The 288358-nt window shown below is 48.2% G+C and overlaps 3 protein-coding genes and 1 long non-coding RNA gene across 5 annotated transcripts; 2 read left to right on the top strand and 2 right to left on the bottom strand.

Annotated features, from left to right (window-relative positions):
• The first annotated feature begins 24909 nt into the window (after nucleotides 1-24909).
• LOC119454518 (uncharacterized) lies at nucleotides 24910-25320 on the top strand. Its single transcript, XM_037716424.1, has one exon. The coding sequence runs from the start codon at nucleotides 24910-24912 to the stop codon at nucleotides 25318-25320; it is 411 nt and encodes a 136-aa protein (XP_037572352.1).
• Nucleotides 25321-95306: 69986 nt separating this feature from the next.
• LOC119453821 (uncharacterized) lies at nucleotides 95307-190732 on the top strand. Of its 2 annotated transcripts, none has more exons than XM_037715863.2 (19): nucleotides 95307-95600; nucleotides 107673-107787; nucleotides 109760-109951; nucleotides 112595-112799; nucleotides 114849-114973; nucleotides 129992-130411; nucleotides 138983-139146; nucleotides 143305-143501; nucleotides 149146-149300; nucleotides 150149-150385; nucleotides 152837-152897; nucleotides 158452-158607; nucleotides 160041-160246; nucleotides 165455-165503; nucleotides 169775-169863; nucleotides 182247-182313; nucleotides 186906-186996; nucleotides 190271-190323; nucleotides 190391-190732. In XM_037715863.2, exons 1-19 carry the CDS (start codon nucleotides 95525-95527, stop codon nucleotides 190673-190675), a joined length of 2943 nt encoding a protein of 980 aa, XP_037571791.1. In that variant the 5' UTR covers nucleotides 95307-95524; the 3' UTR covers nucleotides 190676-190732. The 2 variants fall into 2 exon arrangements, with proteins under 2 accessions (XP_037571791.1, XP_049524510.1); XM_049668553.1 differs by lacking the exon at nucleotides 95307-95600 and adding an exon at nucleotides 107450-107576.
• Nucleotides 125397-132758, bottom strand: LOC125946095 (uncharacterized). The gene is made up of 2 exons (XR_007467401.1): nucleotides 132571-132758; nucleotides 125397-126129 (listed from the first exon to the last, which is right to left on the bottom strand). It is a non-coding gene; the product is annotated as an uncharacterized LOC125946095 (long non-coding RNA).
• Nucleotides 190733-198089: 7357 nt separating the features above from the next.
• Nucleotides 198090-282965, bottom strand: LOC119453820 (integrator complex subunit 7-like). The gene is made up of 20 exons (XM_037715861.2): nucleotides 282823-282965; nucleotides 282319-282595; nucleotides 278638-278821; nucleotides 270979-271182; nucleotides 268308-268430; nucleotides 257920-258034; nucleotides 254364-254471; nucleotides 249888-249994; nucleotides 239336-239432; nucleotides 234807-234952; nucleotides 231788-231964; nucleotides 228970-229110; nucleotides 226147-226341; nucleotides 220577-220680; nucleotides 220085-220153; nucleotides 213423-213573; nucleotides 209807-209905; nucleotides 205589-205786; nucleotides 199696-199869; nucleotides 198090-198880 (listed from the first exon to the last, which is right to left on the bottom strand). Exons 1-20 carry the CDS (start codon nucleotides 282917-282919, stop codon nucleotides 198734-198736), a joined length of 2913 nt encoding a protein of 970 aa, XP_037571789.1. The 5' UTR covers nucleotides 282920-282965; the 3' UTR covers nucleotides 198090-198733.
• Nucleotides 282966-288358: the final 5393 nt, after the last annotated feature.

The raw sequence follows: 288358 nt of genomic DNA, 5'->3' as shown, positions 1-288358 counted from the left end.
CCTGAGAAATTGATTATGTGCACTATGCACTGAACAAGACCGGAGTTGATTCCTGCATCACTAGTACACCAAACAGTCGAGATTCTGTGAGGTACGAGGCCGCTTCCTGTTTGGACCGGCGTAAGTGAAGCAGAAATGAGTTGCATGCACTACTTAAAATGCGTATACACATGCCATATAGATGCTGTGCGGTGAAATATTCTGTGCAGTTCTGAATCTGTTGACGTGAAGGCAAATGACGGCTGCACGTTCGCACACAGCGGAAGACACAGCGGCCCATGCAGTTGCCGCAGGAAATGCAACCCTCTCGTATGAGGGAGCAGGGCGACGAAAGCTTCGAAAGAAAAAAAAATGCATTACACGTTTTTGCGCGTATTTAAGTTTTCTAGCGCAAAGACGCAGCGAACAAGCTATTGCTATGAGAGTAGGTATAGCCTGGTCACACGTGCATTTTCACGTGTATAGCCGGCCTTGACTTGTGAAACGCACTTCGCCCCGACGAGGACGACGCCATCTACGCTTAACGAAGATTAATAATTAATGATGTCTGCTCCGATCGGGCGGGTCGTCTCAATGATGCGTTTTCGAAGACTGATCCATTCAGTGGCGCGATGAGAGACCGTTGCTCCTAACGCCCACTGTACCTGTCGTACTTACTGTATTTTACTGAGCTTAATTTACTTTTTACGTAATTTCTTCACAAGCACACGCGAGGGGGGGGGGGGGGGGGGGGGGGGTCCCATGTCTTTGATAGACATGTATAGCGTCTGCTTAAACTACCGATATTTATTATCGATCACGTCACGTAGAGGAAAGCAGACGCCTGCCCCCCCGCGACCTTGTGCTCAGCAGCCCAACATCATAGCCACTGAGCAACACGGCGGGTAAAATATATGTACATAACCGTGATCCGCAGCGTTCATTTAATTCAGAATAAACATTGGACTGGTTTTTATTATCAACGAAACGTAAGACCATTTGTGCTGCAGGAGTGCAGATGTCAATGAAGCCAAGATTTACTAGCATCTCTTCATTTACGACACAATCAACAACCATCCAAATTACTCTGGCTATAGAGGCAGTTCTTTACAAAATATTTTAAGAACGGAACAATGTGCTGGAACCATTATAAACAGTCGCGAAAAACTTTGTACTCGGCAAATTTCTTCTAATTTTATCTATTTTACAAGAACGACAGAAATAAGGAAAGTGTCAACCAAGTGTCGACGCTAAGCAGGGCAAATCGACGCACATGATTGCTCAAATTACTTGATTAACAAATGCTAATTGTACGTCTGTATTCAGTCCCTTTGTCATGTTTATTATTCGCTTAATGCGTATTTTATTTGTACTGCATTCCACGCGCAACTACGATGGGCCCCATCGTGTCTCCGTGGCCGTCCTGCAACCTAGGACACGCTCGTTGTATTCTTGCGAAGCCTCGGTGGCCACGCATCCGCGTTGGGCGCCTCTATTTCGTTATGGACCACAACTGTTACTCGACGTCCTGCGGATTCTGTCGGGCACGATATGAATCACACATTCAGACGAGACGGCAAGTAGTTTTATTTTAAACCTCCTTGTGAGATGGGGCTCGCGAGCTTCGGCCCTCTTCTTATCGTAGCTGGCGCCTACATGTTGGCCTAACGCGTGTCCGAATTCTCATTTGGCCGTAGAAAGCACGCATACTCGGCGCGCCTGCGTGTCCTCTCTTCAGCATCGACAGCGGTCTTTCGACGAGGCGGCAGGTTGCCGTTAGGAATCCCCACATTCTGAGATACTGCTACACGCTAGAGCTTCCTCGAGGGCGGCCAATGAGTAACAAAGATCCCTGAAGCCGGCGCGTCGTTTTAGCCAGGAGAGCTTCCTTCTCGCGTTTGCCCCACCAAAAAAGTCCCCAGTGAGAAATGTGGGGACTTTCTCGTGGGGTATTTCACCTCTGTGGGGACTATAAGTTGGGGATTATTGCCTCCCTTACTCCTGAAAATGTGGCTTTGCCTAGGTACTAAGGAGCACGACGAGCTTTGTTTCTTCCATCGGTTTTAACGCGATAGCCTTAAAGGCTCTGTGTCGCAAAAAATGCGGGATCAGCCCAGGAAATCATCCCGAAACACCCCGACCACGCGGCCCTCTGAGTGCCGCAGATACGTTAGGGAACTAATTTATTTCTTAAAGCAAAATGCTTAAGGGAAATCGTAAAGTACGACATAACCAGAACTTGCAGCTGTGATAGCACGGGATTGTAATTTGAATATCCGAGAAAACATAATTCTGTTACACAAAAACTCAAACACTAGCTCCCGTTTCGTCATTTCTACCACGCCTACAGCGGCGTGCCGCGGTTTTCTCCTTGCAAAAATACCATCCAGATGGCGCTCGCCTTCTCGGCAGCCAAAAGCACCAGGGGCTTTACGGCAGCCGCAAGCGGAAGCGAAAGAAAATTACTCCATCTCCCGCTAAAGGGAACCATGTGTGGATGCGAAGCAGCGGGGAGATGGTTAGCTTGAGCAGGAGATGGTTTCGCGGCAGCGGCCCGAGCGCTCATCGCGGCGCTGCACAGGAGAGAGAATGAGGCGCGCGCGCTCCGTCATTTTCATTCCGCGGAACTACCGTGGCGCACCCAGCGGAGTATACAGCTGTCGCACCACCTGTCGTGCGCACCGCTCCGGATTCCTAGAGGAGAGAAAGGGGGGGAGCGTAGGACAGGAGAGAACGGGGGAGGGGACTAGCATGCGCTGTGGGGGTGTGGGACGCGGGACAACAGACAGAACCGTCGGCAAGAAATGCTTCGCATTTAAAAAGAAAGCTGCAGTTGCCTGGAAGCGTGTTAAGCAGCCAGGGATATTTGAATGCTACCGCGTTCAACTCTTACAGACGAAGCTTAAGGGTCCTGCAAATCTTTATTGGTATTGCTTAGAGGCAAATTTTTGCAATCAATGCTTATTCAAACAAGCCAAACGATCTGAAAAATTGTGGAGAGAATGTTGTCTTGCAGTTATGAGCGCGAGTAGAAATACTTGACCCAAATGCAGTCTGCTAAACTGTTCAACAAGATACTTGAGAGAAAACCCTTGACAAAGTAAAGCAAGGCTATCCAATTGAAATTAGCTATAGAGAAATATTGCAATTGCATAAATTTGAGGCCTGATTATTCCTTCCCGAGCCCCACAAAACTAATTTCGCCTTTTTTTCTATAATTATGTGCGACTGTCTGCGCTTTGCTTAACATAATGTCACGTAGCACCAACCACGCTGGCGATATATCGATAGATAAACTTTATTAGACAAATAATCAGAGTTTCGTGTTGCCCCGAAGGGGCATCGCTAATGGTCGGGGCCTCTAGTCCAGGGCTCCGCTGGCTCTTGTCATCTTCGTAGCTCTCTGGATCAGATTGAGCTGTTTGTCGAGGGCCGAGCTGGACAGCAGTGCCTCCCATTGCTCCCTCGTGGTGTTCGTGTCGTGGTGTTCTATGTTGTGTAGCGTGCACTCCCACGTAATGTGGTATAGGGTTGGTGTGGCCCCGCCACACGGGCATTCGTCCCTGTAGGCTGTGGGGTGTATGCGATGCAATATGTGTAGGTTCCTGTAAGTGCCTGTTTGGAGTCTACGCCAGGCAGCGGCATCCTCCGTCTTTAGTTTTCGATGAGGTGGTGGATATCGCAAGCGACTCCCTCTGAGGTAGTTTAGGTTGGCTGAATACTCGGGGTCAATTGGGTGAGGGTCATCTGCAGTCGGCGTGATGAGTGTTCGGTTATGTACAAATTCTCGAACTGCTGTGTCGGCATGCTGGTTGCCCGTGATGGCAGCGTGGCCCGGTATCCAGATGATGGTTTGGGTGATGATGTCGTCAGCGTCCTCCTTGGTATTTGGGCTAGGAATTGTGCAGCAGGTCTTGCGATTCTTCCCTGTAGGAAGTTCCGGCAGGCCTGCTGGGAATCCGTGAGGATCGTCAGAGGTTTGTTTGCGTGTTGGGCTTCGCGGATGGCTAACGCCATGGCCAGCTCTTCGGCTTCCGTGATCGTGCAGGGGCGGGTCGATGCACTGGAGGGAACGTGGCCTCGGCGGTCGCAGACCATGGCTACTGCGCCCTTATCCTTCGCCCCGAACATGGCGGCTTCCGTAAAACGGGCCGTGGTATGGAACCTGAATGTTTTCTCTATGTACTGGGCCCTCGCTCTCCTCCCGCAGGCGTGTAGGTTAGGGTCCATGTTGCGTGGGATCGGGGCAATGCGATACCTGTCCTGGACGTGACGAGGCACCGCGCAGGTTTCTTGGGTTCGTACTCTTGTGGCTTTGAAGCCCAATGTTCGTAGGACCTTCCAGCCCGTGTGAGTCCACGCAAGTCTCTGTTGTTGTGACACGTGAAGGGCTTCTGTGAGTTCGCTGCGAAGCAACAGAAGTTACGGGATGCGCACTACCAACTCCAAAACGCGTATCCGGACAGCGTAACGACTGCACTGCTGGGCCTGAACGCACTACTGAGCACCAGCAGTATCCTTGACGGCGGTACACTGCAGTGGCGACGATCTCTCTATATCAGTGCACGTCGACTATGGGCAATGTGTAGAAATAAGGCAACCGTGCGTACAGTTGAGTGAGCCCGGGAGATTATAGGGGTGAGCCAACGTGACCCCTCTGAAGCAATTACGTCGCATGCTTCCCTGAAGTGACCGAGAGTTAGGGCTCTATAGTCGGATACAACTTTAGAAGGCAGCGGCATTTGCCCCTCAAAGACGGATGCACACCAGCCTCCACCAATAGGCGCGCACTTAAGGTGACGTCATGAGCCGCACGGCCGGTGTCCCCGCTGACGGAGAACATGCCTAACATGGCCGCCCTCGCTTCGAACTGGGCCGAGTCGCGTCAGCTCTGTGCGTCTCCCTTCGTCAGAGTGAATTCGAATTGTTTGTGGTGGTCTGTCATGCCGGAAATATTATTGTGAGCTTACGATGCACAATTTGTGCTGCGTGCGTTTGTTCTGAGCCGTGAGCCGGCGAATAAAGATTGCAGCGAACATCATCGGTGACGCTGCGCTGCGCTTCGTGTGGAAACAGGATCCCGCGGCGACATACCGCTGCAAACAAACATCGTGCGTGTTTGTTCCGTGGTGTTTTGTTTTGCTCCTAAGTGAAGTTACGACGAGGAGAGTTCGCCAAAGTCTGGTACCTACTGTGAGCGGCGGGTGTGTTTGTGTACTGTGCCCCTGCGTTTCTCGTCGGACGTGGTGAAGTGATGGAGCAAAACCATTATCAGGATAAATGAGAAAAGCGTGCGCGGATGAAACCAACCTGCGAGTTCTCAACAGAAAATATTTGTGAAAGCAACCTCCAACGCAAAGATTCGTTGCTGCCAGCTTAGCGTGCAAACGGCCGATCATTGGCAGCAGTGTGATAAGATAGCCGAGCGTCTAGCAGCGTCGTTCGAGTGTTGTGTAGCACCGTCGATTGATTGCTTTCCACCAATGCTAACAATCAGTGACTAACACGCGCTGCTTGAGCGAATGTCATTGGATTGTTATCGGTCAGGCGTTTGGAAGCAGTGTTTGTTTCCTTAATGTCAGCCTCAATGCTAATATAAAATTATGACGGATACACTGGTGCCGTTACAAGGGAGCATGGCATGAATTCGCGTCGCTGTGTGGCTTAGAACTCTTCGCTCACTGCACGCGCCAGCTGTAGAAAGCCTGCTGTGACACAATCGCGCATAAGCTGTGCTGCCAGTGCTCGACTTGCTTTCCCACAACACAGCTTTGCGCTTTGTCGTGATATGTCGCTACTAAAAAATTCCTATCACAGTGAAAGCAGCAGAGCCAATATGCACATTAAAAAAAAAGTACGACAAATTAGGCGCAGCTGCTTGTGAACTGACTCCTAATAGTTCTACTCGCGTCTGCGTTAAATGTGTGTGGGCGTTTTCTTGTGTGTTTGTTTATATTTGTTATTTTGCCCTTTTTTGTATTTTAGATCTTAGTTTTGGCGCTCGCGTTTGTGTTCATGTGTGTGAATATGCGAGTTCTTTCGTGCGTGTATGTATTTATTCTTATTTCTATCCTTTTATTTTTGCATTTGTTCTTGTGAGCATGCTGCAGCCACGTCTTTCTTTACAATTCCATTAACTCGTCTTATTCAAAGAACCAAGTCCTGTGAATAGCAGGGCTGGCCTCTTCGATGTCATTAAAGCCATTCTCTCTTGTCTACCTTGCCTCCTGAGTCTGTCCCCTTGCTTTGTTTTCTCCTACTATTCAGACCTTGCTTCTTGTGCTGTTGCCGCAACGTGATTAACCAACTTGCACCAAAGAAAGTTTTATCAGCTGTGACAACAGAAACATTGACAGATACGAAATGTTAAAAGCATCACGTATCTTGCACAGTTACTTCGTCTCTTACCCCTGTAATGTGTTTATGCATCAGTGCATACGGTAGCTTGCCAGAAGTGCACATGAAAAGGTGCCATATTGTGAAACAGCACCTTGCTATGTTGCTGCATTCAGTCTTAATTAACCGATGGTTTTGCTGCCCGTCACATGTGGTGGTACACATATCTAACATTGTGCAGGGGGGTATCATTTCCTGTCATGACGCTTTCATCATTACAAATGCAGTTCTCTAGTGAATGGAGTCCAGCAAAGGAGTGCTGTGAGAGGTTTTGCAACGTTCACCATTTATTACTTCACCAATATCACTGTCCGAATATGTCCGTCACTTTGCCTACGGCTTGTAATGAACAAAGTGACTCACTAAAACACGTTCAATTTTGCTGAGCATTTTTCCGGCACATAAATATGGCAAAAATGCTAGCAATGTTAATCACGTTAATGATTGTGCTTGCATTCGCATTACTTGCTCGAGTCCAGATTATAAATTGAAAATTGGCTATGACAACACTTCAATTTCCAGTGCAGACTGCTAACAGAACCATAAAGCGTGCTCTGACTGCTGCTATTTCACTATGGGGCGCGTCAAACACGACAGTGGCGGCCTGAATGAGCATTTTGGGCCTCACTAAGCTAACGATGTTTTATATTTGTTCTCTTATTTGCATTACTTGTGTGAGCCAGATAACAAAATATACAATGCAACCACATGAATGTGCTTTGGCATGCAAGCTGCTGACAGTGGCTGTCAGTTTCGTTTTGTCTGCTGCTATTTCACCACCACTCGCTATGACATGACTGTGATTTCCAGTGCAGACTGCTAAGAGAACCATAAAGCGTGCTCTGACTGCTGCTATTTCACTATGGGGCGCGTAAAACTCGACGGTGGCTGCCCGAATGAGCATTTTGAGCCCGCCAACGATAATCAGGGTTTACAATAGTGTTTCAATTGAGATATGCCAGCATTTAAATGTGTTTCTATGCCACTTCTTAAATCGAGCACAATGTGTGCAGGACGTTGCTTATCAGAATTGACCTTTTATTATAATGAATATGCCATAAATGGAACTGCTTATTTATTTGAGAGGTCACATAATGGATGGTTGTCTGTTGCGAACCCACCGGCAAAGTTTTGGTAGCCCTAATAAGGGCTGTTCTTTCGTTAATAAGAAGCCTTTATGCTTCGTCGAGTAGCTCAATGCCAGACAGCTCGCAGTCGGAGTCGCTTTCTTCAGTGTCATCTTCACCCAGCTGGATGATGATGGGTTGAATGTGCTCACTCCCAGACGTGTCAAATCTGAACTTTGCCTCCAAGTCCATCACATGCTGAATGCTCTTCCTCCAGTGTTCCGCCGTTACCTGCTTTTTTTTCTCCCTCAAGATGACGTCAACCGTGGACAGCTTCAAGTCTCTGTTGTCCGCAGCAATGCCATTTTTGACCTTGGCCCACACAAGCTCAATGGGATTAAATTCCCAGTGGTACGGCGGGAGCCTGAGTACAATGCAACCGGCCCTTACAGCTGTGTTGTCTACGATGTAGCTCAGAAAGCGTGACTTTACAGATGCCACCAGCTCAAGCAACTGCTTCTTTATCATCCTTTCACCGTAGGTGATGTTCTTGCTTGTGAGCCACTCCTGTATCTTTTCCTTCTTCCAGGCCGTCGTCGGCAATTTCTCTTCTCGCCGGTTATGGTAAGGTGCATTGTCTAAAACAATGACGCTACCAGCTGGCAACTTCTGCAGAACGTCATTGAACCAGCCCTCAAAGCGATTGCCATTCATTTCTTCGTGGTAGTCGCCTGTCTTTTGGCCTCTGAATACATCCAAGCAGCCGTCGACGAAACCATCCTCGCTGCCGATGCGCGTCACGATCAGGCGCTGACCTTTCCCAGAAGGTTGTTTTAGACCCGTCGTCAGGCCATTTGCTCGAGCGAACAGGCGTCCGCGCTCCTTCACCACGGTGTCTGTCCACACGATCGGCCAAGTGTGTCCCGCCGTCACCTATGTCTCGTCCAGGTAGAAGATCTTTCGGCCTTCCGCCCGGTAGCGCTCCACGTCACGGAGGTAGCGATTCCGCCAATCGGTGATGTCATCCCGGTCGATAAGCAGCGAGTTGCGGCTTCTCTTTTCGTGCTTGAAGCCGATCTCGGCAAGCAGGCGACGCACAGTACACCGCCTTAGTGATGGTAGTTCCATACGCTCCGAGAACTCGGTAGTTACCTTCTCGACCGTCGGTATCTCGTTGCGGCGAAAGAAATCGTGCACACATGACCTCAGCGCGCACAACGTGACGCTGTCAAACTTCGCGCTGCGTCTTCTCTTCACCGCATTGCGTGGGCACTTTCGCGAGGGCGTCGTCAGTTTGCCACCCGAAAAATCCGAAGCTTTAACTTCCTCCCTCACTCTGTACACAGTCCTTTCGCTGACACCGAGCATGTCGGCGACAAACTTGCTCGTGTCCTCCACGCTGCGTTCAGGCTGCCTGTTACGCCAAAACGTGTAGCAGTGGAAGATCGTGTTGCGTGAATCGCTGTTCGGGATGTGGCCGCTCTTGTTCTTGCCGAGGCTCCTTGGTGGTGTGGTCATCGAGGCGACACAAGGCTCGTTCGGCAACAAAGGATCACGTTGCGATGTCACCTCGCTGGGCTCCATGGCAGAAAACTGGCACGGAATGCCGCGCGCGATCGTGCGCGAACTCACAAGATCGCAGGCTCGCAACCACGAAAAAAAAGGAAAAATATTAAATCAAAAATAAGCCTAACACATTAAAAAATAAGCTTGTGCAAACACACAAAAAAGTATATATGAATCTTATGGTCAACAGGGCGGTGCCTCTCCTGTCTTCTAAAGTTGTACCCGACTATAGGTGGCGGCACCATCGACACATTTTTTGGTAGGATGGACGGTCGGCAGTGCTCAAAGAAATGTACACGGTGGCGCTTCGCTGTTTGCGATGTGGCCATTTTCTTTTAAAGCGAAGCTTCATATGTCTAGACGAAATCGTGTATGGCTAGGCGAATTCGCCTGCAAATAAAATTATCAGCATTGGCTCGAGCATCGTGGTCGTTTTTTTCTTCTTTTAGATTAAGAAACACACTGACTGGACGCAGGTGATAATACAGTGCACAACAATGCCGTATTTCTGCGAGAAACACACGAAAAGTTCTCTACGATACGTGATCGGCGCGCAAAACGCAGTTTGTTCTGGTTCATTCATGGTACTTTTTGTTCGTGTTCTGCTTGCGTTCTGCTCATTCTGTTGGCGGAGCCGTGGCACAACTCAAATTTCTGCTATTCTCGCACTTTTTATAAAAATTACGGTATGGCTGTACAATGGTGTTAAATTAACAAGTTCCTATAACTGTACTTCAGCACTTCCACGAACATATAATTGCCTTTAACTTATTTTTCATTTCTCTGTAAAAAATTTGGAGCATGCTTAAGATTCGCCTTTAAGAGTGCAACGCGATAGCACTCAAAGACCCCTGACTGCTTCTCACGCTTCCCGGCAACTGCACATTATGTAACCGCTATGTTGACCGAGGAACACACGCGGCGAACGCTAACCACGAAGGCGAGCTTTCTGGTAGAAACTTCGCCTCCTGCATGGGCCGATCGCGGAGGTAGTGCACAGCCGCGACAAGCAATTACATAATTTTCAGGTTTCTGTTATTGCTTTTCATTTTAATATTTCAGTTATTTAATATTTTGTTATGTGTTGTGGCTGTTTTGCTAAATCTGTCCATCACGTAAGGCAATGAATGGCTCATGCCCCTTAAGGAATGGCTCATGCCCCCGTAAACGCGGCCTCCCCATTAGGACGACAGACAGAAGGGAAGTGAAATTCTACGCTGGAATGATGAGCGGCAACGCAGCCATCTGTGGCAGAAGACGACGACGAACGCGGGAGTAGTGGCACGAGCGCGTACCGAGCACGAGCTCAACCCGAGGGGCACCAACGAGCTAGCTGCGTAAGAAGACGACGATGCTCGAGCCAATGCTTATGACGATAGTTTTCTGTACACAGGCAATTTCGACAAGCCATATACGATTTCGCATCGACATATAAAGCCGCGCTTAAAAAAATAGCCAGCCCTTTCGCACCTCCAGAGGCAGTGCCGCAAGAAGTATCCAAATGTACGTCACAACAACACCAAAAGTGAGAGCTAGTCGCTGAATAGGTGAAAGTTATGGTATTGGTGTAATTAGCGCCAATACTGTCGAAATTAACCACATAGCCTGATAAACCTGTAAAGGGAGCGCCGTCATGCATATTAGAAAGGTTGAGGAAAAGCCGCCATACGGCACAAGCTTGTCAATGGGCCGAGTTCGCTTGGATTAAGCCGGGCTCACGCGCCGAAATGGTGTCTGGAAGGCGGCTCAGGCTGCGCCCACCAGCAGCGAAGATCAGTCACAGAATAGGTAAATGTTACGGGAATGGCATAATGAGCTCCACCATAGTCGAAAATTTGTCACATGGCACTATACCCCTGTAAAGGGTACACCACCGGATATCGATATGTTGAGACAAAGCTGTCCTCCTGCATATTTTTGAAAATTGGAGCGATTTCGCTTGGACGAAGTAGGGACCGTGTGATGGAGGTAATGGTATCTTTTATTTTTTTTAATGATCAATACTGCAATCCCCACTGGGGATTTTAGCAGGGTGGGAAGCATCATCATCATCATCATCAGCCTATATTTTATGTCCACTGCAGGACGAAGGCCTCTCCCTGCGATCTTCAATTACCCCTGTCTTGCGCTAGCGTATTCCAGCTTGCGCCTGCAAATTTCCTAACTTCATCATCCCATCTGGTTTTCTGCCGACCTCGACTGCGCTTCCCTTCTCTTGGTATCCATTCTGTAACCCTAATGGTCCACCGGTTATCCATCCTACGCATTACATGGCCTGCCCAGCTCCATTTCTTCCGCTTAGTGTCAACTAGAACATCGGCTATCCCCGTTTGTTCTCTGATCCACACCGCTCTCTTCCTGTCTCTTAACATTAGTCCTAAGATTTTTCGTTCCATCGCTCTTTGTGCGGTCCTTAACTTGTTCTCGAGCTTCTTTGTTAACCTCCAAGTTTCTGCTCCATATGTTAGCACCGGTAGAATGCAATGATTGTACACTTTTCTCTTCAACGACAGTGGTAAGCTCCCAGTCAGGATTTGGTAATGCCTACCGTATGCACTCCAACCCAATTTTATTCTTCTGTAAATTTCTTTCTAGTGATCAGGGCCCCCTGTGAGTAAGTGACCTAGATAAACGTACTCCTTTACAGACTCTAGAGGCTGACTGGCGATCCTGAATTCTTGTTCCCTTGCCAGGCTATTGAACATTATCTTTGTCTTCTGCATATTCATCTTCAACCCAATTCTTACACTTTCTCGATTAAGGTCCTCAATCATTTGTTGTAATTCGTCTCCATTGTTGCGGAATAGGACAATGTCATCTGCAAACCGAAGGTTGCTGAGATATTCGCTGTTGATCCTCACTCCTAAGCCTTCCCAGTCCAAGAGCTTGAATACTTCTTCTAAGCATGCAGTGAACAGCATTGGAGAGATTGTGTCTCCTTGCCTGACGCCTTTCTTGATAGGTAACTTTCTACTGTTCTTGTGGAGAACCAAGGTAGCTGTGGAATCCTTGTAGATGTTTGCTAAGATATTCGCGTATGCCTCCTGTACTCCTTGATTACGCAATGCCTCTATGATTGCTGGTATCTCTACTGGATCAAATGCCTTTTCATAATCTATGAAAGCCATGTAGAGAGGTTGATTGTACTCCGCAGATTTCTCGATTACCTGATTTATGACATGGATATGATCCATCGTAGAATATCCCTTCCTGAAACAATACACTATAACATATAGTTATATATAGTTATGTATATATAGAACACTATAGCATAGGCAACGAACACAATACAAATCAGGTCAACAGAGCTTGAAACAGCAGTAGCACAGCAAGATAACAAATTTTTACTCAATACTTGAAACAAACGCCGAAAGTGATGATTTTAAAACTTGGTCATTGGTTAGATGATTGTTCGTGGAGAGAAGGAATACTTAAAACAATTATTACGCGTACTAAATTGGGTTATTGCTCGGCTATGCCGTTGCCTAGTAAGATAACCAGATGAAAAAGCAATTATTCCCGTGAGATCTGTCTTATAATGACCATTGATGAGTTGAAAAAGGAATTTTAGTCGTGGTAGACGGTTTCTTTGCATTAATGGTGGCAGGTTTGCTTTTGTTAAGAGGTCTGTGACTGATGTGCGTCCGAACCTGGTGTAAATGAAACGAGCTGCTTTTCTTCGCACCATTTCTATCTTTAAGGTGGCTTCGCCTGTAGCCACACGAAGCGAGATTAAGCCGCAAAGTAGGTAAAATTAGCGATAAGGGCATCATTCGCACCAACATAGTCAAATATTAACTGCATTGCACAGCACATTCTCAAGGATGGGGCCACGTGGCCTCGTCGTCATAAAACGAACGGGTCAAGCCAATGTCCGCAAAAGAAAACGAGGTAGGCGGAAATGGGCATCTAATACGATACGGAAATGATAAGAAATGAGCGTATAATGAACATGAAAAAGCAGCGGAAAGTGACAGAATAGGCAGAGCATAAGGAGCCTTTATTAAATAAATTGAAACACCATGTACGTCGCCCTTGTCTTCAGCGTGATGCAAATGGTCTCCCTTCTCCTCCCCCCCCCCCCCAAAAAAAAAAAAAAAAAGATACATGGGGGCTGGGGGACAACGCTTGCATCACGAGCTGTGGCACTTTACTCCTGAATTTTTTTTTCTCTCGGTCCAAAGCACTGCGGCCACTTTCTCGTCGGTAACGCAGAAGGAGCTGCTAATAGTTTCGCCCTGACCAAGTGGAACACTGCTCTCGTTGGGATAAAAAAGAAGGTTGCGCCTCAACTAAAAAACTTCGGAAACAGTAAGTAAATACAGATTAAAAAAGAAGAACAGAGCATTTGCTGTTTTAAGCGTGCCAAGTTGGGGGCCACAAAAAGTGGTGGTCGAGGGCACAAAGAAGCTGATGCCATGCGTTTTCTTGAAAGTCACCACTGTGTTCTCGCCTTGTGCGGCTTTGCTCCCACATATTTCGTCCTGATTTGAATGAGAAGTTGTAGCAGACGGCACTGGCTCGTGCTTTGAGGTTCTTACAATAAGAACTTATCAGAAACAAAAATTGCGGCTACGGCACTTGAATAATAAGATCATCTCGAGAAACGATAAAACGTTGATCGTTGAAACTTTCCGTGCAAAGTGTAGCGTGTCATTTGCGTTGCTGTAATACTTAGGTTATTGATGCATTCGATTAACAAGTATTAAGCATCAACAAGCAAATGCGGCAATTGATAATGTTTGCCAATGTTTTGACAGGCGCGCAAATACTTTTCGCGTTAGCCCACCAGCACCCGTCATTGCCTCATGACAAGCCTATAAATTCCTCGCCGTCACATGGAGTTACCAGAGCTGACACTCCGCAGAAATTCACTTTATTTTTGCGCGCAAAGCTTAATTTCTCCGGTGGTAATCAATATCTCTGTGCAACGTAAATCCCTCTCGAATTTTCAAAGAATACGGCACCAATATGATCAGGAATCGGAATTATTGGCATCTGTCCGTCAATCAACTTTCCGTAGCATAGGCCTATGGGTATAGCATAGGCCAAATTTTGTTTCAGTATGAGGTACTTGGAGCCATGAAGCAAGCAGCTGGGGTATTCGGGCGCTGTGATTGCAGCCACTTATTCTGAAAGGTCGTGCAATGAAGAAATGTAACTTATGTTTGTTCAAGACACTCAAAGGCAGGCTTGCAAGAAGAACGAGGTGGACAACACAAACGCCGTTGTTCTTTTTGTCCTCGTTCTACTTGCGTCTCTGCTTGGACACCTGCGATTACATGCAACCAATTCCTGCCAAATCACTCAGGAATTGGAGGTAGATTAAGCGTGAAATCCTTTTAGCTGCCGTTGTCGGCGACCTTCAAGTGAACTTGAGCCAAAAGCCAGAGCCGTTGTCCGGGCACTAAAACGAGAACATCCGGGCACTCCAGACGAGAACATGACGACAAGTTTCAAAAGCATAACGAGATCATCTGGGCAACCAGTGAAAACTTAACAAAATGTGGTCTGTGGCCCACAACCCTTTGTACAAGGCCGCATTACATACGCTAGTTACTCTCCAGACAAGTTACAAACAATATTGCTTCCGAGTTGTCCCTGTTTCTTCACATATCACTCAAGCTGCAACTTCTAGTACGCTGAAGTTTATTTGTGATTTTTATTAGCGATGTTGAAAAGGCGATACAGGAGACCCAAGGCCGCACATTTGCAGCCGACCACTTCCATGCGACAAGAAGAAAAAGTGGTGGCAGACGCTGAACACATTGGACTGTTGCTAGAAGAAACGCGTTTGAAGGTGGCCGCACCACAGGCAGCAAAAGACGCCATATTGCCACACCTTGAAGCATGTGCTACATAATTATAAAGCCGAAGACGCGCGCTAGTCCACGAGCCATGCGCCGGCACCTGCTTGCGGGCGGCACCGAAGAAGCATGCGAAGATCCTCCAATCCACGCGCGTTTGATCAGCTGGCGGTCAGAGACTCGAGCTGAACGCTTCAGGTCGCCTGTTCTCCTGGAACGTGACATTTCTGGTGGAGGTGCTGGGTACAGGCGTCGTCTAATCTCCGTCGGGTCGAGGTCGCGTCGCATGGAGGTCCAAATCTCTGGGTACAGGCGTCGTCGAATCTCCGTCGGGTCGAGGTCGCGTTGCTTGGAGGTCTTCAGCACGTCGCGCATCAGCGGCATCGCCTCGAAAGGCCGCTGACGTCAGTTTTCCAGGCGAGGGCTCGGAGACCGTCCCTCGTCATCCTGCTGGTCGATGAACGCTTCAATTGCGGGCGGCCTTTGTCTGAACCCGGGTCGGCATGAGTTGGCAGCGTAACCCGCAGTCCAAGCTGGCGGTAGTGGCACTCTCGGTATACGTGACCCACAATGATAACAAAGCGGTCGTCGGTAGGGCGTGCGCCAAATGTCCGATTTACGTGTGAAAGGGTGGTTGTCGGGAAAGTAAGGTACCGCCTGTGCGGAGTGGAGCGCAACGAGACCTATCGGAGCTGATGCAGGGATGGAGCGGCTCAATGTGTCTCCATACGTCACACGCTGGAAGTCGCTCGCCACGGGTGGGGATGTTGCCGATGTAGGGAGACTGCGCCTCAACGCGTCACGCCGTCGTACGCCGAAATTCACTCGCCTGGGGTGCTCTTTCGGGGCGAGTTGAGGTACCCCGAGTGCATGCTGCACTTCGTCACGCACGATGTCGGCGATGTAGTTGACCGTTGGCTGCTGCGCCCGGTGCAGCTGTTGCAGCTCGTCGCAGACTACCGATCGTATTAGGTCGCGGAGCACTTCAATGTCAGTCGCGAAAGCTCCCAGACCGACGGTTGCCGAAGCAGCATTTACTTGCCGGTCATACTGGTTCGACCGCTGCTGCAACGCCTTTTCCATAGCAGCGGCTTCTGTGAGGAACTCGGTAACCGTCCTCGGTGGGTTACGAACAAGCCCACCGAAGAGCTGTTCTTTGACACCCCGCATCAAATGACGGAACTTCTTGTCTTCCGGCATGCTAGGGTTGGCTCGCCTGAAGAGACGTGTCATATCTTCAACGTACATCACAACACTTTCATTTTCTCAGCGCGCGATTGGAGGGCCCGTTCTGCTCGCTCTCGGCGATCGGGACTCGAGTAGATGTCTAAGAGCCACCGACGTAACTCACGCCATGTCAGGGCCTCTTCGCGGTTCTGTAACCAGATGCGAGCACCGTCCTCGAGGCTGAAATACGCATTCTTTAATTTCGCTTGGTCGTCCCACTCGTTGCAATCTGCTACTCGCTCAAAGTCGTCGAGCCAGTCTTCCACGTCTTCATAAAGGTCGCCGTGGAAGGAACGTGGCACTCGCGGGTTCTGTAGCGTTAAATGAGTTGGTACTGTCGCTGTGCCTTCCACCGTAGCCATTGTGCTCCTGGATGACAGCACAATCTCAGGGACCAGTCCCCGAATTCTCCGGCTGGCACGATGCACTGGTGCAAGCTCCGGTATTGTCTGTGGCTGCAAAAGGGGTCTGTAGCATAGGTTGAGGCTACCCCGCACCTGGGTCTGTGTGCCTACTATCGGCGCTTTATCAGTAATTTTTCAAAGATTGCTGAACCGCTTACTCATCTCACAAGAAACGATATGCCGTTCATTTGGAGCGCTCACCAAGAAGCCGCTTTCACCGAGCTCCGACACCGCTTGGCTTCACCGCCCGTTCTTGGACACTTTGACGAACAGGCCGAGGCTGAAATTGATACAGACGCCAGCAACTTTGGCCTGCGTGCGGTACTCGTACAACGGCAGGAGGGCGTTGAAAGAGTTATCGCTTTCGCAAGGCGCACTCTATCGCGCCCGGGGTCCAACTACACCGCTACGGAGAGAGTGGCTTGCAGTCATATGGGCTCTTGCAAAGTTTCGGCCTTACCTTTACGGCCGCCCATTCAAGGTCGTGACATATCACCACGCGTTGTCCTGGCTGGCAAACTTGAGGGATCCTTCTGGACGACTGGCACGGTGGAGCCTACGCCTGCAGGAATACGATGTGACCATCGCATACAAGTCCGGGCGCACACACGAAGACGCCGACACGTTGTCGCGCGCACCTGTCGAATCTCTTGATAACGACATTGAGGACGACAGCGCTTTCCTTGGGGCTGTAAGCGTGACAGATTTGTCCAAACTGCAGCGCGCAGATGAGGAATTACGGCCTATTATCGAACATCTCGAAGGCCGTAACGCCACCCTGCCCCGACAAATAGCTCGTGGGCTGTTGTCCTTTTGTTTACGGCAGGGCGTACTGTATAAGAAGAACTCTGCTGCCAGCAACAAAACCTACCTTTTGGTAGTGCCAGCAGATCTTCGTGACGAAATTCTGTTCGCCTGCCACGATGAACCTCCGTCTGGCCACCTGGCCTACACCAGAACCCTGGCTAGAGTGCACAAATCGTACTATTGGCCGAAACGCGCCACTTGCGTTAAACGGTATGTCCAAGCCTATCGTGAGTGCCAACACCGGAAGTCGCCAGCTGTGAAGCCTGCGGGATTACTGAAACCCATTGACCCACCTCGAAGACCTTTTGAGTCGGCATGGATCCCTTGGGCCCGTTTCTTCGGTCATCTTCGGGAAACAAGTGGATAATCATCGCCACAGATTATTTAATGCTCTAGGCTGAAGCAAACGCTCTGCCTCGAGGCACCGCTTCCGAGTTTGCGCAATTTTTTGTAAACAACATTCTACTGCGTCATGGTGCCCCATCGTGCGTCTTTACCAACCGAGGAACGGCATTTACGGCACGGCTCATTGAAGACGTTTTCCTATTAAGTTACACAACGCATCGAAAGACGACGGCCTATCACCCGCAGACAAATGGCCTGACCGAAAGGCTCAACAAAACTATGAATGACATGCTCTCTGTGTACGTAGACGTACAGCACAAAACGTGGAATGAAGTACTTCCGTACGTAACGTTTGCGTACAAAACCGCCACGCAAGAGACCACACGCTTCACGCCGTTCTACCTTGTTTATGGTCGTGAGGTTGTGGGAATTATGGAAACCGATAATTCCGCACGTCCAGAGGCGCGCCAGGAGACGCGAGTAGAGCAGATGCTCCTTGCACGGTTCTCCCTCTCGGGAAGGCCAGGCGGCTTCCCGGCGGCGCGATCTCACCCCCTCCCTTCGAACCGGTCACATACGTAGACCATCACGTGGCCGCGGAGTCCCGCGCCCATTGGACCGAACCCAGAACGAGGCGGGGCGGTCGCGATCGGCGCCACCGGCGCACGCCGGGGACAGAGGAGACGACTGCGAGCCGCGACGAAGAACAGAGCTCAGGTAACCATCTTGTTCCCTTCCTTTGTCGTGCCCTACCTCGTTCGACCACTCTCGACCCCGACAGACGTCGAGGTCGACTCTATAGCCTGCTTCCACGCGAATTCCCCCTGGAGCAATAAACCCTGTTTGTACTTGTTACACTATCGTGCGTTGTCGTGTTTCTGTCAGTCCTGATACCGCCGAACACCGGTAGTACAGGGCAAGCGCAAGGGAGTTGGCCGTCAAGCCTAAGCCTTAGGGACAAAGGCGGCTTGAGAGAACCCGGAGACCACAAAGTCCAGACCATGCTTGAAGCGATGCTTCCATGCGACAGCTTTGATGATCTTGACCAAGACGCCGAGCTCTTCGTGCAGCGCGCCGAGGAAGCACGCCAACTGGCTCGCACGAACATCAAGAAACAGCAGTGCATCGACACACGCCACTACAAACTCCGCCATCGACAAGTTGAGTACCAACCACGAGATCGGGTTCTGGTCTGGACTCCTGTCCGCTGCAAAGGCCTGTCCGAGAAACTTCTCAGCCGGTACTTCGGACCTTATAAAGTGCTGCGGCGAGTGAGTGACGTCAACTACCAGGTTCTTCCTGATGGCAGCCAACCAGCACGACGTCGAAAGACACTACCCGAGATTGTGCACGTTGTGCGGCTGAAACCATACCGCACTCCATAACCACCATAGTTTGTGGACCATGCCATTCCTTTTGTTTTATTTATTTTTGTCGTGGACAATCATTGCCTCAGTGACATTGCCCTGCGTTCTATGACTGCGCGCCGCAAGCGTTTGTGTGTGCATGTGTCTTCCACGCATGTACTTCCACGTTCACCCTGTAGTGTGTGAGTCAATGCTCTTCCGAGGAGGGAGAATAATGCCGCACCCTGCAACATCTGCTACATAATTAGAAAGCCGAAGACGCGCGCTAGTCCACGCGCTATGCGCAGGCACCTGCTTTGACGGGCGCCAGCGAAGAAGCAGACGAAGATCCTCCGATCCACGCGCAGGTGCTTGAGTTTTTGCGTTTGATTAGCTGGCGGTCAGAGAGTCGAACTCAACGCTTCAGGTCACCTGTCCTCCTAGAACGTGACAATATGAAGCCATTTTATGCTTACATCTATTTACTCTCGATTACGGGAGAGCCAGGAATCTTTATTTGTTTATTTAGAGTTACATCACGGTCTATGCATTGTAGTGAGGAATGATTGGGAGGAATAGACAATTAAAGTTCAGCTCGGCAATCATATAGTAATTGATACGTGTGATCTCTAGTAAGCCTGCACGCTGTCTTTGAAGCATCATTACTGCTCTACTTTGGCATTTGCTACTATTGCGAGCAGACTACCTGTCAACGGAGCCGAAGCATTAACAGATCGGCTCACACACGCCACATTACAGAACCTTCAAAGTGAATATTGCTACATCGGTTCTTCTTCGATAAATATTTTGTGAACATAACAAACTTTTGAAAGCAACTGCGAGAGTCATGATAAGTTTTCTTCTCAGCGCATAACATTTTATCTATTTTCTGCAACTGCGTAGGGAGATGAGTGCACCATTAGCATTAGCCACGTTTATCTAGTAAACATAACACTAGCTAATGCGGCATTCATCACTTGGCACCCTTTCAGTGTTTGCCAGCCTGGGCAAACACTGTGTTTCTACACTGAGACAGCTCGGGTTGGACTGTCTGTGCAGTGGTTTGGCGAAAGCCTGCGTCGACGTTAGCTACCCGATTAGGGAACAAAGACTCTGTGCACATGAACCTTAGGGAATCATCGAAAATGACGCTAAATTCTCTACGAACATGACGGAAAACACTATAGAAAGAACTTGGAGGACGCTTAAGCTTCGCTTTTAAGAGTGGAACGCGATAGCATTCAAAGATCCCTGACTGCTTCTCACGCTTCCCGACAACTGCAGCTTAAGCAACCGTAATGCTTACGGGGAAACACTGGCGGCGAGCACGAAGGCGAGCTTTCTGGTAGAAACGCGGCCTCTTGCGTGGGGCGATCCCGGAGATATTGCACAGCCGCGCCAAAAAAAAAAAAAAAACATAATTTTCAGGTTTCCGTTTTTGTTTCGTACTTTTATTATTTCAGTCTGAGCAGATTTAACATAAAAGGCATTAGCTGTAGGTGTTAGTTTCGTGACATTTGTTTGTGGATTGTCATTCTCAAAATTCCGAGGAATAGCTTTGCCAAGAATGCAAGACAAGGTATGAGTAACATTAATGATAGAACATATATGTGTACCTAAAAAAAATTGCCACCACCTCCCCGAAGGGAATCGTGAGGAAATGCGAATGCATTTTTTGCGCCGAGAGTACACGGCGTAGTAATTTTATTGGCTTAAATTAATGACGAGACGAGGATTTGTACCGTAACCATTTATTTACACATTCATCAGCACCTGTTTGTGTTGTCATCGAGACATCAACTCAGTGCGCAAGCGGCAGGGCGTCGTGGATCGGGTCAGGCGCCTGATGCTCATGAAGGGGAGTCGAGGCGAGATGAGCCGTTCTTCGACCGTGTTCAGATCGGGAAGGTGCGCCGGACGAGGAGGGTAACGGTAGCCGAAACTCACGCTCATCGAAGGGACGCGCCCGTTGACCAGAGACTCGCGGCACGAGGCACACACTAGGCACGACTTGAACGGCGCCAGACGAGGGTTGTCGTCACAGACGGCGATGATGGTGTCGCCGTGCTCGTCGTAGGGGCCTCCTCTTCCAAACTCGTTCCAAAGAACCCGAAGCGCGTTCAAACGACTCGAGTCCTTCTTGATGCTCCCTATCACGCTCAGATTGTTGTCGAACCACAACCGATCGCAAACCTTGCAGCTGTGACCAAAGCTGTGGTCCTCGAAGTCGCGCTTGAAACGGGCGTCCGGCTGCGTAAACTGCCGAGCGCGCGCCGCCGCTTGCGTGGCGCGATCGACAGCGCGGGCGGCAGCGGGATAAGCCTGTCGTCGTTGCCGCTTGGACTCGGCCTCGCGCCGCTTCACTCGAGGATCGGCGGCTCGCCGTTGACGTTTCTCCGCCGCGTCTCGAACACGAACTTCAGCGTTCTCGGCTCGCCGTTGACGTCTCACAGCGGCGTATCGAGCACACATTTCCGGATCTTCGGCTCGGCGTTGGCGTTTCGCAGCGGCTTCCCGAGCACGGAGTTCGGTATCGGCAGCTCGCTTCGCTCGCTTGCGTTCGGCATCACGCGCTCTTCGCTTCGCAGCCTTGTCTTCCGCTTCTTCTCCTCCGGTTGATGATGACGTTGAAGCTACTGCAGTGACGTCACCTCCAGCGAGAGGTGTAATGCTCGGATTGAATTGTATTACACTTCTTGCTAGGGGTACCGTTGCCGTCAGACATTCGCCTTCACCGACTTCTGCCATCGCCTTGAGAGGCGCCCAGCCAGGGACATGTTAAACATGAACGTTTGAGTGCGGTGGGGTCGCGCGGGGACCCAGGGGACCTGGGAGGTCCCAAATGCCCTGTCAGAATAAAGTTTTTTCCTCCTCCTCCCCAGCCAGCGGACGGTCGAGAGTGAGGCGCGCGCTTCACTCCATTTATATATGCGTGCGAACGAGCGGAGAGTGGGGCGCAGGGAGGAGAGAGAGCGAACGTCGAGAGAAGGAGCGGCGAAGCACTGCACCTACCCTCTCCTACACTCTCTCCACACACGCGGGAGCTCCGCCGAGTTCCCTAAAACCCCTATATATAAAAAGTAGCGCCATTCTTAGATCTTGCCGCCACCGCGCTCACCCCGGCGTTTCCTCCTTGCCGCCTCCTGTCGCCCCAGCCTCCTCCGCTCCTTCATAGGCCAATCCGTGTCACGTGGAAGCACGCGTTGCGCTTTTGTATATTTTTTCTTTCCAGCGCGCTCCGACTGCCATTTTCGGGCCTGTGCGACGAAAGTGCTGTACGCACAAACGGATCAAATGTGTCAGGGACAAGAACTTCGTTGTGATGGCATGCTGCTGCACCTTAAGTTGCCGCAACCGACAAGGCGAGGGAAAAAGGTTTTTTTTTTTTCCATCCGGCGTGCGCAAACGCTTGCTGCACACTGATATTTGCGCCGTCTCGCATCGTCGCGTTGCTACTTCCAAAACGGCATTATTAAGACCAGTTACTGACTGACGAAGCAAAATCGCGCCTCAAAAACTTCTCCGCAGGGCGCGATCGAAGTTTTCCTCGGATTTCCTCTGGTTGCGCGTTAGCTGTCGTCTGCCACGGCAGGCCCGACACTGTCGATATCGCGCCTCGATCGCGCTGGTCGCGCCGAGCGCGATAGTGGAACGGAGGAGGAGGGAAGTGGATGGCGCTACTTTTTATATATAGGGGCTTTAGAGTTCCCGCGATGCGAGCGCCCTCACACGCCAGAGCGCGCTCCTCCTCTCCACTCACTCTCCGCAACTCCGCCCGCACCACGGGCTCCGGTTGCTAGGGGCGAGGATAAGCGCCCGCGCCCGCAGCTGTTGCTATGGGAGAGGGAGTGAGAGCGGAGAGATAACACCTGCGGGTGCGCGGACACCGACAGACGCCTGACATGCCCCGACTAAGAAATGCATTCGCATTTAATATATTCGAGGGCCTGCGTGGTTGGGGATGATTTTCTCCGCCACATCGCACGCCGGTTGCCGACGCCGGGTTTTCTGCGACACGGCGCTAAGGAGGCGTTCACACTGACACATTCGGCGTCTGGAGCGGCGTGGAACCCAGTTCGGCGGCGGCGAGATCCGCAGGACCGCGCCGATCGCTCCTGGACCGAGTTTTGCGGCAGCTGCCGCCGGATGCCCTCACCGCGGGCCAATCGGAGCGCGAGTCAGAACGAAAGATGGCGGCCAAGTCCGACGCGCTCGTCATGTCGCAGTCTTCAAGGCTCATCGCGACATCGGAAATGTTAATCGAATAGGTGCGTAACCACCCCATCGTTTTCGACAAGCACCACGTGAAGCACAACGTGACCTGACAAAGTGGCGTGGCCCAGCTTCTAGCGCTCTTGCAGGAAGGACGAACCCCCCACCACTGCTGGCGTCGTTTCTTTGGCAAATGCTTCTACGCGTCGTGCATCGCCAGCAAGCTGTATGCCAGCAGGCTAAGCATCATCGTCGTTGCAAGCAGCGATGAAGAGCCCCAAAATAAAAACATGCCAGCTCTACACGAGAGGCGATAACTGCGTAGTTTCGATAGAGTGTATAGAAAGGCGGAGTGGGTCCAGCGAACGCCTTGGCAAGCGCCCATAGGCTGAGACGAGCTCACGGGCTGAGTAGCTGTCGTTTGCTCGACGCGCCGTCTTTGTTGCGTCGTTTGCATCGTTTCTGTCACGCTTTCTCCATTTTGTTGACAACATTTTGTTGACAAAATCACTGTTTTCATCACCGAGTATGAAAACTAGATGCAGCAGAGTGAAACGCCTGTCAAAGCTCCGTGCTGCTGCGGGGTAGTGTCTGCGACGCCACAAGGCGTCTGGCCGACGTTCCGGCGGCGCGGATGGCAAGCAGTATATGTGAACGACGCGAATTCCGGCGGCAGGAGAAATCCGTTCGCTGTAGATGCCGGATTCCCCAGTGTGAACGTGCCCTTAACTCTGTCGCGTTAAAACCTACTTGGTCCAACCCTCTAGGATGTGTAGGCCCAACCCGGGCTGTCTCAGCGCTTCCATCCCCTGCTGGGAAACATTGAAAGGGTGCCAAGCAGGGACAGTCGCATATATGAATACTACGTCTACCAGATATATGGGGCTAATGCTAACGGGATAATTACGCTCCTTCGCTGTTGCAGTCAGCAGATTAAAAGGCATGTGCTGAGAAGAAAAATTATATTGACTGTCCCGGTAGCTTTCAAAAGGTCGTTACACTCATCAAATATTTATTGAAAAATAGCGAGTGTTGCCGGGTTCACTTTGAAGGTTGTGAAATGCATCAAGAGCAAACCGATTTATTACAAGTTGCCTCTATTGACACTCCACACCGTCCGCTTCGGTCCCTGATGAAAGAGCCGGTCGGGCCCCGAAACGTCGCAACGCAGGGTCGTTAAGGTCGGCGCTCTCAGCTGGCGCCTTGGTACCATCTGTAAACGACGAAAATAAAGTTGGGCGGCGCGTGCCAGCGGCGCAAGCACGGCACGCGCTAGTCCGTTCTAAAAGCCTGCTGAGCTGGTCCTCTTGGTCGGGCGCTCCGCGGCGACCCCTCGGTTTCTTACATTGGTGACTTTTGACGTGATCCTCAGAGTATCAACAAGGACCGATTCAGCATCGCCTGCTACCGAGCCCTGCCCGCGGCCATGAACCAGCTGGAAGAAGAGCACCGACGCTCGACGACCCTTGGCGTTTGCAACTGTGGCTCTACCGTCCGCACAGCCCTATCGTGTGGTTCGCGCAGGTAGACGCACAGCTATACGTAAATGGCGTGTCGTCGCAGCTCTGGCGGTACCTACTCCTCAAGCGAGAAATTCCCACCGACGTCTTCTCTCGTCTTGACCTTCTGTTCATCAGACCAGAACATGTACGAGGGCCTCAAGCCCGCCTTCTTTCAACACTTTGGCGTACCAGTTCCCGATTAATTACGCAGCACGACACAGTTTACTTCAACGGCTGACGCTTCTGAAGGAATGGCTCAAACTACGTCGTCCTCTTCGCCATCGGCGCCGGGTGAACGCTGCGCCAGTGCTCGCGAATCTTCCGCCGCACCTACACCACAGGAGCCACTGTGCGGAGACAACACGACAACTGCGCCTCCTGCGTCTCGTTCGTTCCCCGACGACGAACAATCTCCCGCCACACTGCCCGCACCATCAACTACACAACTGGTGAGCCCGCTAGTCCTCAGCAACGACCACCTTGCATCCACGCCCGAGCATACCAAAGAGTCGGCATGCACTCCACCACCACCCGTGTTATACTGCGTCCCCAGTCCAAGCCGTGGAGATGACTCAGCAGCGAGCCATGCCTTGACGGCTGACGAGGTCGACGCATATCAGTGCGCCTGTTCCGCACGAAATCCTGCGACAACACTGCGATGAGACTGGTCCACCAGCTATCACGTGCACTGAACTTCCTAGCTACGCCAGTGTCTTTCTCGTGGAGCCCTTGTCGCATGTCTCCTCTCGCAGCGCACGTTCAGTGTCTCGGCTTCAACGCCCCAACGACACTGCCTTGACGTTTGGCCACAAGGATGCCTCCTCGGCTTGCGGTGCTCAGCGTCGGAGAACTCGTGCCCAGCGCGGCCGGCAGCCCCGCTGCTTCGCTGGTTTTCGTCGCTGCGTCCACCCGATTTTACACAGGTGCCAGGCCGGACGCTGCTACCGCGCACTTCGAAAGCGCCCGCCCTCAACACCGAACCTATGTTCACGGGTCCGACTGACATTCACACGTTGGCACCACGCTAACTTCGATAGAGCAAACCGGGTCCGGTCGTCGCGGGCTTGTCACCACGGTCGCAGCATCAGCGGGGGCCGGATTCTATGTTGCTGTCGGCGCCGACGCACCCCACCACCGTCTTCATCGCTTGGACAGCCCAAACTGGTACGATGTCATCGTGGCAGCCACGTTCCCCGCACCTCTCTGGGGTCGACCGTCCATGCACACCGACCGTGCAACATCTGCAGCTTAGAGCGCGAATGGCGTCGCGCCTGCGCCCTCCGCGATGTAGGGATCATCAGGTCCACGTTCCTCAACCTGCCGCCACTAAAGCCTCGTCCACTGCTGCACTCACAGGCCAAACCACCTCAGTGAATCGCGTACATTTCGCCGTTCCGACTCGGCGGGGGGCCCTGTAGCGCCCACGACGTCGCAACGCAGGGTCGTTAAGGTCGGCGCTCTCAGCTGGCGCCTTGTACCATCTGTGAACGCCGAAAATAAAGTTGGGCGGCGCGTGCCAGCGGTGCAAGCACGGCACGCGCTAGTCCGTTCTAAAAGCCTGCTGAGCTGGTCCTCTTGGTCGGGCGCTCCGCGGCGACCCCTCGGTTTCTTACAATTTAAACTAAAATTAATTGTGGCTGGAGTTTAATTCGACATTAATGCTCTGTTCCCCAACGAACTGCCAAGTGTTTACCTTCATTTTAATCGTCACTTACTTACCTCGACTCCTGGCCAGTTAAACCTTCATGCAATCCCAACCCTTGCAGAACGGGGACGCTGCATATGGGTCTCACTGGGTGAATATCTTCAACTTTCATTACGATGTGCCGAGTCATTTGCCGGCTTATTTATTTTACTTTTTTTCGGCACATACATGCCTCACCCTGCAAGCACATACTTGCTCCGGCATGAATTTGTCCCCTGACAGCCAGCTCTGCGTTCGAATAGCAAGCAACTCCCCTTTGCGTTATTATACAGAGTTGCTGATTTCTTTTTTGCCGTGTTCGTAAATCTCCATGGTCTTTTTCGTTTGCAGCCTTTGCATCCAATTGACCGTCTCTGTTTCACAAACTTTTTTGGGAGTCCTGGTTTTCCACTTACGCTTTCAATTACCCTCTACTTGATTGCCAACTTTTTCGGCCTCCTCCTCCATTACATGCCAACACTTTTGGAGTACAGATATTGATGCACTTTATTCGGCCATTTATTTTCAAGCCTGTTCCCTAGTCTTTATTCGAAAATATTGTGTGTCGGCGCTTGTCGTACTTCAAATGTAGCCCAAATTATGTCAGCTTGCACTGCCTCATTTGTGGTTTTAGCGTGGTCCCCCAAGCCAGTTAGTTCCCTGCCCTCTTGTTAATCTCAAACCCATATAAGATTTTTAATTCATAGCACATAAAGGCATTTGCGAATGCTAAAGCTGGCACCATTACACCTTTCCAGACTCTTCGAAGAACGCCAAATTTATTGCAGATCGAAAGTGCACCACATTTCATTATTGCTCCTTTCCGCTGCCCTTTCATTTTTAGGTTATCTTGCTCGACGCTTGAGCTGGACTGTCCTTCGTAAATGCATATACCAATGCGCTTATATTGCTTGACAATGGGTACGACTGTCTGTGGAAGAGATACCATGTCATCACTCGTTCCTTCACTAAAGATCATAATTCACGATTTGCCTACATTAGTTGTGGCCTTGCCACTTATATTCGCAAGTCTGTAAATATTTTGCATTGTCCGCTCTTAACACTGTATCCTCCACGTACATCAGCCCAGGGAACTTCTGTTGCAGCTTTAGCTCATTACGCATGTAAAATATGTCAAAACTGTTCTATCGTCGTCATTTCCCCTTCGTCATCTTATTGTCGTCATGCGTCGTAGTGGTACTTGATAATCATTTTAGCTGCCGATCCTATGTCCTCATGCCGTCGCCGTCATTTCAGCTTCGTCACTCCTTTCGTCATTATAACTTTTGTTTGTTTGAAACACGTCCGGCGGCGGCAAATAGTCCGAGCCTGTGGCTACGAGCCATCAAGAATGAGAATGGTACGGCGCGACTACGGCATGAAGACAACGTTAGCCACGTATTCGGCGGGACAGCAGCTAGCACCATCAGCAACAGCAGTAGCGGGAAAGACGGAGGAATCAGCAATGAAAGCTTCGCTTTAGGGGGAGATGCTACTCGGAAATTCTTTTGTAGCGTTAGCTACACTGGCCTAGCCAAGCCCGTTTCGCGCGGCACATCAAGAGCCGTGCTGCGCATACGCAAGGATCAGTGATGTCACACGACTTGCGCACGGGAGCCACCGGAGCCGGCACCTCTCGCGCACTCCGCCGCCGCCGCGCGCGACTCACCGCCGCCGGTCTGCGCATTCCAGAGGAGTGACGTCGTAGCCGTGGTAGACGCACTGGCGCCGGCGCGCGCTCGCTGTGCAGTCGCCGTCTGACACTGCGCTGGAGCCGCTGCGCTTCTGACTGGCGTTTGCCAGTGTGGTATAGCCATGGAGAAGGAGAGCGCAAATGCTGCTCAACAGCGCAGAAGAACGGAGAAGCTTGACTCATTGGATCCCGAAGTAGTTGCCTGGCAATTAGCGATTGAGCGTAGGAGACAACCAGGAAAGCTAAGAATAATCAGCTGAACCTTTGCTAACGCTACGTATATCCTGGCATAGCCGAGCTAAGCCACTGCAACTTTTTTCTTTAAATATTTCTGAGAGCTCAGTGAAACTTTCACCATTTACAGAGATTGCGCTCCTTTCTTCAAATCTGCTTTTAGTTTTCTTGTACCTCATTTGGTTAATGTTTTGCACACCATCCATTTGTATAAACAATACATTTCTGTGCAAGCTCAGGCGATAACAGTGAACCCAAGAAAACACTAAGAAATGGCTGATATTTCTCCCTATATATACTATAATTCAATAAAACAAAAAATATGCTGTGGCATCTGTGTTTTAGTCTAGAAAAAAATTCCAACGCCGACTTTCAGTTTTACCATTCTCGACGAAGAAACTTTTGAATTTATAATTACTAAAAATGGGTGTGTTGAACGCTCTGAAAGTTTTTTCTTTGATTTCAGGACATGTTAAAGCATAAGCATGCAAAATTTCATTATGATCAGACTACATAACGTACACAAATTTTAGTGCACAAACTCTAAAAATGCTACAAAATGAAGAACTGGGAAAAACACGTTTGAATATGTAAAGAACACGTCGCGGTGCTAGACTTCGGCGGGGATACAATTTTCTTTTCGTATTTTTAGCGAAACTGTGGCGCTGCCGATGTGGGCTCTTGGAGAAGAGTGTCAGGCCTGCATCTCCAAGAAAATTTAAGAGCAAGCAACGCCGCCGAGCGATATGCCGCGTGTGCGAAATTCGGGTAAATTCGCACTTTCGGGAGCCACGGTGAATGCTTTTTCCATTTTTTGCTAACTTATAGTTGATTCTCAACTTTAATTTTTGTTAATGCATAGAAGAGGAGGCGTGGAGGAATACAAAACAACAAAACACAAAATAGATTTGTTGTCGGAAAAAAATTGCGGTTGCTGACAGAAAGTGGCACGTCCAATAGCCTGCCAAACATGGTAGTGTCTCTAGCAAAATGGTCGTTGAGCAGCTATATTCAGCCCACGGAAGTAAAATTCTGTGTAAATTTGGTGCTAGTAAATTTCGCGCATGGGAATCGTTAGTCTGTCACTCACTCACTCACTTTGTTTTGTTGCCTGTTATCTTATCTGGACTGGAATGCTAAATCAGTCGCCTAACCTAACCTCTCCAGATATAAGGAAACTTTCTCGATTGTCCGAAGGCTAAATGAACGTGATTTTTCTATTTGCCACCACCGGACAAAAAAGAGAGCAACAAGTAGCGCTCTCTTATGTAAGCTCAATGTTAGAAATGGTTAATATTCTAACTTCTAAGCAGCTTAACAGGTCATTCACTAAAGATCGCTTCTAAAACCAACTGTTTCTTGTCTGGCCCTCAGTAGTGGGTTAGTTACTTTTAGGACACGAACTATTAAGATCATGCCTATTACATACAGGAGCATAGTAAAAAAATTTCGTTGCCATTTTTGCGCAAAGACCGAACTCGATGTCAGCAACAGGGGCGACTTTACCGGCGCCACCATCGAATACCGCTGGCGATGCACGGCCTTCGATAGCCGCGCATGTCACGTCCTCCGCAACCTTTCGGCGTTGAACGAGCTTCTGTCCAAAGCGTTCCTGCAGCTGCGACTGCTGCCGGGAACCAATGAGAATTTTTATTGCGATAGCAATTATATGGACACTTCAACCGGATTTCTGCCGTCGGCGTCGCCGTCGCCGTGAGGTTCCCTACAGATAAAATCTTCGCCGCGCGCCGTATGCCCGAGCGGAAGCGTGCGGGGACGCGCGCTATCACGGGGAGCGAACGCACTCAATCTCCCACGCGCAAGCAAGGAAGCGGGAAGCCAGCGCCAGAGGGAGCGGGGGGGGGGGGGGGGGGGGGGGCGCACTTCTGCTCTGCCCACAACCGCGCTCGTCGCTCGCTCGCACCGTCGCTTATCTCCACACGGCTCTGACCTTTATGCGCCGCGCATTCGCCGCTCAGTTTCCGTTGAAGCGATAGACCGCACGTACCTTCGCCCGTTGCTGTGGCGTATGCGCTTGCTGCCAGCGTTTTGACAGTCGTTGTCTGCAGTCATTCAGTGTGATCTATTCATGTTTGTTTGTGCGCGCTCACACCACGCTTGTTCAATCAGTTAGTAATAGTCCACATTTTCCAACGCGCGCTACACATGCAATGCTGCCCGGGTCGGCAGTGCAGCGCTATAGGTGTGTCCCTTCGCACGCGCTGCCCACGGGAAGCGCTTCTCATCAACACCACCGTTTCACACGCGCCTTCTCGTGGTCATCGAGTCTCTCTTCATGTCGGTCTACTTACGCCGCAGCACACCTGCTTACTTAATCAGCTCATGTTTACTACAATTCATATTGCTACCAAAGCCGCTCACCTCACTTCGTATGACATTGCTGTGTTGCTATCGCATTCATTGCTTCGCCCTTAGGGCGAAACTGTGACACTTTTTCTTAGGGCTGTCAAGGACTGCACGTTGCAAAGCATCCGCCATCGACCCATGAGCCTCGCTGGTTGGCGCCTTCAGATACATCGTTGGTATTGCCTTCGGGGTTCGGGCTTGGATCACGGCTTTTCGGCGGCGTCCGCGGTGCATCAACACAAAAGCACCTCCACCAGATGTCACGTAGCAGTGCCGCTGAAGTAAAGAGTCGTAAAAGCTGTGTATGACGAAACTGACCCCCGTATTCAGAAATGCAACTTCGCTTCAAGTCCGTGCTTGATTTGAGTTAAGTGACGCCTATTGTGAACACGCCGAAGCAAACGCAATGAACGTCCAGGGCTTGTTCACAATAGGCGTCACTTAATTCAAGTCAAGCACGGACTTGAAGCGAAGTTGCATTTCTGAATACGGGGGTGATTCTTTATTGGGTGAACCTGTGCCCACAAAAGCAAGCCACACTCTAAGCACAACGAAAGCGGCGAACACAGTCGGCGATCGTCGAAAATCTAATCAGCGGCGAAACGCGTCGGCTTTTATACGTGAGTCATCGAAAGTTCCAGATTAATCCCTAGCGCCCACGTGTCTTCCAGAAAGTTCTAGACAATTCTCGTCGCTCATACAATCAGATTACATGAGCGTCGGTGACCACAGACGACGGATAGAAGCATCGATAACGTTCGAGAAGCTTCCATTGCAGGCGCGTCCTGCGCCGAGCCATAACGTTTAACATTTGTTAACCGGTGGAAACCGGCCACCGGTGAAAGATAAACATGTCAACGTGTCAACATGGAAAATGCCGAAAACGCTTCACAACGTTTGTAGAACTACGACGTCTCATTGATACGACGGCGTAACGGCGCTACCAATTTTGAAGGTCTAATTAGTGGTCTGCATAGCGGCATGACTAAAGCATGCAGCCTTCAGAAGAAGGGCTAAGAAAGGGCTGTGTCATGTTTTGAACGACATTGGAAACGGTACGGCAAGGGTCACTCGCGCTTGTTCTCGAACGAAAACTCAAGGCAAATTGAGCCGTGCCCCCACATGGGAGGCAGAAAACAGTGACTCTTCTTCCATCAAAATCACTACTACACTAAGGCGACTTGTAGAGCGGTCAGCAGAGCTAGACTGTTCGAAGATGAGTTGCGGTTCTCGGTTGCAGTCAGTTAGCGTTTCTGTTAATTTGTGGATCGCAGTTTCACCTTCGACATCTTCCTCATTGCAAATTGCTGTAACACGCACGTATTTGATTGCACCAATCACCCGCCGGGGTGGCTTAGCGGCTATGGTGCTGCGCTGCTAAGCATGTGTCTGTGGGGTCAAGTCCAGGTGGCGGCGGCCGCATTTCGAGGGGGGCGAAATGCAAGAACGCCCGTGTCCCGTGCATTGGGGGCGCGTTAAAATATCCAGGTGCTCGAAATTTCCCGAGTCCCCCACTACGGCGTGCCTGATAATCATATCGTGGGTTCGGCACGTAAAACTCCAGAATTTAATTTTTAATTCTATTGCGATAGAAATTACATGGACACTCCACGCGCATTTATGCCGTCGGCGTCGCCGTCGCCTTGAGGTTCCGTATAAAGTCCAAGGGCGATAAAAGCATCGTCGCGCGCCGTGTGCTGTCTGTGCGAGTGAAAGCGTGCTAGGGTGAGCCGGCGATCGAGGCTCAATCTGGCAAACGCAAGGGATGGGATGGGGAGGAAGCGCGCCGTCTTCCGTTGAGCGCAAGGCTCCGAGGCGAGGAAAGGGAGGGCGGGGGGGGGGGGGGGGGGGGGGGGGCGTTCTACTTTTGGCGGGCAGGGCGGCCGCTGTATCTTGAAAGCCATCTGCGACGGGGACAGTGTCCGCCCTGCGCTGTGCTTTCGTGGCTTAGTTCGCGATGATGCGAGCAGCTGCACGAAGGTCAATTTTCTCGCTGCTGCCGCCGCGTTTCCTCACACCAGCGTTTTGACAGCGAGTTGCCGCGGTCATCGAGTGAGATATGTTCGCCTTTGCTTGTGCGCGCGTGTCTCCATGCTTGTCAATTTAATTAGTATGCCTATGTTTACAAGTTTATAGAGCCGATAAAACCACTATCCTTACTTCGTATAGCTGTCCCCTAATTTGCGAAACTAGGACTTTCTTTAATTGCACCAATCACTTTATTGGATCGGTAGCGGGCTGTAATTGCATCATCGATCTATTTGCGAGAACCGCACATTTTTACACTATTGCCTCGAGGGGCAGCGCAGGGAATACGTTTTTCTTGCTGTGCATGTAATCGCGCTTCAACACTCTGGAAGCATATGCGGTGGTTTTCTGCATGAATTATGAGCACGCCCGTCTACGCGGGCTGCACCGACTCAGGCAGGCTCCACTGCAACGCGCACAAAATGAGCTCTGATGCGAGGGACACGTGCATTTAGCTGTTCAGCGTGCTTAATCCCGACGTATCTCAACATTTATTAAATTGTCGGGTTTTACGCGCCAAAATCACGATCTGATTATAAGAAGCGCCGTAGTGGAGAATTCCGGAATAATTTAGACCACCTGGGATTCTTTGACGTGCACCTACAGCTAAGTACACGAGTGTTTTCGCATTTCGCCCCCATCGAAATGCGATGTGGGCGATTTGATTCCGCGGCCGCCTGCTCAGCAGCCCAACACCACAGCCACTAAGCAACCACGGCGGGTGACGTATTTTAACGTGAAACATGCAACAAGCAACGAAATACGTCGGGCGTCCTTCCATAAATACACTGTAGGATCCGTCTAAAGCATCTGTAAAAAAAAGTTGAAGGGAGGCGTCAGACGTACAGTCAACCACAAAAGTTTGCGGACCACGCGAGCGCGTGGCCAAGAGCCTCTTCGCGACACTTCCGCTACGTCACCAGCGATCGACAGCAGCGCTACGTTGAAGACGCATCCCTCCTTAAATCTATGGCCTGTCTATTTTCGCACTGTGCGCAAATATTTTCTACCTATCTTTTTCAACGTGACGCGCTCTTTGTTAGCCAGGGCTACTTGCTTATATTTTGAGAACAGAATATCAGTACAAGTAATCAGACAGCGTTTTCTTCGGCTGTTATCAGTTCTATTTTCGCGTAGCCACGCTGTTTTTTTTTTTTTTTTTTTCGTGAGTGCGTGAGTGAGCGGTGAGGCAGTCATGGGACACAGATGCTTAGTCAGTAGGCAGAATTTTTCCGTTCCTCCCCCATCGCTAAGTGACAGTAGCGGCCGGGATTTGATCGCCTGCGCCCAGGTTTTGCTGCGCAAAGCCCGAACCACCGCGCTGCTATAGTGGTTACATTTATAAAAATAAGAAATAATCGGGTGCGATGACTCTTTTTATAACCCTTTGCGACACGGCGTCCTCGTTTGGGGACTCGAACTTCGGAGGCGCGTCCCACGCCACGTGTTTCTTCAAATGACCTAAAACTCAGTGTGCACATTCGTGTCCGCTTCCTGATGGGACAACTAGCGGTCAGTTAACTTCATTGTCCTGCGTATTGCTGCAGATGATCACTTTGCTGGAGACACTACCATGTTAGACAATCGTTCGACGTGCCGCGTTCCAAGACCAACGTCAAGAGTATTTTTTTTTTCTCCGGTCGACACGAATACAACCGAAAAAGCAAGTGTGCATGCGTTTCGGGCCTAATAGTTGATTCTTTTTATGCAAGCATTGAAGCTGACGGATTTCAGAATAATTAGATAATGAGTTATACGCTAATTAATTTTTTTTACTGAAACTCGCACAAAACAGCACATTGCTTCGTCTTCTTTCTTGGAATGTAATAGTGAGCGTCTTGAAATGATGCCATGCGCATTTGACGCATTTGCAGACAGTGCATCATAATTCGTGTCTGAAGGGGATGAATTTATTCACAAGACATTTACAGAAGTGTCATGAAACATAGGTCTCTCAATGATCTAGTAGGAAGTGAAATGTCCGCCGTTTTCTAGCACCTTATTGATGCGTGTGGGCATCGACTCGTACAAAGATTCAGTAATCTCCGGTCGACCGCGCAGGCTTTCCCATTCTTGTGCGATCGCTTGCCACAGCGTATCGGCCGTGCGGCCGCGGTTGGCTCGTGTGGACAGCCGTTTCTTCAACATGCCCCAGACATTTTCTATGAGATTCAAGTCGGCGCCACATGGAGGCCACTCAAGCTGGCAAACAGCATGTTCTTCTAGCAATGACTGGACGATACGTGCTTTATGGATCGGGCTGCGGTCGTGTTGAAAAAAATAGCAGCCGTCGCTGAAGGGACCGTCCAGCGCATACGGAACGAGGTGTCTAGTGATGACGTCGCAGTACCGTGACGCAGTGAAGGGCCCTTCCAGACGCACAAGGGGACCAAGGCCATCTTTGCTGATTGCTCCCCACACGCTCACGGAACACCGTCCACTGGATAGAACACTCTGTGTGTAATTAGGCAGATATCTGCAAGAAATAGCATACAATTGGGTTCCAGCGGCGCGTCTAAAAATGTTGTGATTCCTCTTGCGTATGAACTTTCTAATGCTGTTATAGAGTTGCAATAGAAAACGTGCAAACATCATTAGATAGTACTGAAAGACCCACTGGCAGCTTTTAATTAGCTTCAGAGTAAGTAGTACTATGAAACAATCGTTAATGTTTTCAACATAATACCACTACAGAATAATCTCGTAATGTCCAAAAGCTCATTTTACGTGAAACATGTTGTGATGCAGAATTAGCTTCGTGAATTAACTGCCAATACACTGTAAACACACCTGCAGTTTAGTGGACGCCAAACCCGCTTCCGTTGGTCCCAGCGCGTGGAAAAAGTTGACTCGTCGCTAAAGATGACATCGCCCCATTTCTCTGTTGTCCAATCTTTCATTGCTGTAGCGAACACGAGTCGTTCTTGTAGCTGGCTGTCTGAGAGGCAGGGCTTCTGTGCTGCTACGAAAGACTGCAGGCCAAGCTCACTCAGCCTTCTTCTTACAGTCTCAGACGATACCGTGAGCGAGAGCGCTTCTCGGATATCCTCTGCACTTTGAAAAGGATCAGCCACGATGGCGGCCGTAATCAGGCGGTCCTCTTCCTCAGTCGTGGCCCTTGGACGCCCACTGCGCTCCATATCTGTGAATCTGTCATCGTCGCGGAAAGCTTGAATAATCCTATTCACGGCAGTCCGGCTCCTGTTGGTTCGGCGGCAGATTTCGCGCTGAGGTATTCCCTCTATAAATAAACGCACAATGTGCCTTCTTTCGTCAAGTGGAACACGCAGCGGCATCTTTCCAAATAGGCAATCACCACGTGGCCTGAAGCAAGTCTACTACGTTTTCAGCGACTGATGCGAAGATGCGCCTATGTGTGAAAGAAAATTTTCTATGCATCCGCTTTTTCTTTATTTTTGATGACAGTGAAACACCTCCCTACCCTTTCTCTCAAGACGCAGAAGCAGCAACACTCATTGGACAAAGATGCTGCCAACCAAAGTGCGCCAGTAAACGTCGCGTAAAAAAATCGTCGCAGCGCTTCGTGAAACTTATCTACCCACTGGCACACCAGTCGACAAAGGTTGCAGTGATTGCTCCGATACTGCTATCAAGCCAGATATGTGGCGGTCTTATCGCAGACAGCGCTCTGCGTCAACACAACGAACTAACAATGTCATGCACGGGAATAAAAAATTAACAGGCAGGCGAGTACCAAGAGGGCTCATATCCGGGAGAGCGCCCCTGTCGCCGCTAGGTGGCGTACCGCTAGGTGGCGCGGATAGGCAGTCTGGCACGCGCTCGCGTGGTCCGCAAACTTTTGTGGTTGACTGTACCTTTAACCATAGCAGAAAAAAAAGCTAAAATTTTGCGGGCTGTGTTTAGAGGGATGGCTATTGTTGTTTTCTGCGTAGAAGTGAAGAATAGTTAGCTTTTTTACATCCGTCCTTAGTCCTATTTTAACGCTAGTTAGAGTCCTAGTGTGACTTACTAACTAGACCCAGATTACTACCTCGTGAGGTCTTCTGGAAATACGTTTTTGTTACACTGATATTGGCTAGTAGAATATATCATTGCAAGTAAAAGTTCAGAGGTGTTTGTTGCGGTAAATAATTTAGAGTCCTCCTGCAGCTTTGCCGAAACATTAGATGCATTGGGAAGAACGCATATGTCCTCTGCAGCACTAGATTCTTGGCTTTGTATCCAGGCGATGAAAGAAAGAAAACATTTTCAATTACATACGCGTTACGAGTGGTGAACTAATCGCACCTTCTGACACCTAATTGTAGTTTAGGGTAATTGTCATGCAGCAGGCCGCTTTTTAATGTGATCCACCCATACTCTGTGCTGTCTTTCGTGGGGTACATTTGACTGGGAAATGAAGAACAGGACCGTAATTGATGGAGGGACTAATTGTTGTGTGCGACGTGCTGCGTGGTTACGAAGGCTCTGTCAGACCAATAAATAAGAACACTAACAAAACTCGCAGTCTCGTGACTGAAAGCGCCGTGTGGTAGGCAGGAATAATTATATTATCGAATAGAAAGCAGGCGGGCAGCCGCAGGAGACATTCGGTAGTGTTTTCGTTGGACCGCGTCAGCGACCCACGCGACGCTCGAAACTCGAGGCAGTCGTAGGAGGCCGGGGGCCGATACCTCTGCGAGCACTCAATGCGAGGTCGTCGTCGAAAGGCGGATCGAGGTCTATTCTGGACCATACCGCTGCACTGGAAACTGCGGTCGCTCGAAACGGTGAGTGGAATGACGTGTATATGACACTTTCCGAGATCTTTACTGGTCGACCGTTTGGGTGCCTTACAAAGTTATAACTAGCGTGTAAAAGGTACTTTATGGTACATTTATTGATGCCATATGTTTATTGGTGATCCAGGTAGACTGAACATAGGCAGTTACTATGCGCTCTATCTGGTTCACAAATTTCTCCACGAGAGTGTACGAACTTATATATCTAGTGCTGCAAGAGCTGGCGGAATGCAGCATGTGCATTATACAGCGACTCGAGCGTGGTGTATAAGAATAAAACGTGCACGATGTAGTGTAGCACGATATTATAGAGTCGAGCAAAAGTGTACGATCATTGCATTATGACGGTACCTATAATGAAGCAGAACCATGGCGGTTAATAAAGAAACTTGAGAAGAAGTTAAGAACCGTGCGAACAGCTATAGAACGAAAAATGATTGGTGTAACCTTAAGATAGAGGAAGACAGCAGTGTGGATTAGAGCACGAACAGGTGTAGCCGATATCTTAGTCGACATTAAACGAAACGAATGGAGTGATGCAGTCCATATGTAATGCGCAGAGCAGATAACCAGTGGTCTGTTAGAGTTACAAAATGGGCACCTAGAAGAGCGAAGGGCAGTCGAGGACGGCAGAGAACCAGATAATGCAAAATTAGCACATTTTTACGCACAAATTGTGGTCAGCTGGCGAACTTGTGAATGTCTTACCACCGTATGATTGAAGTTGTACTGCCACGAGATAATTAGCATATACAGAAAGTTTGAAAACATTGCCGTTGTACTGAATGGCATAAATGATAAACGCCAGGATCGTTTGTGTTCTGTTTGGGCATCAGCTGACATTTGTATAGAAGATAATTTACGGCTGTGTCGCTTAACTATAGCTTTGTAGTTATGTGTAGCCGATAATGCTGAATTGCGAAATGGCACATCAGTGATGCTTCCTGGCGGGCTAGTTGGAGATGCATTCTCCGTAGTGTGTTTCAGCGCATATAAAGCATAGATAAAAACTAGGGAAGAAACACAGTGCTGATTATGAACTAACAGTTTTTTTGAGGGCCAGGTTTCCAATATTTCCAAGGGCAAGTCAAATACGAAACGATGAAAGAAGGAAAAGCAGGCACTCGTGTATTACTGCTGGCACCTTGTGTGTCAGCGTCCCGTCGATTACAATATCAAAAAGGGACCTTTTTACCTATTTTTTTGTGAATATGAGCGCACGACGTCGATGCAGTGGTGCACGATTCTGGTTTTCTGCTTATGTCCTTTTTTATTTATTGATAGGTCCTTGCATATATTGGTGTTAGCCCTCCAAAAAACAGTTTGCTGATAGCCGTCTCTCCTGTTCCTTGCTTTTCCTACCCTTTGTATTTGATGAAACACTGCTACGAAGAACGCACATCAGTGGCCTTTCCTAAGGTACTGATGTTAGCTACTAACAATAGAGTGTACAGTTTTGAAACTTTATGATTAAAATGTGGGATACCTCATCTTTACAAACGAAAACTTGTTAGGCTATGCGGAATATTCTAGAGAAGTTGATATTCCATAAGAACGAGAAGCATCTCGGTCGTGTTAAATATGACTGCACGGAAGCAGCCTGTAATCAACATCAACATGCTTCCGAGTATTCGGCGCGGAAATTCCATTGGCTGTGATACAGAGGTTTGGACGTTTTCACGTATGGGGCACAACACAATGTTTTTTAAAAATTTTTTACAGTTTGTTCTAAGCAAGTCTGCTTGGAAGTAACGCTAGCGAATCAAGCAGGGCGCTTAAATGCTATAGTTTTACTGTACGCGTCTCCTTAGCACACCGCTTCCATAGTAATTATAATTCCATTATAGTGCAAGTTTTTGACGGCAAAATACGTATAGGTACCCGCCCATACGTGCGTGATTACTAACATCGCAGCTGCAACTGAGGCGTCCATGTTGCTCCCTAAAGCAAAACTATTCCTTCAAATCAATATTTTCACTAGTTGCTTGGAGTTCATGCTACGCTCAAGTGAAATTGTTTTCATCATTTAGAAAAGTTTAAAAGGCATGGACACAGTTGCAATAGTGCAACTATTTCTTGCCGTGAGTACAGCGTCGAGATAGGAAAATCGTGTTAAGCTTTTGGATCAGATCGGTGTTCTTATATTTGTGGGCTCTTGCAGATACAAGGAAGCTGCCGGCTTCGCCTCAATAACTCACTTCATTTTATCTCAGCCGAGATGTGCTCTTCATAAAGCTCGAGCGCCGTGTTTCCTTTTTAATTGATGAAAGCAAAGTTTGAAGCATGTTTATGTGTGATGCTACTTTTATTGAAGAACGCAGCTGACCCTTCCCACTGTTCACCACCGAAGGATGAAGGCTGTTCAGCTCCTACCACTCATATCAGCGGTTGTGTGTACACGTCGGTTGCTGACCACGAAGAAAGAAAGAAACCAAGGCTATTGCAATGTCACCTTACCCTGGACGGTGCCAAGTTCTGCGTTCCGCGACATTTCGGACCCCGTTTTCGCCAGAGTGATGGAGTGTCCAGTTGGCCTTCACGGCTGCTCGGAACAAATAGTGTCTTGCTCTCCGAGAACTTACGAAGTCACTTGCTCTTGCGCTTCCAACTGTAAAGTGTACGGTGATTGTTGCTGGAACATTGACATCGATGGCAAGATTACTGATACAAAGAAGTCGTTGTCATCTTGCGTGAAACTGCGTACTTTCGGCGCCTCAACGCAAGGTATTTACATGGTTATTGGCTGCCCGCCAACGTGGGCTATGAATGACGTCAGAACGAAATGCGAAGATGCAGATCTCATGAACGACACATTCTACAAAATACCGGCAACCAGCGTCAACAACATCACTTACAGGTGAGTTATGTCGCCCGCCAGCCCTCAAAGCGTAAATATTAGCTTTCGCGTGTTTTGTGTATAGTAAGATTAATCGCAGTTGGATCACAGATCCAGAAAGTTAGCAATATCTTCCACCAAACCCTTAACAGACATAATGCAGAAATTTGGAGAACAGAAGGTGAATACGCCGTAAATTGTGTTGTGTACTTTCTCCATGACTTGTTTCTCTTGCTTTTTTTTTCACTATTTATCGGCATTTTGTATTTTAAATACCTTTTTTTTCCCAGCCATAGCACCTTCACCCAATCAGGAATACAATTACTTAGGAAGCACATGCTTGGGGCATGCCTCCTCGTTAAAATAAAATAAAACCAAACATCAGCGAAATCGCTACTTTGTTGTTGAATAAATTAAAATATTCATATTTTCATATTTGCAATAGCTGCTGCTTTACACTGTTAATCTCACCAGGCTTGGCTGATCCACATCAATTTACTATTGGCATATCACCCCGCTACCTGCGAGGTACCTAAAATGTTGTGATTTCGCAAGAATTTTTCTTTCATTCCCAAAATTATTTCAGGCCTGCTGCAGTAGAGCTTTGAACGCACTCTGGCGACACCAAGTGGCTAACAACTCAGTCGGCTGGGTAGCACACCTCACAGACGAGCGCACTGAGTTGCCTTGTGACCATGAATTATATCACCCTTTCCATACTGTCTTTCTTTCTTTCTTTCTTTCTTTCTTTCTTTCTTTCTTTCTTTCTTTCTTTCTTTCTTTCTTTCTTTCTTTCTTTCTTTCCGTACCGCGTCTGCGCGCCCCTTTGCAAGACATGTCGAACCAACTAGCTCAACAATGTACTATTCTGAAGTATATAACCTGTCTGTACCGCACTGTATGATGGTACACTGCCGCACTCTAATATGGCAGCTCCTATTGCCGGTGTGTTGCCTTAGGGATTTATTGCCTTTATTCACCAACTTACAGTACGCTGCTTAGGTAAACAAAAAGTTACAGACATTTGATCAAAACATGGGCTGGAAGACAAAGCTGATACCTTGAATAACATTGTTACGGGGAGATGTCAGAAAGGGGATTATGTACAATATTGTACAGTGACAGCGAGTGGCACCACAAAACCAAAGATGGCGGGCCAGGGCACAGGTCGTCCTCTATGTCGTCTGCCATGCAACGTCTTAGTGCGTATGCCCCAGCGTTTAGAAACGAAACGAAACATCTTCTTCGTCCGCAGGATAGGTCAGTCAGTCAACGAACTTTATTGAAAGGCCCTGCGAGATTGTGGAACGGGCAAATGGTCCCGCCTAGGTGACGGTCAGGATTTCTTGAGTCCTGACGGCTTCTTCAGCCCGCTGGACAGCCCAAAATTGATCGACAAGAGCAGAGCTGAGAAACACAGTCTCCCAGCGCACGTGGAGGCGATCGCGAGAGGCTGCATCCCCATTATTGTTTGTTATGCCTCGACATTCCCATAGCATATGTTCCAGATTGGCTCTAGAACCACAGTTTTTGCATTTATCTGTCTTGCACAGTGTCTGAGTAAATGAGGTGTGAGATCGCCGGGTTCGGATAAATTCTGGTCTGTAACAGCCGCCCTTCTACAGACTGCTTTTTGCTGAGCTTTTGGTGAGGTGGTGGGAAAATGTATCTTTTGCAATTTGTAGTGTTGTGTGATGTCATTAAATGCGGTCATACGATACTCCCATTCCCACTCCTCTCCATCCTCGAACTCGGGAGATGCTAAGGTGCCGGCCCTATAATCGGACGTGACTCGGTCCGTAAGCCCTCGAGCCACGTCATGCGCCGTCTTATTATTATTGCTGTCTCCAGGCGAGGTGGACGTGTGTGCGGGTGTCCATATTAAATAAACATTCGATCCTTTCTTGACTTTCGTTACCTGCCATCACGATGCGTAGTGTGTCCGGAGAGATTCGGCCGTTGGCGAAATTTCGTACTGCCGCCTGAGAGTCTGACTATTACGACCGCTTCGGTCTGTGATACTGCTAGCGCAATACCTATCTCCTCCGCAGCCTCGATGTTTGCTGTGCTTGCCGTAACGCATGTTTTGCACTTTGTTTCGTGATCAATTACGGCGGCTGTAAAGCCGCGCCTGTGCTTATATCTAGCAGCGTCTACAAATACTGCGTCTTTACTATTCCCAAATTTCTTTTGTATGTCCATTGCTCTGCTTTCTCTTCTACCTTTATGGTAGGTGGTTCGTAACAATATTATTAACAATACATAAAATGCGCATTATGTGTGGCTACACTTATTTGTGCGCCTTTTGGGAAAGCTGCACACTAGTGTGTACCGACAAAGGCAATTCCCTTTTGAACAATCGCAATAGTCTGCTTGCTGCACAGAAAAACCGAAATGAGTGAAACCCTGCATGTCCACTTTCACGGCTTACATTTCAATATCTGTCAAGTAATTCCTTATTTTCCCAATCATTTCAGAAATGCATTCTGTGCACTCTGCAATGAAGACATCGTCAATGCCACCTTTTGGAGAGCGTTGGTTTATGAAGCCCACCGAAAGGTCTCCGTAGGCGTACCGGATACCATATTGCAGAAACCTGGCCTTCACCTGAGACCGTGCACTGGACTAATAGATGACACGTGTGCTAAAGATGCTACAGAAAGCGTGTACTGGAAATGCAAGACGTATTATGCGCCAGTAGTGCAGGGAAATTATGAAGGCAGCAAAATCTACAAAAATGTATATTGCGCCATGTGCAATGGTGAAAAATTGGACAATTTGTCTTGCGCAGAAGTGATCCACGTGAGAAATATCAGAGTAAAAGGCTATAAGAAAACTTCACGAAAAAAAGGATCTCGCACAGGTAGTATACCTAGTCTGGCGGCCATGTTCAGGCCAGTGAGGAGCTCGCTGAGCTGTTACGCTGAATACGAGGGGCAGTGCTACATCAAGATGCGTAGGGCAAACGTGCACAAGGTAGCACTAAGTACAGGGGGTGAGTTTGTTGGCAACGAGAGTTTGACAACGATCGCGCCAGCACAGCGGCGCAATGGGCCAAGTGATCTGTACCACTTTGACATGTATGTGACGGTTACCAGCATGTCATTGTCAATATGCTGCCTTGTTCTAAAGATTGTCGTGTTTTGCGCTTACGCTGAAGCACGAAGTTTTTCATCTAAGTGCACGCTTTGCCTTTGTGTGACGCTCATGTTCACCCAGGTTGCGTTTTTGATCATCAGTTGGTCTCGGCTGAGTGCCGATGAATGTGTGGCCCCTGCGGTGCTCATTCACTACGGCTTCCTGTCGACCATGACCTGGACGAGCACGCTGTCCTTCGATATTTGGAGGAATTTAACCACCGCCAAAGTTTGCTCATCACATGGACGGGATCTTCTGACTTACGCCTGCATCTCCTGGGGTCTGCCCCTGGTCGTCATTGTCGTGGCTTTGATCGTGGGTCGGACTGCTCCTGGTTCCACGGTGTCACCGGCGTACGGCGTTCGAGCTTGCTGGATCGGCACCACCGGAGGCCACATCCTGTACTTTCTTGCACCCATGTCTGCTCTGATGCTGTTTTGCGTTTTGATGTACGTGAAAACAGTTTGTTACATACGTCGCACTTCTGCGACAGCGCGATCGCGCGAGAAAGACACCGGCATACGCGCTAGTTTCCAAAATAATAACGCAGTTTTGTTCCTGCGTCTAGCGCTAATCATGGGTGCGGCATGGGCGTTGGCATTTATTGGATACTTCCTTGAAATTGTGCAAATCGACCTGGTTGTGAACGCTCTGGTGGGATTGGAAGGAGCGTACCTGTTCTTTGCATTCAGGGACTATCGATACCTGTGCGGGTCAGTGCGCAGGCAGGTTGTGAAAAGCGTCTTGAACACTCCACGAACGACATCTCTCGGGAATACGTCCTTCACCAAAAAATGCTGAGTTCGAGCGCGAGAGACGAAAGCTGGATTGCGAACAAAGTTCAGAGCTGCGTGACTGGCAATCCTTGTGATTTCCTATCAGCCATGCTGTCCAGTGAGAAAACTAATTCTGCCAGCCAATAGGAAATCATCATTATCAGCAGCCTATATTTATGTCCACTGCAGGCCGAAGGCCTCTCCCTGTGATCTCCAATTACCCCTGTCCTGCGCTAGCTGATTCCCACTTGCGCCTGCAAATTTCCTAGCTTCATCACCCCCCCCCCCCCCCCCCTAGTTTTCTGCCGTCCTCGACTGCGCTTCCCTTCTCTTGGTATCCATTCTGTAACTCTAATGGTCCACCGGTTATCCATCCTACGCATTACATATGACCTGCCCAGCTCCATTTTTTCCTCCTAATGTCAACTAGAAGATCGGCTATCCCCGTTTGCTCTCTGATCCACACCGCTCTCTTCCTGTCTTTTAACGTTAGGCCTAGCATTTTTCGTTCCATCGCATTTTGTGCGGTCCTTGACTTCTTCTCGAGGTTCTTTGTTAACCTGCAAGTTTCTGCCCCATATGTTAGCACCGGTAGAATGCAATCGGAAATAACGGCGGCGAAATTATGCCGAAGTCACTGAAGAGAGTATTATATACATTCTTTTGTAGTCATTTCCATAAGTTGCTTTTTGAATTTAAAGTATAAAGAGTGAAATATCCTATCCCGTGCTATATAATATTATAACTATGCCTACAACTATGCCAACAGATAATGAAGTCAACGAACGCATAGTGGAAATTAGTTATAGTTTTGTTTGAAGTGACAGGCTAAAGGGAAATGCAAGTGAGACAGAACACGATTTGCTGCTAATGGGAGCTGAAACCACGAACTCCACATTGCGCGTGCGTGAACGCATACTGGTGTTTGTGTAATAACAGGCCCTAATGTACTTCGAGTTCTTGTCGTGAGATGATGCTAGCAAGCACGTGCCACCATGTTCCAGAATGTGTTGGTCTCAGTGTTTCGTGTGACATGCGGCTGTAAAGAAACAAATGTAATGTGCTCAAATAAAAGAAAAAGAAAACATGTATATTGAAGGTGCATGCAGGTTGCCTGTGCGAACTAAAATAAAACTAAATAAAGAAAATTCACCAGCCCTTCTCTTGTCGAGAAAATCGGGGTACGTGAAGCTGGTCGTGTGTGCACTTGACCTACTACTTTTCCTTCCCTTTCGTACTACTTGTCCTTCCCTTTCCTTCTGCTTTTCCTTCCCATTCATGCAACTTTTGCTTCCATTGCATTGTACGATTCTCTGCTCGTCGTTTTTGTCGCTTGTGTTCGATGTCTCGAGTTTGCTCGGCGGCGTGGTTAGCAGCATTCGCCCGCTTGCGATTCTTCGAAATTAAATTGCTTCAAAAGTTCTTCTTCTTCTTTCTGGGGTTTAACGTACCAAAACCAGTTCTGATTATGAGGCACGCCATAGTGGAGGGCTCCAGATTAATTTTAACCACCTGGGATTCATTAACGTGCACTACAACGCAAGCACACGGGCGTTTTTGCATTTCTATGCCGCCGCCGCCGGGATTCGATCCCGCAATCTCGTGCTCAGCATGCTTCAAAAGTAAATCTGTCCGTCACGTAAGGCAATGAATGGCTCATAACCCCTTAAGCAATGGCTCAAAACCCCGTAAACGCGGCCTCACCATAACGACGACAGAAGAGAAGTGAAATTCTACGCTGGAATGGTGAGCGGCAACGGTGCCAGCTGTGGAAGAAGACGGCGAACGCGGGAGCAGTGGCACGAGCGCGTGCCGAGGGGCGCCAACCAGCCAGCTGTGGAAAAAGACGACAATGCTGATGATGATAGTTTTCTGCGTACACCGACCCCGACACAAGTGAGCCAATAAAACTTCGCTTAAAATGTGAATATTCGCAACGCTATTATTGCGACATGTCAGGGCGTTACTAAAGATGTCGCAATGGGCATGCAGAAAAGCCTGCGTGGCCAATCTGAGGCCCCTTTAGCACTATCATGCTTAGAATGCTCGCGTAAAAGATGACATTTCCTTTGTAATGCAGACGCGAAGGGCACCACAATGCACACGAAATCGGCGGCCTGATTGCTTCCGACGTTCGCCTAAACACAACACACTTCCTGTACTCTGTTTCCGTTGGCGATCGCACGACTGAAAAGGTCAAGAAGGCTACACCGGCCTGCTTCCTTCGATTACTATCTCCACTGGCGCTGGATAACTAGTGCAATGATATTAAAAAACGCAAAAAGAATTTGTATTTTACGTTGCTGTCGCCTAGGGCTCGCACCCCGCTTCGCTTTGCGCAAGCGCCATGTTCGTCTTGCAGAATGCAGACGTCCCACGGCATATGCGAATCAGAGACGAGCAACTGAGCGGATCTGGCGCAAGAAAAAGTTCACGTACTGTTGTTGTTTTTTTTTTTTTCCAAATCGTCCGCCCAGCCTTCCGCAAAGCGGAACGGAGCACCTGAACGCCGTGCGGAACGGCGTACGGATTGAGCATAAGTCGGCTTTCAGCACTTGGGATCAGTTTTTCGAGTCCCATGCAGCAACAGCCATATAAGTAGCAGCCATGATGATAAGGAACAGGTGTGTGCACGAAGAGTTAAGATATATATCTAAATGATATTATGATGATGATGATATTATCTGTGGTGTAACGGTGACATTTACTTATCCTGGAGGCTTGGCAAAGAATAAACATATACCCGGCGGACTATACACAATGGCCAGCGTATGCGTTAATCTGAATATAAGAATATTAGGAAAATATTTGAAACCTTTGAATAGCATGCACAAATTTCTCTTATAAGTACACCCCGTGCAGATATACTAGGAGCAGGCGTTATAACAGGTAGTGTTAAGAGTTCATATCGTCACTGTCACGAGTGAGGCTGCATCCAAGCAGCCCAGCTGACGACCATATGCGGATCTATGGTGCGCCCCATAGATACCTGTTGCACTTCATCGAACTCAACAAATATCAATGGGCTGTGGGGTACAAAAGGACCAAGAACGCCGAATTGCATTGCTGCGCTGTATGCAGTGATCAGCCGTGCTATAATCTGCGCTCGAGACCGCAGAAAATCGCCTACGCGGCGCATGCTGTCCGGCTATCTTGAGCGCAGATGAGAGCGCGGCTGATCCCGGTAGATCGCGCCGCCATGCAACTTGTTTTGTCTAGGAAGTGTCACACCAATCCAAGTCACTCAACTACTCAACAACGGTCGTGCAACGATTTAAAGTTGGCCAAGATTCTGTCTAAGGTTGGAACAGAAGCAATCAGTGTACATCGCAGTAATCACAAAGCTTTACGCCGCTCCTTAAACACACTAATACCGCTATGGACCACTTGTATCTATTGTAAAAAGGCGCACTTAACGTTCTATAGACCAAAAAAGTTTACGGACCAAGGTATCCGACAAAAAGTTGAATATCTCCGCAGCCTCAAAACGCAGCCTGGTGTTCCCATTTCCAGCCTCTACTGGTATATGCGAACAACGTTGTGATGTACGGTTTTACTGGCTACTTTTAAAGGCTGCCCGGATATTTAGCGTTTTCTGAGACCCCGTGGTCCGTAAACTTTTCTGGGTCCATAGTACCGATATGCAACCTTGCCTACACTTTACACATGCCGTGCCTCTAATTTTCCCCAGATATGAACAAGGTTCACCGAAGACCCCTGAGAAACGAACTGCGAGCCTCGTATGACGAACAAAAATGTAAGGGGGGGAGAAGGTTCAGTAATTATTTGCAACGTTATATTTTAAACAAGTACGTCAAAGTTTCGCAGCGCATTGCACTAACAATTATCCCTATTTTCACGGAATTCGAAGTTAGTACCTGGTGGAGTTGTTTTACGAGTCTGGTAAGCATTTGGAGTAACGGCGGTATCACACCTTGGAACGATTGAATAAGTAACTTTCTATAAAGGCTGCAGCAAACCCACATGGACTAAACATTTATCACTCGTCACGCACAACCAAGGAGGTTTTATTTAAAACCTCCTTGCACACAACACTATTCCTACTTCAACGAAATATAGGCACCGTGACTCACATAATTTGCCGAGGAAACCAGGAAAAACCACTAAATGCCTTGTGTATAACGCATAAAAGTTAGGAGAAAGCAGGTATTGAGTAAAAATGTCGCAGTTTCGAAGAATCGATTACGACAGCAAATTAGTAGACAACTATACGGACTAAGGAGAGTAGTTTTATTGGTCGTATAAACTAGTAAACATTCGCTTACTAACTTAATTAACAAGCACGGTGTCACGCGTACACTGGTAAACATGAAAACATATCTTGCTCGATGACCGCGGAAACTCGCTGTCAAAACGCTGGAGTGACGAGGCGCGGCACCAGCAGCGAGCGAATTGACCTTCGTGCCGCCTCTCGCTTCAGCGCGAACTGAACGTCGAAAGCGCAGCGCATACGAAGCTGCCGGCACTCCGCGTGGCGTACTTTGTCCACATCGCAGATCGCTTTGAAGATGAGGCCCGCGCGGGCGCGCACTACGTCGCAGGTCGCTTTCAAGGTACCGCTTCTGCAAGATACCGCAAGATACCACTAGGCAGCCGCCGCCGGAATGGAACCCTCCTTCCCACCTAGTGCCTCGCGCGCGACAGAACACGGCGCGCTTCCGCCCCGCCTTCCTCCCTCGCAAGCGCGAGATTGATCCGCGATCGCCGGCGCGATCGCCGGCAAGCTTTCCCTCGCACATAGGAAGAAGGCGCCGACTAACGCGGACGTGGAAAGATCGGCTCCCGCTTTCGTTACTGTTTTCGGTCGGTTTTTGGTGTCACCTATCGCTGAAATGCACGCTATTCGACACGGTTGCTTTATTCGACACGGTTGCTTCTGAAAACTTGTTTCGGTGAGTGGCCCTTGTGCGGAAATTGTGGAACTTTTTGTGTCGATCACGCCGCGGCGAAACTAGGCGCAGGTAATCTTAGGCCTAACCCGATGAAGAGGGGCATTATGCCGGAAGTAGAAATGGTGGTAGAAGAGGACATCTCCTCCGAAGAAGCCAACAGCCCAGGCTGGACGACAGCGTTGAGCAAGAACAAGAAAGCTCGGCAAGAAACACCAGTTTCAACGAGCAAGAAAGCCTATACGTGGGCTCGAAGGGCGGCTGCCGCACGGCTGCTCCGCAAGGCGTGCTGCAACGTCTCGCAGCCTCGTCGAGGCTCCCTAGACTACCGAGGGAGCACATATTATTGTCCGCCCAAGGGACGGGCTGAACGTCAAGAAAATAAGCCAACTCAGGCTGGCTCAAGCCTTGGCCATGGCGGCTGCACTAGCCTCTACAGAAACCGAGGGCGACATAGTCTGCCCTAATTTCACTGAAAACGTTCTCGTCGTCTCCACCCCGGAGAAGAAGAACGCCTCCGCTTATGCAGGGATCCAGCAAATCCGCATAAGCGAATGACTATACAGGTGGCCGCATACATCGCGGCGCCAGACAACACCTGCAAAGGGGTCATACGAGGGGTCGACGCAGACATCAGCGATACCCAACTCCAGCGCATGATCGTCAACCACCGTAACCCGAAGGCTCTGGAAATCAAACGCATCAAGAACACCACAACAGGGGTCGTCCTCTTCGACGGCATGAAAGTGCCTAACTATGTCATGTGCGGCGTCAGCCTTCTGCGCTGCATGCTCTACAAACGCCAAACCGAGGTGTGCTACATGTGTGACGGTTTGGGACATTGTGCGGACGTCTGCCCCAACCCCACCAATAAGGATTGCCGAGGCTGCGGACTAGCCTCCCCACCCGATGACCACCAGTGTTCGCCGCAGTGCGCCCTCTGCGGAGGCCCGCATCTTACGGCGGACAAAACGTGTAAGTAGCGCTTTCAAGTCCGATACATCCTACGAAGACGCCGGCGGCGCCGCAAGCGCGCAAGCGCGCAAAGAACAAGCCTCAGCAGCAACAGCTGGCCAAGGAGAACCGGCCACGTGACTCAAGCGCGACGGAAGCCCCAGGTACCCCAGGAGGGAGCACTCCGCCACGCCAACTGGTCGACAACGCAGCCTCTACAGAGGGAGCTCTCATTTCCGATGGCGCTCTACCTCGCGGGTGCGGATCCAGGCAACGCCCACCTGGGCCGATCGTGTCAAGCCGAAGCAGACGACGCCGGCTCCAAAGGTAACGCAGGTAGCATTGCCGGAGCATAAAGTAGATCCCAGCGTCGCTCAACTCATGCAAGAGAACGCTAGACTGAAAGCATAAATGCAGCAGATGAGGGCCGACTTTGAGTCGCTCCGTAATTCTTACCCCTCGCAAGCCGAGAAGCAACAGGTGTCCCCATCAGGGGAGCCACAGGCGCGGTCGTGTAAACGTAGGGCCACGCCCCCAGAGGGGGACGCTGACTCTATGGAAACCGAGCCCAATAACAAAGGTTTAGAAAGCATGCAGCGGGCAATGCAGCAGCTCACTGAAAGCGTCACTGCCCTCCTTAAAAGGATGGCGCTCTGGAAAGTGGACAGGCCCCGTTAGCTACGCTTAGACAGCCTTCGAGAGAGCCCAGTCGGGCACCTTTATCCGCAAGCGCCTCCCCCGTCAGCAATACGGTGGAATGGCCAATCCAAGGCAATCACCATGGCGGTCAATTCCCATAAACTGGTTGTGTGGCAGTGGAACTGCGCCAGTTTCCAACGGCGCAAAGCTCCGCTGCAGCAGTTCGTTTCGGCACAGGTGGTCAAACCGCACGTAATTCTTTTACAAGAAACTCTCGATGACACGCCTACCTTCTCGGGATACCGGGTCGTATCGATACGGGAGGAGGGAAAGTGGGGCTTAGCAACCTTGGTCGCACGGAAGTGCTCCTGTCAAGTACACAAATTACCACTTGGCAAAACCAGGGTGGAGATCATTATGGTCGAAATTATCCCTAACAATTGGCTTAAGAGCAGTGTCTTCCTTTTAAACATATACAGCTCGCCGTCGGATCAACGGCAGGCATTCGCCACGATCATGACAGAGGTGGTGGCCCTGACCAAGGGGGCCCCCATAGTGATAGCGGGTGACTTCAATGCACCCCACGATGCCTGGGGATACCCCCGCAACTCCACCAAGGGCGATATCCTTGTCCAGGCAGTTTCTGACTGCTCACTGGAATTGATTACGGATCCTCAATACCAGATGCGAATCGGCACATCGGAAGTCCGAGACACCACTCCGGACCTGGCGATCGTCAAGAACGCCCCCGCAGCAGGATGGCAAAATTTGCAAGAGAATCTGGGTAGCGACCACTTGTGTAGATTACCCTAACAATTAGCACAGCCCCTACCAGGGAAGTTAAAGTGATGGACTGGGATGCTTTCTGAAAAATGCGGGAGGCGTACCAGACCGACTATGATAATCTCGATAGTCTGTTCACAAGACTACAGACGGACGTACAAGCTGCGACCAGTGGTTAAGACCGACCTAAAGGTTGATCGGATGGACGGGCGCCTTCTGCACCTACTAGAAGCCAAAAACTCCATCCTGACCCGCTGGAGAACTCACAGACTCTACCGCCGACTTCGCAACAAAATTGCGGAGCTCAATCGTGCAATAGAAACTCATTCCATCGAACTGTCCAAACAACAATGGAACGAACTGTGTTCCTCGGTTGATGGGCAGATGAGAGCGGGGGGAAAATGGAACCTCCTCAAACACTTACTCGACGATTCGCAAAGCAAAAGCAATCAAAGACTAGCCATTGATCGCATAGTTCACAATCCAAAGGCGGCGGGCGTATTTGAACACGTCCTCCTGCAAGAGTTCGCCGAAAAGTATCTCCCGCTGGGCCCCTCCGGTGACGGGGATTATCCTCGTTACCGGAGGGGGGGGCGCAGTGGGGGAGCTCGCCGCCTCCTTCACAGAATCCGAAATCTGGGAGGTGCTTCAAACGCTCAACGGTCACTCTGCACCGGGCCCGGATGGAATCTCCAATAAGTTCCTCCGAAACTAGGACGGACATTCAGTAGCATTGCTCACCGAGGAAGTCAATAAAATCTGGGAAACGGGCCTCGTCTCCGATCCCTGGAAGGCAGCCTCAGTGGTGCTCATCTCGAAACCAGGCAAACCTCTTGCGCCGGAGAACATGCGGCCCATCTAGCTGACGTCCTGCGTGGGCAAGATGGCCGAACATGCCATTCACAACCGTGTATCTAAGCACATAGAAACTAATGAGTTATTCCCTCACAACATGGTCGGCTTTCGGCCGGCATTCTCCATACAGGACGTCATGCTACTTAGAAAGAGGCTAAATCCTTGATGACGACACTAGAGACACTAGGGGCATCCTGGCTCTACACTTGTCCAAGGCTTTTGATAACATCTCGCACCAGTTCGTGCTAGACGCGATCTCGGACCTGAGCCTGGGGCCATGATTCCATGCGTACGTTAGCTCCTTCCTCAGGGATCGCAAGGCCACTGTCAAAATAGGGTAGGACAAATCCAAGAAATTTCCATTGGGAGCGAGAGGAACTCCGCAAGGCGCGGTCATCTCTCCCCTACTGTTTAACATCGCCATGAATCGCCTCTCGGAAAGACTGGCCACAGTAAGAGGAATGGGTCACGCCCTCTACGTGGATGATATTACCGTGTGGTGCATGGGAAGGTCTGACGCTGCAGTTGAGAGTGCGCTCCAAGAGGCGCTCAACATCAAAGAACACTTCCTGCTAGATACGGGCCTGAGTCTGTCACCAACCAAATCCGAACTTCTATTGTATAGGCCCACCCGACGGGGGGTTAGGAGCTCCACACCCCCAGATCAAGTTCCCATAGCCCTCTATACGAGGAAAGGACAACAAATCCCCAGAGTGGATACCACCTGGGTCCTCCGACTCTTGCTGGAATCGCTCGGGGCAACTCACAGACTATAGCCCGCATCACCACCAAGACGGAGAACATGCTTAGACTTATCCTCAGGGTCTCGAAACGCCGGGGCAGTTTAAGTGAAAGCGATCTCCTCAGACTCTACCACGCGTGTCTTATGAGCCACGTTAACTATGCAGCTTCCGCGTTGCGCTGGTCTAAACGGGAAGAGGCCAAAATCGACGCCCTCATGCGCAAAAGCATCAAGCGCGTGCTGGGTTTACCACTCACTACCAGCACCGAGCGTCTCATGCAACTAGGCATGCACAACACCCTGTCAGGGGTGATCGAGGCCCAACGAGTGGCCCAAATAATACGACTCTCATCATCGCGAGCGGGGAGACGCATCCTCGAATCCGTTAGATGCGGTCACCCGGAAATCACGGAGCGCAACGCGACCCTATCACCCATGGTCCGAGATACGTTCAAGGTAGATCCCTTGCCACGTAACGTCCACCCTCAATACAATGTAGGGCACCGGGTAGCGTGGGCTCGTTCCCTATTAAAAGTGGCTGCGGGCACTCCGAATCTTGCATGTTTCGTTGACGACGCCCAGTACGGGCGCTCCGATCACTATGCCATAGTTTCGGTTGATTCCAATGGCACTCTCATTAAATCAGCATCCGTGCGGAAGGTTTCCGCAACAGTAGCCTAGCAGGTTGCTATAGCTATAGCAGTGAGGGATCCTCTACGTCCCCATACCTTTACAGACTCTAGATCTGCAGCCCGAGCGTTCGCCTCCGGCTCGATCTCAAAGGAGGTGGTGGCAATCCTCGGCACCGAGGGGGCTGCTGGTTTTCATATCATAAAATGGTTCTGGGCCCATATGGGACTCAATGTGCACTCTGAGGTTGTTAACGCCAATGAGTTGGCCCATGACTGTGCGCAAGGTCTTACACACCGCGGCGGTTCCGGTAGACTCACGGGTGGCGACTTTGGACTGTACAGGGATTCACTCCTCACCTTCCATGAAATCTTGGCACATTATCAACTTGCTCGGCGGGCCTTTCCGCTACCACATCCTAAACTCACTGGACCACAATCGTCGGCCTTTCGCATGCTCCAAACGGGCTCGTTCCCCTCCAGGGGCCGATTCAGTCACTTCGCGCCTAATGTAGAATCCCACTGTCCAGACTGTGGGGAGGCGTACTGCTCTTTATCTCATATGCTCTGGCAATGCCCTGCGTTCCGCAGCTCATCGCTTACCACTCTAACGGACTGGGAGGTAGCCCTTAAGAGCGGCGACCTCTCAGAGCAACTACGGGCTGTCCAGAGGGCCTGCGACGCGGGGGACCACGATCTTCCGACCCCGACGTGCGTGTGGCCCACGACGGCTACGGGGACTCCCTGAAAAGGGAGGTACCCTAAAGCGGTTCCTCAGGACCACCAATAAGGTTCTTTGTCTGTCTGTCTGTCCCTCGCACATACAGCCTACAGCGCACGGTGACGATGCTACCGTGTTTGGACTTCATACGGAAACTCATGGCGACGTCCACGACGCCGGCGACGGCAGAAATGCGCTGGGAGTGTCCATATAATTGATATCGCAATAATATTTTCAAATGTTTCAAGTAACCAGTTCAAACTTTCGGTATATGTCACCCAAAAGGTGACCCACATTTCTTCAAAATATGAAATCTCTACTCTTTTGCTTCTGCCAAGGAACGTGCGCTAGTGCAACTCATGTTGAAACAGCCTAAAAATAAAATTAAGAGAGAACGTCGAAAGTGACACATGCCGATCGAAAAAAATTCAAAGCAATGTTGGAAAGGTATTGTAATGGCTCTCCACGTTCGACAGTGTCGTTTTCTTGACGTATCAAGCACGAAACAAAAATGGTGGCTCTCCCGTAATCGAGAGTAGATGTAAGCATGAAATGGCTACTGACAAAGAAGACTTGTGCCGCGACGCAGGCCTGGAAGCTTTCTGAGCCGAAATGAACCTGTTTTGAACTGAACCTCGTTGCAAGTCTCGTCTCGGCCAAACAACCATGGCGTGCTGGACACTGCCGGCCTGGTCGCGTTTGCGGAAAACATATCCCACGCAGAAGGGGGGGGGGGCAGAGCTGCACGCCTATTTGCTCTCGCCGCAGGCCACTTCCGCCAGCATATGGCGCCCAGCGCAACGTTGGCTTTCGAGACTTGAGGTTTCTTTACGCGGCGCTGGTCTGGCGACGCGCGCCGGAGAGCGGCCGCTGTAGCAGCTGTAGCAGACGATTACTCGTCCGGCCGCCGACGATGCGAGCGTCCGCTCTTGCGCAAGCGGATACTGCTCCCGTTTTTGCCCCGGTGCTGCGGCGGAAGCCGCGGTGCCGGGCGCCTACGCGAAGTGGCGGTCGTTGGGGTCTTGCGGAGATCATCGTAGCAACACCCCAAATAAAAAAAAACACTGCTCCAGTCAGGTAGGCTGCTCCCTCCCTGATGGTGAGATTATATTTGGATGATCAAAACAGTGATGCGTTTATTTAGGAATAGCATCGATCCCTTAACAGCAGCCACAGTTGCGCCTACAAGTCTGGCAGGTGACAGTGGTCTGCCTTTTCCCGTCCTTCGGCTATTCCTAAATAAACGCATCACTGTTTTCACGATCCAACTATAATCTCACTATCAGGGAAGCAGTAGTCTAGACTCTTTTATTTGGGGTTTTGCTACGTGGCCCTCCGCAACACCCCAACGACCTCCGCTTCGCGTCGGCGCCCGGCACCGCGGCTTCCGCTGCGGCATTGGGGCACAAACGGGAGCAGTATCCGCTTCCGCAAGAGCGGACGCTCGCGTCGCGTAAACCAAACCTCAAGTCTCGGAAGCCATCGTTGCCCGGGGCGCCGCCATGCTGGCGGAAGTGGCCTGCGTCGAGAGCCAATAGGCGTGCAGCTCTGCGCCCCCCTTCTGCGTGGGATATGCTTTCCGTGTACCCGGCCTGGTCACACAGCGTGGTGCCATCTCTCGAAGGAGGTGGCGCGAAACCTGCGCCGCTGAACTCACGGACAGCTGGCGTTGAAAAGATCACAGGCAAAAGATTACGATCAAGTGTATGGTGCACTGTATCAGCCTTTTGAACGCCGCTATATTAGAAATGACAAATTAAACCTTAGCGTACTAGCAGTTGCAGCTTGAGTGATATGACAATGACAATGATGTTTATTTTTTTTTTATTTTTTTTGCATCAGTACAGCGGAATGGCACGAAGGAACGTGCGGAAAAAGCTGTCATTTCGACAGCTTGACAGAGCCGCAGGCGCCCGCATTGATGTTCACTTCACTGATATAAACACAATCAACCTATATCAATATATTTCAGAAGTTATACAAAAATGCACACAAATTATGCAAATAAAAAATACCACCTTATACCACCTTACATGAATACATAAAATGCAATCACATATTCTTAGACTGACAAATTCTTGTACAAAGACGCACAACAAAAAAGCATAAGGTGTACATTATTATGCAAACATATTTCTGCTTGATGCAGAGCAAGAACGAAAACAAAGCAAACATACTGTTGTTGCCAAAAAAAGAAAAAAAAGAAAAAAATGCACTAGACAAACAACATTGTAAACAAACAATAGGAAGAAATGGGAAGCAATACTTTTTTTTTTGGTAACTTGCCTGGGCAATAACTAGCGTATGTAATGCGGTTCTGTGCAAAGGGTTGGGGGCCAGAGACCTAATTTTTTTTTTTTTTTTTAGTTTTGACTGGTTGCCGGGATGATCTCGTTTTGCTTTCCCAACGATGCCCGGATGTTCTCGTTTCGTTCTCGGGCCATTCTCGTCTTGAGTTTCCGAATAACGTCTCTGAAATTTGACTCAAGGACTCTTGAAGATCGCCGACAACGGGAGCTAAAAGCATTGCGTGCTTAAAACACGACACAAAAAGGTATAAAGACCGCACAGGACAACCACTGCCAAAATTATTGGTCACCAACTCGCCCAACTGTCCCAATCCCTGAAGATCGTTTTCACCAACATATATAGGATACGTGGCAATTAAACAATGAAATTTGACCACCTATATATATATATATATATATATATATATATATATATATATATATATTGTTACACTGCTGCGCGCAGCATCGAGGAAGAGGAGTACGAGCTTGGGGGCTGAAGAAGACAACGCTTCGGTGACTGACTGATTGTCTCAATCCTGTCAGTCGTTTACATATTGTAAATACATTTTCCCGTCTTGCTTCTTCCCTCCGTCACATATTTGGTGGAGATGCGGAGTACTACTGTGCACGACGGAGCTCCGCAGCGGACGTAACCTGGCCACTAACAGGAGGACGACCACAGGAGCCGGTGCTGGGACAGCCGCCATGCCGACAGGAGCAACCGCTACCCCAGCGCCGACAGTCATCTTGTCCCAGCCCCGCGACCCAGGCACGTTTTCTGGCACCGGCAATCTTGACGTCGATGAGTGGCTCCACATGTACGAACTTGTCAGCGCCCATAACAGGTGGGATCCAACTGTTATGCTGGCAAACGTAATTTTCTACCTGCAAGGCACGGCACGGGTATGGTTTCGAAACCACGATGAAGAATTGACTAGCTGGGAGCAATGCAAGCAAAAGCTCAGCGAGTTATTCGGCAAGCCTGTCGGCCAACAGCGAGCTGCGCAAAAGGAACTTGGGCCTCGCGTCCAGACGTCGACCGAATCATATCTGACGTACATCCAGGATGTTCTCGCCCTTTGCCGCAAGGCTGACGAGCGGATGTCAGAAGACAAAGTGAACCACCTACTGAAGGGCATAGCGGACGACGCTTTTAATCTTCTGGTATATAGGATTTTTCCACCATCGACGACGTCATTAATGAATGTCGACGCTTCGAAGAAGCAAAAAGTCGTCGCATCGCACACCAGTTCACGCGTCTTCCAAATATAGCTGCTACGTCGTCGTGCGAGGATCTTCACTCTCCGCATCAGCCGCCAACATCCGAGACCCTCGTCCGTGTCGTTCGGCGAGTGATCGAAGCCGCGGCACCGGTTGGCTTCCAGACCTATACTACGGATTCTCGACCGACAATTTACCTGATGCAGTCTGTCGTACGCGAAAAGTTGGCGAACCTTGGCATTTAGTCTGTCTGTTCCGACAACCGATCGGATACCTAAGCCTTTCCTACGATCCCTTTTTCGCGACGCCAGTACCCTTCTCGGCCTTTCCGCAACCCAGCGGAATGGCGAACATCCGATGACAGGCCGATTTGCTTCAACTGCCGACGCGCTGGCCATATTTCCCGTCACTGCCGCAATACCTTGACGTCATCGCAATATCAGTCTGCGACCCCACCTTACCGCCGCTCTCCAGGTAGTCGTCCACCACCGGAAGATTCCACAGAACCTTTTATATATATATACTCAGGCGTCCGCATCTAGGCGGCAGAGTCGTTCACCCTCACCACGACGCCCTCTGTCTCGCTCACCCACTATTCGCCGTTCTCCGTCCTCCATGTACCGGTGCTCTACGGGAAACTGGCGGGTGCAGCTCCGAGGGGCAGGTGACGCTGCTAGAACGACCCGGACTGCAATACCTCTACTGACCTTACCAACGGATAGGAATTTACTTGATGTGTATGTGGATGGTGTCCCTGTTACTGCTCTGCTTGATACCGGTGCGCCCATCTCTGTGATGAGCGACCAGCTTCGTCGGCGGCTCACTAAAGTCCTGACACCTAAGGCGTCCTATTTTGTGCGCGTCGCTGATGGCAGAACACTGGCCACAATAGGAATGTGTGCCACTCGTGTGGGCGTCACTGGCCGCCAAACATTTGTAATATTTACTGTTATTCAAGAGTGTCCCCATGACGTTAATCTAGGCCTCGATTTTCTATCCGCTCCCTCCGCACTTATCGACTGCTCCGCTGGACTTGTTCAAATCGATTTGCCTTGCCCTGACCCACCCGAGGAAGTTCCCAGCAGACTGTGCTCCACCGAGCACATTCGACTCCCCCCACAAGCCATGACCTGCGTCCTCCTCTATCCCACTCCACCTTTGCCTGACGGTGACTATATTGTTTCTCCTCTCACGGACATCCTCCTTGCCCATCACGTTGCTCTTCTGTACACCGTTGTCACTATCACCAACTCAACCAGCTTTCCTTTCGTTAACTTCGGAATTGGGGACCACGCCCTACCGCAGGGCATAGCCTTGGGTGCGCTGTCCTCCTCCCAAGACTACCAGTTATCAGCCTTGACTGTTGATATTACGTCGTCTCCCATTGACTCACCTTCTTTGCCGACTGTCTTTCCGGATTTCACAAACACGATTGCTCCCGATCTTCCGCCTCACCACGCCGACCAGCTAAGCCACCTGCTTGCCTCGTTCAGCGACATTTTTGACCTGAATGGTCGCCCTTTAGAGCAGACCTCTCTCACGACACACCGTATTGACGCCGGTGACGCAAACCCTATTCACTGGCGTCCATACCGCGTCTCTTTGCTTGAACGACAAGTCATTCACACGGAGTTCGAGAAGATGCTCCCTCCAGGTATCGTCGAACCGTCATCCAGTCCTTGAGCGTCCCCTGTCGTTCTAGTTAAAAATAAGGACGACACCGGGCACTTCTGCGTGGATAAACGGCACCTCAACAAGATCACCAAGAAAGACTTTTATCCTCTACCAGGGGCGTAGCCAGGTGGGGGGGGGGGTTCACCCCCCCCCCTCTGAAATGTTATGCGCCCCCCCCCCCCACTTACCAACCCTTTGTTCTCGTCGCTTCGCACTGCCATAATTCAAGAAACCGGTGGTACTATCACAATTTAATTCCTGGGCGCTTCCGTTTGGGTTGGTAATTTACAGCGAATCATGTCTGCATATGGAAAAAACTGTCACGGAGTTTGTCAAGGCTTTGACACTCTGTGAGGTTTTGGGCGAGAATGTGGCGGCCGCATTGCGACGGCCGCATTCTGAAGCAACAAATGCGCAACAAATGCGGCAGCCGCATTTTAGATGAATGCGAAAATGCTTGAGGCCCGTTTAGATTTAGGTGCACGTTAAACACCCTAGGTGGTCGAAATTTCTGGTATACATTTCCACCGCTTCGCTTCAGGTGCCGGTTAGGCCGCGCTCGCGCAGGATCTTAGTCTGCGCGCGAAACGTCTCTTGTTTGCGATTGCGTCCCTACAATTACTGTTGTGTTGTTGAATCCCAAACCAGCATTTACGGAAGGCTGGTAGTTGCTGTTGTGTTGTGGAATCCCAAACCAGCAATGTACATAAGAAGGGGTTGATGCCAGCAGTGAAATTACACCGACTCGCAACAGAATGCACGAAACAGACAGCCGACAAGCATGGATTACTGCTGCGCGCAGTACAGCGTAAGTAAACTCTTGTTGCAGGCGCTGACAGTTCTCTTCGGAGTTCACGCATATTGAGAAATTGATTATGTGCACTATGCACTGAACAAGACCAGAGTTCATTCCTGCATCACTAGTACACCAATCAGTCGAGATTCTGTGAGGTATAAGGCCGCTTCCTGTTTGCACCGGCGTAAGTGAAGCAGAAATGAGTTGCACGCACTGCTTAAAATGCGTACACATGCCATGTCTATGCTGTGCGGTGAAATATTCTGTACAATTATGAATCTGGTGACGTAAAGGCAAATGACGGCTGCACGCTCGCACACAGCGGAAGACACAGCGGCCCATGCACTTGCCGCAGGAAATGCAACCCTCTCGTATGAGGGAGCAGGGCGACGAAAGCTTCGGGGAAAAAAAGCATTACGCGTTTTTGCGCGTATTTAAGTTTTCTAGCGCAAAGACGCAGCGAACAAGCTATTGCTATGGGAGTAGGTATAGCCTGGTCACACGTGCATTTTTACGTGTATAGCCGTCCTTGACTTGTTAAACGCACTTCGCCCCGACGAGTACGACGCCATCTACGTTTAACGGAAATTAACAATTAATGATGCCTTCTCCGATCGGGCGGGTCGTCTCAATGATGTGGTTTCGAAGACTGGTCCACTCAGTGGCGCGATTACAGGCCGTATGCTCCAAACACCTACTGTGTCTGTCGTACTTCCTGTACGTAGGGGAAAGCAGACGCTTGCCTACCCCCCCCCCCCCCCTCCCGGTCGGGCCAGTGAACCCCCGTCCCGAAAAAAATTTCTGGCTACGCCCCTGTCCTCTACCACGCATTGATGACGCCCTCGACTGACTGCCTCCACGGTGCGAAGTACTTTTCTTCCATCGACCTTCGTTCCAGCTACTGGCAGATTGCCGTCGACGACATGCACCACGAGAAGACTGCCTTTATTAGCCCCGAGAACGACCTACAGGGGCGCTTCGAGCGCCGCACGGGTGACGTCAGGGCACGGACTCCCGCCTGTCGTCTGCTGCCGTTTGGGCGCTGTCCGAGCACCTTCCGCAGGGTTTCCGTTTGTTCGCTGTCGTTCCCTGTGCTTGTATTGACCCTTTTCGCGGTGATCCCGTGGGCTCTGACATGTTTGATCACGTGGTGACACGTCCATTGCTTGCCTCAACTGCCTCCGTGGCCTCCTTGTTTACAATGGAAGTGTATGACGCCGGCGCGGCTTAGAAAACCTCTGTTTTCGGAGATATCGTGAACGATGACTAGGTGGATGACACGAAGCTTTGATAACAGCTTCAGAGAACATGCAAAAGCGCTTTCGGAGCTGATTAAGCTATGTCCTGACGGCGCAAGCAGCGTATATGGTGCTTGTTCTTAAAGTGGGGCTAAATATGTATTCCAAGCTATCCAAACATTCCGCTCTTGAATTCAGTAAGGATTAGTGTTTTGCTCTTTGTTCTTTATTCGGGGGTAAATATTTTGAAGCGGTGGCTTGTCAATTTCTGACTCAGTGAAGTTGCTCGGTGCGGCCACTAGCTGATTATGTTCTGCCTAATCGCTCGCGGGTGTGCTCAGTTCCGATAGATTTGTTCTTGCTGCGCACAAGGCTTGAAACGTAGCTGCATGTCTTGTACATTGTAATACCTTGTAGCAAATACATATTACAGCTAGTAACTCGCTTACTTTTGTGGACCGTCACATTCAGATTTGACCATTCGTGCGCCATCGGTGTAGTCCGTCATTTATTGTGAGTATACAGTGCGCATATATTCAAGTGTGCGCCCATTCACTTATTTATTATACATCGGCGATAGAGTGGGCGTAAGTTATCCTGCCATTTGAGACAGATGTGTATAGATAACGTGCGCGAAACTTACTATGACAAGAAGCGGCGCTACTCCCTTTGTCATTGTTTAACGAGTGGTACTTACTCTTGCCGACGTTCTGGTGATGAAGCCCTTTCTTCGAAGGTTAGCAATACAAGGCTGGCCGATGAGCAAATTTCTGTACCCTCGAGGAAAACCGTACATCACGAAGTGCCGGTAACACGTTCGGACAGTTGCAGCAGCGGTCAACGAACTTGGCCACACAGATTCATTCCATTCCTTAACATGCCAGTCACTATTTTTGCGGCAAAAAAACTGCACACGTCTTCAATCCACATGATTCAATCTAGCATGATTGGATCACAGTGTGTTAGCGAAAACTCAGTTGCATTTCCGACAGCTGATCGCACAGAAGGTAGAAGCAGTAATGGTTTCGTATTCGTGCGCGGTCGCTGACGAGACGCATGGCGCGTACAGCCCCTTGATGTTAGAAAGTAGCGACACTCTTCCCCGCGCGCGCGCTTTCCTCCTCAATTCTCCTCGGATTTCTTCCCCTCACCGGGCCGGCGCGGCGCTGAACCCTCCAGTGGCTCGCTGCAGCCGCATTACAATCAATGCGCGCGCTTGTTTATTTGGCCCTTTGAAGCGTTGTATAGAAATTTATCCCTTGTGAAACTGTCATGACAAAAGTACGTTTCCGATAGAACGTCGTGACATTTTTTTAGGACGCTTCGATAAATACAAGCGGAAGCGCTCCGAAAAAATGAGTACCAAGCAGTGGCTGAGCTGTTTACCTCTACGTCGCCACTTGGGTTGTCCGTAACGCGGAGGTGTATTGGGTGCATACAATATAAGCAGCGTAGAGTATAAACGAGAATTTGGTTCACAATCTTCGCTCTTAAAATTCTCAGAGAAGGTAACCAAGAAGAAATGTGATAGTCTACTTAAAGTGAATTCGCCAAAATGAGTGGGCCAAAAGCCTTTGTACCAATGACACTGTGCAAAATACGTGCTGTGTTTGCGAAACAGCCAACATAGAACTTTACACACGCGCCTGTATTCCGTCACTATGAAACGACGAGAAATTACATTCCATCACCTCAGGGAGTAACCTAAGTCTCTCTCTCAAAAAAAAAAAAAAAGAGGGTGATTGCTTACACGGAAACTGCTAAGACTGGCACTTGATAATTAACCTACAGACTTCAAGATGTCAAGTTTATCCGAATTGAGGGAGATTATCAGAAGCGCGTGGCTTGTACTTAATGAGCATGCACGAATAATACATAATACATAATACCACTTATCTACCTATATATCGCGGTTCATGCCTTCGCAACATAAAGTACGTAAAGAAAAAAAAATGCTCGCAGTATTGAAACTTTGCAAAGATTCAATAAGCACGCAATAAGAGTAAAATAGTTCCTTGGCTTCACAAGTATCAGGCGCAAGGATCACACGCACACACACACACACGCGCGCACACACACATACATGCACACACATACACGCACGCACATACACAAACACGCACACACACACGCACACAACTACAAAATATGAGTTACAAGCGTTAACTCACAAATTACATACATTTGAAAACTAACGCACGCGCGAAAACACAAAAAGCTTTGTCACGGCTCGAAGAGTCAACAAAAATTTCAGCCAACTCACTTGAAAAAAAACTATATGCACAGTTATCGGTGCTCTGTATTGAACTGAACGAAGAGTCCGGCTATGCGAAGAGCATTAAAATCTCCATGCAACTTCATCCACAAATATGGGGAAAGCTGCAACATTCACCTCGCAAATAACGGCGTGCTTAGAAGGGGCGAAATCCCTTCTCCTGATGTTATGGAGCCACTGCTTCAGACGCACGACATTCCGTTCACCTCGGGGGACATAAAATAAGGCTTGCCCTTTCTCTGGCCTGCTGCTGCATTGAAACGCGCAGCAGCAAGGCATTTTCACGGAGAACGAATCTCAGCTTCCTACGAAAAGATGGAAAAACTTCGGAAACACACGTTCGGAGCGGCAGGGTGACCACCACTTGGACTGCGCATGACGGGCGGGAGAAACTAAAGGCGCGCGAAAGCAAGTTCCGCGCCGTTTTCGTGACGTCAGGGTCACCTGACGGGGTAGTCTCGCGCGCCGCCGCCATTCAGCGTGGCGGATGCGCTGCCTCCGCGAAAGAGGGGGAGAAAAAGAGGAGGTTGACCGCGCCGTCTGGCGCTGAGCCGTGCTCCCTCAAGGGCTGCAGAAGATAGCGCCAACCTTTCCCTTTCCCTCAAGAACCACTTATCATCATCAGGGTGTTGCGGCGTAGATCAAAGCGTGTCGCTACTTTCTAACATCAAGGGGTTCTAATGGCGCGCCGCCGTGAGCGCCATCTCGTTTCTCTTAAACAAATTTTTCCGCGAAAAGAGTCAATACTTATGACGGCAATCCCAAATACATTTTCACGACGTATTCATTCGGGCAAACTTATTCAAATAGCTTATTTCCTAGACGACAATTAATTTTACAAGGGCAACGCTGCAGTGCCAGCCGAAGGAGTTCAGACCAGCCCATTGCCTGATTTTCATGTGCGGATCTAGATTTTGTAGATTAAGGGTCTAATAAAAAAGCATAAATGGCGCGTGTCTACTAAAAGCATAAACGCAAAAACATAGCACATAAGAATCCAGTTAGGATACCATACCTGCAGTGGTACAACGAGCACGTCACTATATCTGCTACATGTGACTGCTACATTTACCTTGATTTTAACCCATTAAAGCATGTTTGCTTATGACGAGTAGCTCATGGTATAATATGTAATGTTTCATTTCTTCGCAGAAACGCTCGGCAGTAACACGAGGACCTGACACTGCAGTTTAGATTCAACCAGCACACTTGTTTCTTTAACTGCTTAGCAAAATTAGGTCGTTTTTCGGTAATTTTAAGTGGCGCTTATTTGAAGTAAAGCTAATTGAGGCTTACAGCTATTTGCAGAATACGCAAAGGAATGAGTGAGTGAAATAACTCTATTGAGGTCCAGAGAAGACGCAGGGGACACCCCGCGCCACCCGGCTAGTCCAACGTAGGGACCGGCAAGCCGAGCTTGACGGCCCGATCGCGGGCACTCTGGACGGCCAGGGTTTGGTCGTTGAGTTCGGGGCTGCCCAAAAGCGCAGCCCACCTATCCTCGCTGAAGGCGGAGCCGATGGCTTCGTACCAATATTTGCTACTGCTTGTTTCTTGAGGAACAGACATCACGAATCTGTTTGGCGAACTGACACAGGCTGCTCGGCCCACATTTTTTAGTGAAATATGACTTTTGAACCGTATGGCTGCAGCTAGAAAAAAGCCGAAGCCTCATTCATTAGTAGTATGAGGCTTATTGAAGATATCATTATTCCCCTGTGGAGGTCAAAAATAAAGTAAATTCATTTTATGCTTGTGGTGTCTACTCTATGAGGCGCGTATGTGAGGTTCTCTTTTATGTACTCACGAAGCAAATAGTTCTCCGTTTGTGTAGTTAAACAACGCGGGATCTAGACATGGTGAGGCAGAAGGCGTTTGAATTTTCCTCTTCAGCGCAGCCTAAGCTGCGTTGTATAGCCTCGAGTATACCTTAGGCATTGCAATTGGCGCTTAAAGAACTGATTCATGGTTTCAACTCGAAGTTGTAGTGAACTGATGGGTTTCGCGAATAATGCATGCCTCGCCATAACGGCAGTCGGTAGATTTATTTACGTAAGGTCTGTGTCATGATGTCGATAAAGGCAACTGAGGGTAACTATGAAACATTTTCTCGCTTGGATTTGATAGGCTCTCGACCTTAACCACGAAACTGTTCTTTCAAGTGATTACTGTTATGGTGTTCGTGAAGTATATACATATTATACGTGACGCGCCGTCGTGTTAACAGCCATGAACAATGAGTTTTCTGGGTGCCTGTTTCAGAGAACGGTGTGTATTAGCAAACGTTTTCATGCAAAATGCGCGCCTAACTCTTCCTTTTAAGCATTAATAAAGTACTCATATGTGACTAGAACAACTCACCATAGTAATAAGAATCATCATAAAATATTCGCTGTCCAGTTTCCTTCTAACACACATTTATAACATTGACATCAAATACCAATACCAAGATTTTTCTGCCTTGTAAAATGCAATGTCTCTCATAGCTAAGCACAAAGGGAATGTTGTGTTTGGCGGAGCATCATACGCAACTTCGCGTGTTGAAATTGCAGACATTCTTTTTACACAAAGTTTATGGACAGACACTGCGCATATACGCATTGCAAAACCAGTAAAAAAATTATGGGGTTTTACGTGCCAAAACCAGTTCTGATTATGAGGCACGCCGTAGTGGGGGACTCCGGAAATTTGGACCACCTGGGGTTCTTTAACGTGCACCTAAATCTAAGTACACGGGTGTTTTCGCATTTCGCCCCCATCGAAATGCGGCCGCCGTGGCCGGGATTCGATCCCGCGACCTCGTGCTCAGCAGCCCAACACCATAGCCACTGAGCAACCACGGCGGGTATTGCAAAACCAGTAGACCAGGGTTCTATTGCAAAACCAGTAGACCCCTTCAATGCTACAGAGTTTGCGATATCCACGCCGCAAATTTTCACGACTCGTGGTTTTGAAGAAGAAACTGCCGTTCAGGCATGACAGTTAAAAGAAGCCGGCCGGCATATCCTTCAATAAGTACGGCTCGAGCCACCAATACCCCAAGCATGCACGAAGGGAATGAGCGCGCGCAGCAACCGAGCGAGCGCCGTCCTGGCCGTGACGTCACTCGTAGAGGGCCCCACTCCAACTTCTCGCCGCTAATAACGCCAGACGGCTTATACCAGTTCAAAGTCATGCCGTTCGGCTTATGTAATGCTCCAGCTACATTTGAACACATGATGGACACACTCCTGCATGGTCTGAAATGGTCTATCTGCCTTTGTTACTTACACGACTTCATAGTTTTTGCTCCTACATTTGCCTCGCACCTGGACCGCCTCTCACTCGTTCTTTCTGCTTTTCGCACTGCTGGCCTTCAACTTAGTTCAACTAAATGCCACTTCGGCCGTCGTCAAATTGCTATCCTCAGTCATCTTGTTGGCTCTTCTGGTGTGCGCCCAGACCCGGACAGAGTTCGTGCCGTACAGAAGTTTCCCGTGCCGACCTGTACTAAAGATGTCCGGAGCTTCGTGGGTCTGTGCTCATACTTCCGCCGCTTCGTGCACAATTTTGCGGAAGTCGCCCATCCTCTTACTGCTCTTCTGAAGGCAGACGTTTCATTTTCTTGGGGCCCTGCGCAGACAACCGCCTTCTCGAAGCTTATCTCCATCCTAACGTCTCCCTCCACCCATCATGGCGCACTTCGACCCGTCTGCTCCAACACAAGTCCATACTGATGCCAGTGGTCATGGAATCGGTGCCATTTTATGCCAACATCAGCGAGGTCATGACCTCGTGATTGCATACGCCAGCCGTCTGCTTTCTCCCGCTGAGCGGAATTATTCCATCACTGAATGTGAGTGTCTTGCGTTTGTCTGGGCAGTGGCGAAATTTCGCCCTTACCTAAATGGTCGGCCATTTAAAGTCACCACAAACCACCATGCACTCTGATGGCTTTCGTCCCTGAAAGACCCTACCGGTCGCCTCGGGCGCTACGCCTACAGGAATACTCGTACACAGTGGCCTAGAAGTCCGGCCGTTTACACCAAGATGCTGACTGCTTGTCCCACCATCCAGTTGACCCTCTGATGTTCCTGTCACCGATGCTTCTGCTTCTGTATTTTCGCTGTCTGCTTTCGCTGACCTCGCTTCCGAACAGCGCCGAGATCCAACCATACGTAGTATCATGGACAAGCTCGCATTTGGCCGGGTCAAGCGATCCCTCCCTTCGCTTGTTCGTACTCCAGGACGGCATTTTACATCGGCGCAGCATAAACCCTAGTGGACCTGAGATGCTGCTTGTCATTTCCCGCCATCTTCGGGCCACTGTTCTGTCCCAGCTGCACGATATACCGACTTCTGGTCACCTTGGGTAATCTCGTACGTACGACCGTGTCCGGCGACAATTCTTTTGGCCTGGTCTGTACCGATCTGTTCGCCACTATATATATGTCGCTTCGTGTGAGTTATGTCAGCGCCGGAAGAAGCCGTCTGTGCTCCCTGTTGGTCGACTCCAACCTCTTGACGTTCCTGCCCAACCCTTCTCTCGCGTTGGTGTAGACCTCCTGGGACCTTTCCCCACATCTACCTCCGGCAACAAGTGGATTGCCGTCGCAACCGATTATACAACTCGGTTTGCGATCACCAGAGCCCTTCCAACCTCCTGTGCAACAGACGTAGCCAATTTCCTGTTGCATAACATCATTCTTCACCACAGCGCTCCTCGTCAACTTGGTCGCTACTTCCTCTCTACAGTTGTGGATGACTTGCTCCGCTCCTGTTCTACGAAACACAAACTTACTACTGCATACCATCCGCAGACGAATGGTCTTACTGAGCGGCTTAATCGAAGATTCACGGACATGCTCTCCATGTATGTGTCTGATGACCATCGTGACCGGGATACTGCTCTCCCGTTTGTTACATTCGCGTACAATTCCTCGCGCCACGATGCTGCCGGTTACTCGCCATTTTATTTGTTCTACGGCCGCGATCCCGTATTGCCTTTTGACACAATACTGCCTACCCCTCCAGAGCCCCTGTCTGAGTATGCCCGCTACGTCATTGCCCGAGCCGAAGAAGCACGCCAAGTTGCTCACCATCGCCTTTATGCTTCTCAGAACAAACAGAAAAGCATTTGTGACAGTCGTCGCCGTGACGTTGACTATGCTCCCGGGGATCATGCCCTTCTATGGTATCCGACCCGTTGCGTCAGCCTCTCTGAAAAACTAATGTCTTGCTACTCCGGTCCTTACCGGGTCCTCCGCAAGGTGACCGACGTGACCTACGAGATCTCTCCGGTCACACCTACTACTCGCTCCCTCCAGACTTCCCATGACGTCGTTCATGTCTGCCGCCTGAAACGCTACCAGTCCACTTCTACCTACAAAGCACCGGGACGACACTTCCACGTCAGGCGGAAATGTGTTACACTGCTCCGTGCAGCATCAAGGAAGAGGAGCACGAGCTTGGGGGCTGAAGAAGACGACGCTTCGGTGACTGACTGATCGCCTCAATGCAATCCTGTCCATCGTGTACATATTGTAAATACGTTTTCCCGTCTGGCTGCTTTCCTCCGTCACAATATATATATATTGTTACGAGACTGCGCGCAATGGGACAAAGATGACGTTGACCATTTGGGGTCTTCACCCCAAATGGTCAACGTCATCTTTGTCCCATTGAAGACGATTGAAGAGATTGTCTTTCGGCCATCTTGGCAGTGCTACAGCCCGCTGTAGATATTTTGTAAATATATTTTCAGTTATACCGTTTCCCGCGACATTTTGGTGGAGCTGCTGGGTACTACTCAAGACGGAACTCCGTAGCGGACATGTCCTGGCAAGTTCCACCATGTCAACAGGCGGGGATATTGCGTCAAGCGCGGCACCACAGCCAGTGATCTTGATCCAACCCCGCGGCCCAGGATCTTTTTGCGGCACCGACAACGTCGACGTTGATGACTGGATAAGGAATTATGACCACGTCGCAACCAACAATCGGTGGGACCCGACAGTGACACTCGCTAATGTGGGTTTCTACCTTAGTGGGACAGCACGCGTCTGGTTTGACACTCATGAAACGGAGCTGACCAGCTGGGATCTATGTAAGCAGAAGCTTCGTGACCTATTTGGCAAACCAATTGGCCGCCAGAGCGCCGCTTCGAGAGATCTCTCCTGTCGCGCCCAATCTCCCACGGAGTCGTACGTGTCGTACATCCTTGACGTTATCGCCCTTTGCCGCCGAGTTGATGCCACCATGACCGAGGCGGACAAAGTAAGTCACGTCCTGAAAGGCATTGCTGATGATGCTTTCAACTTGCTGGTCTTTAAGGACTGCTCGACCGTTGAAGACATTATCAAGGAATGCCGGCGTTTTGAGGCACTGAAGAGTCGCCGCATCGCCCAACAATTCATGCGGCTTCCAAACACGGCCGCTACATCGTCCTGCGCGGACGTTGAGCCACCCAATCAGCAGCCGACCACCGATAGCCTTGTCTGCATCGTGCGTCATGAAATTGAGGCGGCGTCGCCACCTTCCTATTTCGCATGCCCTTCCGACGATTCCCGACCGACAGTCTCTTTAATTCAAGCCGTCGTGAGGGAAGAGCTGGCTAACGCAGGACTCCAGCCTGTTGCATCCCTGCCTCACCCTCGGGTCAGTTCTGTTCTCCCGCCTTACAGAAATACAGCGACGTTGCGCCGCTATCGTGATCCGGCCCAGTGGAGAACCCAGGACGATAAGCCCATATGTTTTCATTGCCACGGCGTTGGACATATTTCCCGTCACTGCCGGTATCGCCAACCTTCCTCCCCTCGCTCATTTTTTGACATTCGCCGCGACGACAATCGACCCCTGCAGTTTCCCGCTCGTAACAGCTCACCGCTCCGAGACGCTCCTGTACCAACCCGCAGCTCCAGCCGTTCACCTTCTCTGCACGACCGTCGTTCCCGGTTCCCTCTGCCCCGCCGCTATTCATCGCCGCTATTCATCGCCGCACGCCTCTGGCCGCTCTTCCCAGGAAAACTGAGCAATGCAGCTCCCGGAGGTGACGCTGCATTGGACCCACGACCTGAAAAGCCTCTTTTGACCTTGCCCACGCACGAGAACCAACTTGCCGTAGAAGTGGATGGCCTACCCGTTACCGCCCTTATCGACACCGGTGCACATATTTGTGTCATGAGCTCTGATCTCCGTGAACGCTTACACAAAGTGCTCACACCTGCAGAGTCGCGCGTTGTGCGTGTCGCTGACGGTGGAACTCCAGCCGTGCTTGGAATGTGCACCGCACGCGTGAGCGTCGCTGGCCGCCACACGTCCGTGTTGTTTCATGTTCTTCGCCACTGCCCTCATGACGTAATCCTTGGACTTGATTTCTTGACTGATCACTCCGCTGTAATTGACTGCTCGGCCGGTGTCGTTGAACTTGACTTTCCCGCTTCACTAGACGCTCCTGACGTAGTCCAGAGCCAGCTCTCTTGTGCCGAGTTTGTTCGTTTGCCACCCCAAGCACTCACCTGTATTGTCGCTGTACCTTGCCCCAGTGTACCGGATGGTGACTATGTGGTTACTCCGTCTACCAGTGTCCATTTGACGCACAACATTTCCTTTCCCCACACTGTTGTGACTGTTGCGACAAACCAGACTTGCCTGCCCCTCTTGAACTTCGGACTCTGTCCTCAAGTTCTTCCCCAAGGCATAGTTTTGGTCACCCTGTCACCATCAGATGAGTGCCAGATTTCATCGCTGTCACCTGATCCTACGTCAGCAATTTTGTCCGCCGACGCGCCCACTTCGTCGGTACAAAGCATTATCACAAAGATGATTGCCCCGGACCTTCTACCCTCCCAAGTCGTCGACCTCCGTCATTTGCTCGTCACATACTCCGACATCTTCGACTTTGACGGCCGTTCCTTAGGTCAAACCTGTCTCGTCAAACATCGCATCCATACTGGCGATGCGCCTCCGATTCACCGGCGACCTTATCGCGTGTCACCATCCGAGCGCCAAGTTATTCAACAAGAAGTTGACAAGATGCTGTCAAAAGGCATTATTGAGCCGTCCGCGAGTCCATGGGCTTCCCCTGTTGTCTTAGTTAAAAAGAAAGACAACAGTTCGCGATTTTGCGTTGATTATCGGCATCTCAATAAGATCACCAAGAAGGATGTATATCCACTTCCACGAATTGATGACGCTCTGGATTGCCTTCACGGCGCGACCTATTTTTCATCCATCGACCTGCGCTCTGGTTACTGGCAGATCGCCGTGGACGACAGGGACCGTGAAAAGACAGCCTTTGTTACAGCTGACGGCCTCATCAGTTCAAAGTTATGCCATTTGGCTTGTGCAATGCCACGGCTACATTCGAGCGAATGATAGACACGCTGTAGCATAGCTTTAAATGGTCTATCTGCCTGTGCTACCTGGACGACGTGATCGTGTCCTCCCCGACATTCGCCACACACCTCACACGTCTTTCATCCATCCTGTCGGTGTTTCGTGCGGCTGGGCTACAACTTAATTCTTCGAAATGCCATTTCGGTCGCCGCCAAATTACCATCCTCGGTCATCTCGTCGATTCCACTGGCGTCCGTCCCGACCCCGCCAAGGTTCGTGCTGTCATTGAGTTCCCTGTACCAACTTGTGCCAAGGATGTTCGGAGCTTTGTGGGCTTGTGCTCGTATTTCCGACGTTTTGTCAGAAATTTTGCCGACATAGCCCGTCCACTAACAGATCTTCTCCGGAAAGACGCTCCGTTTTCGTGGGGTTTCGCTCAAGCCACAGCCTTTTCACAACTTATCACGCTACTCACTACCCCGCCGATTCTCGCCCACTCTGATCCCAATGCTCCAACTGAAGTACGCACAGACGCGAGTGGCTATGGCATTGGTGCTGTTTTAGCCCAATGCCAACGTGGTTGTAATCGAGTTATTGCGTACGCCAGCCGGCTTCTTTCCCCTGCCGAGCGCAATTATTCCATTACCGAGCGCGAGTGCCTCGCTCTTGTTTGGGCAGTTAGCAAATTTCGCCCCTACTTATACGGGCGGCCTTTCCCTGTTACCACTGACCACCACGCTCTGTGCTGGCTTTCGAGCCTCAAGGACCCAACTGGGCGTCTAGGTCGCTGGGCTCTACGTCTACAGGAATTCTTCTTTTCTTCTTCTTTCTTTCTGGGGTTTTACGTGCCAAAACCAGTTCTGATTATGAGGCACGCCGTAGTGGAGGGCTCCGGATTAATTTCGATCACCTGGGGTTCTTTAACGTGCACTACAACGCAAGCACACGGGCGTTTTTGTATTTCGCCTCCATCGAAATGCGGCCGCCGGACCGGGATTCGATCCCGCGACCTCGTGCTCAGCAGCGCAACGCCTTAGCTGACTGAGCCACCCCGGCGGGTATCTACAGGAATTCACGTACACTGTGGTGTACAAGTCTGGCCGACTACACCAGGATGCCAACTGCTTGTCTCGGCACCCCGTTGATGCCCCCGAATCTACCGCGGAGGATACACCACCTGGCCTTTTCTCGCTCTCCGCTTTCAGCCACATTGGTGACGAGCAACGTCGGGACAAGTCTCTAAATGATCTCATCAATGGCCTGCAGTCTGGCTCGTCGGACCGGTCACTTCGCCTGTTTGTCGTTGTAAATGGCACATTATATCGCCGTAACATGCACCCCGAGGGACAGGAACTACTACTCGTCGTTCCCGCACACCTTCGGGCCACCGTACTCGAGCAACTGCATGATGTCCCAACAGCCGGCCACCTTGGTGTTTCCAGGACGTATGACCGTGTACGGCGACGCTTTTTCTGGCCCGGTCTCTACCGTTCTGTTCAACGTTATGTCGCTGCCTGCGCGTCGTGCCGACGCCGGAAGAGGCCATCTCTTCCTCCCGCTGGGCTCCTCCAGCCTATTGACATACCCGCCGAGCCATTTTTTCGTGTTGGCCTCGACCTTCTCGGCCCCTTCCCTCTCTCCACCGCTGGCAATAAATGGATTGCCGTTGCTACGGATTACGCGACCCGTTACGCTATCACAAGACCTCTCCCGACCAGTTGCGCTACAGACGTCGCCGACTTCTTGATGCAAGACGTAATTTTACATCACGGAGCTCCTCGACAGCTTCTCACCGACCGGGGTCGCTACTTCTTATCTAAAGTCATTGAAGACTTACTTCGCTCTTGTGCCACCAAACACAAACTTACGACTGCGTACCACCCCCAAACGAACGGTCTTACTGAACGTCTGAATCGCACTATCACTGATATGCTCTCTATGTATGTTTCGTCTGATCACCCTGACTGGGACACTGCGCTACCTTTTGTCACCTTTGCATATAACTCCTCACGCCATGACACCGCCGGCTACTCTCCCTTCTATCTTCTATACGGACGAGAACCAACGCTCCCTTTTGACACACTTATTTCGACCCCTGCCGCACTGCCTACTGAATACGCGCGCGACGCCATTGCTACAGCTGAAAAGGCACGTCACATTGCCCGTCTTCGCCTCTCGGCGTCGCAGTCACGACAGAAGGTTTTGTACGACGCCCACCACCGGGACGCCCGCTTCAGTGCGGGTGATCTTGTCCTTGTCTGGTCCCCGTCTCGGCGCGTTGGCCTTTCCGAAAAACTACTTTGGAGATACTCTGGCCCCTATCGCGTCCTGCGACAATTGACAGATGTCACTTACGAAATAGCCCCGCTCGATCCTACCACGGCTTCTCCTTCCTCAGACGTCGTGCACGTGGCCCGCCTCAAACCATACATCGCGCCCACCTCCCTGTCTTAGGCGCAGGGTCGGCGCTTTTCTGGCCGGAGGTTAATGTTACGAGACTGCGCGCAATGGGACAAAGATGACGTTGACCATTTGGGGTGAAGACGACGACGATTGAAGAGATTGTCTTTCGGCCATCTTGGCAGTGCTACAGCCCGCTGTAGATATTTTGTAAATATATTTTCAGTTATACCGTTTCCCGCGACAATATATATATATATATATATATATATATATATTGCAACGCCTTAGTTGAGACGAAAGGAAGAAGAGAAGGACGACGAATCTTTTGGTGCGGAGCGGAGAACAATACCGGTGCTGGACTTTTTTTCCTCGACTCTCATTCATCATCTGTAAATAAACACGCTGTAGTGAGAAATACGGGCACCAGCAGAAGACGAAGAATAAGACGTTTGTTGTTGGTGCTTGCGCTTGTTCCGTTTGGCCGTTGCTTGTTTCGGCGCATTCATAAAAACGCCGAGCGTATCTTACTATTAAACGCGTACTATCAATTCGTGGAGCGTGCTGGTTCCCATTTCATCCTGGAACTCCGTACCCGGACTCTACCCCCAGCCTCGGCAATGCCTGACGACGTGCGCCAACAAGGTGCTCCCGTACCACTGGTGGTCGCCTGCTCCGGCGTACCCCGACAGCGAGACCCTGTAATTTTCAACGGCACCGACGAGCACGACGTCGACGACTGGCTCACTTCGTATAAGCGGGTAAGCGCCCACATTAAGTGGAATGACGGTGACAAGCTCAGCAACGTCAACGTTTACCTGGCGGGCGTTGCACAGCTATGGTTCTTCAACCACGAAGCTGATATTGCCAATTGGGCATCGTTTAAAACGAGCTTCGCGGAAGTCTTCGGCCGTCCGGCTGTTCGCAAGCTCCGCGCGGAACAACGCTTACGCGGTCGCGCCCAGCAATCCGGCGAGAACTTCACGTCCTACATTGAGGATATTGTGGACCTTTGCCGTCGCATCAACCCTGCTATGTCCGAAGCTGATAAAGTCAGACACATCATGCAGAGGATTGAGGACGACGCTTTCCAAATGCTGATTGCCAAGAATCCCCAAACTGTCGCAGACGTGGTTAAGTACTGTCAGAGCTATGACGAGTTGCGGAAACAGCGCATTTCTACACGACTCTCGAGCTCTCACCCGGCCGACATGTCGCCATTCACTGTAGGCGCCGCTTCTACTGACACCACAATGTTATGGCAGCAGATCTAGCAGTTCGTCCGAGAGGAAGTGGCACGGCAATTGTCCCTTGTTTCGTGCGTCCCGGCCTCAGCGCAGGGGCTTGCTCCGCCGCTACGACAGGCCATAGAGGAGCAAATTTCTGAGACGCTACCAACCACCTTCCAGCATCCGCCTGTTTCCGCTCCTCTGACCTACGCTGAAGTCGCACGCAGACAGTCACCAGCAATACCGCTCAGCCCGGATCCTGCCTTCTTCGCTGCGCGTGTGCCTATCCACCCGAACCCGCCACCTTTTCGCCGTCCCGCGCCGACGTCCACTAATCCTTGGCGCACCCCGGACAACAGGCCTATTTGCTACTTCTGTTGTCTGCCTGGCCATGTCGCACGTTTCTGCCGTCGTCGTGACTTCCGTCCTAGTGCGGGCGAAGACAATCGGGACTACTTTCGTTCTGAGCCACCGCGCCCGATGTCCTTCCATTCAACGATGGACACCTGCTCACCGAATCGCCGTGCCTACGACACACGTCGGTCGCCCTCACCACGTCGCCGTTCATTTTCCCCAATGGTTCCTCGCCCCCCACCAGTCCAAGCGGAAAACTAGCCCTCGCAGTTCCGGAGGCAAGAACTGCGCTCGTGTCGACAACTTCAAGGCCTCGATTTCTGCCTGCGAACGAAATAACCGTGAATATCGAAGGTGTTTCTGTGCAAGCACTCGTCGATACTGGTGCTGCTGTGTCTGTGCTTAGTGTAGAACTGTGCCGCAAGTTAAAGAAGATAACGATACCGCTTTCCGATGTCGCTCTGCGTACCGCGACCGCGCATCACATTCAACCTTCAGTGGCATGCACAGCTCGTCTTGTCATACAGGACATTTTGTACGCAATCGAATTTGTCGTTTTTTCGCCATGTTCTCACGACGTTATTTTGGGTTGGGACTTTCTCGCTACTAACCATGCCGTTGTTGACTGTGCGCATGCCAAACTTGAGTTGTCGCCGATGCGTGCCGCCGCTTCTGACAAGCCACCTTAATTCTCGAGTGGTCGTCGCCGCGGACACGGACATCCCTCCTTTTTTCTTCTGTTTTTGTGCCACTTTCTTGCGACTCTGCTTCCAATTCCACCGCCCTGTTTGCGCCCTCCGAAGCCTTCACCTCTCGCAAGAACTTCCTCCTCCCTTTTGCAGTTCTCACGGTCGAAAACTCTTGCAACGCCATTTACGTCACGAATCGGTTGTCCTCCACAGCCACGTTATACCGCGGTGAATGTATAGGCAGGCTTGAGGATATTGATTCCGCCTACTCTACTCAACTGCCTGACGACACGATAGGCCTTCTTGTCGACAGCATTACTCCTGCTGCCTCCGCCGATTCGTCCTCCTTAGAGGCATTCCTCCCGTCAATTGATTCCACACTCCCGCCTGCACAGCGTACCCAACTCTTGGAGCTCCTCGCCCGCTTTCGGACGTCGTTCGATCATAAGCAGTCTTCTCTGGGCCGCACATCCGCCATCGTTCACCGCATTGACACTGGCACCCATGCACCCCTGTGCCAGCGTCCATACCGAGTTTCTCATGCTGAGCGCCGTGTCATTGATGAACAAGTCAACGACATGCTTCATCGTGGCGTAATACAGCCCTCACACAGCCCTTGGGCTTCCCCAGTTGTGCTGGTAAAGAAAAAGGACGGTAGCATTAGATTTTGCGTTGATTATAGGCGCCTTAACAAGATCACACGAAAAGATGTTTATCCGCTGCCCAGAATCGACGACGCCCTCGATTGATTGCAAGGAGCAGAGTTCTTCTCCTCCTTGGACCATTCGATCTGGGTACTGGCAGATCCCTATGAATGAACCTGACCGTCCCAAGACTGCTTTTGTAACCCCAGATGGTTTATATGAGTTTAACGTGATGCCATTCGGCCTTTGTAATGCGCCTGCCACCTTCGAACGTCTCATGGACAACATTCTTAGAGGTCTCAAATGGCACACGTGTCTGTGCTACCTGGACGACGTCGTAGTCTTTTCGAAGGACTTTGCCTCCCATTTGAGTCGACTCGCAAGCGTCCTCACTTGCCTTTCAGACGCTGAATTGCAGCTTAATTTGAAGAAGCGCCACTTTCCCGCCCGCCGACTTACCATCTTAGGCCATGTTGTGAGCAAGGACGGTGTCCTTCCCGATTCTGCAAAGCTTCGCGCCGTCGCCGAGTTCCTCAGGCCGTCCACGCTGAAAGAACTCCGTAGCTTTATCGGGCTGTGTTCGTACTTTCGCCGATTCGTGCGTAATTTCGCGTCCATAATCGCCCCCTTAATGCAGCTGCTTGTTGACAGCCAAGGCATCTCAGCATGGTCTACAGCTTGCGAAAACGCGTTCGCCACATTACGCCGTCTTTTGATATCCCCACGTATCCTACTCCACTTTGACCCAGACGCTCGCACAGAAATCCACACGGACGCTAGTGGAGTAGGCCTCGGTGCTATTCTTGCCCAGCGTAAGTCTGGCTTCGAAGAGTACGTCGTCTCTTACGCCAGCCGCACTCTCACCAAAGCGGAAACGAACTATTCAGTCACCGAAAAAGAATGCCTTGCAATCGTTTGGGCAATCACCAAATTTCGACCTTACGTATATGGCCGTCCATTTGACGTCGTGACTGATCACCACGCCCTGTGCTGGTTGTCGCCGTTAAAGGACCCCTCTGGTCGCCTAGCTCGTTGGGCGCTTCGTCTACAGGACTATGACATCCGTGTCGTAAACATTCGGATGCCGACGCTCTTTCGCGCTCGCCACTGCCCGATGAGGATGGTGCTGCGTCTGTCTCCAGCTACGATTCTTCGTCTCTTACATACACCGACATGCCAGCTGAGCAACGGCGCGATCCTTGGATAACCTCTCTTCTGGAGTATTTATCTCAGCCGTCTCCACACACCTCCGAACGCTCGCTTCGGCGCGCTGCTCGTCACTTTGCCATCCGCGATGGGCTTCTGTACCGCCGCAACTACCTCTCTGACGGCCGTAAATGGTTGCTGGTGATTCCTCGCCATTTGCGTTCCGACATATGTCCCTCTTTTCATGCGGATCCGCAATGCGCCCATGCCGGTGTACTAAAGACGTATGCACGCCTCCGGCTTCGATACTACTGGCGCGGAATGTACCGCTTCGTTCGCCAGTACTCCACTCGTGCTACAAGTGCCAACGCTGCAAGAGCCCACCTAACAAGATTACAGGGCCGCTCCAACCATTGCCTTGTCCCTACCGGCCTTTCGACCGTATCGGCATCGATTTGTACGGCCCTCTACCGTACATCCCAGATGGCAACCGCTGGGTTATCGTCGCCGTGGACCATCTCACGCACTACGCCGTAACTTCAGCGCTTCCGGCGGCCTCAGCACGTGAAGTCGGCTTGTTCATCCTTCGCAACCTTGTTCTTCGACATGGTGCGCCTCGCGAGCTACTGAGTGTCCGTGGTCGTTCATTCCTCTCCGAAGCTGTAGAAGCCCTCCTCCGGGAATGCAGCATTGTCCATAGAACTACAAGCGCATATTGACACGTATACATGTTTATCTTTCGCCGATGGCGGCTTTCCACCGGCTAACAAATGTTAAACGTTATAGGCCTCACCGAGCGCCTAAATAAGACCATCGCCGACATGCTGGCAATGTACGTCGACGTCGAACACAAGACGTGGGATGCCATCCTTCCGTACGTGGCCTTCGCATACAACACGGCAGTGGCGCACCGACGGGGGGGGATTCGGGGATTGTAACCCCCCCCCTGAGGCCGACTTAACCCCACCTTTTGTTTAACCGCTTTTCTTTCCTTACGCATTTGAGTACTGCAACTAAGATGTAAGACGCGCAATCGTCTGCACACTCGCAAAAAGCGCATTTTTTTACAATTTCCCGTGAAGAAATCGAAATTAGTGCTGTTTAGATGGTATTGGCAAACTGTCAACCCCCCCCCTGGCAGACATCCTGGGTGCGCTACTGCAACACGGCCGTGCAAGAAACGACGCACATGGCGCCGTTCAACCTGGTCTACGGAAGGAACCCGGCAACGACGCTTGACGCCATGCTACCAGACGTCGCTGACGAAGAAAATCTCGACGTTGCCACTTATTTGCAGCGTGCCGAAGAAGGTCGACAGCTCGCCCGCCTGCGCATCAAGAACCAGCAGAGGACCGACAGCCGACACTACAATCTACGACGACGCTACGTCGAGTACCAGCCCGGCAACCGTGTTTGGGTCTGGACTCCGATACGCCGACGAGGACTTAGCGAGAAACTGTTGCGTCGCTATTTCGGACCATATAAGATAATCCGACGTATTGGCGCACTGGACTATGAGGTCGTGCCAGACGGCATTTCGCAATCACAGCGGCGCCGGGCACGACCTGAAGTCATCCACGTGGTGCGTCTTAAGCCTTTCTACGCCCGCTGACGAGCTTATAGGTACTTTGTTACTTTGTTATTTTCTTTCTTTAATACGCGTCGTTTTGTTTTCGCTTTCGCGTTTGTTTGTAGCATCGGGACGATGCTTTTTAAGGGGAGGGTATTGACACGTATACATGTTTATCTTTCGCCGATGGCGGCTTTCCACCGGCTAACAAATGTTAAACGTTATCGCTCGGCGCAGGACGCGCCTGTATCGGAAGTTTCTAGAACGTTATCGATGCTTCTTTTCGTTGCCTGTTTTCACCGACGTTTATGTTATGTGATTGTATGAGCGACGCGAATTGTCTAGAACTTTCTGGAAGACACGCGCGTACCAGGGATTATTCTGGAACCTTCGATGACTCAGGTATAAAAGCCGACGCGTTTTGCCGCTGATCAGAGATTTCGACGATCGCCGACTGTATTCGCCGCTATCGTTGTGCTTCAAGTGTAACTTGCTTTTGTGGGCACAGGTTCGCCCAATAAAGAATCAGTTTCGTCATTCCCAGTTTTACGACTGTTTGCTTCATCGTCACTACTACGTGACAATATCATCCACAAAGGAATGGTATGACTGAACGCTTTAATCGTACTCTCGGCGACATGCTCGCCATGTACGTTTCCGCTAACCACACTAACTGGGACCGCATCCTTCCCTTTGTTACGTATGCTTACAATAGCGCCACTCAGTCTACCACGGGATTCTCTCCCTTCTTTCTTCTTTATGGTCGCGAACCTTCCTCGTTTATGGACACGATTCTTTTTTATCGCCTCGACGCTTCAGAATCTACTCCTCTATCCGAAGCCGCCACTTATGCCGAAGAATGTCGTCAGATTGCCCGCTCACTTACCGCGCAAGATCAGGCCAGCCAGAAACATAGTCGCGACGCACGCTTGTGCTTGACATCATATTCACCTGGAACGCTGGTATGGCTCCGCGTTCCCTCCTCTACTCCCAGCCTTTCAACAAAGTTCAGCTCAAAGTACGCCGGCCCTTACCGGGTTCTCCGACAGACATCCCCGGTCAACTACGTCATTGAGCCCGTTCAACCATCTACGGACCAACGGCGTCGCGGACGCGAAACTGTTCATATCGATCGACTGAAGCCGCACTGCGACCCACCAGTGCTACCTGTTCCATAGGTCGCCAGGATGGCTCCTTTTTCGCCGGGTAGTGATTGTAGTGAGAAATACGGGCGCCAGCAGAAGACGAAGAATATGACGTTTGTTGTTGGTACTCGCGCTCGCTCCGTTTGGCCGTTGCCTGTTTCGGCGCATTCATAAAAGCGCCGAGCGTATCTACTATTAAACGCGTATGTCACAAAAGAGCGCGTAATCCAAGCGCGCGCCGCGTATCACGCAAGCCAGCGAAAGAACACGCCGGCCCCGCGGCAACTTCAACAGAGGCGGACAGCGCATATGCCTCAAACAGCAACGCTAACAACGGCGCCGAAACGTCTGCAAGTGACTCGACGGAGCGACGTTAACCGAAGAGAGAGGGAGAGAGAGAGGACACGCGCGCGCCGAGACACCTTCTCACCCGGCGAGTCGAGAGAGAGAACTACAGCGTGAGCGCGCGCGCCAACACCATGAGTCATCATGACCCCCCCCCTCGAGAATGCTCCGATGGTGGCGGTCGAAGGTACGAGAAAAGAGTAGAAGCTTCCCAAGCTTTGGCCATGCTACGAGATCACGACACCGATAGGAAAGTTCGAGAACGCCTGTGGAAGCCGTGCGAGAATCGGATGGTAGGAGTCCAGTGAGGAATTCAGGAGTGGAGTCCGCACCGCGAAGTGATGTGAAGACCAAGCGTCTGCGGAAGAAGGGGATTCCCCGGCAAGCTAGTCGACGAGTTCATCGAGCGTCTGCATTTCCGGAAGAAGTTCCTTCTTCGAGATTTGCCCAGAGCCACGCCGAGATCGTCGACTTCCAAGACCAACACTGGTGAATACGATTGGACACTTAGTGTTCCTATTTATTTTGTACTTTACGTGTTGGACTCTTAGTGCTTGTCGTTAATTATTTTCTTGTGTTTGTTAATACCCATCTGATTTGTATTGTGTTGTGTCTAGCCTAAGTGTGCAAGTCTGTGTGTAACTGCCCTGTGTGAAGAATATATTTTGTTGTGTTTTGACAACTCTGGGCTCTGACTCGGTCTTTGGACAGCAACCGGCGTTCGCTGGCGCACCAGAGGGCCCACTCTTAATTGTCCTTGCTTTCGTGGGATTATTTTCGGAAGCTAATAAGTCGGCTTTGGAATTTAGTCCGGCGTCTGCGCCTCGTTTACCGGGGTCTGTGACAATATTTCTGGCGTCCACGACAAGGACCTTTCTGGTGCAAATTGTTTGTCCATAGTAGGGAGAAAGAGCCTTGGGTCGTTTACATTGCTATTGTAAACGATTTTGAGAGTTGCACCACGTGTTGCTAACTTATGTGCAGAGAGCAGTTCGATTGTTGAAATCTAGGCAGATATTTTTTGCACGCGGCTAGATTTTTGAAGGGCATTATGGATCTCGAGAAATTAGTTGCCCTTGGTGAGAAGATGGGTCTTTCCGGAGCGGAACTACGGAAGTGGGTTAGTCAGAAGGAAAAAGAAGCTGTAGAAAGAGAGAAGCTAGCGGCCGAACGGGCCAAAGAGGAAAGAGAAGCAAAGGAGCGACAGATAAGAGAGGAAAGAGAAGCAAAGGAGCGACAGATCAGAGAAGAAAGGGAAGCTGAAATAGCTGAGAGAGAAAGACAGAGACAGCATGAGTTAGAACTCGAACGACTTCGATTGCAGCAGCGTAGAGACGCTCCCGCCCAGGCAAGAGTCGATAGCACTGAAAGGGAAGAAACTAGCTTCCGTCTGAACCCAAGCAAACTGCTTGTGGCATTCGATGAAAGAAAAGATGATCTGGATGCTTACTTGCACAGATTTGAGACAGTTGCTAAAAGCCAGAATTGGCCAGAGGATCAATGGGCCAGTGCGTTGAGCACGTGTTTGAGCGGTGAAGCACTTAGTGTGTACGGTCGGCTGACGCCAACCGATGCCTCTAATTATGGAAGGGTGAAAGCTGCTTTACTGAAAAGATTTAGGTTCACCGTAGAAGGCTTCCGAGATAGGTTTAGGACTGGAAAGCCAGCTGATGGCGAGACTGCCACGCAATTTGCCGCGCGGCTCAGTCACTATTTTGATAGGTGGACCGAACTTTCAGAGACTGCACAGGAGTACGGTGCACTTAGAGAGCTTCTGATCAAGGAGCAGTTCCTCATCAGTTGCCACCCGAGCCTGTCACTCTATCTGAAAGAAAGGAAAGCTAAATCGCTTCAAGATATGTTGGAATTGGCAGATCAATTTTTAGAAGCACAGGGAGGCACCAATCTCTCCAAGATCAGAAAAGAGGAGCCAGGGGACACAAAGAAACCGGCATCCGATGAAAGGAGAAGCCCTCCGAAGCCTGTTCCGAGGTGTTATCTCTGTAACCGACTGGGCCACCATGCTAGCAATTGTCGGGTCAACTTTACGCGCCCCAACGAGGTTAAATGTTTTAAATGTGGGCGAACGGGGCACAAAGCCGATTCATGTCGCAACGGAGTGAAGGAAACTCCCCAAGCATCCTGTGTGTATGCCCCGCCAAAACATCAAGAAGAAGACATAAACGACGACTTTGTAGAGCTCCGAGACGGAAAAAGAATTCCGGTTGTTAATGCGGTGATGACCCAACGCCCCGAATTTCCCGATAAGGGAATGCCCGTACTTGCCGGAAAAATGGCAGGAAAACAAATTACGGTGTTACGAGATACCGGTACCAGCACAGTGATCGTGCGAAGGGACTTAGTCAAAGACGAAGAGCTCACGGGCGAAACCAGTTTGGTCTACCTAGTCGATGGTACGGCTAGGAAGCTTGCCGAAGCCAACATTGAGGTCGATACCCCATGTTACAGTGGGAATGTCACTGCGCTTGGCATGGACAACCCACTGTACGACCTAATCATAGGAAACGTCGAGGGAGTTCGCGCCCCAGACGATCCGAAACCTTTGGAAGAAGAGCCTAAGACCGAACCCTCGACGATTGAAGAGGCACGCGGAAAACCATCAGCCTCTGACGAGAACACCGCGGCAGCTGTCACCCGATCTCAAGCAAAGGATCAGGCAAAACCTTCCCAGCTCCCTTCCAGACCCAATTCCGAAAATAAACCGACCGGGACCCATAACCACGCGAAACACTACTATCGAAAGACCAAGGACAGGAAGTTCAAATTTAAGAACCATTGACCATTAGTGTGTGGTGCAAAGTGTTGTGATGAGTGTGCTGTTTGTTTATGTATCATGTGTTTGTTTGTGTTCTGTAAATTACCCTGTCATAGTTTTGTATACTTGTTGCACATGTTATACTTCAAATGTTTGCCTTGTTACGCGAGATATGTATTTTTGTATAGTACAAGTGTAATTGTTACGTGAGAGATGTGTTATTGTGTAATATAAGTGTACTAGTTATGCGAACGATGTGTTATTGTGTAGTCCAAGTGTACTTGTATGACTTGTGCTTGTATTCGATGTATCGCGAGTGATGTGTGATTTGTGGTGGACTGATTTATGGACTTACGGACTCGTGCGTAGTGGACCTTTGTGCGCGCTTCTTTTGTGTTTTCTTGAATATTATTGCATAATATTCTTAAGGTATGAGGCCAAGTGCTGGGGAAAAAAGTTTAAAAAAGGATAAACAATACAAATTATTGGACTACATCATAAAGCACACTTTTTTAGGCCCATGTGAGAGTTTTAAAGTTTGCATTATTTTTTCAATATTTTTATTATTTGAAAAATTTCAATTAATGTGGGTCTCACGCCAACAGTCATAACTCTAATTTAACTCGATAAAAAAACACAATTTTTGGCAGTGATAAAGGAGAGGCTTCGATCTGTGCAATGAACCAATATTATTGAGATCAGATCAATTATCGAAGCATAGTGATGAACTGACCAAAAACATGTGTGCTTCCAATGGGTGCACCTTGGTGTAAACGGCCTCCATATCAAAACTTGGGGCACGATTTTACTTGCTGAGGTTCATTGCACACCCAATAACGTGAGAAAGAATTGTGCCAAGTTTCACAAAAAAATCTTTATTAGGGAAAAAGTTATGAATGTTTGCGTTTGAAGAAATCGTAAAAATATCAGTTCTGAGAAAATCAACAAAAAGATTTCAAAGCATAGCGCTTACATAAGATGATCAGGAGAGCTAAAATCCCCTATATTTGTAGCCAGTTTTGTCTTGGGTCTTGCCCTTGTCTGATTTTGCTCGTGTTACACCTCGGCTTCCTTTTTTTTCCTAGCCTGCTTTTCAGTATTACAGGTATTTGCTGTACGTCTCCAGGTCCGTCGCCTTGTACTGATTGCCAACAAACTTTAATTTTGTGCGTCTTTGCGCTCTAAACTTCCCCATTCTGTGGCAGCCAGTAAGAAAACTAAGCGACAGAGAGTAAACACAGAGAGTAAACACATCCATCACACGATCCGGTTGTCCTTTAGCGCGCGTGCAGCCTCCATAACGTAAACAACACGTGCAAAAGATTGCACGTCCACCTGGTGTGGTGTTTATTATTTTAATTGATAAATAAAATGTTGAAAATGCTATTATGGCATTGCTACACTTTTTACGTGATACGATTCTTAAATAACCAGCAAATAACTGCAAACCAGGGCATTTTTCTGTTCCACAGAAAACTGGCACTTTCAGTTTCGGTTTCGTAGACGCCGGGTGGGTTTACATTTTTTTATGTATCTTTTGAAAGAAACTGCGTAGGAAGATACTTTTTTCAGCAAAATGATGTAGAATAAATTCCTCATCTAACAAAGCAGAAAACAAAAAATTGACATTTTGAAAAAAAATTACAATTTTCACTTGGCCTCACACCTTAAAGTGGGGGGCAGTGTCACAAAAGAGCGCGTAATCCAAGCGCGCGCCGCGTATCACGCAAGCCAGCGAAAGAACACGCCGGCCCCGCGGCAACTTCAACAGAGGCGGACAGCGCATATGCCTCAAACAGCAACGCTAACAACGGCGCCGAAACGTCTGCAAGAGACTCGACGGAGCGACGTTACCGGAGAGAGAGGGAGAGAGAGAGGACACGCGCGCGCCGAGACACCTTCTCACCCGGCGAGTCGAGAGAGATAACTACAGCGTGAGCGCGCGCGCCAACACCATGAGTCATCATGACCCCCCCCCCCTCGAGAATGCTCCGATGGTGGCGGTCGAAGGTACGAGAAAAGAGTAGAAGCTTCCCAAGCTTTGGCCATGCTACGAGATCACGACACCGATAGGAAAGTTCGAGAACGCCTGTGGAAGCTATATAACCGCCGTGCGAGAATCGGATGGTAGGAGTCCAGTGAGGAATTCAGGAGTGGAGTCCGCACCGCGAAGTGATGTGAAGACCAAGCGTCTGCGGAAGAAGGGGATTCCCCGGCAAGCTAGTCGACGAGTTCATCGAGCGTCTGCATTTCCGGAAGAAGTTCCTTCTTCGAGATTTGCCCAGAGCCACGCCGAGATCGTCGACTTCCAAGACCAACACTGGTGAATACGATTGGACACTTAGTGTTCCTATTTATTTTGTACTTTACGTGTTGGACTCTTAGTGCTTGTCGTTAATTATTTTCTTGTGTTTGTTAATACCCATCTGATTTGTATTGTGTTGTGTCTAGCCTAAGTGTGCAAGTGTGTGTGTAACTGCCTTGTGTGAAGAATATATTTTGTTGTGTTTTGACAACTCTGGGCTCTGACTCGGTCTTTGGACAGCAACCGGCGTTCGCTGGCGCACCAGAGGGCCCACTCTTAATTGTCCTTGCTTTCGTGGGATTATTTTCGGAAGCTGATAAGTCGGCTTTGGAATTTAGTCCGGCGTCTGCGCCTCGTTCACCGGGGTCTGTGACAGCGTATTATCAACGCCTCATCCGTAACAGTTTTGTGGTGGAAGGTGCTGGGTACTTAACCACGCAACACGGTTCTGCGACCACCTGATCTACGCCGGAGCCGCCGCCTTGCTGGACTGCCGCCAGTTGCCGCTGGTGGTCGAGATGTCTCGCTTTGAAGACGGAACCCGGACTGTACCAGTTCCTGCAGCTGCAGCCACTGTCCTGGTTACAGCATCCCCTTCGCTACCTGCTTCAGCCACGTCTGGTCCCTGGCAGCGTCAGCACCTGATAGAGTCTCGCACATTTGGAGGCAAATCTGGCGCGGACGTGGATGAGTGGCTCACACACTACAAACGGGTGAGCAACTATTACCATTGGGAAGCGGCAACTCAGCTGCCCAACGTCGTGTTTTTCTTAACGGACACGGCACTTGTGTGGTTTCACAACCACGAAGACACCCTCATGACCTGGGATCGGTTCGTGTCTGAAATAACAGTGTTTTGGGGACTCAGTCGCGAAGAGTAAGCAGGCTCAACAAACGCTGCTGCAAAGAGCCCAAGTACCATGCGAGACGTGCACGACGTACATTGAGGCTATACTGAAGCTCTGCAAGACCGTCAACCCTCACATGTTAGAGGAGGACAAGGTCGGCCACCTCTTAAAAGGAACTGCTGAGGATGTCTATCACTTCCTCATCGGCAAAGAGACCCTTGGTAGAGTAGCTGACGTCATACGGCATTGTCGTACATTCGAGACCCTGAAGATGCGGCGTATCACGCCTAAATTCGGTCGGTTTCCGAATGTGACTACCGCTGCAAGTGTTGACGAATGCACATCCTTTGATCTCGCGTCTACAATACGCGAGATTGTACGGGAAGAGCTAACCCGACACGTCCACTCGACCTCTCATGATGCTGCGCCCCAATCCCGGTTCCCTCTCATCATGTTTCTATCACGGCTACTGGTGTCGAGGACTACAACTACACTTCTCGCTCGCCACCGAGGCCGCAGCGCAATCACTACGCAGAGTCGAGGTACGAAGACCGCTTCAGCTATCCTCGTCAGCCGGCCACTACCCTCCATGAGCCGCATGAAGCTGTATTTGTCCCACAGCGTCGCAACAATGCTTTTCAGGAGTACAGTGCATATCGCCAAGCTCCTGTGTGTTATTGTTGTGGTGCTACCGGACACATAGCTCGGTTCTGTCGTCGGCGCAGGGAAACATCACGATATGATCCGCCATCAATGTTTCGTCGCGCCGGCAATGGTCGCAACAACGATCCCTGGTCCGCCTATTCCAGGAGCACCTCACGACAAGAGAATCGGCGCAATAGTTCTCCCCTTCTGACCGTAGTTTGACACATCCGCCCGCCCGACTGCGCCGTTCGCCTTCACCGCGACGGTGGCGTTCACCGCCGCCGCCGCCGGGAAACTAGCCAGCGCGACCGATGGAGGTGAGGTCCCACAAAATGATTTACCTCTGATGCCTCCGCAGTTGCGATGCTCAAGAACAAAATACATGTGTTAATAGATGGAGTATGTGTAACGGCTTTAGTGGACACTGGTGCAACCATTTCTGTTATGAGTCGTTCCTTCAAAGATCGCATTGGCCGCAAATTTATGTTTTCTTGGCACGAATCGACAAGATTTCGTGTTGTCGGCGGGGAAATACTTCATCCTCTGGGAGTTTGCGTCGTTAACGTCTTGTTGGCCGGAAAGATGTTCCCAACTGAGTTCCTGGTTCTGCAGCAGTGTACGCACGAAGTTATTCTCGGGATTGACTTTCTCCAAGCGTGTGGTGCTTTCGTCGACCGTGGCACCGGTGAACTTTCAGTCAGCAGTCAAGTTGTTCCTGCCCTCGGTGACGAGCTGCCGCCCGCGGAAGACACACTGGTTGTTTCCGATGAACTGACAGTGCCACCATGGTCCATGCGGTCGGTTGCCGTGTTCGCTTCCGTCTCATGCCGTATCTCCCTTTGATGCCATCGTTCAACCTCTCACCGGTCAGTGAGCTAAGAAAGACATCTTAGTGCCTCGCTGCATTGTATCGATTAGCAACCAAGCCACGTTTTTGTGGGCACTTATCTGTTCGCCAGTGCCTGTTATACTTCCTCGACGAATGAAGCTCACCGTCTTTGATTATGCCATCGAAAATTTTATTGCTGCCGTTAACGACGAAGAAGGTCATAAACGCTTGGCCGTTTGCGAATGCAGTTGCTCCTACGAGTCGCGGATTCTGAGCATGCTTAGTAGGAACCTACGGTGACACGAGCGACAAAGATTGGTTGAGCTATTGGAAAGACATGCTTCTGTGTTTGACTTCTGCGAAAAGGAGAAGCGACCATCTTTACCCTGCCCACGAGCTCAGCACAGGATCGATACAAGTTCTGCTCATCCGGTCCGTCAAAAACCTTATCGAGTGTTGTCATAGCAGCGGAAAGTTATTGCCGAACAAGTGTAGGGTATTCCACAGAAGGGCGTTATTGAAGAATCGTACAGCCCTTGGGCAGTACCTGTCATTTTGGTTAAGAAGAAAGACGGCTCTTGGAGGTTTTGCGTTGATTATAGACGATTAAACGCCCTCACCAAGAAAGATGTATATCCACTACCTCGGATAGACGAGATCATCGACTGTCTGCATTCGGCTTCCTAGTTTTCTTCACTAGGTCTACGATGAGGGTATTGGCAGATCCCTATGCACCCTGCTGACAAGGAGAAGACTGCATTCGTGGCGCCTGATGGACTCTATCAATTTAATGTTATTCTGTTTGGGCTTGGCAATGCCCCCGCTGCTTTCGAAAGATTTATGGACTCCATTCTTCGCGGTCTAAAATGGGAGGTATGTTTGCGCTATCTATATGACTTCATTTTCGGACGTACTTTCGAAGAGCATAACGCCCGTTTAAACCTCGTTATAGACTGTGTCGAAAAGGCCAGCTTGGTTTTGAATTCTAAGAAGTGCCGGTTTGGCGAACAATAAGCATTAGTCCTTGGTCACCTGGTTGACAAAGATGGTGTCAGGCCAGACCCCCGCAAATTGGAAGCAGTCAGTGCCTTTAAGCCACCTCAGTCACTAAATGAACTCCGCAGCTTCCTGGGTTTATACTCCTACTTTCGACGGTTCGTGCCCAGATTCGCGGACATTGTTTATCCTTTGACAAGTCTCTTGCGATAAGACAGCCCATACGAGTGGACACCTGAATGATTCTCCCAACTCAAGTTTCTGCTGACTTCAGAACATATTCGTCGTCACTTCGATCCGTCTGCTCCTACTGAAGTGCACTGTGACGCCAGCGGAATCGGCTTCGGCGGAGCGCTTGTTCAGCGCCATAATAAAAGTATGTGGTTGCCTATGCGAGCCGTTCTCTCAGCAAGGCTGAACGAAACTACACTGACAGAGCAAGAAGGCTTAGCGGCTGTCTTTGCTGTCCAGAAGTTTCATTGCTACCTCTACGGGCTTCCATTCACCCATTCACAATTGTAACCGACCATCATTCCTTGTGGTGGCTTGTTACGCTCCGTGACCCCTCCGGTCGTCTAGCACGCTGACTGCCTTTCTCGCCTTCCTCTGTCGACAACGGAGAATAACGCGGACAACCTCGACACCTGCTTTGCTGCTGTCTCTGGCACGTTTCCTGACGCCACCGTCTTCCAGCGGGAACAGCGCAATGATTTATGTTTGGACCCCCTGTTCGCCGATGCCTGTAGTCCCAAGGCCAGTGGTCGCTTTTGCCTTCGCGATGTACTGTTATACAAGACAAATTATTCAGCAAGTGGCGCGCGGTATTTACTGGTTGTTCCCCAAAGCCTGCAATGTGACATTCTCCGTGTCATGCACGATGATCCGACATCAGGCCATCTTGGATTCATTCGCACCTTACATCGAATACAGGAGCGGTTTTACTGGCCTAAAATGCGAGATTCCACTAAACCATACGTGTCGAGCTGCGACAAGTGCCAGCATCACAAGCGACCTACAAGTGCTCCGCAAGACCTTCTTCATCCTGTAGCGCCGCCTACTACACCTTTGGAGCAAGTTGGTATCGACCTGTTAGGACCGTTTCCACGATCTTCGAACAACAACCGCTTGATCATCGTCTGTGTCAATCACCTAACTAGATAGGTGGAAACCGCTGTGATATCTTCCTCCACAGCTACTTGCGTCGCTGCCTTCTTGTTACGCTACGTAATTCTTCGTCAGGGTCCGCCTCGCGTAATCACCAGCGACCATGGTCGCCCATTCGTCGCTGACGCCGTGGAAGAATTGCTTAGACTCTTCACTTCGCAGTTCGGCCACTCAACACCATATCATCCCCAGACGAATTGCCTTGTTGAACGTACCAACCGTACCCTGACCAACATGCTGGTTATGTATGTATCCTCCAATCACAGGAACTGGGATGACATCTTACCGTTTATTACCTACGCGCACAATACAGCGAAGCACGAAACTACAGACTTCACATCTTTCTACCTGCTCTATGCTCGGGCACCGCGCAACTGTCTCGATACCATTTTCCCCTTTACACTCCATACAGAGGACTCAGTTGTCGATACTTTGTGCCGTGCTGAAGAAGCCCGACAAATTGCTCGTCTGCGTACACTGGCATCACAAGATCGCTCCAAGGAGCGGTATGACCGCCGCCACGACTCAGTTTCATTCGACAAAGGTGACTTGGTATGGCTGTGGACCCCTCAGCGCAGACGCGGGTTATGCCAAAAGTTCCTGGCTCAGTATACCGGTCCCTTCACCATCATTGACCGCATTAGCGGTTTAACGTATGTGGTCGCCCGTGTAAGGTCACCATGACGCCGCTCTAGCGCTACTCAACTTGCGCATGTTACGCGCCTCAAGCGATATCACTCGCTCTAAATCCCAAGCTTGGCTTCGTCTGCGAAACGGGGAATGTGACGCCTTGGTTGAGGCGAAAGGAAAAATAGGAGGACGACGAATATTTTTGTGCAGAACGCAGAACAAAACCGGTGCCGGACTGTTTGCCCTCGACTCTCATTCATTATCTGTAAATAAACACGCTTTATCCGTAACACGCCTCATAGATAGATAGATAGATAGATAGATAGATAGATAGATAGATAGATAGATAGATAGATAGATAGATAGATAGATAGATTCAATAGTTTCGGTATTTGATAACCCACCAATTTCAAACCATAAGGCACGCCATCGTTGGGCGTGGCTGATTTTAATATTGACCCTTCTCGCGGCGATCCTGTGGGCGCTACCATGTTTGATCACGTGGGGATGCGTCCATTGCTTGCCTCAGCTGCCACCGTTACCTCTGTGTTTACAATGGATGTACATGACGCCCGGTGCGGCTCAGGAAACCTCTGTTTCGGGAGATATCATAGACGCTGACTGGGTTGACGACACGAAGCTTTGGCCAGAGCTTTCAGATGTAAAAGCGCTTTCGGAGCTTATTAAGCTTTGTTCAAACGGCGCGAGCAGCATACATGATGCTTGTTCTAAAAGCGAGGCTAAAGATATATTCCAAGCTATCCAAACTTTCCGCTTATGAATTGAATCAGGATCAGTGTGTTTTGGTCTTTTTTATTTATATACAATACCTACAGCGCCCTCTAGGGCATTATTAGTTCTTTATTTGGAAATACTTTGAAGCAGCGGCTTGATACGTTTATGACTCAGTGAAGTTCGTCGATGCGGTCACTAGGTGATTATTTTCTGCCAAATCGCCCGCGGGTGTGCTGAGTTGAAACAGATTTGTTCTTGCTGCACAGAAGGCTTGGATCGTAGCTGTACTGCACTTTGTAATAGCTCGTAGGAAAGATGTATTATCGCCAGTAACTCGCTTCCTGTGGACCGTCACGAAACGTTCAGCTTCGAACATTCGTGTGTTGTCGGTGTAGTCGCTGTCACCCACGCTTTGGCGCATTGTTTCCAGTGTGAGCCCCTTCACATATTCTTAATACGTTGCGAGAAAGTGGGCGTAAGTTTGCGCGCGAGTTGGGGCAGATGTGTGTAGATAACGTGCGTGAAACTTACTATGCCAGGAAGCGGCGCTACACCCTTTGTCATTGTTTAACGAGCGCTACTCACTCCTGCCGACGTTCCGGGGTCGAAGTGCTTTTTTTGGAGGTTAATGATACAACGCTGGCGGATGAATGAATTTTTTTTTTATCCACGAGGAAAGTCGTGCATCGTGAACGGCTGGCAACAGAGGCTGTATGTAGCAACGGTCCATGAATTTTGTCACACATACTCGTTCCATTCCTTAATATGCCAGTCACTGTTTTTGCAGCCTACTACTTGCACCCGTCTTCAATCCACCGCTCCACATTTGCAGCATGAATGGAGCACAGTGCGTGAGCGAAAACCCAGTTTCATTTCCGACAGCTGATCGCACAGAAACAGGGCAGAAGCTGTAATGGTTTCGTATTCGTCCATGCACTTTCGCTGAGGCAACATGCGGCGTGCCGCCGAAAGCGCCATCTCGTTTCTCGAGAACAAACTGTTCCGTAAAGAGGGTCAATACTTCATAATCAGTCACCGTTAGGTTAAATATAACAAGCTAACTTTATGTTTTCAAATATGTTTAGGCGGTCCAAAAAAAAAAAAAAAAAAAAAAAAACTGGGCGTGATGTTAGAAGCGCAACGTCGTGAAATTCGTTAAGGCGAAAAAAAAAAAAAGAACAGAAAAAAGAAGGCGGGGCCCGTTACCTATGCGTGACGCTATTGTCCAGCTCCGGTATGAGGGAACGCAGGGAAGGAATTTCGCTTGCGGAGGCTAGAAGGGACAAGCGGAGAGAGTCTCGTTGTTGGCGGAGACGGTCGCCTCCCGAAATCATGGGTTCGCGGCATTGAAATATTCATATCTCGGCTATGAATGAACCAATTTGAAAAGTTCTTGCGATAGAACGCTACCAACAGGGCAAGTAACTTCCAGCGTACGACCAAAATTTGCAATGTGGCCTGGTGAGCGGCCCTTTAAAGGCGAAACTTAAGCATCCTCCAAGCTATTTCAATCGTGGTGGGTGGACGTTTGTCTGTAATAGCATACTCAACTCCCACTTCCGAAGAGCTGCCATCACGCGAGGTCGTCATCATGTACATTAGAAGCTGCGCCAGTAGCGGTTTCCAGTTAGGTCAACAGCAGCGCTGCCTAATGCTCCGGGGCTGTCCTTGTCCCGAGCCGACTTCATATTTGCATATTTGCGTATCCACCACCACTCTTACAAGCGGCACGCGGGTTTCCGAGTCTCGACAACGTCTCGTTTTCTTGGATTAGCAAAGACCACTCCGCGACAGCCTGTAACGTGTCCCACCAAAATATTCACCCATTTGAATTCAGCTTGGCCAGCATAACGTTCATACTTAACAATTCTAAATTTTGCCATGTTAATTTTTCACTTCGTTAATGATGCAAACGGCTCCCCGCCCAAATTGGCACCTGGGCCGGTATTTTGCAGCGATGCCTTATGACTTATTCTTTACTAGCCTTATCATCCACCGCTCACGGCCGACTGATCCCGTTGATAACGCGAGCGGACCGTCGCTCTGAACACTGACAAAGCGCGATAAGCGCGAAAAGGCATTAGCACTGGAAAGGCATCGCTACAAAATACCGGCCCTGCCGCAATTTTGTAGCGATTCCTTCTCCGATTATATTCCTTTTCGCACTCTTCGCACTTTGTCAGTGGTCAGAGCGACGTCCCGCCCGCGTTATCAAAGCGATCAGCCGGCCATGAACGGTGGATGATAAGAGTGGCATATAATCGAGCGGAAGGCATCGCTACAAAATCACGGACCAGGACCAGCCGCTCGCGAGCGGTGGTTCACAAGCAAAATAATCGATCGAAATGAATTGTTATGTTAGGTATACGGCACAGCCCCTCGGGTCAACAACAACACCCTGACTCTCATTGAATAGCGTTTTTGGTAGCGCGCAGCATGGTCGAAGACAAGGAAGTTGGTGAACTACGGCAACAGAAAGAACGCGCGCGCCACAAGTGAGGGAACAACCAAGCAAGCAAGCGGGCGAACGAATAAAGTCGAGCGCCCCCTCGACGGTAGTCGCAGCGTCCGTTGCGCGGCTCGGTAGGTTGGTATTTTCAAATTTGACGTATCACGCAGCCGGCACCAATGAGCGCGGCCCACGGCTAGCGCGAGTCGTTTCCCTCTCCTCACGTGCTGCAGACTCGACGTAGCGTTGCTGTACTTCGCGCGCCTCTCTCTCCACGTTCACGCTAAAAAGAAGAAGCCACCGAGAACGAACGCCGAAGGAAACTCGTTGTGTTCTGTGTTCGTCGAAACGTTGGACGTCCTTCTATTGTGTTACTACTTCACTGGTGCGCGCCTCTGTGGACTATGGCCGGCAGCACCAAGCTTCACGACGCGGTACGCCACGACAGATGCCGTCTCATCGCTCGGCTTGTCGCCGAAGGTAAGCGTGTTTGGTTGTCGGCGTGTTCTCGCTCGATCGTGGCGGCCACCTCCGCGTCTTAGAACTTATTGCACTAAGCTAACTATCGTGTTTAAGGCAGCGTCTATCGTTTGGCTATTGCATTGCAGCTGCGAGCTTCGTTGTGTTTCGTTTTTGCTTTGAAAGCGTTTTGTGACGAATCTGTAAACAAACGCGGTCTCAACCTTCAATCGTGGTGAGCGGGCTTGTTCGAAAAAGCGGACCAATCCCGCTGCAGCAGATTGTGTTGACTCTCGTAGGCAACGCTTCAAACGTGTTAAACCTCAACAAATGTAGGCGATGACCACGTGCTGAAACGCGGCGCTTTTCGGTCACACGCATAGGACGTGCACGCTGTGGCGGTGTTTTTCGACGATGCTCGATGCTTTGTTATCAGGTACCAATTTCTGTCCGCGCGAGTTCCTTTTTGTGATCGGGGTTGGCAGGGCCGCTCATTCATCCGTTTCAAGTGGTTACGGCAGCGCTGTAGCGCCATATCATGGCCGCGTTTTGTCACCGTTTGTCGTATGATAATCGCAGTTCGCGGCACGTTTGATGCCAAACTGAACTATAGTCGCAGTAACTTCTCGCAATATCACGGGTCTTCCTAACTACGCTCGTAAACAGGTGTCCGGTGAGTGCCCCTGGACCTCTAACGCTGCGGTAGAGGTTGCTACGTGCGTGTTCAATTGAATCAGTCGGTGTGTTCATCTGGGCATGAATGCTTTTGGGTTCACCCGCTTCCTACCGTAGATTGACACCTCCGCCCGCCAGACTGCGCCGTTGGCCGCGTGTTTACGATGTCGCTTTGTCTTCGCGTCTGGTTCATCGTTGTCCGAAAGTTCATTTTCGTACCGGCTTGTACCATGCATCGCTATTACACCGATTTGCCGGCGGCGATTGCACCTTTGTAGCTTTATGCTTCACTAATTCTGCCCGTCTTGCCCTCTTGTCGCTTAATCAGACAAGCAGATCGTGTTATTGTATCTGCTCGTGGCTGACATTGTTTTTTAGTAGATTCACGCACAGAATCCTCCTGGTGAAATAAAAAAATTGGGGGGTTTTACGTGCCAAAACCACGATCTGATTGAGGCACGCCGTAGTGGCCAGTTCCGTATTAATTTCGACCATCTGGAGTTCTTTGGCGTGCACCCACCCACGGGCGTTAGTGCATTTCGCCCCGATCGAAATGCGGCGGCCGGATCCCGCGACCTCGTGCTTCGGAGCGTGACGCCACTGAGCAACCACGGCGGGTCTCCTGGTGAGGACCAATGTCTCCGTTCGAAAGTCCTTCCTTAATTAAATTGGCCCGCGCAGTGTAATGTGCTCGAGTTTTGGAAACGTGTACTTGTTGAAATTGAACTCGCGCAGTAATTTGAGAAACAGTTTTTTTGTGCAACTGAAGCGAGTGAAAAAACTATAGGCGCCTGTGCTCGACTGCCGCAATTCCGAAACTGCAGCTGTGAAAATGTTTGGCCCCGCATTGAGAGGTTGGTAAAGGTGAGGGCTCGGCTGAAATGTCGCTGCTGGACGTCCGACTGGCCAGCACTGTAGTGTTTAGGAACGCAGTATTTATTTGGGCCCGCCGGCTGATTGCCGTCGTGAACAATGGACCCGGTCTCGCGTGCTATGCATGAAAGCGCCGATCGCGTGCAGACCCATGTAGTGGGCCTGGAAATATTCCAGTTGCTCCGCATAGGTGCGCGTATGCACGAGTGCACTCTCATGTTCCCTCACACGCATCGAGATTGTGATTGTCAGTATGAGTGAGCGCCGAAGGGCGTGAATGGACGAACGCAAGTGCCACTGTGTGTGTCAGTATGAACGCGAGTGGTTGTCGCGGCGATTGTCAGTGGACGTGTGTATACGAAAGCGAGTGAGTACCAGTGAGTGTAAGTGGACGCGAGCGTGAGTGAGTGCAGGTGACAGTCAGTTGGGCATAGGAACGCGAGCGAATGCTGGGATAGGTGAGTACATAGGTGCGAATTTTAACGTGAGTCAGTATATCGGCGAGTGTGAGTCGGTATATCGGCGAGTGTGAGTGAACGCGAGTACTTGTCACTCTGGCTAGGCACGACGGCGTCTTGACGCGAGTTTGAAGGCGGGTTATTGGCAGTGAACGAGTGGGCGTGATCACGAACGTGATTGAGGGCGAATGAATTTGAGTACGTATACGAATGTGAACGTGAATGCGCGTCAATATTGTTACGGCGCAACCGGGAGTGGCGCGAAAGACAGAAGACGACGATTTGGCGTGTCGAGGTGAAATCGGTCGCGGCAGCCGTCTTGTTTGTGTGTCGTTGCCTTTCTTGTAAATATTGTAAACACATCTTACGTGTGATCCCCTGATTTCCGTAACGTAACAAATTGGTGGATTTGCGGAGTACCCATGGTGCACGAGAGACAACGGAGCTCCGCATGACGGTCGAAACAGGGCCCGAAACGGGGCAGCCCACGTCAACGCCTACAACCCCGACGGTTGTCCTGGCTCAGCCGCCTGCTTCGGGAACGTTCTGCGCCACCGACCACCTCGACGTGGAAGACTGGACCGCCACGTATGAGCGTGGGAGTGCCCACAACAAATGGGATCCGACGATTATGTTAGCTAACCTGGTTGTTCTACTTACAAGGCACGGTGAAGGTGTCGTATAACCACGAGGAAGAACTTAACGACTGGGACACGTGCAAGCAGAAGCTGAGGGACTTGTTCGGCCGCCCTGCTGGGCGGAGGAGCGCCGCAAAGAACTATAGCGGCCCGTGTGCAAATGTCCGCAGAATCGTACATAGCTTACATCCAGTACGTGCTGGCTCTGTGCCGACTGCAATATGTCAGAGTCAGATAAGGTTGCTCATGTACTGAGGGGATCGCTGACGATGCTTTCAACCTGCTTATGTGCAAAAATTGTGAGACCCTACAGGACATCATAAAACAGTGTCAGCGCTTTGAGCAGGCCAAGAGCCGCCGCGTTGCAAGGCCGTTCACACATGTGCCGGACACAGTTTCGACATCCTCTTCTGACGATAGGCTAGGGATGCCAGCGACCGTCATCAGCAAACGACCTAACGCGAATAGTGCGGCGAGAACTTGAAGCCATGGCTCTAGCAGCCACCTTTTCCCGCCCCAGTGAGCCGAACAGCTTGCCTAGCTACACTGCCATTTGTGCAGGCAATAGTCCGCGAAGGACTCGCTAATCTTGAAGTTCATTCTGGGGCCGTATTCTGAAACGTTGCACTTCGACGATATTTATTTTTCGCTTTCAGGCGCGCGCTGATTGGCTGGTTGAGCAAAATTGAATGACGTCGGGCTCAACCAGCCAGTGAGCTCATCCAATTTTGCTAAAACAGCCAATCATCGCGCGCCTGAAAGCGAGAAAATATCGCCGAAGTGGAATGTTTCAGAATACGGCCCCTGTATGCGCCGTTGCCGCTTCACAGCTATCTAGTGCTCCTCGTCCATCCAATGGTCAGTGGTATCCCGCACACTACCGAAATCCATCACACTGGAGAACCGCCAGACGATCGGCCAGTCTGTTTTGCCTGCCGGCGTATCGGTCACGTTGCTCGCCATTTTAACAATCAGTAGACTCCTCCCCTTTGCGACCTCCATTCACCAGTTATCGCCCGGAAGAGAGCATGCATTGTTATCAGTCTCCATTTCAAGCGCAACCGCGCAACAGCCTCTAGATGTCGAGCCTGCCGTCATTCCGCCATCAGTCCCATTAACGTTACGCGCTCAACATACACATAGAATAATAAATGAACGAAGGATCGCTCGGCCTTGCTCCTACAGTGCGAGATATACGCTTGCTCTCGGAAAATTCCCGCTCTTAACTTGCTAAAAGTACAAGAATATTGTGTCAGGCTCTATCATTTAATTATGCTTTTGCAATAGGCCAAACAAGTATACTCTTACCGTGAGACGAGGGTTGGTAATTCAGAAGCAACGCAAAAAGACGGGTGGGGTCTAAGGTGGCCAACCGTTTGGAATTTAGCGGGGCAGTCCCGACCCAGTGGGGACTGCTAAAATGTCCCGATTCTTGCTTCTCTTTTCTATTGTATAATAATTACTAGACCAGATTTCATTTTTATCAGGACAGTTCATTCGCACATGCCTCTTTTTTGTGTTCTGTTGGGTTGTCATAAAGACGGTTTCGCCTTTGTTGTAGTTCTAGTTCTGTTGTAGGCCCTAACCGTTCACATTACCTCTGTTGGGGTTGGTAGCCGTGTTAACCAGGCAACTATACTGCACCTTGTGGTAGATCGCGACACGGTAGGACAAAAATAAATCCGCAGTTTCGCTCGGAAGGAGAAGCATCCATAGCGATAGCAAATACGAAGTCGTTTTATCGGCCGTATACACTGGTAAACATAGGCGTACTAGCTCAATTAGCAAGCATGGTGTCACGCGCGCACAAGCAAACATGAGCACATCTCACTGGCTGACCGCGCGCACTCGCTGTCAAAACGCTGGAGTGAGAACGCGCGGCGGCAGCAGCGAGCGAATTGACCTTCGTGCTGCATCTCGCTTCAACGTCAACTAAACAAAACAAGTTTTATTAACGTAAACTACGTTAATTAACGTAACTACGTAAACTACGGTAAACTGCGTATGGCCCGCGCCATACGCAGCCGCGGCCGGAGAACTCTCCGCCCGAGCTTTCTTCCGCTGAGCGCTTCATCGCCGCGGCAGATGCCCGCAGCGAGTTGGTTACGTGGGACCTTTGCTTAGGCGACTTCTCGTTCCCGTACTTGGTGGACCGCTTTCGGGTTGCGACTTTACAATTGCTAGTAGGTACAGCGGGGGCGTGGCACTGCCGGTCACGTGACTTCCGCTTAACACGTGTTGTCATGGCAATCGTGCAGCTCCTATGTGCCTAGGGACATAATCGCTTAGGGACTTTTGAGGCACTGGTCTGGCACGAGACGGTCTTTGGAAGGACCGCCAGTCGTTTGTCCGCAGGCGCGAGGACAAGCGGGTGCAAGAGAGAAAATTGCGTCCGTTCTTGCGCAAGCGGATACTGCTCGCGTTTGTACCCCGGTGCCGTGGCGGAAGCCGCGGTGCAAACGCGAGCAGTATCCGCTTGCGCAAGAACGGACGCAATTTGCTCTCTTGCACCCGCTTGTCCTCGCGCCCGCGGAGCCGCGGTACCGTGGTATAAACGCGAGCAGTATCCGCTTGCGCAAGAAATATATGGGCGCGCACTCGACCGCAGACAGTGAAGGGGGAGGAGCGGGTATGAGCAGGCTTCATACAGATCCGGAAATGTTTTTTTTTTAACTGCGGAGCTGTTTAAGGTCGAGGTTGATCCCTACGGAGCGATGGTCTTCGCAGTTTCTAGCGAAGTGGAGAGAGTATGAAATGAGGAGAGGCGGTGCAGAGAGAGAAAGACAGACAGAGAATGATAGAAATAAAGCAAAAAGGCGGGGCGGGATTAGAGCCCGGGTATACACGGTCCGAAGGCGAGCGTCATAACCACTATAGCTATACACCGACGCTTGCAGAGCATGCTTTTATGGGAACCATATGATTGCGTTGTACCGACGATTGTAACACAACTTGCTATGGGCGAGACAGCGAGAAAAAAATTGAGAGAAAGAGAAACACAGATATAGAGAAAGGAGAGAGAGGCGGGATTTGAACCCGGGTACTCACGGTCCGAAGGCGAGCGTCATACCCACTACGCTATTCACCCATGATCGCAAATCTCCGCTGTTTCATGAGATTTCACAAGCGTGGAACTGGCTTAATATATTTGGAGGGGGGGGGGGGTGCGTAGGGGGAAGCACGTGTCCGGTGTGTCACCCAGTGGCGCGCTTACTCCCTCGGTCTTGCGGTGAACCTTTGTCCGTAAGCGCCGTGACTGTCGCACTGTTTTGTACTTGGGCTAATAAACGCGTGTTGGCAGTTTGATTCCGGTGCCTTCTCTGCGCCGGGTCGCAGGACCTACAAGTAACCTTGCCGTAGCGCCTTCGTGCGCTGTGGAATGGAGGAGCGTCGTACCCTATCCTGTCCATCGCTCGAAGGGCGATTCTCGTGCAAATACATCTCCATAAGAGTTGCATGGAACACTATAAACAATCGACTGTGGAGACGATATAGACAGCTGGAAGTTGCGGTGGAGAGTTTATTTAGTCTCTTTTTCTTGAATTTGTAATCTTGAAGCGCTGTGGTCAACTCTTCCTGCCTTGGTGGCGTCAGTTGCTCTCAGTAATGTGTGAAACATTGACAAATGAACGAATTATATAATAAACGCAAAGGCTTGACGTTCTTAATGCGTAGGCACCTTGAAGTACACTGTAGAGCCTCGTCGTACCGAAATACTTGAGCGTAGAGGTTGGCATCTTACAGTGAAGTTGTGTTTTGTTGCGCACTGAAATTTTGCAATGATCGAGGTGGTATTTCAATGTGTATTCATTTCGATACTACGTTTGATTATGAATTAGATTAGGAATAATTTCAGTATGCTATGATAGGCCGATCCGGCGGGTACGGGTGGCTTAGTCTTTTGGAGGCCCGGAAAAGAAAGCTTTTTTATTTTAAGCAGTTCACAATTTTATACAAACTGGACGATTGTAATCCTATACTTTTATTTTCTGAAGAATTAAAAATTAGTTCCTAAAATAATGGAATAATTGTAACCTTCTCCTGTTCCACTTGCTGAGCAAAAAAAGCAGAAAAAATCACGCCAATTCCACTGCTGTGAAGGATTACCAGCGAAGCAGTTTAGTACACGACATACAGCTAATACAGAATTTAAATCAAAGTATGAGCAAATTTTATATATTGACCGGCGGCGGCGGTCATCCCGAAGAAACACACTGTTATTTTGATCGGCGGCATACATTTTTGTGGAACACTGCCGCCACCTCGGGGAGCCGTAGGAAACTAGACACGCGTGACCGCGGCCGGACTAGAGGGGCGGCACGCGCGCACTCCCTAGAACGGTGGAAGAATATTTAGGTGTTGACACTGCGCGCGAGCGAGCGTCCAGATTATGTTCGGGCGCGCGCGGGCGCACCGAGTAGCTCTGCTGCGAGCAGATAGGTGGCGCCGCGGCCAGCGGTCCCAACTTAGCGGCGCCGGCGGCTTGGCATTCCTCTGCCACCGCTAAATTTTCGTTCATAGTGGAGTGAGTAAATCTCAAAGCGCGAAAAAAAATCGTTATTTCGCATTAAAGTGATAAGTGTACCAGGCTTCGCTAACATGAAGGTTCCTTGTGCAGGGCGTGGATGACGTGAACATGGATCAATCGGGCAGCACTCAAAGCCCACTGAAGTTACCCTCGCGCGCACAATTTGTTTCGCCCAGTCTATCCGCTCATCCAAGCATAAAAAAAATAAAGTGTTAGCCCACGTGCTACCTCTCGATCAGAAGAAAATAGTGACTGCACCAGAAAATGTATTTCATGCTTATCGCTGCTTCCATTCACACTCAGAAAACCGTTCAATCATCGTTGCGCGAATTCAATGTGGCCGCGATATAAATTAAGAAATGAAACGGCGCAAGCTTGCGATATGCAATGCACTAGAGCAAAGTGGCTTTTCATGGCTAGAACTTAAGATGAGAATGCACATCAGCTATGTAAAAACTCTTTCAAATGTGAATTTATTAGGCGGGACGAAGGCAGGCGTCTATCTTGAATTAGAGCATCACTACCACAGTTTACTGATGAAAACCTGAGCAAATGCCTCTTTTATTCCGATTCCACTTAACATAGATATTATTCATTGGGATTTCGTCCATTGAGGACTGAATGGCGCTTGCAAGATCTAAAAAAAGAGGTGACTTCCTTTTTTCTTAAATTGCATATGAGAATGTGCCAATGTAAGCGTGTTTGACAATGCATGCTACAGCCTGTCCCCAAATACACTTACACCCACCACACAATAATCCCATAGACCTTTTTTTTTTTTTTGCGTAGACACAATACGAAAAAACTTGTGCATGAAGCAGCTCGATAATTTTAATAGGTGATAACCATCCCAGAAGCTTGCGGTCTCATACACTCCCACAATGGAAAAATGTTGTATAAAAACATGCACGCGTGTAATATACACCGCACGCGCATTAAAAAAAAAGAAACAGTAGCCAGGATGGAACAAATTTGAAAATCAGGCACACATCTGCACAGAAAACAGCAGTATTTTACAGGGTGCACAAATATTTCAAAATATGCAAATGTCATGTAGCTGGACAGAACCATAGTAATGTTGTTGCCGTCCCTTGGAGATACTCAGTTATTTTTTACATTCCGCCGAATTAGATAATTAGTCATATTTATTGATCAACTTCTCAATTATTATAATTAGATTAAAAGTATCAATGAGAAAATTGTAGAGCAACATGAAAGACTTCCGATACAGCTTTCTATTGCTCAATACGCGCTACGTAGAAGTGTTTTTCCGAGCATGAAAGAAGCTCACAAATACACACAAAGTGCCTTGAGCCGCCAGTCGCGCGGCAATATTGCTGTATTCGCGGGTTTCGTTCACGCTCAGAAAACACTTTTATGTATCTCGTATTGAGCAACAGAAAGTCATATTGGGAGTTTTCCATGCTGCTGTACAATTCTCTCGTTCACACTTTTTATCCAATTATAGCATTAAAAAAGTTGATTATTCAATTATGAAAATAATTATGTAATTAAGCGGAATAAAAAAATAATCTGAGTATCTCCAAGCAACGGCAGACAACATTACCTTGGTTCTGTCCAGCTACGTGACATCTACATATTTTCAAATATTAGTGCATGATAGTAAACCACCCAGTATATATCTTGTACATGCAGCAAAATTTGCACAAACTACTGTGGCACACAGGAGGTTCTCTCTTCTGCAGCGGCTTTCGAGGTTTATTTGACCGTGTGAGGTTCTTTGGACAGCTTGGAAATAAGGTGGGAATCCTTTTATCTAGCGCTCCGCGTAATATGCCATCATCGTATCCTCTGAAAAATGGTTGGTGCAGACATGGTCGGTAGGCGTTAGAGTTCGGTCTGCCCTCAGATTTGCACGGCGCCACTGCTCTAGACGACTGCTGTCGGACGGCGCTTTGAATAAAGGCACACGCTCTGCACAAGTCAGGTATCCAGAATTGCAGTTCGGAACGAAGCACTTTCTAGCCATTTCAAACGCCCCTCAGAAGGCCACTGCCACCTTGATCGCGGGCCTGTGGCGACAATACCCAAGCACAAGCTCATGAAACGAACGCGAACAAAAATCGTGCCTTCAAAAAAGTCCAACCGCACATGCAAGCAGGAAGACGAAGCAGCGGCAGCACGCGCCTTGCCGCCGAGGCTGGGACCGCATACCGCAGCGCGCTCTATGACGGCGCCGAACCAGCTGCAACCAAGCCGAACATAATCTGGACGCGAGCGAGCGGCGCTTTCGCGCGCGTTGGGGGGAGAGTGTCAGCACCTCTCCTTATTCTTACACCGTGCTCCCTAGGCAGGAAGTGCGCGCGTGCCGCCCCTCTAGTCTGGCCGTGGCGTGACGGGACCGCCACCCGGCAAATAGACACGCGCGACGGGACCGCCTCTCCGGGAGAGCGGAAGGAAACTAGGCACGCAAGCGCTTGTAACGACGACACAAAGAGGGCGGTGCGAGCGTGCACATGACCGACACGGGTCGCACAGCGGCAAATCTTTGACAAACCTTTATTATCTACCTGAGAGTCTTCTGATCTTGAAAATGGTGCTTACAGATAACTAATTACTGAAAATGCATATCCAAGTGATGAGACGTATAAGCTTTTGCATAGACTGAAGCGATTTTGCATCAAATTCGGGAGCTGAGTTTTTGCAGATGCAGATTTGCTGACGGACACAAAAAATGCATAGAACCCTTGCCATCGACAGCTTCGCTGTAAAAATAAGGTCGTTTATTGCTAGATACTGCGACACTAAAGCTCGTTGCATGATCGGGTGAAGCTTTCTCCAGGTTTCATTGTTCACGGATAAGTGGAAACATATAGTCATTGACCGGCGTTTCAAACTGTGTGCAACCATTTGGTAGTGCTACGGATACGACGAACATGAATGAGTAATGCTACTATAGAGTGAATGGCCTGAGAATTAAGGCTCATGCGCTACAACACTCTTGCTCCTTTTAAAAACTTTCATTGCTCGAAGGGTCGTAATGGCGTCGAGACATTTTGGATGGCAAAAAAAAAAAAAAAAAAAATAGGGGAGCAGAAATTGCCAGTTGCATTTTCATCAACCATTGCACGCGATTGCTGGACTGCAGACTGTAATAACCGGTTGTCATTCCGCAGTCTTTTTATTGAAAATGCGCATAACAGGTGCGTGTTTCAATCAAAGGCACGTCTGTCTAGCATAAATTTCAGTTGTTATAGTAGCACTGCTCTTGTCTGTCTCGGTGTTCACTTGAGACACTAAAAACAGGCACTTTTTTCCATAGTACATCAAATATCCTACCAGGATACTGGTACTGCGCCATGCCGTACTGCGCTGCACTGCGCAGTGCGGCATGGCGGTCCTTTTACTGCACTGCGCCATGCCGGTCCTTGTGCCGCAGAAGCACAGCCGTCAACTATACCAAAGTCGTTTAATACTTTTTTTTTTTTTTTGCGATAGCAAATATGGGCACTTCAGGCGCATTTCTGCCGTCGCTGTGGGTTTCCGTATAAAGTCCCAGGGCGATAAAATCGTCGCCGTATGCTGTATGTGCGAGTGAGAGCGTGCGAGGGTGAGCCGGCGATCGCGGCTCAATCTCGCGCATGCAAGGAAGCAGCGCTCCGGGCGGAATGTAAGGAGGGGAGGGGGGGGGGGGGGGGGGCGCTCATCCTTCGGGCGGCCTAATACGCTAGCGGCAAAAACACGCGCCAACGCATCGTGCCGCGCGCGGCAAAAGCGACAGGAATCGGGGGTTTTGTGGCGTGCCGCGCGAAATGGGTTCGAGACCCATTTTTGCGGCATATACCGCGTGCGGCGAGATGAAGGACCAATCAAGAGCGACGAGGGTGACGTCACGGAGCCATCACAACCGGACCGCCGCCGGTCCGCGCCGGGTTTTCGTCTCTCGCATGAAACACGAGCGCTCGCGGTGTTGCTCGCGCGTTCAGAGAGCGCGGGAGGTCTTATCGCGCTGCCGCGCGGCGAGACGCGCTTCCCACGGTGGCCTTCGCGGCAAGGCGCTTGCTCGCGGCATGTCGACGCGCGCGTTTTTGCCGCGAGCGTGGCCTGTACGGCCAAGGTAGCGGCAAGAAACGCGCCGGTACGGCCACGCTAGCGGCAAAAAACGCGCGCGTCATGGCGTCATGCCGCGAGCGGGAAGTTGCCGCGAGGCCACCGTGGCACGGGCGTCTCGCCGCGCGGCAGAGCGATAAGATCTCGCGCGCTGTCGGAACGCGCGAGCAACACCAGCAACACCGTGAGCAAAAAGGGTGCGATCGGACAACGTCCAGAAATCCCTTCATAGAACCGCGAGAGACGACGGTCGTCGATTGATGACCCGGCGCGGAGCGGCGGCGGTCCATGGCTCCGTGACGTCACCCTCGTCGCTCTTGATTAGTCATTCATCTCGCAGCCGCAGAAATGGGTCTCGAACCCATTTCGCGCAGCACGCCGCAAAACCCCCGATTCCTGCCGCTTTTGCAGCGCGCGGCATGACGCGCGCGTTTTTGCCGCTAGCGTGGCCGTACCCTGCCCCGGCGGCCGCGCGCGCTCGCCCGGGCCGCTGTATCTTGAAAGCCATCTGCGACGGGGACAAAGTGCGCCGTTCGCTGTGTCTTCGTGGCCTAGTTCGCGAGACGCAGCATGAAGGTTAATTCGCTCGCTGCCGCGCTTGCTCACCACAGTTTTGACAGCGAGTTTCCGCGGTAATCAATGAGAGATGTGTTCATGTTTGCCTGTGTGCGCGTGACATGATGTTTGTTAATTTAGTTAGTGGGCGAATGTTCACTGTACTTTATAAGGCCAATGAAACTAATACCCTTACTACGTATACATGTCCACTAATTTGCTATCGCAGTCGATGCTTCGCCTCTTTTTTTAAGTATAAGAGGGTTCTGACTATACTAATCCCTGATGCGTGCAGGCACCCCCGTGGACGCGGTGGACTCTAGCGGCAACTCGGCGCTGTTCGTGGCCATCACCGATGGACCTGTCAGCGCAGTCCCTTACCTATTGCAAGCCGGCGCTGACCCGAACTTGTGAGTGCGTCCTGCAGACCTGTGTTCTATCACATCCAAGTGGTGGCCGATGCGACGCAGTGAGCGCGCAGGCCGTCATTCGTTAGCTGCTGTATATACCGCGTTTGCATGAATATAACGCGTTATTATTTTTTTTTAATTTTAAGTGTGGCCTCAGAACGGCGATTCGTGTTATACAGTTAAACCTCGATATCACGAAGTCGGTAAAACTGGCAATTTGCTTCATTATATCAAAATTTCGTTGTATTGAAATTCGACCTTTTATGCAAATAAGTACAGTCGCTGATCGATTTTTCTTACACGAAAGCGGGCCGCAAAATTTTCCAAATTACTGAGAAATCGAAAACAGCAAATTTGATTAGAAAACAATTCATTTGGTTGAATTTGGGAGTCGGTGACGAATGATACAGTTTCATGCCACATCGAATATCTTCACATCGGTGGTACGAATTTAAGCGAAGTCTGCCACACTTGCGTCGCGTCCACTCTGCCCCCGCGGCTGATAGCGTCGCCCGCACTGGGACGACGCTATCATGATAGGCGCCGTTAGCGGGGAGCAAATGTCTGCATCACATTTCAATGGGACTCCGAAACTCGAGATTACGCAGCCTTCAATACTAAACGCGCAGGAAGGCTGCTGACATGATGCCACGCCGACTCGGCACGCCCACTCTTTGTGCACACAGCAGATTACCTCTAAAGCAGGGTGCGCGGCATCGTATGCATTCAGCCGTGCTTACAGCCATGCGCAGCCACAGCCGAGACGCGCGCCAGAATTCGAGACGTGCGTGCACTTACCTTGGGGCATCAGTTCGCATTATATATATATATATATATATATATACAGGGTGTCCCAACTATCATGCACCAAGATTTTAAAAATAAGCAATAATGTTACTCAAATAAAACGTAGTGCATATTGTTTCCAGCACAGTGGAGTTCGCACAGCGCCATTAACTTTTCGTTACTGAGGTTTGTTTAGGTAATTGTATTTAATTATCTAACTCGAGAAGTACTGACCTAAGTAAAAAATTGTCGATGAGAAAATTGTAGAGCACCATGAAGAACTCTCGATACAGCTTTCTGTTGCTCAATACTTGCAACATAAGAGTTTTTCCGAGCGTGAAAGAAGTCCACGAATACACGCAAAATTGCCGCGCGACTGGCCGCTCGAAGCACTTTGCGTTTATTCACACTCAAAAAAAAAAAAAAAAAAAAACAATTTCATGTAGCACGTATTGAGCAACAGAAAGCTGTATCGGAAGTTTTTTTTTCATGTTGTTTTACAATTTCCTCATTGCCAATTTTAATATACTTATAAGAAATTGAGAAGTGGATTAATCAATTTTATCTAACTAAACAGAATACAAACAGCAATCTGAGTATCTCCAAGTGATGGCAAACATTACCTTTGTTCTGTCTAGCTACGTAGCATTTGCATATTTTTTAAGTTTGGCCCAAGTCAAGTGAAACACCCTGTATATCCATCGGCGACCATACTTATTTGCATAAAACATCGAAATTCAATATAACGCAATTTTGATATAACGAAGCAAATCGACGATTTTACCAACTTAGTTATTCCGAGGTTTAACTGCAATTGCTATTGCAATAAAAGACATCTCACCAACATGATGTGTTAGGCAAACATCTGTCGATTGGTGTGTCGGCATTTGTGTTCAGTATATCAGCTTGCGCTGGAATGCTATTGTGTCATTGACTCTGGACTACACTGTACGACGCTGTTTGTGTTAAGGCATGTTGTTGGGCCAGTTGGCTCATAGATTCAGCAGAATATAAGCTGCGCGAAGGAGACAAGACGTCTTGTCTTCACGTCTTGCCTTCTTCGCGCGTTTTAACTATTTTGCCGTTTGTGTTGACTGTACTTTCACATCTATACTTCGCTTGGCGGCCGGAACGATGTGCTACTTCACAAAGCGCTGACTGAAGGAGTCGATGCGCGCATCTGCAGCCGATGCAGCGAGGGTGCCACTCCCGTGCACGCGGCGTGCCGCCGAGGCAGCCGGGCCCTCCTGCAGCAGCTGCTGGAGTGCGGTGGGGACCTGCGGCTGCGCGACGCCTCGGGCCGCACACCGCAGGACTGGGCGCTGGGGCACGCCGACCCGCAGTGCCGGCGCAAGCTGGTAGCCTTCATTAACACCAAGTAGGTACACGAACTCGCTGTCTCTCTCTGCCTGCGCTGACGCACCTGAATAGCGCTCTTCGATCTTGGCTGCGAAGTCATCTATCTCTACGGATTTCTGGGCTCCGCGACCAAGATTTGTTAACTACGTGACCATGCCTGATCTCTTGATGTCTCGAGATGACTCGCCGCGATAGCCCAGTGGTTGTGGAGTGCGCTGGGTGAGAAAGGCAAGAATGCTTGTAGATACCATGGTTATAGCACAGTATACCGTGGTGCACGTTGAAGAAACCCAGGTCTTGGAGTTCCTAGCCACGTACAGCATGCATCTTAATGAGATCATAGTTTTGGCACGGAAAACAAGGGAATTTAGTTAATATTAAGGACTGTCAGCCTTTACATTTTTTTTCTCTTGATGAAACTTCGTTATACCTGACAGCGCCGCCAATTCGCCATTCCGATCATGGAGAGAAAAAAAAAAACCTATATAGGAGGCACTGACCACGAACCAGGCATTCTGCAACCACGCATTTCTACAGAAACTCTTTTTTTTTTTGCGAGGTCATACTAAAATCTAAAAAAATACAAAAATAAACTTACACCCCTTTGGCTCAATTTCTTGCCCCAAAGCTATAAATAATATAATCTGCCTTAATTGCATGTGTCAGGCTGATGTCAACGCAATGTCAGGCTGATAACCGCTTGCCCTTTGTCACCGATAGCTCAGAGTAGCACGCACGCGACTTTAAAGAAAGGAAAAGTCCCCCAAGACAGATTATTGCGTAGGGAAAATATAGATCCACAGGGCTGGAAACTTAATTTCCATAACAGCTAATAACCAAACTAATAAACAATTACAGTATAGACCACTTATAATGTAACCGCTTATAGTGCAGGACCGGATATAGTGCGGTCTTTTCAGACTCCCGTTAATTTTCCCATAGCACTCCATGTATACACGTATCGCTTATAGTGCAGTTGCGGGAAACGAAATACCGGTTACAGTGCGGCTGCCTGGGAGTAGGAAGTCAGCTGAGACGGCGAACGCTCCCCTCAAACGGGCGCCCCAAGGAGTGCTCGAGGAAGAAAGAGAGACGAAGTGGAGGAAAAGGGCACGTGGTGCGAACGAACAGCCAGTGAGGCTGAAACCAGAATCTTGAGTGCGAGTCGTGAAATATCACGGCGCGCATAGCGAGCGAGCGCCACGAAACTGCCAACGCTCGCTTCACGATAACGGCAGTAAACGAAACTTCAGGGAGCGGGCGGCGCCGGCACATCGCGGCGAAGGGCGCACGCGGAGACCGTGGAATGTGAGGGAGGAGGGTGGCAGGGAAGGGGATTTTGCCTCGGCAACTCCGCTGCTTCGGTGGCTCCCCTCGCCCTCCCTCGTAGCTCCCTCACTTTCGACTGTCACCGTGCGCGCCCGCCGCCGTGCACGCGCCACCGCTCCAGCCGGCCCGGCGCCAGCTCGCCGAAGTTTCGTTTTCTGCCGTTATCGGGAAGCGGGCGTTTGCCGGCGTGGGCAGTTTCGTTGGCCGGCCTGGGACTGCGCCGCTGCTTCTCTCTGCGCCGTAGCCGCAGCGTGCAAGGAAGCATAAAGGACAAAGAAGGGTTCACTGCCATTTTGTACGCGTGGCTACGGTAGCGTGGCTGAGACGTCGGCACGTACACGCATGTTCCGGCGCAACGCGGAATCGGCGACCTTGCCATTTGAGATAGGGTGAAATTTCTGTCGCGTTTTTTTATCTTTTTTTTTTTTTCGTTCGCGGGTGACATTGAGGGGTCTCTCATAAGCACCATGGCGGTGCCGGAGCAATGCCGGTCGGAGGCGCCGCCGCATGATTTGGTTCGAATTAACGAGATTCGACTGTAAATTGAATGCAAACGTTCTAGCCGCTTTCCTCGACTGTCGCATACGCGTGGCGGCTCGGTGCACATGTTTTGCATATGTGCGGGCCTTGAAAATTGTTGCTCTGGTTATAGTGCGGTACCGCTTATAGTGTGGATATTCGCGACTCCGGCGACTTACGTTATAAGCGGTCTACACTCTACTGACTCGATGGGTCGCGAAGACAGAGAGAGGGGTGCCATCAGAGGAGGTCGGTGTGCCGAAGGTAGCTGCGTGACGTCCATGCTTTCGTGCTCCCTGGTTCGAATCTCCAGTACGGGGACGTGCAGACGCGTGCACCACAGGCAAACACGTCGGTGCTACGAGTAAGCTTCCCGTAGTTGTCCTGTGAGCAATCGGTATCCAGTGAAAGTTGGATTTTCTTAATTGTTAATAGTATTCATTGTTTGGAAAAGTTGAATTACTAAACAAAGAAACACTGGGTGATCCCGCTATTCCCAAGTAAACTAATAGCACCGTATTTTTACTTCCAAGTAGATTGGAATCTCGGTGTTACGATCGTCATGGGAACCGGAAAATTAAACGTATCATCCGAAAATCATATTCGAAATACGTTGCTCCTGTCAGACACTGGTCGTGAAATAACAAAAAAAAATGTATTATGAAGAATTGTATCCACGAGATTTCATTATGTTCAAAAAAGAAATCTGAAACCTGGCCGGGAAGCCTGAATCGATTGATTCCAAAGACTCGCCATCATTCCTCACGCACTATGCCTACCGGATGCCTGCACCAACGGCGTGTAACATCTGCAGGCGCGCACTGGCCTACCGGTTTGGCGACGCGGCTGCCCTGCTGGACGACGACGCGGCCGGTGGTGGGACCGGCGTGGACGGATCACCTAGCAAAGGGGGCGCGGCGGCAGCTGCCTCGTTGCGCCGACGCCTGGTCGGCCGGCCCGCGGTGCCCCGCAGACCCTGGTGCGGCGAGAGGATCCGCGCCGACGGAGGATTCGGAGTGGTGCGTGTCGCTGCCAGAGCCAACTGTCCGCGCATACGTCGAGTGACGACGCACAGTGTACTTCCGTTAATTCGACCCTGACGGGACCGACGACATTGGTCAAATTAGCCAGCGAGTCTTGCCCGATTCTAACGTGCCCCTGAATCAAATGCGCGCCGACTTTGTGTGTCCAAAGTAGAACGCTAGCCTGGAATTAACCATGAAAGCTGCTAAATCAAAGTAGAAATCTAACGCAGGCCCGATTTTCTAGCAAGAAAAATTGGCAATATGTGTTGCACAATGGCAGCCGGTTTCCTGAAGTCAGCTTCGCCACACATATTTTTAAGTTTGCTTCGGTGCAATATATTCGTGTTATGTAGTTAAGCATATGAACGCCGCAAAATTTGTTTTGGTTTTCTGTCCAATTGCACCATGCAGGCAATTTCTACGGGGAAAAAAGGCACGCGTTAGAATCGGGTAAACACAGTAATCAGACATTGTAAGCTACGGTTATCACTCGGAAATCCTCCTAATGCAAGTCGAAAATGGGAGTTTTCCACTGGAAATGACGTGTGTTCAACAACTACTGTCCCCGAAGCTCCACCGAGACAGACATGTCACTAAGGGGCTGGATTTGGGGTCACCATAGGGGTCAGGCGCCAGCATGCTAACTGCATGGTCAAGTTAGAATTACCTGGTAACGGCCAATTTTAGGATTGGAATAACAAAAGTTGGGGCCCATAGAAAATTCATTGGCACCAGCCTGCACCGTCGGTTGGGATCGAATTAATTACCGAAAAATCAACCGGATTCGAATTAACGGAAGTGAACTGCATATGTGTTTGTGTTGTCCTTCTTGTTCTAAATGCGTGTGCCTGCCTTTCTGTACCACTTGTATAATTGAGTAGGCCTGCGCGCATATCAATTCTTGGTTCGAAGTGAAGACGAAGCGAAAAGTAAATAGGGTGTAACGAATAGTTCGAATAGCTGTGTGATTTGCATAAAACCTTGACACTAGTGCCGAGATGCTGACAAATCTTTTAAAAATGCGTTCTTTACTTGCTAATAATAAGTAAACAGGTTTATCTCTGAAGTCAGTTAATTTGATTTTCAAAGTACCGTTATTCAGATATTTTCATGCAAAAATATGCCAGTTCAAGATTTCTTGCAACTGCAGCAGCAAGAAAGATTTGTTTACAGGCTCTTACTGACTGTTGTGGTTCAATCTACTTGAAATTTTGTGGTGATTGAGACCGAGGGAGCGTTTCGCGTTTGCCCGTCGTGTGTCATTGCAATGCTGTGAAGTGTGCCCTCAACTATGTGACGCTGGCGTTGTTGCGCAAATTCAGCGTCAAGCTTTCCGTCAACATGCGAGCTCAGCCTGTCCATTCAGTAAGCGCACATACGAACTTGGTAGGCACGCTCATAGCTTTTGCGGTCCTTAGTCCTGCCCCCGCGGATGTATCTGACCTGATCACTGGTAAACTTCCCGCGACAAATGTTTGTCTGCCGCCGCCTGCCTTGGCTGCCACGCCTAACCTGTGCAGTTTACCGGGTGTTGGCCACCAAAGTTGCTGCTTAGTCGGCCACCATGGCTACTGCTTAGTGCTGCGTCGAAAATTTTAGAAATTTAACTGTAAAATGGGAGTGCAAGTTATATACAAATGTTTTTTTAATGAACAAACTTCCCCTCCGTTTGGTTGAATCTTTGAGCAGCAGGGAGGCAAACAGTTGAGCCATCGAAATGGCAAATGCCATTTCCTGACGAGATATATATACACGTTGCTTCACTGCCTGTCAACACAAAGTAATTGTAGAGTATCGGTTAATTTTACTGCTGGCACTAAGCTTAATTGCAGAAGCAGATGTCGACTGCGGATAATAACAAATGATCTGATGCTTCCATTACCGTGACAGCATCGGCTAGTTGGTTAATGTTCACATTTATCTCATTTGAAGTAAAAGGCGACACGAAAACAGGTGCAAAATGTGTGCATTCTTTATGATGATATGTTGTGTGGCCATGCACCAGAGCATGATGCCCACAGTGGCTTCAACAACTCCTTCCAGGTGTACTGCAGCCCGGCCCGTGAGACTGGGGTCACCACATTTGTGCCATTTATAGCAAGCAACTACCTGTACAACTCTGAAGACAACAACATCACCTGGAGCGGGCCACAGTCGCTCATGCAGACGTGAGTATATACGTAGTGTGGCGTTCATGCCTTCTAGAGGCCTTTTCCTGCACATGTCTCTCCTAAATTGTTATGATTGTGGTTATATTTCATATCTGGCATCTATTCTGTAGTCACTGTCGGTCGCTGTCTTCCAGGCCAAGAAGTATAATGCTAAATGGGCTGATCAGAGCTACTGTAGTTGCTGTATACATTCCAAAGAAATTGTACACCCCTCGAAGCTCTTCTTCTCCCCAAACAATAGTGGCGGGCCATCGTGCATGCATGCATTTCTTTTCTTTTCTATGCTGCTTTCCCAGTAGTTTCAGGTCACAAATTGCATGTGACTATCAGCAAGACATAGCATTCCTGAGAAGAAAGTATTCTTTTAGAGCAGAGTAAGGGAACTCTATGCAAGATTGATGTCCCAAAGGATGTGGAAATCTTAAAGTGTAGTCAAGCTAGTGTTGCGTGGAATTCCGTATGGTAAGGAAACTTGTTGGTAAGAGGAAATTAGTTACTGTCCATGTGAAAATAAAAACAAATATTTGCATTTAAATACTCTTACGTGTTCTTTCATTACTTGAAGTGGGAAAGACTAGTGCTATTCATACTCCTAAGATACGCTGTAGCAATGAAAGTGTGGCAATGACAGTCGACAGTTGACAAGAACTTTATGGAAAGGTCCTGAGGAAAAAGATTGGGGGAGCCGAAGGCACCCCAATCAAGTTGGTGACTCCACCCATGACGGAACCGGAAGCTGGTGGTTCTCGGTGATGTCGCGGGCCCTCTGGACGGCCTGTCGTTGATGCGTGAAGTCCGCGCTTTGCAGTAGGGCGTCCCACTTGGACTTGTCGTGAATATCAGAGCCCCCGTTGAACGCGCATAGCCAGAGCATGTGGTCGGAAGAACAGTACTCGTGGCCACATTTGGAGCACGATTGCGGGAAGTTGGAATCTATCCGATTCAGCGCTGTGGGGGTGAGGTATGATCTCGTCTGTAAGAGCCTGAACGTGACAATGGCATGTTTCTTTTTGCAAATATTGAAGGGTTAAGTGTCGATTGACTTATAAAAATTTCAGATCTAATTGGTGTGCACTTAGAATGTCAGTTACAGTTGGTGATGTGAAACGGCAGTAGTTACGAGATTGTTGGGAGGGGCCTTCATGCGGCAGTCGACATAACATAGGCTGATCATGATAACAGAGCATACAGATAACAGTTCCAGCTTTTGGATTAAAAGAACAATTGCAGTTAAACGTCAATATAACAAACTTCGAGATATTGTTGCAGGTGAGATGGGTTTATTTACAAGATAATCGAGGGGGTGTAGAGACGAGATTGCAGGCAGTCAGGCATAGCTCTACACCGCGTGCACTACTTCCATCTCCTCTTCTTCGGCTCCGCCGCGCAGCGTAACATCTTCCTCCGGCGCAGACGAAGTGCGCCGAGCGAGTTAAGTTGATAGCGCTCGATTCGGGAACCCTATGATGGTAGGGCTTCAGGCGGGCCACATGAACCACTTGTGTATTCCGCGACCGGCGATTACTGGAGGTCAGTTTTGCTATGACGTAGTTGACGTCACTTGAGCGGTTGAGTAAGTAGAACCGCAAAGGCGCAGCAGATCTTCAACAACGTCGGCGGTGAATTGCCGTCCGCGGTCACTTATAACAACACGGGGAGTGCCATGGCGTAGGATGACAGAATGGAGCAGGAAGCACGACATGTCGGCGGCGGTAGCAGAGGTAAGCGCCGCAGTCTCAGTATAGCGTGTCAAATAGTCGACGCACACAATCCAGCGACGGCTGGTAGAGCTCTTGGGAAAGGGGCCGAGCAAGTCGATACCAATTTTTTCAAATGGTGAAGTAGGGGGTTTCACTGGTTGCAAAAAGCCTGCAGGAGGCGACGCCGGCTTCTTATGACGCTGGAAACCTGGACAACTGGCAATGTACTGTCTTGTGCTCTTCCAAAGCTTCGGCCAATAAAAGCGCTGGCGTAATCGATGAAGTGTCTGGGAAAAGCCCAGGTGACCCGACGTGATGTCGTCGTGCATGGCGCGAAGAATCGCAGTACGCAGGCGTTCGGGAACGACTAGGAGCAACGAAGCGCCGTCAGCAGAGTAATTCTTTGTATAAAGCAGGCCGTCACACAGCGTGAACGGCGTGGTCTGACCTGACGTGCGGGCAGCCTCCAATAGGGGTATCAGTGTAGGATCGCGATGTTGTTCACATATAAAGGTACTGACGTCAGGAAACTCGGTAATGCTGGCAAGGTAATCGTCGAAGTCGTCATCGTTAGCGTTGGTATGTGGCGACGGGAGACGAGACAAGCAGTCGGCATCGGTATGACACCGACCGCTCTTGTAGGCGACAGAAAAGTTGTATTCTTGAAGGCGTAACGCCCAGCGTGCCAGCCGTCCAGAAGGATCTCGTAGTCCAACAAGCCAACAAAGGGAATGATGGTCCGTGACTATCAGTCCGTGAAATGGCGACCATACAGATATGGCCGAAATTTCTGGATGGCGAAGACTACTGCCAGGCATTCCAATTCGGTGACAGTGTAATTTCGCTCCGCTCGTGTCAGTGTTCGACTTGCGTACGCAACGACGTGCTGGCGCCCATGGTGAAGTTGAACGAGGACGGCGCCAACGCCCACACCGCTAGCATCAGTGTGTAACTCAGTCATGACCTCGGGATCGAAATGGCGCAAGACTGACCCAGAGGTTAGTAAGTACTTCAACTGACGGAATGCGTCCTCGCACTCTGTAGTCCATATGTAGGGACTGTCTTTCTGAAGAAGCACGTGAGTGGGTGAGCAAGTTGGGCGAAGTTCTTAATAAACCGGCGGAAATACGAACACAGCCCTAGGAAACTTCGGAGGTCTTTTGCTGTCTTAGGTTGGCTGAAAACGCGCACTGCAGCAATATTTTCAGGATCAGGTCGTATACCATCTTTTTCAACGAGAAAACCGAGCATGAGAGTCTGGCGCTCACCGAAGTGGCACTTCTTGGAGTTTAAAACCAGTCCTGCGTTTTGTATGCAATCCAGTACGATGCCAAGTCGGTGATTGTGCTCCTCCAGTGTTTTGCCAAAAATGATTACATCATCGAGATAGCACACGCATATCTCCCATTTCAAGCCGCGTAGCACTGTGTCCATAAACCTCTCAAAAGTTGCTGGCGTGTTGCATAAGCCAAAAGACATGACATTAAACTCGAAGAGTCCGTCTGTGGTCACAAGGGCAGTTTTCTCTTTATTCGTCGGATGCATCGGTATTTGCCAGTATCCCGATCGTAAGTCAACGGAGGAGAAGTAGGACGCTGAATGAGGGCAATCGATAGCATCGTCGATGCGTGGCAGAGGGTATACGTCCTTCTTGGTGGCTGCGTTAAGTCTTCAATAATAAACACAGAACCTCCAAGAATTGTCCTTTTTCTTGACTAGTACCACTGGAGCTGCCCAGGGACTGCAAGACTCCTGGACAACACCTTTCCGCAGCATTTCTTGAACTTGCTCGTCAATTACTTTTCGTTCTGCAGGAGAAACGCGGTACGGCTTTTGGCGAATAGGTGTCGCTTAGCCCGTGTTTATGCGGTGCTGCGTGCGCTAGTCAGGAAGCGAAATTGGACACTCGTATTGCGCGAAATCGAATACTGGCGCATAAAGGACGAGCACCCTTTGCAATTCTTCCAGCCCTGAAGAGGACAGCGACTTGTTCGTCATGCGGTAGAACTCCGAGGTGTAGTCACGCTTTGCTGCGCTCGCGTCAAGAGAAACATCAACGGCAGCAATACTGACAGTGACTTCTGAGTCAAAGGTGGCCAGCTTGAGTCCAGTCAGCAGTAAAACTTGTTGCATAGACGCGTTCACCGTCCACACGTGAGCACGACCATCTAAGCATGCTATAATCGATCGAGGAACCACAATATTGTTCTTAAACATGGTAGGGAAGTATGCCTCAATTAAACCATGACATTGATGCGGAGGGTCATGCATGGAAGTCACCGGAACAAATGCCGCTGTCTGAGCCGGTAAAAGTACATCATGGGACATGGAAAAGACTTGTTGCTTGTCCACGTCAGATACTTCTGGTAATGGTGTTATCACGTGATTTCGAAGAGAAATTTCACCAGCCCCACAATCTAACAAAGCACCACATTCACCAAGGAAGTCAATCCCAACGATGTTGTGAGTGGTGCCGCAAGCACCAGCAAGACGAGTGTTGGGGCTACGATATGTGTGAGCGCGATTTTTACAGTGGGGCCTCTTACCAAGGGCAGCGTTACTCTTCACCTTCGCAGCGCTCTCCATCTCCGCCTGCATCACCTGAAGCACGAGGCACTTACCGTTCGGCCAGACGCCGTTCTCCATCACCCTACCGCCGCTCATCGTCACCACTTAGGCCTGCCTCCCTTACCTCTACCGTTCGTGCGGAAAACTAAGCGATGCAGTTTCCGGAGGAAAAACTGCATACACACACAAGACTGAAATTCCTCCAGCGCGCCCATCCAATATTATTCGTGTGTATGTTGAAGGGGTGCCCGTGGATGCTTTAGTGGATACTGGTGCGGCTTTGTCGGTTATGAATGTTCATTTGTGTTCCCATCTGAAGAAAGTTATGACGCCTTACGCTGGTCCCATGCTGGTTGCAGCCAAAGGGAACACTATTCGACCTGCTGCCTTCTGTACTGCGCGTGTACTTATCGATGACATTCTCCATCACATACAGTTTGCTGTGCTATACCCGTGCTCTCACCAGCTGATTTTGGGATGGGATTTTCTATCTTCTGCCTCTGCTGCTATTTGTTGTGGGCAGCGCGTGATACACCTTACCGACACCGAACACTTGCTTGGCGAAGAAACCCACACGCCACTTCACCTGACCGCTACGGAAGATTCTAAAACAATGAATTCAGTGGGAAAATCTTGTCCACCAACACTCACTATAGCAGAGCAAACACCAACAGGCCGCAGGGTTTCACCTCCAACTCCACGAAAAGTAGTCTTTCGATCCCACGCAAACATAACCTTGTGTCCAAGACGATTTTTAAACGAAACACTCATTGCTGAAACTGTAGCACCGGTATCCACTAAGGCATCAGTATTTAAACCATCAACACAGACACACACTTTGTTTTTGAGCATGGTGACAGGCGGAGGACTACGTGACCGTTCCGCGACCTCACCTCCATCGGTCGCACCAGCCAGTTTCCTAGCTGGGATGGTGGTGAAAGTGAGCGACGGCGAGGCGATGGCGAGCGACGAAAGCCGGTCGGAGGTGGAGTAAGACTGCGGTCGGAAGCCGGAGACTCATGCCGGGATACATGTTCACGCGCATGTCGTCGAAGAGGCGCAGCGGTCTGCCACGGCGCCCTGTAGCACCCTCCAGATTGATAATCGGGGAAGGCCGACACTCGCTGCTGTCGCCTGCGACAATATATGGAGATATGTCTGCGGATTCCGCAGCTAAAGCAAATAGGTGGCTCCCGGTACACAGGGTTGTCATAAAATAGGGTCTGAGGCTGGCTGTATTGGGGAGAAAGGCGTTGGGGTGGTGCAGCCTGGCGGCGTTCGAAGTTAGGTGAAGGATGCCGGAACTCCGCTGGGTCGATGCAGACGCGTTCATCACGCAAGGGCCGATTTTCGCTGTCCGTTTGCAGTTGGCAAAGTACCGGCTGTGCAGGACAGCGTTCATCAAGCGTGGATTGCTGGTATTCCCGGGGGGCGTCTCTTCCTCCACTTTGTGCTTGAAATTGAGCCAGTTCTTCTTTAATGAGTTGACGTACTAACAAGGCGATGTCGTGGGAGGTAGAGATGTCCATGCTTGCGACAGTGGTCACGTCAAGTCTTCCAAACTTTGGCAATACTCGTTGCGTCTTCAGCGCCTCAAAAGCATGGCAGTGACGTCTTAAATCTGAAGGGGTACGCAGGTCTACCTTTGAAATAAGAAAATTGTCGACATCTGCAGCGATGCCCTTCAGGAGATGCCCAACCTTATCTTCATCTGACATGCCCGTGTTCACAATTCTGCGCAGTTTCAATACTTCTTCAATGTAAGTTGTGCATGTTTCACCGGGCAACTGTGCTCTTTGCGCAAGCGTATGCTCAGCTTTCTTTCTTTTTGAAAGTGAGTCCCCGTAGCAGCACTTGATTTCCTCAACGAACCTTTCCCACGTAGTCATCGTGCTCTCGTTATCGAACCAGAGAAGGGCGGTTCCGGTGAGAAAGAAAACGACGTTAGCAAGTCGTGCCGTAGAGTTACAGCCATTGTGACCGCTTACCCGTTGATAATACTTCAGCCAGTCGTCGACATCCTCATCAGCTTTACCGGAAAAGGTGCGCGGTTCTTTCTGAGGGATCCAGCAGATGACTTGTCTGGGGCGCTCACTATCCTCTTGCATGCTTGTGTCATGGCTGCCGCCAGCTGCTTGCGGTTCGTTCATGTCGGTGTCTTCTTCAGGTGGTAGTCCGACCAAGCGCCGGCTTCGTCGGAGGGTACGGAGAAGAAGGTTGTCCAGAGCGATTACCCAGCACCGTCCACCAAAGTTGTTGCGGGTGAGATGGGTTTATTTACAAGATGATCGAGGGGGTGTGGAGACGAGATTGCAGGCAGTCAGGCATAGCTCTACACCGCATGCACTCCTTCCATCTCCTCTTCGGCTCCGCTGCGCAGCGTAACAATATAACAAATAAACTAGTCAAAACTGATTAACAAGATGAAAGTAAGGGCTGTTTGAAATTATAACGTGGAAAAGATTGAGGAAGCAGTAAAAAATTGACGCAGCATGAAATCAGTGAGAAGAAAACTTGGCATAGGACAAGGCAAGATGTAAGTGCTGAAAGATAAGCTGGGTAATATCAGCAATTTCGATATAGTAAAGGCAGCAGAAGAATTCTATACTGACCTGTACAGTACCCAAAGCAGTCATGCTACCTTCATTCGAAGTAGTGAGGAACAGGATACAGAAGCCCCTTCTATAACAAGCGATGAAGTTAGAAGGGCCTTGCAAGACATGATCCGGAGAAAAGCAGCGGGAGAAGATCGAATAGCAGTTGATTTAATCAAAGATGGAGGAGACATCGTACTTCCAAAGCTTGCCACCGTTAATACGTGTGATGATTATGGACGTTCGTCACTAGTTTCTGTGTCTTAGGACGAGAAAGGATGCGCAAGAAACAATAGTAGGCGAAAAAAAATGTTCAAGTTACTCTTTCACACAAATGATGGGCATCGAAAAGGAAAGGAAAAGAAAACAAAATAGCATCACACATCAAGCTTCACACTGCAGACAGATGCAATCATATCGTGGTTTTGGCACGTAAAAACCCATAATAATAATAATAATAATAATAACGCAACGCTCAGTCCAGAGAAGGACAGGAACCGGTCCTACACCAACGTTCAGCGTGTCAAGAGTTCAAAAGACCATCTTTCAGTTTGGGTCGTGACAGCTCGCTTATCGTTGCCCGGTACAATCGTCTAGACGAGCAGAGGCAGAGGTGGCATGGTTGCTATGGCCAGAACCATTGCCGGCACATGGCTGCGCTACCGTGTGCGGCGCCTGCCTATGTTGGGGACACCAGTGCGTTGTCTGGCCACAACTCATGAGGACCGCAACCTACGGTCGACCCACACGGACAGCACCTCGGTAGGCCCCAACTAAGAACGGCCCTTAGCAACTGCGCCCTGGTAGGAGCCATTCGGCAGGCCTCATCCTGGGTCCCGGAACAGGCCTCCGCATCTGGCCTGGATAGGCACGCCTTGGTCACTTGGCTGCAGCAGGAACAACGGCAGGAGCACTTCTTCCCCAGCGTCGCACTCATCCTGCTGCAACCGTGGCTTCGCCGCTTGTACTCCTCCACACGTTCTCTTCGTAGCCCTTCTTTTCCTTCGTTTTGTTCTCTGTTTTTTCGAAAGGGAAAACAGCGCGAAAAAACACGACAAGAAGACAAGAAGGGGGACACACGCCAGCGCTGACTGTTGACTGAATTCTTTATTCAGAAAGGAACACATATACACCAAAAAAGGAAAAAGAAGGTATATATGTGTTCCTTTCTGAATAAAGAATTCAGTCGTCAGTCAGCGCTGGTGTGTGTCCCCCTTCTTGTCTTCTTGTGTTTTTTCGCGCTGTTTTCCCTTTCGAGTATGTACCGACTAGCCCAAGCCTCTACGGTCTTGCAATTTCTCTTTTTTTTCCCCCTTCCAGCTCCCGTGCCACCTGCCCTATGCTCGTCTTCACTTCAGTTTCCGTTTTCTTCAAACTTCCAATTCTACTGAGTCCACAAGTCATGGCGTACATGTGAAAAAAAAATTATAATAACGAATATTATGCCCTTTTCCCACAATTCGCAATGCCTCACGACTTCAAATGTACCAGAGAACTGGAAGAATGCCAACATTATACTAATGCATAGGGAGGGAGACGTTAAAGAGTTGAAGAATTATAGGCTCATAAGCTTGTTTACTCTATTGTATAAAATATTCACCAAGATAATTTCCAATAGAATCAGGGCAACACTTCAGCCAACCAAGAGAACAAGCTGGCTTTAGGAAGGGATATTCTGTGATGGATCATATCCAGGTCATCAATCAGGTAATCGAGAAATCTGTGGAATAGAATCAACCTCTCTATATGGCTTTCATAGATTATAAAAAGGCATTTGATTCAGTAGAGATACCAGCAGTCATAGAAGCATTGCGTAATCAAGGAGTACAGGAGGCATACGTGATTATCTTGGCAAATATCTACAAAGATTCCACAGCGACCTTGGTTCTCCACTAGAAAAGTGGAAAGTTACTTACCAAGAAACGGCTCAGGCAAGGAGACACAATCTCTCCCATGCTATTCACTGCACGCTTAGAAGTATTCAAGCTCTTAGACTGGGAAGGCTTAGGAGTGAGGATCAACGGCGAATATCTCGGCAACCTTCGGTTTGCAGAGGACATTGTCCTATTCAGCAACAATGGGGATGAATTACAACAAATGATTGAGGACCTTAACCGAAAAAGTGTAAGAGTGGGGTTGAAGATAATGTTCAAAAGCCTGGCAAGAGAGCAAGAATTAAGGATCGCCAGTAAACCTCTAGAGTCTGTAAAGAAGTATGTTTATCTAGGTCAAATACTCACAGGGGACCCTGATCATGAGAAGGAAATTTACAAAAAATATGGTTGGGTTGGGGGTGCATACGGCAGGCATTGCGAAATCCTGACTGGGAGCTTACTATTGTTAAGAAGAAAAGTGTACAATCATTGCATTCTGCAGGTGCTAACATATGGAACAGAAACCTGAAGCTCAAGAACAAGTTAAAGGGTCCCTGAAATGGTTCGGACAAATTTTGTAGACGTGTAGGATACAGCTACAGTAAAACATTTGCGTCACAATTTAAGAGAAGCGTCTCATATTCAGAGAGCTACGGACGATTACAAGTTGCCCTCCTCCCTAGCCATGTTTTCCTCCTCAACTCGTTCGCCGAGTGATCGGGGCTAAGCTCCGCCTTCGCTGGCTCTACGTCATGTTGTGACGTACGTTGTCGTCTACTTCCGGTTGTTTTGGAGCCAGCACGCGAAGACTCTCCAACCTCTCCACTAGCCGCCAGGCCGTCGAACCCCTGCGAGAGCGATCAAGCAGCGTGCATTGCGAGCATTCTGTCACAGCGCCGAGCGTGTCCGGTAACCACAGGCGGGCTGGGTGTTTTGACGGATAGCCAGAGGCGTAAACTAAAGCCCCTCCATACCGCTGTGATGAAGGAGCTTCGTAGACGTACGTGAGCCGCCTGATCGGCATGCATGGTCCAGGCATCTATGGCGCAGAGCTTAAACTACCAAATACAGATCTAACCCAAGTGAAAATTTGCAACTGGTATTTAACTGGCATGCAACTGGTTCCAGTTTAATTGGTTTAAGGAACACATTCCCACTTGGTAACTGGGACCAGTTGGGAACACATTCCCAGTTGGTGAGTGGGACCAGTTAGTAACGGGACCAGTTGGTAACTGGGACCATTGGCAACTGGGACCAGTTCCTAACTGGTCCCAATTGCCAGCTGGTCCCAGTCCCAAAACCAGGCCCTGTATGTGCCAGAATGTCCATGCACTCCAGCTAGCTCAAATAATCTTGAACTTGCGGATATACTATCGCATTGCAACTGATCCCAGTTGGTCCCCATTGCAACTGGCCCGTGCAAAATCCTATCAAAAGTGTATTCTGCTGATGGATTTCACACTATTAAGGCAGTTCAGCTGTTATTGCTTAATTCCCTAGCAAAAATCCTAATACAAAAACTAACAGCCTATTAGGTTATTCACACTAATACAGTGTATTAGGTCTATCAATGCATTAGTCTAATAGGCCCATCGGTCTAGTAGGTCTATTAGTGTATTAGTCTAATAGGTATATTGGTGTGAAAGAAAATGTTGCAATGTACCAGATACATAACGAAAACAGGTAAAATTGCTAAAAGCATTTATTAGCACAGCATGTATTTTTACAAATTCCTCTTTCGAGATCTTCGTCAGGTCAGCAATCTTGATTTGTCAGAATCTTGCTTTTCGTTGACTTCGACCAAAGGACGTCCTTTTTTGGAAGTGGTTTAAAAAACCTGGACACAAAAATACACACATATAGAAGCAGTTAAAAACAGGGGTGCTAGTCCTACCACTAAACGTTTTAGCTGGCAATATTTGCTTCCACATTAGAATAATGTGGCTTCGCAATTACCAAAATAATTTTAGGACAGTGTGATATATGCTAGCTCAAAATGTTTATCATAATAAAAAATGACGCCACGTGACACGACAGGACAATTCTAAAGCACACAAAATCAACATAAGATGTGTGTTCCATCGAAACAGTAGGCAGATATAAGGAACTCTAGACAGAAATCTTGCACAGCGTTGTCGGAAACAGGCATGTCATTGCTGCAACGCGCACACTAATCGGCCCGACGGCACTGTACAGAAGTACTTACGTCCACCATCAGGATAAAAAAAAAAAGAAAACACTTCATACTGTACTAAAGAAGCATAAATAAGAAGTATAATTACCTCGAAATGGTAAATTGGCGCCGGGGAAAACACTGCACATCGATGCACGCTGATAGATCCACAAAGCCGTGAAGGACAGGGGTAAAACAGTTGCCTTGCGTTGTTTTGAAGTCAAAACAGCATCCATAGATAAAACTATCCAAATATACTACTGCACGAATCAGATTGCGCAGGCGCTAACACCACAGGTTCCTTAAAAACACATCGTTCATTCACTAACACGCACGCACGCACGCCTCGCGTGACGCCTCGCCTAGACATGGCAGCCGCCATTACACACGTGCTGTCCGCAACTACGGCTGATTACAGTAGCAGTTTTATGTCCTTCCTGCCCGCCGTGTTCCCTTCTCTGCGATACTGCTCTTTGATGTCAATAAATATTACGGCCTTTTATATGCGGTATCAAGTTAGCAATTTAGATTCAAGGTTTACCATTTAGTTTATGCGCGCTTCAACAGAAAATACGACACTGACAAAACTCCACCGGCAAACAAATATGGTTGCTGCTATTGCACCGTTGTTCGTACAGTGTACTATTCTAGCTAGTACACTGTAGTTGTTCGTAAGCTGACTGGGCACCGCGATGTGACGGCTGGTTGTTCGGGATTTTTTTTTTCTTTTTTTTTTCGCGGGGAAGTATTCGCTGTGCTGTAAACACTAGCTGTTTCCTCAACGACTCATCGGGACGAGGCTCACTGAAGTAAAATTGCCAAGACCATGTAGATGCACGTCGCTTTTGTGTATGTCGCTGAGATGACGCTGAAACTAATGCAAACGTGCGAACGCAATCTGCTGCACAATTGTACAGCAGCATCTTTAATTATTCAGTGATTAATTAGAAACACCTTTCCATGCAAGCAAGCGGTCCGCTGGTCTAATTTTTTGTCAATTAACTTTCACCAGCAAACAAGAGCTGCGGAATCCAGCAGTACATGTTGTATCAGACCAGCAACCATCTGCATAATATAGGACCTATTAGTCTATTAGAGAAACTAGCAGACACGCAACACTGCTTGTATAAGACTAATAAGTCTAATACACACGGCCTATTGGTCTTATAGATAAATCAGTACGACTAATAGAAATTTCTATTGGTCTAATACAAAACTGTATTAGACTAATTAATACAAACTTCTATTAGAATGTTTGCTAGGGTTGCTCAAACAGCTAAACTTAATTGCTCAGTATAAGTAGGACTAGCTGCTGCTGTCTTAGCAAGCACTGCATGTTACTTGCTTTCAGTTAAACTTCTGGTTACAATTTCATTTGGATCTAAACGGAAACCAGTTGCTACCAGTACAACTGACCAATGTTTAAGTTGGTTCCAGTTGCTACTGATACAACTGGTCAAAGTGCCAGTTGGAATCCAACTGGAACCAGTTGATTCCAGCACAACTGGTCAAAGTTCCAGTTGGATCCCAACTGGGTCCAGTCACTCCCAGTATAACTGGAAAATTGTTCCAGTTGGATCCCAACTTGAACCAGTTGCTACCCAGTTGCTTTCCAACTGGGACCAGTTTGTGTGTAACTGGGACCAGTTGGTTTCCAGCTGGAACCAGTTCATCCCAGCTGATCCCAGTTGGATCCCAGTTAGAAATTTTCACCTGGGAATATCCTTGTAACCAAGTGTAAAACATTTGAAACATATAAAAAGACGTCTTCAAGATTACGCTCCTGCCAAAAATTTGAGCCAGCAGCAAAGTAGAAAAAACTTGGTTACTGCTATATTAATTAGGTGTGTGTTTGGTTGAGCTGTGTGCCGCCAGGTGGCTGCACCGTGCAAGCAGTTCACGTTTGCCCCTCCGTTCATCACGTAAAACGTGGTAAAACGGCCAGTACACTTATGCTTGCGTTCACCTGAATACCGGAAAAGCTAAATTCTATTGTGGCAATCCTTCGACGTGAAGTGACGGCCGCAAACGCGTAGATGCTGGCGCAGTTTGGATACCGTCAGTCCGATGCGCGGCAGCGACTCCGCTCGTCTGCTGCCTTGCAGCGGCGCACGATGTCGCAGCTTGACATGTCGCCGATTGCTATGTTTACAGCCCACAACGCAAGGGCAAACCATGGTGCTTGCGAAAAGAAATAACAAGACCAACACTGATTGTGCAGCTCTCGTCAATACGGAGCACGTTGTAACACAAGCAGACGACACTTGCTGTGGGCCGGAAGTGCTTTTTCTGTAGTGACACATGTCCTTGTGCATTCTCTTTCTGTTACTTTCTTTTTATAGAAACAAATTAACTAACATCTAAACTATTACTAACAACATTTGTTCACCATAATGTTGGAAAAATTATCGATGACGCGCCCTGGGCAGCCAATCGGATAGCTGGCCCAGTGACGTATTCTGGGCAAATCACGTCATATGGGCAAAAAAATCAGCCGCTTGGCGTGCTGCAATCCGTAGCGATGTACATTTTTAAAACCTTATAATAATTTACACGCTTTACGTGGAGCGCTTAGATGCGTCAATTAATGATCGGAAGGACCTACTCTAATGACTCAGTACATTTGTACACAATCGTCAAAATCGTTTCAGGGTGTGTCAAAATCGTTTCACGGCAACGAATATGTTAAGGACCGTGCAAAGAGGGATGGAACGAAGCATGTTAAGCCTTACGTTAAGAGACAGGAATGGAGCGTTGTGGATCAGAGAGCACACGGGGATAGCTGATGTTTTAATTGACATTAAGAGAAAAAAATAGAGCTGGGCAGGCCATGTAATGCATAGGATGGGATAACTTGTGGACCATTAGAGTTACAGAATGAATACCAAGAGAAGGGAAGCGCAGTCGACGACGGCAGAAAACTAGGTGGGCTCACGAAGTTAGGAAACTTGCAGGCGCAAGTTGGAATTAGCTAATGCAAGACAGGGGTAATTGTAGATTGCAGGGAGAGGCCTTCGATCTGCAGTGGACATAAAAATTGGCTTATGATAACAAACTTCAATATAACAAAGTATTTAACTTGTTAGAGCTTCTTTTCTATGAGCGCCATGTATTTTAAACCTCAATGTAACAAAATGTGTTGATACACAATTTCAATATAATGAAATTTCGCTGTTGCTGCAAAGAAATATCGAGGCAATAAAGGGAAAGTTCTATGGGCGTGGTTTGTCAAATGGTTGAATTACATGCCGTTGCTTGCAAACGCATCTCTCAAATTGTGCGCCGTGTGATGGAATGTGGCTGCCGAAACGCAGCAGTGTATCAGCAAGATCCTCTTGCTGTCTCTCCTATTGCAGCCCGCACGTCATGTCAATGCCACCTAGACATTACAAGGCCTGTGCACTCTGCTTTATGACGTCATGCTACTAGGGCGGAAATTACCATTGCCCAGCTCGGTGTGACGAACGTGGTGATGTCAAAATCACTGCGTCTTATGCAGCAGCATTCAAATTATATTCTGTGGCAGTCGGTCCTATTAGTGTGATGTCATAAAGCAGAGTACAGGCCACCTACTATCTAGGTCGTTTGGTCGTATACTGTGGGTGTGAGGGAAAGCGTATGAGGGTGAGCCGAAAAGGGTGTGGTGGCTTGATGCGTGGCGTCTTCCTGTGTGAGCAGAGGTGGGGTGGAGATGGGGAAGCAGCACGGTAACGCGATAACGTGCGCACTAAGGGGGGAAGGGGGATGCTTGTATCCTCCTCTAGCTCGGCCGTAGCTGCGCATGGCTGTTAGCGCAGCTGTACACATATGCAGCCTGCGTGCCCTATCTTGGAGGTAATTTATGGTGGGTTCAAAGTGTGAGCGAGCCAAGATGGCCGTGTCTTCATTTGTGCTGTCTTCCCACCACTCTGAAAATATTGTTGACACAGCAGAAACCGTGTGGTTCCTTGGTACCTTTGTGCTACGGTCGGGTCAACGCTATTGTCAGGTTTAACGAAGTAAATTGACATGTTTATTGCAACGAATATCACATATGATGAAGGTACTGTTCCATTGGTTGCAAGATCTGAATGTACTAACCATCTTGCATCCATCTATTATGCCAGCATGTACTGGGACAAGCTGAAAGTGTCTGTGAAGAAATCCTCACTCAACGGCAGCCACAGCCGGGGGCCCGGCTCCGACATCCTCATCACCGAGCTGGAGAAAATCCGCCGGCTGAGCTTCCACCCGTACCTGCTGTGGCCACTGGCTGTGAGTCCCGTGCAGAACATGGATGACATGCTGCTCGTCTTCGAGTGTGTCCACTTCGGCAGCCTCTTCGACGTGCTGCACAATGCACAGCACCTCCTGGCCAGTGGCCCCCTCGACCAGAGTCGTCTGCTCCTCTTGCTCCAGCAGACGTGCGAGGCACTGCTTTTCTTGCACAGCCGGCACTGGGTGCATGGGTGCGTGTCCTCCCACTGCATCTACGTGGTGTCGCCGTGCCTTGGAAAGCTCGGAAACTTCGAGTTTGTGCAGCGCAGGTGGGTGTTTGGGTTTCCCTTGTAATGCACCGTGTTGCGCGTAACGTTAACAGGCATGAAGACAGTGGTGTGGATTAGAGAGCAAACGGGTGTAGGCTATATGCCAGGGTGTCAGTCAAATCGAACCGAAACTGAACTGGAAGACCCAAGCTGAACCATTATTTTCAGCTGAAGCAGGACCAAGCCGAACTCATATTTTCCTGCCATCTTAAAACCAAACCTTAATCGTAACTTTTCGCAGGAAACGTTCGGAACCAGTTCCACGCCAAGTCCAGCCCAGGGTTATTGCTGCTGAAATTCTGCGAAAGCAGACGATGCCTCTTGCATTAGTTCAGTGCAGCGCATGGTGTGTTGCCACGAGAATAATTATGTGGCTCACCACAATGATTTCATTGGCCCACTGAACTGTACACATGGTCTGCTCAACTGTACACTGCACAGTCAGTGCTCACTGTCTAGACAAACTGTGGCTGTTTTTGCGTCGTCATGGAGGATACTGCTTGTGGTCAGGCCATCTGCTGTGTTCAGGAACAATGGCGAACTGGTTGCGCTGTGTGATAAGTGTGTTGCAGTTTCTACTGTACCGCAGTGACTGCTATTACTTCTGCAGCATAACTGTGGCATTCCACGAGAAAATGCAGACAGAGAAACTTAATGAAAAGGGAGAGTAGACTTCCATTCACGGTGCTTGCCTATTATTCGTGAGTTTAAATGATTGTAGGTTCTCTCAAGAGCGTTTGGGTGGTGTTACTTTGTTTGTGAAGAACCTTGCACGAGCACTTCTGAAGAAAGCCAGGATAGAACATGTATTGTAATGGAATGCCAGAAAAAGTTATATTCGTCCAAGATCTCCACACATGCCACTAAAAATGTTATACAGTCGAATCCCCCTACAACGAATGCCGCTATAACGAAAATTTCCACCACAACAAAGATTTTCCGATTTCCTGTCAGCTGTCCATAGAAAGTAATACAAAAAAAGTCTCGCCATAACGAAGACGTTTTTTTTCGGTATTTCCCCTTCATTGAACTTTTAGAGAACGAAAGTGGAATTGAGTTGAAATTGGAACTGCCAAGTAGTCAAATTAGAAGCCCAGGTGAAAATTTCCAACTGGGAATGCAACTGGTTCCAGTTAAACTGGTTTATGGAACAATTCCCAGTTGGTCCCCGTTGCAACTGGTCCCAGTTGGTCCCCGTTGCAACTGGTCCCAGTTGGTCCCCATTGCAACTGGTCCCAGTTGGACCCCGTTGCAACTGGTCCCAGTTGGACCCCATTGCAACTGATCCCAGTTGGTCCCCATTGCAACTGGCCCATGCAGAAGCCTATCAAAAGTGTATTCTGCTGATGGATTTCATACAACTAAGGCAGTTTAGCTATTTTTGCTTAATTCCCTATCAAAAATTCTAATACAAACACTAATAGCCTATTAGGTTATTGACACTACTACAGTCTGTTAGTGAAAGAAAATGTTGCAATGTACCAATACATAACGAAAAACAGGTAAAATTGCTAAAAGCATTTATTAGCACCAGCATGTATTTTTACAGATTCATCTTTCGAGATCTTCATCAGGTCAGCAATCTTGATTTGTCAGAATCATCTTGCTTTTCGTTGACTTCGACCAAAGGACGTCCTTTTGAGGAAGTGGTTAAAAAACCTGGGCACAAAAATACACACATATAGAAGAATTAGAATACAGAATTACCAAACTAATTTTAGGACAGTGATATATGCTAGCTCAAAATGTTTATCATAATAAAAAATGATGCCTCGTGACACGATAGGACAATTATAAAGCACACAAAATCAACATAAGATATGTGTTCCATCGAAACAGAAGGCAGATATAAAGAACTCTAGACAGAAATCTTGCACAGCGTTGTCGGAAACAGGCATGTCATTGCTGCAACGCACACAGCAATCGGCCCGACGGCACTGTACAGAAGTACTTACGTCCACCGTCAGGATAAAAAAAAAAAGAAGAAAACACTTCATACTAAGAAGAATAAGAAGTATAATTACCTCGAAATGGTGAATCGGCGCCGGGGAGAACACTGCACATCGATGTACGCTGATAGATCCACAAAGCCGCGAAGGGCAGGGGTAAAACAGTTGCCTTGCGTTGTTTTGAAGTCAAAACAGCAGCCATAGATAAACCTATCCAAATATACTACTGCACGAATCAGATTGCGCAGGCGCTAACACCACGGGTTCCTTAAAAACACATCGTTCATTCACTAACACGCACGTACGCCTCGCCTAGACATGGCAGCCGCCATTACACACGTGCTGTGCGCAACTACGGCTGATTACGGTAGCAGTTTTATGGCTTTCCTGCCCGCCGTGTTCCCTTCTCTGCGATACTGCTCTTTGATGTCAATAAATATTACGGCCTTTTATATGCGGTATCAAGTTAGCAATTTACATTAAAAGTTCAACATCTACTTTATGTGCACTTCAACACAAAATACGACACTGACGAAACTTCAGCGGCAAACAAATATTACGGTGTCTCCGTACAAATATGGTTGCTGCTATTGACCGTCGTTCGAAAGCTGACCGGGCACCGCGATCTGACGGCTGGTTGTTCGGGTTTTTTTTTTTTTTTTTTTTTTTTTCGTGTGCTGTAAACACCAGCTGTTTCCTCGACTGATCCCGACGAGGCTCAGTGAAGCAAAATTGGCAAGACCATGTAGGCGCACGTCGCTTTTGTGTATGTCGCTGAGAGATGGTGCGCTGAAACAAATGCAAACGTGCGAATGCAATCTGCTGTCCAATTGTACAGCAGCATTTTTAATTATTCAGTGATTAATTAGAAACACCTCTCCATGCAAGCAAGCGGTCCGCTAGTCTAATTTTTTGTCGATTAACTTTCACCAGCAAACAAGAGCTGCAGAATCTAGCAGTACATGTTGTATAAGACCAGCAACAATCTTCATAAGGCCAATAGGACCTATTAGTCTAATAGAGAAACTAGTAGACACGCAACACTGCTTGTATAAGACTAATAAGTCTAATACACACGGCCTATTGATCTTATAGGTAAATCAGTACGACTAATAGAAATTTATATTGGTCTAATACAAAACTTAATACAAACGTATTAGACTAATTATTACAAACTTCTATTAGAATGTTTGCTAGGATTGCTAAAACTGCCAAACTTAATTGCTCAGTATAAGTAGGACTAGCTGCTGCTGTCTTAACAAGCACTGCATGTTACTTGCTTTCATTTAAACTTCTGGTCACCATTTCATTTGGATTCAAACTGGAACCAGTTGCTACCAGTACAACTGGCCATTGTTTAAGTTGGTTCCAGTTGCTACTGATACAACTGGTCAAAGTTCCAGTTGGAATCCAACTGGAACTTTGATTCCAGTACAACTGGTGAAAGTTCCAGTTGCCTCTCTACTGGGACCAGTTGATTCCAGTACAACTGGTGAAAGTTCCAGTTGGATCCCAACTGGGTCCAGTCACTCCCAGCATAACTGGAAATTGTTCCAGTTGGATCCCAACTGGAACCAGTTGCTACCCAGTTGCTTTCCAACTGGGACCAGTTGGTGTGTAACTGGGACCAGTTGGTTTCCAGCTGGAACCAGTTCATCCCAGCTGATCCCAGTTGGATCCCAGTTGGAAATTTTCACCTGGGAGGCCCTTCCAAAGCTGTGACCATCGTATGTCCGCTTGAATGAGGTTTTTGTGAACGAAATCAAGTTCATCGTACCGATTTGCACCACTGCAATTCATAGCCACGCGTGGTCATCACGCGCCTTGCCGAGACTGCACGGGATCATCACAATCGCTGCCGTTTTCTGTGGTGTGTGTGTCCGGTCGAAATGGCTACGCCAACGAAGAAGTGTAAACTTCTGTTTCTCGAGAAGGCACATATGATCGCCAAGGTAGAAAGCGGAAGAAAAACATTTTGCAGTTTCGCCCAAAAGGCGAAGCATCAATTGGGATAGCATATTAGTAGACAGCTATACGAACTATGGATCGTAGTTTTATCGGCTGCATAAACTAGTAAACATTCGCTTACTAATGAAATTAGTACCAAGCACGATGTCACGCGCACACAGGTAAACATGAACACATCCTGCGGAAACTCTGTCAACATGATGGAATGAGAGGGCTCGGCAATAGCAGCGAGCGAATTGAGCTCCGTGCCATCTCTCACTTCAACGCGAACTAAAAAAGCACAACGCACACGACTCTACCGGCACTAGTTGCACTTTGGCCACATCGTAGATCGCTTTGAAGACGAGGCATGCGCGGGCGCACACTTAGTGCACGGCGTAAATTGCTTTCAAGATACGGCGGCGGCGCGCCGCAGCCGCTGTTGTCAACATGATGCCAACGCCTCGTCGTCTGGGAAAAATGACAACCTGTAGACACACTGACTGAGGCAATTACTTTGAAAGTAATGGATCCTTTTGACCTCATCTTAAAAGTTAACAGAGCCCACGACAATGACATTGCTATGGCTCTTTTAATGGACTGTGAGACTCGCGTAACGCCTTTGCTTGCCGTGAAGCGTAAGAAATACAGGTTTACTCACTTCTGCAAATAAAACTTCTGGTAAGCGCAAGCTTGCCAAGTTTGCAGACTTTGTTATAAATATGCAATGAAATTCTGGTCATTCAAACTGCTTCATTAATTGCAACGGTGCATGTGCCACAAAATGAGAGTTTCACGATCGGCCGGGCACGCGTGTTCAGTTCGGCGTCGGCCGCAGTGTATGAAAAATGCTCCAACAGCGGCGCGAAATGCATTCTCTCGTGAAGTTTACATGTTATTGACCGCCTTCGGTACGTCTCAAACTTTGCCCCCATGCCATCACGAAGATTTCCCGGACGATGGTTTCGGTTTCGTTCGCGGCTTTGCCGTTTGGCGCACGTATATACGTACTAATTTCGCGTCAACGAAGTTCGTCCACAACGAAATTTTTCGCATGTCCCGTGAATTTCGTTGTAGCGGGACTTGACTGCAGCTAAAAACTGAGCCCGAAAACAAGATGGGACAAAAGAGACAGGTGCTACATGTTTTACTATGAACACAACTAGCCTAGCAGTTCGTTTTACTAAATATCTTACAAGATGTTTACTGGGTTCTGCTCACTGACCGCACTACATATCTGCTTTTTATACAGTGAAGCTGTTAGTGCGATGTTCTCATGGTGTCCTGAAGTGACTGTTATTCACCAAGTTTATATTTAGAGGAAAGGGGGAGGGCCACATTACAGGCTGAATAAACCTTTAAAATCCTCATTTTCTATTTATTTAGAGGTGTTATACACTCAGTTCTTCTGCCAAATATGGCAGCAGTTTTATTTTCTGAGAAAATCGGAGTCATGTTGTGGAGTCATTTACAACCTTTGCAGTAAATTTCTCTTAAACCTCGAGATAACCGACCTCAATATAACAAAATTCTCACGATAACGAAGTACAAAACTTTTTGTAACTTCTTGTTCATAAAATACTTTGCATTTAGAACCTCATTATAACAAAGTATATTTACACACGATTTCAGTATAATAAAATATCACTGCCGTAGCAAAAGAATATTGAGGCAATGAATGGAAACGTCCGCGGATGCATGTCATCAAAAGGTTAAATTATAAGTGGCTGCTTGCGAATGCACCTCTCTCAAGTTGCGTGCTGTGCAACCAAAAGCCGGATTTACTACGAACGTCCATAGGACGCTTATGCGCAAGAAAATTGGCAGTCCGTCGAACATCCGATGGCTGCCAGAACCGTACATTCGGACGTTACAGGGACATGCAAAGCCATGCACTTGGGCCTTTTCAGTACATCCATCGGACATCCATAGGAACAAAGTTAATGAAACTTCTGAAGCGATGTACGAGGTTGCAAATTCGTGGCGCTTGAACTGTGGGCATTCTTATTTTGTTTTTCTTTTGGAAGCGTGCAATTTTGCCACCAAAATTCTGTGAACTCGCGATCGAGACTTTATGCGATGCTCATTGCAGATGTCGCTTGCACCATACGCAGTGCAGAAACTGTTGAGAAATAATCAAATAGATGATGTCCCATGGATGTCCCTCTATTGTCTGATGCAGGACGTCTGTATAAAATCCAGTGCAGATGTCCTTAGGAGGTTCGAGATTTTTAAAAAATGAACGTTCAATATAACCGGAACACAACGTACCTGGGTATTCCTGGGGATAATCGCCTCTGGACGTGGATGTTCGGATATAATTCGGATGTCCACTGGATTTTCATGGCCCATTGGGAAGCAGTGGGCATGTGTAGATGGCGAGGCATCATATTCGCTCTCTTTCTGCGTGTTTAGTACTGGAGGCTGCGTGATGTCCAGTTTTGAAGATGCGTTGGAGCGAGAGGCAGACACTGCATTCGCTTTTTGCTGCTGGCTCTTTTCATGATGGCGTCGTCTCAGTACAGCAGACACTATAAGGCATGGGGGTGAAGTTGATGTGAAATGGGCGGAGGCTATGCTTCGTACCGCCTCACAAATTTAACACTGAATTTTTTTCTCATTCAAGTTTTGGTCTTTTCGATGCCCGATAATTATGAAAATTTGCGGCCCTTACAGTGTAAAAAAATTTATCGGTGACTGTGCTAATTTGCATAAAAGGCTGAATTTCAGTAGCCCCTTCAGACATGAATTAAGATCTACTGTCGATACGTGTGAAACGTACATAATTTTATGCCAGGATGTTTGAGACTCAAGTGAAAGCAAATCAAGGTGGTAGAATGACTCTGTGCATTTTATGATGAGTCACCGTAATTACAGAGTAGCTAAATATTTGAATATTGTAAAGTCAGTCGTGCTATGTTTCTTCATAAAAAGGATTGAATCACCCGCTCGAATTACATGCAGAAGTTATTTATTGGCCACAAGCATTTCAAGAAAGAAAGAAATGATTTCGATGTTGGCTACTGACGTGCCCCACGTCAAACGTCACGTAAAACACGGCAGTGCCTTCACCAAAGCAGTACTCTGCAACGATACGTATCACTCAGAATTAAAATGGAAATAATTTAGGTTAGCAGAATGTTAAATTTACCCCAAGCTTAATGTTCGTGCTCTGTTCTTTGCTACCACTGCTAAGAAATGGCAAAAATAGGTTGTGGACAGGGGATTTAACGAAATTTTGGTACTATAATGATGCAAATGGCAAATTTTACCGCCTTAGTTGTATCGAGGTATAACTGTTTAACTGTGACAATTTAATGAAAGTGAAAATGGGCCCATCACGGACTTTGTTGTGGCACCAATTCTAAAGCATTATGTCATTGGACATTGATAGTGAATAAAGAAAATTATTGTGCCTGAAATATTGTTGACCAATATTTGTGATGCAGGTATTCAACTGTACAGTCAGAGGTCAGTGTAACGAACACGAGTATAACGAATTATTCGACATAACAAAGTGCATATAAAATGGCTTGCCAATATCAGCGTGTAACATGTACAGTACATCTGTGGTAGTTTGACTCTGGTTAATTAAATTTTCTGGTTAATTCTGTCCTTGCCAAAAGTCCCGGCCGGCACCCATGCATTTCTATGGGGCAAGCTTTCGTAATTTGGTCATAAAATTGGCCTTGCCACGGATAATTTGTACTTCACCAGTCCCTGTCATGTCAGTCACAGCATAGCTTACAGGGAACAGTAAATGCATTAAGCACATGACCTCTCTCGTCGAAAATGCCTATTTTCGGCCTGCCCTAGGAAGATTTTCAAGCAATAACTGCTGCGTCATGCAAGCCTGTCGTCAACTGACAGCAGAAAGCATATCTCGTGACTCCACCTTGAGCCACAGCATACTGCCAATCACCATCACGTCGCCGCAGTAGCATATAAAAACGATGCACGCAAAATAAAATGGGCTATTTTTCTGCTTGTGTTACCGAGACGTTCACTCGAAACACAACGATAACCATAGCTCACAATCTTTGGTTCTGGTGGTTACCTGATTCTTACACGTCTTTCTTTTTTTGGAGAAAATTATGCCAGAAATCACCGGCACGTCGCAATTAGACACGAAATGAAAATCACCTTCACAACATTTGCATGCTTTGCTGGATGACAAAAGTGTGCTGCAGCAAAGCTGATTTGTAACAGAAAACGTGAGGTGAAGCTGACTCCTAAACCGGCTGCCATTGTGCTACAATTTTTCTTGCTAGGAAATCGGGTGCGTGTTAGTTTCCCACTTTGTTTGGGAGCTTTAATGTAATTTCTATGTTAGTTTACTACTTTGAGCACATAGCAAGTAGGTGCGTTTTGATTCAGGGGCATGTTAGAATCGGGCAAATACTGCCAAATGGATCAGCCTGTTTTGTCGTTTTTTGCTGCATATTGTTTTAATTCAACCTGTCGGATAATTCGGTCTGTTTCGTCGGTTCATTGAGGGTAAAATTAACGGAAGTCGACTGTATATGCTTATAATGACTATCGGATGTAGCAAAGTTATTTTCATGTCGACTCTATTATTAAAGTGTGGTTTGGCTGTATGTTGTAGGTGCAGCACTGCGATACTGAAAGAAGCAAAACTAGTGATTGAGTTGTGCTGATGTACAAATGATCGCAGTGAGGATGCGGAGGGTGGTGATGCGGCCTCGTACAGTCCACCGGGCGACGACTTCCTTGACTTCTACTGCCACTGGCTGGCCCCCGAGGTGCTCACTGGCGGTCGTCCCACCAAAGCGGCTGACCTCTACGAGTTCTGTGTTGTCCTGTGGGAGCTCTTCACCGGTACGCACGCGGGGCTTCCCGTCTTTCTCTGTAGCTGCCTCCACTGCTATACTCTTGTCACACTAACTCTGTGTGGCGGTTTGGAAGCTGCAGTGTTTACCGTGGCAGCTTGAGATGTGCAAGAATGTGTATTTTTGTCATCGGACATTGCCTGTGGTACACACAATTTCTTTTTGCATAAAGGTCGTTTGCAAGCCTCCCAATCCTGAAGTGGTAATCACACGGGGGAGAAATTCCCCACTTCGCATTGAGGAATGCACATTACTTGACGTTAACGTCGCACCTTTTTCGGCCCAAGGCACTGATGCAGACATCGCTGGGGGAACTTGAGACGTTTTGCTGCACCGGTGCACCGGCGAATGAGACAGCGGGCATCTTGCCCACTTGAGTAGCAGCCTATCGCACCGTGCTCACTGGCAGTTTAGAGGCAGCATCAAAATCGCCGTTGCCTTCGTGGTCTTGGTTTCTTCACGGATTGTTTTAAAGTGAAGATTTGTTTGCGGTCACTCCCGGACTTTCCTGCGTGTAGCTGCTGGGTGCTTCCGTCTTGCTGAATAGCTCACACGTTAAAAGACGAATTTAATTGCGTACCCAACGGTGGGATCGAAATATTAACCACCATCACGCGTACACTTCTATCGTGACAGCGCGAACTAGCTCTTTGAGATGATTGCTGCGTGTGTAAGATTGCGTAACGCGGGTGTGCGACAGCACATGTGCGCACGCCAGTTTCCTTAATGCAGGGGTGGAAGTGCTGCGCCATTTGCACCACGCTGCGCCAGCCCGCTTTTCCTGAGCCGTCCTGCTCCAAAATGCATTCAACGTGCCGAAACTGCCCCCAAGCAGTGCCGTCAAATGTGACGCAACAATGAGATGTTCAACGCCAGTCGCTTTGCACAGGGAACAGGAGATACGCATTCGTTCAGCTGTCATCCGTGACGTGGTGCACTTCTAGCGAACTCCCTGCTCTCTCTGTGGCAGCGCTTGTTTGACGGGACCAGCCAGAAATTGCTAGCGAGCGGGAAAGGGCAGGAACATTTATTTTTATGTCTCTGAAGTGTAGTCAGGCTTAGTTATGCAGTGGATCGCTTATGTCTAGTTTCCGCTTAGTTTATCATGTCAGCTGTGACGCTTTAATAATGGGCGCGTAAGTTGTTTTTTTCATTTGGCCTAGATTCCCATTAGGTTTAGAATGAAGGTGCAAAAGGAAACATTTCGCTTGTCTCTAGTCTTCTCTGGGTTGTTGCTCATGTCAGCTGTGGTGTTATATTAACATGAACATTTATCTATCATTTGTCTGTGTCAGGTCTAGCTGTTACAAGCATCGCTTATCTCTAGTTGTTTGCTCTGTGATGGGAACATATTTTGTTTAATTTGTGAAATGTGTTGTCGGTTCAGTATTGAATGTTGAGTAAAAGCTATTTGAATTTTTGCTTTTTATGTTTACTAGAAATAAAAAATTGCAATTAACATTGAGGTTTGACCGTAGAAAGCTGCTCCAAAACTTGCCTTTTGATGCTCCGAAGCTGTTCCAAAACTGCCCTTTTGTTGCTCCAAAGCTGCTCCAAAACAGCATTATTCCTGCTCCCTGAGCTGCTCCTAAAGGCTCAAGCCCACTTCCACCCCTGTTAATGCGAAGATGCAGAAGTGAAATAGGCACGTTTACAGCAGTTGATTAACCACTTAACGAAAGCTTTGTTTCAAATACATTAGAAGATGTTCGTTAGATCTGCATAACTTTTTTAGTGGCAGGAACAGGTTGAAGCTTTGAAGCAACTGTTTTTCATATCACTTGTGGAGGAATTCTCGTGCTTTTGGGGCAGCATACATACGCCCGTGTGCGTGCTCGGTGTTGAGGGTGTGGGTCGTTTTAAAACTGCCAACATTGACCTCTCTCAAATCCAGCAACATAGCTGCACAGTCAGTGTGAGCACGGGAGCAGGGGGAACCAGCGTGATGGCTCATGACGTCATTCTCCCCTTTTTTGTCCAGGGCTCCCCAATGTGGAACCACTTAGAATACTGCTTCATTGAATACTTACCAATGTGCTGACTTTGCAGCTTTGTGCCTCTCGAGGTAAGAAGCTGGACTAGTTGACTTTGGTTGGGGCTGAACATGGTGGAAAAAACTGCCAACCATCCTGTTCTCTGTTCACTCTGGTTCTTTCTGATAGAATGATCTTTTGTTCTCCTGCCTGTCTGTATCGAACATGCTGCTAGAAGTCCCATAATCCTTGAAGACTTCTTCCGTCGATTAGATGAATTATTCTTCACATCTCTTCTGGCGGTGGGGCTGATGGTAGTGAACGGTAAAGGCATCGTAACCACTGGACAGATGAACCTGCAGAGGCTGTCTCCACAACCCTTCCCACCAACAAAGAACTTTCTTGAACAAAAGCAATCTCCTATCTCAGCGTGGAGTTCTGTGGGGCCTGTGCTGCCTGATGGAAGAGTGACATTGTCGTCACCTGGTGTTCTCCCCTCGAACTAGGGAGGTGGATTTCTCCCTCTCGTCTGAGTAGCCTTTTACCATATTTACTTACACAGTAAAAGGTGTGCATCATGTGTTCTTCCCTTTTTGTGCTGCCATCATTTTGCATGCTGATCCAAAGACCTCCATGATTGAAAACTGAAGGGTTTTTTTTTTTACACCTTGCACAGTGGTCATACTGACCCACTTTGTGCCTCGAGCAGTCGGTAGACTATTTTGCATGTTGCCAGGTGGTGTGAAGCACAAGCTAGAAGACCTGGTTCTGAACGCGTGTCACCCCCTCTAGCTTGGCCATGGCTATACATGGCTGAGCACACACATTGCTGTGCGCACTATCTTGGAGTTAATCTGTGGCGGGTGCAAACGCTGGTGCATACCGAGATGGCTGGTGGCTTCATGTGCGCTGTGTTTCTGCACATTCAGTGCACGAGGTCCCGTAATCTCGAGGTTCAAAGTTGCATTGCGGTGAGTGGCAGAGGAAGCCTTCTCTTCCCTCTGCGTGCACTCTTAACCACGCCAGCATTGTGCAGCCAGTGTTCGTGCTCATTGAGTGAGATCTGTTTGTTTGTGTGCTCATGCCACCATGCTTGTTAATTTAATTATTGTATTTACTCGCGTAATGAACCCACCTTTTTTCAGAAAAGCGGATGTAAATGTGTGGGGAAGGTTTGAAAAAAAAAATCTGGAAAGAAAGTTTCGACGTATTTTTTTCCAAGAGTCGACATTTCATATCACTATGGAAATAAATGAAAAAATTGCGATCAAAATGTTACCTTTATAGCAAATACACGTACGTGATGTGAATAAAAAAATGCGCCATTCACAATGTCCTACTGGCCTACTTGTCGATCTTGCTATCTGAACCGCGGAACTATCAAGGTCGCTGGCCACTTTTGGGACATTGTTGGCCCACAGTACATTGTCTTCCGTGCCGTCCAGGCAATTTGAGATGCCCATCTTCTTAAAAATTGCGGATGACCATGTGACATGGAACTGAGCTGTATGCTTCCACAATCCATTTGCAAAGCATGTCGTTGGTCAGCCTCTTTATCTTGCCTGGTTCCCCTCTGCCATCCACTCTGTGTAAAGCCGCCACACATTCTCTTTGAAGGGCTTGTTGATTGACACATCAAGGGGCTGCAGCACTGATGTCATGCCACCCAGTATCACAGCAAGGTCTGTGTGCATGTCCTTCATTTGGCGGCGGACGCCATCCTCGAGATGGTTGTGGGAACTGTCCACAGCGAGCAGTGACGCCAGAAGAAGAGGTTGCTGTCCTTAGACTGTCTTGAGCCAGTCAGCCATCAGTTCCACTCACATCCACCCTTTTGCTTGGGTGCGAATGGGCATCCCAGTGGGAAGAGTGCCCTTTGAGAGCGTCTTCCTTTTGAACACCGTGAACTGTGGCAGCCTCCTGCTATCTGCTGTTATGAAGTAGGGTCGATGGCCATGAAGTATCCTAAGAATGCTAATGCAATAAAATTTGGCAGATAGGTTAGCCCAGCATTTAGGGGGTGGCCGGCACCCTTACACCACCTTTAAACAGAGCGTAGGCATGCATATGAAGGCTCCCTACAGTTGGTGGGGTAGTGATGCCACGTATTGTGTGAGTGATCTCTAAAGCAGACGTGCAGAGTTGACAAATCTTGCAATGGTGCATGCGTGCAGAGGAAGTGCCATGGGGCTCGGCAGAGCGTGCGGCGGTGGAGCGCGCTGTGACGCAGGAACGCCGAGGACTGTCCCACCGGTCGGAGATCCCGCCACCACTGGACACCCTGTTGCACACTGCCCTGGCGCTGGACCCCGCCGAAAGGGGCATCGACCTCGAGGATGTGTACCAAGCACTGGCTGCCGCTGTGCAGGAGGTGGGCATTGTGATGCTTGTGCCTTGCAAAGCTCTGGGTTTCTTATACATGCAGTAGACTGTTGTTGATTCAACTCTGCTTAAGATCCTGATCAAAGGTCCCGGCCAGCCCCCGTGCGTTTCTAAGGGACCAAACATTTATTTGATGCTGAAATAGGCCTTCATCGGATTATTAAAACTTGGCTGGTCAGTATGCAACGCGTCCAACCCCAATGATGACCCCATTGGTGACTACAGTAGCGGCTGTGTACGTCTCGGTGGTGCTTAGGATGCAGTGAATCCATCGAACACATGTCACCCCTCATTGAAAGCACCTATCTTAGGCCCGCCACAAGAAGCGCTAAAGCGAAAAATGATAGCTCACAATGAACTGTTACAGTGCAGTGAAACCCACTTATAACAACATAGAACAATGAGCAGCCAATGCACTGTCAACTTTTGCATGTGCCCTATGGCAAACTAAACTGCTTACCACAATGTCCCCATGCGGTGTTTCGGTTATAAAAAAAAAAATAATCTGACTACTGGGTGTGTGTGTGTGCCAAAAAAAAATGCAAATTAGAAAAAAAAAGTGAGTCATCGCAGCCGTGCACCGTACATGCACGCCTTAATCGCATGGCCAGCCTCTCTACCTTCTCCTTTCCATCCCTTTGACGTCGGCGCAGTCTACTCATGCACCGAACAAGGGGAAGGGAGAGGGGCGTGCGAGGCTGGCGATGTGTAGGGCGACGCAATGAAGGTGTGTAGTGTGGGGTACGAGGGTGCCTATTGGCACATATGGGTGCTCAATAAGCGAGTCTTCAAAATATTTACTTCTTAAGTTGGCACACCCCATTAGCAAATTCTTACGACTCCTGAGTTGTGTTATCTGTGAGAATGGGGATAGACCTAGGCAGAGACACTTGCCTTTCCGAAGTGCCTTACCTTGCCAGTTCTGCCCCATGGCCAAAACTTCGTTTCAGGAGCTCCGCAGAATCACTTTTTGCTGAAGCTCCCAATTTGGGTGTTATAGGTCAGCTTCCTACTATTACTAAATAAACGGTAGGACATACACGCCAGTATATAGGGAGAGCAAAAATGGCGATGTTCTCGAGAAGGGAAAATAAAAAAGCCAACGAGTTCATCAGTACGGCTTCGTTTTACAAAATTCGGCAGAACCCATCTAACAATTACTGTTGACGATAATGCGTTCAGCACTCAATTAATATAGCAACACAACATATTAAAAGCGTAGCTGTTTAAGCCAAGCGTTAGTTCGTAACGTGCGAACTGAAATTGTGGGCCGATCCTGGCGGTAGTGCAGAAAGGGTCCAAGCGCAATGGCACATACCCCTGTGAACTAGCGAAGCTGAGCCTGGCTAAGTCTAGCTAAGCATAGTTGGGACTACTTAACCTTAGTCAGTCATCGATAGCTAATCAATAATCAATGAATAATCAATAAATTCCAGAAAATGTTGGGCATGACTTGGTAGTGCTTAGCCTAGCCCAAAAGCCAGGACTAGCTAGGTGCCCATCAGCTCCGCTGTCTCTTTAGCATTGCACCTCCAGTGCAAGCTAATTTTTTTATGGCCTCTGTCGAAATGAGTTATGCATGAGGCATGGTATTGCAGTGGGACTCTTCTTTCATAGTTCTTTAAAAGAAAACTCGGCACCATCTATCGCCTCCACCGCGAAGCCTGCTCGTGGCCTCCCAAATGCACAGCGCTCTGTTGCGTGAAAATGCTTAGCAACGCGTTAAAGTGTAAACCGGGCTCCGCTCTCGCGCTTCTATCTGGACATGCTTCGCCATCTAGTGGCACTGCCGAGAAGCCCGCACCAAGATGAGAAGCATGGCGCGCCAGTGCGTGTGAACGCTGAGAATTGTTTGCTCGCTTGCCACACACCCAGCGGCACATACCCAGTGCTCCAAGTTGGTGTCAAAGAATTCCGTTGAACAGCAGTACCTATCCAGTCCCGCGTGTACAGTGGCCCATGTCGGCGTAAAAGTGGTTTGTTGAAGAACGGCACATATGTACACATTGCCACATGCTGCAGTCTCTCAAGTTGGTCCGATGGTTACAAGGTGACTCACATTGGCAGGAAAATGGTTAGATACATAAAAACATAGACTCCCGGAAAATTTGTGAAGCACCCCAAGATTGCAAACGCATTTATTAACACTTCGGTTGCTAATACGAATGCTGTCACCATCTCAGTGTGTGGCAGCACGAGAAATGTGCTTTTTGTTGCGTGCCGTGATTCAATGTGCGTTTGGTGCTTCCAGGCAGGTTACAGTGCTCTTACATTTTGCAAACCTTTACCGGGGCACAATGTGCGTGATGTGTCCGTGCTTAGTCAGTGCAAGACTCTGCGCAACGTGAAGTTGCGTAAGAAAGAATGTTGCAGTATTTAGCACGAACTGTCCTTCATTCACTAACATCAGTGTCTTCACCTGATTTCATTTTAAAAGAAAGAAGAAAACTGAATGAGTTGTCAATTGCTAGCTTCTTTCATTGCTAGAGACTTGAAGTAGGGAGTAGTTTTTTATGTACTACAATGTGAATGTTGTGCTCTCTCTGACAAAGAAGAACATACAAAAAGTGCACAAAGGAAAAAGAAAACGTAATCCAGCATGGAACCGCGCGGCATCGCAAAGCCTGCATATATGCTGCATCCTCAAGGCCAATTGTTATACAGTAAAACCTCGATAATTTGAAGGTCGCCGGACCGCGAAAATTCTTCAAATTAAGCGGATTTTCGAATTAACCGAAATGAATAATAAAAAAAGAAAACAAGCAAGAACTTGCCGCAAAAAGAAATCACCTTTATTTTCCATGTCCGAGAAAAATTACTCAATGTAATCACCGATGCGGGATTACTTGGCGCGCTGGTTCGCTGCCCCTAGTGCCATGCTCTCCAGCTGGCTCAAAAAACGTAGCATACAAATATCACCCGCACTGCACTTAACAAAGTTGCGGACGATGTTCACGGAATCGATAACTGTCGCGAAAGCGGGCGTGGTGGTGCTTGACTCCAAAAATTTGGACTTGCTGGATATTCTGGACTTCAAAAATGCACCGTCAGGGTTCCCATTGAGTTCATGCATTTTCGCACCCAATTTTTCGGACGAATTGAGACCCCAAAGTTCGACTTTGCGGACTAAATCGCTCTTTCCGAGCCGCGCTACCCAATCTTGGAGGCCGCCATGTTGGAGTTTGCACTGGCTTGGATTCCAGTGGCTCGCTGTATAGCCTCCAAGATTGGAACGTGCGCTATCAATAGAAAGCTCGCGCAAGCCTCCAGTCTCGGAGGCCATGCCCGCTCTTCCTTGGCTGACAAAACGCTCCAGAGTACTGCTCTTTTTCTTTTTTCTTAGTAATGCGCTCGGCACTATCGTTGTAAGCATTTATTGTGGGATGTTTTTTTATTGCGACAGCAATTATATGGACACTTCAAGCGGATTTTCGCCATCGGCGTCGCCGCCCTGAGGTTCCATACAAAGTCCAAGGGCGATAAAATCATCGCCGCGCGCCCGCCGTATGTGCGAGTGACAGCGCGCCTTCATGGAGAGCGAACGCACGGTGGAGCGTAAACGCAACTTCCTCCCTCGTGCGAAAGGCCGTGGGAGTATGGGAGGGAAGTGGGGGGGGGGCGACTTCTACTCACAACTGCGTACTTAGTGCCGGAGCGGTTTCTCGCGCGCACCGTATCTTGAAAGCGATCTCCAGACGGCTCTGACCTTTTGTATGCGCTGTGCTCTTGCCGCTCAGTTTCCATTGAAGCGATAGACCGCACGAACATTCGCTCGCTGCGGCGGCCGCGCTCGTTCGTGCGCACTGACATCACGCTTGTTAATTCAGTGAGTTGTTTTTTTTTCTCAAGTTTCGGTTGCTATTTTGAACGTGGCGTGTACACTGAGCAGGTGTCTCGGAGACCCATGTCTCAGTGATCGGCGCTACTTCCTGTACCTTCGCGAGAGCTAAGCGGTGCGAAGCTAGTTTCTTGGATCTCCGTGGCGAACTCCGTTGGCGGAGATCGCCAACGCGGTGACGTTCGTGTCGACTGTACACGGAGACAACAACGTCATTGCTGCGCAAATCCAAGCAAGTCGATCCCCTCCAAGCGTAGTATGAGGCAGGGCATCATTAGAGATTTTTTTTAAGCCGCACTAATAACTTTTTTTTTTTCGGCCGAACGAGTTTTCCGAACTATTTTTCAGTTCCCACGAGCTCGGAAAATCGGTTGGCGACTGTACGGAGCACCCTAACCTAACCGCCGCACGTTGCTACTAGCCGGAAACTTCGAATTATCCGAATAGAGTCGCCCGGGCCATTCAAATTATCCGGTAGAACTTGCATTGCGAATGACGGGACCGTTCAAATTCTTCGAATTAACCGAAATTTCGAATTAACCGAGTTCGAATTATCGAGGTTTTACTGTAGCTTCATTCGAATACTATGAGGGACAACATTTCATGCAGTCTTCAAGAAAAAAGACTGATGTAAATGAGACGTGCACACCAACAGCCATCGAATAAGCATGCCTCGTCTAATGCAGCCTGTGAATTCGCTGTCTCGATTAAGACAAAGCAAGTAATTATTTGCACCATCTCGCCATGTCTGGATCCTTTCAAAATGATGTGTGGTGCTGTAGTATTGGCTTCAGCTCTTTCAGCAATCTACTAAATGCATCTGGGACATGCCCCTCCTATTTTTCGTTACTTTTTGTCATTGTGCACCAGATGTGATCGTATTGTATCACATCTGGTGTACATGTATAAAATGAAGTAAACAAGCATTTTGTTACTGAACAGACTCCACGAAACTTTATATTTCACTATTTTTAGAAATTGGGAATATTCGATGTTCAACAGTGATTTTTCTCGAATACAGTAGACTTTCGTTAATTCAACTCTGGTCAATACAATTTTTCGCCTAATTCGAAGCAGATAAAGTCCCGGCAGGCGTCCATACATTTCTATGGGCCCAAGTTTCCGTTATTTCAATCTCATAATAATTGACCTTTGATTAAAAAGTCTTAAAGCTCGATTTCGTTTCTGTTTCTGGTTGCCATCGTAAAACACTACGCAGTAGGAAAATGACAGTGCGTGTCTTGGGTCACTCGTGCCCCACAAGCTCGATGCGTGTCGGCGTCCCGTGCCGCAACGATTCTCTCCGAGTGGGTGCGTTGAAACCTCCCACCCTTAAATTCCTTGCCCGAAGACGCTGCCGATACAGGCCGAATTTGAGGAGCACAAATGTAAGCTTGCGGAAACCGCATAAGTGACAGCGTGCATCTTGGGCAGCTTGGGCCCAACAGCTTGGCATGCATCAGCGTCGTGTGCTTTAATGATTTGCCCAATGCTTCACATTGCATTTATGTCAACTGCAGTTGAGTATTCCATATTTTTTAGTGACTTCTGCTCGTACATTTTGCCAGTTAATACGTTTTTACTCGCATTTTCTTCCAGAACGCGTCAACACGGTTCTACTGTATTTCTGCATGGTGCATAAGTGAGCCTCTATTAGCTGATTATTTATGCCAGCCATATTTTTGTGCTCTTTCTTTGAATATATGCAAAATCTCTTAATTTGCTGCTTGGTTCGTTGAAAGTGTGCGGGTTAATAAAATGTGTGCCGTGGCATGGCATGTGTTCTACCATGCAGGGCCAAGGCAACGTCGGCTTTGCCGTCGGGCGGCTGGAGCAGGCGGGCGACACGGGCCGAATCAAGTCTACGCCTGGCAAGCCACTTCCATCCCGTCAGGCCTCGACCGTCGAGGTGGAGCATGCCACCTTTGTTCACCGGCCAACCGTAATAAGGTGAACGTGCAACTGGGAAAGGAGGCTGGCTGAATGGCTTCGCTTGAATGGGTCGGCGAACAATGACGTGAACAACATAGATGATGAGAATTGCACGGGACAAGCGTTCAGACTGGTTGCTTTGGCACAATACTCCCTTTTTGTCCTTTGCATACGTAGAAAGTCTAGTTACTGAATAAGTGCCAGGGAAGGGAAATTTCAATGAAGATGACAGAGGAGTTTTGAAATTGCAAAATACTCGACCCTAGGAGACTATGCACATGCAGCGCTCGTTCTGCTGTTCATGCTTTCACAGTGCACTGTATTTGTGCTCCTGAGTACTCGTGGCTCACAAACTGCACAATGGAAGCCGCATGCTTGCATTTTTATGCTGACAGCCCTCCTTTACATGGTATTACAATTATTATCACACTCCAGCTTCCTGTGCTGCAAGTGCCTGTTTCACGCACATTGTGGTCAATCATCATGAACTTCCTTTCCATGCTAAGCATTAATTCGTTGAAGGGCAAATGTTCCACAAGATTCTGTGGCCATTGTATGGCTAATTGTGGCAAAGCCTTGGCCAGTGTGCTTTCAAGCACATTTGACCCATCAAAGAATTTTCCAGGGACACCTTTTCCAACCCCACTCTATTTTAACCAAATTTCAGACTTCTCACGGTTAGACCTCGCAATATTTCGCTATATTTATCTTATATCGTCGGGTACAGCTATAGCAGATAGCATTGCAACTTCACAAGCAAAGCGATTCAAAGTACCGTTTAATTATTACTGCAGAAAGCAACTTCACAACATAGTTCAGCACAGCACTATAACACAGTGTGGTAACATTGTGTGCGCGGTTCGCAGGCGTCGTCCTCCATCCATCGCTGCAGATGACGTGTCGGATATTGTGGAGGAGCTGATCTCCCTTGCGGATGAGGATAGGGCGGCCCCCCTGCACCGTACTCCGCCACGGCGGCCCAGTCGGTCACAGCCACCACGGGGAGGCTTTACTGCCACCGCGGCATCAGTTCAGCAGGACTTGCTGGACAGCAAGTTTGACCAGATATCGCTCTCCTCCAGCCTGGACCCAATGGACTTTGCGTGAGAGAGAAAGAGAAAAAGAACCTCGTGCTTGAATCATCCTCTCCAACTTAGAGTTATTTACAGTTGAACCTCGATAAAACTAACGTGGATATAACCGCCTTTGTGGCACTCATATCCTTTTCCGCATAACGCTAGTGTATTGCGGCGAAGCTGCCCTTAAAAAACAGTGTGGCGAAGCTGACTTTAGGAAACCAGCAGCCATTGATTACCCCATACTAGACCTTTGCCCGTTTTTCTTGCAAAAAAATCGGGTGCCTGTTAGATTTCTACTTTGTTAAAGAACTTTAATGTCATTTCTCATTTAGCTTTCTTCTTTGGACACATATAAAGTGGGACTGAATTTGATTTGGGGGAATGTTAGGATCGGGCAAATGTTGCCAAATCAATCACTGGCATATTTGGGCTTCTTTTTTTTCATATTCTTTATTTCAACCTGCCGGATAATTTGAAGAATTTCGTCAGTTCCCCGTCATGTTCGAGTTAATCGATGTTGATGGTATATCACATTTTCCCAGTTCCCTTTGAATTCAGTATATGCAGGCTTGATTGCAGTTAGAAAACGTCTTTGTTGTTCAATAAACCAATGACTGTGGCTGTGCACCACGAAAGAGGTAAAGCGCACATTTAAACTCTTAAATGCTTCCTTGTTTCCTGCATTGGCGAGCACCTGTTATTCAGTGCCTTTATGAATACTCCATGCACGTTCAGTTGCGTAGTAAAAAAAAAAAATAGTATTCAAAACGAGACACAGGCTGTGAAGCAAACCACTTATGCAAAACACATGAATGACCATGTTGGTATATCTAGCCTATATCTCTCATCCTGCATGCTGTTTTTCTTGCAGTGATCACTTCTTGCATTCACTTGTTCTGGAACGAATTTGCATCCGTGACCAAATATTTTGGTCTAATCCGAATATAAAGAATCTGGATAAAGGTAATTATTGTTTATATAAAAAGTGCAGAACTTATTGAGTGATACTGCTACAGTAGAGTCCCATTAATTCGACTCCGGTTAATTCGATGCTGACTGGAGGTCCGGCTGGCGCCCATACATTTCTAAGGTCCCAAACTTCCGTTATTTCGATCTCAAAACTACCTTTCGCCAGATAACTTGACTTGTCAGCTTCGCCTCACTGCAGTCGTGTTATGCGGTGAAGAATATGCAATTTATTAGCATATTTAGAATAGAAAAAGCCATTCTCATCGGACATAGTACATGCTATTTAATTATACCGGAGCGCACATGCCATTTCCGGTCACAGTACGAGCACCTAGATGCCTTATAAGCATACTGCTAGCCATTCACAGCTGTTTCTGACGTTTCTGTGGCGATTTGAGCCTTCATTTCGCCCGCCATGCGTGTCTCGTATATGAGATCGTTAACGGGGCCTAGTACACATTCCTTAATTGTATTAAGAAGTGGCGAAATTAAAAGTGGCTTAATTAAGAAGTGGCGAAAAACTGTCTGTGTTTTGGAAAAGCTAGAAAGCTCTGAGAGTCAAGGAGATGCTTAAAGCCAACAAAAGAGTGGGGATCTGAAACTCTGAAGGCCTGCCAGTAAACTTTCTAGGCGTCTCCGTCCTCGTACTGTGACCAGAGGCGACGCATGTGCGTGTGCAAATTGAGGAACACGTGCTATGTCCCTTAACAATTGCACCTTTTCCCGCTTTTATTTCACCCACAGCTGTATTGCGGCAAAGCTAGCTTTATTCATTGATCCTTCTGTAAATTCGATCCTTCAGGACTGAATTCACGGAAGTCAACTGTAATGCCAAATAAGTCCCTAATAACGAACTGGACACTGGATACATCGAACCCTAGGCATCTGCTGACAACATCATGGAGCCTTTCCATGCCGCGAATGCAGCATTTGTTTATTTTATGCCTTTTTTTCGAGCATTCATGGGCGAATCTGCGGTGTAAGACTTATTGTTGGCCTAGTTGGTACAGGTTCATCACTGTAGAGATGGCACAAAACAAGACTACACATAAGAGCTAGTAGACAACACATGTGACAAGGCACCATTGTTGGTGTGTACTCTTATGTGTAGTGTTTTGTGGCATATTTACCAAGTTGAATGCTCGGACCCTTGCCAGAAGTATATCGGAAGCATATCAACGTGATATGCTGTCAAGTCACCTGCATGTGTGTAACTGTTTGCCCACACGTGCTGGTGCGAGTCAGGTGGACAGACTTGTTAAGCCCATTGTGCAATCAAGAAATAGATTCCTTCCTTGCTTCTTTCCTTGGTGTGTTCCAAATCACAAAAGCTGATTTAAGTTTGTTATGGGTGAATTTGGGTACATAGAATTAGCTGACATATCGAACTAGCTTGAGCCCCTAAGCCTGTTGGTTAAAAGCGGGTTTGACTGTACGATGTGGAATTGCATTGTGATAGTGCCACCGGGTTTTGATGCCTTTGCATTTTTTTTTGGTTCCTCGTAGCACGGACCCGCCCAAGGTGCCCACATTCTCATCAAGGCCTGTGGACAAGCCCTCCTATGAGGTGCGTCTTATTGTTTGCAGCGTCACTGCATCAGAAACTCCACTCTCTCCGTTTCCCTGGATTGTAGTTCATAATGCAGGGTGCAATAGTGGAATTATCTCGACTTTTGTTGCATAAATTTGCAAGTCCCTGCACTCGTGTAATAGCCTAACTGGTAAATACTAACTGTTAACTCATGTAACTGTTGTACTGATAATGAATAAAATGTGAACTGAGGGGCTCGTTTTTTTTGTTAGTCGCAAATAGAGTTAATGGGGCCCTGAACCACCCCTCGAGCTTCGTGAAATAACATAGTCCGCAGGTAGCATACGCTGCTGTGAACATCTCAGCCAAGCTTTGCTGTCGTACGTGGTGCGGGGAGCTCGCAAGCGGGGCCCAAACACTCGTTTCAAAAGACCCCATGATCCTCGCTCTTTTCTATGTGCTTTATTTCATAGTAAAGCACACTCCAATGCATGGCTGCTATTCGTCGCTGCGGTGGGCTACACCGTGGCCGCCGCGAGGTGCCGCCGCGAGTCCAGTGGCTAAGCACACAGCGGCTCGCTGAGGACAACCGCGTTTGGCTTACATTTAGCGCGTCGTAGGCACCAAAATCGGAAGTCCAAAATGAAATTTGAACTGCGCGCCGCAGTGACGTTTCGGAGGCGGAGCGTTGTGACCCCACCCCACTCTGCCGTAGCCTTCGCAGTGCAAGGCATTGAAGAATGAAGGGGGAGCATATTGGAGGCAGTGTTTGATTGCCAATAACTCCACTTCTGCTGAATGCATTGAAGTACCTTTTGCAGCAAAGTATTTTTGAAATAGCCTATTTTCTCTTCAAATGTCTTTCTCCACTTCGATATATAAGCGGTTCAGGGCCCCTTTACCACTTTTGTGACCGCGGGAAAATCAGTAGTTTTCGGGTAGTCTGGTAATTATTTTTTTTCCTGCCACAGGACATGATTCATGTTGAAGTGTATGGTATCAAATTGTACAAGAAATTATCTTTCCAACGGTATTAATTTCAAACAACATATTTAATTAATATAGTATGAAAAACATTATCAAAACAAAAAAATTGCAACAAGACTGAGAAAGATCGATAAAAACAGCAATGCTGCTTTCCAGAAAAAAAATATTTAAAAAAATCGAAATATACATTTTCAACAAAAGGGATATATGAAATCAGCCTGCAAATATAAGCTCTGTATCTACAAAAGTTCTTGAGGCACACGGGTACACGCAGCACTCCAGAGCGCGATTCCAAGGTGCACTCCCGGCCATCTTCATGGACAAAACTCCTCTCTCTGCGTGGCCGCTGGCAAATGATCACGTCCAAACGACGTTTACACCCTGCAGATAAGAACTATGACCTTTAGAACACGCAGGAAATTCTTACGTCGATGTGTGGCAGCGATAACACGGTCCGAGAAGAAAGCAAAACTCAACGGCGGATACCTGTCGATGTTCCGGGGTGGTTTGCCGCACTTTCGTCATCCGTACTGAAGTCCGACGAATCGAAGTAGTCTTTCGAGTCTGTGCTGCTACGATCATCCGCAAATTCGAGCCCAAATGCATCGGAATCCGTTGAAACTCGCCGTTTCCATGGAGCAGACGCGCGCGGCATAGATGCCAAACGACGAGCGCTCGTCACCCCGGCTATACAGGCGCTTTAAAAATCCCCGCGCGGTAGAAAAGACAAACACAAATCAGAAACTGATAAAATAGTCTCTCTTTAACCCACTCGATGGCGCTAGCTGTCCGAAGCGCTCGGAGAAGCGCCAAAATTCGAACTTGTATTATCGAGAAGATACTGTCAACGGGAATAGGCGCGGTCACGAAAGTGTTAATCCTCGATACAATGAAGTTGGTAAAATCGGCAATTTGCTTCGTTATGTCAAACATTATTCTTATATTGAAGTCCAACCTTTTATACAAGGATGTGCAGTTGCCGATGGATTTTTCTTGCACACAAGGGTCCCAACATTTTCCGAATTTGTAGACAACTGGAAAAAGCAAATTTGAATGAGAAATAAAGTTATTTTGTTGAATTTTAGTTGGCGACGAATGATATGAGTTTTCTGCAATTTCGACGATATCCTAATATCGGCAGTACGAAGCAATGCCAATAAACATAAAAGTGACTTGCACCAGCACGTGTGAGTCACGCTTTTGTATCCATTCCGCCCCTGCGGCTGATAGGGCTGATAGTATTGCCCGTAGTGGGACACAATCAAGAAAAGCGCCGGCAGTGGGGAGCAAATGCTTTGTCTGCCTCTCGCTTCAACACGTCTCCGAAACTTGAGATTACACAATCTCCAGTACTAAACAGCGCACATGATGCCACGCCATCTCGGCACGCCCGCTCTTTGCACATGCGGCAGATTACCTCAAAAACTAGGAACGCAAGCTGCATATCCGCTCACAGTGATGCACAGTGATGTGCAGTGCTAGAAAAGGAGACCTGCTCGAGTGCATAATCCATCCCAGCTGTGCATCATTGCATGTAGCTGCATCTGTTATGTAGCCTAGATACCGCAGCTGCTTCGGGGTGCTGTTGCGACGTTCGGATAACTATGTGCTCTGATTATTCGCTGTGGTTCTCCAGGCATGGCGGTGCGAGCCAGCCCAATCACCCGGTGCTAATTGTGGCGCGCTGAAAAGTCTTGAAGACGGTGTGCTGGGACTTATGTAATTGGCGACAACACCCGGGTGCACAGGTTGTCTACTTAGGTGCTCTTTAATGAAAGGCTTCTAACAAGAAAAGTATACAATTATCAGCCCTGCAGCTTTCCAAAGATTGATTCAGTAGTATATGGTACTCATTTATAACATATTTAGCTGAAGTGAAATTTCGTTGCAGTTGGCCTTTAAGCTTTCGAGAAAGAATATCTTTTAAGATATTTTGTTGTGTTACACAGCCAAAATTGGACCATAGTGCACAACAAGCAGCACTCTAGAAGCACTCTGCTTTGCATAGCTGTGTCTGTATACTGTGGGCCATGCATGCAGTCCTATTTGTGGCGTAAATGATGCTCACAGTTCTATGCAGGAGATGCCACAGCGCACTACTTGTGCATGCAGCCATTCTGTTTCACTTCACAAGCACGGGAGGCATTGCAGCCATATCCGAGACTGTCGTCTGTCATGTTATGGTCTTCAAAGCACTGCAAATCTGCCAAGTAGATTGCTATGCAACTTGGTTTGTTTCATGGATGGCGAACGTGAGTGCAAACAGTGTGGTAGTGTGGGAGAGATGACGCTGGTGCTTATATTACTGCCGTAAGGACACAAACTGTAAGGATGACGTGACGGTGGCTGACAAGGTGTGCTGTCGTCCCTACGTTTATTAAAAGAAGAGTGAAGGCAAAGCGGCGAGTGGAGTGGCTGCGGCAACCAGCACTGCCGAGAACAAAAGCGCATTCTCCCGTGGCTTGAGCGACATGCACAGTGCTGATGATTATGTCTGATGAGGGCTCGTGGTGATGAAGATTATGCTACAATGCTAACCGTTATAGGAAAGCAGTGCACTTGTTTGTGATGTGGGCTAGACTGTAGCGTCGCATACTAACACTAGGCGCTCTTGGCGTAATCAGACTCAAACAGTTGCCAAGAAGTGGCACTACTGCTAACTGTATTACAGTCGAACCTGTTATAACGATACTGTTTTTAACAATATATCGGTTTTAACAATAAGAAGCTGCACCGTCAACTTTTGCATGTTTTCTATGGTGAAATAATCCACTTACTGCAATGCCCCATGCAGCATTATCAATTATAACGATGAAGTTTGGCTACAGGATGTCCGTGCTGAAAGAGAATGGAATGGGAAATCCTCGAAAAGAAAAAGAATCGAGCTGCTGCACGCTTCCGCGCGCAGTTTTCCAGCCTTTTCCGCATCGCCTGCCTTACGCGCTTTACTATCGCCCTTCCACCCTTCTGAACACGAATGGGTTGCGCCCATAGCTTTACACCGCACCACCGTCCAAAACACAAATGGACCGCGCCAAATGCGCTGATAGTGCTGGCTGCGATTGCTTGCTGGCTACTCATACTGCAAAGTTCTGCTGACGGATTAGTATGGGTGTTGTGCGGCGCACTTTTCATCTCGTTCAAGCCCAATCCGTATTAAATTTCTCAGCCAGGATTGACCCCTTTGCCCAAGGTGTGCGAGGGAGCCAATTGCAGTAGAGAATTTCAATCCGGATCGAGCTTACTCGCGATCAAAAGTGGTCGTGTCACACCGATATAAGTCGCTCCGGGCCACGTTGTTTCTCAGCCTCGTTTGACTCACCGCCGAAATGGAAGATGGCTGATCTGCCCACTGATCATCGGCAACGCATGATGTTGCCACTGAATAGAAAGTGCACTGCTATGGATTTGGAAACGAAGTGCTTCTAACCGATAAGGCGTCTGTCGTGAATGTGCTTGCATTGGATAGCGACGGCGACGCAAAGCTGAAGGGCATTTGGGTTTTATTGTGCAATCCAGTGAGAAGTATGTGATGAGATGCTTGTGGCAATCTCGCCTCAGCGTTTCTCCTGGTTTTCTCAAGCTGAGAGGCTACCACGGCAGCCTTCTCGCAATTTTTAAAAGACCCCTTTTGAGGCCACCAAAGTGATGCCTCGGCGTAGACCGCATGTCCCTTGCCGCCTGTGACCCCACATTGCAGTTGTATAGCAGTGCCATTCTTGAATGCCGACAGAGTGGCACTGGCCTCCCCTCCATTATAGTTTTCTCAAAACAGCTCTGCCATCCTCTAGCTGCATCGATTTTTTTATGCAACCCGGTTATAACAATTATCGGTTATAACAATGGAATTTTCGTGGCACTTGATTATTGTTATAAATGGGTTCGACTATATATATATGTATATTTATATATGTACGTGTGATGCATTGGAATAAAAGGAGTTCCTGCGTGGCATGGTTTGAGTGCAATTTGCATGCGCTCAGTCTCTTTGCCAACACAACATCACCTCTCTCAACATCACCTGTGTTCTTGATGGCTGCTAAAGCAGTGTTGTGTGTTGGATGTGTATGTTGTACAATCCCAGCTATGTTAACCTGGGCACACGCACAATCCAGCATACACCACATGGCAGAGTGTACAGGAGCTAGTGATAGTTACTGAAGCAACTGTGGTGGCACACAGAGAGCTCAAAAAGCGGATACAGGAAGGGAGTACAAGGTATTCGCACTTGTCATGTCTTTTGTTTAACTATGATGGCCACATTAGTTGCTGGTACAAAAGGTTAATTGTGCACTAGTGTAGCTTTTGAAGTGCACCAGCCTGAATGATCATTTGCAGCCCAGCGCATCTTTCTTCATGCTCATCTTTCCATTTCTCCCTTTCCTTCGCTCTCAGTTGTAGTGTAGCAAACCAGACACCTGTCTTATTGCCCTCTCTGCCTTTTTCTATCTTTAGTCTCTTTTCAATTTCTCTCTCTACATTCATCTTATTGCATTGTTGATTTGTTAACATGCTGCTCTACCATACTGCCCAACTTGCAACACATGTTGGTCATCAACAAATCGCAGGACAGCGGCAAACTGAGCTAGTGATGTGTTTGCAGGCATGCACTCAGACAGATCCCGAGACCCCACCGACACTGCGGCCACGCACCAGGGGTTTTGTGCCCGGAACCAGACCAACATCGGTAAGCGACCCGAGGACTTCGTCGCACTTCTCGGACAACCTGCTGCTCGACTCTGAAGATGTGCCCGCCAAGGTGAGGGTTGGGAGCCTGCAGAACAACGCACACGCCGAACCTTGCCCCGCACACTGCATAGAAAACAAAGCATGTGCATGTGGAATAAAGCATCACATTGTGCGGGACCAGGAACTGCACCCAATGAGTAAATAACATGCTCGTCCCTGTATTCTACACTCGGTTTCATACACGACAAGCAACGCTGTAGAAGCTGTGCAAGTAGTGCAGTCATAGAAACATTGCTCCATGCATTCCGCAGTCCATGGTTGATTTGCGCGGCTTTCTATGGAATATTTTCATTGTATACGGTTAAACCGCGATATAACGAAGTCATCAAAATCACCTGCTTGCTTCATTATATTGACATTTCGTTGTATTCACCAAATGCTTCTTCTGCCTCTTGCTTCAATGCATGTCTCCGAAACTCTAGATTATGCAACCGCCAGTAGCGAGTGTGCGGCAAAACTGCGCACGAGATGCCAGCCATCTCGGCACACCCACTCTTTGCACTTGTGGCAGATTACCTCTAAAACAGGACGTGCAGGCTGTGTATGCGTTCAGCCGCATTGACAGCCATGCGCAGCCACGGCCGCACTAGAAAATACATGCTTGATTGCATTACACAAGCACTAGAAAAGCGCTTGTCTAATGGCGTACAGCGTGCATATTGCGATAGGATATTATCATACGGGGACTTAATACAGAACATGACGCTCCTCCACTTTAGCGGTCGCTCTTGGTCGTCCAATTGGAGAGATGCATTTGTAAGCAGCCACTTTTATTTCAACCATTTCACCATCTCTATCCATGGAAGTTTCCATTTATTGTTCCGGAATTCCTTTGCAGCTTGTATTGTATGGCAGCATTGTATTGAAATCGAGTATTGAACTCGTGGGCCAGACCGGCAACAGCTGGTTCCTGAGCATGCTTCGTGCATGGGTGCTGGCTGCTGGTGTCTTGCCGAGTTATACGACAACTTGGGCCACTGGGTATGCGAGCATTCTCGGCCTCCAGATTGGGTATGTGCCATTAGGTAGGTGCCTGGATAGACAAGCAGAACGAGAGGAAAGAAATGAATTCAACAAAACAAAATATGAACCCGGCTGCAGAGAAGTGCATAACTTTTCCATCATTTTGCAGACATCAAAGAAAAAAAAATGAGCATGGCTTCTGTCAATTTTTTTTTTCACTCACTTCCTTGAGGTTTATGCACGAACAGTTCAGTGAAGCAATGAACGGGGCTAGTTGGTGGACATTCATGATTGTGTTGTGTTTAGTATTATGTGACGGAAGAACTAAAGAATGAGCATAAAATAAAAGCTTTTTGTTCTTTTATGGTCATTCTTTAGTTCTTCCGTCAGTGGGACACTAAGCGCAATGCAATCATGAATGCACCAACTAAGTGAACGAATGGCTCGAACAAAAGAGAACGAAGCGGGTGCTGTATACAGGCATCCTCGGCAAAGGTCGTCCACCAGCCGGCTGCCGTCACTGCCCAACAGCAGCCCCAGCAGCAGAGCGTGATCAGCGGCGGCAGCGGCAGCGTGCGGCGCACGGTGCGACCCTGCAAGCCAGCCAGCCACTCGTACGGGGTGTCGCCGTTCGTGCATGGAGGCACCAGTCGGATCATGTCCTCTGCAAGCACCCAGCAACACCGGTGAGCATCACGTGACGCTGCCTGCTTTGCTGATAACTGCCTGGCGCTGTTCCACATTTACGAGTACAACACTGCCCATGCACTTCTAGAAACTCCCGAATAGAAAATTTTGAAACCAGGCACCAATATTCAATTAAGTGCTGTGGAGTTTTACAAGGTAGAATAAGTTTCCCAGAAGAGAAACTGCTGTTTATCCAGTTGACACACAGAATTTGTTGCACAATGCTACAGGCTTTGACCATTTCAGTGTCGAGTTGTTTCAGAAGTGACGCCCCCACCATTGGCTTTTTTTTTTCTTAGGTATTATAAAATTAACACAACGGTTTAATTTTGGTTATGCAAAAGAGATAAAATTGATTTGGATAATGGTAAATGCTCTCTTGGTATGGTCCTCACGTTCCCATCTGACAAAAGGAATAAAGCGCGCAGCAGTCCCGATAACGCATCATTCTCAGTACTTTTTCACTATGTCGGGGTCAGAATTCTACGGAATTCCAATGCTTCCGCTTGGCGGCCGCATTTCAATGGGGGCGAAATGCGACAACACCCCTTTACTTAGATTGAGGTGAACGTTAAAGAACCCCAGGTAGTCCAAATAACTCCTGAGTCCCCCACTACGGCGTGCCTCATAATCAGATAATAGTTTTGGCACATAAAACCCCATAATTTAAATAATTAATTTTTCCAGTGCTTTCGTGCGTGGATGACAAGCTGTCGTCGTCAGGGTCTGAGCTTTGCTTGTAATCGGAGTCGGAAGCACTGCCTCTCCAATCAATAGTTTAACCCTTTCAGGGTCAAACTGTACAAGTACGACCTCCGCGAACACCCTCAAAATGGTCAATGGCGTACATGTACGGTATCGCTTGTACATTTAAAAAGCGCACCTCTTTTGATCATTTCTTTCACTTGGCATATACTGCCACTCGACAGGAAGACGTGGAATTTTTTACTTGCGCCAATGCCTCTCCGTTTTTTGTTTTTTTTTCATGGCAACGGCGCGTCAGCTCTCGCTTGCGCATACGGGCGCGCGCGCGCGCTACACCGGCAGCAAGTTACGGTTTTCTCCTGCGACGGATCCCACTTGTTGCACTAAACTGATGGCTATCTGGTTTCAAATCTCTTTTTTATCGGTGGTTTATCGCCCACCGCGGTGCGATTACACCTGTTCCCAGGCAGCCGCGTATATACACAAACGATGCTGCCGTTTTTGCGGTTCCTTTTTTGGAGACCACAAATGCTCTATAGCCCCTTGTTGGCGATAAGACGAAGGCTTCTCACTTGTTTCGGTTTCCGGACGTGCACACAACCATTTTTCAGTGCGCCTATCTTCTTATTCACGAATAGACATTGTGTATTTTACAACACAAACAATTTTTTTCCTCACTTTACTGTCACTTTAAAAAAATTACAACCATATTTTTTCGAAATAGGTTCTTTCGAAGAATTTAAATCAGCAATAAAAAAAAATTTACCCTGGGGGGTCGCATTTGGCAAAAAAATTCGACCCTCAAAGGGTTAAGATGCCGCGTGAGCAGCCATCTCAAAGTGATCGTGCAGCCATACTAATGGAAGAACACGTGCGAAAATTAGCACAGAAAAGGGTACTTAACTGTAGGAACTGTGTTATTCACAGAATACCTTTGCAATATGGAAAGAGTTATATCGGACAAACCGGCAGATGCGTCAATGACAGGCTTAGGGAACATGCCAATAAAGTTAAGAAGCCTGCAGCGGATGGCTTCCACGCAATTCATTGTCACAAGTGCCAATGCGGCATTACCCGCTTCGAGGTTATACAGTTATTATTGGGAGAAGCAAATGCGAATTAACTCGTCTAATCATTGAAAGGGCTCACATTGAAGATTTTGGCGATGCTTGTGTTAGCAAGTCGTCCCTGTCGCTTTCCAAGAAGCAGTTCGAATTCCTACGCATGCGTTAAACTTAATGGTTTCCTTTGCCTAGTCTGCAAGTGTGTCATCTTACCATGTGCTTTGTTGCCTTGCCTTAGTCTGCTGTCATGTACCTGGTGAGTAGACACGTGCTTTTGAAGCGAGAGGAAAAAAAAGTGAGGGTATGAGAGTGGCGTCCGTCCTGGAAATAAATTGTTGTTGGAAGTTAGTGCCTGTGTGTGTCTTCATTCTTCTTCTACGTCCGTGTGTTTTTTGCGCTACAAGAAGAAAATCTGCAAACATAAAGGAAGGAGCACTTTCGTTAGTTCAAACGGCCAGACAAAGTAGAGAAAGTAACAGATAAAAGAGATACGACAGAGGGCCGAGCCTTCCTGGAGGAAGCACACCGATGAAAGGAGCACCCTTGTCACTGTAAATGAGGTGCACCATAGTGGAGATAGGAGGCAAGTAAAAAAGAAAGGAAAAAGAGAAAAAAATAATCTTGCATAAACATACGACAGATGGCAGAAACAAGCAAGAGTGGAGGCCTTGTATTATGGCACAAATATTTGATCGGAGAAGCACTGCTATAGAGGTGCACCAAGTCCAGAATGCACCCCTTCTATTTGCAAACGATTATGTTCCACGTGCTGCAACCACACCCGCATTGGGGCGCATTTCGCAGCCTTGAACAAAACAGAGTGAGGAAGGCCTGAGAGAGGAGAAAATATGCTTCTAGAATTATACAACAGATGACGGAACCACCTCAAAGCTCGCCAACTTTGTGTTGCTCTGCATATTCGACTGGAGAGAGTGAACGTACGGGTACATCAGTGACATGGTGGGACAGAAATGTGGGAGCATACCGGTACGTCAGTGACACTGAAAGGGTTAAGCACCTTGAATTGCTAATTCTAGAGTACCTGTACAGAACACTAAAACTGGTCAACAATTCAGAGTGCTTAATGGCTTGTAGCATTGCAGTACAGTCATGTGGATGGACAGGGATTTCGTTTTCATGAAACTGCTCCATTCTACTGGAATCCAAAAGCTAACGTGCACCCAATTTTCACGTGTTTAAAGCACGTGAACCGTGAATTTTCACGCCATCGTGAACGTGGCAAAAGTGATAGCATCTTCAACAGTGATTGACCATGAATACTGCTTTAGGTTGTAGTATAGTACAAATTAAATTTTGCACGTCGATCTTGTTCGTTCCTACGAAAAAAAACAAGACATGCAAAATTGTCTTATTCAGAAGTTTGTTTTTTTGTTTTTTCTTTAAGCTTTTATATTGAAAGCGGTGTGTCGTCTCCATTTGCGCATCATTAGCCGAAGATACCGGGCACACAGGGGTGGTATTCTCGAGCAGTCACGTAAACAGTCTACTACCATCTTTGCAAGGTTTCACGCGGGGCTCTGCATTAAACTTGTCAAAGTGTGCGGCTGACAGCGAACTTGGCACAGTGCCAGGAACTCTGTCGGCCGTATACGCCAATGCATCCGGTGCCGAGTCGCATGATCGAGATCTCGCAAGAGTGATAGTATCTTCAAAAGTGATTGGCCTTTGATTGTAGTTGAGTACAAATTGAACCTGTTGTGCAACCTTCACGAAAACGTGCTTTGCCACACTTTTGTGATGGGGATGACACTGCGTCTGACTGTGACTGGTAGGCTGTTGCCAACACCGTGAACGTGGTATTGGATCGGTGTGCTATTGTAATGCACAGGCAATTTTGGAGCTCATTTTCTTGGAAAAGAGTTGTGTTAGATTCGGGTACATACAGTACCTCCACCTTGTGGAATTCTACAGCACTTAACTGAATATTGTTTACTTCTTTAAAATTTAATACCCAGGTATATTTTAAGTATGATTGCACCCAAGTGAGCTTTGTGCTTGTCTTTTATATGCCGCTTGCGCCGCCATTTGCTGGGCGCAGTCATGTACAGAACTCTTATGTTCAGCAGATAAGCCAACTCAACAGCTGCATCACCTGTTCTATTGAGCACCAGCATTGGTTTTGTTTGTTATAGTATCCACTTGTGTCATGTCACGACGGCCTTGCCTGAAAAGTGTTTTCAAACGTAATTATTGTTGGTGCTCTCCTACAAGAAACTAGAACTGCCTGTGTGTTGCGTAACTATCAGGGACAGGCAAATGTTTCTCTCCTGTATGCCGTATCATTCCATGAGTCATTTAGCATAGAGGTCATAATATTGAGCACAGTTTGTGTAAAATTATTTTAAGATTAGTTACGATGCTTGCCCCCGACTGTTAAAAATAAACCTAAGTATGCCATGAACCACAGGGAAGGTAGGAAAACTTCAAAAAATTCAAAGTGATTAAGAATAACAAAGCAATGTCAGCTAAGGCGTCTAGCCAGAAGTAGCTAAGAATGAGTGTGCACTGGTAGACATCTCTTGTAGATGCAAATTGCTATTCCGCGCGAGGTGCGGCAGGGATAGCATACTTGTGATCTGGGCTTAAGCTACCATGGTTTGAGGCTAGTTGATTGTTCAAAACTAATCTAAATTAGCAAGACCCTACAGCTACCAAACCGACGAGCCTTGCGGCCAAATTTTAATTTCTACTTGAGCGGTCGTGGCCCATTGGGACCAGACAATAGTCAGTGTCTTCCCGAAGTGCGTAATTGTTATAAATATTAAAAATGCAGATTTTGGCTTACATCACCCTGTTTATTTACTGCATCAATTAATATAGACTGTAACAGTAAGAAGAAGCACACTGATTTAAGCATCCTTCTGGGTTGATGTTGACTACCAGCCAATAGCAGCTGTCTGTGGGAATCTTACATATGATGACATACAAAAGTACTAGCAGCTTTGAAACAGCTGAGAAAAAAGTGTGTTTGAGAAAAAATTTACTTCCCGCTCCACTTGTGAACTCCACGTGCCGTGCACAACTGTGAAATTTAGCTAAGATATTCACAGCAGCATATTCTATTCGTGGAATGTGTTTTTTACCAAGCCCAAACAGTGATTCGGACCCCTTTAAGCTGGCACATCAAAGTTATGCACACAATAAATATGCATGCACCCTATGCAGAAGAAGGAAAAAGGCACTTAAGGGATCGATGTTCATTTAAGTGTTAGTAACTGTGCTTGACTAATAATAGACTAATAGTGAAAAAATAGTTTTTCACACATTTTTTTAATGCTGGTATTGTGGACTTACACGTGCATCTACTCTTTTGACTTGTCATGCTCATTGTGTTTGCCTGTGAAGCTAATGCTGGTAATGTGTCCTTAATTGATATAACACACCACGGTCCCTGACTGTTGTGGCTCTCTTGCGCAGGACCGCGATGGACTCATCCACCACCACGTACAACACTGCACACACTGAGGTGGGTGCCATGACTCTCCAGTGATATTATGGTCAGGGAATGTTTTCTTTGGGGAGGCATCTCCTGTTGAAATTTGAATGAAGAGGAATTTTTGCAGTACTGCAGAGAATTCTCAAGGATTCATGCAGTAAAGGAGGACTAACATGAGTTCTACGGCTTGTCATATTCTTTTTTTTTTACATTAGGTGAAGGCACAAACCCTATAAACCCAAAAAATGGATACTGGCAACAGTCGGAATGCGCTGAATACTGTATTTACTCGCATAATGAACGCACTTTTTTTTCCCGAAAAATATGCACAAAGTTGAGGGGTGTGTTCGTTATGTGGGGTAAAATGTTCAGCCATTCTTTTTCTGCGGCTATCTTTAAAAAAGTTGCAGTTTTGCCCGAAAGGCAAACCATCAATTGCGATAGCAAATGCGTAGACAACTACACGAAGTGAGGATAGTTTTATCGGCCGTATAAACTTGCAAACGTTCACTATCTATTTAAATTAACAAGCATGTTGTCAGTGCCCATAGGCAAACATGAACACATCACACTCGATGACCGCAGACACTCGTAAAAATGCTGGCGTGAGCAAGCGTGGCAACAACATTGAATGAAGTGACCTTCATGCTGTGTATCGCTTTAGTGCAAACTGAGCGCCGAGAATGGAGCACGCACAAAGGTATAAGCCGTTGCCCCTAGACTCAGCCCCCGACAGCAACGCAGACCGCTTTCAAGATCGCTTTCAAGCGCGCGTGGCCACGCAATGCACATTTGCTGCACCACCCCCCGGTGTCATGCGTGCGACGAAATACGGCACGTTTTCTTCCTGCTTTCCTCCCTTGAATGCGGGAGATTGAGCCACAATTGTCGGTGCGGATGGCAGCAAAATGCACCTGGATGGAGTCCATATGATTGCGGTCGCAATAAAAGTAGGACACACACAGTACCATTCAGTGTCCGATTCGGTATCAGATACAATCGTACCCACCGGACGCCATATAAGATGCCGAATCGTACCGTGTCTCTCCTACTACATGGCAGCAAGTTCAGGGTGCATTCATTATGCGAGGAAAAGAAAAACACACTTCTTGATTGGAAAACTGGGGGGCGCGTTCATGATGTGAGCAAATGCGGTAATTTACTGCAATATTTGTTCCTAAGAACCAGTTCTCGCTTGATACCCAAAAGGTGGATGCATCAAGGCGTCATGATACATTGGCACTCACTTTATTCCTGCAATCGCTATGGCTGTCATGCGCTAGTGCAGCCAGAAGAAACACACATGGCGGTGTTGTTTAAAATTTTATTGCGATTAGCATTATTCGAGAAATTTATGCACTTTTTTGGTTTGTTGTCTTTTTCTAACCTCTTTCATGCCAACTTGGTATGTGCCGGAATAGACAACTTGGTCCGTGGGTATTTGGCAACGTGGCACGTTACACTAGGTTCGTTAACATTCTTGGCCAATCCTGCAGCGTGGGTTAGTGCTGCTGAGTAGGTGCCCGGACAGACGAGCAGAACAAGGAGTGGAAAAGTCAGCAACAGGAAATTGAATGACTCAGCTTCAGAGAAGTGACAGGTTGGCATCAAGAGCAGCCGAGTGTGAAGAAAGAAGTGAACAGAATGCACGTGCATTCAGTGAGGAGTGTTAAGCTACCGAGAAGTGAAAAAGGTGTCTGTAACCGATAACTGAAGAAGTCCCCTGCTCAGAAGTCAAGAATGTGGCAATACAGCGTGTTACTGCATTGCTTCAGTGCTAATCGCATTAATGTCAATGTTCATTGTGAGGTGGGTTTCGCCACGAATGCAGCCAGAAACTGTGTGCCCAGGCTGCAGAGAAGCTTGACACAGCACTACCACCTACTACAGTATCTAAAGATTTAGACACCATAAATGTCTTGAATGACAACACGTGCGTAGCTAAGAGGTAGTTGGTGCTCGGTGACGAATGCACAAAAAATGTAATAGGTTACACTTGGCATTCAGTTGCGTGCTTTTCCAACAAATGGCAGCACCGACACATTCAGCTATGCAAATGCTGCTAATGATTAATGCATACATAACAGAGGTTTGTAAGTTTAGCTCGACAAACCCAGTAAAACCGGTCAAGTGCTCAGTTTTTCACAAGTATCGCTGTCAATTGGAAATAATACAGTAAGAATTTTGGACAGAATTGTCATCTTCGCTTTTTCACTCATCCCACAGTGTGCGAATGCAAATTTGGCATCCGAATGCGAGTGTGACATATGAGCTTGCATGCTAAAGGCGATTTTGCAAAAATGGCCACTTCCTGGATTGAGCATTTTGAATGAGTGCGTGACTGAATTTGCATTGCCATGGAGTCGTACAACATCTATCAGAAGACGGTCTAGTGGTGCAGTCTTCAGCCGTCGTGTCAACATGGGTGACATAAATTTTTCCTGCATTGTGATGATTTAACTTTGTACAAACATGTTTTGTGAATTTTATACACTTTCAGTTTGTCCTTAACGCAGTGTTCCTCTACATCAACCTTGTGTTTGGCATCATGATACGTTTCGGTTTATTGTGAGACGTATCTATTATCTGTTTGGCTACATGGCGATGCCCTCCACTGTTGCAATATATCATATTTACTCGCATAATGAATGCAACTTTTTCCTGAAAAATTTGCGCCAAGCTTTCGGGTGCGTTCATAATGCGGGGTAAAAATTATAGCAATTTTTCCCCGCGACCACCTATAAAGAGTAGAAGACAAAAAGTAGGATTTGGCGTCCGATCCGATGCCACGGCACGGCAAAATGCCTTGGATCTGGCTGCTTTTCCGGCGCATCGGACACTGTATTGGACGCCGAATTGTACCGTGTGTGTCCTACTTTTGTAGCACGCCATGCATGTTTGATCCAGCGGCATATGGCATGACAAAATGCTTGAGATCCGACTACTGTTCCGGCACATAGGAAGGCGCATCGAGTGCCAAATCGTACCGCGTGTTTCCTACTTAACAGCAGCAATTTCGAAGTGTAATCATCATGGGAAGCAAAGAAAAAAACACACTTTTTGATGGGAAAAGGGGGGGGGGGTCCATTACACGTGTGCTGTGTCCATTATGCGAGTAAATACAGTTACTGTTACTGAAGCAAGGACACCAAAGAAAAACACGTGCATCACAGGATCAATGCTTGTAATGTGGTCTTTGTTTTAGCTGTGCTGCTTAAACTTACATTCAAGATAAATAACATCTAGGTACATGTAGCTGTAGCTCATGCATGATGCCATTGTATAGTCTGTATCTGCTGTACTTTCGTAACACTGCTCTGAAATTTGAACAGGCTGCTTATGTGGGAAACGGTGATTCTCAGGCAAAACAGTTGTATGGCTATTTTACTGTAGAACCCCACTGTTACATTCCCGGGTGCTGCGTTTTCCCAGCTATTGCGTCGTTTTCGGCCGGTCCCGACACAGCTCTCATAGAACCCAATGCATCGGTAACCCCTCTGTTGCGTCGCAACTGTGTCACCGTTCCCGCATTATACATTGCGAACTGCCACCCCACGCCAGCCCGAGTGGTAATTTTGAATTTTCATGTCGCTTGGCTTGATGGCTTGACGATGGCATTGGCCGCCCAAAGTGCCGGGGGCGACACTATGACGTATTTGCTATCTAAAGACGGTGTCTATGACACGTTTCAGCCCTAAAATTGGTTTTGGCTCATAGATGTTCCGTATAAAGTCCAAGGGCGATAACGCTGTCGCCGCGCGCCGTATGCTGTACGTGCAAGTGAAAGCGTGCAAGGGGAGCTGACGACTGCGTCTAAATCTTGCGCGCGAAAAAAAGAAAAGCAGGGAGGAAGCGCGCCTTCTTCCGTTGCGCTCGAGGCACTGAGGAGGGATAGCAGGCAGCGTTGTGCTCTGGCATCAACTGCGTACTGCATGACGTCGCGCGGACCATATCTTGAAAGCGATCTACGTTGGGGGCAAAGTCTAGCTGCAGAGTAGGTGCGTCGGCGGCTCGTAGCTTTGTGCGTGCTGTGTGTTCTCGGCACTCAATTTGCATTGCAGCGATAGACAACAGCACGAAGGTCACTTCGCTCGCTTGCGGCGCCTAAATTCCTCACACCAGCGTTTGACAGCGCGCGTTCGCGCTCATCGAGTGTGATGTGTTCATGTTTGCCTGCGGGTGCTGACACCATCGCTGGCTTGGACACATGGACAGACTACGGCAACCCAATACATTAGGCACCATCACCGTCACACACAGAAGCATGCTTATACACTTCCGTGTGTTATGTGACTGTGCAGCTGTCCAACCAACAGCAGCAGCAACAGTGGCGTGTGCGTCAGGGCATTGTGGAAACCCGCCACCGTCAGCAGACCTCATTTGCCACCAGGTGGGTGAATTGTCTTTGCTCATGTGCATACTGCTCTAGTGGACTGCGCACAACCGTCGTCAACCAGGAAGCCAAAAAAGAACATGCAGTTTTATTGCAATCGCTAATGCAAAATGTTGGGATAGTATGAAACTTGACATTGTTAAATACTTCCAAAACTTGCTTAGAGGAATGCTGGTATGATAGTTCATTTTTTTTTTTAGTTAAATGAAGGTCTAGGACCCCCGAACCCGAGAAACAAATACTGTCAAGACTCACGGTGCTCAAGAAGTTGATTAAAGTAAACAAGTTGACTTGTCTAGTTTAACCAGGACACCAGAGAAACCAACTGCAAACCTGGTGTTACACATGAAAGTAAGGAACAAAATAAGGGTTCAGTAATTCTTTGTAATGCTTCTATTTAAACTAGAAAAACGAAAGTTTTGCTGCCATCTAATTTTTACGTCCATCTAATTTTGCCAAAATTGAAGTTGGTGTCTTCTGCAGTTGTTTTAAAACTTGAAGTAGGTGTCTTGTGCAGTTGTTTTAATACTGTTGTACAGTTGTTTTAGTACTTTGGTGAATATAGTGAATTGCAGCTGTCAGTAGCGCACCCAGGATCTCTGCCAGGGGGGGGGGTTGACAGTTTGCCAATACCATCTAAACAGCAATAATTTCGATTTCTTCACGGGAAATTGTCAAAAAATACGCTTTTTGCGCGTGTGCAGACGATTGCGCGTGTTTCATATTAGTTGCAGTACTCAAATGCGTAAGGAAAGAAAAGGGGTTAAACAAAAGTGGGGGGTTAAGTCGGCCTCAGGGGGGGGTTACAACCCCCGAATCACCCCCCGTTGGTGCGCCACTGGCAGCTGTATGACACTTGGAACGCTTGGATAAGTAACTACTACAGAGGCTGTAATTAAGCTACAGAGTAAAACATTTATTGTTTGTCACGCACAACATGCTTCCTACTTCAACGAAATATAAGCCTTGCGCATAGTTCATCCAGTAGACCGAGGAACAGCAACTACGTGCTGTGTATAAAGTATAAAAATTGGGAGAAGAAGAGTATTAATTATTTTTAAAGCACATAATTGCCTTAGACACTCCAAGGTTTTGGCCCACGTGCCCCATAAAATTGCCCCCATTTCTTCAAAATATAAAATCTCTGCCATTTATGGTCCGCCCACAGAATGTAGAAAAAATTTATTATACAGGGTGTTTCAGCGAGCACTTTCAGAAATTTTATTGCGACAGCGTTAAGGGCCCCGTGTCGCAGAAAATTCGGTGTCGGCAACCGGAGTGCAATGCTGGTGGCGGAGAAAATCCCCGACCACCCCGACTGCGCAGGCCCTCCATGCGGTGCAAGGTTTTGGTGAACAAAAATTGAATTTCTCACAGTGAAATCCGTCAGGAAAATGGTAAAGTACGACTTTACCATTCGCCGTCGGACTGTTTACCAATCGGTGTCGGATTGTAATTTGAATGTATGAGAAAACCTAATTCTGCTATGAGGAAACTAAAACACAAACCCCTTTTCCAGGATTTCTACCAGACCTACAGCTGCGTGTCGCGATGCGGACGGGTCCCGATAATGCTATTGCGTTCTACTCTTAAAGGCGAAGCTTAAGCATCCTTGAATTTTTTTAAAGTTTGCCTGTGGCAGATAGCACAATTCTATAGTTCATGAGCTGGTCTACTCGAAGAGGCGGACATTACTTGCACAAAAAATTTAAATGCATAAACGACTAATCAACGCAAGGTTGATCCACTTGGAACGAATTCTCAGAATGACACCAGTTTCGAGATATTAATTCCTGAACTTTTCGGAGAAATGCATTGGCATCGTTTTATGTATTGAAGCACATAAGTGCAAACACGGGTAACGTGCCCCGAGCGGCCAGTCGCGCAGCAATTTTGCATGTATTCGCAAGCTTATATCGCGCTCGGAAAGACACTTTTATGTAGCACGTATTGAGCAACAGAAAGCTGTATCGGGAGTTTTTTTCATGTTCATTGCTCTTACAATATTCGAGAAGTTAATTAATTAAGACTAAATATGTAATTAGGCAGCATTTTCAAAATAATCTGAGTACCATATTTCCCGGTATACAGTTAAACCTGGATATAACGAAATTGACAAATTTCCGAAAAACTTCGTTATAAAGAGGATTCCGTTTATGCAGGTTCGGCACGAAAATTCGAAAAAGAAACGTTTACCGTATTTACTTGATTATAACGCGCCCTCAATTGTAACGTGCACCTGTTTTCCGTTTTTGTCGAAGCACTCATCCTTGGAATGTCGCACCTGGTACCGGATGCGTGGACGCGTGTCATTTCGCATAAGCGTGAGGCATCGGAACCAAAGAGCGAGCGTCACGATGGCGTTGTAGCGTCGTATAGTGTTACAGTAGAACCCCGCTGTTACGTTCCCGGGGCTGCATTTTCCCGGCTGTTCGTTTTCGGCCAGTCCCGGCACAGCTCCCATAGAACCCAATGCATTGGTAACCCCGCTGTTGCGTCGCAACTACCTGCATCATACGTTGCGAACTGCCACCCCGCGCCGGCCCGAGTGGCCATTTTGACTTTTCATGTCGCTTGGCTTAGTGGTTTGACGATGGCATTGGCCACCCAAAGTACCGGGGGCGACAACTATGACGTATTTTCAGTTTCCGCCAGAAAAAGTATGGCCCTTGAGATCCGTATTTGCTTTATAAAGATGGTGTCTATGACGCATTGTTGGTTTTGGCTCATAGATGTTCCGTATGAAGTCCAAGGGGGATAGCACAGTCGCCGCGCGCCGTATGCTGTATGTGCGAGTGAAAACGTGCGAGGGGAGCCGACGACCGCGTCTAATCTCGCGCGCGCAAGAAAAGCAGGGAGGAAGCGCGCCTTCCGTTGCGCTCGAGGCACCAGCGAGCAAGCGAGGGGGGAGGGATAGAGGGGCGGCGTTGTACTGTACTCTGGCATCAACTGCGTACTGCGCGGTCGCGCGGGCCGTATCTTGAAAGCGATCTGCGTTGGGGCAGAGTCTAGCAGTGTAGGTGCGTTGGCGGCTCGTAGCTTTGTGCGTGCTGTGTGTTCTCGGCGCTCAGTTTGCGTTGAAGCGATAGACAACAGCACGAAGGTCACTTCGCTCGCTTCTCCAGCGGCGCTTCCACACGCCGCCGGCGTTTGAGAGCGCGTGTACGCGCTCATCGAGTCTGATGTGCCACAGCATGTACCAGCGCGTCGGCAACATCAGCTGGAAAAGGAGAGAGTGCCGGCTTCGCGGGCTAGGCCAGCTGCAGCAAGCGGCAGGATCATATTTGAATGAAGTGGGGGGGAAAGGTCACGTCCGTGGCGGCAAGATCGCCGGGTCGAGGGATGCAGGGCCGTCTCGCACACGCACGCACACGTGCGCTCGCTTCGCATTCCGTCGCGGCAGGCAAGGTGCTTCCGGTTGCCGCTCGCGCAAAAATGACAATATTTGGGGCGAAATCTCTAGGTTGTCGGAGGGGGAAATTCGTTATGTCGAGGGGGTCTCCCGCTGCCACTTCGTTACGTAGAGGTCTCAAATACATGTGCTTCTATGGAGTAACGGCGGGGAATAGAAAAACTTCGTTATATCCAGGAATTCGTTATATGGAGGTTCGTTATAAGCAGGTTTAACTGTATAAGGTGCGGTTATTTTCTGTATTTTTCGTCGGTGTGTCTTGTAGAACAGTGAGACTTATGTTTGTTTTAGTTTTTTCTTCCCCAGGAAAACTGCCGTCAAAATCGGATTTGATGTTATGGCCACATGAAGTGCACTGGTTGACTTAATTGCTCTGGGCTGTGCACGTGCTATGGAGGTACCGGGCTCTTCTCGTGATTAACTTGCCGAGCGCTGTGCGAGGGCGGAGCAGCAACGCAAGAGGTGGCAAGCCGACTGCGAGTCGACCGATCCCGAAGTCGTCGCATCTGCAGATCGCTGTCAAGATATGGCGCGTGCCGTTGCGCAAACTGTGCAGTTGCTACCACAGTACAAGCCTGCTTATTGCACTTAACAACTCCCACATTTTCTCAAAATATATATCTGTGAGTGATTTAGTTTTTTAATAAAATCGTGAAAACTGGCATATAAAATTTTTTAGCAGTTCTAGTCGCAATAACAGCATAACTGTAAAAAGAACCCCGTCTTGGGCTACCACAAATTCAGCCATATGCTGAATGCCGGCTCAAGCTCTGCTGACTGACATGACAGGGATTTGAGGGACAAGTAATCGGGTTGGTAGAATACTGCCACCTGTAGGTAGTGGGTCGAGGGCAAGAGTGGGTCGAGCCCAAGAGAAGAAAGAAGACCGCGCGCCCCTTCTCTGCTCGAGCCAGCCCCGACGGTCGCGTCTTCCGAGAGCCAGCTGCTCTACGGGTTATTAAACCTTCAAGGCCACTTCGAGAGGCTCGTGACAAACTGGTGGAGGTGCTGGGTAAGCGTCCTCACGGATGTTGCAGACCCCTCCAAGGATCCGCGCTACGAATCCAGTGCCTGTCGACACTCCCGTGCATCGGGCCAGCCGCAGGATCAGGGGACTGTCCCCAGAAGTCGTCGACGCTACGGTTCCCACCACATCGACCGGTATGACCAGCGCCACCCTTCAAACCGCCCCAACCGGTACGGGAAGCACGATGTCGAACCGTTACACACTTGAGAGCCCACGGATCCCAAAGACGTTTCATGGCACAGTGTTCGAAGACGTCGAAGACTGGATGGTCGAATACGAGCGCGTGGCCTCCGTGAACGAATGGAACGACACGGAAAAACTCAGACACGTCTACTTCTACCTGGAGGATGGCGCGCGTACGTGGTTTCAGAACCGCGACGGGCAACTGCCGTCGTGGCGCAAGTTTTGTCGTCAGCTCCTGGAGACCTACACCAGTTCTGATCGCCACGAACGAGCGGAACGAGCGATTCAGGCCCGTGTCCAGTTGCCAAACGAAACTGTGACCACGTACGTCGAAGACATGACGCGCCTCTTCCGACGAGCGGATCCAAGAATGACGGAGGAGAAGAAGTTACGCCATCTGATGCGCGGGGTCAAGGAGCAACTCTTCGCTGGCCTCATACGGAGCCCTCCGAAGACGGTCGCGGAGTTCTTGTCCGAGGCCGTAACCATGGAAAAGATGCTTCTGCATCGCTCGAACTTGTATGAGCGGCAAGCGAACAGCATGTCTGCTGCTGACGTTTTCACGGCCATAGGAAGCAACGGCGACTCACTGCGAGAACTCATCCGCTCTGTAGTGCGTGAAGAGTTGCAAAAGGCCGCTGTAACACCGCAACCTACGGTAAGCTCCATAGCGAGCATTATCAAGGACGAACTGCACCAGGCGCTTCGTGATACCTTGCCTCCTGCTAACGCTGCGGCAGTACCTCCTGAATACCCTCGTGCGACCTACGCGGAAGCCCTGAAGCGCCCTGCTTCCTCTCCGCCGCTATTCGTTCGTGCTCCTCCTACGGTGTCAGTTCAGTCGGTGCAGCCGATACCGTACTACGACGCTGGGTACACGCCGCCGCCCGTTGTTCATGCCGCTCCATTTGCCCATCGTACGGAGCAAGCGGTTCACTACGTCGACGATAGACGCCCGCCCCCTCGGAAGTCGGATGTTTGGCGCACACCCGATTCGCGGCCTCTGTGCTTCCACTGCGGTGAAGCTGACCACTTGTACCGCCAGTGCCCATACCGGCGCCTTGGGATTCACGGCTTTTCCGCATACTCACCGCCGCCCCGATACGGCCAACGACCCCGGGACATTCAGGAATACCTGTCCCAGCAGCGCTTGCCACCGCCTGCCCGGCGGCAGTCGCGTTCGCCGTCTCCGAGACGATTTTCACCTCCGCCCCAGCGGTATTCTCCCGAGCGGTCGACCAGTCCCCGCCGGGAAAACTAACTGAAGCGATCTTTGGGGGCGAGGTCGCTGACGGTCGAAGCGCTGAAGACCTCCGACGGACGCAGTTACGGAAAGATACCGACCCGACACCACCTGCACCTGAACGAGACGACCGGCTTTCGCTCGATATACCAGTTACTGTTGACGGTTATGCCGTTAGTGCTTTAGTGGACACCGGCGCAGACTACACGATACTAAGCGGCAAAATAGCAACGCAGCTGAAGAAAGTGATCACGCCCTGGCATAACTCGCAGATTCGGACGGCTGGCGGCCACATCGTTACTCCGCTGGGCGCCTGCACGACAAGAGTTGAGATTCAAGGATCTACATTCGTAGCGAGCTGCCTTGTCTTACGCGAATGCTCCCGCGACGTTATCCTTGGGGTTGACTTCCTGCAGGAGTACGGCGCGATTATCAATCTGCAAGAGCGTCGTATCACTTTCTCTGCCGAACGAGCAATCGACGTGCAAGACGGCCGACGGCGCGACGACGTACTTCTTGTTTGTGCAGACAGTGTAACGCTTCCTTCACGAGCCAGTACCCTCGTCGACGTCACATGCTGTGGCTTACGCGATGGCGAAGCGGTGGCCGAAAGTAACTTGGAACACCTACTGAAGCAAGGTGTTTGTGTGGCTCGCAGTGTTATACAGATTCGTGCTGGTCATTCGCAATTGCTTGTTACCAACTTTAGCTACGAGCACCGACACCTGTTTCGCGGCACTTCGTTAGCGTTTGCAGACGCAATAGCAGACGTTAACAACTGTTTCACGTCAGAAGTAGTGGAGACAGCAGACACGTATCTGGGCCATCTTGACATCAATTCTGAACTGTCCACCGATAGCCAGACAGCACTGCGCAAGCTCTTGCTTGAATTCAGGACCTGCTTCGCACATTCTTCCAAGGTACGCCAGACTTCCATCACTAAACACAGGATCATCACGTACGACGACGCACGCCCGATACACCAGCAGCCTTACCGCCTGTCGGCAAGAGAACGCCAAGCCATACGTACGCAAGTCCAAGAGATGCTTGACGATGGTGTCATCGAACCTTCCAACAGCCCGTGGTCATCTCCGGTCGTTCTTGTCAAAAAGAAAGACGGAACGCTACGCTTCTGTGTCGACTACCGCAAGCTCAACAACGTGACTAAAAAGGACGTGTACCCGCTGCCGCGTATCGACGACTCGTTAGATCGACTACGGCGCGCCCAGTACTTTTCTTCTCTCGATTTAAAAAGCGGGTACTGGCAAATCGAGGTAGACGAACGCGACCGCGAGAAAACAGCCTTTGTGACTCCAGATGGGCTCTATGAATTTCGAGTGCTTCCTTTTGGCTTGTGTTCAGCCCCGGCTACTTTCCAGCGAATGATGGACACTGTCCTTACTGGACTGAAGTGGCAGGCCTGTCTTGTGTACCTGGATGATGTGGTCATCTTCTCTGAAACGTTCGAGCAGCATCTTCACCGCCTACGGAGTGTGCTAGAAGCCATCCGATCGGCAGACCTCACACTTAAGCCCGAAAAGTGCCACTTTGGTTACGAAGAGCTCAAGTTCCTCGGTCATGTAGTAAGCGCCAAAGGGGTCCGACCCGATCCAGACAAGCTTGCCGCTGTGGCCGCGTTTCCAGCTCCTGCCGATAAGAAGGCCATCCGGCGCTTCCTGGGTTTGTGCGCCTACTATCGCCGGTTTATTAAAGGCTTTTCGAAGATAGCGGAACCCCTGACACGCCTTACAAGAGACGATACGCCATTTGTGTGGCATAATGAGCAACAGGCGGCTTTTGCTGAATTACGACGGCGCCTTCAGTCAGCACCCGTTCTTGCACATTTTGATGATGATGCTGATACTGAGGTGCATACCGACGCCAGTAGCATTGGCCTTGGCGCAGTGCTCGTCCAGCTTCAAGATGGAGTGGAAAGAGTTATAGCGTATGCCAGCCGCTCCCTGTCCCGTGCCGAGGCGAATTATTCGACTACGGAGAAGGAGTGCCTCGCGGTCGTGTGGGCGATCATCAAGTTTCGCCCCTATCTCTATGGTCGTCCCTTCAAAGTAGTGACGGACCACCATGCCCTCTGCTGGTTGGCAAGCATGCGCGACCCTTCAGGACGACTGGCACGGTGGAGCTTGCGGCTACAGGAATTTGACATCACCATCGTTTATAAGTCTGGCCGTAAGCATGAAGACGCTGACACGCTGTCCCGCGCACCCATTGATCCTGCCAGTCAGGAAACAGAGGATGATGACGGCTTCCTGGGCGCCATTAGTTCGTCGGACTTGAGCAGACGGCAGCGTGACGACGGTGAGATTCGACCGATCATCGATCATTTAGAGGGTCGCGACACAACCATACCACGCCATCTGTCCCGCTCGCTGACGTCCTTCTGTCTGCGAGATAACGTGCTGTATAAGAAGAATGCTCGTTCGACCAGCCGTGCTTACCTCCTGGTGGTTCCAAGGGACATGCGCGACGACGTCCTCTTCGCTTGCCATGACGAACCGACATCTGGTCATTTAGGCTTTTCACGAACACTCGCTAGAGTAAGCGAAATGTACTATTGGCCCGGGCTTTCGGCAAGCGTCAAACAGTACGTTAAAGGCTGTCGTGAATGCCAGCGCCGCAAGACACCATCCGTTAAACCGGCTGGCTTACTTCAGCCAATTGAGGCACCTCACACGCCTTTCGACCAAGTCGGCATGGACATTCTCGGACCGTTTCCCCTTTCTGCCGACGGCAACAAATGGGTGATCGTCGCGACTGATTATTTAACACGCTATGCTGAGACGCAGGCGATCCCACGAGCCACGGCCTCAGAGGTAGCGCACTTCTTCATGCGCCACATCGTCTTGCGTCACGGTGCTCCCTCCACTGTAATAACTGACAGAGGGACAGCATTCACAGCGCAGCTTATGGACGAGGTTTTTGAATTGAGCAACACCAGGCATCGCAAGACGACCGCGTACCATCCGCAGACCAACGGACTTACCGAGCGACTGAATAAGACGGTCACAGATATGCTCGCCATGTACATAGACGTTCAACACAAAACATGGGATCGGATCTTGCCTTACGTGACCTTCGCGTATAACACCGCCGTGCAAGAGACGACGCGCTTCACGCCCTTTCGCCTTCTCTACGGTCGCGAAGTCCAGACGATGCTGGACGCTATGCTGCCGTGTCAAGACGCTGACCTATTGACAACTGACGCCGAGGAATTTGCAGAGCGTGCTGAGGAAGCCCGGCAGCTCGCGCGGCTGCATATCTGCCAGCAGCAGCAGGCAGACGCACGACGCTACAACATCCGCCACAGGGACGTGTCCTACAACCCCGGGGACCAAGTTTGGGTGTGGACCCCCGTTCGCCGTCGTGGTCTCTGTGAAAAACTGCTGAGCCGGTATTTCGGTCCGTATAAAGTGCTCCGCCGCGTCAGTGACGTAAACTACGAAGTTGTTCCGGACACATCATCGCAGACACGGAGTAGGACACAAAGACAACCGAGCTCAGACATAGTTCATGTTGTGCGCATGAAGCCGTACATTGCGCGTCCGTAACTTTTTTTTGTTTTCGTTTTTTTTTGTTCTCTCATTCCCTTCTTTGTTTCTACTTTTCATTTATCTTTGGGAGATTGCTTCTTCGTTCATTGACTGTGCCGGCGTGACGGCTACTTTTTTTTGTGTACTTTCGCTTTGCCTGCCTTCTTCGTCGTTGTCTTCTACGCCTATTTTTTTAGCATCGAGGCGATGCTTTTGTTCGGAAGGGGGGATATTGCCACCTGTAGGTAGTGGGTCGAGGGCAAGAGTGGGTCGAGCCCAAGAGAAGAAAGAAGACCGCGCGCCCCTTCTCTGCTCGAGCCAGCCCCGACGGTCGCGTCTTCCGAGAGCCAGCTGCTCTACGGGTTATTAAACCTTCAAGGCCACTTCGAGAGGCTCGTGACAATACTATCCTTGTGCATTTGAAGGCTCAAACACAACCAATGTCTTAAACATGCGGCTGTGCCAAGAGGTTGGCTCGAAGTATGGTGTTGTTTTTTCAATTTTTGCCCCAGACACAAACGTATTACCAGTTTAATAAATAACACAAGCCCTTGTAGCATAAAGGGCAAAGTTTTGTCGAATAACTTAAACGATTCATTCTTTCAAACACCAAGTGTTTTCTTCGTTGTGGGAATACAGCCTGCATGGACGCTGCGTAGACCATGTGCAAACATTGTTTTTCATGGGCAGTAGAGTTTGTTTATAGGCAGGGCTCGGTCCTCCTCTCGTCCTGTTTACGTCTCTGTCTTTGTCCATAATCTTGTGCTTGCACTGCCTATACTTTCTTAATGTACCAACTAGCCTAAACGAAAAGGTTTATTACAGTTTATTTATTTGTTTCTTCTTTTTTAATAATCTTACAGCTGTGGACATTGCGCTCTTGTGTCTCTCTTATTCATTTTTAGGAAGTCCTTGTTAGCGTGCTCTCTTCAACGATGCATGCTAACTAGCCCAGTTGTTGAGCGTGTCTTACAGGAAATGTGCAAGAAAAGCATGCAGTATACAAACGTTCCAGACGGTCAGTTTATATTGGAATGCACTAAAATGAAATGTAAATAGCTTTCTTGCCAGCACCCAAAACTGCCACATCACGGCCACCAAGTGTGAATGTGAGTGCGAGGAAGAAATGTACTCGTAAATTGTGAAATGTCTTTAAGCTATTGTGCCAGGCAGGTTGTAAGTCATTTCAACGGGAATATAGGGATCACCTATTGATAAGGCAAGATCGTATTTCAATGATTTCTACGATCTCTCACTCCCATGCACTGCTTTTCGGACAAAGCCAAGCCAGAGACGAAGGATCAATGCGTCGCTAGCTACCGTAATGTTGCGTGCCTCAAAAATGACGAGGAAAGATGCGTAGGAAGCCGAGGCGGATCCGGAACAAGCAGAGCAGCGCCCACCCTCTTTCCCAAGTTCAAGTTTATTGTTTGTTATTGCGTGTACAAAAACGGGCTTTATATTATTTACAGCATCAAGAGATCCCAGGGTAAGAAACTGCCAGGGAGACCTCCTATCATTAGTGGCTACATAAGAGTATTAGAGCAGCAAGAAGAGGGCGAACAAACAAAACAAAAAAAGAAAAGAAAAAAAAAAACGCGTCATGCCTAGGAAAGATGATCGGGCTTAAAAGAGCAGGAAGGAGCCTGCAGCAACTGCTTGATCACATTGCAGTGCGCTCACCTACGCCCCTCTCCTAGCATGCACTGGATCACGTGATCTCCAACATTGGGCACGCGGGAGTACAGTGTGTGTCAAGCCACCATCTTTCTCAACTCACACTCGCACGTTACCCTTACACCCACAGCAAACAGCGCGCGAGGCGCGCTCTTGTCACACTCGGACCTAGGCTTCTGGAACATGTTGCACACTGATGGAGGAAAGATGAGACCGTTTCAATGCAAGCGTAGTAACAGTTTTCATTTTGCACACTGTACCGCACAATTGATCGGGCGCTACATTTTAAGGGGCTCTCTTTTGTACGAACTCCATTTTATTCGAATAAATTTCATGTTCCCTTTGAGTTCGAATCAGTGATATTCCACCGTACTCGAACTTTATTCTGCTTTACAGTGCGAGCTTACAGTATGTTAAAGCATCAATGTGTATGTCTGTGCATTGTGAAAGGGAACACGGAATTAGCATTTAGTCTGCCGATTACTTTCCATGCACCATTTGTGAATGTGTACCTGCCTGATACTTTTATAAAGTGAATAAGGGCAGTTTTCTGCATGGGAGCCGGGTTATCTTGCATGAAAGTGAGGGGGCAGGAGGTCAGGTTGGAGGGGAGCGCTCCCTGGTTTTGTCTCTATCTGTGCCCACGTAACATATGTCATTCATGAGGAGCAGCCCGAGAGGCCGTTGTTGGAGAAACCTGCCCGATGGGAAAGGATACTGATAGGGGAACAGGAGGGTATTTGCCACTGTGGTCGGGGGAGATTCACTGCCGGTTGTGCTGCCATGTGTCGTTCTAGAAGCTCTGCCACTCACTTTGCTGGCCCTTTATTCGCCTAAAGTTTGAAAGTTTGCTGTAATCCACGTCACGAAATGCCCCCAAAATGAATCTTCACTGAAGAAGAGAAGCAAGCGCATCAATAGCACCGTGCTGACCAAGAATGCTGCGGGTGTGCTGTGAAATGTGTTGTATGAGACCGTCATCTCCAACAGATGCAAGGCGCCGAAGCCGAGCGTGTTATGGCTTTACCGCCTGACGAGTGGGATGTCTTGGTGGTTCTTCGTTGGGACTTCGGTGATCCGTGGACATTCACATAATTCAGTGGGATAAGAAAGCTACTTGCTTACTTGGATAATCATCTTCTGTGGTTTCTGCATCAATTTTTCTAGTGAAAGGTTCACCTTTGAAACCCTTTCTTCTCTTTTTTATTTTTCTCCTAAGTAAAAACTGTGTTGATTTGCTTTGACGACTGAGTGATTAAATAAATCTCCCCCACTATCTCTCTCCATCAGGGGTACCAATGTGTGCCGCATGGATGATGCCATCCTGGAGGGCCTTGGGGATGGCGAGCGATACCACGTAAGCCGAATGCCCCTCTGATTGCGTTTTCTCTTAGAAGTTTTGTGGTGCAGAGATAATGGGTTTTGGTACGACCGTGTAACTCTCTCAGGGGTGAATTTATGAGATAGTTAAAAGGGTGCTGCAGGCAACAATTGTTTTGTTTAATTATTATAATTATAGTTTTGCCATACCTACAACGCTTTTGCTCTCGGACTAAGCGAGTCGGTTAATTTTTATAGAGGGCCTACAGACTTGTACATTGCAGCAATCAGATACAGTAAAATCTCGTTACAACAGACATGGGGCACTATAACGTAAAGCTATTCCAAACTGTTTTTATTCCAATCTCCTGACGTCAAATTTAGGTAACCACCGATGCCTGCATCGGACGGTGACCCGCAGCGTTGTCTGAGCAGCCCAGTCAAACTCTCTCCTCGTTTATAGGAGGTCGCGTTTGTTCACTTTTCAAAACCAATAACATTGTCTACACTCAGCAGTTTTTCTTATCTAATTGGCTGACAAGAGGAGAGGAGCACGCTCTAGTGGAGCGAGTTTCGATGGGGCTGAGCCAGCACAGTGAAAATAGATAACCGCATGAAGAGGGTGGTGCCGGCTTCTCCAATTGTTCCGCTTCGCCTTACTTAGCAATTGCGGTGGCTGATGGAAAGTCACGGCGGCGAGCAACGGAAGGATAAGAATGCCGCTAAAACGGATCATCAGCAAGGAAAAGTTGGCAGAGCGATGTCGTATACGCGCCAAAAGGGCTCGATAATGTTTTACTATCATGCAAAAAGGTTTATCATGTGCAAATAAATACATGCTCACCGGCAGGTGCGAGTAGCGAGGGCCTGAGCGATCGACGGGCAGCCATCTTCTATTCCTTTCGGAACGGGGCAGTCTCTGGCTATTAAGAAAAGCTTTCAGTTTGGTTCGGCATATTAATGCATTTTTTTTTTCGCTTACACGTCACTTTGACGCGGTTAGTTTTCGCGGTTTTATGAGGTCGCGTGACAGATAGGTGAAGTGGGCGCCCAGTAGCCCTCAAACATTGGACCAATAGCAGAGGGCTAATGGTGAAAAGGCGTCGAATCAGGAATAATTATTTTTCTTTTGTGCGGTTTAATCAGGCATAATCAGTGTGTACACGTTAAACTCAAACCTCGTTATAACGAACACGGATATAACGAATTATTGGATGTAACGAAGTAAACAAAAATTTCTTGCCAGTATTAGTGTGTAGCGAGTATATGCTTATAACGAAATAATGGACCCTTCAACTTCGTTATAACGAGGTTTGAGTGTATATGAGATGGGGAGCTATTGCGGTTTTTGTGACGTCGCGTGACAGACGGGCAAAGTTGGGAGTGGCCCGAAAATGTTTTCACCAATCCTGGTGGGCTGATTGCAGAATTGGAAGAGAAAAGTTTGGAATAGCTTTACGTTATAGTGCCCATGGTTACAAGAGACAGTTGGTTATAAAAGACATCTGAAGATGGTTTGGTTGATTTTCCTATGTTCACCATGTTAACAACATCGCATACAAGAGACATGATTACAAGAGACACTCTGTTACTAAGGACTTTTTAGGTCCCTAGAGAAAGTTCACTATTTAGAAGAGACACAACCCAGACACGGATCTTCCATCCAACCCAGGATGGAAGATCCTGTGCAAAACTGCCCTAAAGATAAAGCTTGGGCCTGCATCCAAGAGACCCCAGACATTCCAGAATCTCTTATAGAGTTTTTGGCTGCAGATGTGGACCTCGTGTGCTCCGTAGAGCTTACAGATCATGCAATCCTCGCGCAAGTAAATAGTACGTGCCCTAGAAAATGAACCAGAGGAGAAGGAGGACGACGAGGTCATTGCAAGGCCGAAAGTGTCGGCAGTTGAGGCTGACAAACATCTAAAAGCACTTCAAACGTATTGTGAGCAGCAGAAAGGCTTGTAAAGTGAAGTGCTTTGCCTCCAGAAGTTGGGAAGGAAGCTAATACAATCTGCAGTCACTTAAAATCAAACTACTACGAATGACTTCAAGCCATCCTAAGCAATTTCCTGTAGATGTGTTCAAACACACATTGATGCAGATGTATAATAAAGTGACCTAGTCTGACTACTCAGTGTCTTTAGAATTTTTGGTGGCAATTAAGAGACCTTGGTTACAAGAGAGATGTTTCCCGGGTTCCTTGAGTGTCTCTTGTACTGAGGTTTTACTGTATTATTTTGCCATTTCTCAGGAACCTGTCTCACAGCCTAATCAGTAATTATTCTCCTTTTATATATATATGTAATGAACCACACAAACAAGGACGGTGCGTTAGTGGTGAAGGAGGAAGATGAAGAGTAAAGGCAGTGTTTGGCCGACCATCCGCCTGCTCGCGTCACACAAGTCAGCAGGATGAAGACCTGGCAGTGACCTCATCAGCCGCACATCAACATGCAAGTATTTCACGCCATGCTGTGAAACCTCAGCACACAGATCTACCACTGAAACAGACCAGCATTATGACTGCACCATCGGAAGCCTTGGACGTCCCCAAGTACACTGGATCAGCAGACGATGGTACACTGACTGGATCAGCAACAAAGAAACTTTCTTATGGGTACAACACCCCAAGGAACCGCTGCCACTGCAGAAGCATCGCAAACCCTAAGCGTCACATTCTGCCATAGGATAATAGCAGACTAAGAGCCTTCTGTGAAGCCTGTCACAATGCTTTTGCCACCAGACAAGTCTCCCACAAGCGAGCAATACACCATCTACCCACAGATTACCACGTCGATTTTCAAAACAAATCAAAGGCCAAAATCTGATAGAAACACAACCTCAACAACTCCTGCCGCAACATCAGAAAGATCAACATCAACTCCATCAACAACTTCAGCGACCACTACGGCGACTTCGACACAAGCAGTCATGAAGAGCGTCTCCGATGACACGTATGCGACACCAAGAAAGAAGTGAACTCGCTAGCCAATTAAACACGAGGCTGACCCAAGTACGTAGTTTTTGTAGAAAAGGACGTCACGAAGGAACTCTTCAATGCCGCCACTCAGGACTGCATCTATTGCGAGGACAACTGCAACCAAACCGCATGCGATGGCGAAAAGGATTGGTGCCATTTTCTGGCCTCAGACACTTCAAACAATGAGCAGTCATTTCAGAAAACACGTATCTACAAGCATCAGAAACGAGGAAATTCACACGCCAACGATACCTCTCAGTTTGAAGAGCAACCACTGTTCCTGCTACTTCAAGGCGCTTGAACTGTGCGCACTTGCATCAGGAGGCAAACGTGGACTACGATTGGTATTCACGAGCTACGGCGCATGCAGACGTCGTCCGGAACACAAGTCAGGCTCGTCCACCAGAGCTATGCGAGAAGTTACCGGACAGCTACACTTTTCTATGAAGTTGCCAAAGGTTACAGAGTCATCTTGCGACATTGGACTAACTGCTCATTCTTAATTCATCCGCCCCTGCACCTACGACTCTCTCGAGGAGAGAGGGAAGCGTGTAACAAACCAAACAAGGACAATGCGGTGCATTAGTGGGGAAGGAAGACGACGAAGAATAAAGGCAGTGTTCGGGCGACCATGGTTGTCTCCGTCCGCAACCTCCTGCTCACGTCACATATTTATATTTATTAGGAAGGTTGCCCCCACTGCCACAGGCTTATGGCACCCTGAAAAGTACTCTATTTTCATGCGTCCGCATGGGTTCGGCGGGGGGGGGGGGTCGAAATTGCAACAACAGCTGTATTGGGGGATGCACCAGCACTTACTTTACAGCCACACAGTGGAGACAAAGATTTATGGCTTCCCAATGGGGCATTGGGAGATGAAGTGCCACGAAGTTTGGCCACAACTGGTTTGCGGGCAATAATAAGTCAGCTTCTTCTTTACATTTTCAAACTGATATTTCCAAGTGAGCTTCTAGTTGTTCGATGAAACTGTCAAATTTCAGTGTGTTTATGGTTGTGATAGTATCCTTTAATGAAAGCAGCATAGCTAATGAAGCAATTGCAGCTGCATTGCTTGAATGTAGATTTAATCAATGCAGCTGGATCGGGGTGGGAATGACATTGAGCATTGCCACCCCTGACCGTCATTTCTAGCACAAAATTTGTAAGCATTAAATTTTATGCTACGTTTTCTGGTATCTCATATTCAATTCGATATTTGGCTTTTTTTTTTATTTGGTTCAGTACTTGATTCGAAACGTACTATTCGGGATTCGCACACAGGTGCTTTTTTGAATTTTAAAAAATTTGAAATATTGTTTCATTATCAAAATTTCATTATAAAAAAGTGACTTGCAGTGTGTGAAAAAGAAAATTCAATTGAGATGTGGCCAGTTAAGAATACTTGAAAGCTAACTAATTGATTTGTTGATTGGTGGGATTTAATCTTTGAAAGCAACACTAGAGCTATCGCCTCTTTTGAAATTGGGCCACTACGGCTGGCAATTGAATAAGCTGTACAATGGCTCATTGCACTGGCTGCTGTATGCAAGTGGGTTGCCTTCCATTTTTCTTTTCCTTTTTTTTTTTGGTGCAGTCAATAACAATGAAAATTGAGCTAAACATCGGTTCATGTGTTGTCATTGCAGAAGCAAGTGGTGGGCCGCTCCGTGTGTGCCGAGACCACATCACAGCCCAGGAAGCTTGAAGAAGAGGATAGGACGCTGGTGGCTGACTACTGTGAGGAGCTTTATGCATGATCTCTTTCTCTCTAGAGAGTGTTTCTCTTGTGCCAGAATATGAAAATACAGTGGAATCTCGATGATACGAATCTCACGGGGTCACCAAAAATATTCGTATTAGCCGAAATTCGTATCATCGAAACACAATTAAAAGTAGCTAAATTAAGGGGGGACGCAAGGATCAGATCGTGAAAATCGCGAGAAAAATCTATTTTTGAAAACCACACGTTTGGGTATCTGCAACGCCTAATCTACGCTGCATCAAAATGTTTTGGCTGAAAACGCACTAAAAGTGCCCGAAAAACTTTAATGTGTCAGTGTGCAGGGCGAGAAAACGGCTTTAAATCGCGCAAAATCACCACAGTTCACAGATCCATATCTCGTATTTCCCGCCAACGAGCGCCGCCATCTTGGTATCGTTCGAAAGCTCAAAGTTTCGCCGTTCCACTTCTCAATTTGACCATCGTCGCCATCTTGTAACAAACGCACAAACACAAAAGAAGCGTGGGTCTGTGATAGGTAGTCACACAGGCCCTCCGATGAAAGCGGGCTCCGATTGGCTGCCGTGCTGAAAGGCGTCTCTCCATTGGTTGCTGCTGTGGAAGGGGCAAGATGGCAACCGCAGTTGTCTGCTTCGTAAACCCCGCCGGCGTCTTCACTTGGCACACAGAATTCGGATTACTGAGAACTCCCAGGTTAGTGATGGATCGTCGCTCGTTGGCAAATAAACTTTGGACGAAGCACGCCTTCGGAATACGGAAGTGCTCCTACGGCAAGAAAAATACGGCGATTAGCGGGAGAAGCGGAGGAGCACCCGACTGAACGAGCGCAACCTTGCACCGTGGATTACGTGCCGCGCTATCTTGCACCGTGTGACTCCAGCAGCGAAACCGACAATCGCCCTGTGCCATCGGCACCAATAACGCAGCCCGACGGAAGACGCGCCAACGGAGGCTCCCGCGCCTCGGCGTACGGCTGCGCGAATCAGCTAAGATCGTATCTCGGCAGACATAGCTCGCTGCGACTAGGCAAAATGACACAAACACAAAGAACGCGGCCCGAAGCATGGCAGCCACTCTGTCCGATGGCACTCAGAAAAGGAGGAAAAGCACAAAAGCAACAAAAGCGCCACCGCTTCAAACTCTTCGCACCCAGTCGCGGCCTCCGCACCAAAAGGGAAAGGGAGAAAGCGCGTGACTACGCGCTGTTATTTTTCGTGGCCGTCGGTGAGGCGGCGTTTATTTGTATCAACCGACGCGGGTCGAAAATCGATTCATAACAACCGTTTTCTAGCACGTTGCAAAGTAATAGGGCTCGGCCGGGACCGCAGGAAAATTCGTATCATCCGGAAATTTGTATTAGCCATGATCGTATCATCGAGATTCCACTGTATCATGTTTGCCATCGCTTCGAGCAAGTCAGATTTGCATTTCGCCTGATTACATAATTGGGTTATTATAGTTAGTCAACTTCATTAAATATAATATTCAGAGCAAAAGTGTCAATGAGAAAATTGTACACAATCCTGAAAAATTCCCAATCCAGCTTTCTGTTGCTCACAAAAGCTTTCTTCCAAGCCAGAAAGAAGTCCGCAAAAGCCTGTTAAAAGTGACACATGACTGGTTGCATGGCATTTCAAATGCGTGAGCATTTTTATGGTTACCCAATGAGAAAAGTGTCCGTGCGTTCGTCCGTGCGTTCAGCCAGCAGCAATGTTTTTTGCCAGCTGTGGAAGACGACGACGAACGCGCGAGCACTGGCACGAGCGCGTCTCTGTGATCGTGCGACGTGTGCAATCAGGCTCGCACTAGGCACACCTTTAGTAAGCCAGAACTGTGGAGTGGCCGTGGCTTCAGATCGGAACGTCATCAGCGCACCTGGCGCCCACCACAAGCAACATCAGTTCACAATGTGCCGCCTTCTGCCCGCTGCGCTGTCACATTTACAGTGATGGCGCCAAGATGACCGCAGCCGCTGAGCAGTGCTAGGATTACCAGCAGTCGCGTCGTTACTATGAAATGCTTACGCATCATCCAGGTAACTCCCGAGGAGATTCTACGTAAATTTCTTTCGTGTTTCGCGGACTTTCTTTCAGGCTTGGAAAAAGTCTTTTTTTTTTTATATTTAAAAGTACTTCATCATTTCTTTGCAAATTCAAATAGTGTGTAGTATTCGGTTCGTATTTGAAACTTTGGATATTCACTCTCCCAAAAATTTACTCGTCATTTCACACCAAATAGGCCGAAATCTGCCAGTGCACAACAACGCTCGTAACTTATTTGATGCAGTGGTTCAAGACTCCAGTAAATGTCGGATAGCTGGCAGTGCGCCTAACCAGCTGCGCTGCCAAATCAGCAGCCATGGCCACACTCTACCGTCGCCCACGTTACCGCTGCAATCTACTAATGCTGTGCCTACTCCTGCACTCTCATTAGTAGAACAGGTTATTGACCAATCTAAAAAAAAATGAAGCTTTACATTTCGAGATCAGCACAGATTCCTTGTTCAAAATGAGCTGGAGGGTTCTGGAGGTGTCCACCTAGCAGACTGTCCATTTCAGCCGTTGCTGATTGGTTGGAGCAGTACCGCCTCATACCGATCGTCATTTACTCAGATGGAGCTATGTTGCCATTTCGCCACAGGATCAGCAATTCTACGTGACACATGATAAGACTACTAGAGAATTAAATAGATTGTAGCATAATACAACCTCTGCTCTTACGTTCTCCACAATTGCTCGACTCATCAGCATTTTGGTTGGCACACTGCTGGAAGCGCATGATAAATTTACGAATTTCTTGCAGCACTCTCTGCTGAACACAGTTGTAAAAGACACTTTTCGTGTGGTTTTGTAGGTGCCTGCTGACACTCGGAAACAAGTGTTGTATTGTTGTATGAAATCATGTTTACAGTGCTTCGCTAGCAAGGTCACAAAAACACAGATAAGAGATGTTGCGCAGCAATTTTTTGCATGCACGATGACAGGGAAAATGGATTAGCGTTCACAGCTGCAATAGAGAAAGTGCTCGTCTTGCTGACAGACGCTGCAGAAAACAATCTCTCGCAGTCCTTTGACAGTATGTTGCAGGCTTTGGCATCAGCTTCAGCTTACCCAGTTGTAACTCACCACTGCCGCCCTCCTCCCCACCCACTCCCCCATTGTCGTTTTCTTTGCTCTAGAGCAGAATGTACTATGCACTTAATAGCCTGTGTCGTGGTCCTCTTTCTGATATGTTTGTTTCCTCCCTTCCCTGGTGAATGGCAACATACAGCTCTACCTTCTGGCTTGGCAATGATGGGCGACGACGTTGCCGAGAGCAGTGAGGTGAGTCTCGTGAGCCAAACATAATGGCACAGGAAAGCGAGGTGGGACCCCCTTGATGTACGTGCAGGTCAAGTCGGTGCAGACTGAGCCCCACCACGCGTACAAGGTGGAGGTGGTCACCATGACGTGCCCGGTGATCCAGCACACACTCACGGTCACCAGCACCAACCTGCTGACGGGCGAGACCACCGTGACCGAGGAGTCCACTGGCGCCGAGGTGGTACAGGTCCAGTGGAACCCCGACCAGATCAACATCACCACGCCCGACACCAGCCTCAACTCATCAACGGCTGCTGCCGGCGTGCCTGATGTTTCGCCAGCCACGGCGCCACCAGCACCAGTGCACGACTAGTTCGCACATGCGCCTGTTGCCTTGTGTTTGCAATTAAAACTGCCGTTTCAGTGCCTTTGAAAAAAAGTTTGTCTTCTTTAACACATTATGTGTTCCCTGATTGAAAGAGACAGATATGTCTTGGAAGATGACATGATTAACAATGGGCAAAGAAGGAAGCTATGAGCCTACACCCAATACAGTGTAGACCGTTTATAACGTAAGTCGCCGGAGTCACGAATATCCACACTATAAGTGGTACCTCACTATAACCAAAACAACTATTTTATTGCGATAATGAACACTCCAGGCGCATTTCTGCCATCTCTGTCACCGTGCTCTAGGTTCCGTATTCGCTTACTAAATAAATTAACAAGCACGGTGTCACACGCGCGCAAGCAAACATGAACATACCTCGCTCGTTGACCGCGGAAACGAACTGTCAAAACGCTCGAGTGACGAAGAGCGGCGGGCGAATTGACCTTCGTGCTATCATGCCTCTCGCTTCAACGCGACCTATAAGCGGCGAAAACACGGCCCGTGGCGGACTTTCCCCGTCGCAGATTGCTTTCAAGATAGGGCCAAGGCGATCGTATCGCCGAAGTGGATCGTTGCAGGCTTCGGTCCACTGAAACCGTTCCGCATTGCTTTGCTGGCGAAAATCCTCTCCTTCTGTTTGCACCAGTCCCGAACGCAAGTTTTGGATTCTCCAAATGCCCGTGATGCGGCCTGATTTCCGTCCGTCTCTGCACACATGATCACTTTCCTTTTAAATGCGGCATCATGATGAACTCGGTACTTCATGCTGATAGAGCAGACGCAGAGAACGTGAAGATAGACGGTAGACTATTGCCTAAGCACGTGTACTGCAGCACATGGAGGAAGCTACGGTAGCTAGGCTCGACGGCACATGCAAGGCAGCCATTTTTAAATGTGGTAATGCCAGATTTGGGGTCGTACTCTATTCTAACGCGCACATAATTTTTGGACCCGTTTTATCGGAAAAGAAGTGTGTGCATTAGATTTGAGTAAATACGGTATTTGTGGCTTGAGGGGAGCGTTTGCCGTCTAGGTTGACTGCTGAACTTCCAGGCAGCCGCACTGTAACCGGTATTTCGTGTCCTGCAACTGCACTATAAGCAATACGCGTATACATAGAGTGATATGGGAAAATTAACAGGAGTCTGAAAAGACCGTATTATATCCGGTCCTGCACTATAAGCGGTTACGTTATAAGTGATCTATACTGTATTTACTTTTGATGAGAGATTTTACCTTGTCAAAAGGCTTTTAGGTATTGTTTTAGATATTGTTAAATATTTTAGATATTGCTTTTAATTGTTTTAAAAAGTAACATTGGCCATGCTAGTGATTTTACCTTTGACGAGTGTATTAACATTTTAGCTGCTTTTCGGTGAGATGGGAAGGGCATGCTCTCTACACATGAAATCGTTTCTCATGGTGCTCTTCAGTTTAGATATTTGTTTTATCTTTTGACGATAACCATGTTTGTTGACAGTGCAGCCCACGTGCTCATAAAAACCTACCGTATGATTCTGCGCACTCCAAGTTAAAAACAGTATGTTGAATCAAAAAAAAATACTAGTTCGGTTCGGCTTCAACGTGCCCAGATTTTGTTCCAGTTCAGGGAAATGCAATTTTATAAGGGTTAGCAAACTGGTTTGCCGCAGTAGACTGCATCTTTCCCTATGGTGGCGACACGCTGCACAGTGTTGTGGACTTGTCCGCATGGCGCATGCACAGGTTTCGTTAGGAAGTGGAAGGCTCCCTGGCCATTAACTACAGTTTATAGGGGTGTTCGACTAGTGTAATTTTCTAATCAAATATCAATATTCGAGAAAAACTTGGAGGACACTTAAGCTTCATCTTTAAGAGTGTAATGGGACAGCATTCAGAGATCCCTGACTGCTTCTCACGCTTCCCGGCAACTGAAGCTTATGTAACTGTAATGTTTAGCGGGAAATGCTGGTGGCGAACGCTATGCACGAAGGCAAGCTTTCTGTTTTTTTTTTTTTTTCTTTCGCGGGCACCACGAATACGAGCACCCTCTAAATGGTGTTGCAAGGAACCAAGCGAGGTGCGCCGCTCCCACTAAGACATACCTCAAACCGCAGCTTGAAAAGCGGTTTTTGTGTAACAGAATGTGTAACAGACGTGAGAGTTTCTATGTAACAGAATGAAGTTTTTTCGTATATTCAAATTACGCTATCATGTCTAGGTTGTGCAAGTCGTACTTTACGAATTTCTAATGCATTTTACTTTGAGAAATTAAATTAGTTCAGTAACGCCTCTGCACCATGCGGGGGGCATGCATGGTTCGGGATGATTTTTCTCTAATGGACAATGCTGCCGACACCGAATTTTATGTGACATTTTATTGCGTTAAAATGATTGTCAAATTAGAATAAAATACTCACAATTTCTAAAAAAAATAATGAAATTAAAAGTTCTGTGGAGTCTGTTCGGCAACAAAAGGCTTGTTTACATTTGATACATGTACCCCAGATACCCCAGATACAGTATGATCACATCTGGTGCATGATGACAATAAAAGTAATGAAAAACAGGACGGGCACATCCAAGTTGCATTTAGTAGAGTGCGGTGCTCGTTGAAAGAGCTAAGGGCAATACTACAGCTCCGCTCATTGTTTTGAAGGAATCCAAACATTTTGACATTGGTCGAATAATAAATTGCCACAGCTCCGCTCATTGTTTTGAAGGAATCCAAACATTTTGACATAGGTCAAATAATAAATTGCCTTGTCTAAATGGAGAGAGTGAATTCATAGGCTACCCAAGACGAGACATGCTTACTCGACAGCTGGTAACTATTGTGCATAAGTGACCTCCTCTGTGCGTTTGCTCAGGAACTGAATCGTCTGCGCAACAATTGTGGTGCTGCTAAACCAGAATGATTCTGACGAGTCTCCATTTGCATCAGTCTTTTTTCTCTGTAGACTGCAAGAACTGTTGTTGTCCATTCCAGTATTCTAATGAAACTATAACAATTGGCCTTGAAGATGCAGCGTAGATCCTGGCATTCAGATGCCGACAAGGCACACAGCGGCCACGCGGTTCTCTTCCTAGCCACCACACCAACTGTCCAACCACCGTACTCCCTTTATACATAGCAGTCAACACTGCAAAAGGTTTGCAAGAGGTGTAATCACACAAGTCTTGCTTCATGCGTTTAACATTGCAGCTGTTCATTTGCAAAGTTCTTTACAAAACTACGACTTCATACGGGTTGGGGTGTTCTTTAAAACTTTTCTGATCAGTAATACAATTTTTAAAAAATTTACTCGTGCAATTTCTGAGCTAGAATACTCTGAGGCGTACATTATTTGCACAAGAAATAAAAATAAATATTTGAGTAATTCACAAATACTTGCTAAATAACTTTGAAACTAATTACTTTACGGCACATATCGCAATTTACAAATTCTAGAAGGCGACTTCGAAAGCCATATGCACTTTGAAAGAAGTCTGAAGACACCAGTTTTGAGGTATGTGTCCTTAAAGTTTGCAATGAAATGCATTGGTGTTCCAGAAATTTGGCCTCCAATGCATAAAAAAAGGCTTTTTGTTAAAAATATGTGCACAGAAATTTGGAACGATCACCAGTTTTGAGATAAGTGCAGTCAAACTTGGGGTAAATAAGCATTGTTGTTCAAGAGGACTTGCCTTGTCAAATCATTGGCTTCAATTTGTGTATCCTAATATGTGCGCTAAAGTATAATTATTAAAAAGTTGATTGCTGAAGTTTCGTTCATTAGTCAATTTTAAAGCTTCAGCCTCCAAGTATTAGCTCAATAAACAGATTTGAGCTGTGTCACAGACAATTTATAAAAATTCTGTTAATGTTATAAGTAAAACACCCAGTATATTAAGTACAAAATGTGAACATATGTCATGTGTTATTTGTACACATTTGTACTTCCGGTGTGAGACATGTTTTGGTCTGTAGCGAGTGTGTTGCACTGTGGCCGCAGGCCGTAGATATGTGTTGCTCTGCTCGTTCTGTGTTGACATCTGCGACGCCTTCTATGTGATAATTGTCGTACAGTATTTTAGCAGCATTGCATGATGCGTGTCTTTCTTATACGACATTAACTTTTGTGGTCACGAATGCCTGCTACGTGTGAAATGGCATACCATACAGCATCAGAAGTTCTCACACTCCAAGAAAGCCTTGCCATGACAAAGCCAAATGTCGAAACGTTGACTCCAAACCGAGGCTTCTTTTGGTCACCTGCTGTTATCGATTGGGCGTATTGTGGTATGGGCTGCATATGGCAGCATTGTGGCTAGTGGCAGTTAACGAGACTGCATGTCCACAGCATGTCCACATCATATCCCGACATTAAGTGACCACTTTGGAGACGGAACATCTGCTGGAGGTTGACATTCAATGGAAGATTGTTGTTGCGTTGTGAAGGCATCCAAGGTGGACAACTTGCTCATGCACTTGGACTCCATAGAGTCGGCTTTGCATTTTACAGTGGAATGCAAAAATTCTAGTTCTCTCCCTTTCTTAGATGTCCTCGTGAAAAAGAGAGCGAGTGAACCTGTAAGTCTCTGTATTCAGGAAACCGACACATACAGGACAATATCTTCACTTTATTTTGAACCATCCCACCTGCCACAAGCTTTCTGTAGTCCAAAGCCTCGTCAAGAGAGCCAAAACAATTTGCTCGCCCCCCTCCACCAACAGAACAAAGAACACAGTAATCCGTGACCCTAAGAGAAATTTTTATATAAGGGCATTCATTCACCGCACTATCTGCCGATGGAACAAAAATGAAAGGAAGGCGGCAGCTGTCAACCCACCCTGACAGCGGCGCCGTGTCTTGATACTTTTCGTTTGAGCATTCAGCAAGAGATTACCCTGTGTGCTGTGAGGGGGTAGAGCTTGATGTCACTCACAGGCCTCCCTCTATGTTTGGAAGCCTCCCCCCTCGGCTAAAACACCACCGTCCTGTCGAAAAAGTGCAGGGCACTGTGCACAAGATTACTTGCACTGAATGCCCTGCATGGTATATTGGCAAGCCTAAAAAAATGTCGCACTTTCGCCCGAAAGGCGAAGCATCGATTGCAATAGCAAATTAGTAGAGAGCTATTCGGAGTAGGGATAGTAGTTCTATCGGCTGCATAAACTTAAACCCATTGGCTTGCTAACTGAATGAACAATCGTGGTGTCAGCGCGCACAAGCAAACATGAATAGATCACACTGAATGACCGCAGCTAACGACTGTCAAAACGCTGGCAGCAAGCGCAGGTTCATGCGGTCTATCGCTTCAACGGAAACTGAGCGCGAATGCACAGCGCATACAAAGGTCAGAGCCGTGTGGAGATAAGAGACGTGCGGGCGACCTGCACCGCCGGGCAGAGGAGAAGTTGTTGGCAGAGGAGAAGCTGCCCCTCCTCCTCCCTCCCTCTTCCTGTTTCTTGCTTTCGCGTGGGAGATTGAGTGGCAAGATATGCCTTTGGTGCCGGAGCACAGCGTCGCCCCGCCTCCCTCCCTCCCACACCCCCATGGCCTTTCGGGCGACGGTCGCGTTTGCTTTCCGCCGTGCGTTCGCTCTCCGTGATAGCGCACGGGGGAGTTCGCCCTCCGTGATAGCGCGCGTATTGCCCTTGGAATCTATACGGAACCTCACGGCGACGCCGACGGCAGAAATCCGGTTGAAGTGTCCATATAATTGCTATCGGAATAAAGCATCCCCTGAAATAATATGTCAACACAAGAATGACCTTCGCCACATAAACTGCGAATGCAGTGCTGTGGCAGAACAGTGCAAGCTTTTTGACCACTAGATTAGCCCCGATGGTACCATCCTCTTGCAGAGAGAACAATCACCGGCGGTGGCTTCTTTTGGAATGCTGGCATATCCAAAATAGAAAACATCACTCATTCGCTCGGAAAACTTCCCACCATTTACTACCAAAACACTAAAAAAACATATACAGGGTGCGTCCAAGCTAAATGTAACGAAAGTTTTAAAAACGAACTCGGCAGAAACGATGAAGTGGGCAGAAACGAACTGGCTTTGCGGACAGCGCGACCTAGTCTGCGGTATTTTTTTACTTCACAAAATCAATTAGTATAAATTGCCAAACTTTTTGGCTTCAGCAAGAAGCTGTCAATATGAAAGTTGTAGATCACATTTAAAGGTAGCCGATTGAAGTGTTTGCAACTAAGTACCATTGATCTTGGTCTTGCCCTTAAAGAAAGCCCGCGAAATATAAAAACCCCGTGATAGCGCCACTATTTCAGCACCCCCAGACAAGTGGGGTGCACAGAGCGAGCAGCGGCGATGGAGGTGTGTTGCGCGTTGATGTGATGTATCATAAAGATATAAGCTCCACTTGTGGAATGAAGCCGGAGCACACAAGGCAAAAAAAAAAATTATAAATGGTTCGGGCTTGAGTAATTGTTGACCACATAACTGTTTAATCAGCAAGGAAAATGAAATTGTCATGTTGTTCTATTCGTTCGTGATCACATCTTACTAGCGAGAGTTGCTGGCACGTATCTTGGGCCACCGGAAACGCCAAGCGCGTCCCGGATAGCGCTGCTGAGATAAGCGGGTTTCTTTTCTTGATTAGTCATCTGGGAGCACTGAAATAGTGGCGCTATAACGCACTTGTTTTTGTATTTCGCAGGCTTTCTTTAAAGGCAAGTACAAGAAGCTCCATCAATGCTAACTGGTTGCAAACACTTCAGTCGACCATTTTTAAATGTGATCTACAACTTTTGCATTGGCACTTTCTTAGTGAAGCCAATATTTAAAAAGTTAGGTAATCAGTTGTACTAATTGACTTTGCAAAACGGGGAAAAAAATACCGCAGACTAGGCCGGGCGATTCTCAACACCACCGAGTTGGTTCCAGCCCTCTAGCACACACCGTCATTTTTTAAGCATTGGTTACCTTTAGCTGGGTCACCCTGTATAAGAACTGCTACTCCTCACCCCTGAAGGAGGAGCCAGTCGAGCTCAGAAACGTCGGGATTTCAAAATAAATTTTGGTTGGAGTTTCATTATTATTTAATTTATTGATTGATGCATCACTTGTCGATAAGGTAACTACAAACGACTGGTCCCGACAAAAAATTGTGCCACTTATTCAAGAAAAACTAAAATGCACTGAAGGCAGGCAAAATCGACAGTTATCTTTGGCTAGATTGCTGCCTTGCGCACTTTTTTGATATTTCACAATGGCAAAGGTCAAACAACAGTGTTTCTTATCTGATACGGTTGAAGAACTATATATGCACAATCCTGCTAGGTGAGTGGTTGCACATCTTTCTGGCAGACCTTGTGGCATATAAGGCATTTTAATTACCTAGCACTAACCATTCCATGGGGAAGAAATGAAGAAACAAACCTGCTGGGAAGAAATGTTCACTTGCTGAAAAATTAAGCACCATATTTATTAGAAAAACGTCACACATGTGCTATATTCATCCTGCCGGATTGTTCAATGAATGTTTACATGTTAAAGTCACAGGCTGGATATGAGCCATACCTGGAAGGCTCTGAGCAGGCTTGACCTTCACTGAGCATGGTCAGTGGCATGTATGAATTACTTGAAGGAACTTCCTGTAGAAATGCCTTGAAACAAGAAGAGCCCCATGCAAACACTGCCATTTCCTGGGAGCCAGACCAAAAAGTTAGGAGAAAAGAGGCGCTTCAAATGAACGAAGGTGTCCGCTTTCAAACAACATTGTGAAAGTTGAATACTTGAGATCCTTAGCCTAAATAAATCGATACAATGGATAGTTGGGCTAGCAGGTGCTTCTACCATGCCCAAGAAAAGTGAAACTGACGGTGACACATGTTGCGAAGTCTTCTCAGTCTAGTGCACAATGACCTAAACAGCATTTCCTCATGTGAGAGGCCGATGAACGCCTCGGCCATCCACAGTCAGTTTCAGCCATAGAAGTTGCCGTGCAGTCGTGATACACTAGCCTCCGCACAGAGGGATGTGATGATTCTTCAGACGGGACAGATGCCAGTAGTAAGATGGCTTCTGTCTGTGCATACGCGTACTCGTTCAGGGTACACGTGCTGGCGTCGGAAAGGTCTGAGGGGCGGGAGGTGCTGCCCCCAGGGGGGGCTTCAGTGCAGATGCCATGCCAGATGGTCCAGCCATCGATGTCGATGGCTTGGCTTCATCGTGGCACTTGACTGTCAGTGACACCTGGACAGAGGAAAGGGGGCGATCATTTAGTAACCAGTTGCTAAGGCCGCCTACTCCAAGAGACAATAAAAAGGAATACAGTAGACTGGTTCAACTCCACTTATTTTGATTGTTATTCACTTAATTCGGTCTTGGCCAATGCCCATACATATCTACGGGGCAAAGATTTTTTTTTACTCATGAAATAGACCGACGGAAGACACATGAACATCCGTTAACTCGAACTCAGATATGTCGAAATATTGGTCAACTTTTTCCACACCGCGGTGTCAACCCTATCTGTTTTTCACCCTTTATCTCAAAAAGATTCACTCTTTATTTCACCCAGATATTACGAAATTTATACAGCAAAAAACACCAGGAAGAAGTCACTACCCTAAGGTTTCCATACTTTGTGTGCAGCTGCGTTATCACCAAAAAGTGAAAACAGAATTTTCCGGCCACGACAACTTCCAATTAACGACTTCAACAAATTTTGACACGTGCCTTGTGGTTGCCTTGTGGTTGCGTCGGGTTGTGCACTATTTCGCACAAGAAGCCCCAACATGGCCTCCGGTGAAGCGTGCCTCTGCACCTTGCGCCGAGCCGACCAACACAGAAGGAGCAACCAGCGCCCAACCATGTTTTGCCCCACAAACAAGGGGCGGGGGCAAATTCAAGATTGCCTTACAAAATGCCTCATGATATTCTTTAGTGCTTTTTACTGCACATTACATGCATATTATCCCAAGCCTTTCTGTAGTGCCTTTGGACCCTGAAAGTATGTTTATAAGTGAATCGGTAATTAAATTCAAGAGCAAGGCAGGAACACTCGCCTGTGGGCCGGTCTTCCACAGGGTGTGCTGGGCGTCGAGCACGGCTGTGTCGATGGTGACCGTGTGCAGGCCCTGTCCCGCGAGCGCAACCAGGAACTGGGCCTGGAAGTAGTCGTTGTGCGGCTGCACCACCTCGCTCAGCTGCACAACGTCGCCGCCACCTCCCGCCGAGCTCTGCGCAGAGGAAACAGAATCGGTCAGCTCGCACATGCTGACCGGTGGCCACGTGCCCAGCAAACCAGTTCTCTCTTCTTTTTTAGTTGCCTTTAGTTTATTGCAAAAGCAAATATATGGACACTCCAGGCAAATTGCCGCCATTGTTGTCGGCATTGGTGTCGCTGTGATGTTCTGTGGTAAGACCAAGTGTGATAACGTGGCCGTGCGCCGTATGCTGTGGGTGCGAGTGAAAGCGTGTAAATGAAAGCGTGTGAGGGTTACTGAGAAGGGTGGTGGCTCAACCTTGCATGTGCGAGGGAAGAAGGCGGGGAGGAAGCGTGCAGTCTTAGATCATGCGCAAATTAGTAGGGGTTGGAGGGGGGGCTGCGTAGTGCACGGCTGATTGTGGCCATGCGGGCCCGATCTTGAAAGCAATCTGCAGTGGGTACAGTGTCTAGGCGCACTGAGCACTGATGGCTTTGCGTGCGCCGTGTTCTTGCCGCTCAGTTCGCGTTGAAGCGAGAGGCAGCACAAAGGGCAATTCGCTCGCTGCTGCTACTGCTCTTTCCTCGTGCCAGTGTTTTGACAGCGAGTGTCTGCGGTCATCGATTGAGATGTGTTCGTGCGGGTGACACCACGCATGTTAATTTAATTAGTAAGCTAATGTTTACCAGTTTATACGGCCAATAAAACTACTATTGTCACGTCGCAGAGCTGTCTACTATTTGCTATCGCAATCGATGCTTCGCCTTTCGGACGAAACTGCAACCTTTTTTTCGTTACTTCATTATTTTATTCCTCACCTGATTAACCTAACCTACTCATTTTTTTTTTCTTTTTTATTGTGGTACATAATATCAATATGAATGCTTTGTGTTTATTTACACTGAAACCATTTAACCTGAAACCTTAATTATAGCAAATACTGTAATACTATAACAAAGTGAATCACAAATGTGTCGCCACAACATCGCCATGTAATACAGTCACTTATATAGATACCGGTTTTAACAATATATCAGTTATAACAACGAGAATCTGCTGCACCGTCAACTTTTGTAAGTTTTCTATGGTAACCCACTTACTACAATGCACCCATCATCAGTAATAACGATGAAGTCTGGCTACTGGGTGTCCACGCCGAAGGTGAATGGAATCCGAAATCCTTGAAAAGAAAAAAATTCCAGCCGCTGCACGCCGTCGTGCGCTGTTTTCCAGCCTTCTCCGCATCGCCAGCCTCGCGCGCCTCTCTCCCTTAGCCCTTCCACCCCTCCGAACAGGAAGCTCTACACCGCGCCGCCCTCCGAAACACGAATGGACCACGCCAACTGCGCTTATAGCCGATATCGCGGGCGCCCGGGGTCTAGGCCGCTGCTCCCCGATTGCGCGCTGGCCCCTCATTCTGTGTAATTCTGCCAACGAATTAAGTCGCTCCGTGCTTGTCTTTCTTGGTTGAAGTCGTTCCGGGCTACGTGGTTTCTCAGCCTCGTTTGACTTGCCCCTGAAAGGATGGCTGATCCGCTCACTGATCATCGGCAATGCACGACGTTGCCGGTGAAAAGAAAGCGCACCGCTATAGATTTGGAGAAGAAGTGCTTTTAACCGATGAGGCTATCGTCTTGAATGTGCTTGCATCGGATAGCGACGGCAGCCATGACGCGGTAGGGCAGTCTGCCTCAACGTTGTCCTGACAGGAGGCCCTGCATATGATTCAGCCCCTCCCGAGGCTTCGTTTTGGCGAGGGACCTTCGCGAGAGAAGGATGTTGGCAAGCTTCACGTAAAGCAAGCAAAGCCGACAGACAAGGGGTTTTCTCGTGCAAGCCAGTGGAATCGGCATCACCCTTCTGCAGAGTGCGGGACCGGCGGCTACCAAGGCACTCCAGAGCCAGCCAGCGACGTCGCAAACGGTAGCTGCTGGGTGCAAACATGCCCAGCAGCTCCCGCTCCCGCGCTCTACACAAGGGTGACGCCGATTGTGCGTGGCGAGATGCTTGTGGCTATCTCACCCCAGCGTTTCTTCTGGATTTCTCAAGCTGAAAGGCTGCTTCGGCAACCTTCTCGCATTTTTTAAAAGACCCCTTTTGAGGCCACCAAAGATGCCTTGGCAGAGCTCGCATGTCACTTGCCGCCCGTCAGCCCGCTTTGTAGTTGTTATAGCAGTGTCATTCTGGGAACGCTGACAGTCGCGGCTTGTTAAACATGATTGGAAAGCGCAGGAAGCAGAGTTGAATAATTAAACGAGTCAACACAATCAGCAGCTGGATGGCGGAAGATGGTGGGAGGGGGCACTGACCTCCCTGCCATTATAGTTTTCTCACAACAGCTCTTCCATTCCCCTATTTTGATTTTTTTGCATGCAACCCAGTTGTAACAATTATCGGTTATAACAACGGAATTTTTGTGGCACTTGAATGTTGTAATAAGTGGGTTCGACTGTATAAATATATGCTTATCTAATATCAGATAAAATGAACATACTTTATTTTTCGTGTATACTGCCTATAAGCATACCTGCCAACCTGGGAACTTTACAATTATTCATCACTAATTACTAGGGGAGCGTGAACATTTGCACACCCCTACTAATTACTATTCACTTAAACTTCGCTTCGAACCAAAGAGCAATATTCGTAAAAGCCTAGTTGGCAGGTAGCACAAGAGCAGCTGACAGGGCTGAAAACAAAACACTTTCAGCCACATGATCCGGTATGAAGGCTAGCATACATTCAGTGTTGAGCACACTGCTTCAAAGGGCATTGCCATGTTTAATGATGGAGTATGGCAGACACCACATCACAGAGCCCGTTAAATTATGCACATTTATGCTGTGGAAATGCCACATTGAAAAAGTAGCTTCAATGGCTGTGGCTGCTGTGTCTGTCCATGCGTATGCTGGAACAGTTCCTGCTGAAAGTTTGAAGGACTTTCGCTAAATGCAGGAACCCACGATTACTTTGCCATGATTATTCAGATCTAATGCAGGCATTGCTAGGGTGAGCTTGATTCCATCACGCTAAATTTTTCGGTAGCAGTGACCAATTCCCAACTCAGTTTTTTTTCTTACGAGAGCGTTTTGCTGGCACAGATGGCAATTAACGACTGCGAGAAATTGCTAGTTGATGCAGCACATAGCAGCTGTGCCTACACAAATAAATGGTGTACACCTGGGACAGCGCCTTGATAATACAGACAACTGTAACTGGCAGCACTCAAGCAGCGCTGGTGGAGGTATAAACTGTAACGAAGCCACCACAGTAGCCTGATAACATGGTGCTCTACACCTAGCGTTCGTGCCGAAAATGCTGGTGATTTGTCTGCTTTTGAGTTAGTGCATATTCTGTCACCTATGAAGTACACCAGCCAAACAAAATCTGCATAAATGTGGAACATACATACGCAGTGAAGTTGTGTGATCCAGTGTTAGCATCAACAACGGGGTCACAGGTGCTGCATTTACACAACCATCCTTTGTTCCCAACTTAATGCCAAGATTGCTCTCATGTGTCTCACTGTTCTCCTCACACGTAGTCCTATCCTGTGTTCGGCACGATAACAACAGCATGCGCACTGCTACCATCTACAGACTATCCGTGCAACTGGTGCTCACCCATACCACTGCCCTCTCATCACACCAAGAATGCCATTATTAGAAGTATCTATACCGGAAACGCACTTTGGGGGAAAATGAGAAAAATCATCATCATCCTCCATCTGCCTATATGTCCATTGCAGGATGAAGGCCTCTGCCAGCGATCTCCAATTAAAGCTGCCTTGCGCTACCTGATTTCAAGTTACGCCTACATATTTCTTAACTTCATCGCACCACCTAATTCCCTGCTGTCTTCGACTGTGCTTCTCTTCCCTGGCATCCATTCTGTAACTGCAATGGTCTACCAGTTATCTGCCGTACACATTACACAGAATGCCCATCATCATTTTCCCCTCTTAATCTCAACTAGAATATCTTGTTCGCTCTCAAATCCACACTGCTGTCTTCCTATCTCTTCATGCTACACCTAAAATTTTTCGTTCCATCACTCGCTTCACAGTCGTTTAACTTCTTCTCAAGCTTCTTTGTTAACCTTCAAGTTTCTGCCTTGTATGTTATAGTAACGGTAGAATGCAATGATTTTACACTATTCATTTCAAGCACAGTGGTAAGCTGCTGGTCATGACCTGTTAATGCCTGCTGTATGCTGTCCAACCCCATCCTTATTCTTCGGTAAATTTCCTTGTCACTAGGGTTGGCAATATCAATGAACAATTAATCGATTAAAAGTATCCTGCAATACGATTAATCTTCACTGATGTCTACCTTTCACTTAATCGATTAGACATGACCGATTAATCGTTTAGATTCTAGAGTTTGACAGGAGTGGCGTGAAAATTTCGAAATCGTACTAGAATGGCAGAGCATGAAGCAGGTGTGGTAGAGCGACGATCGACCGTTAATCCTAGTCCCAAGTGATGCCGAGCCGTGTGCTTCCCCTCTCTTCACCCACACCGCACATGCCACCCGAAGCCGGAGGCTTGAAATGTCCTTGCAATTCAAGGCACACTATAGCGACCCAGGCATCGATCGTCGCGTCACTCCCAGTCCACTAAAGGCGTGGCACAGCATTCGTGACAGTTTGGAGCATGTATTTGACATAGGGATGGAGTTCCTGTCGATTCCAACAAATCTATCGCATCCGAGCATCTTTTCTCGCATGCTGGTTGTGTGGCCATTCAAAGAAGGTGTCGGCTTCACCCAAACATCCCAGCCAATTGACATTCTTTCGCCTTGTAGAAAAGAGCATGTTTCTTATAATGCTAAACCAGTAATTTTCTTTTCCCCTGCGCATACTGCAATTTCTTACATATTTTAGTTGGACTTCACTTTTCACTTTTTTCTTATTCCTTGTTTAACTGTGCTGTACAGGGATTCATTAGTGCCATGTGCTTTTTTTAATTCTAATAACATATATATTTAATAACATATCTTGCTTATCTTTTCAAAGGCCACTAGTGCCAACTCTATTTAGCCTTCAACAAATTAAAGATTATTCTTTATCAAACTTTATACACTTGTATTTCTAACTTGGTTCCACCTGACAAACTTTAAATTTTGGTCGTACAAAAGTAGATATAACTGCGTTTAACTTTTTCTAATGTGCCCAGCAAAAATTTTGATTAATCAATTAATCTATGAAAAATGCTGCATCGAAAGTGATTAAGTGATTAAAGGCTAAAACGATGAATGATTAATCGTTAATCGAAAAAAAGAAATTACTGACCATACCTACTTCTCAAGATCAGGGTTCTGTGTGAATAACTAACCTAGATAAATGTACTCTTGCACAGACTCTAAAGGCTGACTGCCAATCGTGAATTCTTGTTCTTTTCGGCAGGCTATTGACCATTACCTTTGTCTTCTGCATATTACGTAATCTTCAACCTCGCTCTTACACTTTCTCGGTTAAGGCTTTCAATCATTTGTTGCAATTCATCCCCAGTGTTGCTGAACAAGACAATGTCATCTGCGAACTGCACATTGCTCAGATAATCACCATTGATTCTCACTCCTACTCCTTGCCTTTTAAGCATGCAGTGAATAGCACTGGAGACATTGAGCCTCTTTGCCTGACCCCTTTCTTGATAGGTAGGCAATTTTCTGCTTTCCTTGTGGAGAATTTAGGTCGCTGTGGAGTCTCTGTAGGTATTTGCTATTGCGAAAAATATTAGTGCGCAGCCAACCTTGGTGTCCGATGCAGCGTTCTGGCTCCGGCCGGGTGGCGTTGTGGTGAGGGAGACAAGCACCTTGTGGACGGTGCGGGCGGGTGACCCCGGTGGTGACCGGTGCTGCACCACGCCCTCGACTCGCAGCGCCAGCTGTGCCTGCTGTGCCAGGAACAGGGGCTCACCCGTGCCTTTCTGCTGGGGAGACACTGCCAGCTGCGTGTAAGCACGGCACAGCGGGTCAAGGGACAATCACGTGACATGGCCGTACAGATATTCATGTAAAGCCATGCCAAGGCTTGGCACAAAGTTAAGTATGCAACGCACAGGTTGGGCTCTTTGATGCTCCACTGACTTAATGCAGTGCACAAATTGAACAAAAGTCTGCGTTGCTCGGCCCCTGTCCTTTGTTCAATTTGCGCGCTACAATAAGTCAATGGAGGTATGCAAGTACTGGTAAGACTTTGCCATAAAGCATGAAACCACAAGATGATGGCACCTCAGCAACGTATAACTAGACACCTAATGAATTGATTTATTGATTGCATATTAATGAAGACAAAGAAAATGGAGAGAAAGAAACACATGGTGGCAGAAGTGGAGAAGAGAAAGATGTGCAGTCATGGGAACTACAACTGCCTCCTGCGTTAAAGGCACCTGAACTGTTCCAAGGCCAAGCAATGGTAAAGAGATTTTGTTGTGAGTAAGGGGCAAGGCAGTGGAATGAATTCAGCAGTAACGAGTTTGGAAGATGAGCAGAAAAAGAGAGACGCGAGTTCCGTGGACTCGATGGCCCTGCTTTTTTGGTGCACATTCTGCACGGTCACACAGCCATGCACAGTAGAATGTGAGGTGCTGGGTAATCCAAGCATCGTCTAAGAATGTCGCCAGACTTTCATATACGTGAGCTCGACGTTTGGCTGTGCCTGTCGTGAAGGGGAGAGCTGCCGTCGTGTCAGGTCATGGCTTACAAGCTATGTTATCTCTTGGTGCAACAGAAATGAAATCCATAGAGCACAACAGCTTAACCCTTTGAAGGTTTTTGCCGTATCCGTACGGCGGCGGTTTTCTGTCCCGCAAGGTCTTTGCCGTACGGGTACGGTTTCGATCCTCCGTTTGAAATTTCGCGCCATAATGACGATGCATGCTCACCGGGAGGTGCTGCCACCTTTTAGGACTTACAAGAAGCGTTTGACATTTGTGCTACCTTCTTGCGGAGATAAACAGAACTGATTTCTAGTTTCAGCGCGTGCGTCGCCCAGACTGCGCCAACACCCCTTTCGCGGTTTCGGTTTCACCGCGTGATCGCAACGGAGGCGCGCGAAACGTGATTTCTCTCTGACGGCACTCTCTTGCAGGGGCGGCGGAAGTTGATTTCTATCTTGATTGACGCTGTCTTAGCATGTTTATCAGCGCCGCTCACGAGGTATTCTCGCTCTCTGCGGCAACGCGCTTACGCGGTTTCGGTTGCGCCGCGTGATCGCAACGGAGGTGCGACAAACGTGAGTTTTCTCTCTGTCGGCACTCTCTTGCAGGGGCGGCGGAAGTTGATTTCTATCTTGATTGGCGCTGTCTTAGCTTGTTTGTCAGCGCCGATCATGAGGTATTCTCGCTCTCTGCGGTAACGCGCTTACGCGGTTTCGGTTCCGCCGAATGATCGCAACGGAGGCACACGAAACGTGAGTTTTCTCTTTGTCGGCACTATCTTGCAGATGCGGCGGAAGCTATTTCTACCTTTATTGGCGCTGCTCTTAGCTTGTTTATCACCGCCGCTCACGAGGTATTCTTGCTCTCCTTGTTTACTGAGTTTCCGTGGAGTTCTTCAGATGCACGGCAAAGCGGCAATGTGGCCGAACGCACTGCCCGTTCTCTTGACACCGACAGTGCCAACACAATTCGTCGCCCCAAGAGGAGAACAGACACGCGTTTTTGGTGTGCAGACTGCGATAAGGTGCTGTGCGTAGAACCGTGTTTCAAGGAATACCACACTCTGAAATATTATTGAACATTTGGAGTTCTGAGCGATGCCGACATCAAAATACTGTCTCTAATTTTTTTTCACTATTTATTCCCGACTTTATACATTTTGTACATACAATATCCGCAATAAAGTAATTTTACCATCTGGGAAAGTTTTTTTCAAAATAATTCGACCTTCAAAGGGTTAATCACAGCCTTATGTGTGTACTATCGAAAACATGATCACTGTTACAGAATACTACCATGCTTTATGCAATGCAAAAATTACATGGTGAGATTTTAGTAATTAAATTGTATATTCTAGAAAAATTACCTTTGAATATTGAGTGAAATACTTAATGAGTCAAACCTCTATATAAAAACATGGGTATAACGAATTGGATATAAAGTACAGCATTGACATGAATCTAACGCACACTTTTTTCCAAAGGAATGGGTCCGAAATTTGTCTGTGCATGACAATCGAATTAACTGCCGTCGTGACTTTGGCAATAGCCTACCATCAGAGCTGCCAGATGCAGCATCAAGCTGACAGAGCACATTTTCGTGAAGGTTGCTGCGGGCATGGCTGTGGGTTCATTTTGTGCTCGACGGTCAATCACTTTCGGAGATTTTGCACGACTCCGCACAGGATGCATAGGTGCATATGGCTGACACAATTTCTGGCGATGTGCCAAGTTTGCTATATTCGCACAGTGCCAGCAATGATCTCGGCCGCATACTTCAACAAGTTCAATGCAGAGGCACGAAAAATCTCGTGAACATGATAGCAGTATCTCTAAACGTAATCGCTATAACATATACCGCACCCGAGTGCTTGGTATCTGTGGCCAACGAAGCGCAAATGGTGATGACGACACACCACTTTCGTGAAGGTAAAATCTGCATGTCTAGTTTCTTGTGAGTGCAAACGTGGGGAGCATGCTTTACATTTAAACAAATTAGATCGGGTGCATATTACATTCAAGTGCACCTTTTTTTCTTACTTTATATCTCGGAAAACTGGGGGCATGTTAGAATCGTGTATGTACAGTAAGTATAAAATTTGATTGGTCATGCTTCAATTCAATGGAGTACTCTTCTGCTGTAACAATACAAAAAATGTGGGACCAGACCCAGTATCAGTTATAGTAAAGGAAATTTTTTTTGCACATGCCTCAAGTATACATTCAATCAGCAGAATTGTCTAATACAGTCGCTGACTGACTGTTTGATGCCTAGTAGGTGTAGGACCCTCAGTCGCGATTGAACTAACCAATAAATTGAAATAACCAATCGAATTAATGAGTCTACTGTACCAAGATACACCAAACATATCTCTGTGGCTATTGACTGTACTAACATAAATGAATTATTCAACAGTTTAGAATAACGAATGAAACTGTGAAGATAATTTATTTTTACTAAAAATTTTGAATATTTGCACATCCCTTGTTGTGATATACAAGTGCCTGGAAATAGCTATTAACAACATTTATGCATAAAAGAGGTTAAAAAGTGATACGGAATTTACATTTGAACTTTTGCCATAGCAGATGCTGTGCAGTGCATACTTCGTGAAATTGCGCACAACTGATTTGGTGTGTGGCCCAAATTCACCTTCAGCTGAGCCTCTAGGTGCCCTCTCACGTACGCAGTGCTTCTAAGCTACAGAAGAAACAAGCGTCCACTCTGCTTACAATTATTTTTTTTTTCCAGAGTTTAGGAAAGCTTTGCATTCATTAGCATCCCAGCTACACCGCTTGCAATCCATTTAAACTGCGAGCCATGCTGGTTGTATAGCTTGATAAAGAAAATGCAGTACAAGGTATTTGAAAGAGCTTTTTTTTTTGGGGGGGGGGGGGGGGGGGGGTAACAACGTTCTTGCCTTGACAATGAAGGCGAGGGCCAGGATAAACAACTGCCTCACTGTGTGTTGCTTTTTAATGGTAGCACTATTTTTCTTCCTCATGCTTCTGCGCTATGAAATCTGCGGTGTCCATGCAGCACTGGTGGCCGATCACAAGGATGAGCTGTGCCAATTACTTCTCTGCCGGCATTTCACAGCAGAAGGATGCCTTGCACACCTTTTCCCCATAAAACTTCATGCAACATTCATAGGCAAATTTGTAAACTTTCCGAAAATTAAGGAGAGTTGGCAGCTATGCGCTCGTATTGTTTGTCACTTGTCTTCTGGCCTGTTTTATGCTGCCTGTAGCCACGGTTGTATTGCTTCAAAAAACTTGTGAATGGAAGCATGTGGTTGATGCCCAGTACCTTGATTGTGGTAGCCTGCAGGGCTTGGAAGAAGAAGCGTGGCAAGCACGGGGCCACCAGCACCAGCTCCTGGCTCAGCCGTTCCACCAGCTGCACCTGCTGCTCGTGCGACACAAAGAATGGAGACAGTCGTCCCTTTATGCCACTGAGCTTGCTAAGGAAAGCTAAGCTGTGTGTCCCAGAGGCACAAGTCAACAGAATAAGTGGATACTCATCCTTACTCACCCATATTCTTTAGAGCAGTGTACTCACTTGCATTCAACACTCTCACTCCTGCTCTTACTCGTGCACAGACATACTTGCGTACACTCACACACATTCACAGTTGCTTCTTTCTATTCACCCTCACCCGCCCATGTTCATACTAACATCTACTCAACCTCACCAGCACTTATATTCAAATCAATCAAATCAAATCTATCAAATCAAAATTTATTCCAACATACAACCGACGTTGAGGACCGTGGACAAAAAGCCAGCAAGGCATGACGTGGTCCATGGCCCCGTTTTAAAGGCAGCAACAAAACAACAAAGGATAAACACAGTTTAACACAAGAAAATACAGTTGAACCTGCTTATAACGAATCTCCATATAACGAGTTCCTGGATATAAGTTTTTCTATTCCCCACCGTTACTCCATAGAAGCACATGTATTTGAGACCTCCACGTAACGAAGCGGCAGCGGGAGACCCCTTCGAAATAACGAATTTTCTCCGCCGACAACCTAGAGATTTCGCCCCAAATTTTGTCATTTTTGTGCGAGCAGCAATCGGAAGCACCTTCTTCGCCACTACGGAATGCGAAGCGGCGGCGCGCTTGGCGCACTCGAATTCACGGGGACTGCAAGGCGAGAGCGAGCGCACGTGTGCGTGCATGCGAGCATGCGCGAGGCGGGCCTGCACCCCTCGACCCGGCGATCTTGCCGCCGCAGGCGTGACCTTTCCCCCTGCCTTCATTAAACCTGATCCAGCCACTTGCTGCAGTTGGCCTAGCCCGCCAAGCCGGCACTCTCCTTTTCCTGTTGATGTTGCCGAAGGAAAAAAAAAATGTGTTTTTTTTTTTCAACGCGCTGGCAGCGTCACTCTTTGGTTACTGCGCAAGTCTCTGCGCTTCACTTCACTAACATGACACTAGGTGACACTATAAGATGCTACGACGTAGGGTGCCTCGATGTCAGCGCCGCCTCCCGACGGAGTAGCGCGGATCGAGGCACCCTACTACGACGTGATCGTGTCGCTCGCTCTTCGTGTCCGATGCCTCGCGCTTGTGCGAAACGACACGTGTCCACGCATCCAGTAACTGGTGTGACATTCCAAGGATGAGTGCTTCGACGAAGAAATGCAAGATATTGACCTTGTCTGCAGTTCGCTTTGAAGATAAGCCTGCGTGGGCACACACTTTTTCCACATCGCAGATTGCTTTCAAGATACGGTGGCCGCCGCCGAAGTAAACGCTTCCCTTTCTCGCCTCCCCCACCGTGCCTAGCGCAGAAGCGCGCTCGCCTCCGCCCCTCCCCCTTCTCCCTCGCGCGCGGGAGATTGAGTCGGCTGACCCCCGCAAGCTTTCACTCGCACACACCGCATACGGCGCGCGGCGACGATGTTGCCGTGTTTGGACTTTACACGGAACCTCAAAGAGACGTTCACGGTGACGGCACAAATGCGCTTCACAGTAAAATGTGCTTCTGCGCGGTTACTACACCGACGGCGATAGCAAATTCGCACCTCCTACCGGCAGCTTCTCCGTGTTACCGGGAACTTATCTCTAAGGCCATGCTTTTGTGTGCGGCAATCGGCAACAGCTGTACAAGCAGGAAATACGTCATGGTGGCCATGTTGTAAGTTTACTATCGCTGGCGACTGTCGTCCGGCGTCGCAACTCGAGAATCGAACGTCTGCGCACATGAGATTTTGCCGATTTTGTGCCTATGCGTGTAGAACAAGAAAAATAGTACGCACTAACCGTTTGGTGGGCAATGAGCGACTACGGCTTAAGCGGTCAGCCAATACATGGGGTTCAATGGGGCTGGGTGGGGGAATCTTTGTGACTACGTTTAAACCACAAGTACGCATTAAGCGGGTACGTATTAACGAGGTTTGACTGTACTACCCTTACTTTGTATCCTTACTTCGTCTGCTAATTTGCTGTCGCAATCGATGCTTCGCCTTTCGGGCGAAACTGGGACTTTTTTTGTTCATCGCAACTTTAGTGTATTGGGAGTAAATCTTGAGCGAGAGTACATACGGTAAGCGTTTCTCTTTCGAATTTTGGTGCCGAACCTGCATATAATGAAATCCTCTTTATAACAAAGTTATTCGGGAATTTGTCAATTTCGTTATATCCAGGTTTAACTGTAGAAAAATAGAATGTCCACACTAACTGTGAAGCCATTACCAGGATTACCATGAGGAAGTAAAGCACATAACGTAAAGCATATGACATACATATTGAGTAATTTTTTTAGAAGTACAGCTAGTACTTACACAATTCATTACCAAAAAAAAAAAAAAAAACTGAACAACAGTCACAAAAAATGCAACACTATATACACAAGCTTTATACAAAAGCTTTATAAAAGCTTCTATGGGACACAATATATGTAATATTTTATACAGCTTCATATGCAGAAGGTCTTGACACGCATAGTACAAAGGGAAAACAAAAATAATTATTATACAAGAAATACACTGCATCAAAGAAAGAATGTTTGCATATGCACTTGTATTTATATACATGTTTATACTAGCACAAAAAATAAAGCATTATGTTATGTTTGCCTTGTTTAAATGGTAAGGAAGTCGAAAACGTAGCATTTGATAGGTATAATTTGTTCTACACCTCGGTAATGCCCACATTTCCAAGCTCCTTGTATTGACCGTTTTATGCTTTGGTACCAAGTTAGATATACGTTTTAAGGTGTTGTTGCTTTTTTTTAACACTGGTTGTATAGCTTCGTATTAACATATTTTCGTAAATGTTGGGCATAGATAGCAAATTCAGCTTTCCAAATAAACGTTTGTACCCGCATCCACTCAGACTTGCCAACTCACGTTCACACTACATCCCCTCAGACTCATCGTCACTGACTTTTATTGATACACTCGCATTAACCGGCAGCACTCATGCTTGTACATAGCCACGTCCGATCACAGCCTTCGTCACTCACTCACACTCTATCCCACGTCTGTGAAATCAGTGTGGAGAGAGTACGCTCACAAGTGAACACGCTGTCCTATGCGCAGAGTACACGACAGAGCATGGAGCGGCACGTCCTTGTGCTACAAGAATTAATGGTTCTATGTACAAAACCAACCATGGAGTCGTTGGCCCTGAAGATGCCACTACGCTACAAGAAAAGCTTGCACCCTTTTGGCACCCTTAATAATCATCATCTATCTCGAGTGTCTTTCTTTTCCTCAACCCCGTGAGCTCTGTACTTCCAGCTCACGAACGACATGCGCATCATCGGCGTGACATCCCGAGAGAAAAGTAGACAGCGCATAGTTTTTAAGAAAGGAAATGTAAGCCAGACGGGTGACGATTATAGTTCGGGGAGAAGATACACCCCAGAGGGTGTAGACTTTTTTTTTTCTAGAGTGCACAGAAAAGCCTCACCTGTGGTGTGAGGGTGTTCTGGTGGCGCAGGTCGCGCAGCCAGAGCAGCCCCCGGTGTGCCGCCTCGAGGAGCCGGTGCTCGCTGAGCGAGGTGGAGCCGGAGCTCGGCTGTTGCTCCATCCACATCAGGCTGCCACCTTCCTCGCTCGAGCTGAAGATGAAGAGCACAACGGCGGGCATCGAAACAATAAGCTGCACCACTACTATGGAATAATGAAATATTCAATCAATGTGAATACACCACTTCTTCTTTCTGAGGTTTTACGTGCCAAAACCAGTTCTGATTATGAGGCACGCCGTAGTGGAGGGCTCCGGATTAATTTTGACCACCTGGGATTCTTTAACGTGCGCTACAACGCAAGCACACGGCCGTATTTGCATTCCGCCTCCATCGAAATGCGGCCGCGGTGGCCGGGATTCGATCATGCGACCTCGTGCTCAGCAGCCCAACACCACAGCCATTGAGCAACCACGGCAGGTACAGCCGACTTCCGTTAATTATAACACGACGGTACCAATGAGTAAATTATTCGGTGGGTTGAATGAAAAAAGAAGCAGAAAACACACCAATACACATTGCTGATTCCTATGGCAAGTACATTTGGCCCGATTCTACCAAGTTCTTGAATCGAACGTATACCCCCACTTTTTATGGGTTCAAAGCAGAAAACAACACGTAAATATGACATTAGGATTAATGATGATGATATGTGGCGTTTGATGGTGCAAGGGCCAAGTGTGGCCAAAGAGCGCCAAGGCAGTAATGATGAGTGCTCAATGGACTAATGGTTCATGTGATGTGGCTCTATAGAGGCCTAAAACTCAGAGCTGTAAATTGCTTAAAATATATAGGAATTAAAAATATGACAGTGACTGACGTGGGGTATGCTATGAGTATGAGATGTGTAACGAGGTTGTGAGAGCATAAGATGTATTTAAAAAAATGAAATAGCACTAGAGCCTCACTGGGTCCCTTGAGTACAAGGGCCCAGAGGCATGTGCTATAAACAAGGGTTCACATCGCAACAGCGGCCTCTCGCAGGAGGCCGTGCTACGAATTTCTTGGACAGAATAGGTTGAGGGTATAGACGTCATTCAAGAAGGCTAAAACGGATTTCATTTCGAATAGTGGTTCTCTGCCTAGAAACAGTGCCAGGTGAAGCGGTATACACTGCCTATATGCTAAAGGGAAGTGTCTTTTCCTCTCGGTTTGTGTTTCGCGACGTTCCAGGAGGACATGCTGAACACTGAGGGTGTCCTCACATCTACTACACATTGGAGGTTCACCGCCAGTCAGCAAAAAACTATGTGTACCATAAGTGTGCCCTATTCTGAGACGAGAGAATAGGACATCACTTCGTCTTGAGTTGGCCAGTGATGGCCAGTACCCTAAATGTGGCTTAACCACGTGAAGCTTAAGGATTTCAGCGTCCCACTCATGTTGCCAGTAGGTTCGGAGATTGTTCCGCAAATATGGCTTCAGGTCTATAACTGGAACAGCTATGGACGTGTTGCAAGATTTTGTATCTAAGGAAGTTGCCATTTGGTCTGCTAGCACGCTACCTTCAATACCTCTGTGTCCAGGCACCCAGCATACCGTTACATGTTCGCCAGAAGCATAAATAGTACATAGGAGAGAGAAAAGATCTACAATTACTGGATTTCTATGTTTGCAGCATGACATCAATGTTTTAATGACGCTTAACGAGTCTGTGTATATGACCGCCTTATGTAGTTTTAACTGCTTGATGTGTTTCGCAGCGCACCATAGTGCATACGCCTCTGCTGTAAAGATGCTTGTATGATGGTGAAGAACATCTGACTCCGAATAGGATAGGCCGACGGCCGCATATGACATTAGGATTAATAAACAACATAGAAATTTAACATGCACCCGATTTTTTAGCAAGAAAAACATAGTGGCATGCCTCCGATTATGGCATTAAACAAAATTTAACCAGACGTTACCTTCACAGAATGAAAATGTATTAGTAAATGTCCATCACTCTCGGACAGCACTTTATCGCTGTCTATGAAAAACCACAACATGTCGTCCTCCGTACAGTCCATAGCATGTTTAATATTTTGCATTTATCAAACGTATCTGCAACAATATGAAACGGGATGATGACCCACACCTAGAATAACCATTTCGCTAGTTTGACCTGTGATGCACGCCCTTGTCCGGAATGCCAAGAAAACGTGATCCAACTTGTTGTCACCAGCTTAACATGTAAAATAACTTATTGTTTGAATGTGCTTTTGTAATCAGGCTCAAAGAAGTGCGTCATCATCATCATCATGCTGTGCGAGAACTTGTTCTGTCGTAATATATGGCGACATCTTATGATGACATTATGATCCATTGGCAACCACTGTCAGCCATTGTCATCTTGTGATGGTAAAATGGCGATGACACTGGCTAGTTTGGCTCTGACAGCAGGCTGTTGCATAAGCCAGTAATGAACGAGAAGAAAGGGAACCGAGGGGCCGGATTTTATTAATAATATCATAAGAAGCCAACAAACAATGACACCAAGGACAACATAGGCGAAATTACTTGTGCTTACTAAATGAATTAAAGAAACGATAAATGAAAATAAAAGTGGATGAAAAAACAACTTGCCATAGGTGGGGAACAATTCCACGTCTTTGCATTATGCGTGCAATGCTCTTGCCATTGAGCTACCGTGGCACCGTTTTCCCATCCACTCTCCGGGGTATTTATGTTTTACAACTAGAACTAACCTTGGGAGTGTTAGCCAGCGCCACCACTCACAAACCTTCATGGCGGATGTGGAACATCCTTTCTGCCACAGGCATCACGAGTACGTGATCTTTTTTAGGTGATGGCAACTGGTCAATAAACCCACACATGCTACCTGAAGGCATCAATGTTGCCGGATTCGAGCGGCAGTGCTGGAACAGCCCAATGCAGGAAAGCACTCACAGGTTTAGGCCCGGTTTCACCAGATAGCCACCTTTTTATCAAATCATTTTTTATTGCGATGGCAATCATATGGTCACTTCAACCGAATTTCTGCCGTCGTCGTCGCCGTGAGGTTCCGTATACAGTCCAAGGGCGATAAAATCGTCGCTGCGTGCTGTATGCGCGAGCAAAAGCGCGGGGGGGCCGCGTGCTATCACAGAGAGCGAACGAACGACGGAAAGCAAAAGCGACCGTCGCGCGAAAGGCCGTGGGGGTATGGGAGGGAGGGAGGGAGGCGGGGCGACGCTGCTACGGCACCAAATGCGTATCTTGCAACCGGACGCAAGGGGAACTGGCCACTCAATCTCCCACGCGTAAGCAAGAAAGCGGGAAGGCAGCGCGGGAGGGAGGGGGCGGGGGCACAGCTTTCACTCTGCCAACAACCGCGCTCGTACTTTGCCCGACTGTGGCGGTCGCCCGCACCATCTCTTATCTCCACACGGCTCTGACCTTTGTATGTGCTGTGCATTTGCCGCTCAGTTTCTGTTGAAGCGATAGACCGCATGAACCTTCGCCCGCTACCGCGACTCTGCTTGCTGCCAGTGTTTTGACAGTCGTTGTCTGCGGTCCTTCAGTGTAATCTATTCACGTTTGCTTGTGCGCGCTGACACCACGCTTGTTAATTCAGTTAGTAAGCAAATGTGTCCAAGTTTATGCAGCCGATAAAACTACTATCCCTACTCCGAATAGTGTCACCTTCTACTTGGGAGGCGGAGAGTTGCATACATGCGCTACTCTCGATGGAGGAGACACGACTGGCAGCACAGCAAACAAGGATTTCATATGTACAAAGACGGTAAAGGCACGTGGCACATAAACTAAAACTATAATTCAACAAAAGTCTTCACTCGAACTCAAACAACAAACTCAGATTAACTACAAACTACTTAAACAGAACTATCTCAGTTTCGGAGCCTAGCTCCGCCTTGAAGTCTCTCAGTCAGTCCTAGCGCAGACTCGTCAGAGTCTGGCCACCCTGGATTCGGCCTAACTGCGTCGCAATCAGGGAAGTGCGGATTCTTACGTCAGTTTGAAGTTCTTGTAGAGTCCACGTCGATCTCGTCCGAAGCATTGCGGGTGCCATAGTTGCCGACACCTCGCGGTTCCGTCGACCTGGCCGGGAACGTGGCTGGTGCCCCGGTAGCCGCCGCTGATGTGTCACTCGCCGGGTTAGGCCTCGCATCTTGTTCGTTCGGGTTGTCGCTGATGCCGTAAATTGCCGACGACTCGCGGTTCCGTTGACCTGGCCGAGTGCGTGGCTGGAGCTCCGGTAGCCGCCGCTGATGTGTCACTTGCCTAATGAAGTGTTCTTCGCCCTCCGACGATCTGCGAGGTGGCCCGGTGCCCCGGTGATTATCGGTTGAACGGGCTGGGCTGAGGAAGAGGGATTCTCGAGAAGAAGACCGGAACCACCGTGAGCAGCAGTGGCCGGTCCCAGGAGCTTCGTCCGGAAGTCTCTGAGGACTACAGCTACACCTGGGCCTTGCCAGTCTCACGACTTCGTGGCCGGGCCCTCCGCTCTCCCGTCAGAGCATGGCTGACGAGGCGACCTTCCAGCTCAAGAGCCACGTCGATAATACTGCTTCAATGCTTCTCTCTTGCGGATTACACCTCGGTTCGCGTGCCTCGCGCGCTCACGCCGTTCGGAACGCTCCACGAACTTCTTCGTCCTCTTCTCTCGCCACGGGCGGCCTCTTACATGTGACAAATAGCTCTCTACTAAATTGCTATCGCAATTGATGCTTCACCTTTCGGGCGAAACTGCGAAATTTTTTTTTTAAATTCCGGAACCGCATGACATCGTTTATGGGTGTAAACAAGTACAGTTAGAAGCACTCCATGCAGTTTGAGTTTGGTTCCGTGTGTACTTTGTGCGACACATTCTGGTGTCTGTTGGTCCTCTCCATGATGCTCACAGCCATAAGTTCACATCAAGCGAGGTATCTTCCTGTGATGATGTGTCCATTCGTCGGGTGAGCGATAACGTTTAACATTTGTTAGCCGGTGAAAAGTGGTCACCCGAGAAAGAAACAAGTACACGTATCAATATATATGTCTCCCTCCTCTTGAGTGTGCCTTCAGCACTGCGTATGTTGTCCTTGGTGTCATTGTTTGTTGGCTTCTTACGATATGATTAATAAAAATCGGGCCCCTCGGTTCCCTTTCTTCTCCTTCATTACATAATGAGGGCTTGAATCCGACAACATTGATGCCTTCAGGTAGCATATGCGGGTTTATTGACCCGTTGCCTTCACCCAAAAAGATCACATACTCGTGATGCCTACGGTTAGTTCTAGTTGTAAGACATAAATACCCTGGAAAGTGGATGGGAAAATGGCGCCGTGGTAACTCAATGGTAAGAGCATCGCATGTATAATGCGAAGACGTGGGATCGCTCCCACCTGCGGCAAGTTGTTTTTTCATCCACTTTCATTTCCATTAATATATCATTTCTTTAATTCAATTAGTAAGTACAAGTAATTTCCCTGATGTTGTCCTTGGTGTCTTTATTTGTTGGCTTCCTTTGATATGATAAGCCAGTAATGCGGTTTTTTGCATAGGCTTGCACCACCCAAACATGAATTTCTTCAAAAAGAAAAGCGTACTTTAAAATTAGGTAAACACTGTAATACCATATTTATTCGAATATAAAGCAAGTTTTTTTTTTCTCGGAATCCTTAACCTCAATGTCACCCCCCACCTTGTACGTGAATTTTGCCTTTAGGTGTGGCTTCACGGCATTACGAATTTCTTCTCATAGTGTGGCTTTAGGGTAGCGCATGATGCTACACCCAAAAAAAAAAAAATTATCAGATAACTCACACTCCGTGCGGTGAAGCTCCCTTCCCCCCCAATTTCATAGTCACCATTTCGTGTTCTGGCAGTGTTAGTAATTCAGCATTTCAGGCAATCCCTGCCGAGACTGAATAATCCATTGACTACACTATGTTGCCTTATATTAGTGTGCATACTTAAGCTTTTTTTTTTCTTGCCTCTCCAAACTGCACCCTCGCCTTACAATTATGACCGTCTTATAATCGAATAAATACGGTAATTCCTTGTGAGCTAACATTTTTTTCATTGAAATCTTCCTCCGGCAGGGCAAAAATAACTCTCTTTGATGGGAAATGATGTGTGCGCAATCCATTCTCCGTACTCCAAGTGCCGCCAAGACAAATGTTGCCGCTGTTGGAGTCACCATTGACCAGTCAAGTTTGAATTCTCTGACAAAGGCCAATTTCAGGATGGATATAATCAAAGTTTGACCCATAGAAATGCATGGCTGCCGGCTGGGACTTTCAGTTGAGATTGAATTACCAAAAAATGAAATTAACTGGAGTTGAATTAACAGAAGTGTAGTGAATACTACAAATGAACTATGCAAGCTTTAACACGTGCGATTAGTCGGTACAGCTATCACAGACAAAATGAAGCAGATGGGTCAGAATTTGAGATTCTATCAGCTGACTTGTTTCAGTGCCTTCACTTTCATCAGTGAGAAATGCCCAGTGGGTCAAATGAAGAAAAAATTGTGCACTATAATGAGCAAGCAGTACAGCTATTACTAAATATTCTTTGCAATTAGGAAGCAAATTTTCTTTTCTTTGCTTTTAGATTTTCTTCCTGATAGGCGCCCTGGATGTTGTGCAGGATGTCAAACTAGAGGACTCACTTGATGCCCTGATTGTACTGGGAGATGCGGTCGATGGCCTGCATGACCAGCAGGGCGTTCTGCTGCAACCTGGTTTAGGATCAGGGGTCAAGGGGCCAAACATACAGCATGCCATCACAGCGCAGATAAACGGTGGTCTTTTAGGGAAACGCAGTCAAGAACAGTGGAGAAATAGGTGGTATGATCAGACTAGAAAATTTGCAGATTTACAGATGATTCAGCTGGCGTGAGAATGGGTTAACTAGAAATCATTGAGAGAGGCTTGTGGTGATGTGCTAGGCCTAACCAATAACGCTGACAGTAGCACTTCCCTTTGTTTTATTCCTTTGTCCTCGTCTATCACACTACCTTTAGATCAAGAAGACCTAGGCAAGCTGCATTAGATAACGACTGCACACACAATGGTCCCTTTGAGAATGTTTCAGACAGCCTACAAGGAATTTCAGACAGTTGAGCAAGGAATTTGCTCAACTGTCAGCCAGGCAAGGATACAGTTGGACGTTGCGCAGGGTGCCCGGGTCTGCGTCAAACAACGTCTGGTACAGCACCCCGTACTGGTCGGCGAGGGACTTGAAGTCACGGGAACACTTGCGCAGCTGCGGACATAAAGAAAAGAACAAATGGGATGACTAACATGGTCAATGTCAAGGAGCAGAATGTTTAAGATGTACAAGTACAGTGTAGACTGCTCATAATTTAAGTCCTGGAGTCGCGAACATCCGCAACATAAGTGGTACCGCACTATAACCCAAACAACGATTTTCAAGGCCTGCATATATTCCAAACATGTAGACCAAGCAGCCGCACGTATCTGAGAATCGAAGCATGCGACCAGGAATTCTGCATCCACCGAAATTCACGAACGTTGAAAGGTTAATGTCCAAATACCCGCGGTTTTTGCACGAAGCAAAGTAATAATAATAATAATAATAATAATAATAATAATAATAATAAAAACGCAACCGAAATTTCAGGCGCAGTACAGTGTCTCATATTATTTCTCGGACTAATCGGGGTATGCACAGTGTTGAAAACATGGCAGCCGCGGAACCAGTTGCCAACATTCGAGGGTTGCCCGTGCCCTCACTTTCGTTATCAGAGTGATTTCTCTGCTTTCCATGTGTCGTACAGCTAATGCAACGCATTTTGTTGATTCAGCACCAAACCACAACTTTGGTCACTGACCGGCATGCCATCGTGGGAAGCTCGCCCTTGATACTATGTTCGTACCCATGGACGATCACATAGATACTACACATGCAATCACGTGCACAGGCTGAACTGACAGTAATGCGTACGAAGCGAAGTTTGGTTCTTCAAGCAATCAGCCGCGGCAAATACTGCAAATGCCTACCAAGTTTGTATGTGCGCACATTGGTACCAACGGCGGAAGCTGAGAAGTGCACATAAAGCCTAATAGCTCTCAACTAAATTTGTAGAACACTGCTCAAACTGACAGCATCTCACGTGCGATATCTGCACTTCACGAGGTGCATCGCGACGGGCGCACAGAAACTGAAGCCGCGTTCAGTTGAAAGTGCACCGCTGATAAGCAGAGCCAAGCAAAAGGCTTCTCTGTTGCCTAGGCAATCACCGCGCGTCCGCCGCTGTTATTTTATGCTTTTTTCGTTCGTTTGTTCTGCGTCTCATGCTCCTCCTCCGCATGTTGACTCATGCTCCTCGTCCCCTTGTTGACAAGCGTGCTCGCTACCTCGCTTGTCGGTGAGATTTTCCCGCAGAAGCCACATTATAACCGGTATTTCATTTTGCGTGGCTGCACTGTAAGCGGTATGCGTATATATGGGGTTCTATGGGAGGGTAAACGGGAGTCAGAAAAGGCCGCGTTGTAGCCAGTTCTGAACTATAAACGGTTACTTTATAAGTGGTATTATAAATTATGCTGTCCCCTGAAAATAAGATGTCGTTAGAAGTTAGTACTGTGTGCGCACTGTGTCCCTTCTCCGTGTCCACCATGCAGGTTCCTTTACACTGAACACTTTCACGACGAAATATCAGCAAGGCAAAATCACGAATCTGGTGCCTGCTTCACCTAAGGTCAAAGTTATGAACCCTGTCACACATAAAAACATACTGAGTAAATATGCAGCAGTTGCTTCTAATGAGAGTACTTCTGCATTTCAGTGTCAGGATAGGGAAAATGGAAGCGCGATGCAATGACGCAGGATAGATGGGATGACAATGGAGATGACAAGTTGAACGTACACTCCCTTAAACCTTGTTGAAACGAGGACACTCAGATACCTCACATAGTGAAAGTTAAAAGGCAATAGCCTAAATATGTGTGCAAAAATATCACAACTGACAACTGCAAGAGCAAACTTTTTTACCTAAAAGGGCTAACTTGATATATAAAAACGGAGCAAGAAACTGTCAGCGCTTCCATTGGGGTGGAGATGGAAGATCAGCGAAGCTGTACTAAGGTGGGAATTATGCATTTCCAACTATGACTATTAAGATGTGATGGTGTAGTTGGTTATTTGAACTATTAAAGAATGAGAAATATATATGATTCGGTGGTTTCCATTTATTTAGTCACCACAGGGATCATGGCCTTGTGGTCGCTATGGTACACCGCCATAGGGTGTATGGCAAAGGTTGGCATGTTTTTCATAAACACGTAACCAACGCCACGCGCATTCGGTGCGAACGCAGGCAAAATGCCGCCGCCGTCGACAACAGTTCTGCGCGTTATTTGTGTGACCGCACACAACCGTTGTCGTAACGCTGGCATGAGCAAACGTGCCAGCAGCAGCGAGCGAAGGTTCATGCAGTCAATCGCTTCAACAGAAACTGAGCGGCGAAAGCACAGTGCATACAAATGTAGGAGCCGTGTTGCAGATCGCTTTCAAGATATGGTGCGCGTGACCGCCCAGAGCTGCGCAAAGTACAAGTTGCTCGCAGAGCAGAAGCCACAACCCCTCCTTCCCGCGCTGCATTCCCGCTATCCTCCTTTCGTGTGGGAGTCGCCACTTACCCTTGCGCCCGCTCACAAGATACGCATTTGGTGCCACAGCTAAATGTTGCCTCCCCTCCCTCCCTCCCGTCTCCCCACGGCCTTTCGCTCAAAGGAAGAAGTCACGTTTGCTCTCCGCCGTGCGTTCGCTCCCCGTAAAAGCGCACGTCCCTCGTGCGCTTTCACTCGCACATACAGCATACGGCCAATGAGAGTTTTTTTCTACATCCGGACGCGACCATCGAAGACTGAGCCCTTAACAGCGTCGCTGTAAAACCTTGCACTCGGCCGCGCAACGCTTGAAAAAGCGAAGCTGGGTGATTTTCTGGAAGTGCGGGCGCACTTTTTGTCTTATTACTCATGTAGATGATAATTTCTCGCACGTCTTGGACTTACGGCCGTCACTGCGCGTTGCATAGCGCAGCTTGCAACATCGACACCGCGTTACAATGGCGACAACGCGTTCCAGCAGACCCGCTCCGTGAATGGGTCTCTCTTTCTTTCGCTCTCATAGCGTGCAAAACCTCTTCACCTCGCAGAGCACACGCGTGCGAACGCGCCAGCTGTGGACGAAGACGACGACGGTCGAACGCAATCATATGGTTCGCATAAATGCAAGTTCTGCAAGCGTGGCTGTATAGCCTAGTGGTTACGACGCTCACCTTGGGACCAGGGGTCCCAAGGTGAGTTGCATCACGAGGTGCATCGCGACGGGTGCACAGTAACTGAAGCTGCGTTCAGTTGAAAGCGCACCGCTGATAAGCAGAGCCGAGCAAAAGGCTTCTCTGTTGCCTAGGCAACCAACGCGCGCCCGCCGTTGTTATTTTATGCTTTTTTCATTCGTTTGTTTTGCGTCTCAAGCTCCTCACCCATCAGCGGCCTCCCCTCATGACCGATGCTGGGGGCACTTTACCCGTGGGAATGCCGCTGAAAAGGGGCGGGGGAGATGTTTTGGTGTAGGTGACCTAAACCAGAGGGTCCTTTCTTCCCTTCGTCGCAGAAGCAGCCTTTTTCAGCAGTTTGTCTGTGTTTGAAGAATTTGGGTTTCTTGGAAAGAAATCTTGTGGTCGGCGTCTTCGGAATGTTCGGCGACGGTGCTGCATATTCGGGTGAGTGTTCTGACCTCTATTTCATGTTGTCTGATTCTCCATTTTAGATTTTTGGTTTCCCCGATGTACAACTCCAGACAGTCAGCACAGCTGATTTTAAAGACAACGCCTTGAGCTTTTTCTTTTGGTGGACGGTCTTTTAGTTTCGGAATTAGAATATTCAAAGTGTTCATCGGTTTGTGCGTGACTTTCACGCCTTCTTGTTTTAATATTCGGCTGAGAGCTTCGCTGGTACCTTTGACGTGTGGGATGGACGCTCGTTTCTGTGGTCGGGGGGAAGTCAAGGGTTGGAGTTCTAGTAGTTTGTTTTTGGTGGTTTTTCGAATGAATTCCGTTGTATAGCCATTCCTTTTGAGTTCGTTGAGAACCGTTCTCCTTTCTTTCTTTTGATCTGATTCCAATGTGCAATGTGTTTCGGCTCTCTTTAATAAAGTATTTACAACAGATGCTTTGTGGTTTGCCGGATGGTTGGATGCAAAGTGAAGGTAGCAGCCCGTGTGGGTTGGTTTTCGGTAGACTGCAAATTTTAGATTGCCGTCGGCCTGTGTAACTTGTACATCTAGGAATGGTAGCTATCCGTTTTGCTTGCACTCACACGTGAATTGTATATCAGGGTCTATGGAATTTAAATGACTCTGCAGGTTTTCGACTTGCGACTCCTTCACGATGCAGAAGCAATCATCCATGTACCTGAGGAAAACTTTTGGCTTTGGGGAAAAAGTACTCAGGCTCTCTCCTAGATATTCTCCATAGTTAGGTTATCAATGGTGACGGAAATTGAGGCCCCCATGGGAGTTCCTTTCCCCTGCTTGTAGTAGCTGCCTTGGAAGGTGAAGTAGGTATTTGACAGGCACAGCTCGAGAAGGCAAGAGATCTTGTCTACACACGAGGGGTTTCTCTCGTCGAGTGTATTGTCGCGTTCCAGGGCATCCCTTGTTGCAGATATAGCTAACTGAATGGGTACTCTGGAGAACAAAGAGATCACATTAAAAGAGATCAGGCATTCGAGACGTACATTTGATATGAGCTTGATGAAGTTCTTGGGGCTGAGCACATGGGATGCTGGTCCTTCCAGTGAGGGGAGATTTAATCTGGTGCAAGTGTGTGGATAGTGAACGCACACTTATATACAAGATAAGGGATTATATGTATACAAGGACAGCTAAAGCTTTGGATACCTTACAATGCAGGTTCGATAATTCAGACTTGGACGACTGCCCCAAGTTGAGCACAAAGAACAATGGTTTTGATACATCGCCAATGTTTCCTCAAAACCAAAAGCTGCAAAGCTTAGTCGATCCAGTAGTCTTCGACCACGCTCAAACCACAGAACAAGCGAAGCATCTGCATTGCAATAGCTGCATTTTTTATTTGTCCAGTGTGTTCTGTGCGTCCAGCAGTTTTGCTTACGTGTTAAATAGGGACACGGTCTTGGGCTACTTCTTTGGCTACTGTTACAAATTTTCCTTGCGCTGAATCATCAAGTGACTTCAAAGAGCGCCAACTTCACACCCTTGATGTTTGCCATGACAGAGGCAGTTATGAAGTGAGGGATGTACCAGACACCTGACTCTTGCAAATAAACCAATGATCATTCAACTATCGATGTGCAGTTGACCTCTTCAGTTGACAGGTTACAGAGATTTGGAGCATGCAGTGACTGTACTTTTGTCTACCTGTATTCACAGCATGGCAATGGTCAACAGACTGACCAGCTTGCATGCAAGCATATGTGTACGAAGTAATGTATTTGACAAGCCATTTTATCCCCCACTTGTAGAATAAAGCCAGTTACTTCCAGGTGAATCCTTTTTTTGATCTTCAGGCAATCTACACCAAGTCCAAAATATTGGTCGGCAACTGTGTTACGCATCCTTACATCATGCTCTCATACCAAATGCCAAGCTTTCGATTCTGCTTTGAGGAAATCATGGTCGGGCATGAACCGAAGCCGAGCACGGCATTACAGTAGATGTTACCTGCGCCACAACGCGCCCGCACTTCTGCAGCTCGTCCCGGGTGGCCGATGCGACGGAAGCGGCAATGGCTGGCGGGGGTGCCGTGCGGAGGCAGCCGCACGCCTGCAGCAGCTGGGCGTGTGCTCGCACCCCCTCGCAGCGCAGTCGCACGTACTCCGCCTGGAACTGCAGCGCGTGAGCTGGCGTCGTGGCCGCCTGCAGGACAGACCAGGCAGAAACATGGCAATCATAAAATTCAATTTATTCATTATTTAATCATTATGTCTCAGAATCACGATCTCGATATGAAACACACCGATTAATTTGGTCACCTGGGTTCATTTGACGTACGCCTAAATCTAAGTAGTACACGAGCGTTATTGCATTTCGCCACCATCAAAATGTGTCTTCCATAGCCAGGATTGAACCTGCAACCTCGAGTTCTGCAGTGCAATGCCGTAAACACTGGGCAACCGAGGCGGGTAGATTGCAATCAGACTTCTGGACGTTTCTGAGCACAACTAAGACATGAGAGATTTTTTCCAACATTTGCCCGACCCTCGTGCGCCTGCGTGAGTTTCAAGAGCAAAATCCGTGGACTTTTGCTTCTCGACAGTTGCCTTTGCCTAGGTACTACGGAGGAGGACGCACATTGCTCTGTTTGTCCCAAGCCAAGCTGCTATGCGCACTATGTGACAGCGGATAAATACTCCCTAAATACATTTGTTCCCCATTTGTGTTTCGTGGCACCACAGAAGAGCATTGTGCTTATTACTCCGAGGTCATCGGTTCGACTTGCATGTTTGATAGATCTTCTGTTTTTTTATTTGAAATATTGTTTCACCTCCGTTTGAACCTTAAGGCGCTATAATTCCGTTTTTAAATGTGTAGATGTCGCCAACCCTGGCACTGGCAGTAGTGTAGCTGGAAAAACAGTCAGAGTGCGTGCGCAACCAAAGCAGCAAAACTTATGTTACTTGTGCCTCAGTGGCAAAGGCCCATTACCGACAACAAAAAAACAGCTGTTTCACCATTGCAGACTGTATCGTCTGCTCTGATCCCGTTTGGATGGAAGTTCAAGCAGTGGATAACCACAGCAAAGACCATCGTCCTGAGTAGTAGTTAGGCAAAGGCAGATTCTCAGAAGCAATAGCCCCCAGCAAATGTCCCCAGATTTCTCTCTTGCAACTCACGCACGAGAGAAGGGTCCGGCAAACGCGAGAAAGAAGGTCTCATCTGCTATGACTTAGTGACATACTTCAGGCAAAAGGCGTGAAAATGACGACACACAGATGGAGATACGCAAAGCGCCTTGTGTGTATCAGTCTACCTGTGTGTTGACATCATCAATTTCGTACCTTTTACCTGAAAATGCAAAACGAGCATGCCCAAATTTACATCTAAGTGACATCCACACAACAGTTGTGATCGAAATGCCAATGATATAGAAATTTTGGCAAAAAGGAAGAAAGGAGAAAAAAACATGTTTATTGAGAAAAATAAACGCGAGTCGGCAGCTTCGTCATGCTTCATATCTGCGCTGATAGTTAGTCCAGGATCCCTACAGACTTGGCTGCCCACTGGGCCCACCAAACAGGTTCAGGCTGGACAGCACAGCCTCCCACTGTTTGGGGTGGGAATTGTTATGGGGGGACGGCGGCCGCATTTGGACATGCCCAGGTGAAGTGGTAAAGGGATGCATGCTCATGTGAGGGCATTTACAGGAGTACAGGTTGGGGTGAATGGCATCATATAAGCTTAAATGCAGGAAAGTATTGGTCTGTAGCTACAGCCATGCAACGACTGCTTCTCCGGTAAACAAACCTCAAGGAGAAAGAGAAAACATCACGCCAAGAGCATCTTGTCCTTGTGTTTCATAGTTTGCTGCCATCCCACATTTCAGGACTTTTAGCGATTCCTCCCATTCCTGCTTCCTTTTGCAAAATTCCTTTTTAAGTCTAGGCTTTTCCGAATATTCAATATTTTCTAATATTTGATCAAATACCATGCTATTAGATACTCGCATGATTTGAGGATTTCAAAACTATTCAAAATGAACAAACATAAGTACTTTTCTGTACATAACCCGCACACCCAATTACAACACTGTGGAAAGAAAAGAAAAATCTGTGTGCATAAGATACAGAAATAACTGCGTACAACACCCAAATGAATCTCCAAAAAAAACACATTGGTGGATGCACGAGTCGTCCCCATCATATCTTCAGCCAGCCAGCGGCTCAGTTCCCCTTCTGTTCGGCGACATTGACGGCGGGAAATTTTGCCCTAATGGCGTGTTCACAGCGAGAAACTTTATATAGTGCAAGGTGCCGCACGATAGTCAGCGACAAAATGGCTGCATTCAGATGGGATCTCTCGTTTGAGGAATAGCTAGCCGGAGGTTTACAACCGACAGCAGCTTCCGCGCCGATCCTCTCCACTCTCTTGCAGTCCCGCATTCTCATTGGCTTGCAACAAGCGATGCTTCTTTTGTGGCAATGAAAATCGGTCTCCGATTGATCGGTGGGATGAGGCCTTTTTCCTGTCATGCCACATCACCTACACAGATTTTTCGGTCGCCGATGTTCTCTCAGTGTGAACGGGGCATAAAGGTGGCCTCACGGCAGTGCAGGCTGCACTGCCGTGAAACCACACCTCAAGTTGAAATTTGCATATTTGCACAGCAGATAGAAGTGGTAAGAGTGGTAACACTGGGTTCACCGTAAGACAAAGATCAGTCCATACTTAGAAGTGCGTGCACGCTACCGTGAGAACAAACAGACAGACAAAAACAGATGGGTGGGATGGTGGACAGGCAACGAGTAAGGGCCAGACTTGCCGTACCTTGAGGGCCGAGATAGCCCGCACATAGTGGGTGAGGGCGTCCGTCAGCTGCGCTTGCCCCGTGCGCACCAGCAGGTTCTCCTCGGCTCGGCACAGCTCGGCCAGGCTCACCAGCCAGAAGTGCAGCTGCTCTGAGCTCACCTGTTGGATGAGGGGGAAGGCACACACAGAAACGCTGTTACATGCGTAGCACCCTTCCGGCTCCTAGCCACTGCAGTATGTGCAAGCGTGGGACATTAAAAGAAGAGTAAAATAACCTGATTGGTTATAAAACATGATCCCTGTGTTTGTTATTTTTCTTTTCTTGTAGGCTAGTGATGAGTATGAAAATATTGACAAGCAGAAGCAGTTGCAAGTTTTTCACATCTGGTGTAAACCTTGCTCTATATGACTAGCCGACAATTGATGCAGGGGGTTGCGAATATCAAAATTTTTCAGTATGTATCGACTCTTTAACTTCTAATACCAAATCAAATGTAGAATTACAATATGCCAGCACATCTATGAGTAGGTTTCATTGGAAGATCACAATTATGTTGCTAACACTAAAATATAATATATATATATATATATATATATATATATATATATATATACACACTACTAAAGTAAGCCATTACAGTAAAACCTTATTCATTTGACCCTCGTGAAATTGGAAAATTTAATGATTTTGCCACCTGAGCTCACCAACTTGCGCATTATTCATCATCATCATTACCATCATCAGCCTATATTTGATGATGATGATGATGAATAACGCACAAGCTGGTGAGCGCAGGCAGCAAAATTATTCAATTTTATTCAATATAAATTATTTAAATTATTCAAATTATTCCATGCATTCGTATACGGCATTAAATGCCCATTAACTTATTGGCATTTGGCTTTGTACCAGTTGTCATTCAGTGCATTTTCCGTCGAGTGACAAGCTCAGGAGCATGGGTTGCACTGCAAAAGTAATGACAAATGAATCAGGCGAAAGCATCCAACGAAGCCAAAGCAGCGGTGCACCATTCGTCATGACTATTGCTTAGAAGAAAACCCTGGCGACTTAATGTGTCGGCGACTTAGAATACCACCCCTGGTTCACCAGGGACCACATTTGCCTAACTACTTAGCACAGCGAAAACACGAAACAACCCCGAAAAGAGAAGAAAAATGGGGGGCCATAAAATGGGGAAAAGGGAGTTTCAACACGCAGGGTGGGGGTTCCCCAGGAGATAACGAAACTTTGCAAGACAGAGAACTTTGCCCTAAAAGGTGTGGCTTCATGGTGGAGCAGACCACACTGCTGTGAAACTGCAACTCAAAGTGAAATTTACGCTGCCATGAAGCCACACTTCAAGGTTAAATTCACATATAACCTGGGCACCCGATTTTACTGTTAAAATTTTTGAATTTTTGATGCGGGTTATACTCCCCAAGATATGTAAATATTAAAACATGTATAAATCGACAGTTCCGACTTCTGTGAGCAAATCGCATTGCATGGCTCATAGCCAAGAAAAGGGAAAGAGGAATTAGTTTACAGTCAAATCCTGATTTTTTCAACGGCTCGTTTATTCAAACATCAAACTCACGGCACCGCCAATTATCCGGCACTGCCACATTGAATGAATCATTGTATAACAGCCACTGAAGTCGCAGATGCTGTAAGGTGTGAGGCTTCATTTTTTAAAAATGGCGGCCGTGTAGACAGTGCCATTCAGGTAGTGCCCTGTGGTCACGAGATGGTTTTTCGATTTTCCGAGAGCCGTATGGCCGCATGCAAATATATTTGCGTTGACGCGGCTTGTTCGTTGACGCGGCAACGTTAAGTCGCGTTGACGCGACTTAACATTGGTCGCTGACATGCACCCGGGGAATCGGCACTGGTTAGGCCTAACAGCCATACAGAGGTGGGCGACAAACTGTCGCAGAAAGTTTGCCGCTCATCGGTGATCGGCCCTCAGATCACGCGTGAGAGGCTCAAGCGAGGACTGCAAAAACGGTGAGTGTGCCTACCAAATTCGTCTGTGGCCTTGCTGACTGGAACGGGTGATGCCCACGGGTAGACAGAAAGCATCAAGCTTCATTTGCACAACACAGCATAAACTGCCGGCGTTGCGCAGTTACTTTTATCTTCACAGCATTGCGATGACACACCAAAGGCGAACGCTCCTGTGACCTCAATCACCATGAAATTTCAAGTACGCTAAAAAAGCACAACAGTGAGCAAAACTTGCAATCAAATTTTCTACCCGACTGGAGTTGTTAAAGATGTTGAACTAAGATTTTTTTTTTCATCAAAATATCAGAACAAAAGCATTTTGAAAATAAACTAATTTCAGAGATGAACCAGTTCCTTTTTTTTTTTCTTTTTTGGCAAGTAAAGAACCTACTTCTTTTTAGATTTTCAGCATCTGGCACATGTGTAAAAATTTTATGCAAATCCCACAACTATTCAAACTATTTGCTTCGAAATTATCTGAGACTATGTAATTGTTATTCGCTTTGTCTTCACTTTGAAAGAAAGAAAAAAAAACTTATGCGTCTTAGGTAGATTTTGGCCAGTAGCAAACCAGACATGTAGAACTTTCAAAAAATGAGAGAGCTCCCTCGTACAGCTTGGTAATCTTTCACGAACAGGTTACCTGAATCTGCATGCACTTGTAGAGAGCTTTTATCTTAAGTGCAGGGGAACACAGCACTGACATATAGCACACGTTTGTCAGAGAAGCTCCTCGGGTATTCTTACTCTAGGCAAAAGTGTTTCATCACGGCATACACAATGACACCGCTAGGGCAGTAATCTGCCTCAAGCAAGTTGGCGACTGACCTTATTGGCAAGACTGGCAAAGAGCGGTGCAGCAGCCGCAAAGTGTCCGTAGCGGGTGGCTTGCCGTGCAATTTTGTAGACACTCCAGGCGTCCATGCCTGTCAAACCTTCCTCCAAGGAGATGGGCACAGAGCCCCGCTCCACACCTGCCTGCAGCACGAGTGTCCACAGCAACACCTGCACGAAGAAAACTTTCATGGAACAAAGCCCGTGCTAACCTCTTGCCTTTTGCCAAATTAACAGTGGGCAATCAATTCTTTCTGCAAGGTTGCCAGTATCCAAGCAAATTTCGCTAAGCAAGAACAGTATGAGAGGCATAACAAAGCACAGTGGAACCGCGATTATACGTCCCCCGGTTATGCGACGACACGCATTTTACAACGGATTGGTTTGGTCGCGGCAAAACCCCCATAAAAATAATGTATTAATAACCTCGATTATATGACGCAATTTTACGCCGACCCGCCTCGTACGACGCCTCTCTAGTACCGCCCGAGAAGGAAGGAAGAAAAAAAAAAAGCACTAACCGACGCAGGCTGGCACCTACGCACACTGCAGGCGGCTGATAACAGGGGCGCTATAACGTAAAATGATTCCAAACTGCGTCAAATTCACGTAACCACCGACGCAAGCATTGGGCAGTGACCTGCAGCGTTGTCTGAACTACCCAATCAAACACTCTCCTCGTTTATAGGAGGTCACCTTTGTTCGCTTTTTAAACCAATAAGGTTGTCTACACTCAGCAGTTTTTCTTATCTCATTGGCTGACAAGAGGCGAGGAGCCCGCTATAGTGAAGAAAGTTTCGATGGGGCCGAGCCAGCACAGTGAAAATAGATAACCGCATGAAGAGGGTGGGGTGCCAGCTTCTCCAATTGGTCCGCTTCGCCTTACTTGTTTTGCGGTGGCTGGTCGAAAATCGCGGCGGCAGGCAATGGAAGGATAAGAATGCCACTAAAACGGATCCTCAGCAAGGAAGAGTTGGCAGAGCGAGGTCGTATGCATGCCGAAAGGGCTCGATAACGTTTTACTGCCACGCAAAAAGGTTTATCATGCGCAAATAAATACATGCTCACCGGCAAGTGCGAGTAGCGAGGGCCTGAGCGATCGGCGGGCAGCCATCTTCTATTCCTTTCGGAACGGGGCAGTCTGTGGCTAGTCAGAAAAATTTTCAGTTTTGTTCGGCATATTAATGCATGTTTTTCGCATACACGTCACTTTCACGTGGTGAGTTATCGTAGTTTTGCGACGTCGCGTGACAAACAGGCTAAGTGGGCGTTGCCAGAAAACATTGGACCAATCGCAGAGGGCTAATGGTGAAAAAGCGTCGAATCAGGAATGATTGTTTTTCTTTTGTGCGGTTTAACCATGCATAATCAGTGTGTACACGTTATATCAGATGGGGAGCTATCGTGGTTTTTGTGACGTCGCGTGACAGACAGGTGAAGTTGGGAGTGGCCTGAAAATGTTTTGACCAATCGTGGAGGCTGATTGCAGAAATTGTAATCAAAACAGTTTGGAATCATTTTACGTTATAGCACCCCAGGTGTACAATACCGTATTTACCCGAATGTAACGTGACCGAGATTGTAACGCGATGGGAGACTTTCCAGTCACGCGAAATAAAGAAAATAAAACCGCTAATTTAACGCGAAGTGAACAGAAAAAGAAATGGTACCTTTATTTAAGGAATCGAAATTCAGAAACATTCTCTTCACTTATCATGGTCGTCTGAAGAGGAGACGGAGCTTTCCTTGAGCGATCTTCTCGAGTGACCACTTTCGTGAAATTTTGCGTAACCCGAAATTTCGCGTAAAGAGCACTGCTGCAAAAAAGTCTGCATGTGGATATTGAACGGGTGGTGTGTGTGGTTTCATTCGAGGCCGTCATCAAGAGCTGCATGGTGATGGGGAATGATGGGAACAGTAATATATGGTACGCAGATTACCAGCTTTTGGGAGGGTGCCCATTGGGCGAACTCATCAAATGACGAGGGCAGTGGAAGTGAAGAGGACAACCTAATAGAAGTGTTCGTAGTCCACCACTAGTGGTTGCCTTATTGTGCATAGCAGTCTGGGGGCAGTTTGAGGGCTCAGTGAATAGCCATAAGCCTGCCTCGTGTTAGGCCTGCACTCTGTAAAAAAAAGATTAAAGAAAAAAAAAAGAGTAGGCCCCAAAGGGTAAACACACTATAAAATGCTAACTTTAGCTAGCCTGCCCTTTATCCTCACCACGGTTTAAAAAAGGAAGGTGATCCGACGGCAGCGCGAGGCGTGGCCACTTAGTGTGACTCTACGCACGCCGTTGCCGGAAGGGGCAGCACCTATTCTGGGGGCCACTTTTTCGCTCGCTTTGCTGGCGCTTCTATGGACACAAACGGCAGAGGTGCTTTATTTCGATGCATATATGTCGTTCGCCTGCTTAAAACGACTCCATTTGGTTGGAGGAACGTCCATTTATATTTCTGCTGACATTCCGATTGACTCCGATGCGGCGAGCAGCGCCGTCTGCTCGAGCAGACGACGCGTCTCTCTCGTGTCGGAAATGACGGCATTTTGAGAGTAAGTGGCATGAAACCTTCTACATGCTCAGGATTTGGCGTCTGAATAACTAAAAATTGCATATCTTTGGGTATGGGTGTTTAAATGCTGACAGAGGTCGTAAATTATCCACTGTTATGCCGCTGCTCCAAGGCCTCCTGAACACGTGCTGCCCCTAGCGGCGGCGCTCACTTCCGGTCACACGAAGTGGCCGCTCTCTTGCCCCAGCGCGGGCGCGCCGTCGGAACACCTATCTTCTTACACCGTAATCCTCACCATCTTCAATATGGTGCAACCTGTAAGTAAAGTGTCTCCTTCCAATAGGTTCACAATGTTCGACCGTGCACTCAAACTTGGGCAGTCAACAGAATTTAAACCAACAGCCACTGTGACTGAGCAGTACTTCTCTACCTAAATCATGGCAGTCCTAACCCTGGCAAAACCTAAAGATCCGCGAGGCTTCAAAGATGCGAATGCTTACCAGAGCCTTGGGAGGGATCGCTGGCATGGCGCCCCTGTTGGCTGTGCTGAGAAGCTGTCGAATGCGAGGCTCGATGCGGCTCAGCACCCCACACCGCCGGCTTCCCAGGGCACACAGGCCTTCGCACACAGACAACATGGACGCCCCTGCAAACAATCAGGGATGCAATCAGAGCCGCATAAATACCACAGACCTGTGGTTTACAGCAGATGGCGGCACAGGTCGGCAAAGTTGGACACGCACTATTTGCTTCAACTTCTTCGATGCAATAAAGAATTCCTGCAAATCCCCCGTGCACTGCAGGAATCTGCCTATTTGGTGAGATGAAATGGCACAACACGATAAGCGACACTGAGTGATATTTAATTGCATCTTGCTCAGTGTATATCGTCACCGGACGCATCCCGTAATCACTCTTTGCTACTGCGGCACCACTGACTACAACATCTAAAATAACAAACTAAATTTGGAGATTTAACATAAACAGTACAGTGAATTGTGAGGGACACCACAGCGAAGGCGCATCCACATTAATTTTGGCCACCTGGGGTTCTCTTTTACATGCATATAAATATAATGGCAACTTCGGCTGGTCGTTTAGGACCGCTCTAGAGTGCTCTTGTGAGCAGTGCTGTTTTCAACTGGTTGAAAGAGAGTGCGCAGCTTGTGTATGGCTTGTTCGTTTTGATCGCTCTCCTCCAGCATCGAGCACTCTCAGGCGCTCCGAGCCCCATCATCGGAGCAGTCGTCGAGATTGAGAGCGTTTCCTGTCACTTGATCACAACACAACGTTGCCTTGGTTGGCAATGGTTGACCGCAAACTCGACGAATGCTTGTACCATTGGCACGTCCACCATTTCTACTACCGGTGCTGGTAGCTTTGGCAATGCAGAATTGGACGTTTGCAGTAATCGCGTGGTTTCGCATCCGCCATTTCCTCCTCCAAGAGCCCGTCACACGTTTGGCTTGCGCGCTTGTCCTCTGCCTCCGAGTTCAAGAAAGAGTGTGTCTGCCAGACTCTGATTCAAAGGATGGAGAGGACCAGTTAAAGGTACCATAAGTAAACCAGCACTTCTGCACTATGCCCCCACCAACATGCGGCCGCCATGGTTGGGAATTGAACCCATGACCTTGTGTTCAGCAGCACAAAATGCTTTAGTGACTGAGCCACCACACCAGGTAACCAGAGCATCTAAACCTTCAGCAGTCACAACAGAAGCTTTACTATAACTACGGCCTCCGAACCACAGCCAGTTTTGTCCTACTAAAACTGTAGAATTGGGGTACAGCTGATATGGTGGCGAATGAATGACAGCACAGGTGCATGGGCTTCATTTCTAGGCTTAAGCCTTCGATCTTCATTATCAGCTTGCAGAGTGCTAGCTGTACAGGTCCTCCCGCAGAGTCTATCAGGCAAGACGGATGAGATACGAAACTCCAAGGAGGTAGGCAAAGAATGCCCCGCTTCACAGGTACACTAAAGAGAAAAACGATTTGATCTTTATCAGTAAAGTGACCTTATAAAATACCAACAAAAGACACCCTTACTGCGAGAAGAGGTTTCACAAGACAGAAAAGAAGCTGCCTGGAAGTTCCCACATCATCCCCTCACCGTGACGTCCTAGATTTTCATGATTTTTGCTCAGGCCTAGTTAATTTTTGTTGGTAAAGCTGGACTACATTGTAGGGGTGTGTGAATAACGAACGTTCAAATAATTCAATTTGCAAATCGAATACCTACTATTCGATTGTTCAAATACTGAATGTGCCCTCTGACGTCTAATGAGCCCATCTCTGCACATGCTTTCACACTTTCCTGAATACCCGCTGCTTTTTGTTGCCATTCCCTCTGTCTGCGTCGCATTATCGTTTCGATCGGTCCTGTTAACATGGACCAACGTTGTACTGACAGAGGCGGCCCCAGCTGATGCTGCTGTTCTGAGAATTGCGGCATTCAGGCACTGTGTATGTGATGCATCAAGCCGAGGTTGGCGAGTGCATAAGGTGAAAGCGCTTGTACAAACGCAGTTCGGGACTGCGTGAGCCGTCAACTGGAGCAGCCCATCCTCGGCGCGACCAGAGCTCCTTTTTGTGCCGAAAACAAGTGAGGCGCTCGCTTGTGCGGCATCAAGCCCGAGGAGCTGCATGGCTCAGACGATATGTGACACTGCGTAAGTCTGTAAAAGTGAATATACTGAATATTCAAAAAATCTAATAGTAGATGCTTGCTTCGTGCACTGAATTATTCAAACGTTTACTATTCGATTCAGTTTGGTGATACAGTGTGGAATCTCGATGATACGATCACGGCTAATACGAATTTCCGGATGATACAAATTTTTCTGTGGTCCCGGCCGAGCCCCATTACTTTGCAACGTGCTATAGAACGGTTGTTACGAATCGATTTTCTACCCACGTCGGTTGATACGAATAAACACTGCCCCACCAACGGCCGCGAAAGAGTACAGCGCACAGTCATGCGCTTTCTCCCTTTCTCTTTTGGTGCAGAGGCGCGGACGCGGCGCCGGACAGCGCGGAGGCCGCGACTGGGCGCGAAGAGTTTGAAGTGGTGGCGCTTTTGTTGCTTTTGCCCACGCAGGCGTGAGGAAGCGCGGCCGCCGCAACGAGCGAAAGTTCGTGTGGTCTATCGCTTCAACGGAAACTGAGCGGCATCAGCACAGCGCATACAAAGGTCAGAGCCATGTAGAGATCGCTTTCAAGATACGGTACGCACGACAACACCGACAACTGGCACAGGCGCAAACTACAAGAACGCATTTGTTGGCAGAGTAGAAGCCGCCTCCCTCCCTCCCGCGCTGTCTTCCCACTTTGCTCCTTTCGCGTGGGAGATTGCGTCGCCAGTTACCCTTGCACCCGGTTGCAAGATACATATTTGGTGCCGCAGCACAGTGTCGCCCCCCTCCCCTCCCTCCTTCCCTCCCATACCTCCACGGCCTTTCGCGCGACGGAAGTCGCGTTTGCTCTCCGCTGTGCGTTCACTCTCCGTGAAGGCGCGCGCTTTCACTCGCACATACGGCGTGCGGCGACGATTTTATTGCCCTTGGACTCATGCTCCTCGTCTCACGCTCCTCCTCCGCATCGCCCTCGTTGATCGCCTCTCCCATCGTTGGGCGCACCTTGTTGAGAAGCGTGCTCGCTACCGCCCTTGTCAGAGAGATTTTCTCGCGGAAGCCGCATTATAACCGGTATTTCGTCGCACGCGGCTGCACTGTAAGCGGCATGCGTATATGTGGAGTTCTATGGGAAGGTAAACGGGAGTCGGAAAAGGCCGCGTTGTAGCCAGTTCTGCACTATAAACGGTTACGTTAAAAGTGGTCTATACTGTAAATGCTTTTTACGTGTGTGTGCCTGAGTGAGTTCACCTCTAACTCTTTAATTTAGCTAGTTTTAATTGTTTTTCGATGATACGAATTTCGGCTAATACGAATATTTTTCATGACCCCGTGAGATTCGTATCATCGAGATTCCACTGTATTTTCTGGTCCGGATAAGCTTTCAAATATTCGTGCAGTGGCGCTAAAAGAAAAAGGTTGAAAGGTTTAAAGACCTGGAGGAAGTGACGGATGTGAAACCAGACACGTGCACCAGTATGTCCCATGCAAAGTCCATGTGGTCTATCTACCACTTGCCACTGAATTGAATTGTAGAAAAACAAACACCGTTAACAATGATCTACGTTTTAGCGAAAAGCCGCGGGAGCATGAGCAGTTGCTAGTCATCATCATCATCATCAGCCTATATTTATGTCCACTGCAGGACGAAGGCCTCTCCCTGCGATCTCCAATTACCCCTGTCTTGGGCTAGAGTATTCCAACTTGCGCCTGCGAATTTCATAACTTCATCATCCCACCTGGTTTTCTGCTGTCCTCGACTGCACTTCCCTTCTCTTGGTATCCATTCTGTAACCCTAATGGTCCATTGGATATCCATCCTACGCATTACATGGCCTGCCCAGCTCTATTTCTTCCGCTTAGTAGCTGTGCCCTATTTGCATTTAGCTAAGCACTGCCAAGAATGTGGCTGCTGACTGGTCCTTGAGGACATAGAAATTCTTTCCAAGAGAAAGAAATTGTGAAATCATCAAGGCGTTTTATATCAGAAGACTCGGAGACAAGTGTGTTAGCCAGTCATCATCATAACTAACTGCCAGAGAATTTGCACACTTTCTAACCACCTGTTGCACAAATGATCAGCAATCACAGTGTTCATCACTTCATATTCTGAGGTTCAAAATTAACCACGTGGTCTATGTACATGGAGCTGCCCGCCAGTACTAGAGCTTGCGATGTTTGGTTTCAATAAATCAGTTCTGAGTGTTTGCTCATGCTTGTTCTTACGCTCGTGTCATGTTTGGCTGCGCAGGTTTTAGGAATGCAACCGTAACAACTTGCCTAGTTGTCCATACTTTTGTTCTGGCAATGCTAGATTTGCTAAGTGCACGTGCAAGGTATGTTCCCAGAATGTAATATGAATCGACAATGAAGTCGGTGATGTGAGCCGAGACTGACCTGACCAGAAGGAGAGGAAGGAACCCAGCACATCCACAAATTGGCTGCAGAGGTCTGGGTCCGCATCGCACAGCAGCACAATGCACCGCAGGCAACCCTGCGCAAAGAAGGCACTGTTGGTGGCGCAGTCCAACATCATCGCATCTGTCAGACCGCAATGATCACTGCAGAAAGCAATGTTCGTTCCTGTACCGTAATGTAATGTCCGCATAAGTTGAAGCATAGATTAACTCCTTACTTCGAAAAAAAAAAAAGAGGTCTGTGGCGTGCGATTTGACAGATGCATTCAAAAGCAGCAGTATGTAATTCAACCATTTGATAACCTGCGTCAGCAGAAGTTTCCATTTATAACCTCAATATTCCTTTGTGGTAGCCGTGGAATTTCATTACATCGATGTCGTGTATAAATACACTTCGTCATATTGAGGTACAAAATACAGGGTGTTCAAAAAAGTTAAATACTTTGCTATATTGAGAATTTTGATGTATTGAAGTTCGTTATATTAAGGTTCAACTATGTACATTCGGAACATGGTACTGTTATGATCGGCTTGGAACTGCACCTGTCAAATGTGGGAATCAAGCTCGAGCGCCTTTCCCATGACGAGATAATCCTCTTTCATCCCCGAGAGAGCCTCTGACCTCTACGGAGCAGACGAAAACGGCGAGCTACCAAGAAGGAGGACCCGAGGGAGAGGAGGTCGTCAACTTGACCGCCCGACAAAGTTCCGACACTTCCACAAGTTCCCCGCAGGAGTCATCGGCAGGTTATGATCTTCCTGGAATCTGTATCTCTCCAATGTGGGAAGCAAGCCCCAGCGCTTTTCCCGTGACGAGATAATCCCCTTCATCCCCGAGAGAGCGTCTCACCTCTACGGAGCAGACGAAAACGGCGAGCTACCAAAAAGGAGGACCCGAGGGAGAGGAGGTCGTCAACTTGACCACCGGAGAGAGGACTTCCCCGAAGGAAAGATCGGCCACCACGAGGGGATTTAAGGCCGTCCTGGCCCCCGTGTTAAGCAGAACCGCTCGAGACTCGGATAGAGTCAAAACCATGTACCAATGAAGTGAATACAATCTTTTCTATTTTTCATCATCACGATGCCCGCCTTCATCGTCGTCTCCAGATTCCTGCGGTGACGACCCACCTCACCCGGTCGAGATTATATCAGCTGGTTGGCAGCAATGGGATACTCCACCCTTCGTCCTGGCTTCAGCAAAATGGTGAGCGCTTGACTTTCTTTGAGAATTTGCCAGGTTTTAGCTTGTGTGTTTTCTAAAACGGCGAATTAGTTTCTGTACGTGCAGGCTCCTGTTGAAAGCTTCCTCACGTCACAGCAGAGTAAGAAAGTCCTCATTCGGGATTGACCATGGATTTGGGCAAACGGAAAAAGCCAGAGTTGTTACTACTTTGTGAAGAGCTGGGAATTGAGGTCGGGAAAAGTCAGAGAAAGCCACAGCCTTTTGAGGCGATTGAGAAGTGCGGGGCTCTTGAGGACGAAATTTCAGAAGCATGGGAAGAGATAGAGAAACGAGCTGAGAAAGCTGAACAAAACTCTGCAGAGGAGAGGGAAAGGCAAAGAGCTGAGAAAGCTGAACAAAAGGAAGCTGCAGAAGCAGAAAGAAAGGAACGAGAGAAACAGAGAGCTCACGAACTTAAGTTAAAAGAACTAGACGTGCAGCGGGATCTGGCCAGGCAATCAACAAATAACCTCTCAATAGATGAAAGACGTTCAGGTGAAGTAGGAGTGAAGATAAGGGATCTCATGCCATCGTACAAGGTGAACGATGACATGGGTTTGTTTCTAGTTACTTTTGAACGAACCTGCGAGAGAAACGGGTTGGCACTAGAGAGTTGGCCGCAACAGATTCTGACCATTCTTCCTGGCGAAGCAACCGAAATAATTTCAAGGCTAACGAAGGACGAGTCAGAGGACTATCGGAAAGTAAAAGCGGCGCTGCTAAGAAAATATCGGCTCTCAGCGGAGGCTTTCCGCCGCCGTTTTCGGGAGGCAGTTAGGACACCGGGCGAGTCTTTTCAAGATTTCAGTTATAAACTGAAAGTCAATTTAATCGAGTGGCTAAAAGGGGAAGACGCATTCGGTTGTCACGACAAGGTTGTTGAGCTAATCTGCAAGGAGCAGTTCTCTGGGTCCTTGAGCGAAGAGATGCGCCTGTGGATTCAAGATAGGTCGGGCGAAAAGGACTTAGAACGTGCTGCTGTACTGGCAGATGAATTCGCCGCACGTCGCGAAACCGAGAAAACACGCGTCAGGCCGTTGACGAAAATCAGCAAAGAGGAAAACAGGCGCCCCTTTCACAATGAGAAAGCTGGAGGTGGGACCAAAGACGGGCCGACCGATAATTTAGGCCATAATAACAGCGCAGCGAAAGATGAAAAGAAAACAACAAGAGCATTAGAGGCTACAAAACCGGTCGTCTGTTTCCGTTGCCAGGAGCCTGGACACCTTGCGATCGGCTGTCGGAAGCCTAGAATAGTTTTTTCTTTTGTGAATGGTGACGACGACAACTTGGCGCTCTTAGCACCCTACCTTCGCGACCTAGTAGTGAATGGAATTCCATGTAAGGTACTTAGGGACTCAGGTGCGACAATGGACATTGTCCACCCCGCGTACGTGAAACCTGAGGATTTCACCGGGGAATGTGCATGGATCCGGCAGGTAGTTGAGGAAAATAGTGTCTGCTTGCCCATAGCCAACGTGAATATTGAGGGGCCGTTCGGACTATTGAGGACTGAAGCCGCAGTATCACAAAATCTGTCCGAACATTATCCCTACTTGTTTTCAAATCGCTCGGAGATGCTGTTGAAGAAGAAGGGTCTGAGTTTTGGCGACCATACGGTCCAAGCTCTCACACGTTCCAAAGCTCGGGAGATCGCGGCAAAGATGAAACACGGCAGCGAAGCCAGAAATATGCCTCATGGCATAGATACTCAGGAAGCACAGCCCCTAGCTAGTGAAAGCAGTGAAAAAGGCGCTAGCGAGGAGGCATGCGGCTCAGTAGAAGTATCGCCGCAAGGGCTAGCTGAGGAATTAGAGACTAATTTCGTACTGCCACATTCAGAAGGCTTTTTAGACCTACTGAGAGTTGATAAAGAGGGACTCGCGGCAGAACAACAGAGTGATGTGTCCCTCGACAAACTGAAAGAACTGGAGAAAGAGGGGATAGCCAGAAGAAACATCACTTTTCGGCGTCGCGCTGGTCTTTTGTACCGACAGTACAAAGACACGAAGGGAGTACAGTATGATCAGCTCGTTGTTCCCTCAAGATACAGAGCTCCAATCCTCAACCTGTGCCATGGCAACGGCTGGGCGGGTCATTTAGGCATAAAGAAGACTAAAGACAGGTTACTGCGAGAATTTTATTGGCCGGGATGCTTCAAGGATGTAGAAAATTATGTCCAAACGTGCGAGGCTTGTCAGAAAGTGGGAAAGCCACACGAAAAGAGGAAAGCACCTATGAAGTTAGTTCCCGTAATCACTGAACCCTTCAAACGCTTAGTAGTTGATATTGTGGGACCCCTTTCCGTGACGAGTTCAGGGTACAAATACCTTTTGACAATGATTTGCCCCGCAACGAAGCTTCCGGAGGCCGTTCCCCTAAAAGAAATAAATTCAGTCGAGGTAGTTGAAGCCTTACTCTCAGTGTTCTCCCGATTAGGTTTCCCATCTGAATTACAGAGTGATCAGGGCAGCGTATTCACCAGCGCCCTTACTACCACCTTCCTAGAAAGGTGCGGCATTCGCATCATCCGCAGTTCAGTGCGGCATCCACAGAGCAACAGTGTAGAAGCATGGCACTCCGTTCTGAAAAGGGTACTGCGGGCATTGTGCTACGAGCAAAGAAAGGACTGGGAGGCATGCTTAGCGGCCACTATGTTTGCCTTGAGGTCGGTGCCGCATGAAGCCACAGGATTCAGCCGAGCTGAGCTCGTTTATGGGAGGTCGCTTCGATCTCCGCTTCAAATGGTGCGCGAGGCGTGGGAAGGGCGCGGAGATGACCCGACAGTTGTTGAGTATGTATTGGAACTCCTAGAGCGGTTGCAATCTTGTCAAGAGCTGGTGGAGGCAAACATGAAATCTGCCCAGATGAAAGCTAAAGTATACTATGATAGGAACGCTCGGAAGCGGACTTTCACTGTAGGAGATAAGGTGCTTTTGCTAACGGCGTCCAGAAAAAACAAGCTAGACGTCCTTTGGGAAGGACCTGCGGAGGTCATGGAGAAACTCTCAGACACAAACTACGCCATCAAATTACTGGGTAGACGTAAGGAGCTGAGGATATACCACACGAACCTAATGAAACCATATCGAGAGCGTGAAGCCATAGTTCATCTCGCACTAAATACGCCCGAAGAAGTGGAAACAGAATTTGCTTATCCGATGCCGCCAACGACACTTCCACTTTCTAAAGTATATGCGGACATAGGCGCAGACCCAAATTTAAATCCACGCCAGCGAAGCGAACTACGAGAGCTCGTGGGTAACTTTGAAGACTGTTTTTTAGATCGGCCAGGTAGAACTAGCTTGATGGAGCATGATATTAAGCTGGTATCGGACGTGCCCATTCAGTGCAGGCCCTACCGGGTTTCACCTAGGCAGAGGCAAATTTTGGAAACCGAGATCCAGAGGATGTTAGAGCTGGGGTTAATTGTTCCCTCTGAGAGTGAGTACGCGTCCCCGCTAATTCTGGTTGAGGCTCCGGGGAAAAGCCCCAGGCCTTGTATCGATTACCGAAGGCTAAACGCCATAACCAAAGATCAGAATTACCCCATTCCTAATCTGGAAGAGCGGGTGGAGACCATCAGCAGGGCTGAATATGTATCTACGCTAGACTTAACGAGGAGTTACTGGCAGGTACCACTGACAGAGCAAGCTAGCCATTATGCCGCCTTTACATCCCCTCCAGGCACCTTTCGGCCTCTTGTCCTCACTTTCGGATTGAAAAACGCTCCGTTTTGTTTCTCACGACTTATGGACTGGGTTCTGAAAGGAATGCAGGACTACGCGCTTCCATACTTGGATGACATCGCAGTCTTCTCTCCTACTTGGGAGGCCCATTTGCATCACCTTAAGAATGTGCTAGAGAGTTTGCGTGCGGCCGGTTTGACCCTGAAGGGCGAAAAGTGTCAACTAGGAAAAGCCGAAGTTAACTACTTAGGCCACAAGGTCGGACGTGGCTACAGACGTCCCCTTGAGATAAAAGTAGCCGCCATATCCGATTACCCTAGACCAGTGACGAAAACAGATGTCCGTTCCTTTTTGGGACTAACTGGCTATTATCAACATTACATCCGTAACTTTTCAGAAATCGCAAGTCCCCTCACGGACTGTTTACGGAAGAATGAACCAGTGAAAATTGTGTGGAACGAACAAAAAGACGAATCTTTTCTCAAGTTAAAGGCCACTTTAGCCAACAAACCCATCTTGAGAGCTCCTGTTTATGATCTTCCTTTCATTCTGCAGTGCGATGCTAGTGATCGAGGCATGGGTGCAGTGCTCAGTCAGAAAAGTGAAAACGGGGAGGAACACCCGGTAGTGTTCGTAAGTCGGAAGCTGACTGTCCGCGAACAGGCCTATAGTACTTCCGAGAAGGAGTGCGCTTGCTTGGTATGGGCAATACACAAGCTTCAATGTTATCTGGCAGGATCACGGTTCCTAGTGGAAACTGACCATTGTCCTTTGACGTGGCTTAGGATATGTCCCCGAGGAACGGCAGACTGCTACGCTGGAGCCTTAGTCTGCAAGAGCATAGCTTTGATGTCAGGTACAGGAAAGGACGCGACAATGCCAATGCGGATGGCCTCAGCCGTAGCTTCCCTGTGTGAAGCAAAATGTTGTAAAGGGCCCCTTTCGTTTTTTTTTTCTTTTCGCGGATGTGTTTTGTTCTTCAGTTTTCAACTCATGATTAACCCCATTATTGCTGTATTTCAATGCACTCTCGGTCTCTCAATAAATGTGGCTTTCCCGGGCAGGAGAAACAAAAAACGTTAGGTATTAGGTTAATTGAAAATGCACTTAAGTCTGGTTTTTTCCTTTTGTTAATTTTCGGGAAGCTCGAACGAGGGCTGCAGGTTTAATTCTGATAAGGTTTTGCGTGAAGAATGTGTGAACCTGGCAGTTCTCATGGTTAGTTGGGTGCTCTCCGTTTTTTGTGCCTTGGGCTTGGCGTGGTCTATTTCCAGAGGGTGTCACCCGGCCTGCCTTGGAACGAACGGCGAAACAAAGCAGAGGCACGGGGTCTACGGTCTCTTCGAGGTGCTTGGATGCTGCAACCCCTTCGAGACCTCCTGTGGCGGTGGACGGGCTGTCATGATCGGCTTGGAACTGCACCTGTCAAATGTGGGAATCAAGCTCGAGCGCCTTTCCCATGACGAGATAATCCTCTTTCATCCCCGAGAGAGCCTCTGACCTCTACGGAGCAGACGAAAACAGCGAGCTACCAAGAAGGAGGACCCGAGGGAGAGGAGGTCGTCAACTTGACCGCCCGACAAAGTTCCGACACTTCCACAAGTTCCCCGCAGGAGTCATCGGCAGGTTATGATCTTCCTGGAATCTGTATCTCTCCAATGTGGGAAGCAAGCCCCAGCGCTTTTCCCGTGACGAGATAATCCCCTTCATCCCCGAGAGAGCGTCTCACCTCTACGGAGCAGACGAAAACGGCGAGCTACCAAGAAGGAGGACCCGAGGGAGAGGAGGTCGTCAACTTGACCACCGGAGAGAGGACTTCCCCGAAGGAAAGATCGGCCACCACGAGGGGATTTAAGGCCGTCCTGGCCCCCGTGTTAATCAGAACCGCTCGAGACTCGGATAGAGTCAAAACCATGTACCAATGAAGTGAATACAATCTTTTCTATTTTTCATCATCACGATGCCCGCCTTCATCGTCGTCTCCTGATTCCTGCGGTGACGACCCACCTCACCCGGTCGAGATTATATCAGTACCAACACCGCAAGTGTGGTACCATGTTAGAGTTAGGTTAGGTTAGAGTGTATAACTGTCATCCTAATGAAAGAATCTGCAAAAAAGCTAAACACAAAAAGCTTGCTTTCATTTCGTCAGTTTGCTCATCCATCACCACAGACAAAAATTCATCAGAGCCCACCTCGCGACGGTTGTTGGCAGTAAAGAGATTAGCATTGAAGCAATACAGTGATATAATGTATTGCCACCATCGAAATGCCTTATGTATTAGGCATGTACAGTGGAATCTCGTTGATACGATCTTCAAGAGAACAGGAAAATAAAGCGTATCATCTGAAAATCGTATCATCCAAAGTATTATCCAACCGAATCGTATTATCGGCAAAATGAAAAAAAAAAAACGTATTACACGTAATTGTATCAACGAGGTTCCACTGTACTACGGTGGGACTCTTCTCTCAATTTTCCCAATGAACACAGCGTCACCAACCAATGCCGCCACAAACCCTCTGAAATGAACGGCGCACTGGTGCATGCGCTGAGAAACGCATCATGCAACAGCTGGGCACCTCTCATGCTTTGTTAATGCATTCGTCAGGTACTTCACACACTTTTCAAGGGTTAGGTACGTATATGTCTTTAAGTCAAACCTCGATATAACGAACCTCGATTTATCAAAATTCGCGATATTACGAACTATTTTTATTTCCCCATCTTAGTTCTATTGAATTAACGAAACCTCGATATAACGAAATTCTCGATATAACAAAGTTTGTTGCAGCAAGTACAACTTCATTATATCAAGGTTTGACTGTACCTACGTATGTTATATCTATGTTGGTATCTAACCATTTTTCCGCCCACCTGGGTCACTGGGCAGTTTGTGGTCGAATGGCTAGCCCAACAGGCTGGTGCGCCGAGGGAACAGGGTACGAAACCAACCATCGCATCAACTGGGGTCGCTGAGTATGTGGCAACGTGTACATACGTGTCGCTGAAGCTCTTTCACACCGACATGGGTCACTGTAGATGTGGGACTGGGTAGGTACCACGGTTGAAAGAGACTTGGAACACTGGGTATATGCCACTCAGTCTGTGCTGGTCTCGGATGAACCTCCTTGATGCCACCACTGGGTACGTGCCGGTAGGTGCGTGCTGAGTGGAATCAAACCAACGTCCCCAAGGTTCCTCAAGGACAGCAATTCGATGCATTAGCAGGCTGCGCCACAAATGCACTGGGAATGTGCCGTTTTCAATGAGCACATTTCACGCCAACGCTTCAGTGAGCTTCGCCATGAATGCACTGGGCATGTGCTGCTCTTCAATGAACCTCTCGGTAACTTGGGTCATTCAGTATTTGCCACCAGGTGTGCGCAAGCAAAAGGAACAATGCTCGGCATTCGCATGCACCACCACATCAGGCTTTTCGCCTCGGAAGCCACAAGTGGACTTTTCGGCAATGCTGCTAGATGGCGTACTGTGCCCAGAAACAAGCGCGAGAGAGGAGCCCGGTTGCCGCATGGCACACTTCTCGGTGTTCGCACGCACTGGCACGCAATGCATTTTGGAAGCCACACACAGGCTTCGTGTGGCTTTTCTCCATACGCCTCCAGCAGACTTTGACACATCGTTTTGCGACAGCAGAGAGACAGGTTCTTCACTCCATGAAGCGCCGCATCCAACCATTGCTGGCCTTAAACACCGTACCCAGAATGACCTTGTTTCGTGCTATCTCGAGTGTTTTTGTGTGCAGCATCTCTGTTGAAACTACGTAGGCGTTGCCCCGCGTCTACGTGACGTCTAGCGGCCATTGTCATCTCCAACGGCCGCCTTTTATTTATGGCACGCTCAGGTGCATGTGCATGCGCCTTGTTCCTCGTGCTGCGTGCTGCGAGGTTAGAAAAACAGAAGAAGAATAAAATAGAGCTTCTTCTGCTCCTGCCATCGGCCTGAACGGTTTCTTGTTCTTTCGCTCGCCGACTCACGCATTGTTATAGTGGAACTAACCTCGGTTCCTATACCACGTACTATAGAAGCGAGTCTTCTATCCCTGGGAACATGCTCTGAAAGCGCACGTTCATATATTTGTTTTTCTGAGCGCACCTTCTTCGGAGCACCATCGCCGTCCACATTTTTCGTCAACCCCGAGCTTTCATCCAGCCACTCTTTTTCAATCTTCTTCGGCGAACCCAACCACTTTCAGTTTAAAGTGAGTGTTATACCTCACGGATTTCCTCATCCAGAAGCGATGAGAGCGGCAAACTTGTAAACACACGAGTGCAGGAGCACTCCTGTTTGCAGAAATGAACAGGACCCTAGCACTCACTTTTGTTGCTTTTATTTATGTATGGAGACAAACAGCGCTGTAGCTTGTGGGAATTATGAAGATTCATTATTTCCCGTGTTCTTCCGCAGCCACGGAAGCGAGGAGAACAGACGCTTTTTTTCCCTCTTCCCATGCGGGGAGCCAGACGACTTTGCTTGCGGTGGCACGACTCTCTTGGAAAACAGCTTGCAAACGTAGCGGCGACGTGTACGCGGAGCCCCGCACCCACTGGACCGAGTCAAGAACAAGGCGGGGCGGTCGAGATCGGCACAGCCGATGAACGCCGGTAAGGGGAGAAGACTGCGAGCCACAACGAAAGAAGGAGCTCAGGTAAACATCTCGGTCCCATCCTTTGTCCCGCCCTGCTATTGTTCGCCCCACTATCAATCCTGGCAAACGTCACAGTCAAACGTAGCCTGCTTCCACGTGAATCCTCTAGAGCAATAAACGTTGTTGTGCTTGTTATTCTATCGTTTGTTGTCGTGTTTCTGCTTGTCCTGGTACCGCCGAAGCCCAGCCATACAAGGCAAGCAAAAGGGAGTTGGCCATCAAGCCTAAGCCTTATGCACAAAGGCGGTTTGAGAGAACCCGAGACTACAGGCTATCTGAATTTCCAGTAGAGATCTCGTGTTTAAGGCGATACCAAGATGGCGATGTTGCGTTAATGGAAAGCCACGCCAGTGCTATTGGCCATGCAATAGCACCTCCTGAAGTTAAAAAAAAAAAACACACTAAAACAGTGCAATTTTCTCACTCTGCCGCACATTTTTTTCAGAATATTTTGCCAGGAGATAAAGAAAGGTCTTAAGATTGCAAAAAAAGAAAAAAATCATTACCGCATCCCCGCTTAATTTTCCCACCACCTTTTTATCTGATTCATGGCCACACCATAATCTGTAGATGGAGTTCAGATTTTCTGAATTACTTCTGCTTGACTACGAAGAAGCTTCACACAGAACTTTATGCAATCCACTCCATCATTTTTGCCCACTTGGAATCGCACCAAGACAAGACAACAGTACCTAACCCAACTGCTACAGCACAACGGGAGATGCAAGCAAAGGCCGCGCCATCTGCAGGCTAAACACATCACAGCCCCTCCTTACCCGTCGCACAGTGGGGCCAACCTGCGCCCAGTAGTTCTCCCCAAAATACAGCCTGTCAGGTAGTGTTCCGACAGGCCTTGCGTTACACTCTAAACAGCTCGAGTGCCTCAAAAAGACGAGGACAAAGCTGGCGGACACACAAGGATGATCACCAAACACTGCTCACAGCACCCACCTTGAGAGCCTGGCTGGCGTCCTCGCTGTCGGACTCCTGGGTGCACAGGATCATCAGCAGGGTCTCGATGGCGCTTGACACTTCCGGCATGAGATCCAACAGGTCCTCTGCATGAATCACACACACAGCTCACGCACCGGCAGTCGCACTTGCCACTACACAAGCACAGCAGATGAAATGCCGTAAAACGGGTCCTCACCTGCAGCTGCCTGGTACTGTTGACATTATAAGGAAGACATTCTCTATTAACCCTTCGAGGGTCACATTACGATCTACTAATCCCTGGGTCACAATTTTTATTCTAGGTTTAGATTCCTAAAAGTGACTTATTTTGAGGAAAAACAAGTAAATAATTTTTTAGGTGACAATGAAGCGTGAAAATTGTATTTAATGTGTGCAGTTTTGTTTTATTATTGAATACAGTAATACCTCATTAACTCGAACTCGCATATCTCGAAAAATCGACTAAGTCGAAATCTTCTGCGGCACCGAACCATTTCCCATAAGTGCCATGTATTTATTGCCCTTTATCTCGAAGTATTTTTAGGCCAAATCGCGGATATCACGAAATCTTGACTGAGACTGGAATCTTGACTGGACCGTTTAACAAGCTTCGTGGCTGCCGTGCCTGCCACAAAGCGGACGCTATCCCCAAATGTGAAGTTGGAACCTAGTGGCATGACAACTTTGTCAAGCAACTACAGTGGAACCTCGATGATACGAATCTCACGGGGTGACGAAAAATATTCGTATTAGCCGAAATTCGTATCGTCGAAACACAATTAAAACTAGCTAAATTAAGGGGAGACGCGGGGATCAGATCGCGAAAATCGAGAGAAAAATCGATTTTTGAAAACCACGCGTTTGGGTATCTGCAACGCCTAATCTACGCTGCATCAAAATGGTTTGGCTGAAAACGCACTGAAAGTGCCCGAAAAAGTTTAATTCGTCAGTGCGCAGGGCGAGAAAACAGCTTTAAATCGCACAATATCACCGCAGTTCACGGAGCCATATCTCGTATTTCCCGCCACCGAGCGCCGCCATCTTGGTATCGTTCGAAAGCTCAAAGTTTCGCCGTTCCGCTTCTCAATTCATCCGTCGTCGCCAACTTGTAACAAACGCACAAACACCAAGGAAGCGAGGGTCTGCGATAGGTAGTCACACGGGCCCTCTGATAAAAGCGGGCTTCCGATTGGCTGCCGTGCTGAAAGGCGTCTCTCCATTGGTTGCTGCTGTGGCAGGGGCAAGATGGCAACCGCAGTTGTCTGCTTCGTAAACCACGCCGGCGTCTTCACTTGGCACACAGAATTCGGATTACTGAGAACTCTCAGGTTAGTGATGGATCGTCGCTCGTTGGCGAATAAACTTTGGACGAAGCACGCCTTCGGATGACGGAAGCGCTCCTACGGCAAGAAAAATACGGCGATTAGCGGGAGAAGCGGAGGAGCACCTGACTGAACGAGCGCAACCTTGCACCGTGGATTACGCGCCGCGCTATCTTGCACCGTGTGACTCCAGCAGCGAAACCCACAATCGCCCTGTGCCATCGGCACCGATAACGCAGCCGACGGAAGACGCGCCAACGGAGGCTCCCGCGCCTCAGCGTACGGCCGCGCGAATCAGCTGAGATCGTATCTCGGTAGACATAGCTCGCTGCAACTAGGCAAAATGGCGCAAAAAAGAACGCGGCCCGAAGCACGGCAGCCACTCCGCCCGATGGCACGTGGAAAAGGAGGAAAAGCACAAAAGCAATAAAAGCGCCACAGCTTCGAACTTTTCGTGCCCATTCGCGGCCTCCGCGCTGTCTGGCGTTGCGTCCGCGCCTCCGCACCAAAAGAGAAAGGGAGAAAGCGCGTGACTGCGCGCTGTTCTCTTTCGCGGCCGTCGGTGGGGAAGCATTTATTCGTATCAACCGACGCAGTTCGAAAATCGATTCGTAACAACCATTTTCTAGCACGTTGCAATGTAATGGGGCTCAGCCGGGACCGCAGAAAAATTCGTATCATCCGGAAATTCGTATTAGCCGTGATCGTATCATCGAGGTTCCACTGTATATGGCACATCATGTGATGGAAGAAACGTGCGCAGAGGTAGGCCCTGCAAAATAGCATGCTTGACGCACCGTTCTGTTCGCTTTAAGCAACGCCTGTGATTTACCATCAGAGGTGTGATTTCCATTTTACTTTTATTCTATACAATGCATGAGTACGCACTATGCGAGCAGGATGTACCGGCGACGGGGGAATTTACTGGCGCCAAAATCACTGGGACGGCAACAAAACGCAGGGGACGGTGAAGACGATGGCGACGACAACGAAGGACCACGAGAGGTGCCTACATCAGCCAAAACAAGAAGCATGCTTCGCTTGCTGCGAAATAAAGTTGAGTGCAGCTTCGGAAACGATCAGCTCGTTCGATGTGTAGAGCTGCTTGAGGACGCCTTTCTAGGTCCAGTGCTACCACGAAGCAAACTAGCCTTACGAAGTTCTTTCTGCACTAAATAAAGTATAAACCAAATGCAAGCGATCTTGAGCGCGACAGCAACAAGCCACGCAATGGAGATGGCTGTTGCATTCGCTCGTCGCCTACAAGGAGAACCAGACGCGAGCGACGACTTTGAACAACGTCTCCCCAGTGTTGCAAGTATGAGGGCAGCAAATACACGACAGAACTGGCGTGACACGTGTTTTGTTAATTTCAGTTGACGTGTTTTGCTGTAAAGAGCAGCATAAACTCTTTCTGAACGTCTTGCAGTAGGATGTTATCCTTGCCCGTTTTGAAGTCTAGAAGCTCTTGGTGAAAAGCTGGTCAGTAGTGGTGAATTTTTTAGAAAGAGCTCGACTTTTCACTGCAATTCCCGCAACTTTGCTTATCTCGAAAATCCGCTTATCTCGAAATTTCCCCCCGTTTTTACCACTTCGACTTAACGAGGTATTACTGTACATGAATAAACTGGTCTAAATAATTTTTTACTATTGTTTTTTTATAAAATTCACACAACTTATTCTGATGTTTTAAACAGGTTTGACACAACTAGCGCCCATACTTTGAGATATTCCATTTCCCACTTGCACCATATGCTGCACCAAGGGTGCGATACCAGCGAAGACGGCAGTGCGGCCGAACCAATGACTAAGGATCATAAAATGGAAAATGGAAGTGGATCACTAGAGAACACAGCTCCAGGACATGCGGCCATAGCAAAAAGCAAGCCATGCCATGTGAGCAGCAGCCGCAAGCAAACTCAGTGGCCTGCACCCATTAGAAAAACAAAGCGAGTGAGACACTTGGAGTAATCAGTAGTTAGATAGCTAAATAATATTTTATCAGTTCTTGCATGCCTTGCAAACAGAGACGCATGGGCAGCTGTATTGCCGGTTTGCAGGTGCCCGCCGGTAAAGAAAGCATTCGCACACGTATCGGAGAACCATGAAGGCTAGCATCTAATGGTCACGCTTTGAGTCATAAGAAACTGGACAGAAATCACTTTTTCCAATGCCTATAACTTTAAATGAAACACTCAAATATGCTATATGCTGATTATAAAGTGCACAAGCATGGGTGTGAGCACATGGTAGTAAATTAGGTGAACTGAATATACTCCCAAACTACAGTAGACTTCTGTTAAATTGAATCCGGTTAAATTGATTTATCGGTTAATTCTTTCGCGACTAAAGGTCCCGGCCGGCGCCTGTCGATGGAACCAAACTTGTGGTATTTTGATCCTGAAATTCGCCTTCGCCGAATCAGTGAAACTTGGCTGGTCATCACGCATGTGCCCAACCCTAATGGTGATTACAGTGATGACTCCAATAGCATCTTGGCAGTGTTAGGGTACAATGAATGTGCTGAAGACAAGTCATCTGCATTCAAAAACGCCTTCTTCTGGCCTGCCCCAGGAAGATCAGTGAACGCAGTAGCTCACAATGAATTGCAACAAACTTCAATAGAAGAAAATTCTCAATATAACAAAGTTTGCGGAGAAATGCCTTGTCGTTTGAGTTACTTTTGTGCTTTAATGCATAAAATGGCGCTTTGTTGAGAAAATAACTAGAACGCCAATCCACTTCTCCGCAACGTTTGGAATTAATATCTCCAAACTGTTGTCATCCTGAGAATTCATTCCAAGTGGATCCGCCTTACGAACTCCAAGGCTAGAATTTGTAAATTGCAATATGGGCCATAAAGTAATTTGTTAAAAATTAGTGTATTTTTGTTATTTGTCGCTTATGCATTTCAATTTCTTGTGCAAGTAATGTCTGCCTCCTCAGGTAGACCAGCTCATGAACTAGAATTGTGCTATATGCCACAGGCAACCTCTAAATATTTTTGAAAGTGTTCGCATACAGGAAGGTTCAAATGCACACGGGAACACATGGGTTTTTATATTGCACCGCCATACGTTCATATGAGATGACTGGATCTAGGGGTTAGGGTTTCTGTTCCGATGGGATGGTCTCATGTGCAGGCACTCACCGCGAGCCGCGTGGATGGCCAGGTGCGTGAGGAGCCGAATAGAGGCCGATGCCAGTCGCACCTGGTGGTGGAAGATGCCCTCACGGCAGAGCTGCAGCACAGGGCCCTCTGCAAAACGGCATCAACACAAGTTCTTACAAGACTACCAGATTTACTCGAATCTAGGCTGGCCTCAATTCTAAGCCGAGATCCTCCCAAAATTCAGAAGGCCAGAAAATTGGAAAACACCTTTCCTCGAATACAAGCCAACCAGGACATGTAATAGTAAACAACAACATTCACAAAGAGCAAATGGTACTCATTAGTACCATTGTCCAACGCCAGCAACACTTGCCCACGCTCACTGTAGGCAGCACTGTAATGGCACCGCATGCTCGGTCTCAGTGAAAGAGATCTGGTCAAACAACGACTGTGCCTGCCTTGGACACACTCATTCTGGTCAAACTGGCATAGTGTTACAGTGACCCGTGGTGCTATTCCGGACATTGGCGAATTCCGCCATATTGTCAAATTGTTTAATGGCAGCATTTTGAGCCAGAGAAGCTGTAACAGCCCTCTTTACCAATCAGAGCTGAAAAGATGGCGAATTCGACAATATGGGGCAATTCGCCAATATCCCGAATAGCACCCCTATACGACTTTGCAGCTGCAGCAGTGGATGGTATTGGCTACAGTACGATCTTCTGGTGTTGGTTTAAGCAGCGTGTCATTTTTCCAGTTATAATGACTCCTACTGAAATCCTTAAACTTACCCTGACCAAGGAGTTTTGCAGCTGATGTTTTAAAAAATGCTATTGGCCTAGATTGAAATAAATATGGTGCAACTCCTGTTACACATGCTGACAACAGCCAAAAGAACTTACAGGGTCATACTGATTGTGGTGGCATCCAGCAGACCCTCCACACAAAGCTGCAATAAATGGCACCAGCGCCAATATGACTCAAGACCATGGCGCCAATTTTTGCCTTCTCGCCAACTAGTCCAAGTCCAGCCCTCACGGTCTTCGTCGCTGCCACACAGTCCTTACAACATATACTCTCAGAATTCTACAACCAAGCTTGTTACCTGACACTCTTTTTGTGTCGTCGCTAACTCATTATTTTAGGCTGGAGTTACTTCTCTGTGGTGTGGAACTGTGTGCTGCAGCAGCTGCCTTTTTTTGCTAGAATGTGTTCAGGTAAAATCTAACCGCTTGTAACCGCTTGTAGAGCAGAACTGGCTACAACGCTGCCTTTTCCGACTCCCGTTTACCCTTCCATAGAACTCCATGTATACGCATACCGCTTACAGTGCAGCTGCGTGAGACGAAATACCGGTTATGATGCGGCTTCCGTGGGAAAATCTCGCTGACAAGGGCGGCAGCGAGCCTATTTGTGTCTTTAAAGCCTGTATTCTTGCGTTTACCGCCACGCATAACACCGCGTTGGCTGCGGGCTTTCGTAATTGCGTAGTCGTCATCCACGATCGCGTCGATAGCGGCCGTGGTTTTCTCCGCAGCGGTTGCGGAGAACAGTAGTTTCATTTTTACTCGGTACGCGCGTCGGCCCCGTGCCTAAAAACTGCGTAGTCACCATCGATGATCGCATAGATAGCATCCGTGGTTTCGACTGCAGTTGTTACGACTGCAGTTGCTACATGGTACGCAACTCCTCTCCACCAACACTCTCACGGCCAGCACCAAGCATGCCTGCTCCTGCGCCCGTATGCCATCGTTCTCAGGCCACCTCATTGCCTTTATCGACACCGATGATGACACGTGGCAGCGGAGACATCGCCCACCCAACACCGGCTCCCGTGCCGCACGCTATCGGGTCTGTCTCCAACGAGATCACTCCTCTGACGACACCCGACCCGTTCACGCCGTTCACTGAGCCGGCCGCTGAGACGGCACGCGGGCTCTTCACCATGCCGATTCCGCTGCCTCCGACCTTGCCAGCTATCGCCACAGCGGACACGGGCCACAACTTTCAGCTACCCCCACTGCATCCCACGTCAGGCATCCTCAACGAACCACTGGACGCTCTTGTGGCCCCTGACCCCACTTTGCCTGGCCAGCCAGTGGCTTCCTCGCAATGCGCATCATTGCCAGCTGCGCCGGATCATTGTCACCTCCCAACAAGGTTTGCCACATCCCTGTGCAATACACGCATCGTGGCCCGTCCAGCATTTCTACTCCATCGCTACACGCCATGCGCACCCTACACGCCATGCAACGGTGCGGTCCGTGATAGGCCTCCGGCAACGCTCACGTTGGTACCGTCGATGCACCATTTGCCTCAAAGGCCTCTCAGTTCTTCCTTCCCTAAAACGCATGTGCCGAGCATTATATCGCCGTCTGGAAGCGCCCCTCCCAACAGCGTCTGTTCAGCGAGTCTCTCGACCGTTGCGGAGCTCCCAGTGCCGCCCACCCGAGTGGTGGTGGCGACCCAATGCCTCCCCGTTGACAACTTGGACTGGCCACAGACACTTTTCAAACGCGATTGAACTGGCTTGCCATTTCGACGTTCCGTCGGGGTGGGGGGCAGCCCTGTAGCGCCCACCGACGCCACAACGCCGGGCGCTCTGGTCGGTGCTCTCAGCTGTCAAGGAAGTAAAAAAATAAAGAAGCGCAGCGCGGGCTCGAGGCGCAAGCTCGGCATGCGCAGTGTCGTTCTGAAAGCTGGCCACTATGGTCGTCGCCTTCGCCCTTCTGAGTAGGGACGACAGCACGGCTCGTACGGCCACCGTCATGTCCTCCTACAAGATCTTTGTCAACTTGACCCAAAGCTGTGATTTTCTTACGCCAGCTCCCACTGAAATGAAGCTGATTAGGCCTAGAGCACATCATGAAAGTTAGCCAATGGCAGCAGAGTGACAGGCAGCCTGCCAGTGGATTGACAGCTGGTAGCTACCGCCAGCAAGCTGAGCAAATGCATACCACGTTGGTCTTCCATGTAGGCAGAAACTTCTCAACAGAATTTTCACAACACAGGCTAAATTGCCAGAGTCACGATGCAGTCAAAGTCGCAAGTGACATCTATAGTTCGTGACATCGCAGCAACATGCAATGCACACTGAGCTGCACAAGAAGCAAATGCGAAACACTGCCGCGGCCTTGACTATCGTGAAATTTCAAGCAGGCCACTCAAGCACAACCTCAAGAAAAAGCCTGTCAATGAGTGTTCCATACCATTGGCACTGTAAAAAACAACATAAATTTTTCTCTTAAAGGTCTTTTTTTTCTGGCTGATTGCAAATTAGGATATTTTTGAAATCCCCTTTAAATCTCAGAAATTGGTCAGTGATTGTTACATGTATATTATCGCATCCTACTTTTTTTTGTAAATTTATTTCTGTGTTCACCAACTCATTTTTGCATCATTTTCATGCTGAACGTAACACTAAATGCACTGAGGTTTCAACAACCATTTGTAACAGTAAAAGAAAATCAAAATCTCGAGCAGGAACTGGAGCTCGCTGGATTGTACCTAAAGACACACTTATCCACGATGTCTCCGCACATTTCAGCCCATGAACAGAGAAGTGAAAACCAGACGGTGACAAGGGAGCACTCACCTGGCATCAGGTCAAACTTGTCGACGGCAACTGACTGGGCCAGCAGCACCAGCACAGACAGAGCCCCACACTTGAGGTTCAGGTACGGGGTACTCAGTGCATACTGCACCACCGCCTGCACAGCAAACACAAGGTCAGTTCAAGCAGAACCTCGGCGGTAGCGTATTTACTATACCTTAACGTGCTGAAATCTGCACAGTACAATAAACTTCTCTATATGGCTTTCATAGATTAGGAAAAGTCATTTAATTCAGTTGAGATACCAGCAATCGCAGAGGCATTGCATAATCAAGAAGTACAGGAGGCATATGTGAATGTCTTGGCAAATATCTACAAGGATTCCACAGCTACCTTGGTTCTCCACGGGATTTATAGAAAGTTACCTATCAAGAAATGAGTCAGGCAAGGAGACACTATCTCTCCAATGCTATTCACTGCATGCTTAGAAGAAGTATTCCAACTGGCAAGGCTTAGGAGTGAGGATCAATGGCGAATATCTCAGCAACCTTCGGTTTGCAGATGACAGTGGCCTGTTCAGCAACACTGGGGACTTTAACCGAGAAAGTCTAAGAGTGGGGTTAAATATTAATATGCAGAGGACAAAGATAATGTTCAATAGCCTGGCAAGGGAACAAGAATTCACGATCGCCCGTCACCTTCTAGAGTATTACAGGAGTACGTTTATCCAGGTCAATTACTAACGGAGGACCCTGATCATGAGAAGCAACTTCACAGAAGAGTAAAAATTGGTTGGAGTGCATACGGCAGGCATTACCAAATGTTGGCTGGGAGCTTACCACTGTCGTCGAAAAGGAAAGTGTACAATCACTGCATTCAGCCGTTGCTAACATATGGGGCAGAAACTTGGAGGTTAAGAAAGAAACTCGAGAGCAAGTTAAGGACCACACAAAGAGCGATGGAACGAAAATGTTAGGCCTAACGTTAAGAGAAAGGAAGAGAGCGGTGTGGATCAACGAACAAACGGAGATAACCAATATTCTAGTTGACATTAAGAGGAAAAAATAGAGCTGGGCAGGCCATGTAATGCGTAGGATGGATAACCAGTGGACCATTAGGGTTACAGAATGGATACCAAGAGAAGGAAAGTGCAGTCGAGGATGGCAGAAAATCAGGTAGGGCAAAGAAATTGGGAAATTTGCAGGAGCACGTTGGAAACAGCTAGCGCAAGACAGGGGTAATCGGAGATTGCTAGAAGAGGCCTTCATCCTGCAGTGGACACAGAAATAGGCTGATGATGATGATCATGAACATATTGCTGATTGTAACACATACCCAGTTTTTCATGGCCACAAATAAAAAATGCAGCGCCTTCAACTGTAAGGCGTTCCCCTAATTTCATACTTCAAAGATGCAAATTGCAATACCCTTGATTGTTTTTTCAGCGAATTTTCATGGTAAGAGAGAGAAACAATGATTGGTTCGCACTTGGCAAAGAAAATTGACCCTTTCTGGTGCGAACTTTTAAATGTGAGTGAAAATTTTATATTGTCACGCTGCACGGCGCAGCCAAAGGAAGAGGAAGGAGAAGTGCACGTGAGGAGCTGGCCGCTGCCTGTTGGGTTTGGATGACCGTCCTGCCCCTTGCGCTACGCTAACCATCCATCATTCTTGAAATAAATCCATCCCATCCGTTACAATTTGGTGGAAGGTGCTGGGTACATCACACTGGGCGACCGAGCTCTACTACCCCTTCGACACAGCAAACGGCTGGCCGGGCTACCACTGGGAGACATTGACAGGAGCGATTTGGACGGAGGCGACGTTCGCCAGGAAATCGCGGCAGAAAGCATTCGCCCGAAGCAAGCCGGTTACTGGACACCTCATCGAGAAGCACGCACATTCTCAGGCAAAGCAAATGAGGACTGGTTGAGACACTAAGAGAGGGACAGCTTCGTCGGGACAGCTTCGTTGGGACAGCTTCGTCGAAGAGATAAAGAAATGCTTTTGCGATTTGCTTTCGAAAAAGAAAAAGGCTGAGCAGACACTTTCACGATGAGCGCAGTTACCGGGAGAGATGTGTACCACCTATATTAAAGAAATCCTGAAGCTTTGCGGAATTGTGAATGCAAACATGTCGGACGAGGGCAAGGTCGGACACCTAATCAAAGGAATTGCCGAAGATGTGTACAATTTTTTTATCTCTAAGGAAGACCTCACTACACCATCCGACTTAAGGCGTCACTGTCGTACGTTCGAGGCTCTGAAGACACGCCGCATTATCCTGAAGTTTGGTCGGCTGGACAACGTGACTAACACAGCAAGTGTACGACCTGGCTGCTTTGGTACGGCAGGTTATTAGAGATGAAATGGCTCATTTTCAAGGCCCAGATGCCAACCGCGTGTGCCACCAATGCTCCGTTGATGAGCGCTACTTGGAGGCGCCGGCGGCCTGGCCGCATCCTGCCTGCGGTGACCGCTCATTTCTGACAATGCCCATGCCCAGAGCACCATTATCCAGCCACAAGCAACAAGTTTTGAACGTCGACATGACAGACAGCCTCGACGTGGGTTGTCTCCCGTCTACAATCCGCCTTGGAGGTTTGTACCCAAGATCAATAAAAATCGCAGCCCACCTGTGCGCTATAGCTGCGGGGCTCAGGGACACATTGCGAGGTATTGCCGCCGTCGCCCACAGCGTGCTCCGCAAGATCGTGCATATCCGCCTCGCATGCAAGAAGCTACATCCTGGCAACCATTTGTCCCTTTCCGCCACCCACACCGAGAATACACATATATGCCAAGGAATGACTCCCCCGTGTCGAACTGCAGCCTGACTCCGCTGCTGACTTGGACACGTCAATCACCATCTCCACGTCACCACTCGCCTACACCACCCCATCTGGGAAACTAGCTGGTGCGATCGATAGAGGTGAGGTCGCAGGATGGTCACTCTTTAAAAAGCCACCGTCTGTTGTCATGGTAAAGAACAAAGTGTGTGTTTGTGTCGATGGTGTTAACACTGTGGCTTTAGTAGATACTGGTGCTTCTGTGTCTGTGATGTGTCTTGCGTTCAAGAATCGCCTTGGACCGAAAGTGATGTTTGCTTGGGATGGAAATACCACGTTTCGCTGAGTTGGTAGTGAACTGTTACGCCCTGTGGGAGTATGTTCCGTCGTGATAACAGTTGGTGGCATTTCGGCATTTCGAACCGAATTTATTGTACTAGCACGTGCCACGCATGACATAATATTTGGTACAGTGGAATCTCAATGTTACGATCAAGGCTAATACGAATTTTCAGATGACACGAATTTTTCCGCGGTCCCGGCCAGCCGAGCCCCATTACTTTGCAACGTGCTAGAGAACGGTTGTTACGAATCGATTTTCGACCTGCGTCGGTTGATACGAACAAACGTCGCCCCACCGACGACCGCGAAAGAGAACAGCACGCAGTCATGCACTTTCTCCTTTTCTCTTTTCGTGTGGACGCGGCGCCGGACAGTGCGGATGCCGCGACTGGGCGCGAAGAGTTTGAAGCGGTGGCGCTTTTGTTGCTTTTGTGCTTTTCCTCCTTTTCAGCGGCCCATCGGACGGAGTGGCTGCTGTGTTTCGGGCCGCGTTCTTTGTGTTTACGCTATTTTGCCTAGTCGCAGCGAGCTATGTCTACCGAAACACGATCTCGGCTGAGTCGCGCGGCCGTACGCCGAGGCACGGGAGCCTCTGTTGGCGCGTCTTCCGTCAACTGTGTTATCGGTGCCGATGGCACAGGGCGATTGTCGGTTTCGCTGCTGGAGTCACATGGTTCAAGATAGCGCGGCACGTAATCCACGGTGCAAGGTAGCGTGGCACGTTCAGTCAGGTGCTCCTCCGCTTCTCCCGCTAATAGCCGTATTTTTCTTGCCGTAGGAGGCTTGCGCTTCGGTATTCCAAAGGCGTGCTTCGTGCAAAATTTCTACTCCAACGAGCGACGATCCATCACTAACCTGGGAGCTCTCAGTAATCCGAATTCTGCGTGTTAAGTGAAGACGCCAGTGTGGTTTACGAAGCAGGTAACTGTGGTTGCCATCTTGCCCCTGCCACAGCAGCAACCAATGGAGAGACGCCTTTCAGCACGGCAGCCAATCGGAGGCCCGCTTTCATCGAAGGGCCCGTGTGACTGCCTATCGCAGACCCGCGCTTCTTTTGAGTTTGTGCGTTTGTTACAAGATGGCGACGACGGACGAATTGAGAAGTGGAACGGCGAAACTTTGAGCTTTCGAACGATACCGAGATGGCAGCGCTCGGTGGCAGGAAATACGAGATATGTCTCCATGAACTGCGGTGATTTCGTGCAATTTAAAGCTGTTTTCTCGCCCTGTGCACTGACGAATTAATCTTTTTCGGCCACTTTTTGTGCGTTTACAGCCAAACCATTTTGGTACAGCGTAGATTAGGCGTTGCAGATACCCAAACGCGTGGTGTTTCAAAAATCGATTTTTCTCTTGATTTTCGCCATCTGATCCCCGCATCCCCCCATAATTTAGCTAGTTTTAATTGTGTTTCGATTATACGAATTTCGGCTAATACGAATATTTTTCGTGACGCCGTGAGATTCGTATCATCGAGATTCGACTGTATTAACTTTTAACGGGAGTGTGGAGCAACATTAGACTGCAGGGATGGTGAAATTTCACTCAGCAGCGATACCAGACCACCCGTGCTAGACGACATTCCATCCGATCGTCAAGAAGTATTTTCCATGTCCAGTGATGTACTTTTGCTTGCACAGACGGCAATGTTCATCCCTGCGACCTCGTCGCACGTCCGTACTGGTCCCTGCTGTGGATTAATTGAAGCCGAATACGTCAACACTATAACGAAGAATGTACTTGTCCCTCGGTCACTGATTGGAGTCATAGAGGATTGTGCTCACATTTGGATGGTGAATGTGTCCTCCGAGTCAGTTGTTTTGTCTGCCGGACTGAAGGTAGCACGCTTTGAAGAAGACAGTGTTGCGAGCATTCGTGCGGTTGCTACTTCTATGGACGCAAGCTCACCACTCAGTGACCACTCTTCAAAATTTAGGAGCATGATTAATAAATCGCTCCCCTCTTCCCACCAACAAGCGCTCCAAGAGCTCCTTGCCCGCTATGCGTCAGTGTTTGGCTTTGCTCAAGAGCGCCTACAGTCACCACCGCACTCCCGCGTACACCACCGCATCAATACTGGAACAGCGTCGCCAATACGACAGAAACCGTACCGCGTCTCTCCTGCCAAGCGTAAAGTGATCGCCGAACAAGTTACAGACATGCTACAGAAAGGCGTCATCCAGGAGTCCAATAGTCCCTGGGCAGCTTCAGTCATATTGGTCAAGAAGAAAGATGATTCTTGGCGATTCTGCGTCGACTACAGACGCCTAAACGCAGTAACAAAGAAGGATGTGTATCCTCTGCCACGCATAGATGACGCCATTGACTGTTTGCATTCTGCCTCGTACTTCTCGTCTGGCGATCTGCGCTCAGGCTACTGGCAAACACAGATTGTAGAGAGATGATTGCGGACCGTCACGTTTGGTGACTTGCGGTGCGGTGAAGGATGGAGCCGTAGACGTTTAGGTTAGTAGATAACATATATTAGGACTAGGATAGGATAGGAATAAACTTTATTTGTCCAGCGGACTAAGGACTATTAGGTCTAAGCACTCTATAATAAGCTATACAAACAGAACGACGTCCTCGTCGTCTTCAGCAGAACGAGACCGTGATGGGACGACTTGGTCGCTGAGCAAAATGTAGCGTGTCGACTTGCCAAGGTGCTGGGTGAGCGGTGGCGGCAGCTCGAACGTTCAGGAGCGGCAGGAGATCAGAATGACCAGGAACAGTACTGGCCGGGAACAGTCGCAGGCAGGTAGTAGCCGCACTGGACACAGACATCCGCAGGAGCGCGACTGGTCAGGAGGTTGCCCAGTAGTTCACCTGGGCAGCCCTCTCGAACCCTGGCTCTTCGCACGCCGTGTCCAACCAGTCTCTGCTGCTCTCGTGCCTTCTACTTTTTTTTTCTTCTCTGCCGCGCCACCTCGTGCTCTCTCTTTTTTTTCCGCGACGCACCGCACATGTAGTCAATGTTGTCATTGTTTCACCACACCAATGCACCCGCCAGACAAGGACAAGACTGCCTTCGTAACGCCGGATGGACTCTTCGAGTTTAATGTAATGCCTTTCGGTTTGTGTAATGCTCCGGCGACACTCGAGCGATTCACGGACACAATCCTGCGAGGACTTCGATGGGAAATCTGTGTGTGTTACCTCGACAACGTTGTCATTTACGGCAAGACATTTCACAAGCTCAACCAACGACTCGAAGTTGTGCTTGACTGCATACGGCGAGCTGGACTGATACTAAACTCCAAAAAGTGCCACTTTAACGAATGTCAAAAGCTTGTTTTTGGTTTCCTCGTCAACAAAGAAGGCCAGACCCCCAGACGCCCAGACCCCCAGAAGCTTGCGGCCGGTCGTGGCTCCAACCAGCTGAAGACGGTGAAAGACCTCAGCAGCTTCCTGGGACTATGTACGTACTTTCGCCGTTTCATTAAGGACTTTGCACGCCTAGCTCATCCGCTCACGTCACTCCTTCACAAGGACTCGCCGTTTACATGGACTACTGAATGCGAGTCTGCATTCTGTGAACTAAAATTCCTGCTCACCTCAGCTCCAATTTTGCACCACTTTGATCCAGAGGCCCCCAACTGAGCTTCACACCGATGCTAGTGGTCTGGGTGTTGGAGCTGTACTCGTACAGATACATAGCTGACGCCAACAAGTCATCGCCTACGCAAGCCGTACTCTTACCAAGGCTGAGCGGAATTACACCGTAACAGAAATGGAATGCCTCGCGGAAGTCTTCGCCACCTACAAGTTTCGACCATACAGTAGAATCTCGATAAACGGAAATCGCTCAAACGGAATTGCCGCTTAAATGGAACAGTCGCCTGTAATTTGGTTGGTTTTGTATTCAGATAACGTAAGAACACTTTCGGTAATCAGAACTAAAATTTCCGCGTTACCGTGTAAACGGAACCGAAAATGAAACTACTTGGCAGACCCATTGCCATGAGCATCAGTTTTGCCGGTTCCAGCTGTTTCTTGTGTTTAGTTGTAAGCCTCACCTCATTGGTAGTCAGCCGTGTTAGCGCAACAAATGCACAGTTCTTGTGTTGAGTTAGCGCAGTTCTTGTTCTAGTCGCTCGGTCTCAGTTCAAGTCGCTGAAGTTACAGGGCTTAGCCCCCGCCGCCTCGTTCGTGCCGTCCTGGTGCCATTCGTGCTTCATTGCCGCATTGGTGTTTTCTAACATTGGTGGCTTGCGAAGTTGAGGCCTAGCCTCTGTTGTTTCAATGGCGGCACAGAAGCGTGCACTTCGAAAGCGGCTCTTACACGAAGTTGGCGCTCGCGACGAAGCATGGAGTCCCGAAAAGCAGCTTAACAAGGATCCTGCATGACAAAGAGAAGCTACGGGATGCCTTTGAAAGTTCGCGATTCGGGCCCCAGAGGAAGCGTCTGCGACAAGGCGACCACGAAGAACTGGAGAAGTGTCTCATGATGGCTTAGGAGAGCCCGGAGCCAGAACATTCCCATCAACGGACCACTAATCCGTGCCAGGAAGAGTTTGTCCTTCAACTCGGGATAGCAGACTTCTTGTGCAGTGAGGGCTGGCTGACAAGGTTTAAAGACAGAAACGGCCTCGTTTTCCGCACCATTGCAGGAGAAGCCGCAGCAGCTGATGCGACACGACTGGCGTGCAGGGCGGCTTCCGGAGTTTATGCGTCAATTCAAGGACGAGGACGTCTACAACATAGATGAAACAGCACTTTTCTTTAAGCTCCTGCCAACGAAATCGATGACTTTCAAAGGTGAGAAATGCACAGGTGGCAAACGGAGCAAAGAAAGACTAACTGTTCTTGTCGGAGCAAACATGTCGGGCAGCGACAAGCTGAAGCTGCTTGTGATTGGCAAATCCAAAAATCCTCGCTGTTTTAAGGGCATAACTAATATGCCCATGACTTACGAGTGAAACTCAAAAGCGTGGATGACGCAAGCCCTCTTCAGCAAATGGCTGCACACCGAGGATGCGCGATTTTCGCGGCAGAAGAGGAAAGTACTTTTCCTTGTTAAAACTGCCCTGGACATGGCACTGTAACAGGACTGAAGTCGATTCAGTTGGAGTTTCTCCCGGCCAACACCACGGCACTGTTGCAGCCCATGGATCAGGGAGTTATTCAAGCCCTGAAAGCCCGCTTCCGCAAGGGCCTCCTGCAGAGGATGCTGGTGTGAATGAACCAGAATAAGGAATACAAGGTGGACATTCTTGGCGCCATTCACTTTAATGTTGATGCCAGGAGGCAGCTGACTGCTAATACTATAGTAAATTGCTTTAGGCATGCAGGATTTTTTCAAGTGACCAGACATCTGATTTGCAGGATTTGCCTGGATGTGACAGTGAAGATGCCCTTGAGAGGCAGGTGGTGGTAGAGCAGTGTGCTTTAAAGGCAATCCATCTGGACTTTGATGAGTACGTGCACACCAACAGTGATGTTGTGACTTGCCCTGAAAACACAGTAGAGAGCATTGTTGCTGAGGTGTGTGATGAAGAGGAAAGTGAGCCGGAAGAGGAATCTGAAGGGGTAGCTACCGTGGAGCCTACCACACTTCAAGGAGCAGAATCAGCTGTGCAGTATCTCAAAATTTTTTTTTCAGAAGGAACCAGGATCTGAAATGTTTGTCCAAAGCTTAAGTGCCATGAAAAAAACGATACTAAAGATGCAGTTCCAAGGACTCAAGCAAAGCAAAATTGGCGCATTTTTTAGTGCACAGTGACTAATTGTTGCCAAATAAACTTTGTGAGTGCTGTACCAAAACCGCTTGCAGTTTTTTTGCTTTCTGAAAAACTATCAGGTACATTCACCTTCTAGTGCTTGGAGTTCCATAAAATGGTATTAAGAGTGTACGCACATAAATCTGCACTTTTGCACATCTCTCTCAGTAAACGGAACTCCTTTAAATGGAACTATTTTGTTCGGTCCCTTGAAGTTCCGTTTATCGAGAGTCTACTGTACTTGTACGGCTGCCACTTCACGATAGTGACAGACCACCATTCTCTTTGCTGGTTGGCTGGACTATGCGATCCATCTAGCCGATTAGCTCGGTGGTCATTACGGCTTCAAGAATACGACTTTCCTATCACTTACAAGAGTGGTCGCTGTCACACCGATGCTGACTGTTTATCTCACCTTCCATCAGCAAGCACGCGAGATACGGACGATGACTTAGATGAATACCTCCTTGCAATATCTACAGAGTTGCCTGATGCCACCGCCTTCAAGGTTGAGCAACAGCATGACCCTTCTATTCGAGCTATTCTTTACGCGGCTCGGTCGCCTGCACGCGGCTCACCTTTCATTATTTTTGAAGATTTATTGTATAAGAAGAATTATTCTGCTGAAGGTGCTCCACCTCTGCTCGTGCTTCCCCAGACGTTGAGGCCTATGATACTTCACGCCATGCACGATGACATCACGTCAGGCCACCTTGGCTTTGCTCGGACACGTCACCGACTGCGCCAGCGTTTCTATTGGCCCAAGCTCTGGAAGACATTGAAGCAGTACGTTTCCAGCTGTGCCATTTGCCAACGCCATAAGCAGTCAACGACGCCTCCTGCGGGTGCCTTGCAGCCAGTTAAATCGCCGACCGTGCAAGTTGGTGTCGACTTGCTAGGTCCCTTCCCCAAGTCTACTTCCGGTCGTCGCTGAATTATTGTGTGTGTGGACTATTTGACCTGGTACACTGAGACGGCGGCGCTCGCTTCAGCTACAGCAGCAAACGTTATATCGTTCCTGCTATACTCCGACATTCTCCACCATGGTGCTCCACGCGTTGTGATTAGTGATCGTGGATGGCAGTTTACTGCAGACGTTGTTGAAGAACTACTACGTCTTTGCGGATCTGATTATTGCATAAATGTTATCACATTGCATAAATGTTATCACAAGCGTGAGCCCAGGCCCGTTTCGCCTAAGAAACGTGAAATAGCACGCATTGTCTCTATCGTCTGCCAACTCTGTGGCCATGCGCCCAGCAAGAGGTCCTCCGACAGTGGTCCATTGTATAAATGCCTCAAGGTAGCTGCCAGTGTCAGACTTGCGCGCGCATACTCAGGGCACACCATGAGCACATGGTCTATAGTCTCTATAACACCACACACTGAACAGTCCAGGGAGTCTGTCCTTGCAAGTGAGAACGAGACAAAGCATCGGAAACAAAGAACATGTCACAGTATAAGGGTTAATCATATCAAAATAAGGACAAGTGCCTCCTCTGTCATCTATAGCAACGCCTGCAAGCAGCACAAATGCGTGGAGGTGTGTGCCCCCCCCCCTCCCCCTCAAACAACTCACGTGCACGCTGTCGGTGTCCCACAGGTGAGGCTGCTCGGTGGCCAGCAGGCAGAGGTCGTCCAGGGCCTGGGCCTTCACACCCTCCCGGGGGTCGTCCCTCAGGTACTCCACCAGCGTCCCAATCTGATCGGAAGAGAAAACAGGGACAGCAAGATTTGTTCCACACTCCTGACACCTCTTATAACAAGCTCTCATAACAAGCCGATGCCTCATACGCAGCACTGAAGGCATACTCAAGAGGAGGAAGATATATACATTGACACGTGTACTTGTTTCTTTCTCGGGTGACCACTGTTCACCGGCTAACAAATGTTAAATGTTATCGCTCACCCGACGAATAGACACATCATCACAGGGAGATACCTCCCTCGATGTGAACTTATGGTGTGGTAAGCATCCTGGACAGGACCAACGGACACCAGAATGTGTCGCACAAAGTACCCACGGAACCAAACTCAAACTGCATGGAGTGCTTCTAAATGTACTTGTTTACACCCATAAACGATGTCACGCAGTTCCAGAATTCGAAAAAAAAAAGTAATTTGATAAAAAGGTGGCTATCTGGTGGAGCCGGGCCCAAACCTGTGAGTGATTTCCTGCATTTGGGCTGTTCCAGCACTGGCGCTCGCTTTCCGAGCGGCGAACCAACCTGGGCCACAGATAACCATCGGTGTGGGTCTAAGGACTCGCCACCTACCGAGCTATTGCTGCCCCCCTGTGCTCAGCGACACAACTCTGGTGATGGCTTTAAAGTTTATGTAGGTATATATCTTCAGCGATAGCACGAGAAGAAAGGGAACCGAGAAGCCCGATTTTTATTAATCATAAGAAGCCAACAAACAATGACACCAAGGACAAAATAGGGGAAATTACTTGTGCTTACTAATTGAATTAAAGAAATGATAAATTAATAAAAACTAAAATGGATGAAAAAACAACTGGCCGCAGATAGGGAACGAACCCACGTCTTCGCGTTACGCGTGCGATGCTCTCACCACTGAGCTACCGCGGTGCCGTTTTCCCATCCACTTTCTGGGGTATTTATGTCTTACAACTAGAACTAACCCTGGGAGTGTTAGCCAGCACCTCCACTCACAAATCTACGCGGCGGATGTGGAACATCCTTTCTGCCGCAGGCGTCACAAGTACGTGATCTTTTTGGGTCAAGGCAACTGGTCAACAAACCCACATATGCTACCTGAAGGCATCAATGTTGCCGGATTCGAGCCCTCGTTATGTAATGAACGAAAAGAAAGGGAACCGAGAAGCCCGATTTTTATTAATCATAAGAAGCCAACAAACAATGACACCAAGGACAAAATAGGGGAAATTACTTGTGCTTACTAATTGAATTAAAGAAATCATAAATTAATAAAAATTAAAATGGATGAAAAAACAACTGGCCGCAGGTGGGGAACAAACCCACATCTTCGCATTACGCGTGCGGTTCTCTTTCTTCTCATTCATTACATAACGAGGGCTCGAATACGGCAACATTGATGCCTTCAGGTAACATATGTGAATTTATTGACCAGTTGCCTTCACCCAAAAAGATCACATACTCGTGACACCTATGGCAGAAAAGATGTTCCACATCCACCGCCTAGGTTTGTGATTGGCGGCGCTGGCTAACACTCCCAGGGTAAGTTCTAGTTACATAAATACCCCAGACATAAATACCCCAGAAAGTGGATGGGAAAACGGCACCGCGGTAGCTCAGCGGTGAGAGCATCGCACGCGTAATGCGAAGACGTGGGTTCATTCCCCACCTGCGAACAGTTGTTGCTTCATCCATTTTAATTTTCATTAATTTATTATTTCTTTAATTCAATTAGTAAGTATAAGTTTCCCCTATGTTGTCCTTGGTGTCATTGTTTGTTGGCTTGTTTAGCGATAGCAGTAACACATGAAATAACTCAATTGGCCTAAGTGCCACTAGGCTAGTGGAAGAAGGAACAGACATAATGCAAAAAATTGCAGCAAGAAGATCAAGCTAATATTGTTTGATCTTGGGAGGTGTTGTGGCTTGTTGAAGTCCCTGATGAAGAGCACCACTGCGAGAGGTCAGCAAGCTTGGGCAATGCAGGCACAAAGCGTTTTCTTCTCCAATTCTCTACACGGAGTGAAAGAGGTGTGACGACTACATCTTTAACAAATGAAATGGTTCAAGTAGCCGAAATGCTACGTGCTGGTGCAGAAGTTGGTAAATATGCTTCAGTGTTGCACTGAACTATGCCAACACCATTTATGAGGTATAAACCAGCGCCGCTACACAAATGCTTCCTCTACGATCTCCTCCACGCTTATTAACATCTGTTGTTTGTGGTCTCGCTTTCTATACCTCACCTGTGTGAATTAGCCCCTGCAGTGTCTACTTGGGGATACAGGAATGCCAAACCCGAATAAAGAGGCAAAGAAGCTCGGCCGACATGTTGAGGGACTATAATGCGATAGCATTTTATCAGGATCGGTGAGCGTCAAACAGAGCAAATTATAACTCTTGCAAGAACATAAATTGTGCATTGGTGTGAAAAGCAGCCCATAAAGTCACCACCTTTGATGACATAGTCTCCAGGATTCGTCCATTTTACTCGGTGAGACAGACGACGACACTCCGAACCCCGGGAAGGTAGGCAAGAAAGGCTTCACTTCAAAAAGAGATAGGCCGTACCTGGCTGGGAATGTGGGTGACGGTAGCGGCAGCCAGTCGGGTGAGCACCCGCAGTGTGGCTTGCACCAGGCTCTGGGACGGGTAGCGGGGCAGCAGCCGGTGCAGGCACTCGTCCCGCACCAGAGCAGCCGTGGGGGCGTCCTGGTGCAGGCCCTCGAGCACCCCCAGCAGGCGAAGCTTGGTGTCCACCGGTGTCGCCAGGCCCTGGACGGCATTCGAGGGGGTGCATGTGCATACATCTTTTGGCAGCACTACCAGTGCGTGCACACATAAACGTGCTGCAGCGACACAAGCGTATCTCCATCAGCCCACTTTACGTTCCCTGCAAGGCATTTTGCCCCGAGATGTTTAATTATTCCCGTCTGTATCCCTTTTCTCTGCCTTAAGTTTGCCTTTTGGAGGATTAATTTAAAAGGAAACTTCAGCTCAGGAGCTTCTCTCTAAATAATGGGAATTGAGAAATCATTTAGCTTGGCAACCACTGCCCCCATTCTTTGTGAGGATTTCTGCATTTAAAAGGAAAAGTTATAAACTAGTAAGTGTAGAAGGTATTTTTCACTTTGTATCAGATATGTATTTTAGGAAAATTGCAACAGTATATATAAAAAGGAAAAAGACGAGCACGAAATTTTAAACCCTGTAACTCAGTAATAAATAACAGGTGTGTGCGAATATCAAAATTTTCTGATAGGAATCGAATACGAATACTAAGCTTCAAATATCGGATAATGATATGCATTTATTAGCAAGTTGGGTTAATTTGTTGAGTTGGAACTCCGGTCCAAAAATTCGTACTTGTTGGATATTCCGGACTTCATAGATGTAGCGACAGGATTCCCATAGAGCTAATGCATTTTCGCGACCGATTTTTCGGACGAATCTAGGTGCCAATGTTCGATTTTCCGGACTAAATCGCTCGCTCCGAGCCACCCTACCCGATCTTGGAGGCCGCCATGTTGGATTTTCCGCTGTCTTGGCCAGGCTTGGCTTCCAGTGCCCCCCTGTATAGCCTTCAAGATTAGTAGACGCACGCTATCCTCTCGTCTCCGAGGCCATGCCCGCTCTTCCTTGGCCGACAAAATGTTCCAAAAAGCGGCACTTGCTTTTTGTTTTTTGTTCGGTCAGCTCGGCACTATGGTCATATCACATCAGCAGAATCCGGGGTTTCTTTTTTTTGTTTTTGTTTTTTAAGTTTCGGTTGCGCCGTACGCTGTGTGCGGGTGAAAGCTTGCGAGGGTCAGCCGGAGGCGCGCGCTGACTTCGTTCGTTCGCAGGGCAGGGGGAGAAGGCGGCGGAGACGGTGGGGAGTTGCATTCAGCTCTTGCGGCTGCTGCCGACGGAGCTGCCGCGCAGGCATGAAAGCGATCTGCTATGTGGCCGAAGTGTGCGCCCGCGATCTGCGATGGGTACAAAGGGCGTGCGCCGAGTGCCAGTAGCTTCGTATGCACCGTTTTTTGTTTTTTTTCGACGTTCGCGTTGAAGCAAGAGAATAGACAGCGCAAAGGTCAATTTGCCCGCGGTCATCGAGCGAGATGTGTTCATGTAACCTGTGCGCGTGTGACACCGTGCTTATTTAGTTAGTAAGCGCATATTTACAACTTTCTACGGCCGATAAAACTAACATCCTTACTTCGTATCGCTGTCTATTAATTTGCTATCGCAATCGATGCTCCGCCTTTTGGGCGAAACTGCGACATTTTTCTTAAGCCGCTCTAAGCTTCATAATGTTTTTCTCTTGGGGAGGGGGGGGGGGGGCGAGTTTTTTGGAATGTTCAGTTTTTCGGACTGCTAGATTTTTCGGACTATTTTTCAGTCCCCGCGAAGTCTGGAAAATCGGTCGGCTACTGTACATTGTCAATGTTAAAAAACTAGACTAGTAAGCCGTTCTACGATAACATTGTGTACTTGGCACATGTTAACTTGGAAAATTTAGCAATTCCTACTAGCTATCCTCACCAGTCGGTGCCTTATTATACCGCATGAAATGCGTGTAGACTTGGAGGCATTTGGCCCCTGTGCCAGACGTCACTCATTGTACTTGCTGCCAAGCAATAAGCTCAGAATTTGGGGTGGTGCTGCTAAAAAAAAAAAAGATGAAGAAAAGAAAAGTGTGCCGTCGCTTTCCACAAGTCCCTTGCTCATGAAAGCTGGCTTTCCTGCAAAGTTTAGTAGTCTAGTGGCTAAGTGTGCTTTACAGGCAAAATTTAGCTCACAGCACGAAACTTATCGCAAAATTAAGCACATCGCCCCTGTATTTTATATTAGACGGAAAAAAATGCTAAGCACCGTGTTTATTCCTGCACGGCCAGCAATATATACAACTTGATTCGCACATTTGTATCCAATCAAACATTTGAGCCCCCCCCCCCCAGTTTTGAATATCTATTTTTCGAATGGAATACGAATATTAAAATTTAATATTCTATAATATTCGAACTTTTCAAATATTCGTCCTCCCATAATAAATAATGATATCACAATTCTGGAAACTGCACCTATTAATACACCTAAAGCAGACAAAATTGATGTATTAAATACAGCTTTCAAGTATACCACTAATTTGCGATCAGGAAGTTTGCCCTGGTGAAAACTGTAACAATTTCACACAAGCTGTGAACTCATATTCGAATTTGTAGATCAATTAGTTTTAAACTTATTTTTGCCCTTTCTTGTATAAGTAGGAGGTCATAAATGAAAACTCTGCACCCAACAGTTGCTAGAATTCAACTTTCACTCTCAAGTGCAATAAAACTACAGTCAAATCAGTCTAATGGTTGTCTAATGAGGGCAATTCTACGTTTTACATGTACAGTCAAGCCAGATATAGTTGCCAACCGATAACTCGGACACCGGTAATTGAGACATGCTTGACTATTAGGACAGCTCCCTGTCACCACCACTAGCCCCATAGTTTGATTGTCTTAATTTCTTAATGTTTAAGTCTTGATTTTAGCCATCTTAATAAAGAGGGCCAAAATTTCAGACACCTTACAGCATGTTGTGCGAAATTTCAGTCTCCGACTGCACTACCGTATGCCAATTTGGCCACTGAGTCGAGCAGAAATGGCTATACAGTGTAGACCGCTTATAACGCGAGTCGCCGGAGTCGCGAATATCTGCACTATAAGCGGTACCGCTCTATAACCAAAACAACGATTTTCAAGCCCTGCACGTATGCAAAACAGGTAGACCAAGCATGAGACATGCTTTGTACTATCACGCGCACATTGCGATTACATTTTCGCCAGTGAGCTGGCAAAAACATAATTGCGATGTAGCCGGTGCTCTTTAAGTTCGACAGCTTTGCACCGAGTCAAAACTAAGCAACAGTTTGCTGCAACCCCTGCGGAAAAAACCGTGACCGCTATCGACACGATTATGAACGGCGACTTTGCAGTGCCGAAGGCACGTGCCCGACACACGCACCAAGTCTGGACGAATGAACTACTATTCGCTGCAACAACTGGCGGTCGAAATCGCAGTCACTATCTATGCGATCATCGATGGCAACTACGCAGTTCTTTTAGGCACGCGACCGACGCGCGTATCGAGTAAAAACGAAACTACTGTTAGCTGCAACCTCTGCAGAGAAAACCGCGGCCGCTATCGACGTGATCGTGGATGACGACTACGCAGTTACGAAAGCCCGTGGCCAACGCGGTGCTATGCGCAGCGGTGAACGCAAGAATACAGGCTTTAAAGACACAAATAGGCTCGAAGCATTCCGGCGTTGCTGTACTCATTCACGTACATTTTCAACTGATGGCTGTGGCGATGCGGACTCCGCCGCTTAGTTTCGGTTAGATGCTAGCGCCGTTCTTGCTCTTTTGTGTCGCACATTTGCGGCGCTCTTCGAGCTCCGAAGTAGTCCGAATTAACCAATTTGCGGCCAAATAAGTCCGAATTAACGAGAGTTTGATTGCATTGAATAATGCACACGCCGGCCGAGAGTACGCACCTTGTTGAGAAGCTGCTCGCTGCCGCCCTTGTCGGCGAGATTTTCCCGCGGAAGCCGCATTATAACCGGTATTTCGTCTCATGCGGCTGCACTGTAAGTGGTATGCGTATACACGGAGTGCTATGGAAAATTTAATGGGAGTCTGAAAAGACCGTACTATATCCGGTCATGCACTATAAATGGTTACATTATAAGTGGTCTATACTGTATTTTTGTTTTGATACATTGCAGTCCATGTCACCAGCGCATCCTCAAAACCTTAACTAGTGAAGCCCTGGCAAAGCCTAGTCAATCAAGTAGTCGTCGATGTACATTTGGTGCACGCATTGATTGTACTTTAGTCTATCTGTAGCATCAGCATGGCAACGGTCAAGATATGGGCTGCAATTTTGTAGCCATGCCTTCTGTTCAATTCTATCATCCACTGTTCAAGGCTGGGTGATCTCGTCGATAAGGTCTGCGGAGCATCACTCTGACCACTGACAAAGCGTAAAAAGTGTGAAAGGGAATAGCATAAAAGACACTGCTAGAAAATCACGGCCACAGACTGCATTGGCAGTTATTTTTGTGCTTCTATATATAAAACAATGTTTTGTTAAGCTCGCCGTGGTTCCTCATTGGCTATGGTGTTGGGCTGCTGAGCACGAGGTGGCGGGATTGAATCCCGCCAACGGCGGCCGCATTTCGATGAGGGCGAAATTTATCCGGAATTTTCGGGAATTAATATCTCGAAACTGGTGTCATCCTGAGAATCCCTTCCAAGTGGATCCGGATCGCCTTGCAAACTGCACAGTTAGAATTTGTAAATTGAAAAATGGGCCATAAGGTAATTAGTTAAAACCATAATAAGTGAATTTTTTTATTAGTCATTATGAATTTCAATTCTTTGTGCAAGTAACGTCTGCCTCTTCAAGTAGACCAGCTCATGAACTAGAATTGTGCTATCCGCCACAGGCAACCTTTAAAAATTTTTGAAAGTGTTCACTAAAACAACGGTATACGAAAATTTTCACTCACGGAAACTCCACCGACACCGGATTTTCTGCGGTACGGGGCCCTTAACGCTATCATGTTAATAAAGTCCCTTATGTTAAGGAAAATCTGGTACTTAGGACTTACGATTACTCGGAGATTTTGGCTGTCCCCGTTGACTCCGAATTACTGATTGGCAACTATACAACGAACGCCTTCATAGCTCAATGTGTGTTCGCTAGATCAACAGTTCATTGTAATTGCCCATAAGATGTAACTAAGACGGCAGCACATCCCCAAGCCAAAAAAAAAAGCTCAACATAAAGAAAGCCAGCAGATCCAACGCCCTGTGGGAATCAATGCAAAGCAGTGTGCAGGGAGCCTACCAAGCTAACGAAACGATCATGAGAGCACCAAGACGTAGGAGGCTCTTTCATGACCTACATGACACGCATGTCGTGACCTTCATGTCATGAGTCCTCAGAAGTCCCTTTAGCTACATCTAAGAGACCTTAGGGTGAAAGCCTTAGTCGTACTTGTGACTATGACTTCTAACACCATCCTTTAGTTTTTCCTTCACTTCGTACCCACGTCCGAACCCATTTCAGTGTTCTTGAGTGTTAATGTTTCTTTGCTGAGTCATTGTCATTTTTGCTCAGTCATGCTCATGATTATGACTTCTAGCACCATCCTTTAGTGTTTCCTTTACTTAGTACCGACGTCCAAACCCATTTCAGTGGTTTTTGAGTGTAAATTTTTTTTCGCTGAGTCATTGTCATTTTTGCTCAGTCATGGTCATGACTATGATCTCTATCATCGAGTGTTTCCTTCACCTAGTACCCTATCCGAACACATTCCAGTAGTTTTTTTAAGTGTTAATATTTTTTTGCTGAGTCATTGTCATTTTTGCTGAGTCATGCTCATGACTATGAGTTCTACCATCATCCTTTAGTGTTTCCGTCACTTGGTGCCCATGTCCAAACCAATTCCAGTGGTTATTGAGTGTTAATATTTTTACGCTGCGTCATTGTCATTTTACTGAGTCATGCTCATGATTATGACTTCTACCAGCATCCTTTAGTGTTTCCTTCCCTTAGTACCCACGTCCAAACCCCTTTCAGTGGTTTCTGAGTGCTATACTTTTTTCGCTGAGTCATTGTCATTTTTGCTCAGTCATGGTCATGACTATGATCTCTATCATCGAGTGTTTCCTTCACCTAGTACCCCATCCGAACACATTCCAGTGGTTTTTTTAAGTGTTAATATTTTTTTGCTGAGTCATTGTCATTTTTGCTGAGTCATGCTCATGACTATGAGTTCTACCATCATCCTTTAGTGTTTCCGTCACTTGGTGCCCATGTCCAAACCAATTCCAGTGGTTATTGAGTGTTAATATTTTTACGCTGCGTCATTGTCATTTTACTGAGTCATGCTCATGATTATGACTTCTACCAGCATCCTTTAGTGTTTCCTTCCCTTAGTACCCACGTCCAAACCCCTTTCAGTGGTTTCTGAGTGCTATACTTTTTTCGCTGAGTCATTGTCATTTTTGCTGAGTCATGCTCATGGCCATGACTTCTACCAGCAGATTTAGTGTTCCCTTCAATTAGTACCAACGTCCGAACCCATTTCAGTGGTTTTTGAGTGTTAATTTGTTTCCGCTGAGTCATTGTCATTTTTGCTGAGTTCAAAATGCTGTCGGGCAACTTTCTTGTCTTCAGTTAATGATCGCATGTAAATGCCCACATGGCACCACATTACCAAACCTTTCTTGAGAGTTAAAAACAATTTTTTTATATGCTGTTCTCCTGCTGATCTTGTGTTTTTGGACTTGCAAATTTTCGGTTTTCCGGCCAATCCCCACAGAGTCTAAATAATTCTTCAGCTACTGTGCATCGCCTTGGGCTGGTGTGCTTACAGTACTCTTCCTTTTCTTGTGTCCCTCAGCCGCATCCTTGCCTTATTATCATGACCGTCTTCTAGAAAAAATATGGCGATTGCATGACAAGACAAGGTGGTAATGTTTTCCTTAAATACAAACAGTGAGCTATATATGAGCAGCACATAAATGCCAAAAGCATCTTTTATCTTAGTTGGTCATGTGTTGTGCAATAAACATGCTGTTCTCTGCCATATCTGCAGCTTTTGTATTGAACAGCTTGCTTGTAAAGCAAGCCATCTTGAAAGGGATTCACCCTGCAGTACCAGAAAGCAAAATAGCAATGCAAGCACCAGATGCCACATTCGCATGAAAGAAATGCCCCAAACACGTGCAGTTGGGCAAGTTCAATTGCACACCCTTTGGAGAAGAAAATGCGGCAGCACTGTGCTTTACACAGTGCTCAAGGAGGAGCAAGGGCCAAGGACAATAAGAGCCACAGTGTACCTGTTATGTGGAATTATGATTTTCCCCCTGGCACTATTCACTACCATAACGGCAATAGCAGTAATGTATATTAGAACAGGCTACCAAATGTCCCTGCACAGTGCAAGATGGCACCACTCCATGTCCACATTACAAGCCAGGAGAAAAGACTTCCAGTGAGACTCAACAATCCTCCTTGAGACACAAACGTAATGTCTGCTTGCGTGACTATCACATGTCCACGCACAAACAATTTCACAGGCATGTGTGAATCTTCATCTGCCTGTGAAGTTGGAGTCGTGGCCTGGACAGCTCCGCATGCATGCAGCTGACGCCAGCGCACCGAGAAGCGTGCTCCAGTTACCTGGATCATCTGTCCGATGCGGGTGCACATGTTGGCCGCAAATGCCTTGGACTGGGCGGCAAAGCGTGCCGCCGCAAAGATGGCCGCCTCCTGCTCCACGGCGTCGTGAGACTCGAGGCTGCTGCGAATGCTGTGGTGCAGGTCCTTGCGCTCGGCCACTATGGCCGCTATACTGCCCAGTGTCCTGCAAAGTTTAGAAGCAAGCTGTTGATCCTTCTGCCAGTGAGTATCAACCCCATTAAGCCACCTTCTCAAGAACAGCTTCTTCTCTGCAATGCACACATCCTCATTGTTGCCTGGTAGCACTGCTTATCCTGGCCTCCAAAACACATGCACTAGTGCAACAACTCTCAGGGTCTGTGTGGGGTGTAATAAAACAGCATACAAATTACTGCTAAGCACCAAAGCTGCCCAATAGCGCAGTGGTTAGTGCATCCAGCTCTCCACTGCACACTGCTGAAGAGTCATTAGTTCAAGTCTCGGTGGTGATGCTGTGGATGAGAAGATGGCCTGACAATAGCAACATACAGTTACGATGACAAGTTGACATGGACAAGTCGTCGTCGCTGTAACGAAAAGGATGGTTAAACGGGCAGACAGCAGCAAAACCTGTTTTGAGCTTCTAACTGTTGTCGCAGTAAAAGGAGTGCAGTTGCCCTTTTCAGACAACTGTTCACTGCATCACCGCACTGTTCACTGCCACTTCAAGTTGGGCCAAAAGGGCCTTAACGCTTAGTCAGTGTTTTGTGGATGACCAATAAATTTCGTTGACTATTGCTCGGGTCATTTATGTTCTCAGCAGGGTGCGCTTGAGGGCTCATGCGACATAGTGCCCTTACCCTCCATAATCTGAGCTAGGCAGAGCTAGGTAGCATCCAAACAGCCAAGCAACAAAACTTAAGCTGTACAAAGACAGGATGGCAAGCAGGACAACTTAAGTTATAGGATATAATGTACAGCAACTGCACAGTGCGTTACAAGGGACACCATAGTGGAAAGCTTTGGATTAATTTTACCATAAGGGGTTCTTTAATGGCACTGCTATCAAATTAAATTTTTATGACACTTGCATTATTATGGGGTTTGTCTTTAAGTTGAATAGCATCACTCTTCTTTCTTCATGCTGTACTGGCCAGACCACCAGTCTGCCGACAGATGCCACTGAACGTAACTGCTTATGAGTATTTTTTTTGTAATGATTATTTTCATTTTCAACTAATTTTGCACTTCCTCCTTGGCTCACACAAAACCATGCCCCTGCTACCACTGGGATTCGCCACTCAGTCGGACAGATGATAAAAAATGAATACGGTGAGAAGGTACACACCATCCTTTGAAAAATATTCTGGGGTTTTAAGTGTCAAAACCACAATGAAACCTTTCGAAATACACTCCCGGAACTTGTAAACATCCATTTGTGCTGATGAAAGACATACCATACAAACATGAAGCTAAACATTTCAACAGCTTTGAAAAATCTTTTTTTCTTTACTTCTTTTCCTATTTCTTGTACACAGAGATGTGTGATGAAATTCTTAAAAGATGGGCGACATGCTCATGCTCATAATGTAGTGACATTACAACTACAGCTTCAGTAGATGAGGCAGCAAAGTTCAGCTCATTGCTAGTTTAGCATGAAACTCATGCATTTCACACCTGCTGAAATCGTGAATAGAGCCTTTTTTTCTTCCTGTTTTTTTATTAAATGAGGATAAACGAGATGGTAAGCTTCAGTAGCTTAGGACCTACTTTCCAAATTACGACACAAATGTAGGGTATATGGCAATTACCATATTGAATCACTCATCGTTGATAGGGTGCACTCAATCTCAACAAAGTAATGCCATACAAGAGTAACATACATAGTGTGATGGATGCAAGTAATGCTAACGACAATCACATTCAGTGTCTACTTGTGTTCCCTGCGTCAAGCTCTTGAGTTCAGCACACTGCTGCAATACGGGGATTGAGATGGTGTCTACTGTTTCGCATTTAGCACGTCTGCATTAAAATATTGTTTGAGCTGCTGTAATCATGAAAGTTCCCATCGCTTTGCCTTTTGACAGAATAAAACTACACTTTACTCTTTCGTTACTGCTACAAATGTGCTAATTTTCGGTGCTTTTTATGTTTTGACGCTTTATTTCAAGACATAGTAGTTGCAACATATACCGCGATACATAAAATTATAGCCTATCACTGGTGCTTTGAATGCATTTAAAGCAGTGATAATTACACAGAGAGCTCTCTAGAAATATTTTTTGAATCTCCAAAGAAGCACCTCAAGGAACACAAATGGAAATAATAATTTTGTTTTTAGGTATAATTATTAAGAGTAATACAAAATCTGAAATATACAAAATATGTACCTGGCTCCTAGTTCCCAACTTTTTTAAGTCAGATCACGCAAAAAAAATTATTATGAAGATTTCTTGGTGTCCATACTAGCCATAGTGATGCCCATGCTGTGTGGGAAAGCAGCAGCTTTGCAAATCTGAGAACGGATAAGTTCCTATTCTACTGGGAGTATTTGTGTTTACTCATTGCTGCAGGCACCTGGTTCGTTCTTTACGGTATTCTTTAGGCTCACGAAACAATGGTTGCCAGGTCAGGGAAGCACCTCCTCATACTTGATTATTGCATTCGAACAGCTTTTCTGTGCAAGCAAGGTGGTCTAGTGTGTGTTCAGTTCTTGTGCAGTGCTGTATAGTAATGTGAAGTGTTGCACAATGTTGTACAGGAATAAATAAGGGCGGTGTTCTAAATGTAAGATACTGGACAGCTAGTCAAGCTTCCACTGCAAGTTGGTCTGAAATCGACTGCACACTCTTGCATTAGTGACAACCTCACAGGTTGGGAAGGAGTGCGCATAATAATATGCACATATGCTGCAAAAACACTGATGGATAAATGTAACCTACGGTGGAAAAAAAATAAAGTTGTGCTTGATAAATGCACTTATCAATATAACACGCATTTAGGAGCATCTACCATTGTTTGAGACATCATTAAAATAGCATAGACATCGTATTGGGAAATTAGACAACCCGAGAGAAGCTTCTGTGTCTCCACTGACGGTGTCATTTAAATGTTATGTTGCTGAGCCAACCCAAGCACCAATATTGCGTCGTTCTATCGAGGACGTGCTGGGCGCACTGGAGGCTCACTTCGGCGATACTTCCAGTCAAAGTTTTACTTTCACCGACTCTAAATCTGCCAAAAATTGTCAAATCTGAGAAGTCGTTAAAGTTCAGTCTTCATTTCAGACAGTGCATGACGTTGTTAGTAGAATAATTCAAACCGGAATATTTAACAGTGCATAGAAAAACTGTCAAACAAGTTGATCGATTTCTGCAGGCGCAGTAACGAAAGAGTTAAACTGCTTGCATAAGGCTATGCTGGCCACAACACTTGATCCTGGCTGCGTTGACACATGAATGTCCGACAACCAGTTCAGTGTATTCACGATGTGTGCACACGTCGGTTTCTACATGCAAGAAGTCAAACTCGAATTTCACGGGAGCAAGGAGGGGATTTCTTCAAGAGCGCGTTATGACAGAAAGTTTAGGCTCTGTAAGCAACGAATTTAGATGGCGCAAAAACAACAACTCTTGGGGGTCAAACCAGGTGAAACGAACGTGCCTCGTTTGCCGACGGCTACAGCCAGGCGGCGCACCCTACCTGAGCGTGAGCGCGCGGGCGACGGGGTCGTTGCTGTACATGACGGAGAAGATGCGCCGCACAAACTCGTCGATGTTGAGCACCTTGTCGAGGTGCCGCTCGCTCTGCTGCACCACCTTGAGCACCAGCATGCGGAGGAAGTTGCTGCCGACCCGGAACACTTCAGCCAGCTTCAAGCAGGCCGAGTTGATGAGGATCGGGAACGGGTACTTCTCGAAGAGTCGCGGGAACCGCACGATCGTCTCGCATTGCTCGCCCAACCGGCCCGAACGAAGGCCTGCACGGCAAGACGTCACACCAATTTAAATACATCTGCACCTAGGAGAAATCGAAAAGCGTAGGATGACGGGAATTTATTGAACTAAAGCACTCTCTCTTCACACGTATTACACGCGCTACAGGCCCCCCCGAGATACCAGCGTCTGTGCGAGCTAAACGGCATCAACAGCATTAACGCGCGTTGTTGCGCACGGAATAAGTATTGTGTAGTGGATATATGCAAACCTTTGTCGAGCTCAGTCAACGCTGAATTAGCGTCCTGGTCTGTTTCGGAGAACGTAGCGTCCCCGAAACCAAGCAATCGCTGACCGGCGGACGCCATGACGCCGCTACGCAATCAGTGTCGCCAACACATTACGCTCTCGCCACTAAGGACAGGCCAAACAGGAAAGTACGAAATAGTGTCCTTCGAGATTTGCTCCGGAAGTTCTGATTTCGAAGTGTTGTTAAGGTTGCGCATAGACCTGCGTTTCCGTCTTAAAATAATAAAATATGAAATACCCCTTCCGGCTGGCCTGTTATTATTCAAATTTCACAACAAGCTCGCGACTGCGGACCATATGGCGCTTGGCATATGTATTTTTGTTAAAACCTCTTTGATTCCACGACCGCTGCTAGTGCCCAGCTTGCAAATGGTCTTCAGAAGTAAAAATTCTCGCAGATGAATGCAACGATGCGGAAAACCGGCGGCGTCGAAACAATCTTTTTTTTTCTTTTTTGTATTTCGGATTCACTTAATTAATAAAACTTGGGCGCAGTCTGAGGCACATGCAACTTCCTTCGTGTCGCAATAGCGCAATATTTCTATCGCTTCTTCTGACATATTTAACGTGTACATCGGTTGAGCTACAAAGAATCGTCCTATCATTGTTAATTTCGCGAAGTTTAGGGATGAAATCGCCACCCTTTCTGGTGCGGGGAAATTGAGAGGCACGGGTTTTTCTGATCGGGAGGATTACTCCGCGCGAGGGCGCGTTGCTCGGCAAAAACTTTTTACCAATGCCCAGCATATCAAATCGCAATTTAAAATTAGTTCCGACAAGCTCATAAGTGGCAGCAAGCAGTTCGTTTACAACGCTGACACAGCAGCTGAAACGTCGCAATAGCTAGAAACACGCGCTCCCAAACCTTCACCCCCTTTGTCAACGTCAGATTAATACCAATACTCTGCACAATCTATATCCGTCATGCTAACAAACGCCCGCAGTTACATGCCCCCCAAAAAATGAGCACTAAGGAAGCTTGCCATTATTACTGATAATATACTGACATCGCCATAATTACGCATGGTCATGCTGCGTCACAATATATAGTTACAAAAGCACATTTTTACCAGATTAATAAAGGGGGAGGACTTTCGCTTGTTTTCAAGATGAATTAGGAACAATACCTGTTGGGAGAGAACGCTGAAAAATTATAGCGATACTGAGGAGCCCATGGGAATAATGTATGAACACGCATTGGGAATTACGTCAGGGATCCCACATTTCTTAGATGTGCCTTCATTGAACAACATTTCTTAAATTTGCAGACGTACCTATATGTATAATGTTATTAAGGCATGCAACGTATATTAAAAACAAAAATAAAGGAAAAAATTATATGGTAGTGTTTTCAATTTATTTAACCATTTATTTAACTTGGCATTAACTTGGTTCCTTAAAACTGTACACACACATTCTATACATGATACGATGTCATACCGATCGTCGACGGCCTGCCTTACCGGCCTGGTCTCCCGTGGTGAAGTGGCGCCGTGGGCTGTTGTGTCTTTGCTCACCCAAAATGACTCGAAACCCCTTCCTTAGATGTGTTTCTACAGCAATCAAGGGGCCCGCGGACCCGTGGGAGATGCAAGCCTCTGCACCAATCGCCTATTCAAGCCAATCAGGCAAGCCGTCGTGCTCCAATAGGGGCCAGAGTTTTGGGGACCACGCAGACATGGTCGCGACAATAGACCGTGAACAACAAATTTGGCCATGCCTAATGAACCCCCCCCCCCCCCCCCGACACAGCCGCGCATGGAGCGAAGATGGATGGATGGATGGATGGATGGATGGATGGATGGATGTAAAACTTTAATGAACGTCCTGAGGTACGCGACTCAGCGCGCAGCGGGCCGCTCCCACGTTGGGACAGTCAGGCCATGCCCGACCGCCGCATCGTGGGCCCTCTGGACAGCCCATAGTTGCGCCCCGGCATCGGGGCTCTTGATAGCGGAGAGCCACTTGTCCTCATTTATTTGTTCTGTGCCTCGTAACGAGAGGCAACGCCAGAGCATATGGTCTAAGCTAGCGAAGTCATTGCAGTGCCTGCAAGAACTACTGGCATAAGTGTCGGGATATAGCTTGTGTAATAAAGCCGGGCTGGGATACGAGCCTGTTTGCAATAATCTGAGGGTCAATGCCTGCGCTCTATTTAACTTCTTGTGAGGAAGGGGAAAGTCTCTCCTGCCGAGATAAAAGTGCGGCACAATTTCATTGTATGTTGTCGGTTGATCTCTGTTCTCCACCACTCCTGGCCGGCCGGGGAGTTCTCCATGGTCGGGGAAAGCGAGACCTCGCGCCTTGGAGTGGGCCAGCTCGTTGAGGTTTGTGGGGCCTCCCATGATGGATCCCATGTGAGCGGGGAACCACGTGAGAGTGTGGGTGGCGATACTTTTGCCGTCGAGGATGCGACAGGCTTCCTTACGCACGGCTCCAACGCTGAAGGCGCGGATGGCTGCCCTGGAGTCGCTGAAGATGTTGGCATGTTTCTCGTCCAGGAGGGCCAAGGCTATGGCCACTTGCTCGGCCGCACATGACGACGTGCTTCGTACCGAAGCTGCGTTAACGGTCGAACCCTTGTGGTTGATGGAAACTACTGCGAAATTTTTGCTGTTGCCATATTGGGCCGCGTCAACGAAGCAGCTGCCGCCAGGGAGTTCTGTCGCCCGGCGTAGGAGCGCCACGGCCCTGGCCTTCCTTCTTTCCACGTTGCGCTGGGGATGCATATTGCGTGGGGCGGGGGATATGATGATGTGGTCTTTCTGCTCTTTCGGAAGGCCCTGGTAGGAGTCTTTGACTTTAGCCGGGGGGACGCCCATCTCTGTTAGGAGTCGTCTGCCCGCCGTGGTGCCGGAGAGTCTGAGAATCTGTGCCCTTTCTTGTGCTTCTGCAATTTCTTCCAGTGTGTTATGAATGCCCAACTGCAGAAGTCGGTCGGTGCGTGTGTAGTTTGGTATAGTCCGAGCGCGCTCTTGATCCCCCTCCTTATCATGGCATTTAGTTTGTCTCGCTCTGCCCTCTTCCAGACGTGCATGGCCGCTACGTACGTGAAATGGCATAACAAGAAAGCGTGGACTAGCCTTATCAGATTCTCTTCACTCAGACCTCTCCTTCTGTTAGCTACCCGCTTGATTAGACCGATGACGCTATCCGTCTTCTTTGCTAGTTTGTGAATGGTGATGCTATTTGTGCCCGCCCCTTCGAGTGTCATTCCCAAGATTCTAGTGGACGCGACTTTGGGAATCGGATCTCCGCACTTGATGTAGAGATTAATGTCGATTTCGGTGGGGGGTTTCCAGTTCTGTGGCTTGCGGCCCTTTCTAGTGGGGCTGTAGAGAAGGAGTTCCGATTTCTTTGGGGAGCACCGGAGTCCCGTGTCCGTTAGAAAGCGCTCTGTAGTGTCGACGCTTCCTGGAGAGTGGCTTCGACTTGTCCGTCACTGCCTCCCGTGCACCAGACAGTGATGTCGTCCGCGTAGATCGTGTGACCGATGCCTGGATCTTGCCTAGATATCTCGAGAGGTCGACCATTGCGATGTTGAAGAGGAGTGGTGAGATGACTGACCCCTGGGGGGTGCCTCTTCCACTCAGCGAAGATCACAAATTTTCTTTTTCTTACGACGTTCGTCAACTGACTCGTCGTCTGCGTCGACATCATCGGAGCATTTTCGGACGTGGGGAGTTTTTAACCGCGCGAAATTCACAACGCGACGTTCTTTCCTGGTTTAATTGGTCCACTAGTTTTTGATGAGGCTGGAGTCGGTGGGATCCTTTTGTGGCGTCTTCGATTCGGCGTAGCCCGCTTTGTCCGTTATCGACCTCGAGTACCGTTTCATTCTTGGGGGCCACAAAGGGGCCGACACTGGGCGGCTTTCTGGGTGCGAGCTTTTGGTTCTGGCAGTCAGAGCAGGATTGAACATACTGGCTGACATGCGAGAACATCTTTGGCCAGAAATAGCGGCAGCGAACTTTTCCCCATGTGCGCCCGAAGTCGAGGTGGCCCGCCGTAGTGTCGACATGACAGTGCCGTAAAACCTCCGGCCTCAAAACACCATGGGACAACGAGTGCCGTGCGGCTTTCATGAAAGCCGTTCGCCCTTCTGTGCAAAACAGCATCGACTAACCGAAAGCTTTTCGTTTTCCTGACAACGGGTGCACTCGGCTGCTCTAGGTGCTGTATCACTCCCCTCATCCATGAATCTTCCCTCTGCTTTTTTCCAACCTCCACATGATCCAGCACGAGCAACGGTAACGGGTTTTCTTCGCTTACTGGTGCGGAATCATGCGGAAGGTGGACAAGCGTGGCGGGATTTTCATGCTCGTAGCTAGAGCGCTGCCGTAACTTTGGGTCGGTCCCCTTTGCTCGGACAGGCAATGTGAGGGGCGGACTTTTCGACAGACTAGGAAATGGTAGGCCGGACGGGCCCCCTACGCCCGGCCGTTCTCGTTTCCCGAGGGGTAGAACTGCTGCTCACTGTGAGGAACGCGTTGCTGCCTCCGTTGGGGTCCATCTTCTTGGAACCGTTGCCAGCACTGGGGCGCGAGGTGGCCGATCCGGCCGCACAGCTGGCATCGTGGTCGGCTGTCGTTGTCAGCGGAACTTCTCGGTGGCCCATGCGCTGGAGGACGTCGTACGCCTTCAATAGCCTTCAGGCGGTCGGATAACGATTCTATGGAATCCGCGATCGCCTTTAGGTCCCTGCCGCGGTCTGTGGCCTCTCGCGGGCAATGACGTTCTGCTGCGGCGCAAGTAGTGAAACATGTCGGAAGCGACGGCATTGTTGCTACAGCGGGTGTCACTCCAAAGGGAAGGGTCCAGCCATATGGGATCCACGACTACGGGCCGGCAGAGAAATGTGTTGCAATGGGTTTTGGCTGGTAGGCATGCGCCATCAAAGCTGCCTGATTAATGCGCTGTAAAATTTGGAGAAATGCAGAGCAACTGTCCGGGTTGGCGATGATTATTTTCTCCTGCACGTCCGGACGCAGACCGCGCATGAGGTGCCGCAACCGATCCTCTTCAGTCATGGATGGGTGAACTCTAGCGCACAGCTGCACAACGTCAGAGTAATATTGCTCGGGGGACTCTGATGGCAGCTGGGTCCTGTTTTGCAGTCGCAAATGGACGATCTCAACTGAGTGACGACTCGTAAACGACGTTTTTAGGAGAGTCGCCCACTCTTCCCATGAATTAGGGGCACCCGTTAAAATTTGAGTGGTGTGCCACTTTTTTGTGTTCCCGTGTAATGCTAGATGCAAAAATTTAACTTTTGTCGCTTGATCCCAGTTGTTCAGTGCGGCTACATGTACGTAGCAAAGAAGCCACTCGGCCATTGATTCTTTTGGCGCGCCACGAAAGACTGGCGGTCCGACGAAAGGTTTAGCTTGGGGAGTGGACATTGTAGCGAAAATAGTAGGGGGTTTGGTAATAGTCGAGCTGTCAGAGGTAGGTTCCTGAGGTTTGTTACCACGGCCCATGATATTAGAGCGTGGAGT

This window comes from Dermacentor silvarum, chromosome 5 (genome assembly GCF_013339745.2).
Source record: "Dermacentor silvarum isolate Dsil-2018 chromosome 5, BIME_Dsil_1.4, whole genome shotgun sequence".
NCBI lineage: Eukaryota > Metazoa > Arthropoda > Arachnida > Ixodida > Ixodidae > Dermacentor > Dermacentor silvarum.
This window is presented reverse-complemented; position numbering and strand designations above follow the sequence as displayed.

Bases quoted from the DNA above. Each gene is read 5' to 3' on its own strand.
- LOC119454518 (XM_037716424.1), top strand. From the start codon at position 24,910: ATGGCTCAAACTACGTCGTCCTCTTCGCCATCGGCGCCGGGTGAACGC.
- LOC119453821 (XM_037715863.2), top strand. From the start codon at position 95,525: ATGGCCGGCAGCACCAAGCTTCACGACGCGGTACGCCACGACAGATGC. The intron at 114,974-129,991 runs GTGAGTATATAC...CTATTATGCCAG, and splicing joins CCACAGTCGCTCATGCAGAC to CATGTACTGGGACAAGCTGA. The intron at 182,314-186,905 runs GTAAGCCGAATG...TTGTCATTGCAG, and splicing joins GGGATGGCGAGCGATACCAC to AAGCAAGTGGTGGGCCGCTC.
- LOC119453820 (XM_037715861.2), bottom strand. From the start codon at position 282,919: ATGGCGTCCGCCGGTCAGCGATTGCTTGGTTTCGGGGACGCTACGTTC. The intron at 268,431-270,978 runs GTACGGCCTATC...TCTTCCGATCAG, and splicing joins TCACCCACATTCCCAGCCAG to ATTGGGACGCTGGTGGAGTA. The intron at 229,111-231,787 runs GTCAGTCGCCAA...CTCATCCAACAG, and splicing joins TTGCCAGTCTTGCCAATAAG to GTGAGCTCAGAGCAGCTGCA.